Genomic DNA, 257,276 nt, shown 5'->3' with positions numbered 1-257,276 from the left:
CCTGTACATTTTTTTGCATATGGTAGAATGATTTTCTCAAACCAATATTCAAAGCATCTCTGGTCGAATCAACCTGATGGGCTGGTGTGGAATCGCGCACATTGCACTCCTCCCTCCACCCAGGTATCATATAGATATTTGGCTTTGTGCACCGTATAGGGATGAAAATCAAAACCTGATGCTGTAACATCCATCATTATACTAATACTTGACTTGGAACTGTCCATTATCCTCCTGGCATGTTTAACTCCTCTTTTTACTACAACTTTCACCTGTCCAGGATCATCACTACAGTTTGTTTTATCATAATTGATGATATTTTCTGGAGGAACTCCTTCCAATGTTTTTCTAATTCGTCGAAATATTTATTAATAGTCTCGTGGTTGACACCAGCTCTGACTCGTTTAATGTTCTCGCAGAATTTCATCGTTAAGTCAGTGTTTCTTTTCAAAAAATTCAAAATCCAATCAGTGCCGGGACTATTATTTTTGAATTGTTTTTCTACCCTACCCAATCTGTTGAGGTAAACCTGAACAATAACTTTTATGTCCACACTTCGAAGAGGCTGGCCCCATTCTGCACAAGTTAGAAGAGCTTTTTTAGTTTTTCTTATTCCTCAGCTTTCAAAACACACTGACCACCATATTTTCCCGGATGTTTTTCCCTTCTGTTTTCACTAATTGTTGAGGCAGGAACTCCATATTTTTTGCAGCTTTACGAAGAGAGAGTTTACCATTTTATACATTGGAAACTGCTTTCTGAAGACTTTCCTCAATGTAGAGTCGGTTTTGCCGAATTCCACTGGGCTTAAGTTATAAAGCCTAGGCATGATGAACGACTTCACTCCACAAAATCACTATTTCACTCATTTTAATCAATATAAATCACCAACGAATGTTATAAGGTTTTGCAAATACGCACAGAGCATCACAGCTCAACAACAAACAACATAAAAGTTTAGTTATGAAAAATTGTACGATTCAGTTCTTCCAAAGAGGTTTATTTTGGTTAACAAAACTCAACCAAACAAAAAAAATTTTTTGTTGATTTCATTTTAATTCAACTTATTATTTCCTAATATAGTATTTAGAACTATAAATGCACTTCATTTTGGAAAAAAATGATTAACTTTTTCATAAGCCGTGTGGCGGTAAATTTAGAATGCTATGTCATAGTGTACGCCCCAGTTGACGGTACACTATTTTCTTTCAATTTAATAGTCAGTTCTCCATTGAACTCCCCAACCCCATTGAAAACATGAATATGTTGATTAACAAATTTTTCCTGTTCCACCAAACTGATTTGACACACCTTTCTGTTAATTAATTGCAATTCTATGCATGCATTTAGACCCAGTATGGGTTAGGCAGTATCAAAAATCCAAGACCTTACTTTTTATATTCACAACACAATTCAATCTTAAGCACCCAATTGGCTTGTTCTGAAGCCCACATAACACTTCAAAGTAATTCTAGTAGGTACTATTTTAGTATGTTTTGTGCTAATGTTTGTTCACTTACTATTTCAGTTTTTATATTCAAAAATGCATCTTCACATTCTCTATTACATGTAAATTTCTTCCCTTGCCTCAATAGCCTATTCAGTGGTTCTAGTAAGGTAGACCTGTTAGGAACAAATAGATTGTAATAGTTGGCAATGCCTAGGAAACTCCTGAGCTGAGTCACATCCTTGGGTATTTCTGTACTCATAATTGCTTCAGTGTTTTCAGCAGATTTATGAATTCCGTTTTCGTCTATGACGTAGCCTAAATAATTTACAATCTTCTGAAAGAGTTTATATTTGTCACGATTCAGTCGTAAATAATGTATAAATCTTATTTGTATTATTATATATAGGCCTATTGCAATATTCGAGCATTAAGCTATGGTACAATGCAATATCTAGTAAGGTGAAAAAATCGCTTAGCCAATGTTGAAATGATAAAAATAAATATTACAATTGAACATGTTTTAAAAAGGTTTTCTTTCATATTAAACAATATTGACCCTTCCAAACAATTCCTACACAAACATTTGAACACATATAATGTATAAAAAAGTCAAAGAGTTCCATAGTGGGGTGAAGTTGTTCAGAAAGGAAAGGTATGGAAGATGTAGATAAATATTATTATAAGCTTTTTATTGATCTAATAAAAGTACACTAACAAAACTAAAATAATACCCTATTACTTGGAAAAATTCTAACAAATTAATGAAATATCATGATTAGTTACAAAAATCTGTTTCGCTTATATCTCTTACTTCAATTTTTTTTCAAAAGAGATTTATTTGTTTTTGGATGTCCAAAATTTCTGGAAAATGGAAATATTTTTGTTTTTGACCAAGTGTTTTTCTCAAATATGAAACTGAATAATTGCATTTTCCAGAATATTCATGATTTTTCACACATAAAATCTTGAGCTATCAGAATTTTCAAGAGGGAATGCCACTAGCACAAAATCACCAATTAATAATTCCTCTTGTGACAGTTCAAAACTTTCACTAGTAGGGGGTTGAATGTTGCTGATGGGGGTTGATCCTTGTGATGAGACTGGCATGTCTTCTGTGGATGACTCTTCCTGGGGTTCTGGTTCATCAACATCCATTTCATGTTGACTGTAGATATCTTCAGGAATTCCCTGGTGGAACCATCAGTCTCTTGCCTCTTGTCTTTTTTGAGTTTTCAGGATACATTCTCAACTGCAAATGTTCAGTGAATGATGCAGACTACTCATGTTCTACTTCATCTTGCAAATTGGTAGGAATTTTTTTCAAGACCTTCCTATTAATAGGGGCTAAGCCTGCAGATTCGAAACCAGCCTTGATATTAGAAGCTGCATTAATACCACTCTCTTGAAGTGCAAGCTTCAATAGTTCTGGAAAATTACATTTTGACAGAACACCTTTATAGAGAAACATGACTGGATAAATATTGTCTCTGATTAATGCAATAGGGCCTTGAAGTCGCCTTACATGAGGAATGATAATATTTTCAAACCAATCTTCGAATATGTCCATATGAAACCAACCAGACTGTGACCTATTATAAGCAGCTTCAGGAACACCATTCTCAGTCCATGTAGGGTATTATATGCTTCGCCTAGTACGCTACATATGGTGGAAGAACTGTTCCAACCCCTGATGCAGCAAACATGACACTCACACTACTTTTTGAGATGTCCATCACTCTGTCTGGGTGTTTAATTCCCTTTTTCACAACAACTTTACTGGAGCCAGTGTCTCCAGCTAGTTGGAATTCAGCCAGGCCCTTTCCATGGTGTTAGTGTGAGCCTGGCTGTTTGGATCAACAAAATTCAATGACTGGTTGACTGTGAGGTAATCATAAAGGTCTTTATTGAGGGATTGATACGCTCTCCAACAATCGCTAATTATTGTTGAACCAGGCAAGATCCACTCTTGAATCAACTTCAAAAGAGTTTCACTTTCCCTGGCTTCAACAGGCTCAAAAAACGATTTATTGGAGCCACGTTCAACCTCCCCCCCCCCAAACCCATTGACCCTTCAAATATCGCCCACGGTTGTATTTCGATTTTCCAAACTTGGCCTCATCAATTTCTACAATTTATCCTGGCCCGCCCAACTTTTCAGAAAGTTTCTCACTAGAAAACACGAATTTGAAAACACTAGAAACAACAGTTTTTGAGGAAATACCGAGTTCTCTTGTGAGAAAGTTTTGCCTAGGCGGTTTCAGAAAAAGAATCGTAGAAATTAGATAGAAGCATATGTATGTCGATGTATAATTTTGCTTTGTCAAAAAAGGATCCCTCCCTGGCTGAAGCGTGGAAACCACAAGGCTTCGCTTTGTTGCTGTCAGGGGTTTGACTCTTCTGCCACAATGGAATAACAGAGTTTTTCTTGACAAATTACATTGTTCACCACACCTTTTACACACTGTCACAGTTTTAAAAATAATGTCATCTATAATGGAGGGCTCAGAATACAAGTGAACCAAGTACAATTTAGCTAACTTTTTTGAGAAACAGAGGTTCAAAGTTATATATATATATATATATATATATAATATATATATATATATATATATATATATGCATATGCATTCATAGGCCAAAGTTAGAAAAAACATAATTTTACACTTAATACGTTAAATACTAATGGAATTAAGTTGTGGAGCCACTGACATGCCTCTTCTCCAGCATCATGAACTTGTGTCAACCCTCCATGATAGGAGTGTTGTGTACACTCACTCAGATATCAGGTGATTCATTGATTGAATTTGTCCACATTGGCACAGAGGATCAGAGTTGTATCCCCATGCTGTCATCAGCTCAGCACCGAACCGGTTAAGGCCACACCACTCTCCACGTCTCAGCTGGGTGCCAGGAACAATGTCATTAGGGTCATCCACAAGGCCTTTGTTCCTGACCTCTCCCTGCAACCATCTCAGTCTCCATAACTCCCTCGCACTTCTTATTTCCCCCTGCTCATCAAGTCTCAAATATCTTCTTGACTTGAGGCGCCTTGGTGGAGGTTTAGCCAAATCTCTAGAAACTGGGAGATCCTCATGAATGTGTTGCAACTGGGAAATGAACTTGTTCTTCTTCTCCAACCTTCTGAGATCTGGAGGCATTATGTTACTAAGCACAGGCAACCACTCAGTCTCTGTTGGTCTCAATGTCCCACTAATCTTCCTCATAGTTTCATTGAAAACTGTATCAATTTTCTCAACATGTCTGCTGCGAGCCCAGACAGAAGAGCAGTACTCCCCTGTACTGTACAGAAGTGCAAGACTTGATGTTCGAAGGGCATTCATGTCACAACCCCAGGTTGTTCCCGCAAGTTTGCTGATGATATTTAGCCTTGTCTTCAAAGTTAAAGCTTCATAACAAAATAACCTGTTAACATTTTCAAAAGTATATAATCCATTTAAGAAGGTCAAGGAGTAACTTAGACACTGACATAGCTTTTATTGGCCAAATTTTATATTATAACCCCAAAAAATCCAAAATATTGGACTTTGTTCAATTGTATTCTGAAGAATTTTAGGAAGATAATGAACCAACTCCAAGTGTTATTAATAAACTTTATTTTTTCATCTGCTTAGAGATCAAATTAGAAATATTAAAAGAAAATATCACTTCTAAGGAGAAAGGAAAAGTTAATTGACATAAAAAAACTCATCATCGGTGTCATTTCCTTCAGTTGCTTCGTCGTTCTGAGTTTGACGAGTTGTCTGATTCCCTGGAAGGTTTCTGAAGTATCCATGATGAATAGGGGGTATGTAAGGCAGTAGAGACATCATGTCCTCCTTCTTTTTGAAAGGCATTTGTCTTCTGGTTGGGTAAAGCTGACCCTGCTTTACAGTCAACAAGGTTTGCACTTCCATGGGCCTTCCTTGCCTACATTTACTTGTCTTTTTCGAGATGTCCTCGATTTGGAACCCCAAAAGTTCACCGAAAGACTCATTTATTTTTATTTTGAAGGGTGCTCCTTTTTCAAACCTCAACCACCGTATCTTGAGCCTATTGATTTTCCCTCCTTCAGTGTCCTTTTTCCTGTTTGTGATTGAATCTTCGAGGGATTTTGTGCTCAAAAACTCTTCTCGTTGTAGTTTTACAACTTCAAACTGAAGCTTTTTCACTTTTGCAGTTTTAATGATGTTGTACCAGTCATCAGGCACATTGATGGTCCCATATTTCTTGCTTGCTCTCTTTATTATACCAAATTCAGTATCATTGGGAAGGAATGAGTGGCCTGGTATCATAAATTTCATATCAATTGTTTCCACATCCAATAGAGGGTCTTGAACAAGTTTCAGTAGAGTGAGGCTAGTTTTTATATTCCTGTTTCGCCCAGTGCATGAGTTAGAAAACAGAACAACGTGTTTGAATGTCCTGGCGTGTTCATACAAATGTTTCCTAAGGCATGAAACTAGATCTTCAGAACCCATTCCACCATTAGTCTCATCCCAGATGTGCATATAGGCAGTGTCATTATTAAAACAATGTATACCAAAGTTGTAGACATAAAGATTTCTCTTATAGTAGGCTATTGAAGTTGTGAGTTTGGGGAAAGGCAATGCCTTTTGAAGGTCAAATGTGCAAACATATTTATCCTGCGAGGCTTCTTCTGCATCTTTTTTTAGTTCTGCTCGTGCTTGTTCTGCTCATCTTAAGTGCAGTTCTCTTTCTGCCTTCAAATCAGCTGTCTTTTTCTCATCAGTTCCAGCACTGATCTTTTGAAATAACTTGTCACAGTTGCTGCAAGTGTCCTTTGAAGGAGGTTTAAAGTGCAAGTTAAATTTTTGGCTGAAGACTTGATAGTAATATTTTTCTTTCACAGGATTTTTGTTTTCACTTTCACATTTATGTTTGTACAGGGAGCGGCAAAATGATCTGACAGCTTTAAAATGTAAATAACTCAATAGTTTCAAGAGATACAAAGGGTTTTATTGCATATTACAGATTGCTATTTATGAACATTTATAAAAATAACCAAAGAAATGTTTATGTTATCCGTTTAAGATTTAAAGATGACATCTTTCAAATGAATGTCCATCTTGGGCCATGCATTCTTCCAATCTTGCACTGAAATTGTCATTCACTTTCCCTAACATTGCAGGAGAAAGGTTTGCTATTTCTTGACGTATGGCTTCCTTCAGGTCATCCAATGTGCGGGGTTTGTTAGTGTACACTCTTGATTTCAGCAGTCCCCACAAAAAAAAATCATATATGCTCCCAGAGATCCTTTAGGTTCTGTTTGCCACCACGGAATGATCCGGCAAAGAGAAGAATACCAATTGCTGCACGTATTTCAGTCTCATCTGTTGGTCTACAAAATCGTTTATTCACATAATTGGGCTGCACTCTCATTATATAGATATTTGTACAGTGAGAGATCAGTTTGATCAAATCATCATCAAGTAGCAAATTAAAACAGTCAATTGGTGTTTTGGCATCCCTAGAAACGCGTTTTGGGCCAGCTGACTCAGTAAAAATATTGTGTCTTCTGGTTCGAACATTTCTATGTGATGGAAATTTACGCCATTTAGTTATTTTGTCCTTACCTATCATGAAATCATCTTCTTCATTATTCAGTTCATCAGCACTATCATCTTCACTATTGGACTCTTCAGATTCACTGTTATGCACTGGTTCTGGTTCATCTTGTAAATTGATTTCTTCTTCCTGGTGGCCTTCATCTTCTGAAGAATCAGCAATTCCATTACTATCATCGTCATTATCATCATCATTTAATAAATTATACAGTTGCTGTGAATTTAAACTGTTAATGTCCATTGTTTTATTTTAAGAAAACACTGAATTTGATATTGAAAAAAGAAAACTTGAAATAAACTATTTTGAAAAATATATTACATAAGAACATACGAGGGGTGCTGGTAGCACCCTGGTAGCACAATTGCCGAATAAAGACAAGACACTGTGCAACTAAATGCTGTAATGTGACTATTCACAAAGAAGGACCTTCAGTCGAGAGGTATTGGCTGGCTGAGCAGTGCAGCCAACCTCTAAACCATAATTTCTCGCATATTTCAGAACTGGGGTGATGTGAGCACCCCACGTATGTGCGTGAAGGTTAAATGCCTATTTCCTATTTTGTGATGGCTATCTTTATATCAGATATCTTTTGTATTTATTCTTTTGTAGGAGGAATGGTGATATATATCATGGTTGAATCTAAAAAGAGTTTTATAGTTCTCAACTATTGGTTGTGATCGTATCTGGTAAAGTTTCCTCTTCCTCATACGAATTAGTTGAGCCATTTTACTATGAGCAAGCTGAAAAAGCTCTCTAGACTAGACTCACCTTTTTTGAAGCATTTGCTTCAAAAGTTGAGCAAATGCTCTAGTTTATTCATACAATTTTGAGTATATCTTTTACTTTTGAGCAAATGCTCAAACTATTTTTTTGATGAGCATGAGCAAAAGGTTTTGCTCACGTTTATTCATAGAAAATGAAGCAAATGCTCGATATTTTAGAAGTATAAGCAAATGCTCAACTTATAAACTAAACACTGAACTATTTACAGAAGAAAATACGTGTGTGGGCGATGTTTGAAAACTTTATTATCAAGGTAGCCCTATATAAAAAATTGCATACACTGAAATCAGGTGAGCGTGCTGGCCAACTCACGTCCCCTCTCAAAGAGATATGCCACCCTGGGAACATATCTCTCAACACACCCATTCAAATGCGCGATGTGTGAACTTAATGGGATCACCTCTCACATATTAGTATTTCACCTATCATTTTTATTATTATAGTCAAACACTTCAACAAGGGAAAAAGGCAAAACTCACATATATCCATTATTTCTATGCATTTTTATATGGAATTCTTCTTCCTTGTCTCCGAAACATCTCATGGAAACATCCTTGGCTGTCATAGCCGTCCATTTCCACTTCGGGTGTTTCCATTTTCATCAAAAGAAGAACAACAATCAAGTAGGTTCTATGCATTTTTATATGGAATTCTTCTTGCTTGTCTCCGAAACATCTCATGGAAACATCCTTGGCTGTCATAGCCGTCCATTTCCACTTCGGGTGCTTCCATTTTATCAAAAGAAAAACAACAATCAAGTAGGTTCTATGCATTTTTATATGGAATTCTTCTTGCTTGTCTCCGAAACATCTCATGGAAACATCCTTGGCTGCCATAGCCGCCTATATCCACTTCGGGTGTTTCCATTTAATCAAAAAAAAAACAACAATCAATTAGGTTCTATGCATTTTTATATGGAATTCTTCTTGCTTGTCTCAGAAACATCTCATGGAAACATCCTTGGCTGTCATAGCCGTCCATATCCACTTTGGGTGTTTCCATTTAATCAAAAGAAGAACAACATTCAAGTAGGTTCTAAGGTAATTCCAGGAGAGATGCCCCACCTAAGGAAATGACGTCATAAAAACCACTGGGACATCCAGAGGGAAATAGTATTTGGTGATTAAACATGGTTATAATTTGTCATCAACATCTGTTGGAAACATTCCATGTTGGAAATCATACTGTTTTTAAATAATTCCATTTATAACACTAATACATTTGGCCATGTGTCCGGGTGAGATGCCTTTTCTGTTTGGGAGAGTGTCCCCATTCATTAATATTGAGGTAATCTGTGAGAATGTAATTTAAAATTCTCAATGTTTTATTGTTTTAACAGAAATGAAATAAGAAATGTATTATTGAGTAAAAAATTACATGATTGATATAAGTGAATCATAAGTAACTCATTAAGTTGCATTATAAAATTTCAATCAGCTTTTTCTTTTTTAATCTGACATATTTTCTTTTTGCCACAAATATTACAAAGTTCACCATACATGGTGCATGATTCATGCAACCAATGAGAGCATTCAAGACACTTAATCCAATCAACACTATCTCTGGTAATATAATAATTCTCATCACATTCGATGCAGTTGTTTACTCTATCACTTTCATTTTCACTTTTTGAGTTTTCAACTTTACTCTGTTTTTTCGATGTTGTACATTTTCCTCCCTCTTCTCTCTTCTTATTTTCTGTAATTTTTTGAGATTTATTTTTTTTTGGTTTCTCTCTTCCTGCTTTCTCCTTCCTCCTTCTTCCTCTCAACATCAGATTTGCCCACATTCAGTTTCTTAGCTATTTTTCAACTTTTTCCTCGTGTTTTTGTTTTTTCTCTTCAATATGCTCAGAAGAAGTGAGGACTTTTGCTATCTGCTTCCTCCTTTTCGTGGATTTTTTGCACAACTTGGGAATAGGGGAGATTTCGTGTAAAATTTTTGATGGGGTCATTTTTGAAGTACCAGGTACTGGAGAAATCTGCCGCAATCTTTTCGACGGAGTCCCTTTTGAAGTTCCAGGTACTGGAGAGATCTGCTGCAATCTTTTTGAAGGAGTCCCTTTTGAAGTGCTAGGTACTGGAGAAATCTTCTGCAATCTTTTTGTTGGAGTTCCTTGTGAAGTTCCACGTTCTGGTTCTAGAGCATTACCAGAAGATACGGAACTGATTTGGGTTCCTTTTCCCAAATCACTAATTGCAAAAAAGTGTTCTGGAATAGCAGCTTGATTGAGAGGGAAAATTCCTGTCTCCTTGAAGCCATTAACTGCTGTTTCGACTGATGAAGCCTTCTTCCACGCATTGCCTATCAATACTGATGCTTGGATTCTGCCAATAGTTCTTCCTGGGTGATGAGCAACCCATTTCTTTGCCTCTTCCTTGAAGTAATGCTTTGAAGGCTTGAAAAAAGAGCGGTCGAGAGGCTGTAGAGCTTGGGTTGTATGGCTCGGTAGACATAGAATTATTATTTCATTTGCATCGGCATACTCTAGTAAATCATAGCAGTTCACATGAGATGCATGACCGTCAAGAATGAGCAAAGATGGTCCAGGGGGCTTTCTTGGTACGAAAACTTCTTTCAACCACTGGAAAAATATTTCAGTACTGATATAGGAAGATTTATCATTCATGAAAACCATAGAACCAGGTGGTAAACCATCAGAAAATTCTTTTTTCTCTCTCACACCCTTGAATATCACTGAAGGGGGTAGGTATTGCCCTTCAGCATTGCAACATCTATTACAGTGATATTTTCCCCTTTCTCAGATGATGTTAGAACGTGAACGTCTTTTGCACCCTTCGTTGCTATTACCTTTCCTGCAACATTATTCAGCTGGCAACCGGTTTCATCCATGTTAAAAATATTGGCAGGTCTAGAATAGAATCCATGTTACTCATACACCTGAGAGAGAATTTTAAAAAAATCTCCAACATTCTCTCTGTTCATCCCTTCACTTCTTGCTACAGATAAGCCCTGGGCTTGTCTCACACTCAGCTCTGGATTTCTTCTCAAAAAGGAACAAAGCCAGTCATAGCCAGCTACACCTCCCCGAAAACGATGTGCAAGGCCGAGTTTTTCCGCAAATTGAAAAGCTAATATCCTTATTGTTTCCCGGTTTGGTGCAAATCCGGATTTTTCCAAATGCTGAATATGCTTAACTAAGCGTTTTTCATTTTCAACGCCCAACACACCTCGTGGTCCTAGACCAAGTTTCTAGGTGTTACCTGTCTGGAGACGACGTCGAAGAGTTCGTGAGGGGATGCTGTAGTATTTTGCAGCCTCGTTGACACCAATTTCACCAGCTTGGAGTCTGGTGAGTGCTTCTTTCAATTGGTCTTCTGTCCAGTTGGCTCGGGTAGCTGCATTAGGCTTCCTTTTGTATTCCGTAGGCATTCTTCCTGAAACAATAAAATCATTAATATATTTCATGAATAAATTTCTTTTTTTTCTTAATACTGTGATCTGAAAAAACCTTTCACATAGGAAAAAGTCAAGAGCATCCTGAAATTCTAAATCAAATGTATTAGATCCTGTATTGGATTAAATTATTAAATAATTGAATACTAAATATATATATGATTGAATCATATATTGAATGCCTAAAACCAGTTTTTATATTCATTTGAACTATCACATTGAATTTAATTCATATTTAATTGCAGTTTGAAATTTTGGGGCAACTCTCCCATACAGTTTGCTTGGGGCATCTCTCCCAGAATTCCATGGGGCATCTATCCTTTTGACAGGGGAGAGATGCCCCAGCACCATGTCGATCTACAAAGGAAATAAGATGGCCGCCTACTACATACAGATCAACTATAAACGACTCACAACAAGTTCTCACCAACTACATTTCAATATCCTCTTGGAAACGTTATTATCAGCCTCAAATATAACACCTTATCTTATAACGAAGGAAGAAAACACAATACTTAGGCTACATGGATTTTGATTTTTACAGCCAAAAATAACAAAAGAAAACGGTCGTAACTTCTCTCTATTGTTGACTGGAGTTCAACTGACAGAATGAATGTACTAGAAGAGCCCTCTATCATTATGTTGGAGAACTACAGCAAGTGGGGCAACTCTCCCGGTGGGGCATCTCTCCTGGAATTACCTTATGCATTTTTATATGGAATTCTTCTTGCTTGTCTCCGAAACATCTCATGGAAACATCCTTGGCTGTCATAGCCGTCCATTTCCACTTCGGGTGTTTCCATTTTCATCAAAAGAAAAACAACAATCAAGTAGGTTCTATGCATTTTTATGTGGAATTCTTCTTGCTTGTCTCCGAAACATCTCATGGAAACATCCTTGGCTGTCATAGGCGTCTATATCCACTTCGGGTGTTTCCATTCTAATCAAAAGAAAAACAACAATCAAGTAGGTTCTATGCATTTTTATATGGAATTCTTCTTGCTTGTCTCCGAAACATCGCATGGAAACATCCTTGGCTGTCATAGCCGTCCATATCCACTTCGGGTGTTTCCATTTTCATCAAAAGAAAAACAACAATCAAGTAGGTTCTATGCATTTTTATGTGGAATTCTTCTTGCTTGTCTCCGAAACATCTCATGGAAACATCCTTGGCTGTCATAGCCGTCTATATCCACTTCGGGTGTTTCCATTTTATCAAAATAAAAACACCAATAAAGATCTTTGAATTTAGACGAGGTCCAGATAATGACCAAATTTATCAAGACGGTTGCCTTTTTCAGAATCATCTGTATAGTTTGAAGTGTTCTAATCATTTACTGATACTAAAGCTGGGTTTACTCACTGCAAACTTGTTGACAAAATATTTTTTTCATACAGTGCACAGAAAACGTATAATTCTCAGACTCTTAGGCGGATTTCACACCAAAAGCTGTGAAAGTTTTCCCCAGGTTTTGTTGCTATTCAGCTTGGACCCTGTTTTACGTTTCAAATGGTACGTTTAAACCTCGTTTACTTGTAGATATGGTTGCATTTATCATAATGTTATGCTCGGTTTAAACTGCTTCTAGAGTAAACACGTTCAAACCACTATTTGGGAAGTGAGCACATGTTAACAGTTCATAACCCTCTCCTATAGAGCGGATACTAATTTTGGAACAAAGTTAGTTTCCGTGATAAAATATTCATTGAAGTCATCCACAGCATTAGAACTTGATTACAAAGCCTGGTAAAATGGTTAGTATGTTGGCCTTACAATACCACTTTTACAAAGGTCCATAAAATCATCATATTTTTCTTTTTGTATTGGCAGGACTTTTTATACGCTGATTTGAGTACTGCAGTTTGAAGAATCACTCTTATATTCAGAAATAGAGGATCATCCAATGCATACTTTAAGTAGCATTGATGTTATTTATGAGGAATGCGGGAGATTGTCTTCTCTGAACTGTTTTCACTGCATTTTCATCCAGCTCCACATCATTGCCCTCAGTGTCTACTCTTTCATTTTTAATAAGATTGCTTTTATTCTTGTTGAAACCTTTGAAATCAGATTGGTCCATTTCTACAACATTGTATGGATTCTTCTTATTTGCAATTCTTATTACAGTGTGGAATCCAGATGAGTCGAATTGTATTTCTTCTTTGATTTTTCTATCATATCATGGACACTATCTACTTCCATTTGGGAGTGACCTAGTTCAAAAAATCTGGTGTGGTACACTCACACAACTTTCCTTGCTCATTGAACTGTAAGCCTCATTCTTAAACGAGAATAATTTAGGGGAATAACATAATGACGATTGGCGGCAACATATTTGAAACTACGATCAGACTACTGTATATGTGTATATATAATTGTTTTCAGAGTACTTTCTCCTTTCTGTAAATTGTGAAATTCGATTATTTTCTAAAAGTCGTCAAAACAGCTTTTCTACAGATGAAATATCTCGACTATGTGTTCTTTTTATAAACTGCTCTGCCTACCTACCTACCTACGAGAAGGAGGTTAAAAAGTCCATTTCTCAAGGATGGGGTGGACCCCCCTTAGTGTCCCAGGAAAAAGACTCATGCCAGTTCATAGAGCTGATAAATAATCATAAAGGGTATGGATTTGAAAAAAATCTGTTGATTCATTTTTGAGAAAATCGTGAAAAAATTTTCTTTTAGTAATTATTCGCCATTTTGCTCAAGAATATTACGGAGCTCCTGCAATTTTCCCAGAAATGAGACTCATGTCAGTTGATCGGGCTTTTAAATTTGGTCAAATTTTTAAAGTTGATCATGGTATAAATTTGAAGAAAATCGTAAGAATTCTTTTTCATTTAAAATCGTAAGAGCCGTTTTTTAGTAATCCGGCATTTTTCTCAAGAATATTACGGAGCTCCTGCAATTTTCCCAGAAATGAAACACATGTCAGTTTATAGGGCTTATAAATAGCTATCCATGGTATAAATTTGAAGAAAATCGTTAGAGCCGTTTTCGAGAAAACCGTGAAAAACGTGGTTTTTTGTAACAATCCGCTATTTTTCTGCCATCTTGAATTGAATTTCTTATTGTCGGATCCTCATGGTATACGGACCTTAAGTTTAAAATTTAAAGTCAATCGGTTAATTAGGAATGGAGCTATCGTGTTCACACACACACACACACACACACACACACACACACACACACACACCACACACACACACACACACACACACAGACCAACACCAAAAAATCATGCTTTTGGACTCAGGGGACCTTGAAACGTATAGAAAACTTGAAATTAGGATACCTTAATTTTTTTGGAAAGCAATAATTCCCTTACCTATGGTAATAGGGCAAAGAAAGTAAAAACATTTGATTTATAATTGGGATATCTAATTTATTCATACTATACAGACAAAAAAATGCTACAACATTTACGTCTCTATTCTGTCCACCATATGATGTAAATTTCTTCCCAATCAGCTATTTTTCGAAAAAAAATAATAGGCATGGGGAAATTTAAATTGAACCCCTTTTAGCTATTCCCTCGTGCCAACAATAACATATTGCTCTATTGAATCCAATATCCAACACAGTCAAATTATATAGAGCATTAAGTCGCTACACTTTAGTTCAGGAAATATGGGAGCATCCTCCCGTCCATCACATCCCGTGCCCTACAGGTTTGCTGGTTGCATCTTAAATACCTCAAACAATGTAAATCAAATTTAGTTGAATGCTCTTCATTGCAGCTGAATGTAGGTTTCTGTAGGATGTAGGATGCTGATCTTACATGCAATAAAATCATTAATATATTTCATGAATAAATTTCTTTTTTTTCTTAATACTGTGATCTGAAAAAACCTTTCACATAGGAAAAAGTCAAGAGCATCCTGAAATTCTAAATCAAATGTATTAGATCCTGTATTGGATTAAATTATTAAATAATTGAATACTAAATATATATATGATTGAATCATATATTGAATGCCTAAAACCAGTTTTTATATTCATTTGAACTATCACATTGAATTTAATTCATATTAATTGCAGTTTGAAATTTTGGGGCAACTCTCCCATACAGTTTGCTTGGGGCATCTCTCCCAGAATTCCATGGGGCATCTATCCTTTTGACAGGGGAGAGATGCCCCAGCACCATGTCGATCTACAAAGGAAATAAGATGGCCGCCTACTACATACAGATCAACTATAAACGACTCACAACAAGTTCTCACCAACTACATTTCAATATCCTCTTGGAAACGTTATTATCAGCCTCAAATATAACACCTTATCTTATAACGAAGGAAGAAAACACAATACTTAGGCTACATGGATTTTGATTTTTACAGCCAAAAATAACAAAAGAAAACGGTCGTAACTTCTCTCTATTGTTGACTGGAGTTCAACTGACAGAATGAATGTACTAGAAGAGCCCTCTATCATTAGAGAACTACAGCAAGTGGGGCAACTCTCCGGTGGGGCATCTCTCCTGGAATTACCTTATGCATTTTTATATGGAATTCTTCTTGCTTGTCTCCGAAACATCTCATGGAAACATCCTTGGCTGTCATAGCCGTCCATTTCCACTTCGGGTGTTTCCATTTTCATCAAAAGAAAAACAACAATCAAGTAGGTTCTATGCATTTTTATGTGGAATTCTTCTTGCTTGTCTCCGAAACATCTCATGGAAACATCCTTGGCTGTCATAGCCGTCTATATCCACTTCGGGTGTTTCCATTTTCATCAAAAGAAAAACAACAATCAAGTAGGTTCTATGCATTTTTATATGGAATTCTTCTTGCTTGTCTCCGAAACATCTCATGGAAACATCCTTGGCTGTCATAGCCGTCCATATCCACTTCGGGTGTTTCCATTTTCATCAAAAGAAAAACAACAATCAAGTAGGTTCTATGCATTTTTATATGGAATTCTTCTTGCTTGTCTCCGAAACATCTCATGGAAACATCCTTGGCTGTCATAGCCGTCTATATCCACTTCGGGTGTTTCCATTTTATCAAAATAAAAACAACAATAAAGATCTTTGAATTTAGACGAGGTCCAGATAATAAACAAATTTATCAAGACGGTTGCCTTTTTCAGAATCATCTGTATAGTTTGACGTGTTCTAATCATTTACTGATACTAAAGCTAGGTTTACTGCAAACTTGTTGACAAAATATTTTTTTCATACAGTGCACAGAAAACGTATAATTCTCAGACTCTTAGGCGGATTTCACACCAAAAGCTGTGAAAGTTTTTCCCAGGTTTTGTTGCTATTCAGCTTGGGCCCTGTTTTACGTTTCAAATGGTTCGTTTAAACCTCGTTTACTTGTAGATATGGTTGCATTTATCATAATGTTATGCTCGGTTTAAACTGCTTTTAGAGTAAACACGTTCAAACCACTATTTGGGAAGTGAGCACATTTTAACAGTTCAAAACCCTCTCCTATAGAGCGGATACTAATTTTGGAACAAAGTTAGTTTCCGTGATAAAATATTCATTGAAGTCATCCACAGCATTAGAACTTGATTACAAAGCCTGGTAAAATGGTTAGTATGTTGGCCTTACAATACCACTTTTACAAAGGTCCATAAAATCATCATATTTTTCTTTTTGTATTGGCAGGACTTTTATACGCTGATTTGAGTACTGCAGTTTGAAGAATCACTCTTATATTCAGAAATAGAGGATCATCCAATGCATACTTTAAGTAGCATTGATGTTATTTATGAGGAATGCGGGAGATTGTCTTCTCTGAACTGTTTTCACTGCATTTTCATCCAGCTCCACATCATTGCCCTCAGTGTCTACTCTTTCATTTTTAATAAGATTGCTTTTATTCTTGTTGAAACCTTTGAAATCAGATTGGTCCATTTCTACAACATTGTATGGATTCTTCTTATTTGCAATTCTTATTACAGTGTGGAATCCAGATGAGTCGAATTGTATTTCTTCTTTGATTTTTCTATCATATCATGGACACTATCTACTTCCATTTGGGAGTGACCTAGTTCAAAAATCTGGTGTGGTACACTCACACAACTTTCCTTGCTCATTGAACTGTAAGCCTCATTCTTAAACGAGAATAATTTAGGGGAATAACATAATGACGATTGGCGGCAACATATTTGAAACTACGATCAGACTACTGTATATGTGTATATATAATTGTTTTCAGAGTACTTTCTCCTTTCTGTAAATTGTGAAATTCGATTATTTTCTAAAAGTCGTCAAAACAGCTTTTCTACAGATGAAATATCTCGACTATGTGTTCTTTTTATAAACTGCTCTGCCTACCTACCTACCTACGAGAAGGAGGTTAAAAAGTCCATTTCTCAAGGATGGGGTGGACCCCCCTTAGTGTCCCAGGAAAAAGACTCATGCCAGTTCATAGAGCTGATAAATAATCATAAAGGGTATGGATTTGAAAAAAATCTGTTGATTCATTTTTGAGAAAATCGTGAAAAAATTTTCTTTTAGTAATTATTCGCCATTTTGCTCAAGAATATTACGGAGCTCCTGCAATTTTCCCAGAAATGAGACTCATGTCAGTTGATCGGGCTTTTAAATTTGGTCAAATTTTTAAAGTTGATCATGGTATAAATTTGAAGAAAATCGTAAGAATTCTTTTTCATTTAAAATCGTAAGAGCCGTTTTTTAGTAATCCGGCATTTTTCTCAAGAATATTACGGAGCTCCTGCAATTTTCCCAGAAATGAAACACATGTCAGTTTATAGGGCTTATAAATAGCTATCCATGGTATAAATTTGAAGAAAATCGTTAGAGCCGTTTTCGAGAAAACCGTGAAAAACGTGGTTTTTTGTAACAATCCGCTATTTTTCTGCCATCTTGAATTGAATTTCTTATTGTCGGATCCTCATGGTATACGGACCTTAAGTTTAAAATTTAAAGTCAATCGGTTAATTAGGAATGGAGCTATCGTGTTCACACACACACACACACACAACACACACACACAACACACACACACACCACACACACACACACACACACACACACACACACACACACACAACACCACACACACACACACACAACACACACACACACAGACCAACACCAAAAAATCATGCTTTTGGACTCAGGGGACCTTGAAACGTATAGAAAACTTGAAATTAGGATACCTTAATTTTTTTGGAAAGCAATAATTCCCTTACCTATGGTAATAGGGCAAAGAAAGTAAAAACATTTGATTTATAATTGGGATATCTAATTTATTCATACTATACAGACAAAAAAATGCTACAACATTTACGTCTCTATTCTGTCCACCATATGATGTAAATTTCTTCCCAATCAGCTATTTTTCGAAAAAAAATAATAGGCATGGGGAAATTTAAATTGAACCCTTTTAGCTATTCCCTCGTGCCAACAATAACATATTGCTCTATTGAATCCAATATCCAACACAGTCAAATTATATAGAGCATTAAGTCGCTACACTTTAGTTCAGGAAATATGGGAGCATCCTCCCGTCCATCACATCCCGTGCCCTACAGGTTTGCTGGTTGCATCTTAAATACCTCAAACAATGTAAATCAAATTTAGTTGAATGCTCTTCATTGCAGCTGAATGTAGGTTTCTGTAGGATGTAGGATGCTGATCTTACATGCAATAAAAACATGATACATTTTCTAATAATCAACTCATTAACTCATACATGAAAATATAAATTAAGGTATGGAAAAATTCACTGTCAGCTCACACATAGCCTATATTCGAAGTCACAATGTGGACTGACTCTGTTTTGGAGTGAGGCTTTTGATTGATGAATCCCCTACCTGTACCTATGTTACAGAACTCTCTCTTTAGTGCGCTATGGCTTTTTCAACAGAGTTAGTTGGTGATGTTAGGTCCGGATGTGACGTCATGAACTTAGGTTAGGTTTACCATAAATCACCATCCCAGAACATACATTTTTATTCCACTCTGAAGAAAAAAAATTTATTTCCCCTCCCTCTCATGTTTCACAAATCAACAATATGTCTTAGAAATCAAAAACCTCATTCAATGTTATGTTCATCTCTCTCATTGTTCGTTGTCTCCTCAAATATATTTATTTGAACTCTGTGAAGTGTTATACGATGATTGTGGAGAGGGCTCTGCTCTGCTCTGTTGGAAAGATGGGAGCATCCTGCTGCACATCCATCACATCCCGTGCCCTACAGGTTTGCTGGTCAAATCTTAACCCTGCAAATCATGGCTTTTCAAATATTTTGGAGAAAATATCATTTAACTCAGAGTTCATTGCTGATAACAATAAAAATAATATGTCGAAATGATCGTCACTACCAAAGTGCATTTTCACTCCATAAATGTTTTTAAAATTAAAGTTTTATTTTATAGTAAAAAAGTATGGATATACTACATAATAAAAATAATATGAAAGAGATCCCAACATTTTTCAAAACTTATTAATTTTTTTTTAATTAATTAAATTAGAAATTGATGCTCATGCATGATCTGACGTGCACTTGCACATATATACAGTACGCATTCGATGTGATCATACATACCCTTACCCTTTCTCTTGTCAATTCAGTATGATACTGCGATACAGTAATGATGAATAATTTTATATAATATCTTTATTGAAAATCCATGATAGCCACAATCCATGCATAATCTACAGGATCTAGCCACAATCCATGCAGGATCTACAGGATCTTGCAGTTGCCTGTTTTGAGGGTTTTAGGGGTCACAATGGGGAAGCAGGATAAGAAAGGCTTGAAACTTGACGATTCTAGGCTATGTTCCATGTGCAATATTATCCTGCGAAATTCAGTTCTATGCGAAAACCTCTTGTTTTCTGTCTTCATCGGCTGAAATTTGAAGATTTGTCAGTATTAATTCCCTAATCTTACACATTCATAATCTATAATATATGTATATTGGATGTATGTGAGATAAGCTTGAAATGCTTTTTGAATGAATGTGAACAATATTAAATTGATTTATGAAGATCAATCAATCATGCTAATCAAATGCTACTAATCATCTAGTCTCAAAATACATTTCTTGTTATGCGTAATATCAGTAACTGCTATTCATAGATAGTTGATGAATATTTTACTACAAACATATCGTTATTAAATTTTTAATTGTTACATACTTTTTATTTATTATTTTGTAACAAATAATTCAGCACAATTTTGTTTTAAACTAAATTTGTATGAACATTAATCTTTTTGTCAAATGATACTTATTGTGATTGAACATAATTTATATAGTGTATTATATTAATGTATTTTATTAGCTACACTTGGACTGTCTTATAAATTAGAATTGGAACCAATTTGGGTTTAACCTGTTGTACTTTTCTAAAATTTTTGTTATGTTAAATGATTTAATAAATAGATGTTTGTCTCAAATTTGTTTATAAATTACCTTCAATTTTATTTTCAGGTAACTGTTGTAAAAATTTGCGAGTTATGAGTAGAGTTTTTTATAATTATTATTATAATAATCTATCTCCCGTTAGCATGTACTACTATTAAATTTGACCGTGATTACTTCCTTACAGAGTGATGTCATCTAACTAAACCAAAACCTCGAGAACCAATGGAAAAGCGGCCAACATTGCTATGACATCAACAATCAGTTTTTGATCGCGGTTAAATTTAATAGACGTGTAAGCAACTGGCCGTTCTTAGCTATCAGTAAGGGCCAGACCACACTAAGCGTTTCATCAACGCAAGAGCAGGCGCCAACGAAATCAGCGATATGAATTTAGCAGTCTGCTCTTGTTCACAATCTCAGTGTTAATGTTTTGTCAAAAGTAATCCAAGCATGACTAGAATTTTCAGTCTATTTTTATTTTATCTTATTTTGCCCATTTTTTCAGGCTAGACAAAGTTGAGAATTTTTTATTGAAATTACCATTGTTCCAAACCAAATTGCTCTGAGATCATTAGTGTTACTTCGTCGTGATTAGTAATTTCCCCTGTAATAACTGACACAGGAATTATTCATCCAAACGAGTTCTACTCGGAAATCTTCATTTCATTCACTCGTTTGCAGCGGCTCAGAAGGTCACATTCATCTATCTGAACAGAAAAGCTTCCAAGTTGCAGGTATGAATATTTATTAAAATTTTATTTATTATTTGTTCAGTCAGGAATTTATTTGAGCAGGACTGGAATGTCAACAGTGTTTATTTTCAGTTACATGCTCTAAAATCTAATGAAAAATTAACTTCTGTATTAAAATAAAGCCGGATTGGAAAGGCAAATGAGAACTAAAATTAGGATATGCGTTATTGAACTATTTTTGGAATTCTCAAAACGAGAAAATTTATTCTATTTACATTTGTGTAGCCTGTAGCATGCAATTACTAAGAGTAGATTGGACATTATTATACATTCAACCCATTTTAAAAATTAGCAGAGTTGGTCTCGAAAAGTATATTATAAGCCTTCATCAATTAATAGTTTTTCAATATTGAAAATCTCCAAATTACCTGTTTTGTACAGCATCTATAAATACTGATATCAAAATATGAATGTGTGGATTCTATCAGAGTAGTTCTCTCCGTAGCAGAAATAGATGAAGACATTATTCACCAGAAGATGCATCTGAAAATATTGGATATATTGAATATACATTTACCGATTCTTCAAAAAATCACAAATCAAGGATATTATTGATTTTGATCAATGATAAGCACTATTTTTAGTGAGCCTGTTATAAAATATTCTGTGTGCATTTCAATCGCCAGCAGGCTATTAATATCGCCATAACTCTGTAGTTTGTTGAAGTTCCTTTAAAACGTGCTCAGATATCTTTCGAGGCTGTGCAAGAGCCTAAAAAAATCATTTTGCTGATGATATTTTTTCAAAGTTTTTTTATTTGGATACTATGAAGTTATCAAAATAATAGAGGTTTCTTATGATGTGTTTTTGTTTTCTGATTATTACTTGTTAGATTAAGAATGAGAAGAGTGGAGAAGGAGAAACAATGCTGAAGAGGCCGTAGTATAGTAGCCTACGCTTTATAGGCACATAGGCTGAGATGGTTTGGGCATGTTCTTTTCGATTAATGAGGCCAGAATGCCAAAAAAGTGCTTGAAGAGAATCTTTACTTAAGGAGGAAAAGGGACAGACCAAGAAAACGATGGCAGGATGAGGATAGAGATGATTTGGTGTAAAGATATAGGTTATAGAGGATGGAGAAGATAGATTTGATGACAGAGAGGCTTGGAGGATTGTTTTGGAGGAAGCCAAAGCCCACCCTGGGATGTAGAGCGAGCTAAGGGGGAAAAATAAAAAAGTAATTAGGTAAAATAATTCTACATTTTCCAGGCTTTTTTTACAACAGAACCTTTGAGCTACTAAATTAATCTAATTCTTTCTCATATTCTGAAGTATTCTTCGTGCACATATCCAGGCATGGTTGTTATAAATGTTAAGCCAGTTAATTTAATACAAGGTTAAAAGAAAAATATTTCGAGAATCTTTAATAGTATGAGTTTAGGCTATTGAAGTATTAACTCTGACTACTTGAATCTCAATAATTATGATAAACCAGTAAAAAGTATGATTTCCTGTATGTTTGTTGCCCATTCCCGTGTAAACCTCGCACAAATAGGGGGTTTCTGAAAAATCGCCTGGACGTTTTCAAATGACAACAAAGAGGACATGTCCGGGAAAAGAGGACGTATGGTAACAGACCGGGTTGTCAATTGTCATACTTAAGCTAAGCCAAGCGTTGTCGACAATGTTTTACTTCAATTTAATATTGTTTAAAATATTTTATATTATTTAACAACGTTTTCAGAATCTTAATAAAATGACTTGTAATCTATTATATCATCTTTGCAGAGAACTATATTATGGGGCAAATAGTTTTATACCTTTACTCTTTAGGCCCAAAGATACTAATAATCGGCTACAGTGCCGCTGTTTGTTAGTATGTAGCCTAATTATAATTACTGGAGTGAGCCAACAGGAAAAAATTGTTATTCTTTGATTAGCCAACCGGCACTCAAAACTCTTGACCTTGTGCCAGAACAGAACCCAGGTCGATGCGCGAACAACACAGCAGAACAGGTTTCCAGTGCATAATGCAAAAAATTCTTCAACAACATGATTGTGATGCTGGCTAGTGGAGTAGGAAGCGCTCAAGTTCTGGTTATCACATTCAGTAGTTTCTGTTTGCAAGAGACTGAACTAAAATTTTGCGAAATAATCAAGTCTCCTCAGTGCTAGTTTCAATCGTAACGTTGGTACTTGGTACTGTAATTGCAGGCTCCTACCTGTCTGTAATCTTCTTGTATCAAATTATTGAGTGAACATCTCTTTTGAGTTTCCGTAAGTCTACAATAATCAATTACTTTCAATTGCATTGAAGCGCATAACTAATCTCAATGTTCAAATCATACCGTACTGTACATCATCTACAATAATGCCAATGTAGGTTTTTTTGTAGAATTCCAACCTCCAATTATTTAAATAGCTACCGGTACACAATTATCAATTAAAATACTTATATACATTGTTGAAATTAATCATGCATCTGACATGAATTTATAATGGTGATGATAATAATTGGCTATTGATAATAGAGTTGATGATTGAGATGTAAATTCTATTTCACCAAAGTTATCAAATACGGTACCCCTAGTTGATGCTAGAAATCTTCCCATTTTGATGTAAATTCTGCAAATGAGTTATGTAACGGTACAAGTGAAAATCACCAGTTTTGAAAATCACATGACATTCAAATAGTCATCATTGTTCTAGGAAGGTCTAGAGAATTATAAAAAGTATCAAGATTACTTTCACGGTACAAAAATTGCATATCAGTAGCAGTAATTTTCACCACAAGTATAGAAAAAATTTCTCTTGGAACTGTAATAACTATTGTTTTTAAACATTGAAACATGTACCGGTACCGTATCAGAAGTAGAGGTAGAGATGATCTGTCTACACGGTACTGGTTACTTCCTAGTTATAACTCGGTTATTGACTTGCATGATATTCAATGATCGTAGGCTACATGCTACAATGCATGAAAATTAACCAAGCTTGGATGCACCAGTTAACAAACACCAACCAATAAACATTTACCATATAGTGTACTAAACATAGAGAATAGAAACATTATTGAACTAGGAAAATCAGAACCTTGTAATCGACTTCAATACGATCTCTATTATGTATAAAATATACAATTTATCAAAGACCTTTATAATATAGTAGGATCGGATTTGTAATATGTTTACCGACATTTTAGCCCAGTCAATGAAGACAAAAAACAGGGTTTTGCGGATTTGCGCAACAAATTAGAGGAAATACCTTTCTCAGCCCATGTGAGAAAGTCCTGTTACATCGATTTCTCCATACAACAACGTCAAAGCACTCCTCCATGTATGAATTTTCGGATTGAGGCTGAAGAGGTTTTGTCTACGGCGGTGTGTGGGTTTCTGGGCATAAAAGTGGATTCTGGGCTTAAATGGAAGATGCACATTGAATGCCTCATCAAAAAGCTGAGTAAGGCTGTCTTTGCAATATCAAGGCTAGCAATATCAATAATGAGTCAGAAAGTGAGCTTGACTGCCTACTATGGATACATACTTCCAGCCTCTCCTGACCTATATGGCTTAATGTTCTGGGGGTTGTCACACGACTCAATAAGGGTATTTAGGATGCAGAAGAGAGTTGTCAGGAAGATTTTGAAGAGATCTCCAAAAACCGCCTGTAGAGGGTCATTTAAAAAATTAAAAATGCTTACTCTTCCCAGCCTCTTCTTTGAGGCAAGCCTTCAGTATATATGATAAAAAAGATTTTAAAAGCTTTCCCTCGACAGAAAAAATTAAATGGAACAGTTAAAAGATTACTATATACATTTTTCGCGCTAGATGCCCATTTGAGTAATACTACCACCAGCAGGTGTTTCCCGGGAAAACTATTATCAAAAGTGTTTTTTTTCTGTTCTTAATGCCATCCACCTCGGAAGCCCTTGGTATTAGAGAACTGAATTATTTGGTCTCAAATTGTGGACCAGGATTTTTTCTTTCATGTGCATTGAATTAAATTAAGAATAAACAGTTTTGGAATTAGATAAGTTTAAAGAAGCTGAAAATTTCAAGGAATTCATCCTCTCTTCAGAGCTCAAGCCATTTTTGTAACAAACGGAGTGGATGAAGGCAAATTTGAGACTACAGGGTTTATAGAGGATAACATTTCCTACAATTCTGTACCAATCACTTGTCTTCATCCACTCCATTTGATTGGAAAATGACTTGAACTCTGGAGAGAGGATGAATTTCTTGAAATCTTCGACTTATTTAACTAATCTTATTTCAAAACATTTTTTTCTTAATTTAATTTTATGCACATGAAAGGAGAAATTTTGGTCCACAATTTGAGATTAAATTCAATTCTCTATCACCAAGGGCTTCCGAGGTGGATGGCATTAAGAACAGAAAAAACACTTTTGATAATAGTTTTCCCGGAAAACACTTGTTGGTGGTAGTATTACTCAAATGGACATCTATCGCGAAAAAACAGATATTGAGAAGGTTAAGGCGGGCTACACACTGGTGTCGTAGACATGATGACATGAGGCATCGCCTGTGTATCGGGCAGGTTTCGCACGGAACCGGTTAGCCGGTTTCATGCGACACAAGTCGCGCGAGACATCATTCCGCGCATGCGCTCCAGCCACTGCTACTGCCAGCACTGAGCACTCTTTGTCACTGCTCATGCTCAGTCTGTAATACAGCTTTGTAATAACCGAAAATCACGAGGCATGCGACAAACGACAGACACATGCAAAAGACATGCATGTCTCATGGAATTTGATAAGAAACGACACGCGTCTTAGGACGCGTGCCTTGAGACACCAGTGTGTAGCCCTTCTAACTTTACCGTACAATAATTAAGATTATAGGACATCAAAAAGTTTGACTTTTACGAGTTATTTTCTACTTGTAATTTTGTATATGTAATTGTATGTTTAGTATGTCATTTTTGTTGTACAGAATTGTAAAATTTACAATAGTACCTACACGTTGTTCTCGGTTATATTTTTGAATATTACGAGTATTGAATATTCTAGTATATGCATATAATGAATAAGTCTGCTCACGTCTGCATGCAGACGTATGTTTTTTTTCCGTTTGTGTGCTTCTGTATGCGTTCGCCTTTACAGCTCATCTCATTCGTGTAATGAAGTTGAACGATGGAGTTGATCATGAGAATAGTATAGGGTGACTACCAAAAGTACGGTAATAGCATTTAAAAATATTCACTGCTTCAGCCAAGCCAAGATCATCAGGTTTTCAGAAATTAACAGCGGTCATGAAATTTATTCTGAAATAACTTTGTTTTATCAAGTTATAAGGGAGCAGAAACGTATATTACGAGAGGGAGTAGAATACATTATTTCAAGGGAGTAAATGAATATTAGTAACTACGAGGTCGATCATTGCATGATATGTGGGAGTGAAAATATTCATTTGAAAAGGAAATTCTAATGAAAGCTTAGATGGATCGGTGCTCCTATAAAACCTATTCTGAAAATGAGCCCAAACAGACTGAAGAATGCATTAAACTATAATGAATCAAATTCCAATGACATGGGTATTTTGAAAATAAACATCTTCAAAACAAAAATAATCCTCAAGTTTTAGTACAATGAATCTCTTACAGCTCATATCATTCATATAGTAATGAAGTTGATAAGACGGAGTTGATCCTGTTGAAGTTAAAAAGTGACTAGGCTACCATAAGTATTTGCTTCTGTTGAAAAACTGCTTCAGTTGATTTTAGAATATTCAAGGTAAAGAATTCCTCTGATACAACTTTGTTTTATTAAGTTTTAAAAGAAATCTAATACAGTATGCCGATAGACTTTAAGATTCATCATTGCATGTAATGTGAGATTTAAAATCTTTAAAGAAAAAGAAAGTTCTCATAAAAGCCTAATAGATTGGTGCTTCCATGGAACTTATTCTAATCTCAATAATGGGTGTGAGGCTCTCTTGGAAAAAGTTATTCTAGATGAAGCCGGCTCATTTTCTATTGTTGCACTGTTTTCCAACAGGTGATGAAACTCGTTCTTATTGGATTACTTATTATTCTACAATGCTTGGAAATATTTTCTGCCCGTCTAATGTACTCTGAAAAGGATCACACTCCTCAATACTCCAAGAAGGACTCGCACCATCCCCAGTACACTGAGAAGGCTCCACACTCTCCTCAATACAGTGAAGACTCGGATGACAGTGATTCCATTGTATTTCCCATTGAAGACGATGATGATAGTGAAGAGCCGGCATTTCCCAGTGAAGACAGTGGAGATGCATATCCTAGTGAAGACCCAGATGAAAGCAGTGAGGAAATTGAAGAAAATATAAGACCCCAAGCTAACTCTGGTAACATTAACAAGACAATTACCACAAAACAGAACCTTCCAAGAATTGCACCTTTCACTTCAGTTATAGTATCAGATTTTGAATGCAAGGAAAATCAAAGACTGGACATAAATGGCATTTGTAGAGATATGCGACGTGGTCGTTAGACTCAATTAATAACATACGATAGGCCTATTACATTATTAATGACTTTTATATTATCCAAATTATTCATGACTTCTCACAACATAGTGTATTATCATAGATGTCAATGAAACCTGTAACCCATTTTCAGTCTGTTCAGAATAAAATATATTGAATTTGTATTGTTTTTTATTATTAAACTACAATTCAAGAGTGAGCTGCACCATAGCATCGTACATATTAAATTATGTCCCATATATAAGATCAATGTAATCTAATTGAAGTGACTCGAGATTTTGTCAATATTCCACTTCATTTCAATAAAAATTATTATTTCATAGGAGCACACACGAAAGCATGCTCCAGTAAATGATAATGTTTATTGGAATAAAGTGGATTATTGGCAAAATCTCAAGTCTCTCCAATTATGGGAAAGTTCCACAACATAAATATAAATATTCACTCAATTAAATTTTATCAATGTAATCTTTTGGAACGCACACCTTTATTGGCCTATGGACAGAAATTCACGTTCTATGTGTTATTGGAAAAATTATTTAATTCTTCAGGGCAATTTATTTTTAAGTTTTTCCAATAATACAATTATTGAAGCAAAAAGTTCAGGTTTAAACTTTATTCAATAATACCTTTCCTATTTCTGGAACGAAAATTTGAAATTTCAGGAAGCCATTGCCCTGCTACATCAATCACAGTATCCAATGGAATTTTTGAAATATGATCCAAAGTAGACTGTTCTGATCTGTTCCAAAAAGAATGGATGAATTTTTGAATGCTTTTACATTGATCTAAGGGGCATCAATTCAATATGGGCATACTACTACATACTACTTGCGCACTCTTAATGGGACTTAATTCCCTAGATCATTTATTGGTGATTGACTTCACAATCAATCTAAATGTTAATCGATCATATCAGCCCCGAAGTAGAATTATAATTCATATATTATAAACCTATGTTGCTATCATGTTTTTTATGCAGGCCAATCAACGGTGCATGCTTCAGGCAAGCTGAAAACTTTTAAAAGATTCTAATTCTGTTTTTACTTAAAGAATACTCCTAGAAATGATTTTTTTCTCTGGGTTGACAAGTCAATCGACCTTATTAATCTTCGATTTCGTACTGCTAAAAACTGTCCCAAGCTGATTCAAGATCTCTTTGACGATAACACTTGAGAGGATGGAAGGTCCCTAGGTTTGAGATTTTCCAGAACTATTTCAATTCTGGATCGCAATTCCATAGACTTGTAAGTTGTTTCAGATTTCCAGACACTACTCCTTTTACAGCCGACATACAGTAGAAAGTCATGTAGGCATATAGTATCATGTTAGAGAGATAGACTGCCTTCTATAATTTTTTTATAATCTCATATTATTTCCAACACTATTTTCCTGACCAACTTTGTTCATTTTGGTTCACAAATTTGATAATTTTTGTATCTCTCAAGAATTTACTGGAAACGTTTTGCTTTCCAATGAGGTAGTAGGCCTACCTTTTCTCTTTTCATTATTAGGTACATGACAGTGATACTAACAGCTTAAAAGATCTCTGTATGATTATTAAACATTTTATTGAAACGGTAATTCGAATTTAATTAAATTAAGAATTGCATGTTAGAACATTCATCATGAACCCTCATATAGACAACATGCAGGACTACCAACTCTCTGATTTAAAAATTCTTATATTCCATAAATCTCTCGAGAAATAGTCTTTTAATCCATTACAGAACGCCAGAAAGCTCATGCAATGTCCAGTTTGTTCACGTATCAGAACATGAGCATCTACAATAATTGACTCCTAATTAAAATGTATGAATTCTTCAGGGCTACTTATATTTATTTATGAAATAGAATAATAGTACCATTTTTTGAAATTAAACATACAAATCACAACAACTAGTTTCAGTAATCCACACCATCTTCAGGTTTTTTTAGAAAAAATATGATTTTTTAGATAAAAAACCTGAAGATGATGTGTGGAACACTGAATTGTTTTAATTTGTATTTATAATCCATTATTTCAATAATTTCTAAAAAAGGGTACTATAATTTTATTTTATGAATGTATCCCAATTATAAGTACTTCATCATTAGAAGTAGGATGATGCTAATATTATGTAGCTATAATAATAGAGGTATACTTACTGGGAAGGTATTTGATTGGGTATTTGTTCTCAATCTATCTGGTATCTTTCGCAGGTGATGGAGCCTTCACATGCTGTCCTTCTTGGATTACTAGTTATTTCTCTACAATTCACTACACTATTAACAGCCAGCTTAGGTAACGATTCACTGAACTATGATAGAAACCGTGATTTAAGGAATGAGAAGGAAGGAAGTGGTAACTATGAAGAAACAAGTGAAATCTCTGCTGCCAGTGATGGAGAAAATATACAAATTGAGGTTAATATTGGAGAGGTTGAAGAAAATATCACTACTGTAGAGCAAGAAAAAATTCTTGAAGGTAGTAAGCACAGAGGAGGATGGAGTGAGGGGAGCGATGATCGAAAAATTATTGAGGGTGACAATGAAGGGGGTGGGAGCAAGGAAGAAGAAGATGTTGACAGTGAAGGAAGTGGGAGCAAGGGAGAAGATATTGACAGTGAAGGTAGTGATGAGATAGAGGCAAGTGCAGGTAGAAGAGACAACAAATCAAATTCACACTGTTTTTATCTCTGTGACAAACCCTACATGTGCAATTCAGATGAAGTAAAATGGTTTGAACTCGATTTCAAGGGGAATAGATGTGTTAATGTGTGTGGTACAAATCTAAACTGTGAACATTCCAGCCAATTGTCCTCCACAACTCCAAGGCATAAATTTGGTTATGGTTATGGTGTTTTAAAAACTAGGAGCTATTCTTGTGGCGCAAACCAAAGACAAGACATAAATGGAATTTGCAGGAATAAAACTGCAGGATGATTCTAAATTTATCTCCTTTACTTGTTCTGACTGTTGGATAAATTTGTTCAGCAAATAAAAAGAAATTTATTACAACTTAACCGTACGTTTTTCTTGTAAATTGATAATTATGATAAATTGATAAAAGAGTTGAATTAAGAATTGAATTGTAATAGACTTCAATAGTTTACTATACTCAAGGATAAATTGAGAGTTTCTAATAAGATCTATACCATAGCAGTGAATAAGTGATGATACTATATTTTATTTATACTTTTATTTTATGACACTTTCGAAATAATTATTATAACAATTAATTTTATTTTTCAATTGCCTAAACGTAAGAAAACATGAGTCGTGAATTTTTCATACTGGCACCGGTAGTTACTTTGAACCTGTATTTGGTATTTTGAATAGAAATATGGATAGAACTGTTTGATCATCTCATGGCACCTGTTCCATAAGAATCTAAAAACTGGAAAACTAATAGTGGAAGCCTATATGAGCACACTTCGCTAAATTAAAGCCATTTAAAAATGAAACAGAAAATTGGACACATGCATTCATTCTCGCATTATTCGCCAGAGACTTATTCTATAGAAATAAAAAAATCTTGTAGAAGAGAAACAGCGGTCAGTTTAAGCTGAATGTGCATCTTATCTAGAATAGGAGGGCAAGGATGTATTAAATTTTGGTTTGCTCACAAAACTGGATAGTTACGCTATTTATAGACGTATATAGTACATAATAAAGATACAATATTACAAGATTTCATGAAGAAATTGAATTCGTCGGTGCGGAACAATTTAAACCTCAAAGAATATGTTTTTTGAAAAGATATTGCATTCAATATTTTGAAAAAAATAGTACAAATCCATTATTGATATCATCACATCATTAATATAAGCAATTAAGACATTCGTGAAAGACATTCACGAGCTTAAAGGGAGTGATGACAATGAGAGAGATATAAGGACACTGAAGAGAGTGATATCACTATTAGCTACGACGAAGTAGTAAAGCTAATAATTTTCTGCTGCACAAACCTGAATTCTTGTGCATTGCCGAAGCTGAAAATTCATTAAATGTTATGGGAATTCAAAATTTCCAGATTCCTGTTTCATCCACCAGAGATAGAACTTGATAGATGTAGAAGTAGTATTATAGTAATTGATGTATGCCATACTTCAGATTTCAACCCTCTTCAATAAACATTTCTTGGAAAATATATATTTCATAAGATATCTTAAAAAATAAAATTATTATTGTTTTATCATCCCTTATTCAAGACTATTATTATATACATTCTTGAAGATTTAAAAAAAAAAAATTAAGTACTACAGTATCGTATGAATAATGAAATAGGCTCCTACTAACTGCCATAATTTCATTTGATAATAATTTAATACAATATTATTTCAATATCATAATTAAATGATGCTAAATTTACAGTATCACGAATGTATGAATGATTACAGAAAATGTATTCCTACCGCAGAAATATGTTATAGGTACAGTGAATTACATGACAGAGTCTATAATGGAATTTTCAATAAATACATTTTGTAATGGAAAACATTGAAATGGAATGTTTATGAAATTGCCAGACTTAGGCCTGGGAGAATTCCACGAAAATCAATTATTAGAGATGGTTTTTCTGAGAAGAAGGCTTCTGTGATTAGTTCTCGTAGAATTTAATCGGGATTTAAAGTTAACAGACTTTTGTGCAACCTGGTGACAGTTTAATAGTCTTTATAATTTTGCTATCTTTCTACAGGTTATGGCATCTTTCCACTACTCTTTGCTACTCGGATATGTTATTTTTCTCCAATGCTCTGCAATATTATCTGCCAGCCTGGGTAGTTCCACTAATGAAACACTGGTCGATAAGGATTCAACTGAAGTGAATAATGTTACCAAGGAATGTGCAAATAATATCAATAGTTCTACCACACAAAATGGAGAATACGCATGTGTAGAGCTCTGTAAAGAGCTTTATAGTTGTACATCATTGGAAATGGGCTTGTTTGAACTTCATATCAAGGGAGATAGATGTCTCAGTTATTGTGGCAAGTTTCTTGTTTGCAATGAGATTCAGAGGTTAAATATTACAGACGATGATTCGTTTGATGTTGATGACAAATTCGGTATAACAATACGAGAATTCAGTTGTGGCGAAAATCAAAGATTGGATAAAAACGGCGTTTGTAGGAATCACAGAGGATGAAATATTTTATAAGAGTTTTATATTTTATAATAGTTCTATCACTCCTCTTCTGATTTAAAGTTTGTATGTTTAAATGAAATGTAGACTATATCAGAATTATCATAGCTGAAATACAATATCAATAAGCCACACTTGTCAATATTATGACAATGTACGGTTGTATCTAATGAATTCAATATCACAGAATTCATATTGAACATTTTAACTTATGACATTTAATGTGATAACAAATAATCAATTTCCAAAGAGTAGGTATACATTACATTATATTAAATCACATTACATACATTACAATATATGCAGTAGTCAATAAGCTTTCAATTATAATTGCATGATATTTTATTTAGTGAGAAACCCTGTTACAAAATCCCTCAAGAGAATCGGAGATTTACCGATTTATTTTACCACTTGGGCTATCATAAACAACAATTCGAGTAACAAGGGAAGTATTATTGTCACTAGTCACTGTTTACAGTATATAATATTATTGTAAGACGAATAACAATCATCAAAGAAGTAGCATTGTCAATAACTTTAGTATCAAGGTACTACATTTATTATTTGAAGTCACTAAAACCTTCTTAATTAAATCTATTACGATTATGATGATAGTTTACTGAATTATTCAGTTTTAATCATCGTACTTTAAAATTACTTTTTTATTTAAACAACAACCATTGTTATTAATAGAATATTTCAATTACTAGCACTATCTCAATACAATATTAAATGATGTAACTCGTAATACTCTTAAATAAAACACTTGACTTTACTGTTTACAATTGCATTTTCATTTTCCATCAGGATCTCATGAATGTAAGACAGGAGCCATTTCCAGTGTAGCCTATACATCTTGAAATAATTCATTTTTAGATGTATAAATATATGAATGATTTTATTAATAAATTTAAATGTTTAATTCATGGAGGTCCTTGATAACCTCTGGATGCTTCCGCTGCCCTATTTTAAACATGTTTCATGATTGCAGATCGAATTCCTAGTTTAGAAAACAGATTCGTTTGTTTTTCTTGGTTTTAATCAATAGCCTATTGAAAACACAAGACCTTATTCCATTTATTGACATTAGACTGAAGATTCATTAATTACCTATAAACTCTGATTTTTTTACTGAAATATAAGAATAATGGGAGAACAATGAATTGAGATGAAAATCATTTTTCTATCTATTTCAAATAATAGTATTTTTTATTACACTGACGATTTTGTTTCATTCACTCAACATAAAAATAGGTTTCAAATTATGTTAAATCGATTACATTCATTCGGCTATTTTAAATCATATAGGTAGGTATTATAAGGAATAAATGAGGAGTTGATTTGAAAGACGTCAAACAAAATGATAACTTGAAGAATGGAAAACAGTAGAAGAAAAGGAAGTTCTATAAATATGATGAAACTCTTAATAAAGCGATTGGTTGAATTTAATGTTTACAATTGTGTAATTTCAATTTTTGACCAGACAAAAAAATGCCATTTTGAGTGATCTCTAATAATTTTGAAGAATAGACGCACTATTCGAATTCACAACAAAATGTCTTATGGAATTGAAAGTAGTTTTATTTTTCAACAGGTAATGGAAGAATCAATCAGTTATTGGATTCTTCTTTTTGGATTTGTGGTGATTACTCTACAGTGTTGTGAAGCATTCCCAGCCAGCTTGGGAAATAATACCTCTGAAAATGGATCCCAACCAGATCAACGTCAAGTGAACTCAAGTGGAGTCAGTGAAGGCGAGGAAGAGGACAAGGGGCAGAGTGAGACAGAGTTTGCAAATAGTCAGATGAATTCTACTAAATGCATTAATCTTTGTGGGATTAGTTATAAATGTAATTCAGATGAAATAGGCTTGTTTGAAGTGAATTTAAAGCCAGATAAATGTATTGAAATTTGTGGCACAAATGTTGAATGCATTGGAAGTTTGTATGTAAACAATGGGACTGCTAGTGGCAATAATGGGGGAGGAAATGGTAGTTCTTTTGGTGGTGCAATTAGAACGCAAGATTTTAAATGTGTTGGAAATCAAAAGGTGGATATAAATGGCAACTGCAGAAATAGAAATAAATCTTGAAGTACGTTTCTCAAGTAAAAAAAACTTAATACCTATACGCCTTGCAATGGATGTCTTAAAAATAGGACTTAATAGAATCAGTGGAATATTGACAAAATCTCAAGTTTCAAAATCGAAAGCATGCTCCTGTAGAATAATAATTTTTATTGAAATAAAGTGGAATATTGACAAAATCTCAAGTCTCTTCAATTATGGAAATATTCCACAACATAAATATTCACTCTACAAATGTTATCAATCTGGTATCCGCTGGGGTCGATGACACCCAGAATTTCATTTCCTTCCGGTGGGGTTGGACTGTGCAGGACGCTGGTTGAATACATGAGGACGACAAGAAGATTTTAACACCGATTTATTCCACAGAATCAAATAAGAACAAAGTGGCAACCCAACAAAATGAAAATAATAGTATTCTCAAATCTAAACACAAAATATGGCAACAATAGTATAAACGATTCTATTCCACAAAATCAAAGAGGAACGAACAAGTGGCAACAAGACAAACTAAAAATATTCTTAAATCTAAACTTAAATTATGGCTACAATAGTATTAACGATTCTATTCCACAAAATCAAAGAAGAACAAGTGGCAACACGACAAACTGAAAATAAAAAAAAATATTCTCAAATCTAAGCAGAAAATACTAAGATCAATCTCGGGTAAAACCATATCAACGGTCTCGAAATTGAAAAATGGTTGGCGAGTGGCTTTCTAACAATAGGTAATCTCCGAACTTTGGAAAACTCAATAGACTGGAGAAATGAATAAATTCAAAATAATAATAAATAAGTCTGTAATTATATTAACTTTATAATAGAAACTTCAGTTAATAGTGGAGTTCACTCAAACAAAACAAAATGGATAATTAAAGACAAAATTTGTAATTTAATAAATCATGTAAATAATTCAATCATATTAAAGTTGAAACCATTAAAATTAATAATTTAATGGGGCTCAAGTAAGGTAATCAAGTCAAGGACTAATAATTTCAGCTCAATAATTCAATCAGACACAAATAAATGAATAAATATTAGTCTATAAGAACTATGGATTTCGTGGGATCAGATAGAAAAATAAATCTGATACACACCACAAATAAGATGATATTAGTATGAACAACAGAAGGTTGAACTAGTAGCCCTTCCTGAGTTTCTCTCCAAAGGGCGAGTAAGATCAATAATAGATAATATACTGGATTAAGTTCAACGTAGTAAATAACCTATGACAACGATCTTCTCAGGGAGTATTGGAATTATCAAAATTAGAGTTTGTTTTGATTAATAATAATTCAATTTAATGATAATGAAGATGATAATGTCTATTCATTTATCAATCAGCTCTTCGCTTGACAAAGGACTGCACACCAAGTCGTCCCTAATTGAATCAATATTAAAGGTGAGACTTTACAAAATCCAACTCATAAATCAGCTTATGATTTAGAACGTCATCAGCTACACAAAAGGGAAAAATAAATTTACTTATAATAATTTAGAACGTCATTAACCACACAAAATGAAAAAAAATAAATTAACTATTAATTTAGAACATCATTAACTACACAAAATAGAGAAATAAATTAACTTATGATTTAGGACGTCATTATCAACCACATAAAATGGAAAAACAGATAAATTAGCTTGTTAACTGTCAGGGTTAAATTTACAATAAATTTCTCATTTCTTAAGAGATTGCAAATTATATCGATCTAGCTCAAAAGAATTGGAAACAAAACAGACTTTCACCAAAAAACTTTTATCTAGAGATGAGGTCTTGACCCCACTAGTTACTTTAACAGCTCTCTGGAAGATAGCCTGGGCCTTCGCTGGTCCCTCTCAGAGGCAAATAAGAACAAAAATTTATTACCGAAATTATAGACAATACAAATATAACGTTACTCCTCTCACAACAATACAAAAGAGAAGGTGATTATGATTTTAAACAGAACAACAACCTTGAGGAGGATGGATGGAAAGACTATCAAGCATCAGTTACAAAAATTCAAATACTCAAATCTAATAAAATAGTAAATTATAAATTAACTTAATTTATTTATGGTTATCTTAACGATGTGCTACCATTGAAGACGCTTGACTATTAATCAGTAACTTAATCTCTTGTCTCAGGGCTTTGAGTAGGCAGAAGGCCTCCTCCAAAAGGGACTTTGAAACTTAAAAATTTGAAAGACTTTAATTCAATTTGAAAAAAAAGAGAATTACAATGATTAAGCTGTACTGGTCAAAATGAAACAATGGGTGGCTCAAGCTTAATAATGAATCAGGGACTCACCAGCCACAATGTACACTCTCCCAGTTGTCCACTCCATCCGCCTGTGTTCGCTGCTTCTGGGCCCTCTTCAGGTGTCCTCTCAAATTATTTCTAACACTATTTTCCTGACCAACTTTGTTCATTTTGGTTCACAAATTTGATAATTTTTGTATCTCTCAAAAATTTACTGAAAACTTTTTGTTTCCAATGAGGTACGGTAGTAGGCCTACCCAATGTACCTAGAATACATTCTAGGTCCCTTAGGTTTTCTCCTTCCATTATTACATGACAGTGATACTAACAGCTCAAAAGTTCTCTGTATAATTACAACAGATTTTATTGAAAAGGTGATTCGAATTTAATTGAATTCGATAGAATTGCATGTTAAAAAGATATTGCATTCAATATTTTGAAAAAATAGTACAAATCCATTATTGATATCATCTCATCATCAATTAAACAACCTCTATGCATGAACCTTATTTATATGGGTCACTCTAAAAATCTGCTATCTTCGAGCAGGCTATGGAATCTCCCAACTGCACTTTGCTTCTCGGATACACGGTACCTATTTATTACTTTTCTATAATTATTGTTCTGCAATATTTTCTAAAAGTTCTGCTACTGCTCCACGCATCCATAATCAAGATATAAAAATCCAATATAAGGTTCCAGTCATCGTAAATAATGTTAACGACTGATAACGTCTGATGCAGACTGATTAAGTCAATGATGTTTCTAATGAAAAAATAGTAAGGAAAGTGATGAATTCGCCTGTGTGAATCTCTGTAACGAGCTTTAGATGTACTTTATTGGAAATAGGTTTGTTTGAAATTCATTACAAGGTAGGAAAATGTCTCAATTTCATTGTTGTGAGTTGTAATGTTTGTAATAAATTCAGATACGGTACCTGTAAACTCTAATGCAATGAATAGAGTTGCTGAGAAGAGAGGTGGAAGTGGTGTCATAAATGGATGAGGTGAGACCAGTGGAAAGGGTAAAGAAATTGAAAGACTTGTCATGAATAAGGCTTATAAAGACAATGTGAGACCTGGGAAAAGCGGAATAAGTGATGAAAAGGATGGAGAAATCAACTATAAAGAAGATGCTATGAGGGCAGTGATTCCAACAATGAAAGTGCATGGGGGAGGCGGATTTGATTAAAAAAATAATCATTGTAAAGATTGAGGTAAGTGTTGTCAATGACAGGAGTTTCACTAATGTATAAATGATTACAGAAAATGTATTCCTACCCCAGAAATATGTTATAGGTACAATGAATTACATGATAGAGTCTATAATGGAATTTTCAATGAATTCATTTTGTAATGGAAAACATTAAAATGGAATGTTTATGAAATTTCCAGACTTAGGCCTGAGAGAATTCCACGAGAATCAATTATTAGAGATGGTTTTTCTGAGAAGAAGGCTTCTGTGATTAGTTCTCGTGGAATTTAATCGGGATTTAAAGTTAACAGACTTTTGTGCAACCTGGTGACAGTTTAATAGTCTTTATAATTTTGCTATCTTTCTACAGGTTATGGCATCTTTCCACTACTCTTTGCTACTCGGATATGTTATTTTTCTCCAATGCTCTGCAATATTATCTGCCAGCCTGGGTAGTTCCACTAATGAAACACTGGTCGATAAGGATTCAACTGAAGTGAATAATGTTACCAAGGAATGTGCAAATAATATCAATAGTTCTACCACACAAAATGGAGAATATGCATGTGTAGAGCTCTGTAAAGAGCTTTATAGTTGTACATCATTGGAAATAGGCTTGTTTGAAGTAATTTGAAGCCAGATAAATGTATTGAAATTTGTGGCACAAATGTTGAATGCATTGGAAGTTTGAATGTAAACAATGGGACTGCTAGTGGCAATAATGGGGGAGGAAATGGTAGTTCTTTTGGTGGTGCAATTAGAACGCAAGATTTTAAATGTGTTGGAAATCAAAAGGTGGATATAAATGGCAACTGCAGAAATAGAAATAAATCTTGAAGTACGTTTCTCAAGTAAAAAAAACTTAATACCTATACGCCTTGCAATGGATGTCTTAAAAATAGGACTTAATAGAATCAGTGGAATATTGACAAAATCTCAAGTTTCAAAATCGAAAGCATGCTCCTGTAAAGTAATAATTTTCATTGAAATAAAGTGGAATATTGGCAAAATCTCAAGTCTCTTCAATTATGGAAAAATTTCACAACATGAATATTTACTCTACAAATTTTATCAATCTGGAATCCGCTGGGGTCGATGACACCCAGAATTTCATTTCCTTCTGGTGGGGTTGGACTGTGCAGGACGCTGGTTGAATACATGAGGACTACAAGAAGATTTTAACACCGATTTATTCCACAGAATCAAATAAGAACAAAGTGGCAACCCAACAAAATGAAAATAATAGTATTCTCAAATCTAAACACAAAATATGGCAACAATAGTATAAACGATTCTATTCTACAAAATCAAAGAGGAACGAACAAGTGGCAACAAGACAAACTAAAAATAAAAATATTCTTAAATCTAAACTTAAATTATGGCTACAATAGTATTAACGATTCTATTCCACAAAATCAAAGAAGAACAAGTGGCAACACGACAAACTGAAAATAAAAATAATATATTCTCAAATCTAAGCAGAAAATACTAAGATCAATCTCGGGTAAAACCATATCAACGGTCTCGAAATTGAAAAATGGTTGGCGAGTGGCTTTCTAACAATAGGTAATCTCCGAACTTTGGAAAACTCAATAGACTGGAGTAATGAATAAATTCAAAATAATAATAAATAAGTCTGTAATTATATTAACTTTATAATAGAAACTTCAGTTAATAGTGGAGTTCACTCAAACAAAACAAAATGGATAATTAAAGACAAAATTTGTAATTTAATAAATCATGTAAATAATTCAATCATATTGAAGTTGAAACCATTAAAATTAATAATTTAATGGGGCTCAAGTAAGGTAATCAAGTCAAGGACTAATAATTTCAGCTCAATAATTCAATCAGACACAAATAAATGAATAAATATTAGTCTATAAGAACTATGGATTTCGTGGGATCAGATAGAAAAATAAATCTGATACACACCACAAATAAGATATGATATTAGTATGAACAACAGAAGGTTGAACTAGCAGCCCTTCCTGAGTGCTCTCTCCAAAATGCGAGTAAGATTAATAATAGATAATAATATAAGATAAATAATAATACTGGATTAAGTTCAAAGTAGTAAATAACCTATGACAACGATCTTCAGGGAGTATTGGAATTATCAAAATTAAAGTTTGTTTTGATTAATAATAATTCAATTTAATGATAATGAAGATGATAATGTCTATTCATTTATCAATCAGCTCTTCGCTTGACAAAGGACTACACACCAAGTCGTCCCTAATTGAATCAATATTAAAGGTGAGACTTTACAAAATCCAACTCATAAATCAGCTTATGATTTAGAACGTCATCAGCTACACAAAAGGGAAAAATAGATAAATTAGCTTGTTAACTGTCAGGGGTTAGATTTACAATAAATTTCTCATTTCTTAAGACATTGAAAATTATATCTAGCTCAAAAGAATTGAAAACAAAACAGACTTTCACCAAAAAACTTTTATCTAGAGATGAGGTATTTCTTGACCCCACTAGTTAACAGCTCTCTGGAAGACAGCCTAGGCCTTCGCTGGTCCCTCTCAGAGGCAAATAAGAACAAAAATTTATTACCGAAAATATAGACAATACAAATATAACGTTACTCCTCTCACAACAATACAAAAGAGAAGGTGATTATGATTTTAAACAGAACAAAAACCTTGAGGAGGATGGATGGAAAGACTATTAAGCATCAGTTACAAAAATTCAAATACTCAAATCTTAAAGAATAGTAAATTATAAATTAACTTAATTTATTTATGGTTATCTTAACGATGTGCTACCATTGAAGACTCTTGACTATTAATCAGAAACTTAATATCTTGTCTCAGGGTTTAATTTTAAATTTTAAATATATTCTCAGGAGGCAGAAGGCCTCCTCCAAAAGGGACTTTGAAACTTAAAAATTTGAAAGACTTTAATTTAATTTGAAAAAAGAGAATTACAATGATTAAGCTGTACTGGTCAAAATGAAACAATGGGTGGCTCAAGCTTAATAATGAATCAGGGACTCACCAGCCACAATGTACACTCTCCCATCAGTTGTCCACTCCATCCGCCTGTGGTCGCTGCTTGTGGGCCCTCTTCAGGTGTCCTCTCAAATTATTTCTAACACTATTTTCCTGACCAACTTTGTTCATTTTGGTTCACAAATTTGATAATTTTTGTATCTCTCAAAAGTTTACTGGAAACTTTTTGTTTTTCAATGAGGTACGGTAGTAGGCCTACCCAATGTACCTAGAATACATTCTAGGTCCCTTAGGTTTTCTCCTTCCATTATTACATGACAGTGATACTAACAGCTCAAAAGTTCTCTGTATAATTACAACAGATTTTATTGAAAAGGTAATTCGAATTTAATTGAATTCGATAGAATTGCATGTTAAAAAGATATTGTATTCAATATTTTGAAAAAATAGTGCAAATCCATTATTGATATCATCTCATCATCAATTAAACAACCTCTATGCATGAACCTTATTTATATGGGCTACTCTAGAAATCTGCTATCTTCGAGCAGGTTATGGAATCTCCCAACTGCACTTTGCTTCTCGGATACACGGTACCTATTTATTACTTTTCTATAATGTTCTGCAATATTTTCTAAAAGTTCTGCTACTGCTCCACGCATCCATAATAAGGATATTAAAATTCAATATAAGGTTCCAGTCATCGTAAATAATGTTAACGACTGATAACGTCTGATGCAGACTGATAAAGTCAATGATGTTTCTAATGAAAAAATAGTAAGGAAAGTGATGAATTCGCCTGTGTGAAACTCTGTAACGAGTTTTATAGATGTACTTTATTGGAAATAGGTTTGTTTGAAATTCATTACAAGGTAGGAAAATGTCTCAATTTCATTGTGGTGAGTTGTAATGTTTGTAATAAATTCAGATACGGTTCCTGTAAACTCTAATGCAATGAATAGAGTTGCTGAGAAGAGAGGTGGAAGTGGTGTCATAAATGGATGAGGTGAGACCAGTGGAAAGGGTAAAGAAATTGAAAGACTTGTCATGAATAAGGCTTATAAAGACAGTGTGAGACCTGGGAAAAGCGGAATAAGTGATGAAAAGGATGGAGAAATCAACTATAAAGAAGATGCTATGAGGGCAGTGATTCCAACATTGAAAGTTGGGGAGGCGGATTTGATAAAAAAAATCATTGTAAAGATTGAGGTAAGTGTTGTCAATGACAGGAGTTGCTCTAAGGAAAATTATGGAGGTGAGAAGAAATAATAATTATTGAACGAATTATTATAAGAATTATGAAGTGTTGATGATAATGAGGGAATAAAGTAAATTCTATGTTGGAGTAGGCCTAATTAAGGGAAATGAGAAAATCAAAGAAGGTTAAAATAATTATGAAGACATTCACGAGCTTAAAGGGAGTGATGACAATGAGAGAGATATAAGGACACTGAAGAGAGTGATATCACTATCAGCTACGACGAAGTAGTCAGCTAATATTTTTCTCCGGCAAAAACCTGAATTCTTGTGCATTGCCGAAGTTGAAAATACATAAAATGTTATGGAAATTCCAAATTTTCAGATTCCTGTTTCATTCACCAAAGATAGAACTTGATAGATGTAGAAGTAGTATTATAGTAATTGATGTATGCCATACTTCAGATTTCAACCCTCTTCAATAAACATTTCTTGGAAAATATATATTTCATAAGATATCTTAAAAAATAAAAATATTATTGTTTTATCATCCCTTATTCAAGACTATTATTATATACATTCTTCAAGATTTTAAAAAAAAAATTAAGTACTACAGTATCGTATGAATAATGAAATAGGCTCCTACTAACTGCCATAATTTCATTTGATAATAATTTAATACAATATTATTTCAATATGATAATTAATTAATGCTAAATTTACAGTATCACTAATGTATAAATGATTACAGAAAATGTATTCCCACCCCAAAAATATGTTATAGGTACAGTGAATTACATGATAGAGTCTATAATGGAATTTTCAATAAATACATTTTGTAATGGAAAACATTGAAATGGAATGTTTATGAAATTGCCAGACTTAGGCCTGGGAGAATTCCACGAAAATCAATTATTAGAGATGGTTTTTCTGAGAAGAAGGCTTTTTCTGTGATTAGTTCTCGTGGAATTTAATCGGGATTTAAAGTTTACAGACTTTTGTGCAACCTGGTGACAGTTTAATAGTCTTTATAATTTTGCTATCTTTCTACAGGTTATGGCATCTTTCCACTACTCTTTGCTACTCGGATATGTTATTTTTCTCCAATGCTCTGCAATATTATCTGCCAGCCTGGGTAGTTCCACTAATGAAACTCTCGTCGATAAGGATTCAACTGAAGTGAATAATGTTACCAAGGAATGTGCAAATAATATCAATAGTTCTACCACACAAAATGGAGAATATGCATGTGTAGAGCTCTGTAAAGAGCTTTATAGTTGTACATCATTGGAAATGGGTTTGTTTGAACTTCATATCAAGGGAGATAGATGTCTCAGTTATTGTGGCAAGTTTCTTGTTTGCAATGAGATTCAGAGGTTAAATATTACAGACGATGATTCGTTTGATGTTGATGACAAATTCGGTATAACAATACGAGAATTCAGTTGTGGCGAAAATCAAAGATTGGATAAAAACGGCGTTTGTAGGAATCACACAGGATGAAAGGTTTTATAAGAAAATAGTTCTATCACTCAACTTATCATTCAAAGTTTTTATGTTTAAATAAAATGGAATCTATACTATATCAGAATTATCATAGCTGAAATACAATATCAATAAGCCACACCTTGTCAATATGTCAATATTATGACAATATAGGAGGTACAGTACCGGTAATCTTATCTAATTAATCAAATATCACAGAATAAATTTATATTACACATTTTAACATATCACATTATTTAATGTTATAAAAAAAACCTCAATTTTCAAAGAGTATAGATATAATATATTACCTACATTACATGAAATTACAAACATTACATTATACGCGGTAGTCAATAAGCTTTCAATTATAATTGCATGGTATTTTATTTAGTGAGAAACCCTGTTACAAAATCCCTCAACACAGTTGGAAATTTACCGATCAATTTTACCACTTGGGCTATCATAAACAACAATTCGAGTAACAAGGGAAGTATTATTGTCACTAGTCACTGTTTACAGTATATAATATTATTGTAAGATGAATAACAATCACTAATAAAGTAGCATTGTCAATCACTTTAGTAGCAAGGTACTAAATTTATTATTTGAAGTCATTAAAACCTTCTTAATTGAATCTATTACGATTATGATGATCATCTACTGAATTATTTTGTTTAAATATCGTACTTTGAAATTACTTTTTTGATTAAACAACCATTGTTATTATATTATTATTATTAATAGAATATTTTAATTACATGCACTATCTCAATACAATATTAAATGTTGTAATTAGTAATACTCATAATAAAACACTTGTCTTTACTGTTTACAATTGCATTTTCATTTTCCATCAGAATCTCATGAATGTAAGACAGGTGCCATTTTCAGTGTAGCCTATATATCTTGAAATAATTCATTTTTAGATTTATAAATATATGAATGATTTTATTAATAAAATAAAAATGTTTAATTCATGGAGGTCGTTGATGACCTGGATGCTTCCGCTGCCCTATTTTAAACATGTCTCATGATTGCATATTATTAATACCTAGTTTAGAAAACAGATTTGTTTGTTTTTCTTGGTTTTATTCAATACCTTATTGAAAACACATGACCTTATTTCATTTATTGACATTAGACTGAAGATTTATTAATTATAGGCTCTGATTTTTTTACTGAAATAAAATAGAATAGCCAAGGAAGCAAAGAAATGAAAATTAGAAAAATTTATATCATATAGGTATTTTAATATTTTAATAAATAAATGAAGAGTTGATTTGAAAGACGTCAAACAAAATGATAACTTGAAGAATGGAAAACAATAAAAGAAAAAGAAGTTTAACATGATGAAACTCTTAATAAAGCAATTGGTTGAATTTAATGTTTACAATTATTGTGTAATTTCAATTCTTGACCAGACAGAAAATGCCATTTTAAGTGAGCTCTAATAATTTTCAAAATCATTAGAAAGAATGTATGAGAGTATGCCAAATTATTATCTATTGATTAATATAACATTTTCAATTTTGGAAGGGCGCTTTGACCTGGATGCTTCCACTGCTTTTTATTACATGTTCATGGATGAAATGTTCTCATTTTTCTTGAAATAATTCATTTTTAGATTTATAAATATATGAATGATTTTATTAATAAAATAAAAATGTTTAATTCATGGGGGTCCTTGATGACCTCTGGATGCTTCCGCTGCCCTATTTTAAACATGTTTCATGATTGCAGATCGAATCCTTAGTTTAGAAAACAGATTCGTTTGTTTTTCTTGGTTTTAATCAATAGCCTATTGAAAACACAAGACCTTATTCCATTTATTGACATTAGACTGAAGATTCATTAATTACCTATAAACTCTGATTTTTTTACTGAAATATAAGAATAATGGGAGAACAATGAATTGAGATGAAAATCATTTTTCTATCTATTTCAAATAATAGTATTTTTTATTACACTGACGATTTTGTTTCATTCACTCAACATAAAAATAGGTTTCAAATTATGTTAAATCAATTACATTCATTCGGCTATTTTAAATCATATAGGTAGGTATTATAATGAATAAATGAGGAGTTGATTTGAAAGACGTCAAACAAAATGATAACTTGAAGAATGGAAAACAATAAAAGAAAAAGAAGTTTAACATGATGAAACTCTTAATAAAGCAATTGGTTGAATTTAATGTTTACAATTATTGTGTAATTTCAATTCTTGACCAGACAGAAAATGCCATTTTAAGTGAGCTCTAATAATTTTCAAAATCATTAGAAAGAATGTATGAGAGTATGCCAAATTATTATCTATTGATTAATATAACATTTTCAATTTTGGAAGGGCGCTTTGACCTGGATGCTTCCACTGCTTTTTATTACATGTTCATGGATGAAATGTTCTCATTTTTCTTTTAAGAATATCGATAGTTGGCTAAATGAAGAGTGTGTAGACTATTCGAATTCACTACAAAATTTCTTATGGAATTGAAAGTAGTTTTATTTTTCAACAGGTAATGGAAGAATCAATCAGTTATTGGATTCTTCTTCTTGGGTTTGTGGTGATTACTCTACAGTGTTGTGAAGCATTCCCAGCCAGCTTGGGAGATAATACCTCTGAAAATGGATCCCAACCAGATCAACGTCAAGTGAACTCAAGTGGAGTCAGTGAAGGCGAGGAAGAGGACAAGGGGCAGAGTGAGACAGAGTTTGCAAATAGTCAGATGAATTCCACTAAATGCATTAATCTTTGTGGAATTAGTTATAAGTGTAGTTCAGATGAAATGGGCTTGTTTGAAGTAAATTTAAAGCCAGATAAATGTATTGAAATTTGTGGCACAAATGTTGAATGCATTGGAAGTTTGAATGTAAACAATGGGACTGCTAGTGGCAATAATGGGGGAGGAAATGGTGCTTCTCATTGGGGAGGAAATGGTGGTACTCATGGTGCAATTAAAACGCAATATTTTAAATGTGTTGGAAATCAAAAGGTTGATATGAATGGCAACTGCAGGAATAAAAATAGATCTTGAAGTACGTGCATGTTCTCCACTGTAAATAAAACTTTAATTCCTATAAGTTTTGCAATGGATATCTTAGAAATATGACTCAATAGAATCAGTGGAAAATCACACATAATTTTCATCATCCTGGTACTGTTACCTGTTGTGGTACAAGGAAGATTCATATATCATTCTCTTCAAAATATGTTGCAAACACTGCATAGTTACTATTAGAATGATCCAGAATAAGACGTAAGGACACCCTCCATTAATGCAGAAATGTGTCTTCTAAACCATTAAAATATTACAATTGCTCGGTTTGCAAAAAATCAGATAGTATATCATTAATCAATCTCCACTCAATCCGATCTGATATTGATTGAAGTTGTCGTTAAAAGCCTTATTGAAAAGGGCTGATTGTCTTTTCTGCTATTCTTTTTGTTTAGTCCGGGTGGTGATAGATTTCACTTTAGAACAAATTTATTGGACGCCACGTGTTATGCTCGCTAGCCGGCTTATCTCGTGCCTTTACATTGTATTGCTTGCAATGTGAAGTCGATTCACACGGTACGTTCTCAATCACTGTAAATCTCCAACAATTACCAAAAACGTTGGTACCCTTACCACCTATAGGAAGACTAAAAAGCAAAGATAACGTCCTAAGAATCTCTTGGCAGGTATTATTGCCAGTCCACTACACAATTCTCTTCCATCAGCTGCCACTAACATTATGTGTTACGGATGCTTGAATAGATTTTAAATAAATGATCTTAACATCATAACGGTGCTTCATATTGCCCAATCAAATAGTACCAACATTGGACTAAACAAAAATCAAGGTAATTGATTTTATTGTTCTAATCAGTCCATTTGGGTACTAATAAGGGTAATCTATGGTTTCCCACCAAAATGTCTGAAGGCATAACTTTTGGCAGCCTAAAATTTTTGGCTTAATTTTTCTTTGGTCGGGGCGCATTATAATGACTATTTGACTGGATTATATGGGAAACTCAAATCGTCAGAACCAATAATAATTCTATACATGTTTGCATAAACATTCTACTGTAAGCTGTTCAATTTAAGGCTACTTCAAGTATTTTATACAAGTATAGGCAGAGTCATCCCACATCTATGCAGAAACATTTATTCCATTTAAAATTCCAATAATGGAATTTTTGATAAGTAATATTCTATGAATACTTTCAAATAAATATTTCTATGTTAGCGAAATGGCATTCATTCATCAGCAGAATAAAGAAATCTAATTAACCAAAAACTTTCAAATTTTACAAAAGTGTTCAGTCTTCAGAAATCCGAAGATGTACACAAAATCCGCATTTTTCGAGGTTTTTCAAGTTTTTTGTTCTACCAACTGACATCAGAAAATATTCAAATTTTGAACACAGGTTAAGGACCAGAAATTCTGGTTTTAAAGTGCTTGAAAATTTTATGCCAAAGATATAGGCTACAATCGGCATATTGAGTGCGTTCATATTTCTTTAGAGGTTCAGGTTACTCTTAGAAATTCTGTATCAAGAAGGTTCAAAAAGACCATATTCTCTAACGATACGTATCGCCGGACATTTTCGACTTACAGGCGATCTGTTACCTATAGTTCACCTGCAAGATAGCAAGAGCACACTAGCACACACACACACACACACACACACACACACACACACACACACACACACACACACACACACACACACACACACACACCACACACACACACACACACACACACACACACACACGCACGCGCGTGCCTGTCAGGCTGTGCAACAGGCTTACAAGATCTTTTAACTGATTATATTTTTAAATTTTTTTATTTGTGTGATATAAAGCTATCAAAATAAAAAAGTTTTCTCAAGAAAATTTCTTTCCCGATCATTACTTTTTGAGATATGAGATTGAGATATAATAACAATTTTCACAACAAGAAAACAACATTATTCTAGTCCAAATAGAATAATCTACGATAACTATGAAAGAAATCTTGATATATAGGTACCATCTATAAATTGGGATGGTCTTTGATCATCAATTGTTTTCTAGGTAGGCACCTACCTAGGTATTACATCTGTTAACAGATTTCCTACTATTTCAAAAGCTACATAGCTATATCCTCCACTACTAATTTTTTGGTAGTTACATTGAAATATCATATTTCATTACATCTGTCAACAGTTCACTGGTTGTATCCTCCAACATCAATTTCTTGTTATTTTAGTCAATTGGAATTTTTAAAAGGATATTGTTAAGGAGTGGTGGAGGGGAGGAAGGCTGAGTGGCGCGGGCGTCGACTCGCTTTCCCCTGTTGCGAGCGAGAGCGACTATCACTGCATTTCAAAAATGTCTCTCGGAGGGAACAGACTGATTTGAGTTGAGACTGCTCAGTTCACTCTTTTCCATTCGCCGCTCATAGTTGTGGCGCGTCTACCCTTGTTGTGAGTCACTTCTACCCGGAGTCTCATTTATGGAAACGACAATTATTTGAACATTTCATGCGTTTTTCATCACTCTTCCAACAGCACATCATAACATGATACTGAGCTAACACCACAAAAAAGGTGAGTTCACAACATTTTTTCAAAACTTTGGAACTAGTAAGAATTGTGAACATTGTCATGAAAAGTTGTAACATTAGGTACTTCATAACATTCTAGAACATAAATTTAAGCTTGAGTGCCGAAAATTTAATAATTCTATATAGATTTGAAGAAACTGAAGCTATATGTCTTTTTATAAATATTACTGTTATTATATTTAAATAAAATTTCAATGATTATTATCTTATTCATAAATAAGATTTGAATTTCGTTTTGTTGGTGGAGAGTTTCTTACGTAAAAGTCTCACCTAGACTGAGTTTTATTATAATAGGCCTATATCATTTTTAAGCTGTCAATTGGCTCTCATGACTGCTATACTTCAGCTGAGACCCACAGATTCACGTGCCCATCCGACAACACGGAATAAAGATAGATGAAGTAAGAATACTTTACTACAAATTTCAGTAGCTCTATTTTGCTATTTCGAGATTATGTTCTCAAAAATTATGCTATTAATCATAGTTTTCATTCCCTTCGTCAGATAGATATTAAGAGTATTCTCTCTAAGATATGAGATTTATCTTCAGTATTCTCTCTAAGATACGAGATTTATCTTCAGTAAGGTATAAAGAAATGGTAAGCTGTTCATCACTGTTTGTTGTAAAGTTATAGGAAATTTAGTTATAGGAAAATGACCAGGCTAAGTAAAGCAAAGAGACAAACATGAAAATATGGAGAAGTTGGAGTTGAGTATCCTTTAAAAATAATCGTTGAATACCATGTACATCGATCATGAGTGATTTTTTATAGAAATAAAATAATACCTTTCGTAGAAACCCTTTTTTCAAATGTATGATCATAATAAACAATAAATATGACTATAGAATAAAATGATAATTGAGATCAACATTTTATCGACTGGCTAGCTTCAATGCGGGATTACCTACGTAACCATTCAGATGAATAAAACAATAAATGTTATGTGTTAACCGTTAAAAGTTTTTTTAATTTCAGGAAATAAATAGATTGACAAAATGAAAATATTATCAAGTCATTAAATATAAGGCTTTATAAAGAATTCTGTAAGATTCCTAGTATAATTATTATACATTTTTGGTGGACAAAAATAAATTATTCATTCCTGTTGTATTCAAACTATCAAACCTTTGTCTAAAGATTCAGAATATTATCGGAATTATTCAACCAGTGACAATTTATCTTCACGTTTAACTCGAATGATAAAAAGATGAAATCTATGAAATTATAGCGTTTTTAATCTCCAGTTTCACACGCACTTGTTCACATAGTAGACCCACCGCACAAAAAGCAAAGCCCCACCCATTCGCCACAAATCATTTCGAACGGCTTTGGCACGCATCAGCGAAGCTCAGAGAGTCGTCTCCTATCCAATAAATCGTCATGAAAGCCGATAAAGTTTACAAAGACTCCGTGTTACGGTACCGTTCAAAATTATTTTATAAAACGTATCATATTACCTTGGATAAGAAGAAGCTATTGAACACGCCTTAGGGAAAATTATATTTTCTCTTGTTAAAAACTAGAAGGATTATGTAAGTCAGTCTGTATAGCCCAAGTTACCGAAGGAAAGCTGAAGAGATTAGTCAAACGATAGTTTTAATTTCTACTCTACATTCAACTAATTTAAACTGGTGTGATGATTCAGTGGTAATTGAATAAATTATGAATGAATTTCTCTCTCATTTTACAACTAATACACAATAATATGCGGATGTATGTTAATCAATGATGTGTACGATACAGTATCAATAGACTCCACTGTATAATAATTCAAAATAATTTCACTGTATTGTAATAATGATCTAAGATAATTAAAAAATGTCCCTTCCCCCACTAAAGGATGAATCATACCACCTAACCTGTTAGGCTCACCATGACTATACCCACTCCCTTCAAAATTATGTGAGGAGCTAAAATTATGTGAGATGGGTACCTCATCTATACACGAATATGAGAGCAGGGGTAATACAATTCCCTCGAAAAGCGAGCTTCCATTACAGCTCATAAGTTCATCATCCACTTATGCCTACAAGTGAAATAAAATCAGTTTAGTGCTAGTAATTTATCCCTTAATACATAAGATAGTTCATCTTGATTTATAATAATTATAATAAGTTGAAAGAAATGGAGTGACTACAATAATAGTGTTGCAGTACAGGAGTAGCGTTTTTTGTGCTCTGCTGTGGTCAAGTAGTCTGGCGTTGAACCCTTTTGAGAGAGTTTCATGAGAAATAAAATGTTGATTGTGCAGAATTATTTGAACTCAATCGAGGCGGCTTTCAAGTTTCGATGGATCACGCATAGCTAAGCCCTCAGCTCACTGTGCTGTCGCTGAGAAATTGACTTGATTGCTGCAACAAAGTAGCTTCATCCACTGTGGACGAATGACGCGAAGACGGAAAAGAGAGAGCAAAGAGTGGGGGAGAAAGCTCTCATTCTACTTTATTCATATTTACTTCTAATAAAGATAATAACAGTGATGTAACTTTCCGTGCACAAGTCATTTAACTGTGCCACTGCCTGCTCCTAGGTAAATTGATGTATTTTATGCTTTACAACGGAAAATGATCAGGGGCTGACTTGTGCTATAGTTATAGATGTCGCTGCAAGGACATTGTTGTATTAGCCCGTGTGCTGTGCCAGGGTCTGCTCAAGTCTGACTATCACTCATTCCTATTCAAATTCTTCATTTTCCCTTTTATGTCTTCCTGCTTTCCTCTTTCATCCTTTCGCCGGCTATCACGTTATCCTATCTGGCTCACTAATCATTTTATACGGTAATAGTTTAATTCTATTTTCTTCTTCTTACAAAGATTAGGCTATAACCTGTTCCGACTCACATCTAGCCAATTATTCAAATAAGCATAAAAATTCCTATTATTGCCATCGCTTGCGTGGTCTGCCAACATCTCTTTTGCCTATTCTATTAATTCTATTTTAATAAATTTATTGTATTTTTATCTATTTCGAATTCATTGTAATATACCAGGAAATCCAGGAAATTAATTTCCACATTTCGTGATTTTCTCGGCGGTAATTGTGTACTTTTTCTATTAATGTGGATAGAGATCATGGGTAATAAAGAATGGGTGAGTATAAAGAATAAGAAGAATTTATGCAGAGCTTCTTGATTGATCATTCTAGGATAAATCACAGGTGTTTTTTTTAATTGCGATTTTGGTACATCGACTAGATTCAACTGAATCTGAACTGGGCAAAATTTGAAGGAAACATTAGCCTATGTCCCAGCCAGGAATCGCAAACAGGAATAACAAATTAATAGAAATCTTTCCCCATCATCTTCAGGCCTACTTGTACTATATTCATATTGAAGAGTTATTTCAAGATACATGCAGATTAGAAATACAACGTATTATAGATATTTGTGAGACTTACGTAAATATGAAAATAAATCATTGGGTAATAAATCAATTGCTCTGAAGGTCTTTATATACGGAAGTGCATTAACAACAGAGTTATGACTATAGCTGATATTTTTTTACAAGAAGGATTTCCTCCATAGAATGGATGAAAATATTTTCCTCGATAGAAGTTTTCCGTGCGGAGGATCTCGCCTCCATAGAATAGATGCAAAAATTCCGTACAATGGTCTTCGGGTAAAACGTCCTAGAATGCAACATATTTTAAAAATAAATTACTATTCTTCTGAGATGCCATAGCAGAGAAACTACTAACATCTTTTTGTATTCGTTATTTATAATCATTCAGAATTACATAAATTACAGAAAAGTACCACATGCTCACACCCAAAACGGTTCCAATTCTAATGTATACAACAGTCCAAATGTATCTAGATAGATACAGCATAGATAATAGATAGATAGATGTATTATGTGAGAGTTGCCAGTATTGTTAGTTGAAGGATAACTGATAATGATATTCCCAAATCTCAATAGAACAACTATTATTTTTGAGATTAATTTTTTGTTAAGGGCTGTTGCTCAGAATAAACAAATAGATTTATTCTTTTCTTGCTCACCGTGCTCATAGTTATTTGTTACACCGTACCTCATATCCGATATTGTTCGGTTAGTTCATGCATTGATAAAATTGTTGTTTGGCACTATCCAGAATGCCAGCAGGGAGATCAGTAGGCAAGGATGAGAAGACGGCGGCAGCAGCACACAAAGTGCGATGCGAACAGGCCGAGTGTCAGCTCAAGAGCGGAAACTACACCAAGGCACTGCGAGGCTACACTCTAGTAAGTTTCCTCACATTCAGTACATAACAAATCATTATTCTAATATCTCTCTCATATTATCTTAGTAGAGACACTTGTATTGTGGACTTTGCGATTTTTGAGTGCAGCTTGATTTAAATTTCTTCCTCCAAGAAATTCAAATGAATGAAACTCAGCTAGGATGAGTTAGAACTTTATCCTCTCTACCACTCAACTTTGAAATGAATCTAAGTGTTTTCTTGTTAAACTATTAATGCGTCACTCAAATCAGGCGAATCTCTTCACTCTTTTTGAGAGACTGAATTCATCTATTTATTTGTGTAAAAATTTATTAAAAATTAATTTAATTTAATATATTCATATACAAATCGTATAAATATGATCGGGAATAAATATGAATGGAATTTTCACAAAACTGTCCCATATTAACATAGAGTTAATTGATCGACCTTAGCGAGTTGGCATTTTTACTAGAGGATCGAGTCGTTTTTTGTTGGCAGGTTTGTTTCATTGTATGTTAGACTATAGCACCAGACTACTTTCATCAATCAACTTCAAAGTTTTAACACTTCGAATCATTATGCAGATCAAGTCCGTTGACCAACGGAATTTGCTTACTCCTTCGTCCTTTTTGAGGATATAACAGTATAAATTGAAAGAGAAAAATAACTAACTTACAGTAATTACCGTAATAATTGATCATTACAAATCACAAATCAGCTGGATTATGAAAGCTGTGAGCTGGATTATTGAAAGCCACTTTAGTATAGGACAGCTGACAGAATACGAGCGGCATTTTGAGAAAGTTCTCCAGCCCGGTGGGCTCATCAGTGGTATTTATCTTGAAGTTCTCATTTGTGTTCTTTCATTTCTTACGATTACTTCGATAAGAATCACATACCCATAAAATAATCAGAAATTTATTATTTTGATGGAAGAGCGACAAAATCTGCTACAAGTAACAATCCAAATTGACAAAAAAACTATCTTCAAAAATGTTTGTTACAGTATGTTAATAATCAGTATTTGTACACTCATTTAGTTATGATATTAACACTCCATCCATGAGGGGCGACGAGGAAGACAATATTATTATTATTATTATAAAAATAAATATTATTATTATTATATTATGAATTATTCAGAAAATTTCGAAACGATGAGATTGAATAATCAAAAAATAGTTAGTATTCAATCGCAGTCATGATAGATTGTGACTAGAAAAGATAAAAAAATTGATTACATTAATTTCAAATATCTCCACCCTACGTTCAAGTTTGTTGAATGAGTAGGGAACTGTGCGTTGTCTTGCTTGCCTTTCCCTCAGCTCCAACAGACCGGCCACGCTATAAAGTTGTGAATTTGCGATAAATTACGATGACAAAACACAGTTCAGTAACTTTAGTCAAAACTAAAATAATTCGAATAAATCTTTGCCAATTGCATGTTGAACGCTGGCTCTAAACTGTCCGAAGAGAATATAAGATAGGATCGAGCGATGACAAGCTTTTAAGACTTGGAGAGTTGAAGGAGTAGGTAGGCTATATGCTCGCAATTAAGTAGTAACCACTGCCTTTCGTGTGTTTCCTTTGTTTTCTTAAAACTTTTACCAACTTTATCCCAAGTTTACCGGTTGCCTGATTAATTATCGATTTTCGTGTTAGTCGAAGTCTCATTTGATCTGCCAGCCTTAATCTACTTTCCAACATTGCTTGAGCGCCCAAGTCAACAGTTTCTAGGTAACTGGCAAAGTATAACTTCAACGGTATACAAAAAGGAAACTATGCAGAACAATTCACAAATAAATTTGAATGCATAAATTTTGCGATTAAAAGGGAGAAAAAAGTAGGCTACCTCCAGACTTACCGTCTGACTTTTTAGGCCCACATAGCTGTATTATTCTATTAATGAATGTTCTAGAATATTGATCATAAAAATTGAAAATATGAATTAATATTATCATAATAGTATGTTAATTACTCACTAATATTCTAGCAGAGGCTCAGCCCTCTTCTTTGTCCGTTGAGTATTATATTTCAAGTTTTCTTAGATATTCGTAAAGTAATCGGCTGAAATGGAAAAGCTTGTAGAAATGCTCCATATTATTTATTGCACTGTAAAAATAAGCATGGAAGAACAAAGTTTGTTTAGTTTAGACAAAGGTCGTAAAAATGTTGAGAAGAAGGGGGGGGAAGGTGGTTAGCAACGAAAGAGCGCCGCTATTTTATTTCAATGTACAAAGTACTGCTTATCGGTACGGTAGGTTCTTTGTTTCCCCTCACTTCTGTTTCCAGTCCCCAATTCTATACTTCCATTCCACATGAATTTGAAGATCAAGGAAATGAACCACAAGAAATAGATCCCCTACAATGTAATCTATCGATTTATATCACAAGCATCCCCTTTCCAATTCCAGGTTGAAATTTGAGGCTTCCCTTTTCAATATTCGCGAGAGAATGTTGTGGTATTTTGTATGATTGAAAATACATTGCTGTGTGTAATAATGAGAAGCTCTGAACCTCTATTCGAAATTGAATTCACCACTCACGTTTGATAAGAGTGAATAAGGGGAAAGGGAGAACTGCCAATCATGTAGTATGTTATTCTTAATCACCTTGTCGTTCGGAACAATACATGATCAATTGATTAATCATCTCATTATAAATTGATTAAATACAATAAATAAAACAAATTACTTGACATAAAAATGGCGTCGTGAAGACTACAGGCACAAAAACAAGTTCAACACAGCCCCAAAGTGATGAAGAGTAAAGAAAAAATGTAATAACATAGATAAACTAGGCCATGTTTCACAATAGAATAAAGCAGTCAAATCCTAATTTCATCAACAAGAAACACTAGAGTACTAAATAAAAGAAGACTTGTGTATTTCAATTGATGAGGAAATGTTAAAGAACAGGCTTCTTACAAAAAATAATGTTATCATCTCTATTGGTGGAAAAGTAATCAAGAGCGTACAAACTCATACGTCCACGCTAGCAATCGTTCAATATTTTCTCAATGGAGCATCTTCGACGTGAAGTAAGCTCAACTGTTATATTATTCATAGAGCTTTTGAGCTAGCTGAAATATTAGTAGAAAGCCTTTGTCCCTAGACCCTAGTAGGTAGTCATAGAGACAGGTATAGTAGATACTTTCTGTTTCTTCGATACAAGAGGGTTAGCAACAAATAATATTGAACATTAGGTAACTGATCTGTAACCGTGACAAAGCATGACTCATGACGCAAGAAATTACTTCTTGACACGGAATATTGATTTCATTAGGGCGAGCCCGAATCTATTTGATCATCAACCCATGTGAGCACGCTAAGAGCTCATGGAATGGCCTCTGCCTACACGACTTTGTAAGGCAAATGAAATGTACTTATACTTTTTGGTAATAGTACAAACTACAAACTGATTATAAATGGTGAATTGAGAATCAGATCAATCAATGAATCATCTATTATCTATAAAGACCTAGCTTAGTTGTTACAAATCAATTACTCTTCAAGTCGCACCAAAAGTTAACTCACACGAAATAGTAAAAAGTAACCAAGTTAATTCACAACAGAAAGAAGAGCACCGTATCTCATTATTGTAGTACACTACTGGATTCATCACATGAAACAAACATTTTACAAATAAACAACTATTCCAACAACTATCCTCCATTTAAAGCCGAGTAATAATTTATAGGCAGAAATATAATATAGATTTCAACGAATCAAAAAGAACTTTGGATCTTTGGAAGGTCTAAATATAATGTATTGATAACAATAAATAATGTGTTTATTTATTTATTGGATAGAGTAAACAATACAGTAGTAGGAAAAGAAAAACAGGATATTGCCCAAAACTTCTTAAATTTCATAATTTAATCACAGAGTACTAAAATTATATCATTCATAACAACGCTAGTGATTGTTTTGTGGTTACAAACCACCTAGGAGCCAGTTTTAGGTATTTAGAGGAGTTCGGCTCTTCAAATGGTCACCCTTACAAAAGGAATAGCAAGCGCATAAAGCTTAATTTATTACATCGATAGCTTATCAGAGCGATCACGAAACCAATAAATCGCTTCCCTATCCCCCCAACGTCTATGACGCCAATCACCCCCGAATGAACTAAAGATCCACCCCCTATTTTTGGGTCTTCCTGTTAAACAAGTGAGAGTGGGATTTGGGACTATTGGATAACAAGTAAGCTGAATGTTGGGGCTGTACGCCTCACAAACTACAACTCTAGGAGTCCTAAATACAAAATATTGTAGCTTCAAGTACGTACCGTCGACCGGGGTGACTTTGTCCCACCTCGTGGAAAAATATTCAAATCAGTTCATCTCCGATCTCTTATCTGAAATCGATGTTCAACATTGATACCCGTAGCCCTGATCATTATCGACGTTCTACAGTCGATGTCTTGTCGAATCTCGATATATTAGTTGAATTATCGACATAAAACCTAACTGCTTGCTTCATCTTGTGATTTTGTTGTCGGAAAACTTCGTATTAGAAAACTTATTTCTAAAAGACTTATGATATCGGCGAGCACATTCTATGTTCGCCTTTTTATTATATTTCAATTTGTATATTCATAATATCCACAGTTGGACTGGTTAGGGTTCTGTTACTAGTTAAATACAACGAGGTCATTTTTAGGTTAAACTTGGGGTGACTTTGTCCCAGTATGAAAATTGTGATATCATGCAGGATATGATGCAAATAAAATTCAAAATATGATAAATATCATTTATTCTACCTAATAAAACAAAATATTCACCTTGCTTAGAATTAATACGTTCTCAGAAACTGAAATATTTTTCAATAAATAATTTGTGATTTTTTGAAGATGGGTGAAACTTCAGGCACAAATGCGGGTCAAGAGGCTCAGTCGAGGGTGACCAGGTGACCACAGGACCTATGGACCTACTAGAACCTATGGTCCTAATGAACCTACAAAAAAGCCAGGAGTGGAACACACGTAGGTCACGAGTTTGTGGGTGGAGAGGCCAAAACTCACCACTGCTCAAAGAAGGGCGGCCATTTAGGCAAAACTTCTTGGGAGAGGTGAGGCTTTTGACCATGCGAAGTTTCGGAGGGGCAAAAAGAACACACTTGGGAACACAATAAGCTTCGGTTGACGTGTGAGGTTCTTTGAACCTGTGGATCCTTGAATCCGTCCTTCAAAAACAATAAACCCCTGATTGACATTGTCTCTTATTTTCAAAATAATTATATATCTTTGTTAAGTTGAGAAAAATACTAACTTTTAAAAATGGAAAATACTCTTCAAAGATTGCAGAATACAATAAAAAATATTACAAGAGATTTGTTGCAACTTAAGTATTGATTACAAGCTGTTTAAAATTTCAACTCTCCAAAATTGGAACAATGTCACCCCGGTTTACTGGGAGCTTATTTCCCCAACTGGAACTGTTATTCTCACTGTAGCCGAGCTTTTGGTTAGAATCCCTCTTGTACCCGATGCTGGAAGGTGAGGAGACTGCTTGCTGCTTGCAAGGATGTTGTAGTTCAGTCTTTTTCCTGGCGAGGATAACACTAGATGTTCTTGTAGATGAATGTTCTCGCGTTTATGCGCATGTACTGAAACGATACACTCCCGAATATTCGATCTGACTTTTTGATGTCGATCAATTAGTTGATCCATATTGACAATATTACCGATTTATTGACAAGTTGAAAGCCAGCCAGCTAATCCAAGTGCGGGAAAATCCTCAAATTAAAATTCTCGATACGATTTCCAAAAACCAGTAAGCTGGCGCTTACACTGATCAAAGTAGTTTATTTCAGTAGGAACTCATAATTTACATCGTTGGGAAATACAAAGCAGTAATGAATAAATAAAAAAAAAGAATGAAAATTATTAGAGAGAATCGGTCCTCTAGGTTAAAATTAATCCCCCCCAAATATTTCTATGACGCCAACCGTTGGCGTCATGTCCCCCCCCCCCTGTAGGCACCCCTGCTAATCGGAAATTCTTCTGTTTTCCTGTGCGCTCTTAATAACCTATTCCGGGAGTTTCCGAAAATTACTGAACCATTTGTAGTTAGGTCCACGTTATAATGGCAGTGGAGAAAGATACTATCCTCAGCTCTATCCTTCTCCTTGTCCAGCTCTAGCAATCTTCCTCTAGCTCCGCAGCTTTGCCAGATCAATTTTGAATAATGTAGAATGTAGATACAACATACAATCATCTTTAGCATCTAACCACTGTCTATTATAGAGATCTAGCCATGGTAAGGTCCACTGTAACAATAAATATTGTTACAATAGTGAGTGATGAGAATTATGCGAATTAGCCTGAGAAGTTAGACTGTTGTGAAAATGGATTTTGCTGTTTTGCTTTTCTGCGTTGTGTTGTGTTGACTCTGTAAGTGTGTGCGTAGAAGCTATGATCCTAAGAATAACAACAATTTTCCTGGAGTATCAGCTTAGTTCATGACCCTTGCTTTTCTGCGTTGTGTAGTGTCGACTCTGTAAGTGTGTGTGTAGAAGTTGTGGTACTGAGAAGATCAACAATTTTCCTGGAAAAGCAGTCTGGTTCACGACCTTATAAGGCAAGGAATTTACAGCTGTCAAGGAAAAATAGCTGTCACTTGGTGGGAGAATGTATCTTAAATTGTAGTTGTAACGTTCATTTCTATTGGTGGAAATTTTTCTAGAAAATAGTAACTGCCAATCACAGTTAACGTTGGTTAGGTCTATCTAGTATGGACGATCACACAGCTGTCAACGGCAAGATGAGAAAAGCGAAGTGGATTCACTCAGTGTCTGTCCTCCGTCATAAGCAGTACAAAATGTAGTCTGATCAGAACTTTGTGTTAATCATGGCTCTCATGCCAGCTTTAGGCCTTTTTAGTATTTGGCTCTGGAACCTTTTGTTCCAGTAGCATTTTTAGTTTTTTCCGCCTCAGTAGTTGCTTTAATTAAGAAGAGAGAGAGTATCAAATTGTCACCTCACAATGGAGATTTTCTCCTATAACCGCTACTAAAGGTACGTCATAGATTTATAATATAATTAAGGAAATGATTATCGAGGAAAGCTTCCATCAGAGTGTTAAATTTGTTGTGATAGATACAGTTGAGTGTAATATGTAGAAATGTAGAGTACCTATTAGAAGAAGGAATTGAGAATGATATTTTTGATTTTAAATAATTATTTTTGAAGAGGAAGCTATTAACCTAAATTTCAATTACTGTTGTTTAAATCCAAATTGACTGATGTTTATAGTATATTATTATGAGTTCTATCAGTATTTTTGTTATAGATTTTATTTGTCTTTTTGATTCTAATAAAAAGCTTTCTTGATTATTTAGGAAACACCTATCATGTAATTTATTCTTTTAAATTACACCATATATGTAATTTATGTAAGTGAACTGACTAAACTAACAACAATACTCGAAATACCTTATTATGAAGTAATTCAATCAACTTGTGAATTATGTAGGCCTATTATGGAATACTATGTACTCATCGCTTTGTGTATAGGGCATAACCCTGATTACAAATAAATTCTATTCTATTAAATCAAGAGATTGAAGTAGGTAATGTCTATTTGTGTTTCAAAGTAATAAGTATTGATTTGAGTTTTATATAACCTAAAGTAGGTTGATTTTATTATATAACTGAAGTTAAGTTAATTTGTATTATCCTAGTTTATTTTTTTATTCTAACAGCGGTCAAAGTTCGGCTCCATCAAAGTATGGGATCAATGTACGAGTTCATCAAGGTACTGGTCCATGAATATCTCGTGAACGTGTGTCTCTAAGCCGCTGAGATGCCTCTGAATCGATGGCAGTCCTAGAAGCTTGGGGTATGCTGTCTCCTGATGGTAGAGCCCAATCACCGAGCCTAAATTTGAATTGAAGAAACAGCTTTGAGGTAACAACTTTTTTCCAAATTAAACGAACGTCCCAGGAACTCCGAATGTGACAAAATGGGTTTTAGTGACTACAGACTTTCAATCAATTAAAACGTGCAGAATTAGACTTTTGTTAAATCGTAATTTTGAGATATTATTGGGAATGGGTAGATAACTAATTTTATTAATTTGGTTTGAGTAATAGATTTTCGGTTGTATCTTTACATTGGAATGTGAGGCCATATTTTCTCTGTAAGGATCCAGCTGGGAATTTCAGTTTTCTTTAAATTTATATTTTAATCTACTAAGCTACTAAAGTTGAATTAGTATACGAAATGTTTAAAGGTCCCTTATTGATAAATTAATGTTTTAAAATAATTCTCATCTTAAAGTTGTAAAGGATCAAATGAAGTTTCAAGGACCCTAATCTTTTCTAAATTTGTTTTGATGACATATATTTTTTGAATAGTTTTTCCAAGGTAGTATTCCATGATGTGATACTTGAGGAATGTTTGTCTTTGCAGCTTTCATGATATAAAGATGCAGAATAGTTATTATTGGGGATCATTAATATTTGATAATGTTTTGATAGTGTTTTAAAGTTTCCAAGTGTGTTCTAAATTTGATGTTCTGAGAATTTTATGAATTTTATGTGGATTTTTTCTTAAAATATTTATTGTTATTTATGATTAACTTCTGAGACATATCTATGATAATTTTCAATTCTTCTTTTGAAATTAGAGTCCTTTAAGCTTCTTATGATTCTATCTAAAACGTTTTCAATGTAGAGCATACGGAGTAGGTTATTACCGAATTATCTATTTCAGAGATAACTTTCTAAATTTAGTAATTTTATTTTCGGTTTTCATAATGTAACTTCCTTTTGTTTTATTAATTGTTGAATTTAACTGTAAGAGGTGACAATATAGTTGATACCTTCTCTCTATTTCGTTGTCTCTCTTGTCATTTCTGGTTTCCCTTCTCTAGCACTGGGTATGTTTATCAAGCATCCCTTTTATTAAGTTATATTGTGTGTGCTTCTAAATTCTGAATTCAAAATTAACTTTCTAAATTCATAGCACTGCACAAGCTCCGCAGCTTTGCCAGATCAATTTTGAATAATGTAGAATGTAGATACAACATACAATCATCTTTAGCATCTAACCACTGTCTATTATAGAGATCTAGCCATGGTAAGGTCCACGTTATAATGTCAGCATTTGACTACGATGTTGCTATCCTTGTCTATCATTCAACAAAGCAGGTAGCGCTATCGTTTTCTAGCTCCGCAACGTTGCAAGATCGTCTTTTGAAAGTGTAGAAATATAATTAATGAATAAGCCTATTTATTATTTAATCATTGAAAAATATATTCTTTGATGAATAAAAAATAATTTATCAATTCAAACAAAAATGAACCGTTAATATTACATCAGATATAGCAGTATCATCTATACAAGACAGTGGTAAGGCAGAGAATCGGCAACGCTGTTCCTTCAGTATCCACTGCCATTATAATGTGAACCTCACTATAGAAACTAAAACCAAACATTTTTTATATGTATTGAAGTATTGAAGAAGTATGTTGTCTTCGAAAGTTTCGTGTGATCAGTTTTTCCTTGCTTTTCCAATAGGTCTACATTTCTCTATAGCCCAGGCAATGAATGCTCAAAAAAGGGTATAGAGGGAAATATTTGGAAGACAATTTTTGACCCCACAGTTCTGTTAAGGGTGGTAAGGAGGTAAACATATCAAAAGTCCCCACATCTACCCCCTGTGCTAAGGGGGCATTAAAAGTTGCATTTTTTAGCTTTTTGCTTCCACGCTCATATCTTGAGAACAATGCATTCAACCGACATAACTGATGATTCAAAAATTAAGCTTGATAGATTCTCCAAAATTCAGTGGAATTTTGTGTTATTCCCAACAGTTCCCGAGATATTCGCTCTTGAAGGTGTGTAGTTGTTAAAATAACAGGTTTTTATCCAATGTTTTGCTCTTTCAGGACTTATAACTCTCCAACAATGCATCATAAAAACTGATGCTTATCGAAGGTTTGTAGAGCATTGAATTCTCTTCGAAATGATGTATAACTTTACTATTTAAAGTTTTCCTTTCATTGTTATAGCAGCTTCAATGTAGGGGGTGAAATTTTCATTGCTGCATCAATTGATCGTTTGACAATGACATTTGAAGGAGATGTCTGTGACACAATTTTGGACTTGGCAGCTTGATTTGGACTAGTTAGTACGTAAACATAGCTAAAATGAGCATCTTTATCCCCCTCTGTTGAAGATGTGAAACCACTAAATTGACACTTGCAGCAATGCAAATTTCACCCCCTACATTGAAGCTGCTATAACAATGAAAGGAAAACTTTAATTAATAGTAAAGTTATACATCATTTCGAAGAGAATTCAATGCTCTACAAACCTTCGATAAGCATCAGTTTTTATGATGCATTGTTGGAGAGTTAAAAGCCCTGAAAGAGCAAAACATTGGATAAAAACCTGTTATTTTAACAACTACACACCTTCAAGAGCGAATATCTCGGGAACTGTTGGGAATAACACAAAATTCCACTGAATTTTGGAGAATCTATCAAGCTTAATTTTCGAATCATCAGTTATGTCGGTTGAATGCATTGTTCTCAAGATATGAGCGTGGAAGCAAAAAGCTAAAAAATGCAACTTTTAAACCACCCTCATCCTCTTAGCACATGAGTTAGGAATGGGGACTTTTGATATGCTCTCCTCCTAACTAGTCTCAACAAAGTTGCAAAGTCAAAATTTTTGTTTTAAACATTCCCTCCAAATTCCTTTGTCAATTGGTCTATTGTTGCAAAAATGGAGATTTCACACTCAACACTAAAGCTGCTGCAAAAGGTGTAGGGAAATTCGTAAAAGTGTGAAATAATACATCAAATTGAAGAGAATTAAATGCTCTATGAGCTCATAATTAACATGGATTTTTCCCATCAATTTTTAAAAACTTATAAGAGCAAAAATAGAAAAAAAAATTGTGGCAAACGAGTTTTTTTTTCAAAAATGTCACACCTTCAAGTGCAGATATCTCGAGAACTAGAGGAGATATGAAAAAAGTTGAGAAATGAATATTGTAGGAAATTATATAAGCTTTTATATGTTATGTGACAGTCAAGTCCCCAGAGATACATAGTTTTTGAGTTTTTTGCGAGAAACCAAAAAATGGAACCCTTAGCACAGTGGGCAGGGGTGAGGACTTTTGTTGTGTTTACCTCCTTACTACCCTTAACAGAACTGCGGGGTAAAAAATTGTCTTCCTAACTTTTCCCTCTATAACCTTTCCTTTCAAAAAATCAAGAAATTTGCTATATTTTCCTCATTTTCACAGTCTCGACAGTTTTTCGATAATAAAAAGTCATGCAAGATGGGTTTAAGTCAACGTAGCTTATAAAACATGTAATCCTCTTTCATTTGAGACCAATCGCAAGCTTCTATCATGTATCTTACTCGTTTTAGAGACTCTTGAATAAAGATTCATGGGAGCGTAAAGACGAGAAAATTCTCTACAACCTTGACTGCTTTTTCAATTTTTCAACTGAAGTGTTCCATAAGGTACGCAACTTTGAATATGCGAAAAAAATTGGATACGTTAATCATTTCCAAAGTCTCGTATATTCAAAGTTGCGTATCTTGTGAAACATTTCAGATAAAAAATCGAAAAAGTAGTCAAGGTTGTAGAGAATTTTCTCCTCTTTCCACTCTCATGAATCGTTTTCCTGATTTCAGTACGGTTCAAAAGTTACAGCTGATTGAAAAAATTATAATTTTCATTTTCACATTTTCTCTGAAATTCTACAGTTATCCAAAAGTCTTATTCAACGAGTAAGATACATGATAGAAACTTTCGATTGGTCTCAAATGGAAGAGAATTACATGTTCTATAAGCTATGTTGCCTTAAACCCATCTTGCATGACTTTTTATTATCGAAAAACTGTTGAGACTGTGAAAATGAGGAAAATATCGCAAATTTCTTGATTTTTTTAATCAAACGTATCTTACCTCACAATTATATTTTTACTAAATTCATTCACCTCACATGAAAGAGGAGATTCTGTTCTTTGAATCAAGACCAAGTACCATTTTTTATCTTTTCGGGTTACCGAGATACACAGTTTTGAAAATAGAAATTGGCCATTTTTCTGTGTATTCAAATAGGGGCTAAAATACACTGAAAGTGGATTTTTTATTTATTTTTCCTTCAAATTTCAATTATGATACATGATTTTGAGCCGCCTTGACGAGCTGAGAAGAATGAGCGGTAGTACGAGGAGATCTGATCATTCTGTCAAAAGTTATAAGTGTTTAAAGTTTTGATCCTTGACGTCTCCTTATGACGTACCCCCCCCCCCACCCACTAGGAAATACTGAAATTAAATGTTTCTAACGAATGATTCTCATAGAAAATAGCCCGCGTGAGATGATTTCAGCCGAAAAATTTATTTTTTTGTTAGGAAGGCCTTGAAAAGGTATTATAATGGAAAATTTTGTATTTTTGCTGTGGGACATGATTTTCTATTTTTGGGTATATCCTCCCTCCCCCCACTAAATTCGAAAATTCCTAAGGAATCCTGTTCATAATGAATTGTTATTTCACGTGATGTGTGGTTTTTTATCTATACTAGGAAAATATCCATGTTGTATACGGTAGAAGTGGTAGGTTTGCATAATTTTGAAAACCCCTTAAAAAATACCTCTTTTTTGAAAATTTGTAGCTCTGGAACCAGAAATGGTAAAATCCTGCGCGACCACTCAATTTATTGCAAATCTTATTGTCTTCAATTTTGTCGAGAATGATTTTTCTTGAGAAACTCAAGGTTCACGAGATAAAATGGGAAAGTTGAAAAAAGTCCGAAATTTTGGGGGTTTTTAGGGGTTTTGGGGGTGAAGCCGCCCTCTGGAGTGTCAGCAAATTTCAGATTCGAATTCAGCGCCCCAAATACATATAGAACCGTCGAGAAAAATTCTTTCGGGGCTGTTTCCTGAAAAACGACCATTTGACTGGACTACTGTAATATTGAAAGTTAAGATTCACAATAAGAAAAAACAGGAAAAATTATATTCAAATCCACTTATAAAATGCCTTATTTTATTTTTGATTTGTTATAATTATTTTGAAATCATCCGGTTTTTTGCCATATAATACCCTTTAGTAACTGTCATGCTTTTCCAAATACAGAAAAGAGGCCTCATCGCATTTCACAATATTACATCATAATCTTATGCAATTTTTTTTCAATCAATAGTTCATTTTCCTTCATACAATGCATACATGAATGTCTATGGTTACATAAATACAATTGATAATTAACAAAATAAGTTAAAAGTGGAATAGTATTATTATTAAATACGGAAAGTCCCTGAAAAGGTTAAAAACCTGAGCGCAGGGGCCGAGTGTTACTAAAAACAAAATTATTTCTGAGATAAATAAAATTGGTGGATTCCTATTAACATCTAAATTTGAAAAAATTACAATGAAGGAAAGTAGAAAAAAGTAAGAAAATACGAGATAACAAAATAAAATAAAAAGCAGACATTCTTGAATGATTGTGAACTTATCCTAGTTACAATATTACAAGAAATCACTTATCCTAGGATGTGAAGAAGCAATCCATAAATCTATTTCTCTCAGAAGTCTTCCATTCAAATTATCTGTTATAAAAAGAGCAGGTATCACATTTATAAGCATATGAACAATATAATCAAACTGTCTTCTACAAATGGATAGAACTGCATTGTGTGGTTCAAAATTAATGGTTGAGGGACGGAGATTGTAAGGCGATATATGGAGGTTGAAAAGTTCTCTATGTTTATTAATGTAAATAATTAAATCCTTTATATACAGCTGCTCAACCGTTAATATATTCAATTCAATAAAAATACTGTCACTTGGAAATCGTCTAGGAAATCAAAATTGCCTTTAATAATGCTTTTTTGGATGGTGAATATCTTATTGAAGTGATTCGAATAAGATGCACCCCAAATTATTTTCTTGATATCAATGCAAAGTAGGCGATTCTATAACTGCATCAAGTTGCCTTTTCCTCAGCTACACTTACTACTTGCGGTTGAGGATGAATCTATTGAGTATTTTTGAATACGCAACAGTTTAAGGACGTCTAGTAGCTCTAAAAGTCTAATAAAAGTGAGAAAATGAAACCCAATTTCATGTACGGTATATGGAATTGTATGTTTGTGCCTGCAGACTGCAGCGAATCTTGCTCGAAAAAGACAGGCGAAGTAGGAAGTTGGGAAAGTTTTCGTACAGGTAAAGCTAGCGCTTTCTAGCTGCGGAATAACTAACTACTTCGACCCCTCTCAGAGAAACATGACCAAGATTCCCGCTCATTCGCATAACAGAAAAGGGAAAGTAAAGGTAGAAAGGGAAGTAAACTAAAGGGTTCTTCACTTCGTGCTCGCACCGTGTAAGGTCAAGATTCGCTCTCTACGGCGTATTCTTTCTCTTTGCTTACAGTTTCCTTCAGGACTTGGATTTGTAATTTCATCACTGATTTTCAATTCAAGAGCTGTTATGCTGTTGAGACTAAAAAATCTCCGTCATTTTGAATAAGGTACGGAATCATTAGAATACATTCAAGATTCAACAATATATCTAATGAAATTTCGAGATTCAACCATACAACCATATTCATGAAATATGGATTCATGAATAATAATATTGTTCATCCAATCATAATATTGATTGGAGTTGAATTCATACGAATAGCTGTTCAATATCGATATCAATAATATAGTGATGCTCCCCCGATGGTCTCTACAACAAGAAGTTCTCATCTGGAAAGAACACTTGAAAAAGACGCCACTTTCTATAGTCGCCAGTATTTATTTCATACATGCAGGGTTGGTAAAAATTATAGAAACAGCTGAATACATTGAAAATCTAAAATTATCAAATTTTATTTCTTAAGTGTTAGTAAACACTCATAGTGATGATATCCACTCACATATTTGAACAGAATATATTTTGATTTGACAGATTTTCAATGTATCGTATTCATTTATTTCATTTCTGATTTTTTCGAGTACCGTATCTTTATTTTCTCGAGTATCTGATTTATTAGTAAGTTATCTTGTGAATATCTCTAAAACGGTTTGAGATATTTATGTGCGGTTTTAGCCATTCATTTTCTCTTGAAATTTTTCTATCTATCTAAATCATGTATCATAAAACCACCTTCCCATTAAAAAAATGAAGTTGTATTCTAAATTGCGGTTCCAAGATAAGACGACAGAAAAGTAATTTTTCAATATTCGAATAGGATTCCCAATAAAACCCTCTGTTAAATTATATTATCCTTGAAAAAGGAGTAACTTTCACCAACTCTGTAAAATTTCTCAGTGTCTCAATCTATCCATAAAGCTCTTCACACCTTTTCATTCCTTTAAATAGTACGGTAGTCGACTAACACTTTGTAGGCTCCTTATCAACTACTTCCACTATTACTGGTGCAGTACCCTCTCCTCATACTCGCCTATCCCCACAACAAAGATCGGTTGGGTGTGGTTTCTATCTTAAATTCTTGTCAAATTGATAGACCAGGTTTTGTCATAAAAACCACACATAATTTAATACTTTCATGAAATTAAAAGATTCTCTCCCACCAGGCGAATTAACCCTATTAACCCTGCTGAATTCATAATTATGACTAATTCACAGCATCAATGGTTTTTCAGTTGCTATAATAAAATCATTGTTTAGGATCCAAAATTTCATCTTATAGGCTATAGAGATATAGAGGGAAGAAAAGGAAATTCAATGATGCCAGAGCTACTATTCAAGACCAACGTTTCAATAGATACGTTGTATTATAAACAAAATTGAATTTCGATTTCAGGATAAGCATACCATGATAATCGTCGAGCGAAGTGGCGTTTTTTCATAGTGATTTACATGAAAAACGACTACATCAAGATGTACGGCATTCAGGCACTGAGTTAATTTTTCGAGTAAGCATTTGATTGTACTCATTTTCTCATGTTGGCAAGTGCAACCCATCAACTCAAATAACAGATAGCCAACCGGTACGGAAATGAGATTTGACTTGATGTCACAAAAGTTTCAAGCGTGAACAAACAAAAGTTGGTGGAACACCGGTACCTCAACTTGCAACAACTTTTTGACTAACTCAGAGGATGACTGACTGTTGGCGCGGCGCAATAATTGTTGGACCGCATTGCACGATTTCCTTGCTCGAAAATAGAGACCACTGAGCATTTTATGCGCCTGTCTCTATTTTCCGACAAAATATTGTTGCAAGTGTGAGAGTGCGAGATATCTCGTACAATAACACTGTGCTGAAATTGATTGGGCATCACCATGGCTACCCAACAGTTTGACACGTTGTGAGTCGAGGTGTGCCTGATAGCACCTCAACTTTACACGGTACGGTATGCTAAATACCACTTAGCCAATTGCACCAGCCAAAGTTTAAGTGCAATTTTTACGGGAGTGAAGTGCCATTTGTGCTAGTGTCGTGTGTTTTACTCTACTATCGTGTTCTGCTTTCAAGTAGGCTAGAAGTCTCTGCTTCCTCCCTATATTTCAAAATATGAACACTAAGCTGAGCTCAAATATCTTCCAACGTTGACCTACTTCACATTAGATATCTCCACTGAATTGAGACTAATTACCATTCAAAATGTGTCTATTATTGTGTTTAGAAGTATAAAATTAATCTGGTATGCATTTCATGTTAATCCTATTAAATGGGTCAGAAATATGGTATTAATATCATTTGAAACTGAATATCAGCAAATGAATACGTTAAAAAATTCTGATCGATGATCGAACTATTAATAAATGCATTCCCCCATTCCCCATTCGCCGTAGCTTTCCATTTACAGAGCTACTCTTAGCTATTCAGTTACCAAAAATCTATCATCAAAAGCTCATACATTCTTCAATTTATCGAACATACAATAATAACAAAAATTGATTTTTCTAAAGAAATAATTATAGTATGCATCTTTCAATCAACACAACTTAAATTTTCCTCCATTTTTCGTTTTATCCAGGATAAATTCATATATTTTCACATTCTACAAATTTAATTATCGATTGATGATTTTCTTTTAAATCGATTTTCCATACATCAATACATTTCTATACATTCTTTAATTCCATGATTTCCTTGATTGATTTTTTTAAACTTGGATTGAAATGGATCATCTTCAATATCAAATAGATAAGTTCTAAATCCACTTGATATTAGAAAATTTCAATGTTCTTTCATACATTATATCCTGCATGATAGCTATCATCATACTTGAATTTTAAAGTAAATGTCAAATTCGTCTAGTCATTCATAAATTAATTCCTGAGACAATTTGCTTTATAGAATACAATTTTAAAACTAAAACATGATCAACAATTACTTACACTTACAATAACTCCATACACCCATTTTCTTTGGACAGAAAATCAAAATAATCATATCGTATAGCCTACAATGCATTCATATTTTATGGATTTAGAAGCTTTTTTCAACATCCGGTGCTTGTATCACAACACAATAGAATATTAAATAAACATGCAATATGTAACGAGATAATATAAATGATAGTGGTATTATACTTACTTAATTGAAGCCTCTTTTACCTTGCGGTGTAGAGTTTACGAGAGATTTCCATCTATCACGATCCTGCACTAAACGGCCAATCACTCTCCAATCACCACCCCAAGAGCTTCCAAATTTCTCCGGAGGTCATCAGTCAATCTTTTCCTCGGTCTTCCGTCTCGCCTTCTTCCCTCTGCCTTACATTCCCATATTAGTTTTGTTAGCCTCTCCTCGCCCATCCTTATTGCGTGGCCCAGCCATCTAAGCTGCTCTTCCTCTATCCTCTGAGTGATTGGATTAGAGTTGACCACAGCTCTTATAGCCTGATTACTCATAGTGGTATTATAACTATATCTTATTGTAGGATATACAGATTTATATTCAACAAAAAACCATAATTTAAGCTATATTACTTCAACTATACATGATGTGAACATGATGTGAGCTATTGCTAAGGTGACATTCAGTGCCAGTGAAACCGATTTAGTTTGAATTTGGGCTTGCATAAGTGCGGCAATTGAAGATGTCGGGTGATACGTCAGGAGACATCAGGGGGGCGGTGGAGGGGCGTGGCAAGGCCTCGGACATCCTGAAGGCGTCAAGTGACACCGAATTCTTGCACAGCTTCCTGAGGGTGGACGATGGCGACGAGGCGCGTGACGAGGGCACAGACAGTGACAAGCGCAAGGCCAAGCGCAGGGCCGCCATTCAGAAGGACAAGGACAGGGAAGAGGAGAAGAAGAGAGAGAAGGCGGCCCAAGCGTCCTCGCAAGTGAAGGAGACCAAAGAGAAGGACAAGCGACGCAAAGAGGAGCGCGCGAGAACCCCCACCCCGCCACCGGCCGGACCGGCGACTTTCTCGCAGCTGAGCAGGGAGATCAAAATGAAGCAGAAGCAGAGTGTGAAGAGCATAAGGGGCAAGAAGGTGAAGATACGCAGACAGGAGGAGATCTACACGGACAAGGACCGAGCGGCAGCCGTCAACCTGGGCAGTCGCGACATCAAGCAGTCGCTGAAGATGAAGCGGCGCCAGGACCGCAGTCGCTCGCTCATGATCCCCGAGGAGGCCGAGCCTGGCACTCTACTAGCTCTCGGCAGCCACGAGCTCAGGGCCGGCCATGTGCCCGTCGCTATCAATTTCGTCAACAAGGCAAGTTGCCGGGCCCACCCTGCCCACGCGGTTCCTCCCCAATATCATTCAAATAAATTATAATACCTACTGTATACTTACTTACGGTATGAACAATTAAAATTCCATAGTACTAAAAGTATTTGGCCAGTAGGAAATTGATTAGACTCTTCAAATCTATTGACGTGGCCATTATTTATCAGACTTGATGGGCCAAGCCACATGAGGCATTTCTCAGACGAGTCGACAGAGCAGGAAGCTCTCCAATTGGCTGATTGAGTTGGCGTTCGGGTAGCGGCTGATAATAAATTAAGCTAAGACACACAGGTCACTTTTGCACATGACTTTTGCCACATATGCAAGCGGATTTGTAAGCCCAAAACTTAAAAGTTTCAAGTACGCCGGTACAATACGTACTTTATTTCTAAATGTCTCCTGTCGGAGCACCTTGTAATTTAATATCCACCGGTACTTGTACAAAATAGATACTTTTGCATTGATCTTGGTATTTTAAATTCGAAGCTCGTAAGCTATCACTTCTTTTCTATATTTACTCACTCCATGAAATGTTATAATAAATAGAAGTAAGGTAGACTATCTATTAGGTACTTATCGGTGATTTACAACATCATCCTCTTAGAAATATACGAGTTCCCTTTAGTAAGCTGTGTTTCATAGAGGCTTATACATTTTTTTCATAAAGCAAGAAGAAGAGTCACTTTTGTACTAAACAATGTGTGATTTCATACTATGATGGTGTTTTCCAGAATGAATTCTGTCTATTCAAAAGGTAGGCGCACTTGGAGAGAATTGTGAAAATCAATAAGAAATAAATAAAGAGAACAATGATCAAGTGATAATTAGAACGTAGGAGATAATTGTTATTAAACTTCATTTTTAACTTTGAACCCCGTGAGGGTCACGTCATAGTCCCACTCAAGTTTTGTCTCCAGCATCTCTGTTCAACGCTGTACTTCTCAATCTTCACTCTCCTATTATCAGTAGATGAAATCATAGAGAAAAGATAGCATCCTGTCTATCTCTTCTCTATGATAAAATCTATTCATTCTCTCTCTTTTTCCCATGCCATGTAGGCTATATTGCTATCTTTGTGTTTCCGTTGCCAAATTTATAAAAATGACAGGAGGATATATGGATCTTACATGCAACTGTTCTTATCATAAGTATAGAGATTAACGCGGTGGTTTGCGTGAATCTAATTTTAAATATTTGATATGCTATAAGTATCTATGCTATATAAGTAGATTGGAAGGATGGCTGCTTAAGGGCAGCTCTAGTGACTCTATTGAATTATTAGCTTTATTAATAAAGTATCTTACTCCATTAATCCCATCATCATCATCCCATCCACCTACAATACACAAGTCTATCACTTTCATGATTTTCATCATTCTAAAGATAATATAGAAGAAATATTGCACTATATCAACTCAAATAATTACCTGAAATCAAATCATCTGAAATTATTGGGTGATAAATTTTCAGGCGTTGGAGTTGAGCCCTAACGACAAGAACGCTCTAGTGGCCCGAAGCAAGTGTTATCTTCTCCTGGGAGAACCTCACCTGGCTCTAGAAGATGCAGAAACAGCACTATCACAGGATAAAACATTCATTAGAGGTGAGTCACATCAGATTCAATTATTGAATGATAGATACTTAACCACTAAAAAGACCCTTGTGGGGAAACCAAATGAATTGTTTACAGTACATTTTATTAAGGCTGTGCAAAGGGTAAATATAAACTTTCTACTGGTGATATTTTTCAAAGTTTTTCGATTTGTATAGATCTCTTTCTCTCTAACACACAGTCTCCATCACTCTTTCTCTCTCTTCTGAGCCTACTACTAATGAATTATGTTGGGTTTATAGCTACCAAGTAAATCCACCACAAATCGATAACTGAGTAACATTGACTTGCCTATAGTGATATAATTAGCCAACGATCTATAATTATAAACAAATATATTTTATCGATTTTCTTACAATTTTTCTTTTTATTGTTTCAAGCGAGTAAAAATCTGATTGATTTTCTCTTGATGTTTTTTCCATGACTCTACTATTGAGAGTGAAACACTTTGTTTCAAGGTGAATATTTAAATACTTTTACCTTACTCTGGTTGATAAATGTAGAATGCATTCTATTTCTGAGGATATCACTGAGGTCTTCATCACTCCTAAAAAGGAGTTTCATCAGCCTGGCTTCATCCAGGCCGATAAGTTTCTCCTCAGAAGTGAGATGCATTGCACATTTCTCAAAGCAGAAATTAAAGTAAGTGTATTTGAATATCTACTTTGAAACAGAGTGATTTCCTTTTCTCTTTGATTTCAATTCCAGGAATTGAAGTCGATATCAAAAATACTTTCTCATTATTGGAGAATAATTTCTAAAATAATAATAATATCTATGAGGTGTCCTATTACATAGAGTCAATATTGATATTTGAAGTTCATATAAATTCGGTTTTAAAACCCACAAGTAATATCAAGATGTATACTCAACTGCCAACATTATAAATTTTACTGGTTTTATTAGAGCAGAAATTAAAAACTCTTAAAGAATAATTTGATTGTTATGGAAAGAGATGTTTTGGTATCACTCCATAATATTGAGAGATAATAAGAGAGAAATAATCTAAGTTCTAAGAGATAATAAAAGAGACATAATCTCCGTAATTTCAATTGACTTTTAGCAAATATTAGTGGTATTGACAACATCAATGTATTATTCTTACAATCTTGAAGGCTTCTTCAAAAATCAGCTCACCTGAAAATTTTCTTTCTTCACAGGAATATATCAGAAAGCAGAAGCCCTCTACCATTTGGGAGATTTTGAACACAGTCTTATGTTCTATCACAGAGGACTGCGGATTCGTCCAGAATTGGAGGGATTCCGTTTAGGAGTTCAAAAGGCACAAGAAGCTATAGAGAATACCATAGGAAGTAATAATACTTGAGAATTTCTGAAAAATTTTGCTTATACACCTCCGATCCAACTTGACAAATTAATATCCAATCACTCTAGATAACGTACCCTATTCTAACTTGGACAAACATAAAATACATTTATGCATATTAGATCTATATAGAAAAACTCTAATTGAAGTAGAATAGAACAAGAATTTACCAGAAGGTTGAGGACATTTTTTCAGTAGTTTGTTCCAATGAAGCATTTGAAAAGCCTATTGCTGAAATAAGAGCATGAGGCGGCCCCAAATTTAAGATTTAACATACACCGAACAGTAAATTAGAACAACTAGCAATTTTATTCGTATCAAACCGTATTGACTACTAATATAATGTATTACCGTATGTATAGTTCTTAACCATTGAAACTAATCTTCTCTCTGCCCGCTGTGGGTCGGGGAGCTTTGAGTCGAACATCGTTCTCAAGAATGTGTAGAAAACCAGAATTCACACACAGTACCCCTGCTTGTCGTAGGAGGCGACTTAAAGGGACCCTAAGGCAACTCCAAAAGTTGCCTTGCCTTCAAACCCACGGGATCTGCCCCATCAGGGCAGTTTCGGAGGGGCAGAAAGAAAAACCCAAGAGACCAGAGATGGATGAAACTCCAGGCACAAATGTGGGTAAAGAGGCTGAGTCGAGGGTGACCGGGTGCCCTAGAGGCAATTTGGCGACCCCTCCTTCAGCGGAAAGACCTACAAAAAAGCCAGGATTGGAACTAACGTAGGTCACCAGTTTGTCGGTGGAGAGACCAAAACTCGCCACTGCTCACAGAAGGGCGGCCATTTAGTCAAAACTTCTTGGGAGAGTTGAGGCTTTTGACCCTGCGAAGTTTCGGAGGGGCGAAAAGAAAAAACCCAAGAGACCAGAGATGGGCGAAACTCCAGGCACAAATGTGGGTCAAGAGGCTGAGTCAGGGGTGGCCGGGTGCCATAGAGGCAGCTTGACAACCCCCTCCTCAGCTGAAGGACCTTCAAAGAAGGCCAGGAGTAGAACTCACGTAGGTCACGAGGACTAATCAGTCTGAAGAGACAGCCAAGTATATCACACTGGATTGCGACAAGCAACCAGGTGATGAATGGGATGTTAGTATAGGGAAAAACTCCTGGTTCTTGTAAAGGACACAGTTATTGGTTTGCCTAACTTTCATACTACTTGGGAGCACAATAAGCTTCGGTTGACGTGTGGATTCTTTGAGCCTTTGGATCCTTGAATCCGTCCCTTCAAAAACAATAAACAATAGACCTTCTGAAACCTATAGCTATTTCTTTCTAATGAATCAAGTTTCCAATAAATGACAAAAAATGTATATCAGATGGTTTTACTACTGTAGGCAACTCTAGTGAGTAAATGCACTTGATGAAATGAATTTCATGCCATATAAAAGCAAGCAAGTAGGTAGCAAGGTAGATAGGCCTATATATTTAATTCTATCCTTTCATTTAATACCTTAATTTATGTTTCAGGTAAGATTATGTCAAGTGCTGCGCAAAAGGGAGAAAGAGCTTCAATTTCACTAACCAACAAACCACAATCGGATAAAAGCGATTCGGATAAGTTGAAGGATCTGATTAATTCCAGTCCGAACATTCCAAGCTCTGGAAAAAGGTCAGAGCCTGGAAGTGCGAGTACAGTACGATCAGCAGCCATCAACAATGCCAGCAAATATATTCCTGGCAGCAATGTTAACAAATTGAAAGAAGAGTATGAGCGAAAGAAAAATGACAGACATTTGTTAGGAGATCTTTCAGTAGACAAACATTACTTGGAGGAATTACTCAAACAACCAGGTTTGTTGTTCATTTTTGTGATGAGTCATAGTTATATGATGGTCAAACTTGAGTTTTTTGTAGACGGCGAATTGAAAAAATTCAATTGTATAAAGAGTCACAAACAATCATATAAAGTGAATCTCAATCTTTGTATGCTTTTTCATGTCTTATACAGCTTCCTGCACTGGATATCATCCATTAATTTCTGTCTGCAAGTGACAAAATCATTCTACAAAATTTTAGAATATTATCGGGGTTGTTTTTATTGAAAATTGTGGAGAAAAATAAACAATTAAAATTATGAAAATTTGTTATTAAATCATGAATAAATATATTTTCTTGTTAATATAATATATTAAATTAATTTGTTTGAAATTAAAGTGGAAAATGCTTTGTTCGCAGATTTAAAAGGGATAAATGATGAATCAAAAAGTCAAATAGAAATATTCGCCGAAGAAGGAGTAGCATTCTTGAATAATAGGCAAGAGTTCTGGAGACAACAACGACCAAAAGCAATAGCCAAGTCAAAGAAAAAAGATAAGAATAATTGAAAATCATCTTCAATCCAACAGTAACACGTATTATTGTTGTATTATTTGTATAAATTGTCACCTATTGTCAGACTATTATTAAAGTTTGAAGTTATATATTGAAATTACTATATTAAACTAAGTTATATAGGCCTATACGACAAAAACTCTTGAAAAATTGTATTATGACACATTGAAGATCTTGTTCTATACCATTCATTATACATAGAAGACATAGAATACTATACAGACATATCTTCCAATGCTGTACTGATTCTTCTGCAATAATTATAGCCTACATATCAATGTACCTAGAATTACATGATACATCTATATATATAAAAGTGAAATGGCACTCACTCACTGACTGACTGACTCACTCACTCACTCACCACTCACTCACTCGCAGAACTAAAAATCTACTGGACCAAAAACGTTCAAATTTGGTAGGTATGTTCAGTTGGTCCTTTAGAGGCGCACTAAGAAATCTTTTGGCAATATTTTAACTCTAAGGGTTGTTTTTAAGGGTTTAAAGTTCGTCTTTTAGCATGTATGTTCTTCTTCCCCCAATCTCTTAATTATAATTGAAATTTCCATATCATATGTTACTATAGAACTATAATCTAGATAGAGTAGACTACCTCTTTGAAACAGTTGTTAACTGGCAACTAAATTAATAATTTTGTCAGGTTGGCATTAAGTTGAGTTGACTTTGTTAGGTTGGTACAAAGTTGAAGATTTAAATGCATTTATCGCGGAAAAATTGATTGGGCACTGCTACTTCAATCCTGGGAATATTATATTACTAGCCGTCAGGCTCGCTTCGCTCGCCATATCCGTTTAGCCAGACGTTTAGTCTGGACCCCCGACTGGATTGTCCTAACATATGATAAAAATGCTCAAATGAAAAATGCAGGCGAGCGAAGCGAGCCTGCTGATCTTATTCATGGACGATCCAGTCGGAGGTCCAGGGGGCGGAGCCCCCTGGCTAGACGGATATGGCGAGCGAAGTGAGCCTGACGGCTAGTATTTCATATAGGCATGAGCATACGCAATTTATTTAGGAGTAACACTAACATAAACACATGTTGACAGTTCTTAGTTAGCAGTGCTAAACTATTAAATAAAACTTTAGTTAATTAACTTCCTATGATCAAGGAAACAGTAACATGTATAAACATTATTGTTAACTTTCTCGACTGTTACAAAATTTGGTTAACGCACATTAAACATCTTCAAAACTTTAGACATTGTTTTCATGCAAACCTATTCCCTTTATAATAGAAATTTGTATTTTTCTTTGTCTTCTTTTTTATTTAATTTTTGTCATTATTGGCGGACTTGGTTTAGAAAGTTATTCTTCGCCAGCCGCATTCAAACTGGATTAAGTTATTCTCAGTCCATTATAAAGTCACCTGCTCACCTCGCTTGATCATGGCTAGATCTCTCTAATAGAGATGGTTGTATGTTGTAAGCATTTTGCATCACTGTATAATAAAAGTACTAATAATATAATTCGGTCCCGGTGGTAATATAATTTGAAGGCTTAGCAGAATGGATTTCAACGACTGTTCAAGATTTTACAAAATTGCAATTATGATTGTGAATGAATTTATCTTTTTAATACAGTATCTATTTTATTGAAATATTTTGCAAAATGAATGAAAGCCGACAGTGTTACATTACAATATTATTGGATATTGGCGTGAAGAACAAGGTCATTGAAAAAAGTTTGACAATACTGAACACTTGCAGGTAGGCCTACTATATAGCCTATTTGCTCTTTATATTTAGTTGAATGAAAAAGGGAAAAGAAACTGTATTTTGCGTTTCTTGCTTAAATTCAAAACTATAAATGTTAATTTATGTTTTATGTATCACCCTGACTCCAATTGGCTGGTAAATCTATTTTGATAAGGATACTCTAAATACCATATTAATTAAATAGATTTAATTATTACTTGTACCCTTTTTTGTTTTCTTTCAGACACGAATAGTTTCAGCCAACCACGCTATTAGGCTTATCAAATATCAAAAATACTTTTATTATATATATATATATATATATATATATAATATATATATATATATATATATATATATATATTATATATATATATATATATAGATTAGCTGAAAATGATGTTTAAAAGAAAACAAAAAACTGCTATCATAGGTAGTCTGGCCTAGGCTACTACCGTATACCTTTTTCAATTATTGTTTCCTGATAAAGTATCGTATCAATCATAACATTGAGAATAGTCATAAATATATTTGTATCTGAGATAATGCCAGATTTAAAAATGAGAACAGTCGATTTTTTATTAATATGTGTAATAGGCAGGCCACTAATAAATATAGTAGCATAGAGAAAATATAGCAACAAGGTAGGCTATGCTTTTTTTATGCTATCTTTTTATGAAGTCTTATTCTGTAACATAGATGAATGACATTTAGAACTAAATAGTCTATATTCACATATTCAATTCTATTAATTGAGTTAAAAAAATATATTTATTTTTTTATAAAAATGTATAGGTGCTTGGAGAAAATATGTTGTGTATATCACGAGTGAAAAATGTTTTTTCTCCCTCAGGAAAATTGAGGCCCTTGGCTTCTCCTTGGGCTTCAAACTTTTCCATCAGGGAGAAAAAACAGTACTTTTCACTCTAGATATACAAATAACTAATTTTGACGAGCTTACTTAAAAGAAAAATGGCATTTACAGAGAAGAATTCAATTCATTTAAATCTCCCGCCACTCATGTTATCAAAGATCATGCAAGCATCCAACTTTAAACCCTGATTCAAAAGGTCGTGGCTTGATTCATCGTCCATCGTGTTTTTTTTTAAATTTTAAAGGTTATGTTTTTCTTAATATTCTAATCCCAAGCCATTCATATTGTTATTTGTTTAATCTTAAGAGTTTTTTATGATTGAAAACATGAAACTATTTTTTTGTTAATGTAATATTCGTGGAAATTGTTCTTGTGATTCATGAATGTACCTAACTTTATAGGAAGTGAAGCCGTGATCCATTATACAACGGAAACATTGCTTTAAAAAATTAACAAATACCATAGCGTTTATTAATTTTTTGTTTTAAATCTTATTTGATTATGAAACGCATGAATTTGATTTTTCGATTGGGCAGTCAATTATCGTTATCATGTCCAGTCAAAACTCCGATTGGTTTATATCAAAATTTGTTATGTTCTACCAGTTTGTTACCTCAGAGATTTCAATCTTCGGCTGTATCGAGTTCCAATAACCATTTGCCAAGTAGTATTGATTATAGTAAAGACGATGTTTTTGAAAAAACTATTGAAGATTCAAAAGACGTCGTGACATCAAGAAAACTTATTGATGTATCCGACTATGCACCAGTTTTATTGCCTTCTTTCAATTTAGCTGCCTATGTAGACAAATCATCTAGTCTTCAAGAACTCGTAAAACTGGGTGTCAATCTTTACAAGTTTGATGCAAAAATGAACGTTGTAGAGTATATTCTTACTTTGGATTTTGAACGAGACATAAAAAATCATTTAGTGTAAGTATCATACTTTGACATTAGTGCATGCAGGGGTGCCCACAAGGGGGGGGGCATGGCGCAATTTGCGCCATCAACATTTTTGGGGGGGGGGGCACGATTTTTTTTACATTTTATGAAAACATTTTGAATCATGGCTAAAAAATCAAGGTATTAAATAGAGATGTCCTAATGTAGTTAATTTTAATACTTTTTCCCACCTTTGCAATGTTATATTTTGCAAAGTGTAACTCAATATAAAGCATGAGAAATACAATTGATAATATGTTGTATGCAGGAACTTTAGTAATTTTAAGCCTATGAGTTTGAATGTAAATCTTTGACAAAAATAAATTATAACTTCATCATCCACTATCATTCTAATTCCCTGTGCTTAATTTTAATTTTTAATGGTCCTTTGTTTGAGTTTCCTTGCTGTTGCAACCTAATTTTCTCAAAAGCACAATGATAAGTTGAATTAAAATGTACATTTTAATCTAATAATTATTTTAATTTCGAAGGCGTTTCATGATGATATTAATGTCTCTGAAATGAAAATGCAATTATAAACAACATCGCAAACTCTACCGTAGTGAATTTGACAGAAGAAAAAACTTCTTTTGTCAAAAATTTGTGAAAAATATCAAATGAAGCCAATTTTAATCTTTCAAATTTACACCCTATTTACCACACAGTAATCAAGTAATTATTGTAATACTTCATTACTTTCTTCTGTTTTGTATAATAGTCCAGTCAAATGATCGTTTTTCAGGAAACAGCCCGAAAGAATTTTTTTCGACGTTTCTATATGTATTTCGGGGCGCTGAATTCTAATCTGAAATTTTCTGACACGCCAGAGGGCGGCTTCACCCCCAAAACTCCCAAAAAACCCCAAAATTTCGGACTTTTTCCAAGTTTTTCATTTAATCTTGAGAACCTTTAACTTTTCGAGAAAAAGCATTCTCTAAAATATTAAAGATAATAGAATTTCCAATAAATTGAGTGGTCGTGCAGGACTACGATTTTTGGTTCTGGAGCTGAAAGTTTTCAAAAAAGGGGTATTTTCAAGGAGTTTTCAAAATTATGCAAACTTACCACTTCTACCCTATACAACTAGGATTTTTTCTAGTAATGATAGAAAGCCACACATCACGTGAATTAGCAATATTAATTCTGAACAGAATTCCTGAGGTACCTATTTTTGAATTTAGTAGTGGTGGGAGGGGGAATACACCCGAAAATATAAAATCATGTCCTCCAGCCAAAATTCAAATTTTCATTATAATACCTTTTCATGGCCTTCCTAACAAAAAAGAAACATATTTCGGCTGAAATCACCTTACGAGGGTTATGTTCTATGAGAATCACTCGTTAGATTTCAGTAATTCCTAGTGGGGGACACACATAAGGATACGTCCAGAATCAAAACTTTAAGCACTTATAACTTTTGACTGAATGATCACATCTCCTCGTACTACAGCTCGTTCATATCAGCTCGTCAAGGCGGTTGAAAATCATGTATCATCTCACTAAAATTTGTTTAAAAAAATAGGAAATTCCTCCTTTAGTGTATTTTAGCCCATATTTCAATGCATAGAAAAATGACCGATTTGTATATTCAAAACTGTGTGTCTTGGTAACTCAAAATGATACTTGGTCTTGATTTGAAGAAAAGAATCCCCTCTTTTATGTGAGGTGAATGATTTTTGTAAAAATATAATCGTGAAGTAAGATATACGTTTGATTAAAAAAATCAAGAAATTTTCGATATTTTTCTCATTTTCACAGTCTCGACAGTTTTTCGATATAAGACAACTCAGCTTATAAAACATGAAATTTTCTCTCATTTAAGACCAATCGCAAGTTTCTATCATGTATTGTACTCATTTTAGAGACTCTTTAATAACAGTAAAATCGCAAGAAAAATGAGAAAATAAAGATCATCATTCAATTGGCTGTAACTTTTTAACGGTATTGAAAACAGAAGTATAATTCATGGAAGTGAAAAGAGGAGAAAATTCATCACAACCTCGACTACTTTTTGGATTTTTTATCTGAAGTGTTCCACAAGATACGCAACGTTGCATATGCGAGACTGTGAAAATTGGGGAAGTATCACAAATTTCTCGCACATTCAAAGTTGTGTATCTTGTGGAACACTTCAGATAAAAAATCCAAAGAGTAGTCCTGCGCGACCAGTCAATTCATTGGAAATTTTATCATCTTAAGTATTATAAGAGAATGTTTTTTCTCGATGAATTCAAGGTTCTCGAGATAAAATGGAAAACTTAAAAAAAATCCAAAATTTTGGGGGTGAAGTCGCCCTCTGGCTTATCAGCAAATTTCAAATTAAAAAATTCTTTCGGGGCTGTTTCCTGAAAAACGATCATTTGACTGGACAATAAGTTGTTATCCTATTATATTAAGCGAGCAATTTTTGTATATCTGTTTATATTTTTCTATTTTTTATCTGGCTATCTCGTTATATGGTTATTTATGTTCAACGGATCTCGAAAACGGCTCTAACGATTTTCACGAAATTCGGAATATGGTAGGTTTATGATATCAAAATTCAATTGCACTAGGTCTCATCCCTGAGAAAACTCCCTGAAGGACATGAAAAGGATAATTATTCATCCTTGGAAAAACAGATGATGATTTCGTCGTCTGTCGATAACAGAAGATGCGTGTGCCTGTGTGGGAGATCAGCTGTGTAATCAATTAGCTTATCGTATCTCGCGAGAAATCTAGAAATTTTAATTGACTCGATCAAAATACAGTAATCTGATTTGTTGACATGAGATGGTATATATAATAATATTCAAAGTTAATCATTATTTTACAGTTCTAAGTGATTAGTGTGTGTTATTTTGCTATTCAATTTGGTATGTAAACAATCAAAATTAGAACTTTTATGTTTTCGAATATTTGGACTGAAAATTTCACTTGAATTCAAGTGTATGAAACAAAACCTACTTTTTGGAATATTAAATATTCTAACTATAAATTTTATAGTGTATAAATCAAAATTCGGGGAAGAAACAGTTTTGGGCTGTGTCTGTTAGTCCTTTCCCAATAATTTCAAAGAATTGAGTTCATTTTATCAATGAATAGCTCGGTGCCCCGATATTTGGTATTAATAGATAGAATTTACAAAATGTATTTGTTCAGATGATATATTCATTCCAAAAATCAAACCATTTAAAGATACATTTTGTTCGACTTGTGTTATTTACTCCTGTAATGTTTAAAAGTAAATACTACCAACAACACAACATCAGTGACAACCTGTTCCAATTTATGATAAATATCGGGGCACCTAGCTCCGCTCTGGAGTACCTACAAAACTACAAAAGCATATAAAAATTATTATGAGAGAAGAAATTATAATAAATATTCATAGTTCATACAGAATGGTTCTATCTAATCACAGTGGATTGAGATTAATTCGCAGAGGAATGCAAAAATTTGTCCCACAAAAGCATGTTAAATTTTAATCCTGATTAATTTCACGTAAACCATATCACAGAGGACCATCTTAAAAAGATAGCTTATCTGATTGGTTCTACTGGAATTAATCAGGATTAAAATTTAACCGGCTTTTGTACAACTGCCACTAAGTACCTGATTGAATTAGGTACAAAAGTTCAACAGCTGAGTCATAATTTTGTCTCAGTCCCACACACATGCACTCGCTCACTCACTTCCATCATCAACAGATGACGAAATTATCAGCTGTTTTTCCAAGGATGAATAAATTCTTTTAATGTCCTTCAGCGAGTTTCCCCAGGGATGAGAACTAGTGCAATCGAATTATAAACCTACTATTTTCAGAATTTCGTGAGAATCATTAGAGCCGTTTTCGAGATCCGGTGAAATACAAACATATAAACATTTAAACATCAAAACATCTTAACAGAAATTGCTCGTTTAATAGTATAGGATTTAGAATACCTAAACTTGCCGACATTATATATTGTATGAATAAAATCGTTCCAAATTTGTATGAATGTTCACCAAAATTGCTATGCAATATTCTTTTGCAATAAAAGAATATCAATGATATTATTATTCAACTTTTTATAAGTAACCTTTACATTTAAAAAGCAAAGCCTCCCTTACTTATCTTTTAATATCCTATTAAAATATTTGTCATGTAGTTTTCCTGATGTAATGTAGTACTTTTTAGTCCTCCCGAACAAGAACGGGTGCACTGCTAGTCTCAAAAATAATATCAAGAAGATACTTTATTTCTATTTTAAAAGAGATAAGAAACGATGGTATATATTTTTATAATATTATGAAAACAGAAAGAATTCCCCACAAGAACAAAGGTGAATAATGTCCTTTGGAAGATTAGAATGTAAGATGTGAATTTTATTGTCATACACTGAGCACTGACTAATGTTAAAAACTAAAGGGTTGGGAATTGGGATACTTTGGGGGGGGGCATTACACTTGGATTGGGGGGGGCATGCGCCATTTCCCTTGGGGGGGGCTGGGCACCCCTCATTGCATGATATAAATAAGTTGCTGAACTCACACCAATATTAGATTAGAAACAGTTATCTAAAAATTCTGTTGTTACTGTATCAACATGCTGTATTTAGGCCTACATGACTACGCCCTAAGTTACCTGTTTATAACTTAAATAAAAAATGACTTGCAGAGGTTTTTTTAGATTTTAGAAGACCCTAAATGAAACTAAATAAGTTATTGTTTCCATTCATCTAATTCCAAATTATACTCCTCAAACTTAATTAGGATCAAAATAATTTCAACTCCTGATTTATTCATTTATGACTTCTGAAATGAAATAGTCACGTTTTAGAATATTTTAAAAAAATTTCAATTAAACCCCCTTATTGGTTTCGGTAATCCAGTAGTCTCCATCCATGACAAGCACTCAATTGACATGCTGGATGCTGCATAATTATTAAAAGATCAATAATAAATTTGAACTTGGTCACTGTCATCTTGATCAATTAATATTTTTTGTTATTTTATTTTATTCATGTCATGACGCCCCCATCGATCTTACAAGTGTGGGAAATGGATGAAGAAGAAGGTATAAGTTATAAGTCAAGGAATATATTTATTCTGGGTACATTGGTAAAGTTCTCAAAAAGCATTGTATTGCCTCTTCATCCAGGGAGTAGAGTTCTAAACTCACAAGCTTTTCACAAATAAGTACCCTTTCAAAGATCTCCTCCTCCTGCTCACGGAGAGCTCTCTTGAGAGCACGGACAGTTAATTTTTGAGTCAGTCTGGCATGATGCCATAATTGATATGGCAGTAGAAGATGCCATGGTGTTTTCTAACCACATACTCCAAAGAAACATGACCTCTCAGCTTGCGCATCAGATATGTGACTTGACAGTCTATTGCAGATCATGTCAACATGCTGCTCCCATGTCAATGTGGTATCCATCGTAAATCAGATTTATTTTATTCTGATTTGTAGTGTCAGACTGATTAGGTGAAGAAATTAATATGTTCATAACCTACATAATATTTGGACAATTTGAGAAAAAATTAGGAAATTGAAGAAGTTTTGGGTAATAGCCTGTTTTTTTTTCTTTTCCGACTATTGTATTCTTTGCTCAATCCAATAAATAAATAAATCCAAGCAGCTTCACACTGCAATCCCCGAAAATTGGTGGACTCTGCCTTAAAGTGTAGAGTGGATTCTGTAACTTCCTCTCGTTCAATGCAGATGAAAATGTTGAAATAGAAGTTCACAGGTCTGCCCGTGATTGCTTCTGGGTGAACAAACTTCCTGTGAACTCCTGCATCAACATTCTCACGCATTTCTTCGTCTCTCTCATAGTATTTAGTCTATATCAAACCTATTTGTGAGGTCCACATTATAATTGCATTGGATAAAGATAGGAGAACAGCTTTGCCAATTCTGCCTTGTCTTACCGCTGCCCTTTTATAGAGGGTAGATGTTGCTGATACCGGTATAACTGATGTGATATTTACTCTTTATCCTTGAATTACTTTCCTCTCCACCAATACCATCAACACCGCCAAGAGTCGAGAGTTTATAATTTATTACTTTTTACATTTCAACTACCTATCGAGAAAGCAGCATGGGTTGAACAAGGCCTACCAAGTAGTCCAGAAGATATATTCTTGAATGGGATAAAATGGCTTCTCCTAAGCCAACATTTGAGTCTAGAGTTGAATGCTGGCGTGTTCAACCTCTTTCTTTAAATTATCTGACAGTTTATTGAAGATCTGCAAGACCAATGCAGGAAATTTATCAAAGGTCTTTGACAAATTATACTTTTTTAAGATAATTAATTATTCTTAAGAATTCTTAAATTTTATTCGCCAGTAAAATATATTCCAATGATTGATAAATCTTCATAATTGAGATTAAATATTTTGTTAATTAATCATTTTTCTAAATTGTTAAAAAACGATCTGGCAACGTTACGGAGCTAGAAAAGATAGTGCTATCTGCTTTGTCGAATTATTAGACAAGGATAGAAACATCAATGAATCGAATACTGCCATTATAACTTGGACCTCACTTATTTTATAAGCAATTCAATTCATTCATCCCATAATAAAAATGTAGTCTTTTATACAATAGTTTTTAATGAGGGTCTTTAACACACACGTTAGGTGTAAACAATATATTAATATAATTAAATAACAGATTGGGTCTATTTAATCTCAGTTTTGAAAATTCATTACTCAATTTTTGGAAAAAATATTTTCTTGACTATAACAATTTTAGATTGTTAATTGTAGCTATTATTTTAAATAAGAATGAACATTTAATATTACAACAGATATGCCGGTTTTAGATATCCTTTATAAAAGGCAGTGGTGAAGCAGAAAATCGGAAACGCTGCACCTATCTTTCTCTTCTCCCATTATAACATGGACCTCACTATAGAGTTGAGTCACAAGCGAGCAAGCGTCTGTCTTAAACATCTCAAGGGTGCTTTAAAGACCATATTAAACTGATGAATACACTGTTTTATATACTGTTATATAGTAACATAGCATGTAAACTTTCTCTTATCCTTAGAGCTTGTTTCATTATAGGCTTAACTATGAGTGAAACAATAATTCACTGTGAAGTAGCCTATGCTTATACATGGAACTGATTTGATACCATTCTTAGATTGTTACTCATCATGTTTATTCTATTGCAGGTTTCTTATTGATAACGGCGCTCCTGCAGACTCTTTAGGTAAATTTATAACAAAAAATCCTTTCATATTCAAAGAAACAATTGATAACCTACAAGTGAGAATAAATTATCTGCTATCAAAGAAGTTTCGTATGGAGGATGTTACAAGAATAATAACCAAAGAGCCTTTTTGGCTTTCTAAAAGGTTGGTATCCAATTACTGTATTCGAATTCAAGTTACAATTTAGTTAGAATAGCAAATAGTTCAATTTGTTTAATAGTGAATAGTGAAAATTCGAATAATTAAAAGTTTTACCGTATAAATTTAGAGTTGAAATTGAGACTTGAAATTATTATTATTCATACACTCATATTTCAGGAATTAAAATATAGTCTAGCATGACAAATACAACAATTCACTTAAAATAATTCAAATTGAATAATAATTTAATTTATTAAGATTTAATAATAGATTGTAAGTGAAAAAACATAGGCATAAGATAACTTTTGTTCGCCAGTGGGAGTAAGAGATATTATCTTACACTTAACTGGATTTAAATTGAGTTAGCACAGAAGTAAATATATAAACAGAATAGAAAATACTAGAACGAAGAATTGAAACAAAATAAAAAAAATTCTCTCGAGTATAAATTCTCTCTCTAACTACGGTACTCTCTTTCTTATTCATATTTATACAGTGTATATAGAAAACATTGCATGAGAAATAAGTTAGGATGAGGGAAAATCGTAATTATCATTTGAACAAAAAATCACAAAATATTTAAATTGAAATAAAAATTCTGGCAAATCGTAATTCTTATACGAAAAAAAGAAATCACTAAATATTTAAATTGAAATAAAAATTCTGGCAAATTCAATCTCTTATTTGGGATAGTTTTGATGTTATTGATTCTCAAGATTTTTTCGGATAATCTGTAATTTACTACTTGTACAGTGAGTAATTTTTATTCCATTCAACCAGTTTTCACTTGAAATCATTGTTTGACTTTTCCACAGTACCCAAGAAATAGATAGACGACTGGGATTTTTTCAGAAATATTTCAACTTGAATGGTGACGAAGTGAGATTACTTACATGTAGACGTCCTAAACTGATCCTAAGAAATTTGGATGATGTTAAGGTATTTTTACATTACAGTATATAATATTATGTATTATTTGATAGATAAAAATAGATTAATCTATAAGTATTATTCAATCAAAAAAAAAGAAAAATTATACTTTAACAATAGCTTTATTTGCCTCATACATTTGAGATTATTGGTCATCATTCATCTTTACTTATCACACAAGATTTATAAAATTCATGACAACTCAATAAATTCTGAAACTTTTAATGTGTTGAAGGATTTACGGAATACTATTCCAAGTTTTTCTGGTGCTTGAATTGAGAAAAGCTCTTTCATGGCTACATTGTACCATAGAGAAACAATAGCGTAACTATGCTATCGTTTCTCTATGATTGTACTTGCTGTACTTCAATTTTGAAGCTCTTACCGATTAAATTAATTTGATCCTGCAGAATTTACCAAATTCAAAAAATATATCTATTGGAAATGGCAGATGAAATCTGAAATCTCCTGTTATCCCTTGCTCAATCAAACTCATGTTATTGTTTTTCAGATCAAAACATTCGCTTTCAAAGAAGAGATGGGATTCAATGACATAGAAGTGAAAACTATTCTTTTGGATAAACCTAAATTATTTATGTTGGGTGAGTGTTATCTCTGTCTCCATTTTCCTCTTATATATTCGTAATCTCCTATTTGACTAATGAAAAATGTGGTACAACCTCATATTGACCGTCTTAAAGAGAAACCATTAGTAATGTTGTAGATTCCTCAAGCGAATTCAGTATTGTGGAGTGGGAACAGCATTGTTCTTGAAGAATAGACCAGACCGTTGTGCTGAAAGCCCTCAAATTAATAGGATAAACGATCCTAGGATCGCAAAAATCTTTCCTGAAAGCCATCTAATTAATATGCTAAACTCATCCTGAATTTAAACCCTGTCCATGGGGCAGGAAAACTGGGAATTATACGGGAATTTCGTTTGTGCGGGAAATTTAAGAGAACTTTGTCGAGATGTGGGAATTTCGGAATTTTATTTTTTGACACTTTCGTCAACCAGCCTTGTTTCAATGACATAGTTGTAATCTAGCCTATGGTCGCAGTCCAGGCAATGAATGCTCAAAAGAGGGTATAGAGTGAATAGTTTGATAGACAATAATTTTTGATCCCGCGGCCCTGTGCAGGTAAACTGTTTTGGTTAGCTCTGTTTGGGGAAGTGAACTTATCAAAAGTCCTCAACCCTATCCCCTGTGCTACGGCGGTGGGGGTGGTCCAAAGATACTATTCTTTGTTTTCCGCATATATCTCGGAAACTGTGCGTCTTACGGGCAGACATATTCAGTACAAAATAGAACATCCATACAATATCCTTTTGACAACGTTTTGCATAACTGTTATAGTTTTTTCGCCCCACTTGGATGTAATGAGCTGGTTTACGTGCGTCATATTGAGGCCGAAAATGATTGTTTTCTGACCAGGCCGGTAAAATTTTTACGGCCCTAGGGCTGTAAAATAACCTTGAAGTCAGCTGATTCTGATTTGATGTGAACGTGTTTACAAAATAGTTTATGAAACGGAATCAGTTTATGCTTCTAGAATTGAATAAAGTATTTTGCAATAAGATACTATCATTTTATTTGGATGAATGAAATACAAATAAGATATTATAAACTATTCAAATTTAATTTTTAGAGTATAATAGAATCTAACCTCAAACCTCATGGTACTTCGTTTATCACGAAACATGGTGAATAATTTTGGAACTACTTGGGCAATATCCATGGTGCTGAACGTTTTTACAAATAATTTATGAAACGGAATCAGTTTATGCTTCTAGAATTGAATAAAGTATTCTGCAATAATATACTATCATTTTATTTGGATGAATGAAATACAGATAAGATATATATTATAAACTATCCAAATTTGATTTTCAGAGTAGGATAGAACTTCTAACCTAAACTTCCCAAGTCGATGACAACAAGCATTGTTGACGTTGACATTTAGATTGGCCAAATTTCAAGTGTGCTAAAACAGCTGATCAAAAAACTTTTCATTATTTGTGTTTATTATTCAATAATTAAAACATTTATATAGCTTTGGAAAGCTATTCCTAATTCCTAATGGCGGAATATTATCATCTTATTGTCATATGAAAGAATAAAAAAGTATAAACTCAACCTCCCACATAATTGAATATAATCTTTTAGGTTATTTAGACAAATCAGAATAAAAAATAAAAATACTTGGACAATTTCCTGATATTCAGATTAACTCAGATTTGCTAGAGCTATTGACCTTCCACTTTTGCTTTCGGAAGTGCTTAATGAACAATTGATCTCATATATATTGTATATTTTTCTGTTTGGCGAAAAATAGCGTTCACACCACGGGCAAAAATGTTTTTCCGACTCTCAATCTTTTCTTTTGAAAACCGATTTCGAGCCGGAAAAGTCTCATTTTCGGCCCTAGGTGCGAAATATACTATTACTTTCCTTACCCTATTACCATAGGTAAGGAAAGTATTGCTTTCCAAAAAAATTTAAGGTACCCTAATTTAATGTTTTCTATACGTTTCATTACTTTCCTTGCCCTATTACCATAGGTGAGGAAAGTATTGCTTTCCAAAAAAATTTAAGGTACCCTAATTTCATGTTTTCTATACGTTTCAAGGTCCCCTAAGTCCAAAATCATGATTTTTGGGAGTGTGTGTGTGTGTGTGTGTGTGTGTGTGTGTGTGTGTGTGTGTGTGTGTGTGTGTGTGTGTTGTGTGTGTGTGTGTGTGAACACGATAACTCCATTCCTAATTAACCGATTGACTTGAAATGTTAAACTTAAGGTCCTTATACCATGAGGATCCGACAATAAGAAATTCAATGAAATTCAATTCAAAATGGCGGATAATGGATAAAAAATCATATTTTTCACGGTTTTCTCGAAAACGGCTATAACGATTTTCTTCAAATTTATGCCCTAGATAGCTATTTATAAGCCCTATCAACTGACATGAGTCTCATTTCTGGGAAAATTGCAGGAGCTCCGTAATATTCCTGAGAAGAATGAATTTTGTTAAATTTCTATCACGACGATTTTCTCAAAAATGACTTGACCGATTTTCTTCAAATTCATACTCTGTATAGTTATTTATCAGCTCTATTAACTGGCATGAGTCTCCTCCCTGGGAAACTAACAGGGGGTCCACCCCATCCCTGAGAAATTTACTTTGTAACCTCCTTCTCGTGCGTGAAGAATGAGGCTTATAGATCAATGAGCAAGGAAAGTTGTGTGACTGTACCACACTAGATTTTTTAGATATCCAAGTGTGACATGAAAAAACCAAGTTTGCCTCCATTTTTTTTTTTTTTTTTTTTTTGACCTTATACCTCTTGGAATCATTCCACTAGATAACTGCCTCTCAAACCTAGTTTTCGTTTATGGTGAAATGATCCCCAAAAATGCTTGTAAGCATTTAAAAATTTCCGGGGGATCGGTCCCTGGACTCCTTTTTCTGGGTGGTATTGAATACCCCACAAACATCCGTACAATTACGAAACGTTTTGATAAGTCGGCGCCCACTACGGAGTACTACGCCACTATTCAAATACTGAGGTTGTGAACTTTCCCACAGATGCTTCAACATGAGATTCCGCCCACAGAAAAACAAAACTATTTGATCTCACACCAACCGGTTGCTACAACTACCAACCTGCCCACAGACAAACAACATCTCCAACATGGCAAGTTGACTACCAAGTTGTACGTCTATAGGCCCCTTAATGCGTTCTCCATGGATATCACCAACCATATAAAAATAAAGCTTGATTATTTTCCTACAGATTTTGTCCAGTAGAGTTTTGGTGATATCTTCAATAGTTTTCGCGATATCTAATTTTTTTGAAAACACAGGTTCTCAATCAACTTTTTGCACTTTCAGTGCTTATTCTTTCACTATTTTATGTTCCCCTTCAATTGTTATAGCCGCTTTATTGTCAGGGGTGAATTCTTCAATTTTGCAACAAGTGTTAACTTAGCGGTTCCACACTTTAAGCAGAGGGGTTAGAGCCGCCCTTACTTCTGATATGTTCAATAACCCACTCAACGGTTCTCTCAATACGACTGATATTATATGAAACGAGATGAGAGCAAGACAATAAGTGTGTGTTTGGGAGGGGTTAGGGGTATTTTCGCACGTGCAGGATGCAGGTGTTACTCCTCAAAAAACAACACAAAACAAGTTGTGATTACAGATAATTGGCGAGAAGCATCACTTCAACTGTAGGGTTACAACTTGGAAAAATAAGCGTGAAATGAAGTTAATATATTAAATCTATGAATTTCAATAATAAAAGGCATTAAAAATTCGAAGTGAACTGCAAATAATAAAGAAGAATCTTTAAGAACATGATCAAATTAGGTCTTTATATGGTCTAGGTATCTTTTCCTCTTGAAGGAACGCCCCTTGAAAAGATGATGAGGCTATCAAGTTTGAAAGTTTATAAAAATTATTACTTTGTTACAGACAGAAATCAGTTAGTCGAGCAGTTCGATTACGTTCACAACGTGATGAAGCTCAGTCATGATGCGATTCTGAAGCATGTAATGTTGCTGGGTAATCGCAAGTTCCGGACTGAGCAGAGACACAGCTTCCTGGTGTCACTTGGGCGTGCCCAGTACGACCCAGCTCTGCCGCAGTACGTCTCTCCTTCAAGTCTGCTGCTCGGTGACGATCTGCAATTCTGTACAAACGTTGCTAAGGCTTCTGTAGAATCATTCAATCTGTTTTTAAAAACTCTTTAGTAACGTACTTTGGACCGCACAAATTGTGGCATAACATTGATTTATAGATAGTAGTATCCTAATAATAACTCGTCAAGTCAACTTGAATAGAAACTGTTGATCCATTTTGTTTTGTATTGTAAGAACAACAACACCTGTTGTTTATCGTCGGAACGTGTGTAAATAAACTATTTTCTCAATTACAGATGTTGAATATGTACTTATATTTCCTATCTTAACGAAGAAATGAAAAACGTAATCATATTCTTGTTAAATCGTCAGGGTGGATGGACAGAGGCCACGGCCGCGCTGGTGTAAAGTGGCTTCAGGCTGTTAGGTTCCAGAACCTTCTTTTCATTTCTGTATTTACAGGATAAATTAATAATTTTTGTAAAGGTTAGAGTCCTTATTATTTGATGCCGGCGCTTCACTTTCGACAAATGTCCAATGACTCCGATCAACAAGGGCGAACCAAGAGGAGTGAAAGCGAGTGGTGGCCTAAAGCCATACACATCCACACTCGCGTTGGTCGTCATTCGTACGAACTCGACGAGAGTGGAGCGTCGGCATAAGCGAAACTGCGACGGAGGCTAGCCGGAATCTAGTCGGTGGACCAGCATATATCACATTTTACTCGACGAGAGTGGAGCGTCGGCATAAGCGAAACTGCGACGGAGGCTAGCCGGAATCTAGTCGGTGGACCAGCATATATCACATTTTACTCGACGAGAGTGGAGCGTCGGCATAAGCGAAACTGCGACGGAGACTAGCCGGAATCTAGTCGGTGGACCAGCATATATCACATTTTTTCTCTACATCTACTCAAAATGCCATGATTGGGCCAGCTTCGTTAGAGTAATAAATACATTGCCAACAGTTTGCAATTGAATAATCACATTTTCTTGGATTTCGAGCTTATTTTCAAATTTTGGTGAAAATGTTACTGAATATTAATTGTAGAGATTTTTTGCTCAATCTTTTCCACTTGAAATTTTTTGTTTGAATTGTATCTGAAGCCAATTGGGAATCTAAAATCAAACTTTGCATAGATGGGGCGGAGCTCCTGAAATTTTTACAGATATGGGACTTGTGGCAGTTGATAGAGCTTATCAATTACTAGGTAAGGTATTATAAGGTAAGGTATTATAAGGTAAGGTATTATAAGGTAAGGTACTACTTAAGGTATAAATTTTATCAAAATCGTTGGAGCCGTTTTTTGAGAAAATCGCGGAAAACCCTGTTTTTTACCTCATTTTAGCCGCCATCTTGAATTGCATTTGATTGAAATTGTTCGTATCGAATCCTTATAGGGGAAGGACCTAAGTTTCGAACTTCAAGTCATTCCGTTAATATTGGGAGATGAGATATCGTGAACACAGACATACACACACATACAGACAGACCAATAAGCAAAAACCACTTTTTCTCAGGGGTCCTTGAAACGTTTAGAAATTGGGGTACCTTAATTTTTTTCGGAAAGCAATACAGTACTTTCCTTACCTATGGTAAAAGGGCAAGGAAAGTAAAAATGTTCATAATGGCATATTTAAATGTGAGCAGTTAAAAATTGATCAATGGTGAGGTGCACGTTATAATGGCAGTTGAGAAAGATAGTAGAACAGCGTTGCCGATTCTCTGTTTTACCACTGCCTTCTATAGAGGATAGCTGATACCGGTAATCTGATGTAATATTAAATATTCATTACTGTTTAAAATATTCGACAACTATATTTTATTCGTCAAGAAAATGTATTTTTCAATGATTGAATAATAAGTTATCATGACTGAGATGAATATTTTTTTTATATTTCTACATTGTTAAAAACCATCTGGCAGCGCTGCGGAGCTAGAAAAGGATTTGCTTTGTCCAATAGGCTAATAGACAAGGATAGCAATGTTAATAAAAAACTGCCATTATAACGTGGACTTCACTATAGGCAAGTGATTTTTGTGTAAATTTTCATGCCACAGAATGAACGATGATGATAAGTTTATTGGATGTTTTCACAAGCACAGATTGTCGGCTGATACTTAGAATGTCCGTCCTCTGACTCTGACTGCCTCACCAACAGCAGATCCTCAGCAAATCGGAGGCTAGCTCTGAGTGTCGGCCGACAACTTGCAGTAACTTTTCCTTTTAGTAGCCCAAGTTAATTAATATCGATGAAGCGAATCTCAACTCTCATCTCTTCAGCCTCTCTTGAAAACATTGCACTCGACATAAGAAAAGACCAAGTGTCAAAATCATAAAAATAAGCAAAAAATAGGTCATCAAATAAAAGAGATTTCTTAAAAAACTATAGCTATCATATAATCTCATTGTAATACATTATACATTTTAAAATTCAATTTTCACAAAACTAGTAATAATAATTGAATTACTTTATCCATGACTCAATGGAAAAATATAATATGCGATTATTTACATAGATGCTATTAACAAAGAGAATCATCGATCTATTTAAACAACAATTTAGAAATTTAAGCAAAAATTAATAGCAAAGTTCTAAAAGTACTGACTTTGTTGTCATGAACTTTTCAACAAACTTACATTAATAACAGATTTATTAATATAAAATGGATGACATTTGATCATAACTGGTCTATCATATATCATAATCATATAATATAATATTATTTGATCACTGCTTAAATCCAAAATAACTAGATGAGTTAGCATATTTGCTCTTTTAGGCCCGGCTGCACAAAAGCCTGTTAATTTTTAATCGTGGTTAAATGCCAAGAGGACCAATCAGAAAAGACTTCTTTTCGAAAAAGCTTTCTCTGATCATGATTTAAATTCAACTGGCTTTTATGCAACCGAGCCTTAATTACAATTTAATTTCTCACAGAAAATAACTTGACTTATAAAAAAAAACTTGCCTTAATTACAATTTAATTTCTCACAGAAAATAACTTGAATAATAAAAAAAATGTCAATGCCTCAAACAGAATCAGTGAACTGTGCATAGCACGTAGTTTTTTCTGAATTTCTTCGTTCCGGTATAGTAAAAGCTGGTATAATGAGTTCAAGTATTATTATAATTCATTGCCAAATAAATATTAGGCTATAAGTTATGATGTCAGATTTGGACACTGATTTAAGAAATGAAGCTCATAAATCTATACCCTTCAAAGCTATTTCTTACTTTTCAATGCAAATCCAAAATTAGAATTGAAAATTGAACGTTTTGATTCTTGATTATTAGTTTTCAAAGTTGGTTGAACTAAACTGCATGAAAGTGACGAATTTTTCAGATTCAAATTGTTTAGTATAATTTGCTATTTTTGAGATTTATAGTCGATTTTTCAGTATCTCTACATATTTTAGCTATTTATTGCTTTGCTAATATTTCATATTATTCAATTTATACAAGAAAAATAAATTTCAATTAAAAAAAAAGTGTGATAGAACTAAAAATTAGTTGTAAAACCAACCTACAAGTGATAGGATGACTCCATTAAAATATGGATTTTAATACATTCAAATTTTGATTTCATTTGAGACTTATAACATTTATTTCTTAGGCGGAGTTCATTGTGGGGATCGGAACAGTTCTCATGAACTCGTACGGGAGATAAAATAACAAAAAAATGAAATTAAGCTCCCATATCACCAACCTGGATTAGCCTATTAATCGTCAGCCAAAGCAATTTAACAACCAAAGACGTAAGTTGAGTGCACACGCACACACTTTTAAAACTATTTATTTGTACATTTACATATCTGTCAACATTTGTTCAGTTCGTCCTTACTATTCTAAATCTACTTTCCTTTTCTTTTTTGGTCCACCAAAATCGATTTCTCAAATATATTGCGAGTCTCCTGTAAAAAAAGTTGGATTCAATTAGAATGCGTAGAGTGAAATTGTAACTTTGATAGGAAGATAAGGCTATATGATAAACATAGTAGTTGTGTTTTATACTGACATTCCATTCATCACCTGGTTGCAATCCTTGTCGCAATCCAGTGTGATATGTTTGGCAGTCTCTTCAGACTGATTAGTCCTCGTGACCTACGTGAGTTCCACCCCTGGCCTTCTTTGTAGGTCCTTTCGCTGAGGAAGCCTTGACTCAGCCTCTTTTTCTTTTTTCCCCTACGAAACTTCGCAGGGTCAAAAGCCTCACCTCTCCCAAGAAGTTTTGCCTAAATGGCCGCCCTTCTTTGAGCAGTGGTGAGTTTTGGCCTCTCCACCCACAAACTCGTGACCTACATAAGTTCCACTCCTGGCCTTTTTGTAGGTCATTCCGCTGAGAGAGGGGACGCCAAACTACCTCTAGGGCGCCCGGCCACCCTCGACTCAGCCTCTTGACCCACATTTGTGCCTGGAGTTTCACCCATCTCTGGTCTCTTAGGTTTTTCTTTTTGCCCCTCCGAAACTGCCCTGATAGGGCAGATCCCGTGGGTTTGAAGGCAAGGCAACTTCTGGAGTTGCCTTGAGGTCCATTTTAGTCGCCTCCTACGACAAGCATGGATACTGTGGGTGAATTCTGTTTTTCAACACATTCTTGAGTACGATGATCGACTCAAAGCTCTCCCAACCCACAGGGGGCTTCCATATCATACTATAGGAGCGGCATAGTGGCACTCAACGCGGTTTTCAAAATAGCTGCTAATCAAAACAAACTAAATAATGCAGTATACCGTTTTCTGTATTATTATCAATTATTGATATTGATGTAAGCTAGCCCTACGTGGATTTATCATGTGAGCACGGTTGGCAAGGTGACTGTTTTAGCAACGAACGTTTACAAGTAAATAACTAGTTGGAGTTTTATGAGAGACGTTCAAAGATGTTTTATTTTATTTTCATCTTGTTCAATGTAAACTTTTGATAAATAAGGTGTTAATTACAAAAGCACAATTTACAACATTGGTGTCGGAAGTGAGATAGAATAATTAAAAAAAAGAATTGTGCTAAAAGTTTGTTACACAAAAAAAAGTTTTGCATGAAAACAAGAGCAAGATCAAAAATGGAGATGGAAGCACTCAATGTTCTTGTAACCTGGTCTGACTGATTTAAAAATTTTATAACTTTTAAAACAAGATTTTATCAATTTGAATTTCTTTGACTGATTAATAAAGAATGATTTCAATCAAATAGACAATCTGGGAATTCATGACTTGTCACACATAGGGTGTGGGCACAGTTAACTGCCTAGGGTGTGCAGGTTACGACATGCATTAGGGCATGCATAAGTGAGAAAATCAGGAGCAAGTGAGAGTGTCACTAGCTCGGATGAGACTTCTCAGTCGTCAGCATGTGGCTGAGAGGAAGCACAGCTGTCCGGAACTGCAGAAGCATGGCTATCTGGCAGGGAGGAAGCGTGGGTTGTTTGGTACTGCAGACATGGAGGTCTGGCAGGGAAGAAGCACGGCTGTCCGGAACTGCAGAAGCATGGATATCTGACAGGGAGGAAGTGTGTATGTCCTGAGGTTTGGCTGAGCAGAGTATTGTTCGATTTAGAGGTTTGTAATATCATTGGTGGGGACGCGATGAAGCCCACAAAGTGGAGGATCAAATGCTGCTGTATCTAATTGTTTAGGTTTGTTATTTGCAAGAATTGAATCCGGTGATAAAAATGTTTGCTCAAAATTAGATAGAGCAAGGGAAGTCCAGTACTACATTGTGAAGAGGATGATAATAATTATGTACAGGATTAAGAAAACTGAATGAAGAGCCAAACCAAAGGTTGTACACACAATCGTCTATCACTTATCAAGGAAATCTGGATATTGGAGACCAATATCCCTAAGGGGGGGATAGTGATGTAGGCTAGCCCTACGTGGATTTATCATGTGAGCACGGTTGCCAAGGTGAATGTTTTAGCAACCAACGTTTACAAGTATATAACTAGTTGGAGTTTTATGAGAGACGTTCAAAGATGATGTTTTATTTTATTTTTATCTTGTTCGATGTAAACTTTTAATAAATAAAGTGTCAATTACAAAAGCACAACTTACATAATTAGAATAATTAGAAAATTACGTTGAATCTACAATAAAAATTAAAACTAGAATCAACTAACTATTTTATTGGAATGTTCCGATTCAATCATTTGTATTCAGAAATGACAATCTGGAACAAATTTCTTACTAAAAACAGATTTTTTATGAACAATGTAGTTCAATATGTCATATTTGAATGTAGGTGACAAATAACGAGAAACGGGTACCCTCTATGACATTCAATTTATACTAAATTTTTTTAATTCATTCAGAATCTGTATTTAGCTTTCATTTCATCCATTGTGTGAATGTTGACTTAGGTTATGTGAGCGCCTACATGTCATCTCACACCTCGAAGGAGTCACCTGCTATTCGAATATACCGTAAAGTGCGGGCGCGCTAACGGCACTGCCAAGTCGGTAGGCAAGTAATATAGAGGAGTTGTAATAGCTTGTGTTGCAGTGGAGCCACCCACAGAAACGCCTAGTCATCCCAGACATAGGAACTGCTACAGTTCCGGCGGTGCGTGGGCCGTTTAAAGCCCGGACTTATCCTCTTACTTGTCTACAAGCCAGGAAAAATACTTTTGCTTCCCAATTGTATACGTCTCCACGTCCACCAAGGAGGCGCTTAAAAATTGCGACTAGCGTTTCGAAAGAAGAGACCAATGGTGGGTGGGGGTTTTCGACAGACTATGATGTTACTTCTACAGACGGAGGACCCATGAATACTACAGTCTGGTTAATGCCTGCTACTTCCTGGAACTATGAGACGGATATAAAGGATGACTGAACAGTGAAATAGACTATAACTGTAAGAAAATAGGTGTTTAGAGGTCAAGGTGACCCTTATTGACCCGAGGCCCATATAGTATGACGTTAGCTCGGCGTTTTCAGCGCTGAAGACGCACCAAAAAATTCCGCCCATATAGTAACACAAGCGGAGCGGGAAAAATTCCATCGCATCTAATCCGCCCGTATAGTATCGGCCTTTCGCTACCTTGATCCTATAAAATGAAGAAAAAATAATGGAATTGTTTAGCACTAGCATGTGGAAATTTAAGGAATCTTGTCACTTCATGTATATTTCAAATTTTAGTAAACTATGTACAGAAGACTTCTAATAGTTTTCTTTCAAAACTTTCAAATATCAAAGACCAATACTTACAATGCTGGCTCTTTCTTTTTGTTTTGCGGAATTGTGCCTCAACCTCAAAGTTGTATGGTTGAACGTCTTCTCCGATCCAATCCATGGTAATGAGAACTCTCTGAAAATACAACCACAACATTATTCAACCAACTTAATGATTTCAATAAGATTTCACTCGCTCACTTTCATTACTGTTATGATGAAGCAAATATTTAAAGAATAATTTTAAACATTCAAAACTTCGTGAATTTCTCCATTCTAACGGGTGATTCTAAAGTCCTTTTGTTAATAGTATTTTCATTGCAACGGCTATCATTCATGGTGATGTGAATATTAATTTCATCAATTCAAAATTGCAATATCAACAATACAAACAAAATTATGTGGAAGTACAATAAGTTGTTATTCAAGTTAAGTTATAAAATGATAGTATAGTATTCAAATTTAACCTAATAGAACATTTTTCTTTTTAGATGATATAAGATGATTGTTGATGTGACTTGATGTGTCTCATGCTGAAAATATAATGTGTTTTGATTAGGTTTCACATCAGCAAATTCGCATGAATTGTATCTTAAACATTTTCCCTCTCCAAGATCAGGTGTATTACTTCTGTTTGAACAAGTGCAATCTAATTTCTATTACCTTCCATACCTGAAGTTGCTCTGGAAAAATTTTATAATTCTTCATAAATTTTCCTTGTCTTCCTTCTTCCAAATAAAGTAAAACTTTATTTTCTTCAATAATATAGGTGTTATCTATTAATTTTCAAAAAAATTAATATGATCTCGAGCGGTACACGAACAGTAGGCTACACACTCAATACTACATAGGCAATTACAATGCGATTTTTTGATAAGTTACTTTTAAAAAAGGGTTTCTTGTTAATAAAGAGCTCAACTTGGAATATTATATTGGATAATGATAATTGAAGTAGAGATTATTTATGGTGGCAAGAATATGATCAACAAATATGTTGATTCCTTCTGGAGAGGAGTAGAACATTTGTCGTCATGTTGGGGAGTGAGGTCGGTATTAAGAATTGTTTTTGAGCAGTGCTTTCTGCTGAGACTCTGTGGTATTACTTGAATCAGCGAAATTTCTATGTGTTTAAACGGCGAGACTAGCGCCTGATAGCTTGGATTAACAGAACTACGTGGACAACTGGCTCGAAGTAGCACTCAAAATCAGCTCAGCTTGCCATATCCCATGAGAAATCTACTTATGTATGTTTTTATGCAGTATTATAGAGCAAACTTGTTAGTTTCAGTCTCTTATAGTGATTTGCATGGTACTGAGCACTTACATGGGCTTAGAGTCTGGAAACTTTGGTATATTATAGCCAAACGCAGCAACAGGAAGCATTGGAGATATATCGACAGCACCCACATCATCACATGTTGGCCAAAGGGAGTACAATTCTTCATAGTCTTCTCCTGCATTGTTTCTCCTCTCTCTTTGTCTCAGCTTCTCCAGCTGTCTCTGTTCTCGAATCCTCTGTACATCCCATCTGAAGCAAATTGCAACGTTAAATCAGCATTAAGCTATAACAATTATTTAGAGTATCAAACTAACACAAAAATTATCTTCTTTTCAATGTAATATATTTATGTGAAATCCAAACATTGATATCGCATTATATTTAACAGAATAATTATTATAAAGAGGAAAACCTGAAATTAATAGGAAAACAGCAAAAAATTAGAGTTGAAACGCAATAACGATACTCTGAAAGTTTATTGAGTGAAAAAATTAACAGTAACTTGAAACCCTTCATTTCATAATGTCTATATGAAATATTTGCAAAAATTCTAAATTTATGTATTAATTCACATTTTCTATACAAAGTATAATTTTGGATATGCAGAGTAGTTCAGATTGACGTTTTAAAAAGAAAATTAGAAATTTCCAGAAGATAAAATTTCAAGATGTATTAGGGAAATTTGGATTGGAATGATATTTTTCTGTGATATATTCTAGTAGCTAACAAACATGAATGAATGGTATGTTTGAATTCGAAAGGTTGAATTAATACTATAAATCAACATAGCATACCTCTTTCGTCTTCTTTCGTCAATCTCGAGTCGAGCATGTCGCTTATGAAATACATCTTCTGAGAGATTTTCTGTTCCTTCCATAGTGTAACAACTGCTGAACAATCTCTGTCTCCAGCACGGAACCTAAAAGCAGTTATAACAATACTTGATACTGCGCTATCAATAATATGATGAACCATATTACACCTGACCTGTTGGACGAACCCAGTTGCTTTCTCATCCTTTAGGCTTTAGGCTCTACTCTCACTAACGTGAATCAAATCGTACGACTCCAGTCGCAGATACTCCTGTCTTTTGGAACTTTACTTATTTTAAATTTTAATTGTAGGCTTATTTCTATCAAACTATTTTTAATTGTATAATATGGAAAATTTCACTTCTTTTTCAATGAACTTGAACGCTCGTTTATATTAACGCTACTCCACTTCAAATCGTAATCTCACTTTATTGAAGATATTCAGTATTCAAATCGCATGACGACCAGCATGTCAATTCACTGAGAAACTCGATTTCGAGTATTCAAAATTGGAATATGGAGTGTCTCATTTGCAGAACGGCTTCTCACTTCTGCGCATACACTGGTAACGTGGTACATGAGGTTGAGGTTATGGAAATGTTGTGGAAAGATAAGGGGATCAGGCTCTTTGGGTTTCATATGGCAATATTCTAGTAATATTCAGAACAATTCAATTATTTTGGTTTGTATATTTCTGGACTCGGAATTTGATTCAAAGTGAAGCAACATAACCTACCTTTTACACATTGGCTTAATACTATAAAAATTCAGAAAAGGAACAGTTTTGGGCTAGGCCTGTTGGTCCTTTTCTAATCATGTATTTGATTTGTGCATTGGTTAATGTGAATGAATAAATAAATATTTCCGAATTTCAAATGTTGTAACTATTTTAGTTATCTCTAATTTATGAAAGTACAGTAAACCAAATAGAAGGAAGTAGTTTCTAACAGCAGTTGATTTTAATAAAATATATTATCAAGGCTAAGAAATATATTATTTCGTTATTAGTTGAACTAAATATTGTACATATCAGATGAAAATCACGTTAACTTAGGCTATGTTGATCAACTATTATAGTTGAATATGATGTTTGAGAGAGAAGTAGAATGAATTTTACCTCCAGAACACAACCATTGACTTTTGGAGCATCGATCATCAGATCAAGAATAGTATCTTCTTCATTGCCAACGGTGGTGTAATACTGAACATTAGTGAGCAGAATATCCTTATTTTGTTCTCGTTTTGCTTCATCTGAAAATCAACAAATCTTTGATGTATTCTATCATACATTATTATTGTCTTAATTAATTATATGAGAGGAATAATATTAAAATACCAATTCAACTATCAATCAATGCAATAAGAATTTGAGAAAATCTTAAAGCACTCTCAATTAATACGGTACGTACGCATAAATTTAATATATATAAATGTGAGGACTACAATGAGTGTTAATATTTTTCAGTTCGTCTGTCACCAGTTAAAAACTCCGAGTCTACTTGATGAGGCACCCCCCTAGCAGCTACAATATGGGTAGGACACTAGAGGGTATCGGTAGACATTCTATTCCTAGTATAGAGTATCCAAGTATCCAAGCATCTGTATGGAATGTTATTCTCGATAAATTTCCGTTTAATATCAAAAACAGAAGATGCTATATACAAAAATATAGACTAGAGTTTACAGCAACTGGTGTTTCTTGAAAATTGGTTTGAATGAAACTCTTGAGTCAGCTCTCTCAACCACCATAATCGCATTCTTTTGTTTCCGAAAAATCAACATTAATTCTACTGCTACCCCAGAATAAATTACTGTATCGGATATGAGACAGAAAACAGCCGTAATGAAGAGCTAGTGCTGTATTTTGGTTCTCTAGCTATTTTTCTTAGCAAAGGTAGCACGGATTAGTTTGACATATAGTGCTTTCAAATACGGTAATCATCGCAATACAAATTTTTTTGCAGCTCCACTCCAAAGTGAAACAGGCTAAAAAAATGAAGCTTAAAAGGCTTTAAAGCCTTTAAGGAAGCTTATAGGAAGAATATGAAATGTTGAAGCTTAAAGAATATTAAATTTTCTATTTGTTCAGTACAATGAAATCCCAAGTTATGCAAAAAACTCAATCTACAGACTACTTACCATTTTTCAATCTCCTCCTTCTCTTTGTGCGCTGAGAACTATCAAGTTTGGCCGATTTGCCATTGATTGTTGCAGCAGCTGCAGTTGGTGTGGAGGTGTCATCACGCTCCAGTATCCCGTTCCACGACGAACTTCTATTGGTTCGCTTACTAGTTGCACTGCATATGCTTCCATTGTCCTCGCGCTTTCGTTTCCTCACAGGGCAAGGTGTGCAGGTGGCATCGTTTTCGATTTTCAACAAGGATGAGTTCAAAGTGGTCAAAACTTGAGTAGCTATTAGAGGACTGCCAGAAGACATGGGTCTCTGGGACACTATGGTTGCAGACGGAGTACTGTGTGCCACCGGCAAATTGCATTCTGGAGCATCTTTCTGCTTTTGAAGGGTTACTCGTCTATCCATCCTTTCTAGTCTTGATTTCAACTGAAAATAAATCAAAAGCAATTTGATTCTAGTTGAAAATGAGAAACTATTCAAACCTAACATTTAATTGATGCATATTCACAAAAATCACAATAAAATAATTGGTTGAGAAAACTAGATATTACAAAACACAGATTTAAAAAAATCAAGATACCGGTTTTGGTTGTTACAATTAACCATAGATTGATAATGGTGTAACAACTGAAACTCAAATCTCAATTTTTAATGATCTGTGGTTTGACAATATATTCACCCGGTTGCACAGAAGTATGTTAACTTTTAATCCCGATTAAATGCTACGTAAACTATCAGAGAAGCTTTTTTCAGAAGAACCTCTGATAGGTTCTTTTAGAATTGGACTATCATTTGACAGGCTTTTTTGTTATTGGGACGTGGTATTGTCATACAGTATGGATGACTACCGCAATATCATTTACAAAACTAAGTTACTCAGTGAGTATTTATTATAAAATAAATAAGTTTTTTCTTTTAAAAAATAGTACGGTAAGGCTAGTGAAAACAAAAATAACCTACATTATGTGCCATGTAAATTTTAAAAGTAGCCAATGTTAGTAATATTTGGTTAGTAGTGCAAGAAGTCATTTTGAGGAAATTAATTTTACCAAGTTAAAACACAAAGTTAGCTGACGTAATATTTACCTGAATTTTTTCGTCAAGAAAATAATGAGACGGATAAGATAGGTAGGCCTACTTGATTTTATCATAAATAATATTGAATTGTTGATACCTGAATAATAATTTTTTAATACAAAAAAAATATATAAATCATAATTATACTCCTCAGAAGTAAAGGTAGGCTACGGTAACCAAACTGAAAACAACATAACCCCACATTTGAAAAAATAAAAAATCCTCAGTAACTTCTGACATGAAATTGATTTTTCAACAACTTATGACAAGAATTTGATTTAAATTAAAATTATTGATCTACATGAAAAATACAATTTATTTACTTGAAATATTATCCATAATAATGTAATCGTGATTGATCGGACTCACATAACCTATTCAGCAAATAAGTCAAACAATCCCAATCGTTTCTTCAAGATCCAATGCATTTTAAAAACAAACAGGAAGAAATAATTGATAATATTTTACTGAATGTTCTAGAAACAGAATAATTATCATAAAAATTATAAAAAATTATTAACCGAAAATTTAAAACAGCTGTCCTTGAAAATTTAATCTAGTGGTCAACATACGAACTATAAACATTAAAAATCCTAACCTACTATCTATCGGAAAATGAAAACTTTATAAAGACAGCAGTAATGATAATAAAAAAAAAAATTAACTAAGACTGAAACTGAATTATGATCTTACCATTTCATTTTCTTCGAGCAAAGCATTAATTTTCTTGTCTTTGGTAACTAGCTGTAAAGAGTGATGCTGAATAAGGTTGACTTGTGAAAGAATGATTTTCTTAAGAAGTGCTATTTCCGAATTTACAGATTTTTGTTTTTCGCCGTCATCCATATTGCTAGCATATATATGATCAAAATCACATGAATAATTTAATAAACCTTGGCCACTATCTTTTGAGTTTAAAATATCTAAGCGCTTAGCACATGAAATGTCGTTGACAGGAACCATGTCGATGTTCGCATCGGCTCTACGTTCAACATCACTGGAATTTTCCCCATTGAATAGAAGAGCTGTTTTTGACATTGTCGCTAACCATCCAAGAATTAAATTTAAAACTCAGTTAACACGAACACTTCCAAAAACTTAGATAATAGTTAATAAACAATATTCAGTTTCAATGCCATTGATTCCAATACACAATTTACAAACATTTCGATTTCTCCAACATAACCAGTAACCACTAGCAAAACACAAACACAAGCACAGAGCGAGCACACCAAAACAAGATATCAAGAAAAACTTAGTGCTTCAGGCTTGATTTCTGGAATTTTCACATTGAAATATAACTTCTCTCGTAGAAATTTCAAATTCATGATTATTCTTTGTATTATTTTCGAAAAATTATATTTTTCTGTTTAATTAAATCAACCATTTCTGAGAGCAACGAGTCTAGAAGTAATTTTTTGAACTAACAAAATTGCTTGAAAAATGATAGATCATTATTGATTGTTTGAAAGAGTACTTCAAAAATGTAGAAAATCAATATTTTTGTTGAACTGTTCTAATCTGATTAAAACTGTTTAACACCATCAAACTAATTATTTACTTTTCCTTGAACCCATTTGTCTAGGATAAATTCAGTTTAGGATCTGATTAGAATCATTCAGATGGCAGCGATTCAGTGACCGCTTTCAGTAAAAATTATTTATTTTTTTACATTATTATATAAGTATAAATTCAATCAATTCATTTATTTTACAAACAAACATAATACAAAATAACAAAGAAATTATTACCTATGAGTTCATTTATACTGTAATATGCCTTGTCACACAGCAGCTTCCAGACGGATCTCTTGAAGGCGGCCTCATTCAACTGCTTCACATTATTATAGGCAGCTTGTTCAAGAATTTCAGAGTAAAAATCCAATAACTGGCCTGTGATCGGTGGAGGCGTCTCCAGTGGACATTCAACAGCTTACTACGGTTTTGTTGTGGTGGATGTCACCACGGGCAACTAGAGTAGGCTATGCTGTATCCTCTTGACATACACCAAGCACAGGAGGATGTAATGGCTGATGACTGTCAGTACACCAAGGCGAGCAAAGATGGGCTTGAAGTGGGCAAGATGGTTGCTGCCTCTTATGATTCTTACAGCCCTCTTTTGCAGCCTCAGGACATCAAGCAGCAGCCCCTACCGAATGACCCCACAGGAGCAATCCATAAGCTATTTGGGACAATGGAAGAGATGCGTGATCATTACCAGACACCTCTCCATCACCAGGCCCCTCATCTTGAGCAGCAGGAAGCCAATGTGGGAGAGGTTGGTTACCTGCTATATTATGGCTGTTCCAGCTGAGTTTGCAGTCCAAGACAAAATCCAGCAGCTTCACTATAGATTGTGAGGGTCATGCAGTTCTCGTGACAATCTGCAGATGATCCTTTGGGTCTTGTCCTCATTCAGCTGGAATCGATTAGCCAGGATCCGTGAAGTAGCAGATTGAAGATGCTCTGTAGACGCCTCTCCAAAACCTGCTCAAGCTCAGCACCCGATGACAGCAGAGATCTGCAAATATCAGAGAGGAGCCATGGTCGTCAAAGTCATTTATCATGACTAGGAACAGTGTAGGCCCCAGCACTGATCCCTGAGGAACACCAATAAAGCCACCGGAAGGGTCTGGGAGTTTGCACCACTGAGGGAGACAAGCTGAGTCCTTCCAGAAAGGTATGAGCTCAAGATGGAAAGGACCGAGTCCCTTAGAACATAGAAACTCAGCTTTCTAAGTAGAATGCGATGGTCCGCACAGTCGAAAGCTCGGCTCAGATCACACAGAGCCAGAGCAAGCAGAGACTCACTATCCTCGAAGACAGCATCAATCCGCTCGCAGTTTGCAGCTACATGGTCCAATGCACCCACAGTCGATCTCCCAACTCGGAAGCCGAACTGCATGTTTGAGAATAGGCCATTCTCCTCAAAGAATGCCTCCAGCTGAGACTTGATCACTGCCTCAATCACCTTGCCAAAGATGGGATTGGCCTGAAGCTACGAATATAAGGCTCTCACAATCACCCTCTTTTTAAAGACTGAGACAGTTCTTGATGTTTTCAAGAAATCAGGAAAATTTCCAGACCTCTTTCTTTTTTGACAGATGCAGAGAGAGGAACTGCAAATCCAAAACCTCTTGAAGCATGCTAACAGAAATGCAAAACACATCTGAACTTCAAGAGGGTTTTTTAAAGGAGAGTACGATTTTCCTCAAGACAACTGGTGGGGCAGTGGGGGGAAAGAAGGAGAGATGCTCCTGTCCTGCCTGGATTCTTCCTTCTAACAAAACAATTGGACCAATGGTAGCATCAGGCAGGGCACCCACTATGTCCTGAACCGATAACCTACAAAGAAACCATTGAAATCATCCGGGCTTGCAAAGTCAATCTTTTCCCGTGGCATTGATCTGTTTGTATTTATCACATCCCAGGCAGCTTTGCACTGGCTGGGGGCATCCTCAATCCGTCGCTCATTTGCCAACCTCTTAGCCAGCTCGATCCTACTCTTAATTGTTTAAAATGTCTATATCTAGAAGAGCTGTCAGCATCACCATCCTCATATCGGTACTTGAGGGCGAGCATGAATCTCCTCAAGTCTGGCCAGATCATCTCAGTATAGCACCTCCTTGTGGCCATCCAGATGTCCAGGGCTCCTCTTCAGCGCCTGGGGGTGGTGTAGCCTGACAATTTCAGGAAAAAAGAAATTAATCGGTCACAAAAATAGTGAATAAAGCTGCAAATAATTCAGTACCATCTGAAGAGAGGGAAATAGCATTCAAGGATACATATTAGACAAGACACCTCTGAAGTATTCAAAGGCCGATCCATGCACAGGTCTCGTTCGAATGTAGTGCCAGGTAGAAGGAGGTGAGACACTTGCCTCAGCTGCTGTTGGGAGGACGTAAGCAGTCCTTAAAGCAGAATGGTCATCCCATGCAGCTCGCTATATCATATTCGTGCTGCAAAATCAGACTGAAAGCTAACTGCAACGTTGTCACGGCAAGCCATTCATCTTTAGGCTCAGTGAAGGTGATATAAAGTCCGTAACATTTCAATAACAGTTCGAGTTTTTGGAGTATCTCTGATAAAATCAATAATATTGAAATCACAAATCTGAGAATCATAATGCTTGGTTAAAAATATAATAGTCCAAAACGTTCACAAAAAATGCACAAAATTCTCACTAGATAAGTGATACAAAGACACAATAATAACACGTGATTTAGTCACTGAAATGTCTACCTCTGATACCACTTCAAGGTCAAGTTTGCAACAAAAAGAGGTTAGGGTACATCAATAACATTATAAAGTCAAGGCAATTCGAACATAGAGGGCACAGCCTCCACATCTCGTCACAGATCGAGATTTACAAAAAATTGTAGCAAGAACTATAGGTCTAATATCTTCGGAAGAAGTCAAGTTTTTTCATTTTCTACAAACAATGACAGCAATCCTTGTTTGTTTCTCAATCTGGGATCTGGGCATTCCAGTGATCAACAATCAGTTTTATATAATTATCAGTTTAATATTATCACTTGTAAGCCTGAGAAATGGTTGAGGCTTGATTTCCCTGAAAAAAAAAACCCGGGAATTAACACGTAGTCTGTTGTGTATAAATCGGCGCACAAGAGCTCCCGAAGGCCAGAATTCAGCATTTAATAGCCTTTACAAATTCAGATGACATCTCGTATAAGTTGAATTTAGTGTTAAGTTCAATATACTGCGACACTTCAATTTTCCTATCAGCTAGGAACGATTTCACGGTATCACCAGTTTCACTCAAAGAAATACGGGAGAAAAATAAAATTACTCTCACTCGATCATGCTTTGTAGTTTTAAGCCCATTTACCTCACCTGTTCATAGTAACGCACCATACTTCACACTCTTTTCCTGATTTCGGATTGATGTAATATTAGATTTTTGACCCCGCAGTTCTGTTTAGGGTAGTAAGGAGAACATATGAAATGATCAAAATGTTTTTGAAGAAAACATGCCTCCAATTTTTTGCCATTTCTGTTTTTATAAATTTTTAAAAATCAATGGAAAAAATCAATACTGATTATTAGCTGATAGATCATTAAATTCTCTACAATTGTATGTATAATTTCACACGTTTACACATTTCCCTATGACTGTTGCAGCAGCTTTAGTGTTGAGCGTGAAATTCTCTAGTCTTTCAACAATAGACAAATTGACAAAGGAATTTGTATCATCCAAGTTTGACAACTTTTAAATATTTCAATAATTCGTAATCGATAATCAATCTGAGGTATTTAGATCTAATATAGTTGGCGGTGCTACGGTACTCATCAACATCAAATTTTGGGAGTCCGATCTCACTAGGCATCAAACCTGCATCGAAATGTAGAAATCTGAAATCAAACCAACGGAAAACCTGAACATCCCAAAATCAAGGCTGTCACTGAGCCAGGGTTCTTTTCCGATGTAATCTGCAATGAAGCTCTTCAACCTGCTGCTAGAGGAGATGAAGAAATTGGTGAGTGCTGATTTCAGGAGAAATATGAGAGTTAAGCTTGCAATACAAGCCACTGTACTCTGAGATGACAAGAGGCCGCTAAAGACAAGGTAAAAGGCCAAACCTCAACTTGCCAATCTGGCATCAACTGGTCAACGGCGCGATGCAGCGGTAGGCTAATAAGGTAATACGTACATGAATAACTTACAACCCAAATAACTGCTACTTTTTTCAAGTTGTAGTTCCTAAAAAATTCCTTGTTTTATTGGATGTAATAAAAACATTACTAAGAGGTTACAGATACAAAACGAATATGTATTTACAAACAATTTATTCATCAAAACAAAATTATAAACAAGGAACCGATGAAAATAGTTATAAATTAAATCAATAATTCAACCTGATCAAACAAAAATCTGCGAATTATAAACATACGATTTGACTCATTTACAATATTAAGACTATTATTTAAATTAAATCTCATTCATACAGCCGATTATTTCCCATATTAAGAAGACTAGATGATAAAGTTCATTGACATAACTATGTTAGTTACTATTAAAATATGATAAACAGAGGACAAGAGGTAAAGCAACTATGAATGATTTAATGATAACCAACTTGAGAAAGAAGGATTTAACATTATTCACTACTATATTGTATTGTGTTTGAATATGCCGTGTTTCATACCAAACGTCTTGAAATAACCATTTGTTTAGAATTATAATATGAAGTAGAGAGTAGAGATATAAACAACCCTTGTTGAAAGAGGCGACTTTTACAAATGCTTGGTTTGATATCTTATTTGTTGTAATTTGATTGAAATTATTGATGAGAATAAGTTAGATTCAACAGCAAATGAGACATTAAATAATTCAACAAGCAAGGAAATTAGTTGCCTCATAAACGAATAAAATTAAAATTACTCTTTTAATTAAAGATAAATTAAAAATTATAATTGTGAGCATAATTGAGCGAACAATTACATCATACATCAAATAACGTGGAGAGAGGACTATTTAAAACCCCTTAACTCAACGCTCAAAGTTGAAAGCCTCGCAAATTAACTATAACGAGACATTTCAGCTGCCTAAATATTTTATTTTCAATCAAAATATATTCTTAACCTGAATAATATCACTTAACTAATACAAGGATAATCAATTTCATACAGTTTTGTTCCTAATTTTAATAAACAATTTTAAAATATATATATTTTAATCACTTAAAACTTGGAAAAATCAATAAATTATACCCAAGTTCAAATAGCCAGTCAATTTTGTTCAAAATGAGGAATCGCTAAAAATCTGAAGAGAATCTGATAAAGAACATATTTTTAAAACGATTCACTTATATTTCAAGTTATTATTACTACATAAAACTACAATATGAACAAAGATTAATTTTATCAAATAATATGGTATTTTCACGAACTTCATATGGTAATTTTTTTAATAGAATTTATCCTAAAAATTATGTTCGAAAGTCAGGTAATTAAGAAAAGGCTCAATACTTCAAGATTAAGTTTAGTTTAGAAATATCACTGTAATATGTTAAATACGCTTACATAAATAATATAATTTTCGCTATAAATAGATTCGTTAGATTCCGCTTGATTAGTGGTGAAGTCAGTTGTATTAATGTTAAAAATATTTGTACTTTTTCGAGAATCATTGAAAAATATTCTTGTCCTAGTCTTAAACATGATTAGCCCTATCAAAAGGTGTGTACACTACTAATTACTTATCAAGGACATTAATGTACTGGCATACCCCCTATTGATAATTTTCACTTTCACTTTGATAATCCGTGAGATGTTTTAAATAATTATACTGATAACAACAATCCTATATTTAAATTGATATAACAAGTCGACATGTGTTGGTCATTTATTTTGCATGCAAACAAAAAAGTGATGAGTTCGAGCGAGCGTCTGTGGTGTCAGTTAGTATGAACATGAATTATACGAATGTAGGCATCTCTCGTCATGAGGGGTTGTAGTAGGTGTTGGGTGCGGTGAGGAGGAGGGGCGTCCTCTCTCCCCCACCCCCCGCGGTGCCCGCACCCGCCCCTGCGCCAGCCACTGTAGAACTCACTACGCTCGTCGGCTGGGTTGAGTGACGCTGCCACACGTTCATTTCCCGTTGCTGTGGCCCTCTTCGCCTTACGTGCCTTAAAACACATTTTCACACTATTAGCCAAGTCGTCACGTTTCAAAGGTTTTACATCCAAATACTGAGACCGATTTTAGAGCTCGAGATGACCGTCAGTGCCTACGTCAGTCACGAGTGTATAATTAATGATATCATCCATACTCTATACAATGCCACATGAAAGACAAGCGCGTCTAACAGTCGATCAAGTTTTGTAACCGGCATTAGGTTACAGCTAAACAATATGAAATTCTAAACTTTATATAATCAAGGAATGTTCTAATTAAACTGATTGCAGCCTGCATTGTTGTTTGTAATGTTGATTACGATTCAAAGAAAATAGTAAGAACCAATTGACACAGATTAAAAGCAGCATCAACAGTTGGGGTTTCTATATTTTCAGAGCTTTTCAGGAAGGACATGGATTTGATGCAATCAAGTAACACGCTAGTAGTTTTGCTAGTTGTCAGTTTGTAACAAAACAAACAATATCGTGCATATTAATAATCAATTCCAAATTCCAGCACTGACTTTAAGCAGCTGTGACTATGAAAAACCCAATGGATACAAGGTATTTACTATTTTCTGATAAGTTATGTGTCTGCCTGGTGGATGTAAATAAGCCTTCAACTTGGAACCATAACTTAATCTAAGAATATTGTCTAACACGATAAATGAATACTTATGTAAGTAATTATAAATTAATTAATACCTATCTGATTTCTAGTTTGTGGAGTGAAAACTATATTTAAAAAATATAACTCTTACTTCTTTAAATAATATTTCTCAGACACTAAACAAATTATAAATTATCCAGTTATAAAGACTGGGTTATTAAAAAAAATACTGTCCCATAGATAAAACTGGAAGAGGATTTAACGAAATCGAAGAAGTTAAAGTGGTAAGGAGCACACTCAAGGAGCATAGTCTGTCTGGCAGTATGGGGTGAAATTGAAGTTGAAAAATGAATAGTAATTCTTAGAATCATTAGCTTTCGTTCAATTGAATAAACATAACAAATGTGTACTAATGTTTACCTTTGATGGAGATCATGGAGATATAAAGTACTATTGTTCATATCATGAGTTAACGAGACGCCTTCAGGAAGCACTGAATCTGGCCCAAAAACTGAAGCACCGAGCGAGTAATCCATCATAGGCTGTTGCTGATTCGTCCTGAAAAGTATTTCGAAATGTTAGAAAAATTCACAAAAGTCACAAATAAATACAGTCAGCAAAATCAACTATTATAAGCTTGAATTTTTAAAAACACTTACGAAGTGAAAATTCGAGTTTTATTTCATAAGTGAAAAAGTATGGATATGCAACAGAGATTATAAGCTTCATAATGATTCCAAATTAGGTTATTATGTTGATTAAAAACTTGGTATATTTATTCAAATCCAGTAGAAAAAAATCGTAATAGAGCTGAAAAATCCGAATGGAATTCAAAAAGCGTTAGTGATTGGTCATTCGGTTGCACAAATTCGTGTTACTTCAAACCAATTATGCTCTCAGTCATATTTTAATTGAATTTAATAATATTAACAGTGGAAATAATGAAAAAAGAGAAAAATACTACTTAATGACCCCTATTCACCTATTATTTGACCCTCTCAGTCATATAATAACACATAAACAACTTATGGGGCCGATTTAGGTTGTTTTGCCGAATTGGAAGATTGCCAAGATTGTACTGGAAACTAATCACAAATCGAACACAATATTATTCCAGTGTAAATGGGTCAATGAAATTTCAAGTTCTATGCAAGTTTTAAATTGGTTTTATTGAATTTTCAAACTGAAATGAGATTTGAATTATAGCTTTTAATGCTACACGATAAAATAATCACACTAGACTGGAATTACAACATCAAATGTGATTCCCATAAAATATAGCTGGTCGGTGACAATTCAAAATACCTTAGTATTAGTAGAGATACTTTTAATAGCCATTGGAGATTCTTCTCACTCTTTTTACTATGGTTTGGAGAACACGGTGGTCCAACAGACAATAGAGAGGTCCACGTTATAAAGGCAGAGTTTGATTAGCAATGGTATTGTAATCCTTGTCTATCATTCAACAAAGTGAATAGCGCTATCTCTTTCTCGCTTTGCTCTGTTGCCAGATCGTTTTTAACAATGTAGAATTATTAATCAATTATCAAAATATTTCATCTTAATTATGAAAATTCATTATGAAATTATTGAAAAATATAATTTCTTCCTTAATAAAATATAATTGATTATTTTAAACGAGAATGAACAGTTAATATTGCATCAATAAACCTGTATCAGTTAACATCTATAGAAGGCATTGACAAGACAGAGGATCGACAACGTTGTTCTCCTATATTTCTCCACTGTCATTATAACGTGGACCGCCCTATAGTGAGACATAGTCATAGTATTTATTTAAAATGTTGATTCTTTTCTAACTGTACATTGGTAACAAATGACTTACACATACAGGCCTAAGCCGAATGGCAGTGGTCCTTCAGCCCGAGTGAGGCCCGTGCGGATCATGCTTGGTGTCACATCGTCATTCTCAGAGTCCGAAAACAGAGGAGGAATCTGCGATGTTCCCGGCATGCCCGGGCGGGGTGACAAACCACTCATCTAAACAAATTAGATTCATTTGATCTGTGTAAATTTCAAACAACGTAAAAGTAAATACATGAATAATAAATTAATTTCACGTGTGGAAACCCATATACTGACAGGTCTCAATTAATCCATCTAATTCTTCTTCTTCTTCTTCTTCTTCTTCTTCTTCTTCTTCTGCTGCTGCAGGAATCTGTACTTTTTATTGCGCATCACATGTCCAAAATACCGAAGCTTCTACTAATATACTTCTACTTAATACACTGAACAACCTTCACTATCGTCTAAATTCATTCTAATACCTCAGAAATCCTCACCTTTTCTGTCCATGAAATACGAAGAACACATTTCAAACTAATTATTAAGTAGACATTATACCGCTATGGCGATGCTCAAAAACATATGAAAAGATTAAAGATCCAGGTAAAATAATTACTGCAATGATGCTCCAATACACTTTCTTCTTCGATATTAGCCAAGAGACTCTCAAAAACATTATTGATCTGGAAGTTTGTAAGTGATGAAAACAACAATACCTAATACAATTTTTATATCATATTGTTTGGTGTCTCAAATCAAAACTTTGCTTATAACTTACAACCTTATTGCTTGGAAAATATTACACATTATTTAACATGTTGATTCACATTGCTTTATGATTTGATAAAAATATGAATTTCCCTTCATCTTAGATTGCTGGTCGCTGATAATTCAAAATACCTTAGTATTAGTAGGGAGACCTTTCAATAACCGTTGGAGATTCTTCTCACTGTTTTTACCATGGCCTGGAGAACACGGTAGTCCAACAGACTAGTGAAACATGATAACCAATAATATGATGCTGACTCTGTCAGAATTTCGGCAATTGCAACTGTAAATTCGTAAGAACAGTGCAACTGACAGTTAACATCTCAACATATATGAGCAGCAAACTTGTAAGTCAATCTATATAATTATAGTTAATCTATAGTCAATCTATAATTAGTTGAAACTTAATATTTCATCATTCATTAGACAATATCGGGGCACCGAGCTTCGCTCATTATTTTTATTTATTGATAAACAGAACACAATTCTCTAAAATGATCGTGTTTATATTTCACAGCTTATATGTTATATGTTTATATGTTATCTTATGAATTTCGGGGATGCGATACTTTGATTTTTCACATACTCACTCGCTCACTCACTTAATGTCGTTCAGCGAGTTTTCCCAAGGATGAGACCTAGTAGTGCAATCGAATTTTCATATCATAAACCTACTATGTTCCAAATTTCGTAAAAATCGTTAGAGCCGTTTTTGAGATCCGTTGAACATAAATATCCAGGTAATTAAAAATATAAATAACCAGATATAAAAATACAGAAATTGCTCACTTAATATAATAGGATAATTGAACTAACTTTTTTAATGAATAACTGATAAATTGGAAAATAAAAAATGTTTCACTTGATATTTTATGAATTAACTACTTAGGCTGAAAGATCGCGTTGTCAACGTGAGTAACCTTGATGTTTCGAAAAATAGACTGCTAGTCGTTAATTTATAAAATTCAAGTCAATTAATAATCGCAGTTTGTGATAGAATCCAAAATTGATCAAATGTTTTGTCTATCCTATGAAATTGTTTTACTTTCTTTGACATACAGGGATTTATATAAACTATGGACATGGGTCGATTGCATAAAAACTAGAATCTATTGACTAGCAACTGGTCATTGGTTCTAGCTACAGTAACTATATTACGCTGGGTAATCATAGTTACTGTAGTTCTAGCTATACAGATCACACAGCTGACTCGAATCCTAGCATTCGATTGAAAACTACTAAGCACTGGCAATTGCTAGCTTTTATTCAATTGACCTTCATCCTTTAAATTATTTTTTCAATTTTATTCAATTAAAATTATTCTTTTATTATCTTTAGCCAATACCTCGCTTTAGAAGATTGATGCCCAACATTATAATCTCCATTCAATTGGAGAGAACCGGTTAAAAAAAATCTTAGACAACACCTAGGACTCTACTTGGACTTGTACTTTCAATACATTGGATTGGACACCTAAGACAAAGAAGGATTCTATACACTGAGATGTACTACTATTTTGAGTGTGATGTGATGTGACTGACCGCAACACCAAAGGCAGAGTTGGTGGAGGGGGGCCCCGCCCTTGACCTGATGCCGGCCATGAAGTCGCGCGCATCGGCCGGTGGCTGCCAGTCCGGGTTCATCATCGTGAAGTGCAGCAGCGACAGCTCTGTCTTTCCATCCTCAGCCTAAACAACATCATCAACATCAACCCATTATCAATCATTCAAATTTATTGTTCAATGAACAAAATAAATTAATCCATAAGTTATATTGAATTAATCATTCAAATCGTACATCATTTCTATCACAAAATTGCTATGAACTAATATTCATTTTTATCAACTTCTTCAAGGGACTCATTTTCATCAGTCTATTGAATGCAATTACTATGTATTCTGAATTATGAAATTGAACTCTGAATTTATAAGAGGTAATGCTCTGGAAATCAATCTTGAGAACAATGACTATTAGCATAGCCACCTCTAATACCTCTGTAGTCCAGTCAACGAAAGTTTATAGAGCGAAAAGTTTGGAAGACAATTTTTGACTCTGCAGTTTTGTTTAGGGTAGGAGGGTAGTAAGGCGGCAGGCCTAAACATACCTAATTGTACCACCTGTGCTTAGGGGGTGGTGGTGGTTCAAAGTTTCCACTTTTTGGTTTCTCGCATATAACTCGGAAACTATGCATCTTAAGGACGTGACTATTCTATACAAAATTGAAGTTGACATAATTTACTATAATATCGATACAACTTATTCTTCTACAGTTTTCGAGATACCCGCTCTTGAAGGTAAGAAATTTTTGAAAAAACCGTTTGACTCCAATTTTTTGCTAGTTTTGCTCTTTTTTAAAATCGATGGAAAAATCCATGCTTAATATGAGCTTATAGACCATCAAAATTCTCTTCAATTTGATGTGTAATTTCACAATTTCAGTTTTTCAACAATAGACTAAAGGTCTATTTACCTTGCTGTCAAAGGTACATATTTTGAGATAACATTTTTGACTTTGCAGACTTGTCGAGACCATTTGGGAGGTAAACATATCAAAAGTTCCCATCCGTACCCCTTGTTATAGAGAGATGAGGATGCTTTAATAGTTGCATTTTTCAATTTTTTTTACACGCTTATATCTTAGAAAAAATGTCAGTTCAACTGACATGATTAACAATTCAAAAATGAAGCTTTATAAATTCTCTACAATTCTTGATCAGAAGAGTTTTGTGATATATCCAACAGTTTTCGAGATATTTGCTCTTGAAATTGTAAAATTGCTAAAATAACAGGTTTTCATCCAATTTCTTGCTCTTTCAGGTCTTATAACTCTCCAACAATGCATCGTACAAATGAATGCTTATCGTGGGCATGTAAAGCATTGAATTCTCTTCAATCTTATGTATTATTACACTATTTCATGTTTTCATGTTTTGTTATAGCAGCTTCAATGTGGGGGGTGAGATTTCCAACTCAGCAACAAGTGACAACTAAGCAGTTCCACACCTTTAACAGGCGGTCTATAGATGTGCACTTTTGCTATGTTCGCCTCCTAACTAAAGTGAGAGATAAATTACTTTTAACATGAAGAGGAGAAACCCATTTCTCCCTCCACAGTTTGTAGCATAGACACAGACGGACATCCTGTGCACAATTGGATGCGCCGTGTCATTTTGCTTCATGTTCTTGTGATGAAAACATCTCTGTAACATACACAAACCAATATACCTGCTGACCAGTACACTACTTGGAACATTGCCAGCAATTCAACATTGAAAACATCTCTGTAACATACACAAACCAATATACCTGCTGACCAGTACACTACTTGGAACATTGCCAGCAATAGATGGAGGGGAGTGTTGCCGCTCTCACTCAGACACAAAAGAAGGAGAATGCTGCTAGGTAGTGGGAGTGATTAGTGGAGGATAGAGCATCGGACCTCTCCGTCTTCGAGAAAGAGCCGTGTTAAAAGTAATTTATCTTGCACTTTAGTCCGAATTGAGCTGCAAAGTCAAAAATTATGATCCAGACATTCCCCTCTAATTTCATCAATTATTGCAAATTGAAAACTTTACCCCCACATTGAACAATGAGAGGAAAACATAAAACACTCAAATAATACATAAAATTGAAAATAGCTTAATGCTCTGCATACCTACAATAAGCATTCATTTTTACGATTTGATGGAGAGTTGTGAGCTCTGAAAGAGGCCTAGAATCCTGGATTCTGTCTGTTAGGTATGTTATTCCATACTAGTATAAGAGTAAGTGAGGTACTGACTTGTGTGTACTGGTTGGGCGGGGCAGCAGGCTGAGGGGCGACGGTGGCTAGGGCAGGCGTCGACTGCCACATGGGGTTGCCATGGCGACGCACGTCCATCTGCGCGAACGAGCACACGTCTCCGACGCCCACCACCTCCACCGTGAAGTTGCGGTAGAAGTCGACGATGTCCAGCGCCTTCGGCCGGATGTAGAACAGCAGCATCAGTGGAGTCACGATCGGCGACAGCAGCTCTGACACCAGATAGATAGCTTTGAACTGAAATAGCTGCGCGAATTCCTGTCTCACTTTGGACGTGTGCGCTTTGCCTCTCCAGCTGTCAGGGATGTAGTGCACTTGACTCAGTACTTGAGTCATCAGAACTTCCGGACACCAAACCATATTCTCGTCAGGAATGAAGCCTCTGTGATAGACATTTATAGATTAATAACACCAATATAATCTAATGTAATATTACATCATCATAAGCATCACTACAATCTACTGTTTTTATTTTATAATAAATATAATGATCATCGCCATCTTTTTCGTGGCCTGCCTATGTCTCTTTTGCCTACCGGTTTATACTTGAAAATTCTTTGAGGAAGCCTATCAGCTGACATTCGTTCCACATGCTCTTTCCATTGCTGACGATAAGATGCAACTCTCTCATTCAGGCAGAAGATATTCAGCTCTTTCCGTATATCCTCATTTCTGATGTGATCTCTTCTGTCACAGCCCTTAGTTCTGCGAAGAAATCTCATCTCAGCTGCCTGCACTTTACTCTCGAGTGGCTTTGATGTTACCCACGATTCACTACCATAGAGTAGTAGTGGAGCTGCCATTGTCTTATAAAATTTCATTATCGTGCTTGTGGTAGCTTTCTTTCCCAATTGTCTACTGATACTTCCACAAATCATTTGGAATCTTCCTACCTTCTTCTCTACATCCAATTCATCTTATAACTAATTTCACAACCCAGATAGAAGGTCCTGTATTGTAAAATTTTTACATTTAATAACCAATTCTATTGAACTTGTTCAGACTTATTATAGCAACAAGATATTAAGTAGATGTAATCAATTCATTGACATACAACAGAATCAATGACTCAAAAATAGAATGAAGATAATAAAATAAGTTTTTCAATTTCAGTTGAATTTCTGTCTGAAGAAGATCTAATACCTAGATCTCATCTAAGTTTTTCAAAGAATTGTATTTGATAGGACGATTTGAACGGGTATAATGTCATGACTAATGATGCATTATGATATATACTACGTGATAATAAATAAATATAAATTTACATGAATTTATACTGTAATTGGGATCTATGATAAATTCGAAAGACCACCATGCCTAAATTACCTGAGTATTGTGAGAGCCATAATTAGCAGTGAAAGGATAGTAAGTACGTATTCAACATTGATAACATCTTCATCATACAATGTCAAGATTATGAGAACAGCTGCGATTGATCCACCAACAAAAATGAAATTTCTGGAAATAAAAAGATTGATTATTTGATGAGTAGAATTTTTCAAACAAAAAAACTGTACAAATAGGAGAGACTATAAATGCAACATTGCTCTTTACAGATCACCATAAAAATGACATAAAATAACACTTAAGAATTGCATATATTTTCTGCTCTAAGCCACAACATAATGGGCAGATCCAAGTAATTTCATCACAATCTTAAGAAAAAAAGATTCATGAAACGATAAAGTACAAGAACTGGGAGCTCTCTTTTTAAAGGTATTCTGGAACCATTTTCAAGATTTACATAGAAAATAGAGTAGCTCAATTAGCTCAGTTTTCTGCGGGTAGATAGCTGTCATAATACTACAACAAAAATTTGTCTAAGTTTATCGTGTTCCCAATGTGAGAAATGTTGACACTGTATTCAAATCATTCATATATACAAATCATCTATATAATATAATAAAGGAAAGAATCGGCTTATACACTTACGGGATAGGAAATTCACGAATGACGCATAATCACGTCTGAACTACTGGACTGATTAACTTGAAATTTTGCATATAGATTCTTAATTTACCAAAGATGGTTCCAAGTTTTCAGTTTGTCAAGTTTTTAAATTAGACCCTTCGGAGCACGGGCTACCTACTAGTCGTCTATAAATTTCTCATCTTCCATGAACTTCAGATGATACTGAACTATTTTAAATTTTCACCTTTTTGTTATTTGGAAGACATTTTATTGCAACAGGATTTACCTCACAATTCAACTATATTCTATGAGTTTACATTCAATTTTTATAATCCAAAGACATTGATAGTAAAGATTGTATCTCACCGTGCAACTTCAGTCATGAAAGGATCAGTAAAACTATTCATGTACTTTGAAGCTGGCCTATAAGCTCGATTAAGTCTAGCATAAAGTTCGTGGTCAAGCTCATTAAAATGACGAAGATAGATTTTCCCATACAAGGACCAACAACGTGCACCCAATACTCCTGGTTCCCTTTTGATAATCTGAAACAGAACACAAATTAGTTATAATATTTACTTGAAAACAAAATCGATTACTAATAAATATGTTTCATCAAGTGGAAGTAATTTTATTCAGCACTTGTTTTCATAAGAATGTTGAGAATATGAGCGGACCATGTAACAGTGCAGGACACAGACCAACACAGAAAACTGATATTACAGGTACCAGGTTATGCTAGAGCCTAGCATAATATCTAACATTTATTCTGTTGATCATTTTCCACGTTGGAAATGTGACCAGTTCGACTTTTCAAGAATTGAAACAATTGCTCTCACAATTGAACAATTATATATTTTGAGTGTAGTAAAATCCTATTATATTAAGCGAGCAATTTCTGTATATATCTGGTTATTTTTATATCTGGCTATTTTTATATAATTATGGTTATTTATGTTTTACGGATCTCGAAAACGACTAACGATTTTCACGAAATTTGGAACATAGTAGGTTAATGATATAGATTCGATTGCACTAGGTCTCATTCTTTGGAAAACTCGCTGAACGACATTAAAAGGATAATTCATCCTTGGAAAACAGATAATAATTTCGTCGTCTCTCGATAACAGAAGATGCGTTTGCCTGTGTGGGAGAGAGACAGAATTATTTCCAGCTGTGTAATCATAATCAACCAGCGAGAAATTTTATATAGCTAGACAATTTAATAGATTTGATCAACATAATCTGATTTGTTGACATGACGTGATAATCCTCCTAAACTAGAGTATATCATAATTTTCAAAGTTGATCATTATTCAACAATTTCAAGTGATTAGTGAGTGTTATTTAATTTGGTTTGTATATGATCTAAATTATAATTTTATTGTTTTCAAATGTTTGAACAGAAAATTGAACCTGAATTCAAGTGTATGGAACATAACCTACTTTCTGGACTATTTATAGTGTATAAATCAAAATTCGGGAAAGAAACAGTTTTGGGCTGTGCTGTTAGTACTTCCCCAATCATTTTAAAGAATTGTGTTTGGTTTATCAAAAGTCAATAAATAAATAAGTCGGTGCCCCGATATTTTATTATTAAGCATAAAACTGATTACCCTTCTACAAATAACACTACCAACAGCTTATACAACCTATAACATACAGCAAATAAATATTTAACTTACAATACAATTATCGAAACCATCAAAAGACAACTTATATAAATAAGCAGTAAAATCATTAATACAATCCTTGAACAGTATATTAACCGTACGAAAACAACTAAAAAACTGAAATAGGATATAAACACTTGGATCAAACGCAATTATTTATTCTATCTATGAGATGCTTTCACTAAGAGTACCCTTCTGACTTGTGTGCTTGCTTATTCTGCAATGCTTTGTTTTCAAATCTTTTTTTCACCTGGTCCTATCGTTCTTCCATCCTTTTCCAACCTCCATCCCATCCCTTCATACCTATGTCTATTTACTTTACCTGATACCTTTTTCACCTTCTCAAGGATTGCAGGTTTTCCTAGTACATGAATAACCATAGTTGGAAAATCCTTCAATCCCCCTTCTTTGCACCACTATCATTTCATTTCTTTTATTGTGATTTTTGTTGGTTTGCTTGTGTTAATTTGTATTTGTTTCAAGCTGAAGATACGTCATCATTACATTAATATTAGTTTCTATCAGATAGACATGTTAAAACTAACCGTAGTTCCAAAATGGTCGCGGCAGCAAGATTTCCTTTTGAACAGAGAAAGATTTTTGCCGTGTAATTATTGTAAAATTTAAGTACTGAAATTACTGGTCAAAAATTATAATTTTTCTTGAATCAAAAATTACATTTTACATAGTTTTCAATCGAAAAAACTATGTTCAAAACAACATAGAATTTCACAGTTGTTCACTATTTGAGGATTAAATTTATCGTAAAGAATTTTATATGAGTGGAGTGTATTGAAAATGTGATATCTTACCTCGGCGTAACTGAAGAATGAGTACAAAATTTGCCACAACAAAATCAACGGACAGAGAAGTAGGTTGGCCATGGCAACATAGGTGATCATTTTGGATAGCATCTGTGCCAAATCATGTCTCCTGTTCACTTTTTTATACTCTTCTTTGAGATGCCAATTATTCTCAAAAGGAGACCAAGGACCCCCTACAATTGAAAAACAAACACGATAAAATCAGAACGTTTCAGAGAGATGAGACTCAATATAAAAGCCGATATATATTCAGAATAATACTTACACTTGAGAGGACAAAAATTAATAATTGCAACATAGTATAGGAATAGTATATGTATAGCATAGGAACGTTATCGGTATCTGAACTGAATCTCCGATTTATTTATTTCCGATAAAATCATTAAAATTAACTTTGGAAACAACAGACATGGTAGTCAAAAACTGATATCTGTATAAAAGTATAGACTGATAACAGAAAATAACAATGATTGAAATAAAATCTAAGTTTTATTATAATTTTTATATTAGTACATTTGTTATCTCATTGGTAATCAAAAATGAAATCTTGTTTGATGTTTTGCAAAATATATAATTGTTTTAAATACTCACAAAATAGGAGAAACTCTATGTTGTATTTGAGGCCGTGAGTTAAGTACACCGTTTCACCAATTACTGGAATATTCAATTTCACAGGCAATAGATTCTTGTTGACCATTGCAACTAGATAGTTCTTGAACCTGCAACAAGATTATAGAAGGTTTGTGATTGATTATGGAAGGAAAAACAATAAGAAACGCACTAATAGAGAATTTAAAGGAAGATTGATAAATGAGGTTAGTGATGGTCTTAAACAAAAACTCAAATATTCCAGAGATATTCAAGCAGATCATCAACCCTCTTCAAATCCAGCAACAGTAACTAACAACCAGAAACAAATAATCAAGTTACCGGTATCTATTTTACAACTAACTAAAGTTTACTGAGACTTTATGCAGTAAAAAAGTAATTAAACATTAAGTTGCATTATATTTTCTATCAGTTAAGATCTTCCTCCTACTACCACTGGCAAGTAAGCTATCTTATGCCAGTGGTTCGATCATTTATATTCAATTTCGCCTTCTATTGAAGTATTTAATTTTTGTATGTGAATTTGAATAAGTACCTCAAAATTCTGTGATAGATATCAAGCTGCGTCAAATCCTTCTTATGAATACACATTTGTTGTTCCAGCTGGACTTCGCGCACTCTCTTCTGAACCTCGTGCCATGTAACGTTATCCAAATCTCCCTGAAAAATATGAATTATATTTGTATGAATTATATAGTATGAATTATATTTGGGCAAAATAGACTAGCAGCCTAATCACAGACAATTATTGTTGAATTTTATTAATGAGTATTTATTTGTGGACAAATGAATGTTAACAATGTTAAATCAAGGAAAACGAAACCTCTTCAAGATTAAAAGAAAAACAATACTTATAAAGCTATCACTAATCAGAATATGTTCTGATTTGAAGAATGATAATGATTTTGAAAGGTGATTCTCATTAGCATCTACATCAATCAAAGATTTGATTTGTGATAGATTTGAGAAAAAAGTGCATTCAGTAGAGTCGATGTTTTTAGAGGAAAAGCATTATTTCAAGACCTTTCCATATTATTGGAATGCCTCAAAGCAATAATATTAATCAATATTATCGCTTGATAAAAACATTAAGTGCCGGTTGCACAAAAGTCTGTTAAAACTTAATCTTGGTTAATTCCACGAGAACCAATCAGAGAAGCCGTCTTATCAAAAAGGCCTTCTCTGATTGGTTCTCGTGAAATAAACACGGTTAAAATTTAACCGGCTTTTGTGCAACCGGGCCAAAGCAATAATATTATTGCAATGCCTTAAAGCTTCACGAGTAATAAATTTTGGAAGTACATCATTCTCCCAATCCGTGATATAAATTATGTGAGAGAGGTATTTAAGCTTAAATATGGATATATATTGTAGAATTATTGATGATGTACAGATAGAAGTACTTTTATGCTGCGTGAAGTAGAGTAGACAACTTACATCATTGATCTTCAAAGCGACGTTATAGAATGCCTTGACATCATAGAACTGGAAAAGGTGATAGAATACTTTCACAGCCCTTAACAGCCAGAATATTGAAGCTATTATGATTATACACCATATTTTTGTATCGAACGTTTGAACACATTCATGACAGCCCAGCAAGGCATCTGACAATGATACTTTTTCATTTTTATTAGGAGGAGGTTTGTTCCTGTAACAAAAATAATCCGCAAGAAATTACACTTATGATTATACTCTTTGTAATCAATTGTGTTCTATTTAATTGTAACCTATATTTAATTAATTATATGTAATCAGCAAGAACAAATGATGACTTGAGCAACCAACTAATAATTCTTGGATCTTGATCCATTTAAAATGGATCTCTCTTTCGGTCTTATGGCTAGTAGATAAGTCTATAACTAGTCTTAGAAAACAACGACACGCTAATATCAAAGCTACGTCTTCGTACTCGATTTGGTTAAAATGAAATAGAATTATGCAGCTTTTCCAATGATAATTCTCCATTCACAGCTACCTAAAACCAAACATGACTCCTTCTATGGTGTTCTTCTATTCCATAAAAACTTCCAATGCTGATAATTATGCTTCTCTAGTTGTTTATGCGCATCTAGTTGTTGAAGACAAACAATTCGACACTAGCTATACGAGCATTTCCGACGTGCTGAGTTTCTTTAGCTCGTTTGCCGGATGCATTGTCTCTTATGGGATGAATTATCTGAGCGAAATAAACGCTTCCCTCATGAGGTTATGCTTCTCTGAAAACGCACGAATTAATTCATCATGAAAAACGCTCTTATAGTGGGGTCTTAAAGATTGCTCTAAAAAAGTACAGATGTAGAAGAACTATTATGTGTTCTAAAAATGATAGATATTAGGTAACTATATCGTTATATATCCATGCAAAAATATATCCAATACTAGATTATATGATATCAGCCGATTACTGCTATCAGTATAACGAATAATCCAGCATTCTACTCTTACATTAAGATAACTAATCTTTATCTTGAAATGTGAAATTTATTTTATCTTAATCTTTAATTGTCAACCGTTTGAATTTGTGCAACTTACTTGAAAAGAATTTCATAGTCTACACAGTAGAAAAGATAAGCAGAAAATATCACAACAAATACAAATTGGAAGAGGCCGAAAAATTCGTGCACAGCCATAACTCTGAATCCATGTTTTTGATGATACTGATACACCTTGGAGAAGAACGAGTCCAGGTCTTCAATATGATTCCAACGAGCAGCTGAAAGTGAAGACATTTCGATGAATAATATTAAAATATAAATAAATTTACAAGTAAAGTGACAAAATTCTAACTTCAAGTTTCATTTTATCATGCACCAAGTAACTACAATAAGATTTATTGGTTACTTGTGAAAACAATGCTCAATTCTCTATATTGCGATATGTTTTATAACAATTAAAGTTTTTTGCTGTATATAACATTGTACGTGGGTTGTCTCAAAAGTAATTTACACTATTAAATAAAAACAAATAACGCTCAGAATTTTTTTAAGAGGTTATATTTGAGAAACTAGATATATAAGTTATTTTTCTACATAATCTCCTCTAATTTCAATATATTTTTTGTATCGTGGTATAAGTTTTTTTAATCCAGTGTTATACCATTCTGCCTCCAAACTGGTTAGCCATGTGACGGTCTCTTAGGAATTTTACAGTGCTGCCACAACACCCAGAAGAAATCCCTGCGAATCCCAGACGACTGCGCGGATATAAAAAAATAGTGTAACTTACTTTTGAGACGACCAGAGTAATAGAGGTAATACAAAACCTTTAGTTTGTAAATTAATTTGAGGTCACAATATTTATATACAGGATCTTTCTAAATGATTGATTCATTTTCAAAAATTGGTATTTATTAAAGTAAAAATGCAAAATGGACAACCTTTATACCAATGGAAAGAGAAAGTTTCAAAGTTTTTTTTTTTTTAATAACTTACAAGTGTTCAATGTGGCCTCCGGCTGCTGCAGGGCAAACATTTTCGCGGTAGCCAAACTCTTCCCACACGCGAGAAAGCGTATCTGGTGTTATTGAGTGCACGGCAGCAGTGATACGGTTTCCTTTCCATTGGTATTGTAACCGCCCCCAAATGGGGGTAGAATTAAGAGATCTCTAAATTCTAAAGGGCGAGTCATGGGACTTTATTAAACAACAGACTTTAGCATTCTATCAAACTTGAAAAATTTTATTAAATGAATTAAACTAATTTAAATTTGGACAATAACAGAAATAATCTGTATCGGTTCATTGCACATTTTAAAAATTCAAGATGACTGCATGTAAGATTTTGCTAACTGCTTATTTGGATTCTAACTGTTCACGAAGGTAGCGTGGACTATACTCATTTCTCAATTACAAATTTATTATGCTAGGGACTCGGTCATTCAATGGTTTTTAGCATGAGCTAGAAAATATAATGGCACTAACAATCGATCAATTTATAAATTCATCACTATTTAGAAATTTTCACTACACTGATTACTCCCGGATAACTTACTAATTTAAACAAACATTGACATATTCACTTCAAATAATTAATAAACTACTTCAACTTAACTTACGGCGAAAAATAATACATATTAACAAACTTAAACAGCAAAAAAATCCAACACACACGTTAATTTTGAGCCCTCGAGGCCCGAGGCTACCTTTGGATTTTAAATGTGAATTCGGCCGCGGCTTGATTGAAACTGAACTATTCCACGCAAATTATGTTCCCCTTCCACCAACGAGATAACGGTCCACATGGAGACGAGCATAATTCCGTGGGAAAGGAAAATAATTCAAGTTTGAAATATTCCCAAATACTCGTGTATTTTCCATCGCTAACGGAAATACAGTTCCGTGAGAATACCTCAACCCTGCATAAAATTGGAGTCTTCCCGGACGCAAGTTAGCAAAATCTTAATGTGAGAAAATTATTTTTTAACAGAAAAATAAATTTCTCACGATAAAAATTTACACACAAAATTCAGCTACAAGATCACTAAAGTCTCATTGTTGGAGTCCTAATTCTACACTTTTCGAATGAACCCATACTAAATTTATCTGTATGAAAACACAAACGCCTAATTAATTAATTTATTTCAATATCATCACCATCACACTACCCCCTCCCCTAAACAAGACGATATTACTATGATTCTGCATTCACACTATTCACAATAATTTTCTGCACACTGGACACTTGGAAGCTTCTTCTCGACTTAGGGGTGATGAGGCTGTGGCCCCACGATGCTGGCGCTGGGCGTAAACGTCCCGGAGGGAGGCTGGTGTGCGCCCGCACACATCCTAAGAGTGTCTCTCGTTCAGGCAGCTGGAGGTACACCCTTGTACCAGGCTGAAGCAGCACTCAGAGCAGATACGTCCCCATCCATGTCCACACTCTTGGGACTCGGTTGCAGTTGATTCTTTGACGACGCTCTCATCTCCTCGAGTACTCCGGCGAGAGACAGACTAGTAGTTGAGCCAGTATTATGACGCCGATACCAATTTTGAAAATGGGACCCTGTACTCTCCTCTTGCATACATTCTAATTCAAATGTGTGATTCACTCTTCTCCAAGCCAAGAAGTTTTCTGATCAACTATCAGACTATACCAACTATCAACTACTAGCCTATAGTCGAGAGTAGTTTTCTGATATTAGAAATATTAGATTATTTTCTGACAGGCAATTGAAAAATTCAGGAGACATTGTGTAGGACTAATCTTGAATTAATAGGTAATGCTGATGCTGAACCCATGCTGGGGTTTGGGATTGATATCAAGTTGCAATGAGAGCCACATGGCTAAGCTTTTAAAGCTTGACCACTTATGAACTGATCAATATACTTTGAGGTTTGTTTTTTACTGGCTGTAAAAATTGAAAGAATAGAATGTATATCAATATGGAATGTCTAGAATATAAATAGTATAGAATGTCTATAGAATGACTATCAACTGCATACCACACTCACTGAAGGGTTCTTGGAGGAGCAAATTGCTGAGAACAAGGAATAGAGCTGAATTTCTATTGATAGAATAATATTTTTATATGCCGCTGCCAACAGTAGTTTCATTTTATGTGTAGTTTCACATACAGTCAATACATTTATAGCATATCTACTATTGTTAGTTTCAAGTTTAATTGGTTCCCTCCATCTGCTAGATGAAATAGTCCCGGACTGACTCAATGTCGTTAAAACAGTGTGTTGCCCAAAAATATTATACGGGCGTCTTATGATGGCACACTTTTGTCAAATGCGTGAAAATGACGACGAGCGCGAGAATGCGGATGACTACTATGCCAGGGCTCGCCTTCACTTGTCTTTGCTCAGACTTATGTCGAGACGAGCGAAGACAAGTGGCGGACAGAGCATCAACAAATATGTCTCATCCACACTCTCGTTCAACCATTGCGTGCTTGCGGCAAGCTACTCGACAAGAGTGTGGCCTACGCATTAGAAGCGCGATCAATTTTGTTATGCTATTTAACAAGATTAGGCTATAGTCTTTTATAAGGTTAACTAGACGCTCTCAATAAGAGACCATGCATTCTGAAGAAGCAGGATATGAATTCAGCATGTCAACGTCCTCATAGTTAGGGCATTGAAATCATGATTGATGATATTGCCAGCTTCAGACCAGTTTCTATTGTACCTACAAATTTTAAGAAGGTAATAGAGACTGCCATGTTGCAGTCTACATTCAAATGAAGTAGCTATTTTTTTATTTAATTTTGATTAGCTAAATTTAATTAAATTATTGAGAAGTAACAAGTAAGTAATTCTAAGAAGCTGAAGCAGTAGATTAATATTTATAAAATAAATTACTTTAACCCTACAGATTAAATAATATGATAAATTATAAGTGAAAAATAATGCCGTTGAAAAATTAAAAAAATTAGAAACACAAACTAAAATGAAAAAATTTAATGAAGATTAAGTTGAATGTTTATCTTACCTTTTCCACTTTCTGGTACAAAATGAATCATAATTCCACTACCCTGAGGTGTATCTTCAGAATCATCAGCATCAGCAAACTGTTGGTAGCTGGCTTCCATGATGAATTTGTTTTAGGTACCGTATAATATTAAAATAATTTGTTCTTTGAAATTGTAATTCTAATTTTACTACAATAATTTACGACGTCATTAAAATGTTCAACCAAACTCTACAGCCATTGTTTAAAATTAACGGTAACTAAAGGGTCTAACAGACAAAGAAGTAGATTTGGATCCATAATCACAAATAATTTTTGATGGTTACTGAATTTTGCTTTGCTAAATTACTGAAGCAACGTTGAGATAATAAATTCAAAAATATAAAACTAATGACCTTAGAAACATTTTAGGAGCAATGGACGATTTCGTAATGACAAACAATAAAGATGGATTTGTACAAAAACAAAGCAGCCTAACCTTCAAAACGTTACCCTCTAAAAATTGAGTACCTATTAATCAAACCAAAAAAGTAATCTTTAGCTTAGGCCTACATGTTGTAGACAAAAATACAACTGCCGAATTTGAATAAATATAATATAGGGGAAAAAATGTTTGAAATTGCACAAAAATAATTTAACACGGTCTGTTCAGAGGTTGGTTTGTGTTGTGACATACAAATATTACTACAAACTATCGAAAGTACATTTCTGTCATTTCAATTTCAAACAATCACAATCAGCGGATTAACATCAACGCCATCTCCTGTCAATTATCGATACTGGTCCTTGAAGTAAAATGTCGATTTCCCGTTGAGAAAACAATCCAAACTAGATGTGTTCGAAATAATAAACAGAGCTGCAGATGAGAATTTATCAAATGAAAAGTAATAACAAATGAATAGCATAATAGACTGAAGCACTGAAGGCATTCATTCTCAAGATTTGAAATTACAACGTTAAATAGTAGTGGAGAAGTGAAGAAAGATAGGAGAACAGCCTTGCCGATCCTCTGCCTTCTGTGGAAGCCGATAACAGTATAACTTTATGTAATATTAACTGTTCATTCTCGTTTACAATAATCAATTATATTTTATTCGTGAAGAACATATATTTTTCAATGATTAAATAATAGATTTCCATTATATTTTCGATGAATGGTATATTTCTTCTTTGATTCATAGCTAAAACTATTCCTAGCATCATTGCTATAAAACAATCTGGCAACGTTGCGGATCAAGAAACGGATAGGACTATATACTTTGTTGAATGATAAACAAAAATAGCAACAACAATGCTAATCAAATACTGACATTATAACGTGAACCTCATTATCATAGTAATCAAGTACGGTACGGTACCTATAGGCCTATTATCCAACATATTATCAGAATATATCATTTGATATTGAAATAATTGTACAAATGCCAACAAATATAATACCGTACAATAATTATATGGATGAATGCCTATATTTTATACACTTTACAAGTGATGTGGTTAAAGTTGTGGCAATGACAGGTCTTAACCCACAAATCACACATCAAACAAAAATCGAAATGATAATTGATATGAAAAAGTGAGGTCCACATTATAATGGCAGTGTTAGATTGGCAATGGTATTGCTATCCTTGTCTATCAATCAACAAAGCGGATAGCACTATCTCTTTCTCGCTTTGCTCTGTTGTCAAATCGTCTTTCAACAATGTGGAATTGATAAAATATTAACAAAATATCAAATAACAATCAATATAAACATAATATTTCATCTTAATTAGGAAAATTCATTATGAAATAATTATTTAAAATATAATATTTTGCTTAATAAAATATAATTGATTAGTATTTTAAATGAGAATGAACAGTATTGTTAATATTACATCAATAGACCTGTATCAGCTACCGTCTAAAGAAGGCATTGATAAGACCGAGGATCGGCAACGTTGATCTCCTGCTATCTTTCTCCACTGCCATTATAACGTGGACCTCACTAAAGGCTTATCACCCTGAACGAAGGCTTCTGCAACTGCAAAAAATATCGACAACAGCGAAAGCAGTTGAAGGGGAATTTGATACCCTAGTAGCCGATTGACCTGATCCAAAGTGAACTTGAAATCACGGTATTTAGATGAAAATCTTTTTCCATATAGGCCTACCTACCTACCGTGCTTGAAATATGTTCTCTCAGGATGTTGGGTTGTAAAATGGAGTTCACCTATTTTGAAATAATGTGATGAAAAAATTAATATAATTGCATATTTCACAGTTTTGTCTCAAAATATATCTAAAAAGTTGATTGAAATTTAAATTATGGTAACTAATATAAAAAATAACTTATAAAAGTCGAAATTCATCGACAAAAAAAAATGTCATTGACCGAGATTCGAACCTAGATCATGTTTGTTATTCACTGAGCTTTGAGTTCTTTTGTATTACACATTTATGCTCTCGGCTATTGCATATTGTTGAACAAAAAGGCCTGACTGATAACTCTTAGCATACACGTAATATTGTAAACTAGACTTCTAAAAAAGTTTACTTCACTCCTAAAAAGCGTACAACCTTTGACTATAGAAAGAAGGTTGTTCTTTCTATAGAAGAAGGTTCTTTCTATAGTCAAAGGTACAACAGACTTTGGCTCATGACTTATATTATTAAAATTAATATTTATTATCTGTTTCACAATAAAATTTTCACTCTGAATTAAGTCAGGTAACGTATGTAGGCTACTATAATATAGTGTATAGCGGCATATTAATTTGAAGCCGGTTTGCCGGCATTTTCACAACAAAATATTGCTCTGAATCATAGAGAAAACATTCGAAGATTCATTCTTGAGTGGGTCTAATGTTTTCTCTATATGGTTCAATATTAAAGAAAAATTATCTAAAAGTTTTAATAATGAATTACGGAAAAATTACTAGGAATTTTTAGTCAAGGCTGAGTTTCACCAGTAGGCTTACCTTAAACTTCAGATCTCTGCTGTATTTTCTGTTATTATAGTTGATTGTATTGCATTAAGAAGTGGAATTCGATAATAAAAAAGAAACAATTATTACTGTACCTCACTTTTAAATATTGATACAATTATTGTACTTTGATTTCAAATTTGATTCTTCACTTTTAAATACTTGCAATACGTACCTTTCTGACAATGGACAATGCAGCCATTGTATTCATTGTTTGATATCAAAACACAATAATAAATATTAAATTATTAAACAGTAATTTATAAAATATTTATAGACATAATACCGCGATTCACGATACATAATTATATAGATTATTACAGTCGATATGAGATTATCTCTCTATGATTTTTGTGAGATCAGACACGATCAGCTGTTATTCAAGGTCATTTTACAGCCCTAGGGCCGTAAAGTTTTACCGGCCTGGTCGGAAAACAATCACTTTCGGCCTCCATATGACGCACGTAAACCAGCTCATTATTACATCCAAGTGTGGCGAAAAATCTTTTTCCATATACCTACCTACCTACCGTGCTGAAATATGTTCTCTCAGGATGTTGGGTTGTAAAATGGAGTTCACCTATTTTGAAGTTCATATTAATATTTATTTATTTGTAATGAATAGCAATCCATACTTAATTGACAATTATCATACAAAATAATGGAATTAAAAATATACAAAATAAAATCATACAATCACTATAGTGAGGTCCACTTTATAATGGCAGTGGATAAAGTTAGAAGAAGAGCGTTGCATGTTCTCTGCCTTAATTAATTATATTTCTAAATTGTTAAAAACAGATTTGGCATCATGCGGAGCTAGAAAAGGATAGTACTACCTGCTTTGTCGAATGATAGACAAGGTTAGCAACATCAAAGTTAATCGAATACTCTCATTATAACGTGGACCTCACTATAGCATCTTCTGGTAATATAAGACCTGTCATCGTGTCATCAAAACACGTGTAAACATTCAAGACTAAGGCTGGGTTTACACCAAATTTATTAACAAAATGTTAATAACCTAATCCTTATAGATTCTATTAGATTGAACGGAACTTGACAAACACATATGTTCATCATGTTTATGATATTTAAGTTATGTTCAATCTAATAGGAAATCTGAATCCATAAGGATTAAGTTAATAGTCTAACATTTTGTTAATAACTTTGGTGTAAACGCAGCTTTACCTAATCAATAACAGATATTTTTATTATTCAACATCAGAAACTTTTGTAAATATAAAGGCACTTCTATATATATGAGCTCTCTTTTTAATCCCGCTTTTAATTTGTGGATTGACTAGTATGTTTTAGGATGTTTATAGGATGTTTTCAAACTCAATGTCAGAGCATAGAATAGGTACGGTACTTTCTTACCAATTTAATTTGGATTCAACTCATAGAAGTTTGTTTGATGCTGTTCTATCCAAATTAGATTCCTTGGAAGAGTATTATTCTGGTGTAGGTCTGCACAAACCATCCAGCTTCTCTTTCATTCTGTTTTCTATAAGCTAAGACTGGCAAATGGTAAACATACAGACTAGGGACAGTAATATTCCATGTTGAAGGAAATGTTCTGCACGAGAAGCGGGTTGGCTTATCAAACGTGAGCCTGAGGATTCTTGTTTGATCTTGAAAGACAGCCAATGAGTGCCCTGAGCCTACCCAGAGCAGAATTTCACAAGGCTTGTAATAGGCCGTTTGGAGGCCTATAAGTTTCTGTAGAGGAGATAAGAGGATGTTATGGGGGCTCTATATTCGGTCCTAAGAAACCCCAATGATTGGATATTGAAAATTGAAATTTATTGCCAAAACAAAATTACAATATATTAAGTTACAAAGTGTTAAACAAATAAGCAAAACTTAAACTTAATTATTAGATCAAAACTTAATTTATCTTTATTTTGGCGACTGCTGGCATAAGTAAGAACTTGAGAGCCAGCAGTGAGTTTACATTATTAGATTTAACAAGTTTAGCGCTTAACTAAAATTTGTAGAATACTTATTCTATTTGGCTTTTTAAATAATTATATATATATATGATTGAACATCATCAAAAACTTACGAATAACTAAAGAATACTTAAGAGTAACTAAATCTATTGTAGCGTTGTTGTATTGTTATTGTATCTTATTCGATATTGTAAATGATGCTTTGGGCAGCTTGCTTGCATTGCAAAATGATTGCAAAATGATTACTATAGCTCTAGAGGAATACTTACTAGTGAAATTTCCCAAAGACGCTTTCACACAACTGCCTAAGCCTAATAGTGGACTTACTCCGATTTAGTGGATTTGCTCCGACATTAAAGCTGCTGCAGCTAATCAGGATTTTTTGTTGTAAGGGATGGTTTTTCAGAAATGTGATATCAGGACCTGTATATAGGAGGTACTGCTGATAAGAGAACACCCCGGATTTAGAAAAAGTAATATTTTAATTTTTTAAAATAAAAATATTTGAGTCTAGTTCTGGCGTGCCTAGAGAGTAGACACATCTGCGCAGCTCCGCATTGAAGTAGTTTTTTCAGTAGTGTTTTCCGTTCAATTCAACCTAAATTTAATATAGTTTTATTCAGTTTCAGAAGTGGAGTAACCAAATCATATTATTATTTTTCAAAAAGTGTTAGTTTTTTAAATAAATCAGTTTTAAAGTTTAAATTAACTAGTTGGCACAAGGCCAGAAGCTCACACGACAACGGAACAATGGTGAAACGTAACGGTACCGGTAGTTCATCGACCCCCAAGCAGCCAGCCACCACTGCTTCTATTTCCAGAACCGTTGGCGACAACCCTTCGCACAATAGCCTGGCTGAAGACATTCTTCTGAACATGAAAAGTCAGGTAGAAGAGGCAGTAGCCAACGCTATGAAAGGAGTTTTGATGGAACTGAAACAACTGAAAGAAGAGAACAAAGAACTCAAGGCCCGGTTAGCAGATCTCGAGGAAGCCAACATACTCATGGTAGACGACCATGAGCAATATGGACGTCGACAGAATCTTCGTATTTTCGGTGTCCCTGAAAAAGACAACGAAGATACGGACATCGAGGCAATGAAAGTTTTCAAAGAGAAGCTAGGCATCGATGTTCAGTTAGAGGAGATTGACCGCTCTCCTCGAATTGGAAAACCACAACCGACAAGCAGAGACTCCAGCGGCCGTCCTCGCCCTATCATCATTAAATTCCTGAGCTACAGGACCCGGCGAAGGATCTTCGAAGCCAAGTCAGCTCTCAAGGGGACAAATATTACCATTAGAGAAGATCTGACGAAGCACCGGCTGGCAATCCTGAAGGCGGCGGTGGACCGGTTCGGCATCAAATCGGTGTGGTCGGTCGATGGACGCATCAAGATCGCCACCAACAACCAAGGCAGAAAAATCGTTCATACCATTGAGAGACTCTCACAACTAAATAAAATACGCCCTCTCCAGGAAGCAGACCATTGAGAGATGGTACACCCTCGAACGGAACCGATCGGTAGTGATAAACATCAATAGTGGAGCTAGACAATGCCTGCTATTATCTTCCTTTTTGAATTTTTAATTATCAAACCCTAGTTTAGAGTTTCTATGTTTAATCCCTACGATGAAGGTGAGTCTATTGGCTATTACAATACAATTGAAATAGACAATTTTTTCTCTTTTCAACCCAAAAATTACGTAAATAATCAAGACAATATTTTCTTTAACATCCTTCACACTAACATAAGAAGTATTAATAAAATTTTTGGTGAATTCTCACAGTACTTAAGCAACAGTAAAATAAAATATGAAATAATTTGCCTAACCGAAACATGGATACATGATGATTCTCAAACAAATTTTTCCCTGCAAGGTTATAATACGATAGGTACATAAAAAATGTAATTTCTCAAGATGCGATGGTTTATCCGTTTATATAGATGAAAATATTCCATTCAACGTTTTAAATATTGAAATAAATCAGGCAAATTCCATAAACATCTCTTTTCAAATTCAAAAAAAGAAATTTAATCTGATGACAATCTACCGTTCCCCAAATTTAAACATTGAAACCTTTACAAATAGCCTGTAGCAAATCCTTTCAAATACAGAAAAAGATATGAATGTGATTTTATTAGGAGATATAAACATAAATATTCTAGATAATGGCAGATCTTCAAACGAATACTTAAGCTCACTCCACCTTAATGGGTACAAGTCTTACATAAATAAAGCTACCAGGGTTACCGATAGAAACAGCTCCTGTATCGATCACATCTTTCTCAAAAACCATTCACTAACTAACAATTCTATTCTAGGAACTATAACAAAAACTAACTTAACGGATCATTACATGACTTCTCTTCACATAGGAAGAATTGATAAGAACGGATGTCAATCAGACGAAAAGGAAAATAAAATAATTAAAATTGACTTTGAGGGCCTAAAACAAGATTTTCAAGACTTAAACTGGGATACTATATATACAATATCACGGACAATAACGTAGATAGAATGGTTGACATTTTTATTGAGGAAACCACTAGAGTAATTGATAGAAGATCAAAATTGATCCAATTAAGTAGGAGCAAGAGACCACTCAAAAAATGGATTAGTAGTGGTCTGGTGAACTCGATAAGAGAAAGAGACAAACTCCACAAAAAGTTGATGAAACAACCACAAAAAATCCAGCTTAGAGAACAATACAAAACTCACAGGAACATTTTGAATAATTTGATTAAAAAAGCAAAAATAGAATACTTCGATAAAAAGTTTGAAGAGCACAAAAACAATCCTAAAAAGACTTGGGAAAATATTGCCGAAATTTTAGAAATTAAAAGAAATAAAAACGTCCCTAATTTAAAACCTAAAATCTTAAACGAATACTTTGCTAAAGTAGGAGAAACATATGCTAAGAAAATTGTTCCAGACATAAATAATATACCTATTCCTAAATCTATGTTACCACCATGTAACTACAGTATATTTCTGAAACCAACAAATGTAGATGAAATAAGCAGCCTCATACATAGCTTGAAAAATAAATCATCCCCAGGCACTGATAACCTGACGGGTCTGATCTTGAAAAAAATATCACCCCACATAACAAAGCCTTTAGAACATATCATAAATAAATGCTTAAGTAATGGTTATTTCCCTAAAAGATTCAAAATAGCAAAAATAATCCCTTCACCCAAATCAGGCGATTTGAGGCTACCAGAAAATTACAGACCCATCAGTCTCTTGAGCAATATCTCAAAAATATTAGAGAAAATAATAAAAAACAGACTAATGGAGTTCTTGATCAAACATAAAATTATTCTCTTCAATGTTTGATTCCATTACGAACTGCTTGTTAAATAATCACTTTGAACAATTAATTACGACATAGCAGTCAGGTATTTATAAATAAAAGCTATTAGCTTCTACTTACATTAGTGTAATAGCTTCTATTTATAAATACCTGACTGCTATGTCGTAATTAATTGTTCAAAGTGATAAAATTATTGACAAAAATCAATATGGCTTCCAATCTAAAAAATCAACCAAAGATGCAGTAATACATCTGAATTCTATTATCTATGAAAACTTTATTTCCAAGAAAAAAAACCCTAGCTGTATTTATGGATTTATCAAAAGCATTTGATACCATTCCTCACAATATTCTCTTAAACAAATTAAATACATGTGGTATTAGAGGTATAGCAAACAACTTATTCAAAAGCTACCTAGAAAATAGGGTACAACGCCTCACATTGAACAATGAATCAAACATCACAAACTCAACATGTTTTGGACTGCCTCAAGGAACCGTATTATCCCCTATTCTATTTGTATGTAAACGATCTCCTAAAATTAGACACTGATAACTACTCAACCATATCCTTTGCAGACGATACAACATTCATATTCACAGGAAATAACTGGCAAGATACATTTAAAAATGCAAACCTTAGACTGGCAAAAATCCGTAAATGGCTCCAAGAGCACTTATTAACACTGAACATAAATAAAAGTAAATATATAACTTTTTCGCCTAACAATAGTGGGCAACCCCCAAGAGCTCTAGATATTAAAATGAAAAATAACAATTTACGCAATAATGAAATCAATCAGTTTAAAATTCTAGAGAAGGTTGAATCAATAAAATATCTAGGTATAATAGTTGACCAACACTTGCGAGAAACATAATCCTATTCATCAATAAAAATAGAGATCAATTTACAATCCACATAACACCATATAATATACGTCTATCTGGAACAAATATGTACAATGTTGACAGGACAGTTTTATCAGTAAATCGCCATCAAATGTTATATTATAGCAAAATCCTCATCAACAAAATCCCAACGTCCTTTATTATCAATAGAATCACTAAAACCAAAGCTAAGGAATTCGATAAGTGGGTTCAAGAAATGATTTTCTTTGACTTAGGAATATAAATAAAAAATTTTTACCTCCATTACTTCTAGCCATACCGTATGGACCACCTCATTGTTACTTTTACTTCATTCGATCAAAACAGATTCCATCTTTACCTATTTATTACTTCTCTTTTAATAGCCTATAGGATTAGACTATCATTATGACTATTATTACTATATCTATTATGATCATTATATTACATTATTTCACTGAAATCGGGACTATTCACTAGATATGAGTTTTCTACAACGAAAATCAATTATTGTTCAATATTATTATAATTTATTATACCCGAATAAATTTAATAATAATGTATTTTGTTTGGTAATTATATTATTGTCTTACTAATATCTGCATAATTTATATCGGCTAGCGCACAAGTTCTTAACTTATGCTAGTCGAGCCACGAATTGATAAAAAAGCTTGATGTTTTGCTTTCTCTATTTCCTAATTTGATTGACATTTGTATTTTATTACAGAAATATTATTTTCAAAGTCAAATTGTATTTAGAGGACAATTCATATAATTGTAATGTATTTTATGGCAAATAAATTGATTTTGATTTGATAAAAACCACTAATGAAGCTTATTTTCACATTGGTGTCCAGGCCAATCGAGTATTTTTTATAAATAATAAGCATTGATCACTTGGAAATGACACTGACATGAGCCTACATTAAATGCAATTACAATTAAAATAATATTTGAAGCTAAATTTGAACATGTTTAAATCTGTTTTTTTCTCAATAAATGTATGAAGGCAATTTGTTTCCCTGCACAGAGTTGGTTACGTTAAATACCGGCTCTGACAAAATTATTAGAAAAAATATTAATATTAATATTAAAAGGCAATTTAATTCTTCTTTAAATCAACAAGATTCCTTCTCAACTTATACCATTTCAAAGATTCATTGTCGAAAAATCATTACATTGTAAAGAATTTTTAATGTTAAAAGATGATTTAATTTTTCACATGGCAGATGATATCTTGTGATAGGTAATTTAAAGCACAACATTTCAAAATAATCATTATTTTTTACTATTATATAATTATAATCTTACAAGTTTTAAAAATTAAACATTTAGAACAAGTAATTTGAATAACACTAATAACATGCACAAGTGAATTATAACCAACTATGAATATTTAGTAATATTTTAGTCTATATTATATATAGTTTATCGTTTAAAGTTTATATTAGTCTATATACATTTTAGTCTACTGATTGTTTTGTATAATTTGACTGAAATAGTGGTTGTAATCTAGACGTAGAAGGAGTTTCGATAAATGCATTCCTGAAATTTGATTACGAAGATTGGAAATTAATTTCATCAGGATATTGATGCAGTGATTCAGTTTTTCAGCCATGCCTTCTAGTTCTTCCACATTATATTCGGTTTGTGAAATCAATTGGCAGAATGCTTCGCTTAAGTCGAGAATTTGATTGAGACACACATTTACCTGAAACAACAAACAAGATTCAGACTTTCGCTTGTTAAGAGTGCCTTTCAAACAGGAATATATTGCATCTTATTTCTATGCAATAATACTTATTGAATATATACAATGATTATAAGAAACAAGAAACTAGTAGTTAGTGGTGAGCTCGAAGTTATTGATAATTACAAAGCCAGACAAGATCGAATGATTACAATTTAGGATGTGAGTAGCCCGAGAAAAAATAGCGTCTTATTACTTGACCACAGAAGGACTTGTAAAAAACAAGCCAAATGAAAAAGAAAGAGTTCAAACGAGTACAGTATTTATATTTTATCGAATAAGATTAATAGAGTTCAAAGTAACAAACAACTTACAGAATGTCTTCTTCCTTTTGCTGAGGATGGCAAGAGAAGTCCGGTACTTGCATCACATTTCGCCTGCAACAATTACATTCAGCTTGATATATAAAGATTATTCTAAAATGTACGAAAATAACACTTTTGTATGGATTTTCATCGATATGCAGTGAAATTAATACACTCAAGTAAGGCACACCTTCAAGAATTCAACTGTCAAATTATTGAGTATATCAATGCAAAGGAGAGAAGATGAAGATGAAATATAGATATATGATAAGGATAAAACCTTCATAAATGAAATAATTAGAAATCATGCACATAATATATGTCATCTCTTATTTTGTTTACATAAAAATTCACAGACACAGCGTACGATACTAATTTATTACAGTATTGGGGACTTATTATACTGTATTATCTATGATTTATTATTTTTAACGTAAATTGCCACATTTTAAATTGAAAAAACAAACAAACTTAGGACATTAAGCCATGTCAGAAGCCCTGAAATTGATCAGGTGCGACCTTAAAACTCTTATACAAGAGCTGAGCCAGCCAAGTCAATCTTAATTTACTCATTTTCATTCTATAGTTACGAATCAATAACTAACCTATTATCGTATGAACTCATATTTTGGAGAGCAAAATATAATATGAAGGTAGAGTCCTTCTCAGTAAGAGGAAAATCGCTAGATGCATCTTAAAGAAATAAGCTATATCAATTTCATCAGACATTGATGTATTTTGTAGCTGTGAATTATTTCATCTAACTTATTGTAATGAATATTGGTTATTTCTTACAAAAAGTGATTTAGATAGAGAAATTAACAAGCAAAAATTAATCTGCGTAACAGTTAATACCAACAAAAGCGTTTCAATATATTCTGCATCAAATGCGACACATAGTACTGATACGTATTAATCTATTGAGATTAAAATGAATAGTCATGTAGAATATTAGAAATAAATAAGTCTCAAAGATTAATACAAGTACTAATAAGGATAAGTACAAGGACTGTACTACAAGTCATTACCTCTACAGGCATCAAAAACGATTGGAGGAGGATGTTGTACAAGAACTTGTGATGCGCCTGTCTAATTATTTCAAAATCTTGTGATTTTTCAAGAACAATCACTAGGGCACTGTATTCGCTCTCAACGACATCCCATTGAAGATAGCACTGTAGATTTTCAACAAGGAACATCAAATCCTTTCTCAATTGCCAACTTCTATCTGAAAGTCTAGAACCAAATTAATCATCATTCAAACAGTGAGAAGCAAAAAAGTGTACAATATATTGTAAAATCAAAATTTATATTGTTGAATGGTGAAAAGTTCTATAAATTTCTATATTCTCAATTTCCATTCTTTGTTAAAACATTTATGATAGGTATGTGTGTTAGAATTTGATAAACTGAAATAAATATTTCACGACACAATGATTTTTAAAATAGTCAAATGCGAGAATACCTTCAACGTGAATGGAATATAAGAATGTGAAAATAACAAGACATATTAAAGTTAATCGTAAAATATTAAGATTGAAAGGATGGAAGTGCAAGCCATTTTACTCTAGAAGCAGACGATTAATCAAGACATCCTTGCCAAATATGTATTTCTGTTTATCTTTGTGATCCACCTTTCCAATCAAAGTGAATCTTCTTTCCATGTAAATCTTTTTCATGTTTCAAGAATACTTTCTTTCTATGAGTTGTCGAAAATAAATGATAGTACTTACTGTTTTGCCTTGATTTTAACGTCAGTGATCCACACAGAGTGCAAGTTCAATTGTACTTGCTTTACGCGGAGGAAATATCTGAACAGTATATTGTAGTTCTGCACTACTATTGGCGAGAAAAATAAATGTAGTGGCCAGCTAGCTTCATAGGATAGTTTAAGAACCTGTTTGATTTTTACTGAAAAAAAGGGAATAATTTTTTCAGATCAATTATTGTTTATTACTAGTCTAGAACTACTCTATTATTTCTATAATAATAATAATATATTATTTATTTCCACAAAACAAGAAAAGAACAAAATAAACAAGTGTGAGGAAATTATAATGATAATTAAGTATAATATATAAAGAAAATTCATCACTTAAATATAAAAAGAGAAATAATAATACTGATAAATCTCCTTTTTTCACCTACACTTGAGCTATAAATAAAAAAATGTGGAAATAGTCAACCATACAAGTGATAAAAATTCATGCATGATGGAGTACAGTTAGAAAGCAATGCAGTTTGACAATTAACAAAAAACAGAGACAGAGAAAGCTGGCTGATACGAATACAACTAAGAAGATATATGACAAATCAATCTAATATTAATAATCTCAACAGTATTATTCATCATGCAGGACAAAAGAAAAACAAAAATATATTACTCACAAAAATGATATCGAATGAGTAAAATATTTCTAATGAGTAAAACGTCTTATTATAACTGTGTTATGATTAAAAAAAAAATTTAATTCTATGACAAATAACAAGAGTATTGAATCTTAATGATGGAACATGATGTGATATTTCTACAGTATAATGAATATTTATGTTAGTATGAAGAATTCAGAATTACTCTAATAGGTTGGATATTCTCTATATCTCTACTCGAATTACTCTAATGGTTGTGGTTTCAATAAACAATCCGCAGTGAGATAAAGAATATGAGTTATTTTATATTTTAAAATAAAGTTTACGTTTAAGCAAACTCTTAATTTCATGAGTAAATCTCATTTGAAGAAAATAGTAGATGGGAATAAATTAGAAATTGCATTTGTTCAAATGCTAATTAATGAAAATAGTAGAGTTCATTTACGTATCATTTGGAAAATTGAAGTTTAAAGTGGTAAATTAACTTGTAGATTATTTTCTACGAACAAGGTAGATTGAAAAATATTGTTATTCTACTATATTACAAAAAAGTATATAGTGGTATTGACAATATCTAAGTCATTTTCTCTTTCTTATGGAGAAATACTACATCTCCTCATAATACAATAAATTAAATAATGCTATCCTCATGTTAACCTCGATTCAATACTAGAATGAAGTCTTATAAACAGAGAGTATGGATTCAACAATATGTTATATCATAGAATCCTATACGGCTTTCTTTTTCTCAATTTTTTCATATTTTTTCAATTGATGATTGTCATTGAAATTATTCTCAGAGACTAAACATATCCATTTCACTACAAATCTTACTCTGAAAATCTATAAAACTTCAGTTCATTTATTGATAATCCAAATAGTTCTAAGATTATGTGAGCAGTAAAAATTATGTAGTCTGCATACACTATCACAAATTAAACTAGTTCAAAAAGCTTTATTCTCTTCAGACTCCTGCTTAGATCTTAATCCCGCAGTAGTTTTCTTGCCTCAAGGTTGACATGATGATGGAGTCTCGACTGTTTGAATGGCAAGTGGACTTATTTCACTGGACTCAAATAGAAAGCGTATATTTCAATATGATTATCAAATAATTATCGTTAGAGGCTATGATGATGCATTTTGTCACTCAATAATGCTTTTTTCATAAATTAAGCTATCTTTACACAAAATAATTACAGAGTTTAAGGTTCTTACCATCTGGAGGGCAAGAATCTTTGGGCGGAATGGTGAAATTGATTTTTTCAAGTATGGCTTCATCGCCCAATTGGACGCTTCGAGCTGAATTTACCAATGCAACATTCAGTTCTGTAAAAAATGAAATCATCAACTGATAGCATTCATTAACTTGGAAAGATGGTTGTTCTTCTCGGTATTGGTGACAATATTAAACGCTTTAAAATCAGGAGAATCTGTTAAAAAGCAAAAGACTCTAATGATAACGAATTAATTATCTATTCAAGATGATTATGTAATGAAAGGCAGCAGGGCTGTACCTTGTTCTTTAAGATCTCATGTGCTTTGAGAACTTCACAAAGCTCACTGAGAAGAAATAAATTGATTCATATTGCTTTCAAATACTTGTTACAAATTTTAAAAACTAGTTTTTCTACATTTTCTAGCTGGATAACGATTTAGAGTTTTTGAATCATTGGACATTCCCTTTCATTTTCCAGTTCTCACACTCTATTTTTTATAGAATATTAAAAAAGTGTTGAATTTGTCATAAATATATGTAAAATAAGACCATAGTATATGAAACATATAAGTACATTCCTGTCCAGTAAAGAAGATCGATAAATGGTCACTTTCAAAAATTCAATAAATTATAAGAGGAAATCCTTATTTGGAGAAGCTCTAAGGAAACAATGTAATTCACTTCATATCTTTTGGTAAGGAAGAAAATTACAAACATTATTTATATTATATTCAAATAACTAGGATAAAGTCAATATATAAGAGAATCACCCACACTAGTAATGGAGATTGTGGATGGTATCCTAGTAGGCAAATAATTATTAAGGATTAAATCAAATCAATTTATTTGCTATTTGAACAAAAACAATATAGACATTTTAATACGAGAAGCTTATAACCTAGATTTCAAATCAATCACAAGTAAGATCAGAAATAAAACATAAATAATAATACATTACGAATAATAATACAAAACAATACAAACTTAAATATACTATTAAGAGTATTTCTGACTAAGAGTATTTTACCTCTGACTGTGAGAGAAGATGGTGCATTCATAAGGAGGTGACCAACATTATTGAGAAAATCGACAAACAATTCTCCTCTACCAAGCAAATAGAAGTCTTTAATAGCTTTCAACTGGTTCATAAGGCCAGCTTCATTCATGGCAAGTGACCAGAGTTTCTGAAAATAAAAAAATGTTAATTCAATTTTCACTCCAACGATCCAACATCGTTGGATTCAAACATCCAATACAATCAGAAATTTATACAGACATTTTTGAACTAAAATTCCAAGGTGTTTAAAACCAATATCACCTACACTATCTCATATCATCACATTAACCTACATCCCCCAGTAGGTGCCTAGAATGTAGTAGCTAGGTAGTACGGTATCTCAAATTAAGTATGAAAGAGTTTGAAAATATTAAAATCGACTTAATGAATTTGCTTTCAATTCTGTGAATTTCTTAATCCGTCAATTTCAAAGGCCTTTAATTACACCGATGTTGAAATTTGCTTTGCATACATTTTTCCAATAACTAAAAGCTTCAACCATCTTCTTTTCAGAGCCGAAATTTTCTGTTTGAGATTACAATCCGATCTTTGGACATGGACAGTTACTTTGAATTCTCTTAAAATGAGCTTAGCGCGGCTGAAGTTTGTAGGTTATATAATATAAAATCTCAGTCTATATTCCAAGCTCATCAAGTACTTTCTTTCTCATTTTTAAAGAATTATTAAATTAAATGTAAGGAATTATTCTGATTCACCAATACACATTTTCAAATGCAAAGGTTGAACTCTCAGTAGCATATAAATTGATTAAAATTAAAAGGCTCTTTTACTAATACAGAATCATAGGAGATTATTACCTGGGTAACAGAGGATTCCAGTTTGCTGATGGTGGAATCTGACAATAGAGTATCTTGAAACGAGCACTCTTGTAACGACTTCACAAATTCTACTTCCTCTTTTTCAAAGATACAGTTCTTCTTGAATTCTGAAAGAAAATTGTATGGTAGATGTAAAGTTTTTTACATATTTATTTTCAAAAAAGACCATTTGAATCAATTAAACAAACACTCGTCTAATTCTTAATTGTTTTCAAAATAGCAACAACTCATTCTGTAGTTGCTTCACTTTAGCACCTGAATCTTTGTAAGCTTGCTAGGTGATTTCAATTGATCAGTTTTAGTGAAATCTGATTACTTTCATATAGAAATGAATCAACAATGTTGTCGAATCTACCTCTGATCATTACAGAAGTTTTATACAAGTAATAATTCAATTTTTAATATTTCAACCCCTACGAATTAATGTTCGACAATATTGCTCACTTTGTCGTCTACATATTAAAAAGCAAGTAATTACCCTGAATCAACTCAAGATTAAAGGCTTACTTTCATTTATCTGTATACTGTTCTTCGGTAAAAGTAACTTAGCTTACTATAACTATTACGAAAAAAAACAGTTTTTTGACTTACCTGAATCGTCATAAGGATTGGACGTGAATAGTTGAACAGTTTTACCAATGTAGAAGATTTTGTGAGCTGTAGAAAACGAAATGAATGGTGGAAGAAAGTCTTCATCTAGATAGTACTCCAATGTTGGTTTTGTCTGTAAAATAAGGTTTTGTTTGTAAGTTGAATGAAACTCACACAGAATGAAAACGTCATGCTATATTTGGTCAGAGTATGTAACACAAGGAAGAGTACAAATGAATACCAATAATCTAGAATTTTATAATAACAAGCATTAGAGAGCATATTAATTCTCATGTGAATAAAATAAATTACTTACAAAAATATATATGCCTATTGAAGGACACTTTTTCTCCTAATAATTACGACTATTGAGAAGTACTAAATCCAGAATAGTAATTTAGAACTATATCAACCAAAAATTGTTAAAAGTCGAAATGAATTTTCTCTATCAAAGATTTAATTCTATAAACTTCATAATGCAAGAACCATAATGCAATTTATTAAATTGAAACAAGTGTTTCTACTCATTTTAATAAAATGACATTTTAATAAAAAGTTTATTTTGAATGCTAAACCAAGTTTTTGTGAATAAAATAGAGAAATAATTTATACAATCGATTTTTGTCGATTATTTGTTGGTAATTTTCTTGTTTATTTAAAGGCAATCAACTCACCGGAGCTACAGTTTGTGTTGAGCCGAAGGCCTCGCTTCCTACAGCTGTTGCAATTGTTCTTTCACTTGTGAGAGTGGTGTCATTGTCTGCAATTGCAGCTGGCTTAGCTTTGATGAAGAATTCCTCGTACGGATCAATTATTTTGCCATACAGCAGCCAGTCGGTCAATTGATTCACTAGTATTGCATGCAAGCAGACAGTTATTCTGAAACAAGATCCAAACAATAATCACATACTCATCAAGCTGCTCAACTAGATGCTAATTCAGTGGTGAAAAACTATATTCAAAACCAGTATTAGTTTGACAGAATTAATACTTACTGTATTAGAGAATTTCTAAGAGAGTCGATTCCAGTGCTAAGATGTCTGCAAGTGTACTTCATCAATTTGCATCCATGGATATCATTTTCTCTGATCTGAAATTATTTATCAAATATCCATTTAAAAAGAATATATTGGCAAGTGGACTTATTTCACTGGACTCAAATAGAAAGCGTATATTTCAATATGATTATCAAATAATTATCGTTAGAGGCTATGATGATGCATTTTGTCACTCAATAATGCTTTTTTCATAAATTAAGCTATCTTTACACAAAATAATTACAGAGTTTAAGGTTCTTACCATCTGGAGGGCAAGAATCTTTGGGCGGAATGGTGAAATTGATTTTTTCAAGTATGGCTTCATCGCCCAATTGGACGCTTCGAGCTGAATTTACCAATGCAACATTCAGTTCTGTAAAAAATGAAATCATCAACTGATAGCATTCATTAACTTGGAAAGATGGTTGTTCTTCTCGGTATTGGTGACAATATTAAACGCTTTAAAATCAGGAGAATCTGTTAAAAAGCAAAAGACTCTTATGATAAAGAATTAATTATCTATTCAAGATGATTATGTAATGAAAGGCAGCAGGGCTGTACCTTGTTCTTTAAGATCTCATGTGCTTTGAGAACTTCACAAAGCTCACTGAGAAGAAATAAATTGATTCATATTGCTTTCAAATACTTGTTACAAATTTTAAAAACTAGTTTTTCTACATTTTCTAGCTGGATAACGATTTAGAGTTTTTGAATCATTGGACATTCCCTTTCATTTTCCAGTTCTCACACTCTATTTTTTATAGAATATTAAAAAAGTGTTGAATTTGTCATAAATATATGTAAAATAAGACCATAGTATATGAAACATATAAGTACATTCCTGTCCAGTAAAGAAGATCGATAAATGGTCACTTTCAAAAATTCAATAAATTATAAGAGGAAATCCTTATTTGGAGAAGCTCTAAGGAAACAATGTAATTCACTTCATATCTTTTGGTAAGGAAGAAAATTACAAACATTATTTATATTATATTCAAATAACTAGGATAAAGTCAATATATAAGAGAATCACCCACACTAGTAATGGAGATTGTGGATGGTATCCTAGTAGGCTAATAATTATTAAGGATTAAATCAAATCAATTTATTTGCTATTTGAACAAAAACAATATAGACATTTTAATACGAGAAGCTTATAACCTAGATTTCAAATCAATCACAAGTAAGATCAGAAATAAAACATAAATAATAATACATTACGAATAATAATACAAAACAATACAAACTTAAATATACTATTAAGAGTATTTCTGACTAAGAGTATTTTACCTCTGACTGTGAGAGAAGATGGTGCATTCATAAGGAGGTGACCAACATTATTGAGAAAATCGACAAACAATTCTCCTCTACCAAGCAAATAGAAGTCTTTAATAGCTTTCAACTGGTTCATAAGGCCAGCTTCATTCATGGCAAGTGACCAGAGTTTCTGAAAATAAAAAAATGTTAATTCAATTTTCACTCCAACGATCCAACATCGTTGGATTCAAACATCCAATACAATCAGAAATTTATACAGACATTTTTGAACTAAAATTCCAAGGTGTTTAAAACCAATATCACCTACACTATCTCATATCATCACATTAACCTACATCCCCCAGTAGGTGCCTAGAATGTAGTAGCTAGGTAGTACGGTATCTCAAATTAAGTATGAAAGAGTTTGAAAATATTAAAATCGACTTAATGAATTTGCTTTCAATTCTGTGAATTTCTTAATCCGTCAATTTCAAAGGCCTTTAATTACACCGATGTTGAAATTTGCTTTGCATACATTTTTCCAATAACTAAAAGCTTCAACCATCTTCTTTTCAGAGCCGAAATTTTCTGTTTGAGATTACAATCCGATCTTTGGACATGGACAATTACTTTGAATTCTCTTAAAATGAGCTTAGCGCGGCTGAAGTTTGTAGGTTATATAATATAAAATCTCAGTCTATATTCCAAGCTCATCAAGTACTTTCTTTCTCATTTTTAAAGAATTATTAAATTAAATGTAAGGAATTATTCTGATTCACCAATACCCATTTTCAAATGCAAAGGTTGAACTCTCAGTAGCATATAAATTGATTAAAAATTAAAAGGCTCTTTTACTAATACAGAATCATAGGAGATTATTACCTGGGTAACAGAGGATTCCAGTTTGCTGATGGTGGAATCTGACAATAGAGTATCTTGAAACGAGCACTCTTGTAACGACTTCACAAATTCTACTTCCTCTTTTTCAAAGATACAGTTCTTCTTGAATTCTGAAAGAAAATTGTATGGTAGATGTAAAGTTTTTTACATATTTATTTTCAAAAAAGACCATTTGAATCAATTAAACAAACACTCGTCTAATTCTTAATTGTTTTCAAAATAGCAACAACTCATTCTGTAGCACCTGAATCTTTGTAAGCTTGCTAGGTGATTTCAATTGATCAGTTTTAGTGAAATCTGATTACTTTCATATAGAAATGAATCAACAATGTTGTCGAATCTACCTCTGATCATTACAGAAGTTTTATACAAGTAATAATTCAATTTTTAATATTTCAACCCCTACGAATTAATGTTCGACAATATTGCTCACTTTGTCGTCTACATATTAAAAAGCAAGTAATTACCCTGAATCAACTCAAGATTAAAGGCTTACTTTCATTTATCTGTATACTGTTCTTCGGTAAAAGTAACTTAGCTTACTATAACTATTACGAAAAAAAACAGTTTTTTGACTTACCTGAATCGTCATAAGGATTGGACGTGAATAGTTGAACAGTTTTACCAATGTAGAAGATTTTGTGAGCTGTAGAAAACGAAATGAATGGTGGAAGAAAGTCTTCATCTAGATAGTACTCCAATGTTGGTTTTGTCTGTAAAATAAGGTTTTGTTTGTAAGTTGAATGAAACTCACACAGAATGAAAACGTCATGCTATATTTGGTCAGAGTATGTAACACAAGGAAGAGTACAAATGAATACCAATAATCTAGAATTTTATAATAACAAGCATTAGAGAGCATATTAATTCTCATGTGAATAAAATAAATTACTTACAAAAATATATATGCCTATTGAAGGACACTTTTTCTCCTAATAATTACGACTATTGAGAAGTACTAAATCCAGAATAGTAATTTAGAACTATATCAACCAAAAAATTGTTAAAAGTCGAAAGGAATTTTCTCTATCAAAGATTTAATTCTATAAACTTCATAATGCAAGAACCATAATGCAATTTATTAAATTGAAACAAGTGTTTCTACTCATTTTAATAAAATGACATTTTAATAAAAAGTTTATTTTGAATGCTAAACCAAGTTTTTGTGAATAAAATAGAGAAATAATTTATACAATCGATTTTTGTCGATTATTTGTTGGTAATTTTCTTGTTTATTTAAAGGCAATCAACTCACCGGAGCTACAGTTTGTGTTGAGCCGAAGGCCTCGCTTCCTACAGCTGTTGCAATTGTTCTTTCACTTGTGAGAGTGGTGTCATTGTCTGCAATTGCAGCTGGCTTAGCTTTGATGAAGAATTCCTCGTACGGATCAATTATTTTGCCATACAGCAGCCAGTCGGTCAATTGATTCACTAGTATTGCATGCAAGCAGACAGTTATTCTGAAACAAGATCCAAACAATAATCACATACTCATCAAGCTGCTCAACTAGATGCTAATTCAGTGGTGAAAAACTATATTCAAAACCAGTATTAGTTTGACAGAATTAATACTTACTGTATTAGAGAATTTCTAAGAGAGTCGATTCCAGTGCTAAGATGTCTGCAAGTGTACTTCATCAATTTGCATCCATGGATATCATTTTCTCTGATCTGAAATTATTTATCAAATATCCATTTAAAAAGAATATATAATAAGTGAATGAGTCTAGATGAAAAATATATACTTATACTTAGAATTAAGGCCGGGACATACATAACCGCACCGAGCCTGCGCCGACGTACGGCCGAGCTAAGCCCGCGACATGGTGATGGTGGTAGGAGAACACACGTAGTTCATGCGACAGCCGAGCGGCAGCAGTGTATCAGTTCTGTAGAGCTACTGCTTTCTGATTTTTGAATGTGATCAGAAAACTATTCAAAATTCGTTCAATTCTTAAATGTTATGAGTTTTTGAGATTGATTTTCACATTGTGCTACTGTGTTCTGATCTCCGAGTATGATCTCCGTTTGTGATCTCAATCATGTTTTCAAAATTTCGGAACAGTGATTTAGACATGATTGCCTTGACTCTAGAAGAAGAAAAAGAGGAAACATTAATTGGGCGAAGGAAGAGAACTTGGGTGGAAATCAAGACCCATTGAGGGAGAATTTAATACCCTGTTTCCTCGTCTCATGGATGATGAAATGAAGTTCTACGAATATTTTCGGATGACAAAAAAATACTTGTATTCGGTATTGCGATACTTCTCATCACTTTGATCGTACAAAACTGGAAAATTCCGTATCTCTTCAATAAGTTTTAACTCTCCATGTTACACTAGGCCGCACCTTCACCGTCAAAAAGTAAACTGAACTAGTCGGTGACGGCGCGGGCAACAAACACGTCGACTGTGCTGGCGCGGTGCGGTAGTATGTGCCCCTACACGTTTGAAAGCCTTCGTTTTCTCACTCGCCGTAGCACGTCTGACACTCGGCCGTACGTCGGCGCGGGCTCGGTGCGGTTATATGTGTCCCGGCCTTTATTGTGAAGAGATGAACTATTTATAGCTTACTATGGACCAATAATGGATCAGCTGGCAAGATCGCTTCCAAATCCTTTGGTTCGTAAACAAATCAAGATAGTATCATACTAGAGACCTCCTGGGTTGAAGAACTCGCTCATGAACTGTTGTCTTGATCTTTGAAATCCGCAACTTGTAATTATACTTAGTTGGTGAGAATTATTATGGAAACAGGTAAATATATCTTTTACAAGTATGATATTACAGTAGTAGGTTCCATGGAGATCCTATTCCAATTGAAAAAACAACTTTCTGACGCTTCAAAACTTTTGTCCGCTATCTAGGATCCGTCATATGGATCTAACTTAATTTCAAATCCATCTTCTTTTTGATTCCAACTTCATTCTTACAAATTAGAAGTGGTCATGTGATACATAATTTCGATATAGATATTTTGAAGGAAAATTAATGGCTAACCCCGCACATTGATATCTGAAATCGTTTCAATTATCTCAACATTTGAAGATACTAATAAATGATAGAAAAATGAAATGAATGAGTACGGTACCTATACATTGAATAATCAAGTGTTAGTGAACACTAACACTAGCTTCTACACACAAATTTAACACTTTAAGCAAAAGAAAAATGTGTCATAGCAACTGCTATCACAAGTAGTATTATTAATTACGTGTATTTTACAGACAGGCAGACAGACGTTAACGGAAGAGAGTTAATATAGAACTTATAAATTAATGTTGTGTATTTATTATTCAGCTGAGATCATGTGTCGGCGCATAAAGTTTGTCTGTCTGACAGTCTGTGTGATATCTCCCAAATAGCATAAGCTTTTTTAAGTTACAGAAATAGCATGCAATTAATTCCAGCTGACTGGAATGATAAAATAAAAAAAAATATTTTTCATGCTCTTTCAATGTTACTTTTATACCCTGAAAAAGGACGAAGGAGTGAGTCAATTTTGTTGTCCAAAGGTAAAACGGTTCGAAGAATTCATGTTCAAAATTTGAAGCTGATTGGTCAATTCTCTCTAAAGTTCTTGTCGAACATACAAACAGAAAGAAAACGTTAAAAGTGAGAATTCGCTAATGCACGTTCTAAATCACTAATTACTAAAAATAACGCAGCATCGGTACATAATGTTGAAAGAGTTGGGAAGAGAGTGGTCACAATTGGGCCAATCATCAAAATTAAATGTGGGTAATGGAGATTTTTAAGATATGTTCATGTTAACTCCATCAAAAGAACAACCTGAATAGAAATTGACTATTCAAAACTATCCATTATTCTAGTGGAGAATAACTTTTCAAACTGTGTTTTTCTTAGTTCAACTACTTTTCTTTGTTTAATCTACTGAATTGACATCACTTAATTGAAACACAACTATTTCAAATGGAAGAAATGCAAGATCCTTTTAATCATTGGTTGAAAATGAATGGTAATTGCAGTTTCTCTCACCTCATCGATCATATTACTCAGCATGGCCAATAGTTGAGAATAGCAGTCAACCTGAGTATGAACTGAAGATAAAGAGAGATAGGGATCTTTCAACGCTTCCTTTTCTAATTCAACTACTTTATCCCTGTATGGTTCAAGGACTGTCTGAAGGCCAAAGCAAAATGCTTGTAGATAAAGACCATTTAAGACTCTCCCACTGCTATCTGTAAAAGAATAATTTTCTATTACTATAATTTAATTTTGTTAGAGAACATATTTCTATTAATTGGCAAGATTGGATCCAAGTTTGTAGTAGACTGTAAAGGATTATTCTGAGAAGAAGAATAAAGATAATTTCAATTTCAATCAGAAGTCAATCATTTATAATCATGTGTTGGTGATATGATATCTAGTTATCCTATACTTGGATAATAAAAATACATAATAATTAATTCTAGAATGAACGAGTAAGGAATGATAATAATGAGAATCAACTTACCCATGTCATTCATTATATCAACTTCAAATGTAGGACTGGCATACTTTTTTATGAAATTTTCAATTTTCTTGTATGTGCCACCAATGTGTAAAATTCTTTTAAGAAGAGCTTTTTCTGATGGATGAAGGACCTTCCCCAATTCGACTGCCTGAAACATATTTAATAGCTGTCATACGCTACATTTCATATAGACTTACTTCAGAGCATAATAATTAACAGTTGACAAAGAAGGATGAGGATCTATTAAATATTTGGGAGCGAAAGGTTTTGAGAAAGATATTTGGCCAGTATAATATGTTAATGGTGAATGGCGGATACGATCAAATCAAGAGCTGCGTGATCTATACCAGAAATGTCAAATTGTTGACGAGATAAAACTGAGGCGTTTGAGTTGGCTGGGACACGTTGAGAGGATGAGTGACTCAAGAGTTTTAAAAAGGGCCTTCAGGAACAATCCAGGAGGGAGAAGGCTGAGAGGACGTCCGAGAAAGCGTTGGCTGGAGGATGTTGAGGACGACATTAGGAAGCTGGGTGTCAGGGGATGGAGACGTAAGGCTGCCGATAGAGACGAATGGAGAGGCGTTTTGAAGGAGGTCAAGGCTCTGAATGAGCTTGTAGCGCCAAGGAGTAAGTACGTATAATTAACAGTTACAATGACAGTTAAAAAATACAAGAGACGAGACCAGAAAAATAGGGCATTGAGAGAACATATTCTAGCTTGCAATTGGAAGGCATGGGAGAATTTCAAATACAGTACAGAACCAAAAATTATATGATGGAGTTATCAAAGTTCAACATTCACAGACAGATCTCCTCCCAAGTACTCCATGCGTTTCTTACTAAAATAACATTACATGTATGAAAATACTCCTCAATGAAATTTATCTATTAAATATAGATATTTTCACTAACCAAAATCAAGATCCATTCAACTATTGAAAGAGTTCTTCCATGATGAATAAAATGACCTATTATGCAACTGTATTTCTAGTAGTGTAACTCTAGTGGGATGGAAACAAAATAAAAACTAAATGGAATCAATTATCAATTTTTATTTTTAAATTTCTCTTACAGAAATAATTATTGCATCAGTTGTTTTTTACAATAAAAGTGAATGGTAAAATTGAAGCAAAACTTCTATCAAGAGGCTCAATTTTGTTATGAGCAAATCGGGAGTCTGGATGACAGCTGCAGCAAGGGAGTGGCTACTACATATTGCGATATTGGTAGATCAAAGCTCTGATGATGTAGCTGATATTTTGAAGGGAAGTAACCAGATAGTCATTTTCAAATCGATAAGTTACCATCGAGAAGTGAAATGCTAGTTTCAAAGTTACAGTTGATTTTAGTATAAGACAGGAAATGAATAATCCCAATTTTTGCCAAGAAAATGTTACAGTTGGGAAGTATATTTTCAAAAGCCATACCTCACAAGGTGTGGATACATAAAAGTCGTGAGACTTAGTCCCAGTTGAGATTTTATAACATTATGATGGGAATTTATGTTTAATGTATTAGGACGAAGCTGAATAATGTTCTGAATGTGCATTGAAGAGACAATGCCAGATTTAGTTTGTGTTTGTGAACGTTGGCTTGAACCTCATGGAAGTGAATCTTACTTGAAACTAAATGAATTGATACTCTTTAGTATAAATTGCGGGACTCGATTTGGAAATGGAGGAAAATAATATGATGAACTTGGCTCAGAAATTCCCTTCAAGTTGGACGATATTGAGAGGAGATTTATGGTGAGCTATAGATAGATAAAGAATAGATTAGAATAGAGAAGATAGATAAAGAATTTATTTTCGCTCAACACAATATACAAATCAAATAAACAGATTTATACAGAAAACATTCAATTCATTCATATTCTAAACATATAAATAAAATTTCAAAAATTCTATAGGCATAGCCGAAGCCGTCAGCCAGAGTTGATAGCTTATCTTCTTTCGCTTCCTACTTTAATTTTAGTGAAGTAACCTACTAGTACAGAGTGTCCACTGAATCAGGCTCAGAAAATTCCCGTATATTTCACGTTTTTCCCGGTTTTCCTCACTGGTGAAAATACATGATAAATATGGGGGGGAGGGTTATGGTGTTACTCAGAAGGGGGTAAATTTGGAAAAATATAATTGACCGAACGTAGTGAGGTCTATGTTTTAACTCGGATTTTCTTTTGTCTGTCTGTATGTAACGCGATTACGGCCAAACTGCTGACAAGTGGATTATTCATTGCATGCATTACACAGATGTCTACTAAATTTGTATTTCTATAAGGATTTCAATATTTTTTATGATGCGTGCCCATCAGTATCAATATTCTCACATTTGAAAAACAAATTTAATAGGTGATTGAAAATAAAACAAAAAATGATTAAATTAACTAAAACATGCTGAAGAAATTATAATATTCTTCATCGAAAACAATTAATTTTAAAATTGTTGAGAAACATTTTTATCAGATGGAAAGATTACCACGGAACTGGATAAATAATTATCATAATATAAGATACAAATTCAAACGTGAACTGAGTTTATTAACATAAGTGAGTTTTTGATCTTGGAGAAAACAAATAACAGTTTTTAAGAGTAAATTATATTTCAACTGTGAATTATGATTCAACTGAATCAACTAGAACAGGTGACATCAGATACTTGTGAATGAAAACTGCGTAAGGTATACTGTTCAAAGAACTACTAGTATTCTTAACAATTTCAAAAGTGCACAATTATGTTTCTCATCAAAATTTATCACCATTATACGATTAGAACTATTTCGAATTATATAAAAGAGGCAATTTAGAAGAAAAAACGAAACTTCCTAACCTGCCCTTTACAACCTTATAGTCCAGTCACTACCGGTATATACATTGGTATTTTTTTTAATTGTAGTTCTGATTTTTCAATATATTGTTTGGATACATTAGAGAAGTCTAGAACCAATTTTTCATGCTAAATTTCCATTATCTTCCAATTGCAAAATTTAAATGTATAATTCAAAATCCGTCTGGGCGTAATTTTGTGCTCTTCAACCTGAGACCAGAGAGCGCACAAGATTACCCCTAAAGGGATTTTGAATTATACATTTGAATTGTGGCAATCAGAAGATATTGTTGATTGAAAACTAAAATTCATTAAAATTTATTATTTTGTTGAAATTTTACTCGTTTTTGTAACTTTTGTAACACATTAGATATAGAGAGCTCAAAGTGATTTCATTTTATTCAGAATTTTATAATTTGAAAAAAGGCGAGAGCAAATTTAACTGTCCGACGACTGGATTTGGAGGAAATAAGCCTAAAACTAGAAAATGAATCGAAAATACGAAGTGTTTGGGCCATTCTGTATCTAGCACAAGGAAATTTTGCATGCAAGAAATGATTCTGGACTTCTCTTATGTATCCAAACAATATATTGAAAAATCAGAGCTACAATATTATATTGAAAGCACACTTCCTTTTTCATGTCTATATTGACTGGACTATTAAACTGAACATTTTAGGTTCTGAAAAACATAGCCTATGTGTGATTTTATTTACTATCAATAATTTCAACATCGATAATACCTACACTAGATACGGAACTATACTTCAAATTGATATAAGGGTATTTCCATACATGCCGAATCGAACCTCGAACAGCGTAGGGAATCGTACAATCCGCCGTGCAGCGAGCATTAGCCATATGTTTCATAATGTTAACACTCAGCTGTTAAACAACCGCCGCGCAGTTCTCCGAACCGTTCGTCGTCCCACTAGCCACTCTTTTAACCATTCTCCATGCCGTTCGCCGAACGCTGAACTTTTCAACCAATCAGAGCCCTCGATTAAAATTCGCCGAGCAGCTTGCGATCCAATTTTGGCTACCCATCACAAGTAGAAAACATATGAATACTTTCGCGAACATTAATACAGTACAGGCCTCTTTTCACAATCTTTATTTTAAACAATTCATTGTCATGAATAATACATTTATAGGAATCGATAAACAATGTTTAATGCAAATAGAATAATTTCTGAAAAATAATTGATTGGATAAATTTCAATATTAAAATATTGTTGATCAAGAACTCAGTATCATGACAATTATTTCCTTTTAAAATTATGATCATTTTAGAATTTTTAAACTAATAATTAATTTCACCAACTAACCATAAGTTGACTGGAATAGATTCTGTAATTTCCATATCCTATTTTTTTAAATAAATACTACAGCATAATATACAAACTAACTCACAAAAGTGACTCCTTTATAAAAATATTTTCCACATGCCATCGGTTTTTGTTGGTAAGAACATTGATCATTGTTATATCACGAAAAAGTGGGTAGAGTTGAATAATTTCCCCCAAAAAGGTGTCTGGTTTGGTCTATGTTTTGGCAACCCAAAAAAAACTTACTTAGATGGATAGGACCTTTTTAAGCTCACCAATCTATACTATAATAAAGTAAAGAACTGGCTTATATTAGTACGGGATAGAAAACTAATGTTTGACGCATCATCACGTCTGAACTACTGGACTGATCAACTTGAAATTTTGCTTATAGATTCTTAATTAACCGAGGATGGTTATAGGCCTGTTTTGAATTCTTCAAATTTTCATTAAGCCAAGTTTTCAATTTGTCAAGTTTTAAAATGGACCCTTGCAGAGCACGGGTTACCTGGCTAGTCAATAATAAAGTTTTGATCAAGGAATAAGGGAGTGCTATTTCCATCAATTTGCAACATTCAGAACAGTACTGAACTGTACTCTGCACGACACTCCACAGCGTTTTCGGTCGACTGTACAGTGCGTCAGTGACTTCACTTAATGACTTAAATGAGGAAGGGGCTGAAAAAATTATAATTGAATAAAAATATCATAGAGATTTACAACTTATTGATGCAAATATAAACACATCAAAGAATGTGTTCTCGCATTGCGCGTACATAATATTAAAAACAAAAACATTAAGCAGATGGAAACAGTTTATCCAATATGTTGCTTATTTGAAATGACCCTGATTAAAATTCGCCGAGCAGCTTGCGATCCAATTTTGGCTACCCATCACAAGTAGAAAACATATGAATACTTTCGCGAACATTAATACAGTACAGGCCTCTTTTCACAATCTTTATTTTAAACAATTCATTGTCATGAATAATACATTTATAGGAATCGATAAACAATGTTTAATGCAAATAGAATAATTTCTGAAAAATAATTGATTGGATAAATTTCAATATTAAAATATTGTTGATCAAGAACTCAGTATCATGACAATTATTTCCTTTTAAAATTATGATCATTTTAGAATTTTTAAACTAATAATTAATTTCACCAACTAACCATAAGTTGACTGGAATAGATTCTGTAATTTCCATATCCTATTTTTTAAATAAATACTACAGCATAATATACAAACTAACTCACAAAAGTGACTCCTTTATAAAAATATTTTCCACATGCCATCGGTTTTTGTTGGTAAGAACATTGATCATTGTTATATCACGAAAAAGTGGGTAGAGTTGAATAATTTCCCCCAAAAAGGTGTCTGGTTGGTCTATGTTTTGGCAACCCAAAAAAAACTTACTTAGATGGATAGGACCTTTTTAAGCTCACCAATCTATACTATAATAAAGTAAAGAACTGGCTTATATTAGTACGGGATAGAAAACTAATGTTTGACGCATCATCACGTCTGAACTACTGGACTGATCAACTTGAAATTTTGCTTATAGATTCTTAATTAACCGAGGATGGTTATAGGCCTGTTTTGAATTCTTCAAATTTTCATTAAGCCAAGTTTTCAATTTGTCAAGTTTTAAAATGGACACTTGCAGAGCACGGGTTACCTGGCTAGTCAATAATAAAGTTTTGATCAAGGAATAAGGGAGTGCTATTTCCATCAATTTGCAACATTCAGAACAGTACTGAACTGTACTCTGCACGACACTCCACAGCGTTTTCGGTCGACTGTACAGTGCGTCAGTGACTTCACTTAATGACTTAAATGAGGAAGGGGCTGAAAAAATTATAATTGAATAAAAATATCATAGAGATTTACAACTTATTGATGCAAATATAAACACATCAAAGAATGTGTTCTCGCATTGCGCGTACATAATATTAAAAACAAAAACATTAAGCAGATGGGAACAGTTTATCCAATATGTTGCTTATTTGAAATGACCCTGATCAAAACTGGATAAGCAAGGTGGATAATATTATTTTTTGTGATAGGTTATTATAACTATTTCAAATACTTTTGTTACCAAATATATTATAATATTATCCTAGAGCCTGATTGATTGAATTCTCCAATTGGTTTTAATTTATTTAGTACCTATCGATTCAATGGATGATCAATTATTGATTCACAAGAAAGAAATGATAAGAGAATCCAAATCAAATAATATTCTTATCATGTTTAGAAAAAAATCAGTGATTGGAAAATTATTATGTCTTGAAATTATTTCAAATATCATTGACACTACGAAAACTGATTATTTGAAGCCGAAATTATTAAATCTACAGTACAGATGTTCATTATTAAAATTGAAAAAGATTCACCACTTGACAGCATTTTATTGTTTGAATTCGCGGAGCGGTTCGCTGCACGGCGCGCTGCGCAGTGAATTGCACGGTTCGCTGCGCTGTTCGAGGTTTGGTTTGGCATGAGTGGACATACCTTAGTAAAGAATATCGAAAGAAACCTCCTCGTTCCGATAGAACCTATCGATACACGGCACCGATAAAACGCCGTATCGATACACCAACCTGCATCATCCATCACTAATAAACCACTCATCCACTGGATAAATTTCAACTCTGTCCTTAATTAATATACAATTAGCTAGTTGACGGAAGTGTCAAAAAAATTCCCGTATCTCGACAAAATTCCCGTACAATTCCCGTACATTCCCCGCCCAAATGAAATTCACGTACAATTCCCGGATTTCCCGGGTTTCCCGCCGCGTGGACACTCTGTAGTAAACATTTTCCTTAACAGATAGCAATGGAACCTGCGATAAACAAAAGTGAAAAATGAAATCATAAATAAACCAGCCTTCTTGATTATTTTGGTACGGTATTCTACTATTTCTGCTAAACTGCATTTCCACCTAAAATGATAGGTACAACTATAGTCATCATAATTTGATTCTTATTGGTTTCAACACTCTAAACGGACACATGATGAAATTCTCTACTGAGTTTCTCGGATCATCTGACTTTCAAATTAATAATTAAATTCCTCTATGAGAATCTTCCTATATCTTAATGCTTCCTTTACATAACCAGCTAGGTATTTCCAGTTTTTCCATTTAAATAGTCGAGCACCGTCTCTTCAATGACCATCGGGCTCCCAAACCATTTGACTCTGATTTCAAATTCAAATTCAAATTTTATTCAATCCAATTCACAATATTTACAAATTATGAGAAAAAATAATACAGCTTAACAATATTAGAGTAATAAGTTAATATTTTATAAAGTACATAAAAGTCTAATTTATTAAACAAATAATAACATCAGACAAGAATTCGAACATGCTAAACCAGGACTAATTTGTGAATTTGGATAGAAAAATACTGCTTGCTGAGAGTACAAAACTCTACGTCTGCGAGCAGGAATGAATATCTGATAATTTATGAATTTATAGAGAAGTAGAAAAATATAAAAAGAAGAAAGAAAGAAAAATTAGCAACCAATCACTCACACATTCACACTAACCATGCTCACTCTCCAATTCCAGCTCATTTAGCCAATGCATAGCCACCATTATCAGAGTATTTTAACTAAGAAACCACATTGAATAAGGTCTCTAGATAGTCAGGCATAAGACCTCTAAGCCATCCAAGAACTTTTGTTTTAAAAACAAGTCGATTTTGTGTTCTCTTAATTTCAAGAGGAATATTGTTGAAAAACTTAGGGCCGAGAAATACAAACAATTTCTGGAAACAAGTGGTATACGATTTAGGAAGTCTTAGTAAATCAGATGTCACTCTCCTAGTTTGATAACTAGGAACATCCCTGAACAACGCATGACCACAGTTTCCAGACATAACATAAAACATATACAATACTTTGAAAACATAGATATATCTGAGAGGCAAGCATCTGAGCACTCTGAAAGATAGGAAAAGAATGTTCATATCTACCCTCCTTCTTGATGGCACGAACTATGGATTTTTGTATAGTTATTAAGGGCTTCAAGTGACTAATGTAAGTGGAGCCCCAACAATTTATACCGTAGCTGATTTTTGAATCGACAAGTGCAAAATATAGCTGCCTCAGGACACTCATAGGGAGAAATTTATTCAAAAAGTAGAACTTCCTCAGCATTAACAGCAGATGGCTTTTTATATTAGTAATATGATGAGACCAAGTGAGCTTTTCATCAACAATCACACCCAAATATTTTAATGAGTCAGTTTGACCAACCACCTCACAGTCACAGTCATCACTCGCACAGCTACCATGAAACTTCAGTGCAGAAGGCAATGTCCATGATGTTGATAGTGTAAACAGCATGTATTTTGTTTTTGAAAGATTGAGCTGAATCTTATTGTGTCTAAACCAGAGCAACAGCTTGTTCAAATCATCCTGCATTAATCTTACCAAATTGGGGCCATCCAGATCACAATATGCCAATGCAGTGTCATCTGCAAAAGATACAGGCATACCAGAGAACCTGAACGAATAGAGATCATTAATAAAAATGAGGAACAAGATTGGCCCAAGGACTGATCCCTGAGGTACACCACAGTCCACTACCTGAACCTCACTCTTCACACCTCCAATGTCTACATATTGTTGTCTGTCATTCAAATAGGACAAGAACCAGTCATGAGCCACGCCCCTGATGCCAGCATTATACAATTTATTTAACAAGATCGAATGGTTCACTGTGTCAAATGCCTTTTTTATATCTAGAAACAGTCCTGCGACACAGCGTGCTGGCCTGAAGTTGAGACCAGAGAAAACAACTGCCATAAACCTTTCAAGAGCCATTTCTGTATTCATACATTCACGAAAGCCAAATTGGTTACTATAGAAAAAATTACATGAATCAAGAAATTCTAGAAGTCTCCTTTTCATTATCTTCTCCAACAACTTTGAAAATATTGACAGCAGGGATATAGGTCTATAATTCAGATTTCAGATAGGACCTTACATTTCTCAATAAAATGATAAGTGTCTTCAACTTCCCTTTCATTGCACAGAGAGCACACATAGCTATTCTCCCCCCTGTCTACCCTGAAATTTAGTGGCAGGTGTGATCCTCTTGCTTTGAAAATTGTGCCCATAAAGCTTCTCTTATTCATATCACTGATATAATCTCGCTTTACTTGATCACCTATTCTCAGACTGTAGTACATGCGGTGGAATTGAGAGTTCGCGGCCCTCGTCCACCACTCTATCTGAATCTTATGCCGCAGTTTATTTACAACTTCATTGTATTTCACACCCTACAAATTCGGTCTAACTATCGGATCCACCCACTCTTCCCCACATTGATTGAATAAATCGTTCCACTCTCTCCACCATCCACTCTTCCTTTGTGCCATTAAGATAGTTATCTTTCTAGGGAATCTCGAATCATACATAGCAATTGTTTTCATTATATATTAGTAATTAATTTTCAAAGTCATCAGCCAAAGTTTGTCTCTCCCACTTTCCAGATATAAAATATAATTTGGGGTATTCTGAGGTATGCCAAACAATCTTTTGATAAAAAACCGGTTGAACCGTTTAATGTCCTCCCTCTCTTGGTAGCCCCAAACCTGGCCTGCATACGTTATTGTAGCTCTACTTACTGCCTCAAAAACTTTCCATTTCGTAATTATTGGCACTTTATCGGTACTAATCAATTTTCGCCAAAGACTATAAATTCCATACTTAGCTGTGGTAGTCTTACTAGAAAAATGAGTGGTTAAAGATAAGGAAGAAGTAAAATTAAGCCCCAGATATTTATATTCATTCACTACATCAATATTTTCCCCTCCTGAAAACAACAAATTTCGACTTTTCCTTGTTCAAGATGAGATTCCATCGATCACAGTATACTCTTAACCTGTTGATCGTTCCCTGCAGTCCGTTAATGCTATCAGAGAAAAATAACCAAGTCATCCGCATACAAGAGAGAGTTGATCTGGAATTTCTAACCATCAACCCTCCGCCTATAAATTCACATATCTCGTGTGTAAAGATGGAGAACAGAACAGGTGAGATCAAGCACCCCTGTTTTAAGCCGCATTCGAATTTCACATACTCTCACACCATATGGCTGATTATTACCATAATATACTCACACCATAATAATCTGATTATTACATACCAATGCCTTTGTAATATATAGTATTACAAATATATATAATATCTCGTGCTAAAATACCCCAATGGCAGCCTTCAATTTCAAGTACGAGCTATCATTGGGAAGGCATAGGCATTGTGGGTCTATATCTCTTTAAGGTCTTTGCATTATACGAACAAATTTATTTGACACTCCTTATTCAATCAGCTTGTAGAACAGATCTTTCCTATCAACAAAATCATACGCGGCCTTGAAATCGATGAAGAAACAGTAGTTTCTTATGCTGCACGTTAGTAAAATATTTTATCAGATTGTATAACACATAAATGTTATCTATAGATGAGTAGCCAGCTCTAAAGCCTGCCTGATTCTCTGCAATATTTCTTCGGCTACCAATCCATTCTTCCAGTCTCTTCAATAGAATGCCTACAAACACTTTGTAAATAGCATTAGTAAACGATATAGCTCTATAATTATTTGGATCGCTATGGTCTCCCTTCTTATGCAGAGGAAATATTATTGATTTCTTGAATGAATCCGGCGCCTCACACTGATCATAAACTTTGTTGAAGAAAGCACACAACAGCTGTTTGAATTGCAATGGTGCTACCTTATAGCATTCGGCGGGGATCCTATCCTCACCTGGGGCTTTTCCATTTTTAAGTCTTTTCAGTGAACAACAACCTCATCCAGTGCACAGTTGTTATTGAGTGGTTCAGCATATAATGATGGTCCACTAGACCTCTCAGGCTTATATAACTTTTCAAAATTATCTATCCATTCCTCTGAACTAATATTTTTGCTTTCTGCTTGTGAGTTTTACCTTTGAAGTTTCGTACTAACTCCCAGAACATTTTTGGACCCTTCATTGTTCCGAACTTCTTTTTTATATCTTCCCAATAACTGTATTTCTTCCTTTTACAAAAAACCTTATAATCCTTTACTACTTCAGCATTCAGCGGGGATCCTATCCTCACCTGGGGCTTTTCCATTTTCAAGTCTTTTCAGTAAAAAACAACCTCATCCAGTGCACAGTTGTTATTGAGTGGTTCAGCATAATCGCTTCTTATTTTATCTGAATTGGTTTTCCGGAACAATTTTAAAAGTGCAAACATTCTTTCTCGCATAGACTCACACTCAGCATCATACCACTCGTTCTTTTTTAATTTTCTATTGTTCAATTTCCGCTCGTATTTGAAATTGGCTGCACTATAGATGAGATTTTTCAATACCTTACTAGCTTCGTTAATATTTTCAGGCAGCGAATTAAAACTTCTACATCTATTAGCCAGCTTTTCAGTAAAAATATCGTTACAACATTGCACGGGTACTTTTGGGGCTATGGGTGTAAAATCATTTTCATTTTTTTCACACATCTGACAATATTAAAACTGACACATATTGGCAAGTGATCTGAAAAACTTACCGGTATTACTCTGAACCCTTCTATCATATTTAAATTTTCTAAACTCATGCAACATAGATCAATGACAGACGACCCTCTACTACTTACAAAAGTGAACTCACCTTGTACGTCACCTCTAGTTCTACCATTTAGAATGATTAAGATGAACTCTTTACAAAGATTTACTATTTTTCTTCCTTTTCCGTTTATAACATTATGTTTCGATTTACGTTCATGACATAGTATATCTGATTGATTTAGCATCACTTCTAAAGGTAAGTTTTGCGATCTTCCCAATCTCCCATTTAAATCTCCTGCTATTACTACACTACTTGTGTCATCTAGAGTCGATATAAAATCGTATTTAAAGCACAATAGTCTATTTCCCATTCATCTCCTAAATCGCCACTTAAATAGACTGGGACGAAATAAATATTCTCTTTCAATAACAAAACAACGTTACTTCCATTTAACATTTCAAAACCTTAATAAAACAAAATAAAATCTTATAGCACCCTTTATTTAAAAAAAAAACTTTAAAATATAAAGGGTGCTATAAGATTTTATATTGTTTTATTAATTTAAAAGTAGCCCATGTCAACAAAGTGTTTTTTAATAAAATCTTTTCTATCATCCTTAACTGCTATTAATTTCCCTTTCTTTGCCCTGCCAAATCGACTATCCCTGGTAGCAAATTCCCAAACAAACTTGTATCCTTCTAAGAACCTTTCATAAATTAATTGGTCGCCTTCCTCCACAAAAGTTTCTAATAAAGCAAAACATTCATAGTCTTTAAGAAAAGTAAATAAATCAAAATTAAGCTTACCCCTTAAGCCAGCTACATCGTACACTAGAAATTCTAGTTTACAGTTCTTCTTTACTTCCTGGCTAACGGCTTCCTTTCAATGTCCTTTATCCTTCGCAATTTTATCACGTTCCTCCTTCTTCTGCTTCATCGCCATGATAACAGCTTCCGCGTGGTCTCCCAGAACCTCACGCTATATTGGGCTTTGTTACACTGTCTTTGACTGCTGTTTCCATCTACCGCTCACCCGATGGGAACATGTACACTTTCTTTGATTCATTGACTCTTCGTATGTCCTGTCTACACATAAATGACATGTTGAAGCTGAATCCTCTAATGAGCAGCATTTCTCAAATTTTCTGCAGTCATTCGAACTTTATATTGAAAATAGGATACACATCAGGCTTGAGGTCTATTATGATACAGTGATCTCAAACTTGAATACATAGCACTATAACAGTCATAATATTTGGCTGTTATATTATCTAATATTTGGAAATGGAATGGACAGCCACTTTGTTTTTTTCATCTGTTATACTAATTTTTCTTTACTTTTGCTGTTTTGTTAATTCTGAAGTTTATTTTAATAGAGGCGGTTTGTATTTTGAAATAGACACTGTACGATATAGACATTTGACTTTTACTTCTATTGCCAACATATTATTTCATTTTTACATTTTATTTATTATTGTTTGTGCTTTCTTTTGCAAGAGTAAAGTTATTATCATTATTTACGTATTGTGCAGACAGGTGGACCCATTGATTGTTGATCACTATGCTCATAGGCCCATAATGCCAAATTCAAGGCTCACGCGCTCTTCTCTGAGTCCAAGAAGTGGTTACCCAATAATAAACTGAAGTTGAATCATACCAAGAATTAGGAGATTACTTGTGATCTCAGCAGAACATATATTCTTGATGCTGAGTCTGTCTGTGACGTTACTTAGTTCTGGTATTGATACAAAAGTATCATGTCATATTTCACATTTTATCATATCAAATGTCACCAAATATCAACGCCTTCTAGAGTTGTCTATCTACTTTGTAAGAAGAGGAGACTGCTTGGTCTGATGATACTGTAACATGCAGTATTTGCCAGCACTCATTATGGAATCTTGATATTGGGGCAATCAGTGAGTTTGATGCACACTGCCAGCCCATATTCCAGCGTTTGGGCATCCATACAGTTTATGAGCTGTGCATACTGTTATCACTCCTACATGTCAGGAAAACCATCTGTACATTTACCAGTAAGGAGGATGTGCATTTACATGGAACTCGAGGCAGGATTAACTTGGATGTGCAGCACTATCACCTGTCAAGAGTGAAGGACAGTTTTCCAGTGTTGTATTTGCAAAAAATGTTCAACTGCTTGCCAAACTCAGTTAGGGAGCGCCCTGTAAATGTGTTCAAGAACTTATTGTCAAAGTGGCTCATTGGTAGGAGCTTATATCAGTTGGAGGATTTTTCGATGAAAGCTTTGCTGGACTGTGACGCCGCCGACAGTCTATGTATATATATTTTTTTCAATTACTAGACACGATCTATCCAGAAAGACAAGTAATAACTTGAGCGCAACATGATAACTGATTTATAAAAAAGGAGGGTTTCTCTACATTCCTGGATAGTTTATAGTGTTTCAATGACAGCAATTTCTCTTAAAAATCCTATAAGCAGTTAAGCTCTTCTCTTGGTCTTGGTTTTCTTATCTTGTGAGCCTAATTGTTTTTACTTTTTTAAATAAATTCGAATTGAGAAAATGGTCTTGAATAATTTCTCGTCATTTAGTAAAATGATGGAGTCAGTTATAAAGTGACGGCTTTTGAACTAACTCAAATGACATGTTTGTGAGAAGCATTGATTTGCAAACTACAACGGTCTAATCACTTACGGAAGGAGCAAGGGGTCATGGATGTATTTGACGCTGGAGATTCATTGAGATTGGTAAGCTTAATGTGTGATTTGAGTTATACTTTATGTGTCTGACATAAATAATCGCTGAAAAAGTTTTTACAATGGCCGTCTATAGAGACAAAAAATCTATAACAAATTTGGCACAGCTTTAAACATGAAAGTTTTATTGATAACTTAAGCCAATAAAAATTCCTTGAAATAATGCAAATATGCTAAAAGAACTAAGAACAAGATGAAAATTTATTCTATATAAGACCAAAGCAAGGATAAATTGAGATTTTCATAATACTTACATATCCTTCAGTGTGGAGTACTTTACTAATGCATCCATGTAAAGCCAGTATTATTTCATGAAGCATAATAATTTGTAGTAGGGAAAGCTTTTAAATCAAGTGTTCCCTGAGAAGTCATGAAGAGACAAAACAAATTTGAGACCCACAACAAATTTGAAATAGAGATAGAGGTTAGGAAAGTGGCATTGATATTGATAACTTGATTTTAAACTTGATGCCTAATCGGCATCTGATTTATTTCATTGAAAAATTGTGAGACTTAAATTGTATTGAATATGATATTTCCAAATTCCATGATTTTATTTAAATTTATTTTTAGAATAATTTTCTGATCATATTTTACTGGAAAATTTTTGAGTTCACAATTTGTATGAATTCGGGTCGCCGGAGCTCCGCCAACCCTGAAAGCCGCCACTCACACTCACCAAAAAAATGGTCAGTTTTTACGGACGTCAAAAGTGGAACAGTGAAAGACAAACTGGGTCTATTCCTATTTAACATCTATCATTTTTTGGCAGCACTTAACCTGTATTGCTCTTAGTTTGTAGTAACATTAAAAAGGCTGAAAAGTAAATAGGCATATTAAAAGTGTTCATTATGGGAGTTATCATTAGTTTTAGTAATATTATTATATTGGGGAATTCCATCATATTCAGGGAATCAAATTTATAAAAACATAATGTTAATATCATTTATTCTTGAATCCCCTTCTAGTATCTAAGTGTGTTGGAAACAAAACTAAGATATTTATAGGCTCAGATCAGATAAGGTTTTCAATTTGCATGATCTATTTTATAGGTTAGTAATTCTAATATTATTGATGATAATCATCCTGGCTCTACTCAACAGAAAAATTTCATTGACCGAACCGTTGACTGCTTGACTAGTTACTCGAAATTGATAGTTGAATAAGATGAATAAAATGGAATACTATTCCTTTCTTATACAAACATTGATATTATATTGAAATAAAATTATTATTTATATTATCTGCCATACCGGTATGCTATAAATAAGAAACTAGGTACTCTACTGTATAGGGACACCTTATGTATAAATACATGATTAAAATCATGTAGCATGTTAAATTATTCAACTTTTCGAGTGATTTCCATCCTTCTATAGCATAGGCAGAAGCTGTATGTAGTACCTTTTCCAGGAATAGTGATAATAAATTAGTGAAAATTTTATCACTACGAAATTCTTGTTCAATTTATTGTGAATTTTATTGGAAGTTCAGGGTATCCTTGAGGTCAAGAAAAACTAATGCAATTAGATTCAATGCAGTTTGCTGAGACCCTGCAGGTTACATTTTGATTTTGTGAAATTGAACTTGGCGGTTAAACTGAAAAGCAATTTGTACCGGCGGAAGAACTCTATCAGAAACCAAAAATATTTACATTTTGTTTAGTTACAACAGTTTAATGGCTTTAAAGCTATTGCTATTCAACTAAAAACATAGAATTGCATAAATAAATAGAGCCCAACAATAGATTTCAACTATTACAGTAAAATATAAGTTATATACATAGGTTAATAATTATGTTGTGTCTTCGAAAAATAGCAAACATTATTGTTCATTAATTACATTTTTGTGTGATCATAATTTTCAATGATTCCTATTATTATATTACGAGTTTACGAGTTTGTGTTTTCTGAATAGTTACAAATTTTCTTAAATAACTCAATATTATTTGTTACAAGTGATAATTGAGTGGAATATTTAAAATTAATTTATCAAACTAAGCCATCTAAATTCAAAATTAATAGTTCTAATGTTCATTTTGGACTAAAATTTTATAAAAATTGTACAAGTGAAATTCTAACCTTATCTTGGACTTTGTCTCCTATAAATTTGGAAGAAAAATAGCACAAGTACTACCTTATTATTTTATCTTCCAATGTTATTACATTAGTGTCATTAGCATTGTAAATAAATAAATAAAAAAAAAATATTGTCCTTCATAATATTCAACCAACAATCTGAACTCATTGACAAAATAATCATCTACATCTCTGTAGAAAGATCCACTTTCGATAAGTTGGAAAACTTTGCCCACGTTTAGTCAATAGAATTTTTCGGCCGGGGTAGGTGGATTTCCGCGAGTAAACCAATCTTGTGTGCGTGAAGCAACAATCTGAATCGAAAAAAGACCTAGTTTGTTGTTGTTCCAGTTTGATGAGATAGCCTAATTTGTCCCATTTTTTTGGTTGTGGTGGTTTTAAGGGCTGGTGATACTCTGTGACCCAATAAAATTTAATATTATTTTTACGTCATTGGTTGACCGATATTATAATTATGTACCCGAAAACATAACAGCAACAAGAACAAAATTCAGATTCAGATTTAGTTAGCCATGACAAGAGCTTACAAAATGGAAGTGACTGAAGTAAGGTTATGCGTTATGTTTAATTTTAAATGACGTTAATGGTAATTAAACAAAAGTTTTTTGTTTCTAAAATGTGTTGAAAATGAACTTAAGGCATAGAATTATCTAAAATAGAGATTAGAAGTACCTGCTCACCTTTTTAAAGCATAAGGTAAGTTGTTTGTTTTTGCTATAACTTAGATAGTCAACCAGCTCAACATATATGCTTTTTTTATTATTCTTAATAGGTTTACTATTAATTTACAATTAGAACAGATATTATGCTTTGGTATCTTAGCTTATGGTACTGTTGCATTTGCGTATTGCGATACCGAACTTTAACTATAGATTGAATGTATTAAGTCTTGAGGTCTTATTGCCGGCAGTCCGGATATGTGGCAATTTCTAAATCAAAAATCTATACAATTGAAATTATACATTTTTATTGTTAAATTTATTCTTTTTATTATTGAAGTACTGGTATTTATCCTAACATTCAAGTTAATTAATTATTTTACTTCAACAAGATTCACCCAATACAATAAAAATGCATTCTCAACACTCTAGTAATTTGAAATGAAATTTATTATTCATCTTTATGCGTAGGTTCAGGTAAGCGCAATAGGAATGCTCTTTGTTAGGATTTTGGTTTAGCAATGAGATCCCCGTTAAGCCCTAAATTTCTATACAATCGTCATAAACTAGCTGAAATTTTTCGGCTCGTTTACAGTATGCAATAAGATGCAATTCCTTGGGGGCGTGTCAAGATGCGCGGCTATATGCGGCAGCTGGAGACGCGTCGTTACAGCCGTCACGTCTAGAGCACACAGGCTAACCTTCAATTCATTAGATTCTATTACTCTTTGGATTTTCATATTGTATAAACGTTATGGCGGCAGATGAATTAGACGTGTTAGCTACTTTATTGTTTTTACAATTCATATCTAATGAATCATCAAATTTAATTGAATCTGTTGGTTATGTGCAAGAGCGTTGACGGCTGTAACGACGCGTCCCGAGCTGCCTGACCACAGAATAGGTACAGAATGGAAACTGTCAATAAAACGCCTATCCAACCAATGCTTTTTACATGATGCAAATACTAGACACGTCACGTGACCTTAGGAAGTCCCAATCCTGGTCTTCTGATTGGCTTGTGGCAGTGAACGAAATCAATTGATCCCGATCATTTAAGTGATCCGAACCTACCATCAATACTATTACAATGCGGCACTTCCTATCAAGATGGCGGATTTTTGCGTCAGGGTACTAGCCAAGTTTCCATACTGTATGTATACAGTGGCCTGACCATGAGTCACGACACGCCTGCTTATAGCCGCGCGTCTCGACACGCCTACAAGGAATCGCACGTTAATATGGATATCAATAAGAGAGTAATAGACGCGATCCATAAGGGGTCATGAATTCTGATATCGCGTCCAATAAATTCACTGCGTATATGACTCTTGTATAATTGGTACCTAAATCAGGTTACAGAGTTTGACCGACTTTAGTGCGTATTTACCTTCCTGACCATCCGCACCCAAATATCAGTTTTTTTTATTTGGATCTCTGCTGATAATCAACCTGGCCTTACTCAAACATTATCCATATAAGTATTATTTCAATCTTTAGTACGGTAAAGTAGTTGATATCAAGAGTCACGAGCTCTAAAATGTTAATGAACTCTTGGTTAAAAATTTTTATTTAATCAAAAATTAAAAATCCTATCATGAAAAATAACTTAGTTATTATGATTGTCAAATTGTTAATGTACATTCATAAAGAGAAAAATGTCATCAATCGTAAAATGTTAATAAAGCCTATTAATATTATTTTATCAGCTTATGAATCAGATGAGAACGCCTGGTTTTGTACCCTTCTAAACCGTAAATTGAAATCAACCCATACTCAGGAAGTCTAGCTCATTAATTTATTTTCCAAAACGCTTCTATCTATAAGTGATTGAAATTTTACTGATGTATCAGTGATCATTGATTCATGATCTTGAGGATGAAATTTCTGTTTTTGCAGAGCTCCAACTGCAAGCAAGACTGATTGAAAATGGCTGAAAAAGAAAGCGAGAAATTGAGGATCGGTGCTGCAATATCGTTTGCAGTCATCATCCTGGTGATTGGCATTCCGCTCTGGTGGAAAACAACAGAAGTGTATCGTGTTCCGCTGCCCACTCACAGAATTGCTCACTTGAAACAGTTCGACTATAAAATAGCAATGACTATATCAGTGAACTCTATCCAATTAGATCGCGCTCATACTATTATTATTCAACTAAACAATACTCTCAAAGATTCAAGAATGTTCAATTTCAATTTTAAAATTGTTGAATTGCCAATGAGCAGAACCAATGTACTGGACATTGAAAAACAAACATCTATTCATCCCACAGTGCCAGGTGAAATTTTGTTGATAGAAATGCCAGGGAAGTATTTAGACAATGGTGTTGTTGTTGGTAATCGTCGTAGTATCTACTTTACCAGAAATGATCTTTCAAAAGTTGTTAAAGTGCTGAACACTTGGATTCTTCAATCTGAAGACTTGCTGAACACTGTTCTATCGGCTCTAACACATCGATCAATCAATCAGATTCAGAAGCGTGTTGTCAAACAAGAAAGCAGAGTACGAGCTTCTCCAGAGTACGATCTGATCTTTTCTACAATAAGCCCTCAGCCAGAAAAAGTTAAATTGGACTACGATCAAGCAGCGGCTGTTACAAATTTCTTCGCACCTCTTATATCACAACTGTCACCAATAGCTAATCACAGACTGAAATCTCAGTGGCTGTACTTTGTCGAACTGGGCCAACAACCCAAGTTGGATGAGCCGAATAAATATGTACTAACCCACGATCAACTACCGCACATCATATCACCTCTGGAAAAGAAGTTGGGGTCTGGCGTATCCACACATCCTTGCCTCCATTTTGTAACTTACACATCACTGTGTGAGGAGACGCCTCTGTATCTGAAAGCAAAGAATGGATCTTTGGTGAATGCTGTGTTTTCTCCTCGTTGGGGTGGAATACAATTGCTAAATCCCAGTCAAGAACACTGCGATGGCTCGAAACCTCTCACGCCACACGTTCCCAAGTTGATGGCTACATTTTTGATCCAATTGAGAGTGCTGCTTGGAATCACAGATCAGTATGCCTCAATACCAGGCGCCACCATTCTTCCATTGCCTTCAGTAAAACTTCGCGATTGGGAGTTGGATGTGCTCTTCAGATTCAGGACTGTGGAACAGATGAGCTTGGCCCAAATGACTCTTCAGTCATTATCGCAACTTCTAGAAGAGATAAGCAACATAGTGATAAATGAAGAGGTTGGTGCTTCAGTTTCTGACGCCGTTTATCATGTTGAGCTAGGTCAGAGCGCTCTGCACGAGGGAGATCTGGAGGCTGCTCTCAGTCATTCGAAGCAGGCTTACCAATCCGCTGAGAACGCTTTCACTCATCCCTCGCTTTTGGCTCTCTTGTACTTCCCCGATGATCAGAAGTATGCTGTTTACATTCCGCTCTTCATTCCCATTATGATTCCAGTACTGCTATCAATGAAAAGCATCAAATTATGGAAAAGGGTTTTGCGTGGAAAGTCACAAAAGACGGACTAAATATTTTTAATTTGACATTCCGTCACTTTTCTATGAACTCACAAGTATAACCTACATGAGCTGTTATTCAAATTGCCAAAGTTCTGCTAGTTTTTTATCGTCAGTGATCTAATTTTGTGAATCATTCAAGTCATTGTAATACAATTCTAAGTAGCGAACCTAAGAAAATACTCTTCCAAGAAGATACTACAATACTTTCTTATTCAAGAAACTCCGAGCAGTAAGCTTTATATCTCTCTGATATTCTGTCAATTTTATTTTATACTCACTTCATCATATATTGTACTTATATTATGTATCATCATTATGTATCATTACATTAAGTATCATCAATTTGTAAATTAATATGCGATATCGTTTGAAATATTATAAAATTTAATTTCTTCTCATCTGATTCATAAGCTATCATTAGCTGCTATTCCTTTGTTCATTCATAGTGGAAGCGTAACAATCTTGAGAATTGTGAACAAGCCAGGAATTGTTGGCAAGGTAATTTAAAAATAATTCCAACTTGAAGTTCAATAATTTTGTGTGTATTGATGTTGATGATTGTAATTATATTCGTACTTTTAATAAATAGTGTGTGAAATACTCTACACCCGACAGTATTTTTATTTGCAGTAATTCATAATAACAATTAAATAATAATTATTATCAAAATCATTCATTTACATAATTTTCATTCTTATTATTCTCTAGCAATTATACAATTGAATAATGATTTGATCTTTGATATATTAAAATAAACAAAAGTATATGACGGTAATGATTTGTTGAGAACCATTTTTCAGAAATATTTTTGTTAACATTCTTCTCAGTCTGGATTTTATTCAAATTCCACCCAAAATGATTCATTGGTATCGAGTGTGTCATTTAATAGAAATGCATTTATAGCCTAATGATGTGGAAGACGTTTCTATCTCTTTCTCAAATGACTCAATCAATAGATGCATGATAGTAACAGACGACTAATAGTCTTCCCACTTTCTTATTTTGTTTCTAGTAAATTATGATAGGTAAATGCTAATTTTTCTTTAGACAGGCAATCAACGCACAATCAAGACTGTTCCTATCTACGGTATCTAACTACAATCAGCTTTAGATGACAAATACGCTACAAAGATTTAATTCAAGCTTTTATGCTATTTGCTATATATATATATATATATATATATATATATATATATATATATTATATATATATATATATATATATATATATATATATATATATATATATATATAGTTATTTCTTGATTTTTATAACTCCTAGTTAAAGACTAATAAGCTATTCTATTTTGACTTGAATTGATAAGAATATTGTTTGTGAAGGTAAAACCCTTTGGTTAAGCCTTCTATATTGGTCAAGGATTAAATAAAGATTATTTTTAGCATAAAAGGATACAGTATTCTGCCTTTGCACTTCCAATTGAACACTTTAGCACTAAACTAATTCGTGTGGCTTTCTGCGTTTTAGTCTTCTTACTCCATGCACGTTGAGCAGCTGGATTCCTTCCACGTTCACACGACCCAGGTCGCGTTAGAGATCAGAGTACCTGATGTACCAAGGAACGTCTACACAACTTCTGAGTACTTTATTCTGGAAGCGCTGGATGATGTCGATATTGGATGGTCGGGTGCAGCCCCAGAGTTGAATTCCGTAGGTCCAGTCCGGCTTGAGAATCTGCTTGTAGAGAAGCAATTTGTTATAATTTGACAATTTTGATGTCCTCCCAAGTAGCCAGTACATTTTCTTGAATTTTATGCCAAGTTGTTCTCTTTTCTTCTTCACATGCTCCTTCCACCTAAGCTTGGCATCCAGCGTCATGCCTAGATACTTTGCAGTGTTGGAGTAGGGTACTCTATTCCCATTGAGTGTTAAGGGGATATATTGAACTCTTCTGTTTGTAAAGTTGACTTGAACTGATTTTGCTTCATTCAATTTTATAAGCCAGTGTTTTGTCCAAACATTGATTCTGTTGACTGCCACCTGCAATTTCTCTGTAGAAACTTCGACAGTTTCACCAACTGATAAAACTGCTGTGTCATCAGCAAATGTTGCTACTGTTACGTTTTCGGGTTGAGGTATATCAGATGTGTATAGGAGGTACAAGAGGGGACCCAGCACACTTCCTTGAGGAACTCCAGCCCTGATTTCTCTGAGAGATGAAAAAGCATCATCTTGTTTTATCCTGAAATATCGGTCTTGAAGATATGATTTCAGTATCAGACTGTATTCAGTTGGTAAGAACTGGTTCATTTTGTAGCACAATCCTGAATGCCATACTTTGTCGAAAGCCTGTGCTACGTCAAGGAAAATTGCAGAGCAAACTTTCTTTTCCTTTTTCTTTTCAATGTATTTTCAATAATATTTGTTATTCTGTGCACCTGATCTATTGTTTATCTCGAAATCCGAATTGATGGGTTGGTATTAATTCATTATCGTCCAGATAAGGCTTTAATCTTTTCAGAAGTTTCTCAAATAATTTTGATATTACTGGCAGTAGTGAAATTGGCCTATACGATGTTACATCATGTGGTGGCTTTCCAGGTTTTGGTATCATGATGACATCGGCTACCTTCCAGAAACTTGGCACATATTTCAATCGGAATGAAGCGTTGAAGAGATGGCATAGCTTCACAATTGCTTTTCTTGGGAGCTCCTGTAGAACCTCTCCAGTTATTAAGTCGAAACCTGGCGTTTTCTTTCTGCTCAAATTTTTAATCTCATATTCTACCTCCCTTGGCAATGTTGGAGTGATAACTCCTGCTCCAAGATGATGAGGATTCTCATCTATAATTGTTTCCTCATGAGGTGAGAAAACCTTTTTCAGATGATCAGCAAACAAAAAGGCCTTCTCTTTATTGCTCCTTGCCCAGCAATCTTTATTCTTCCTTATTGGTGTAACTTGTTCAAGAGGTCTCTTCAGTTTCCTGGTTGATCTCTCTAATGAAAAATTTGTAGTAGACTCATTGGTTAACTCTTCTAAGTATTTATTGATATCATGTTGTTTTACATTCTGTATCATCTTTCTCAGTTCATTAGTAATTCTATTAAGTTCTGTTTTAATTCTTGGATTTCTTGTTGATTGCCATGATCTTGTTCTTCTTCTTTTGTCTATCAAATCTCTTACCGCTACAGGATAGCAATTACCTTTGAAAATCCTGCTTCGAAGTAGTGGTGTATTTTCCCAGGCACATTGTTGGATATTGAATACAAACTCCTGGCAATGCCGTTTTCACTGACACAACAGTTTGATGGTATACTTTTAGAATAATTTACATGAATTTCACAAAACACGTCTACTCGCTTCGGCTTCTGAAAGCTGACTGACGAATTTGCTATATGGCTATATATTTATAATTTTCATAATCTCTCCATCAGCTTATTTTCAAATGTAGAAAAGCGCTTTAATACAATTGCAGGCTATTCTTATTCATGATTGAACATTATTTATTAATACTTTATAACATAATTAAACGTAAAATTATTCAAGCGTAAACCTCCAATGTATATCGAGGGAATGGCTTAGCTTGCAAAATTGAATCCTTATATGAGATAAATGAGTAAAAAGAAATCATCTATGAATAGATTAGTTACATCAGAATTAATCTAGAACAACTACAATTAATCTAGTTATTTGACTGTATAAACAGGTTTTTACAAATAATTCAATGTTGATAGTATCAGTTTTTTGAAATCATTTCCCAAGTTGTATAGATATGATAAAAATTAACTTTTATTTTATCATGAAATCTTGAGTAGTGATAGTTTTCGGCAAAGATTTTCCCATTTCATACTGTTTACGAATCCTTGCCTAAATGTAGCCAAGCAGAGAATCAAATAATCTAGAATTAAAGGTAATTTTTTATTCGACACTATTTACGTATATCTATTAGGATATTTTTTCGTAATAAAATAATAGAACAATAAAATGGTGTTCTACTGGCATTTTCGAGCAGAGACAAAAATTTGATAGAAGATCAATAATCATATATTCCAAAAAAATATTCCAGTAGAATGTAACATACTGTTCCATTATTTTATTGGGCACATTATTCAATTCCTCATATCCTTCAAAATATTTTATATAATAGTATTGTCCAAAAAAGGATTGGGTTCAGGATTTTCATCATATCATACGAATTATCAGTCGAAAATTGAAGGCGCCTCGGTAGATACGAATATACTCGTAGACCAGTTGGCTCTTCGCTACACCAGTTCGCCTGGTGTCTCTACCAAAGTCGGTAAGTTACTAGCTATATAGTTGAGTGCTGTTAGGTCCAATAATTATGTTAATCAAGTTCTGGAATCATTTTCAGCTCATGTTACTCAAGATCTGGAATAATTTTCAATGAAAAAATACTTTTTTGATCATCATCAACAACACATTGATTTAGGTCAGTGGAACATGAAAGGATGAGCGCTATTTCATAACAAATGAAGTAGACACAAGCAACCTATATTGAAATCAATTTCAAATCTAGCTATTTGAATTAGAAATCAAACTAGAACAAGACACTCAGTAATTAAATTCACTAGGTACCCGAGTTTCATTTTTGAAAAAATTCAATCATAGTTTGATCACTCCTCGCCTACTTGTAGTTGCTGAATATGTAGAAATATGTTATGAATGTTGCAGTATGTCGTTTTCGAACTCGAGCATGTCGGCTGGGACGAGTGTGATACGGCCTCTGGCGTCGCAGCATGACCAGTTGGCGGAGTTGAGACAATTCATGGCCGGAACATCAGAAAAGGCCAACACTCATCCTCTCGAGCTCACTAGGAGAGCTCTCTCACTTCTAAAAACTTTCCCAACTTCCCGAGACTTTGTGCTGGAGTACTTCTGCTCTATCTTTTGCTCTGCGGTCGATAGTCATATAAATGCTCAAGTTATCAAGGTAATTCACTCGATTCATGTCATAACACTTCATCCATATAATCTATTGGATATTAATTAAGTGGTGAATCTAAATTATAGTATGAAACAAAATTAGTCAATTTTCTTAAATTAATTAAAATAATTTGAATTGTGAAATGAGATTATTTAAATGATTTGTTGATAAGTGATCATTATATCTCTTATAAATGTTCTTAATTATCAAAGTCTCTACTTTTAAATAACATACATTTTAAAACATAATTCAATTCTTTCCATTTAATAATTTTCAAATGCTAAATTGTATGAAATAACATTTTTAGACTATAAAGAATTGAAAAATGATCAACAGATTTCAAAACTAAACTCATCAACTGAATGTGGGCACTGCCAGCAAAATTTTACTTCTAAATACCAAGTACAATGAAATATGCGTAGTTAGTATTTTAGTATTGAATATTCATCCTTCTGGTAAATGTTAATGTTAATCAGAATCTAAAGTAAGTGACTTTGTTTTTTTTTTCATTGAAAAACACTTATAAAGACGCTTATTTTATTGGTCCCATGTTTGTAAATGAGAATAGACATGTGTTTTCATATGCTCTGTTTTCATCGAATGGCATTTTATTATAAATGTAAAGCTTAATAATTGATTATTTATAATTGGATTTGCAGACTGTAGCAAGCAAAGAAGAAGAGGCAGTGTCGTCCGATGACGTGGTCATATCTGAGATACGCAGTGTACTGTGCAACTTTGTTAGCTACAATCCTGAAGCTTGGGCACCAACTATTTCTTCATGGTCACTTGAATTACTAGGTAATAAGCTATTCTATTCATTATTTAAAATACTCAATTAAAGTCCCCAATTAATCAATACTGTAGCTTGTTTCCAAAATTAAGAAATAGTTTCTCCCAGAAAAAATCCAACATCTTACCAGACGTTAGTTATTGAGTCTTTATGCTATAGTTGATTAATTCCAGATTAATTCACTTGTCAAATCGGTAGTCGTAAGTAACATGTGTAGTCTTACAAGCAGCCAAAACCAGCCAAAATTCGTCTCACAATGCTAGAAGGCAGATCCTTGTCCGAGTCCAAGTGTAGCATGAAATCTACTCTTGTTATTTAGCAGGACAATAGACCTGTCAGTGCTGTAACACAATGCAATGTGTTACAATAATCATCGGAGCTATCCACTATCATTGTGTGAACTTGAAATAATACACCGAAATTCCTCAAGGATCGTGCCATCGATATTTCATGTAATATAGGTACGATTTAAAAATATCTAGAACATTATTTATTTATAAACAAAATTTATCTAGATTAAAACAACCGATAACAACTTTTCAGCTATGTACAGACTTGAGCGCCACGAACACGCGTATTTCATTTTTAATAAGCTGATTATATCTGTATTTGTACAGAAACAAGTTATAGATATATAATAAGCGTAGTCAGCTGATTAAAATTAAAATACGCGCGAAATAATAAAGTGTGTTTTATTTCATTATGGAACGGTTCTACAACATAGACAGCGACAGTGACTCTGTCGAATTTTTGAAATGCGCGAGTTCATGGCGCTCAAGTCTGTACGCAGCTTAAGAATCCTTTATTAATACGGCCTGTTATAATTCAATTCAATTTATTTCACCAAAAACGCAAAAATAATTCAAAGTTGTTACAGTTAGACAAACACAATAATTTTTATTCTAAATACCTATATCAACTATCTTACTCTTATACTTGGTATCCAATTTACGTTTCTGAATTACCAACTGCTGTACGAATGAAAACTGTTTGATCGTAGGCTCGCTATCCAGTAAATACTCTAAACAAGTGTTCGCGCAGACGAACGGCGGCCTGAACGAAGGCATGCAGCTGTGGATGTCGTGCCCGGCGACACGCACGCTGATCGACATCAACACACAGTGCCTGTCATGCCTGATGCACTCGAACACGGACGCGTGCATCAGCGCGCTGCTAGACACAAGCGTGCGCCACAGTCCGCACTTCGACTGGGTGGTGGCGCACGTTGGCAGCTGCTTCCCGCACACTGTCATCACACGCGTGCTGTCGTGTGGCCTGCGACACTTTGCACTCAACAGCGACGAGTCCAAGCTCAACTCTGTCGTCGGCATACTCGGCCATTTGGCCGGCAGTCATTTCGCTGACATCAGGAAGGCACTGCTCGAATTGTTTCAGGTAACCTGTCTATCTAGTTTATTTGCTAGTGGGAACAGGAGTACATTCACAAAAATAGACACTTCAGGAAACAATATTTGAATACAGTAGAACACCAATTATCCGGACTAATAATTTTGATGCATGACTGTATCCAGATTATTGTTTTATTCAATTTCAATTTTATTTAATCATCCACACACACACAAACACACAATATACATTACAAATATACAAATAAACACATAAACACATGCAAAACAATAGAAGCAATCATAATATGCCAAATAAAGAACTGTGTTGCTAAAGAAGAGGAAGGATTGAAGGGTTTTCCAAACTATGGTTATCCATGTACTATAGTGAGGTCCACGTTATAATGGCAGTGTTTGATTAGTAATGGTATTGCTGTCCTTGTCTATTCAACAAAGCGCTATCTCTTTCTCGCTTTGCTCTGATGCCAGATCGTCTTCTAACAATGTAAAATTGATAATTAACAAAATATTTCATCTTAATAAAAAAATTTCTTTATGAAATTATTGAAAAATATAATTTCTTGCTTAATAAAATATAATTAATTATTTTAAACGAGAATGAACAGTTAATATTACATCAGTAAACCTGTATCAGCTACCGTCTATAGAAGGCATTGCCAAGACTGAGGATCGGCAACGTTGTTCTCCTATCTTTCTCCACTGCCATAATAACGTGTACCTCACTATAGGAAAACATTCAATCCTTGAGAGGGTAAAAAAAGGTATCAGAAAAAGTAGATAGAAGGTAGGTATGAAAAGATAGGATGAAGGAAGGTAATTAAGGGATGGGAAAAACGATAGGACAATCCGGAAAACAATGATAATCCAGATAATTGATTACGACTTCATTTTACCCTAGCTCTTAAGTGTAGACATAATTAAAACTTTGCATTCTGGTCTACAGTAAAACTTTTAGTAGTACTGTAAGTACTACCATAGAGAAACAATAGCGTAAGTAGATATCCCATGGTATAGGACGTTTATGTCGCAACTTTTACTGTTATCTCAAGCCGATAGTCGACGTAGTTCTTTTTTTCACGTCTTGGGGACCCCAGGATGGAGTTTAAGACCAGTCAATATACCATATAATATGCATATGTTTATACTTTCCTGATTTTTCAGAAAAGCAATTTGGTAGTTAATTATAAAATACCCTACCAATATAGCTAGACTTTTTCTCAAAAAGTCTGCTATTATGGCTTTCTAGATAATAATCGGCTCTATGTCGTGTATTGTGATCATGAATATTAAAATTTTGGGTTATACTGTTCATTTTCACATACAAGATTGTTTCATAAAGATACAAAGAAGGTACTGTTCTACCTTCTTTGATACAAAGCAGTACAAGTCTTTTGAATAAAGGCCTGCATGACTCCAGTCTATCATTTATACCTTCCATACACCTAATAGCCCTTTTCTGTATTTTGAAAACTCTGTCCAGGTTCTGTTTAGATGTGTTACCCCAAACTAAAATAGCATACCTCTCATGTGACAATAAAAGACCGTGTTATGCTGTTAGGAGTAACTTTTTGTCTTCCAACCTGGAAAGTTGTCTGAGAATAAATACAGCAGAAGACATTTTATTACAAATTTTGTCAATGTAGGGGGTCCAAGTCAATCGTCTATCCAATAAGATTCCAAGAAATGCTATCTCTTCTTCTTGTTCAAGTTGACAATCATTTATAAATACGTTAAGCGCCCTATCCTCATTCGGATTATATTTGTTCTTAAATTGAAGGAATTGGCATTTATTGCTGTTAATAGTTAACTTCATTTGGTTTAAAAATGGACCATTGACTGTACACCTATAGGCCTATGGGCATTTATTTCTAAATCATCTAGAACTTGATTATTGAAGATAAGTGATGTATCATCAGCAAACAAGCAGACTCTACCATTAATCAACTCATCTGGCAAACTACTAATATATAGTAAAAAAAGCAACGGTCCAAGGATCGATCCTTACGGCACTCCAGCCTTGACCTCTAATTTGTTTGAACTATTTTTTACCACACGATTTTCAACAACCGAAGTGAGCTCTACACATTGTTCCCTGCCCGTGAGGTATGATTCAAACCACCTAAGTTCAACCCCGTTTATCCCTACATTTCCAAGTATCTTCAGTAAAGTTTCATGATTGACACAATCAAAAGCCTTAGATAGATCAAGAATTTCTTTCCCGTGAAACTGTGTGACGCTCATAGTCTCTCATACTGTGCCGTTGATACACTCTCACCCCAACAAAACAGTAAAAATCGACAATAATCAACAGTAATCGGCTTGAGATAACAGTAAAAGTTGCAACATAAACGCCCTATACCATGGGATATCTACTTACGCTATTGTTTCTCTATGGTAAATAAATAAGATATTTATTACGGTCTCTTAGTAGGGTCGTACTAGTACTCTTAGGATTTATATACGGACTCTTAGTAGTCCGTGTTGTGTAATTCAATAAGGTACAGTAACTCAAATAATTTATTTAGTAAAATATTGTGATGCAACTTGATTGCGACGGATCAATTTGCCGCGTGAAATACAGAATAGGCTAGGTTTTTAGGTAATTTCAATCACCCAGCGGAAGTCCGGATAACTGATGATCGGTGCTCTACTGTACTTCTTTTACTTATTTTATTGAAAAATAAAGCATTCTCAAATAATTTATTTAGTAAAATATTGTGATGCAACTTGATTGCGACGGATCAATTTGCCGCGTGAAATACAGAATAGGCTAGGTTTTTAGGTAATTTCAATCACCCAGCGGAAGTCCGGATAACTGATGATCGGTGCTCTACTGTACTTCTTTTACTTATTTTATTGAAAAATAAAGCATTCTCAAACAAGAGTTCATTATGTTTTGCACTGTCAACAGAAGAGAACCTTACTTGTTGGCTGTAAGCCGCATTGTAGCGCATCGTTTAGATCAAAATCATTGTTAGATCATCGTTTAAAGCAAAAATTTCTTTCTTCAACGACGATCACAATTATCTATTATTTATTGATTTTCTACACTGAAATATAACTCAGTTGGTGATCTTTAAAGACTAAATATACAAACTTCTAAGACTAATAACACTAAATTCTGTGTTGAGGTTTATTAAGTTCTTTTTCAAGTCATTTTCGCTCGAAATGTTTTATTATATATTATAAAACTATTACTTTGGTTCATTTTTTCAGTGGAGTATGAAATTGAATGAAGATAGTTTGAACATAGACACTGATCTGATGAAGGAGCAATCAGCGACTGTTCCCTACCTTCTGAAATTAGCAGCTCTTTCGCCAACGCTGCTCAGGGCTCTCAGTGCTGATGCGCTTCAGTCATGTAAGTATCACAGCTGGCTTCTTCAAACTGCAAGCTGCAAAATACATTCTGTTTGTATACTTATCCACTTATCCTTATATAGACCACTAGCCGTCAGGCTCGCTTCGCTCGCCATATCCGTCTAGCCAGGGGGCTCCGCCCCCTGGACCCCCGGCTGGATCGTTCTAGAATGAGATCAGCAGGCTCGCTCCGCTCGCCTGCATTTTTCATTTGAGCATTTTTATCATATGTTAGGACGATCCAGTCGGGGGTCCAGAATAAACGTCTGGCTAAACGGATATGGCGAGCGAAGCGAGCCTGACAGCTAGTAATATAATATTCCCAGAATTGAAGTAGCAATGCCCAATCAATTTTTCCGCGATAAATGCATTTAAATCTTCAACTTGGTGCCAACCTAACAAAGTCAACTCAACTTAATGCCAACCTGACAAAATTATTAATTCAGTTGCCAGTTAACAACTGTTTCGAAGAGGTGCTCTATCTAGATTATAGTTCTATAGTAACATATGATATGGAAATTTCAATTATAATTAAGAGATAGGGAGAAGAAGAATATACATGCTAAAAGACGAACTTTAAACCCTTAAAAACCACCCTTAGAGTTAAAATATTGCCAAAAGATTTCTTAGTGCGCCTCTAAAGGGCCAACTGAACATACCTACCAAATTTGAACGTTTTTGGTCCGGTAGATTTTTAGTTATGCGAGTGAGTGAGTGAGTGAGTGAGTCAGTCATTGAGTGAGTGCCATTTCGCTTTTATATATATAGATCATAATAATGGAAGGATGCGAACTATCTGTACTCCAGATGGCGTATACCTTGAGTCGATTGATGCATTTTCTCTCTGTGAGGATACCAGTTTTACTCTTGGGGATCACTTGGCAGTTGAGTGGGCAAATCATATAGTCTGAGAGAGCGGCTATGCACAAAAACGCCCCTTCACATTGCAGGGCTCTGAAGTCAAGGCTAGACAGTCCCACCATACAAGTTGGCCTTTTTTTTTTTTTTTTTTTTTTTTAAGGCTCTTTATGGATCTCTGTGAGCCTTTGTATGTAAAGAAAATGAATAAATAAATAATCCTTGGCTGAGTAATTAAATTTGAGTTAATTTGTTGACAGTGAACAGTGACGTGCTTGACGACCTTGCACAGAACAAAGGAAAATTGTGGCTGAATTTCTTCGAAAGTGAGCAAGTGCTTCTGGATCTTGTTGTGCATCTGATGTTGAACAGTGAAGAAGGTAGTGATCACCTCATAACCCTCCTGCTTCAGTCATCCGAGCATCCCAATCGCAAAGTTCAATCAACAGCTCTCTACTTATTAGGTGAGTGTTATTGAAAGACACTATTCACTATTATGACGCTAAGACAGACATATTTTCATTTCATTCTCCAGTTGAACAATGAACACTTTGAGTGCGCTATTTTACAAATTGAACATTGATTGAAATTACACGACCTCTTGTGCAGATAAGGTCAGAAAATTAACTTCCTAATATTGTTATTGCAAATAACAATAAGTATTCAATTCAATTTATTCCACCAAAAACACAAAAACAATACAAAGATGTGACAATTAGAAAAAAGCAATAATTTATTATAATTCTAAATAGTATTGTTACTTACTGCAAGTAAAGTAAGTATTGTATTGAATTGAAGTGTTCTCATAATTTACATTATGACTTTCAAGAAATCAAAATATTTTTTATTTAATATGAGCATCTCAATTTGGAATGTTTAATCTGAATGCGAATTGAGTGAAGGATTTACAAATACAGATGAAATGAAAAAATAATGTGTATTACATTCCTCAAAAAATTGTGACGTTTCATATTGTTTTAGAAATTCTATTCAATTGTTATGACGTGATGACTATTATGATTATACTTGAAAGTTGGGATTTTGATTTTAATTTCTTATTTACTATCTAGATTATGGATGATCTGGAGATTAGATGTTGCTGTAGCTCTCATCATCATCCATAATTTTACTAATTTTAATTGAATCTGTTGACATTTTTTCAGAACTTTTGATACTTGAGGCTGATCAACTGATTCGCATCAAAAGAGCTTCAGTAGCGTTTCTCAATTGCGTTCAGAAGAAATTGAGTATACTGCAGCAGCTGCTCCTCAGCAAACAACCTCTACACCTCACAACTGCTGTCCGGCTACTTACCTTGCTAGGTAATAAACTACATCTTTGACATCCTATACTATTAAACGAACAATTTCTGTTTATATATCTGTATGTGACCGGATCTCGAAAACGGCTCTAACGATTCTCACGAAATTTTGAAGAAAGTAGGTTGTTTATGATATAAAAATTCGATTGCACAAGGTCTCAGCCCTGGGATAACTCGCTGAAGGTATTAAAAGGATAAATACGTCCTTGGAAAAACAGCTGGAAATGTTGTCGTCTGTTGATGATGGAAGTGAGTGAGCGAGTGCATGTGTGTGGAACTGAGACAAAATTATTATTCAGCTGTTGAACTTTTGTAATCATTCAATCAGTGCCGGTTGTACAAGAGCCGGTTAAATTTTAATTCTGATTAATTCAGAACCAATCTGATAAGCTATCTTTTTGGAATGATCTTCTCTGATTTGGATAAAAATTTAACATGCTTTTGTGAAAGAAATTTTTGCATTCCTCTGGGAATTAATCTCTACTCACTGTGTCTTCTTTCGTAATAAATTGTATATGCTTTTTTACTCTAGAACGGAGTACAAATCAAATTTAATTTGTACCTCAAGCTCTAATTGTTTGATTCTTTGGTTTATAAGTAAGTAAATAGGCTATTATTTCTGTTTTCATTGACTATTTAAAAATTACTAGAGTTATTCTCATGTTGATCTATTATAATAGTCTAGTGAATAAAATAAAAGTGTAATTTTATTTACTAAATAATATCTGCAGCAGCAAGTTATCTAGTTACATGTAAATAGTGAAGTGTCTAAACTTATTTTTTACTTGATCATTTCTCAAAAATGTTTGAACTGCTTCATTTTTAGGATTATTTTTTGTTAACTTATTGTAATTGAAGGTATTTCAGGAAATATTGGTAGATAAGTATAGTAAAACTTTGCTGATTCTGTAAACAAACCGAGTTGATTTTAAATCACCTATTAGGTGTCGCAGGCTGATTAGAATGAAGGTAAATCAAAGAATAAAATAGGCTAATCAAGTGGCATTATAGAAGATACAATATTATATGAATAACAGATATTACAATTCATCAGATTAAACATTAAACATATCACATTTTCAGCAATGTATGTTGGCAGCAATATCATATTATCTTTTTTAAAAGAATTCAGGGCTACTTTCTTGTATTTATAAAGAAGAATTATAGTACCTTTAAAATTAATAAAATAATAATAATACAAATTGTAACTACTAGTTTCGGTGATCACACCATCTTTATATATCTATTATTATCTTTATATATTTACGTATTATCTTTATATATTTATTGTTATTGTAAATCTATTATTTGTAATCTTATCGTACTGACATGGTTTAATGTATTTGTCGGCTGAATTTTCAATGTTTTCAATGTATAATATAATTTTCAATGTTTGTAAGCTTCCATTTGAGTAGCATTGCATATTTGTTGCAGGTCAACAGAACCCTAGTGTTTTGCCGGGCATAATTTGTTATGCGCTGATGCAACCAATGACAGACGAGCAGCGTGCTGCGGCCATCGAGGTTGTGCGCACGCGCCAAGACCAGGAGTGTTTTGCACAGAGCATCACGTTGGCGCTGCGATCCTGTCACGAACTCGAGACCGGAATGCCCGAGCATCTATGGAACAACTTGGAGAAGCTCATCAAGTAATTGCCTCAATCAATTCTCGTAAAAATTGTGTTAATTATGTTAGTTTGTGATGTCAATTTCCCATCGCTTCAAATAGTTATTTCTCCAATAACTTGTAAATTTCACAATAAGAACAAGAATATACTTATAGGTCTATTCCTACAGACTTATAATATGATATTCTTATATTCCCATAATAAGTTCAAGAATACTCTTATATTCCTACAGAGAGAGTATTCTTGTTCTTCCAGTGAAATTCCTAATTTTAGGTAATGGGATTATTGTATTGTCTAATCTTTCAAATTAAATAAGCAATGGTTTCTCGGTTCGTTCTGTTGGTCAAGTGAACACTCCAAGTGGAATTTTCTCACTTCAACTTTATAATCACTCCTTGGTAGTTTGGAGTCACCTAATTCTAGATACCAATGTATCCCTCATCATTACTTCATCTTGAGAATTAACTCATATGGGCAAAATCCTTAGCAGCTTATATATTGTCAATAAATTTACACGTCTCATGTAGACGTCAAATCATTCAATCAAAGTTGAATAGCACATTCAATTTTCCTTTTGTAGAGGTTGGCAGAACTGCCTGTCGTGGATGATCATGATCTTTATGGCTCTGTGATTTTTCGGTTAATTATTCTGTTTAAAAATTACACGTTAATTTGAGTTAATTTTTGTGCTGTAGTGATCTGTATGTTGTATTATCACTCTACCCACCTGGACATATATGTGTGGTTCGTAAGTAAGGTCGATTCAATCGTAATACCATATCCGCATCTTCTTGCACTTGGTTCAACATGATTAAGTTATTTGTTGTTTTGCACTGCTGAACTTGATCTCACCAGCCGGTGGCTGTACTGTCGTCTGCTACTACACTGTTTTGCGCTCCAACTACAGTGCTGTGATTCCTTATCAGTGCCTGCGGCAATACTATTTTTGAGATAAGCGTGCTTCATCAATCGTCTTTCTTCTCTTATCTGCTATCTTCTTCGGTATAAACAAACCCACTGACCTACTTTTTCACATCGATTGTATTATTATTATCATCCAATTTTTCCTTCTCCAATCTATCTTTCTCTTCCTCGATCCTTCTCTATTTCAGGAGCTTCCAAATTTTCCGACTGCTGTGACTGCTCTCTTAGCATTTTTTTCCCTGTCAATTTCCTTACCAATTAAAATAATTTTTTATACGATTCGCATTTGAGCAGCATGTGTAAGAGAACAAAAAAGTACCCTTGTGGTAAATGTAACAAAAATGTAAATAAGTGCAATAAAGCTGTACTTTGCAGGGGAAACTGTTCGCAGTGGTTCCACTTAGTAAAATGCACTGGTCTCTCTAAGGATGAGTACGAGTTAATAAAAAATGGTGAAATGATATGGTCTTGTGTCGAGTGTAGTGTACAGGCATCGGATAAGATTTACGAAAAGACCTCAATCTCAGTTTCATCTAATGCTGTTGGTGAACAAAATGAGGGGGATCTAAATGTAGAATTGAATAGCCTTCTCATGGAGGAGGTTGAGAACCAGAAAGCTATCTTAGGAGTGCTTAAAGAGGATTTAGAACAGGCTAGGAAGGAAATTGTAAATCTAAAAAAAAATATTTTGGAGAGAGATGAAGAAATAGTTGACCTCAAGCGTAATACTCCGGTTTTCCAGTTAGAACCTGCTAAGAGGAGAAATAAATTAAGAAATAGTCTGCCTAGCAATTTTAACGTCAAGTTACGTAACTTTTACCAGCCTCTACAAGTAAATGAGGAGGATATAGATGCAAATATTGCTGCAATGGCTGAAGAGATTGCTACCGCAAAACGCAAACGACCTCACAATAAAAAAAATGCACCAGAATTGGTAAAAAACAATCTCCCTAAAAATAGGCTCAATACAACAAAGAAGATACTGTTGGTATCTGATAGTCATGGAAGGAATTTAACGTGGCATTTGAATGGTAGATTGAAACACTCCTACGAATGTATTGGTTTTGTAAGTCCTGGCGCTAGGACTGAACAGATTTTATGCCATGATAATATATCTGGTGAAATTGCAGATAATGATATTCTAATTATATTGTGCGGCGCAAACGATGTTGCAAGAAACTAGGCAGAAAAGGCACTAACGGGCATCGAGGAGACGATTAATCGATTTCAAAAAAAATAAATTGTCTTAGTGGATGTTCCAAACAGACACGATCTTGTTGAGTGGTCTTGTGTGAACAGGGAAGTGGCGCGGACGAACTGTTTACTCAAAGTTCTTGGCGGGAGGTATGAGAATGTGATACTTGTAGAGGCAAGTCGGGCAGAAAAATTTCACCACACTCGACATGGCATGCACCTCAACCGTTGGGGCAAGGGCTGGCTGGCTGGAAGGATTTCTGCGGCTATTGAGGGCGGTGACTCTGTGATTGTTGACTCTCCTGTTTCTCTGGCCGATGGCGGCTCACCTTCGCGGGGGGCTGCTTCTGATGGCTGCGTGTCCTCTCCACCCCGGTCACCAATTGGGCGGCTCGGCGACGTGCTGTCTCCCGAGGTCGAGTCCCAGTCTATCGCTGCAGCTCCTGCGGCAAATTTGGGAAACGACTGCCGCTTGGTGGAAACTACTCAACCTTAGCTACAGGTGTCTCACAGGCTGGATCCGGAAGAATATCAATCTTACATCAGAATGTTCAGCACTTGCCATCCCGTTTAGACTTGCTGAGAATTAATTTAGAGGAGCTGAAACCTGACATACTGGCAATATCTGATCACAAGATGTCAGAAGCTGAAACTGCACTGTTAAATATACCCGACTATACTATAAGCTCGAAATTCTCTAGGAGTAATAATATGGGAGGCGGGGTCATGATTTTAGTTAGTAATAAAATCTATTCAAGTTGCAGGCCCGTTGAACTGCCGGCAATAAAGTCTATAACGATGGAAAAAGAATTTGAGTGTTGTGTGACTAAATTTTCAATTAATAGTTTCTCTTTTGTTATGGCCTGTTTGTACAGAACACCCCAACATTGTTTCTTAGATTCTTTTTTAGAAAAACTTGAAATATTGCTTGAAATTCTGTGCAGGAAATACAAAAATGTTGTACTAGCTGGTGACATAAATATTAATGTACTAGAGAAGAATAATGTTTACCAAAGTTCAGAAATATTCTAAAAATGTATAATATGTCATTTAAGGTCGATTTTCCAACTAGAATAACTACAACCTCTGAAACTGCCATTGATAATTTTATTACAAATATTTGTGATAAGAACTTAAAAGTGTCAGGCATTATAACCCATATATCAGATCATGATGCTCAGCTATTTGAAATTCTTAATGTTAGTAGATTTCACAAAAAACCAATAAGAGGTCTTAGCAGGAGATTTGACGACTGTAATTCCCATATATTTTTCTCAAAGATTTAGAGAGCGTCAATTGGATGGATGTTTATCAATCTTCAGTAAGTGATAAGTATAATGTATTTATTTCAATTTTTTCATATTATTTCAACATTAATTTTCCAAAGCTATTTATGAATGAGAAGGAAACAAATAAGGATAAATATTCGAGCAGCGAGGTCATTAGGAAAAGGAGAAACTTATTAGAGCTTGAAAGAATATTTAGAAATACAAAGAGTGATGATTTAAAAGATCAAATTAAAACTAGAAAGAGAGATTTAAGACATGAAATATCAATAAATAAACAAAAAGTCTTTGACAAAAAAGTCGCCAATGCAAGAAATAAAAATAGAGTTATCTGGAAGATTGTTAACGATAATGTTGGTAAAAACAAAAATAAAAACTCAAATTTAAGTGTTGTAGATAATGGAATTCATGTAACAAACCCTCTTACTATTAGTAATATCTTTAATGATTTCTTTGTTACAGCAGTAGATAAGTTTGTCATACCAAATATTCCTGATAGATGTGAACCTGTTGAAACCCCGATTTATCCAAACTGTCAATCCACACTGAGATTCAGATTCAAAACTATTTCAGAATATGAGTTAGTAAAAATAATAATGTCATTTGAAAATAGAATTTCTTCAGGGCCAGATGACATCCCAATTACAATAGTTAAAAAAGTCTTGCCGGCAATAATTAAACCCCTGACTCATATAAAAAATTCCTCCTTGATATCTGGCCATTTTCCAAACATTTTAAAGGTAGCCAGGGTTTTTCCAATATTTAAGAAGGGTGATGTCAGAGAACCTGCTTGTTATAGACCAGTATCTATTTTATCGGTATTTTCTAAAATTATTGAACGTGTGGTGTACATGCAGCTAATGGAATATTTAGAAACAAATAACATTTTGGACAAAGAGCAGCATGGGTTTCGCTCTAAAAAGTCCACGATAACTGCTGGAGTCGAATTCATTAACTCTATCGTAAATGCAATCGACAAAGGGGAGAAAATTGTTGGGATATTCTTAGATATGACTCGTGCTTTTGACAGTGTGAGGCATGATGTTTTGATAGATATGTTGAAAACTCTAGGTGTAAATGGAATGGAACAGACATGGTTTGCATCGTACCTGAAGGATAGGCAACAATATGTTGAGATAGAGCATATTGAAGAGACGCATGCGCTGCAATATAAAATCAGATACCGCTCTGACCTGAGGAGTCTGAAATATGGTGTCCCTCAAGGCTCAATATTGGGTCCTTTATTGTTCCTGTGCTACATCAAAGGGTTGCCTGGGGTGGTCCAGGGGAAAGCTGCTGTTTGTCTTTATGCTGATGATGCAAACATCATCTTCTCGTGTGAATCCATTGAAGAGATTGAAGCAGCATCCGCTGTTGGCTTGTCTTCCATTAATAAATTTCTAAATAATAGGAATCTTCTTTTAAACGCCAGCAAGTCCATTGTAGTTCCTTTTTCAACAAGGCAAAGAATTAATTATTGGTCCCCAAATGTTGAAATAAATGGCAAAACCTTAGAACTAGTGGAATGCACTAAATTCTTAGGCCTTGATATATTGATAGCAGCTTATCATGGGATAAACATGTTTCTCAGGTTGTAAAAAAGATATCCCCCGGCCTTTTTGCTTTGCGGCAATTGACCGATATCTGCAGTATACAGACAATGAAATCCCTGTACCACTCTTTAATACATTCTCATCTGGCATACGGACTTGCTATCTATGGAAGTACAACCAAGAGTGTCCTTGATAAGATACTATTACAACAAAAAAGAGCTCTCAGAATAATAATGAAGTTAAAAAGATTAGACTCAGTAAAACTCGTTTTTCCACAGTTTGGAATCTTAACAATCTATGGGCAATATATTTTTGACGTAGTCATGTACTAAAATACTCGTCAACAGGATCACGAAACGAAACACATGGCTACAACACCAGATTTGGAAGGATCGAGGAGAGGCATAGATTGGATTTCTTTAAGAAAAAAACATTTTTTATGGGGAGAAAATTCTTCAATATACTTCCTAGAGAGTTGAAAGAAATAGAGGAGGTTGAATACCTACAAAAAAATTGAAGGAATATTTGGTGGGACTATCCCTATACTCTTTGCAGGAGTATGTCAATTTGACTGCAAGATTTTAGAATCTTGTTTTTTATCAAAATTTGTGACGTCTTTATGTGTAAAGGATGATTTTGTGACGATATTAATAATTCTTGTTGTAATTTGACACTGTTCAGATGTATTTTGTGCATTTTGATGAATAAAGAAATTTTCAATTCAATTCAAGATTTTGATACTTGATGATTCTCGAAACAGTAATTACCGTATACAGTATTAATGATGTTCACTCTTCTTTCTAGGGCTACTTATTATTAAAACACAACACAAAATTATCAAAAGTACCCTTTCTTTTATTGCAAAACTACTAGTTTCAACACGACAATAGCCATTTTCAAGTACAAAATTTTACATTCATAGCATCAATAATACTGAACACAATAAATTTTTTATAAAAAATGCCTGTTATTTTATTGCAACACTACTATTTTTAACACTACATTGTAAACTTTACACTTGAAAATCGCTCTTGAAGAGTTGTAACTAGTAGTGTTACAATAAAATAAAGGATACTTTTGATAATTTTGTATTGTGTTTATGTTTCATCATTCAATGATGGTCTTTCACGATTTAAAAAAAGCATTCGATTCCATAGATAGAAGTAAGCTATTGAAAAAATTGGAACATATAGGTATCCATGGCATCTCCCTGTCCTGGTTTGGCAGTTTCCTCTCCAAAAGGAGACAGGCAGTTTCCATAGCAGGAGTTTTGGGTGATGAAACAGATGTGGATTATGGGGTGATCCAGGGGAGTACCTTGGGCCCTCTGCTTTTCCTTATCTACATCAACAATATATCGATACTGCAACTTAATGGGAAAATTATGTTATTTGCAGATGATACTCTTATTTTTTTGAAAGGAAGATCATGGGAGGAGGTCCGTAACAAGGCTTCACAGGACCTTTTTCAGGTGAAGAAATGGCTGGACCAGAACACCCTTTCCCTTAATATATCAAAAACTAAGTATATGCCAATATCTCTGCGCCCCATAACAGACTACAACCTTGAGAATATAAAAATACATAATTGTGATAATCCATTGAGCAACCTATGTACGTGTGAAAGCATAGAGAAAGTGGACTCATACAAGTATTTAGGAGTTGTTTTTGACAGCCGAATGAGATGGTCAGAGCACATCTACCGCCTGAAGTGTAGGGTTCGCAAATTTATATATGCTTTTCGCATGCTGACTGACATTCTCCACGAGATCGAAATCAAAATGGCCTACTATGCTTATATTCAGTCTCTCCTCTCCTTTGGCATCATTGCTTGGGGGGGAGCCTTTAAAACAGTGCTTGAACCCCTTGCAGTGGTCCAAAGAGAAATCATTAAAACAGCTTTTAAGAAACCTAGACTTCACCCATCTATTGCACTTTTTCAGGAAACAGCTATTCTTACAATTAGGCAACTATTCATAAAAACACTCCTTACTCATATATATAAAAATCAAAACACTATTTTCTCCACAATCACACATCAACATAATACTCGCTATTCACAAAACATCCAAATTTTATCTTCCCATCTCTATAAGTCCTATTCCACAACCAATCCTTCATATATTTCAGAAATTCTCTATAGAAACATAAGGAGCAACTTTACCAGTTGGAACCTATTTGAGTCTCTCTCAATAGGTACATACAAGAAGAAAACACGCCTGTTGCTATCAAATATAGGGTCAGAGAACTCTGAAGGACTAATAATGTCGGCATATAGGTAACCGAACTCAACAAAAAAATAATTGAAACCTGGAATTAATTTATCTCATTGACATTATTTTTTCAATATCTATTAATCTTATTTCCAATATCTATCTAGCTAATTGTAATATATTCGCGCTCTGATAAATTTTCTTTAAATTATTTTTTTTTTTAACCTGATGAATGAGAGCCCGCGCATGGTTCTGGGGACACCCTCTGGCTCATCCTCCAAATCTACGTGGTTTATAAATTTTTTACATTATATTTTTCACATTTTACTACATTTTTTCTTTTTAATTACTCATTGTTAACATTAAACTAACCCTTCATTATTATTATTATTCTACAACTTGAGACCATTGCAATATCCCAAATTGGTCAATCTGTTGGGGCCCGCGCCTGTTTCTTGTGGATTAGTCATCGTCATCCAGACAACAGGTCTGCGTACCAATGACATAGTGCTATTAAACACAATCACCAACAGATTATTTTAACTGTTGCTTTTGTAATATCTAGTATAATATTATCTATTTAAAAAAAGTCAATCCTTATTAACGTGAATGTTTACAAAAATCTGAATCATTCCTCGGAATCTTCCAAACGTATTGGCAAGCCGAAGAACTAGTCTGCACACACAGACCTCAGGTCCATGTGAAGATCATTCCTGAATTAAAGCACTGTCGGTTCATGACTCTTCCCTGATAAGTTATGAATCTCAATCATGATTAAAATACTAGGTTGTGTATTTTTGAGAACCACTTTCTATTTGATTTAATTTTAATTTTTTTGTGTTTTTTATTGTACAAAAATATTATTCTTATGTATGAGTTCTTGTAAGAGTATGTAGAACTGACAGCATATTGTAAATCATATTGTTTTGTTTTCTATGAGGAGTAAAGAATTTTTTGAATTGAATTGAATTTGAATTGAATTGAATAGTAGGATATTATTGATGTTTATGTGATTTTTCCCGTTATCGAGTATATAATATAAACTCTCTCAACGTATTAGTTTTCTATTTATTGTGTTATTATTTTTGTCTTTTCAGAAATGAAAACCACAAGAAGGTGACATTGCGAAGCTTGTGGCCGAACCTTGGAGCTTTTGCGACCAGCCTTTGCGAGTGCTCTTCGCCCGAGACTGCGTGCACAATCGCCACCGTTCTCGATCTGGTGCTCGATTCGGCGCAACAAGAACTCTCCACTCAGCTGGTTCTCTGGCTCATCGATGCTTCTGTCACATTTTTCTACAATTGCCTCAATATGAAAGGTATTTGAAATTGTAGTTGAATTTGTTTGCTTCTCCTGTTCGCTACGCTTGTATTAGTGTATTGGCATCTCAACTTTAGCTGTTTTATAAAATAAGTTTCATAAAAGAATATTAATAGTGTAACCAAAGAGAAAAGATAGCACAAGAAGATATTCCATGGTATAGGGCATTTATATTCCAAATCTCACTGTTAATTACTCAAGCCGATAGTCCTAGTGGTTCTTATTCGTGAAGCTATGTGACGCTGGTGGTCTCTCATACAGTACCGTTCTTACACTCTCACCTGGCCAAAACAGTAATAATAGACAGTAATCGGCTTGAGTTAACAAAAAATAGGCTTGAAATTTGGATTGTAAACTACTATACTGTGGGATATCTTCTCTTGCTGTCTTTCCTCCATAGTGTAACATAGACCTGAGAATCCCAAGTTTATAAGAGACGGTTGAATTCGTTCTATTTTTTTTTTTTTACTTGATATGTATTATTCATATTTTTTTATATACTGAGAAATTAAAAAACCCCAAATACTTTATTCCTTCATCAATACAAATAAAATACTAAAAATCCTTCCTTTATACATAGGAAATTCTTATAAATAATAGGGCAAGGAAAGTTTAATTGATCCAATACTTAGTTATTTAAATATATTGATTAGTTAACTTACTGCTTAAATTTCCTGTTCCATTTTAAATAAGCTAATATCATAGTTTGAATCAAATTCTAATATTTTTAAAATTTATTGATTTTTGATAAATATTGTATTTTCCAGTTGGATTTGAAAGATCGAAAGGAATCCATACAGCTTCCCAACTTCTACAAAGACTGTCTAGAGGATCCAATGTAAACAGAGCAATAGCATTGAGAGAGTTATTGGAGTCGGCGCTATTTCAGCCTCCCTCGTATCTGTTTGGAGCCACCGGACCCGTCTCCACTTCGTTCCCAACCAGCTCAACATCATTCTCCCTATTGCAAGAAAACCAAAAACAGGTAACTTTCTGTAGCTATTGCAAATCATACATTCGAAGTAAAGTATCACTTTCTGGCGTGCCTAGATTTCAATTGAAATGTATTGTAAAATAAATCATGAGCAATATTTCAGGAATTGAATTTGTACAATTATTAGAAAATAGTACGCTATTTTCATTTTATTTCATTTTTATAATTAAAATTTGCCCTTGTTATAATAATTATTAGAACATTTTGAATACGTACGGTATGAATAACTATAGCTACTTTTAGTAAAAGGAATAAAATTGAAATAGTACCTTTTTTAGAAAACACCTTTTACTTTTTTCAACATTTCTGAATGATTCTCGAGTGATAACTACGTACAGATAATATCAATGAAAACGAAGGCTATCGGCCCAAGGGGCCACGTTTCCACTAGTTGGCGAACGTTTATCAACATTCTTCCATAAACAACAGTTCCATTGCATTATGATTTTCCTGTATTTCTTCAAATCATGTTATGGTATACTCATTTGAAGTTTCCAGTATGAAAACTTTTGTACCGTTTTCTACTTCAGCTTGTATTTGAATACATAGTTTCAATAATTGCTCTGATAATATGACGTTCGTCCAGATGGATTCCAGAGATGAAGATTTTAATTTTTATTTTCGTTTTTTAATTCAATCGGCACAAGATGTCACATTTCCACGAATTAGTGGTGCATTTTTAAAACGTTAATCAACATTCTTATGAAAACCCTCGTACATGTTCTTACTTTAGTTTGTATTTTGTCTATTGTTGTAATTGGTCTGTCAACACTGAAGTTGTTCTAACATTGCTGAATGTTTCCAGCGATAAAGATTTTGATTTAACATTGATATATAACATTGATAAATTTGATTTGTTTGCAGGGTACAAGTAGTCTGATAGCGCACCGTCATTCGTCGGTATTCCACGCTGGTATAATAGGATGCGGCCTGCGTAACGAGCCGACCGTGCCCGAGATCAGTGAGCACCAGATTGCGGTCAACACGCAGAGCCTCATCGCCATGCTGAGGTCCTGCTGTCTGGTCGAGAACACCCAGGAATCGCTGGACGCTGTCATATCACTTGCACTGCTCTTGGTCGAACTCATCTCACCCGACGTCATGTACAATGGCCTGCCATGGCCCGAAGAAGATTTCTGCAAGGTAGCACTTTCATACTTCATCTATCATTCTACAGCCGTATTAATATTTGTAAAATCCACGAAAATTATATTTTAGCTATGTAGTTTGTACTGGTTTTCAAGATTGTAGTTACTCTGGTTCAAGTTACATTCTTCTGGTAACCTGCCATCAGTAACTTGAATGATTACCTGTACAGGAATCGTGGAAACTAGTCATAATCCTCGTTATCAATATGTATTCTTTCAATAAATCATTGTTTAAAAAGTATAGTTGATAATTTCCTTGAAATGGGTCAAATTTTACTCGTAATAGCTTCAAGGACATGGTCTCCTCCACTTTTGAACATATGCTAAAAAACAACTTTTCATTTCAACTCTATCTGAAAATTTCAGACTTAATCTCCAGACTTAAACTGTTTGTATTTGTAATAAAAATAAATAATATAATATTTGTATTGCTTTTAGTTAGTGGGCAGTCCCTTACGTGAAGATCTTACGTAGTCTGAATACTATATCATCAAACCGTCAGTGGGACTCACGAATCCTGCACGTTAACTGAGACCGACAGTTAAACGTACAAATCCGATAACGCGGGCACAATTAGAATTTTATGCTGTGATAGACTTCAGTCATTAGATAGAAAGGACTGCAATATTAGCCTCCTATAAGACTGATCTATTGTAGATTATAAATGTAAGAAATGCCTACAGTTTAAGGTGAATCTCACTACACCAACATGCATTAAAAATATATTTATAAAAACTGTAATAGGCATGTATAGATAGACAATAAACTTGTTTCATGTTTTTTTTTTTTTAAATAATGTCTATTGTATCTCTTCTTAACCTCTTCGATGGCGTATTTGCTGATATAAGTCCCATTAATATTAATAACAGACATGGTTTTTAACATAAAAGAGCAATTCCTGTTTGATTTTGTTTTTTATTATTTTCCATTATAAATATAGTATTATTCAGAGTAATAGTCAGTTGTGATGTAATGTGAAAATTTATAAAATAAATAAATATATGGTCAAAACATAGAGAGCGGCGAATGTAGCTTTAAGCTTGGGAATATTGAAAATAATGCATCTATTTTAATGGGACAAAATATAGTAGATAGGCCTACTGCTCCACTATGGGTTTTGATCCATTTAAATACATACATTATTTTCAAGCTCTCAAGTTTGAGCTAATTTTGCCACTCCACTATGTTTTGACGCTGATAGTTTCACTGTATTTTAAACTTTGAACATTGAGACTGTTCACTAATGAACAGTATGTTATCCACTATGTTTATTTATTTATTTACTTGTTTATTAGGTTAACACAAACAATACAATGATCGGAAAATAAAAAACAGGCTATTGCCCAAAACTTTTTCAATTTCCTAATTTAGTTTCAAATTGTCCAAATATTATACATAGGTTATGTCCATTTCAATTTTCTACACCAAATCACAATCTGAGAATATAGATAATAATAAAACAAACAATTTTAAATTTGTATAGATTGATAGTAAACCTTAGGTTATCCTCCTAATAGAACTACTCCAATTCAAACTTTATGCATTGAGTGTGTTCACTAATGTGTGACTTGAATGTGTTAGGTGACGGTGGAGCGAGACCTGTGCATTAGACGACTGTTCGGCGCGGTGCCGCTGCTGTGGTGGGTGTTGCGACTGATAGCCAGCCACCGGCCGGCGCTGTGCTACTGTTCGGTGCTGCTGCGAGCCGTGGCGGCCACCCTGATTGGCCAGTGGTCGACGGCCGGCCAACAGCGACAGGCGCCCGGCCAGGACCCAGTTCTCATCAGCACCACCACCTCCCTCCTCCAGGTCATGGCGCTCGGCCAACTGCTGCCACCCCCGCTCTCCTCGCTCGCCGACATCGTACCACATCTACCGCCTTTCCAGGTTCGTTCAGAACACACTAACAAAGTACATACTAAAATACTTTTCTAATATTCACTTTTCTTTTTAGATAGAATGTCTAAGGGCTACTGAAATTAAGGGCTACTGAATTCAAGGGTTAAGGCTATTCGGTACACTTTTTTTTTATTTAAATTGAAATGAAATGAAAAAGATTTTATTCATCCAAAAAGTAGTACAATAACAGGAAAAATCTGTTTCTTATCATCTAAACATAGACATGTACAGTAATAATGATGTAACAAAATGATAAGATTCTTTTATAAGAATGAATAAAACAAGAAACGCCCCGATGCCTAGCCTTTGTGGGGTGGTATGCATAAATCTTAAAACTAGAGCTAAGAACTACGTAGATGGTTAATTTGATGCGACCGACTGGTCTCTAAATATTACAAATATACTGCTAGAATGGCATAAATTAGAAGAAACAAACTTCACATAAATGAGCTATTATAATAGGATATACAATTCTTAAAATACACTGACTACCAAATGTATCATATGAAATTTACCTCTAACTCTATAAGGGGTATGATGATGAATGATGAAATCATTTCACATAAAGCAATTCCACGGGAAAAACATAAAGATACAAAATACAAAGTATACGCACAATAATTAATTGGATAATTGTTTAATTGGATAATCTTTTTCAATATAATTGTTAAGATCACTATAAGAGTGTGAAAAAGTGGCAACTGAAATTTTCAAGTGGTCCAATAAGCGAGTTATGGGCTGTTGAAAGTGCTAACTCCGTTTTCTTTCCAGATCATAAACGTTTTTGAATTTTCCATTTGAATTTTTTAATAAATTCAGTGCATCATTGGCTTTGTTCTAATACGCGTTTTTTCGAGATTTATGCCAGAATAAACAAGTTATCGAATTTACAAAAAATGTTACTTTTTTATTTGTGAACGGTATGGGGAATAAAATGTTTTAGTTTGGAAAGATACATTTTTTAGTTTTTAAGAGAAGTTCTGTTAATATAGTCAAAACCGTTTATGATCTGGAAAGAAAACGGAATCTGGAAAATTAGCACTTCAACAACCCATAACTCGCTTATTGGACCACTTGAAAATTTCAGTTGCCACTTTTTCTCACTCTTATAATGAATGATCTTAACAATTATATTGAAAAAAAATATTCAATTTGAATAAGAAAATTGTACCGAACAGCCTAAATGAAGGAAGTTTTTTTATATAGAATGACTAAAGGCTTCTGAAATTAAGGGCTAAGGTGATGTTTTTAGGGCTACTGAAATTATTGAAACACAATTAAGTTATCAAGTAGGCCTACCCTTTAGTTCTATCAAACTACTTGTGATAAAATAAAGAATGGGTAGTTGATAACTTTTTCAAATTCAATTTATTCATTCATTCATTACAGACATTTCATTCATACATTCATTCATTCATAAATTTTATTCATTTATTTACACAAACAAGATACAATACAAATATGCAAATGCAAAAAAACTAGAAACAAATCAAAATATACTAAATCAAGAACAGCGGTGCAAAATAAAGCGGGAGGATTGTGCTCCAATGAAATACTTTTTTATTTTGAATAAAACGACTTGAAATTGTCACAATCTCTTGTCATATTTTCAAGTCGTTTCATCCAATATGAATATCTACTACATAAACTTTCTCTACAACACAAAACACTGATCTAATAATTAGTTTCTCCTATTACTCTTCTCCTCAAGGGGCGTTTACATTAGTCAATTTTTCATGAATTTTAGTTTGTATAAAATAAATGTAATTTGCAAACTAGAAGTCAAGTTTACAAGAAAATAAACTTTAATCCACTGTACCAATATGGGCCCTTCTTTAAGGTTTGTTAATTCAAGTAGATATTGAACAAGTTTGACTTTTGGATTCAACTTGAATCTTGAAGATACAATTCAACCTATAAATGCGATAAAAACAGTATTGTCAATTGTCAGTCAATGTTGAATGTATAAAAACAACTAAATTATTTTTTCAAATTCAATTTATTCATTCATTTACACACATAAGATACAATACAAATATAGTATCTCCAAATTCAAAAAATTCAAATTCTCCAATCAAGTATGAAAAGTAAGTAGAAAACTTTGAGTTTAATTAGACTTTTTACTAAATAATTATATACTTTTGAGGGTATGGAACTCGAATTCAAGTAAACTACTTCAGTTTTCAAAATCGCCCATTTAAATCAAACGTTAAAAAAGTAGAATCCAAGGGAACTTGACTAATGTAAACGCTACTTTATCCCATTAGAATGTAGTACACACTAACAGATAAAATTCAAATTCATTTATTTGCCATAAAAAACAAATAACAATAAAATTAAACAAACTAAAAATGTGTATATAGTAGGGCAAATACTGTTGATAACTTTAATTTCCATTAATGGCCTTCCATTAATGCACCATGAAAACTTTTCCTTAAAGAGAATACTGTACTGATACCTCTAATACTTGGAGGTATCAAGTATTACTGAGCCTGAAACTAAAAAACTCAACAACTATATCATTCGCAGATGACACTGCAGCTGTTTTCTATGGAAAATCGTGGATCGAGGCTCATGAAATTGCAGAACAGAATTGTTTTCTCATTAAAAAATGGTTAGACAAAAACACTTTGAGCTTGAACATTGATAAAACCAATTACATCACCTTTGCACTCAATACAACTGGTAAACCCGACGAAAATATGAATCTGAGACTACATTCAAACTGCAACATGAACTTCAATAACTGCATTTGTCCCATAATAAAAAGGGTAACAAGCACAAAATATCTAGGCGTCATAATAGATGAATATTTGAAGTGGGACATCCATATCAAATTTTTATGCAAAAGAATCAGATATCTTTCTTATAAATTCTACGAAGCAAAAAAAAATTCTAAACTCAAGTCATCTTAAAATGGTATACTTTGCACTGGTACAGTCCATAATTCAGTATGGTATTTCAGTATGGGGGGCTGTTATAATTCCCACTTGGAAGAGCTTTTCATAATTCAATAATCAATCATTAAAACAATCTTAAATAAGCCTAGACTTTTCCCAACCAACCTGACTTTTGAAGAGTTTAACGTGTTGACAGTTAGACAGTTGTATGTGATGAATGTAGTGAAGTATATATTTAAATATAAAAATAATTTCATTTGCACTAATAATACTATCAATAATCAATAAAATTTAAGACCCACCACAAATAAGTACCTAATCTATCATACTAACATTGAACATATTAGAAGACAACTCATATATTTAAGCACTAAAATTATAAATAAAATTCCTGAACAAATTATTAGCTGTGCCAAGATAACAAAAAAGTAAAAACGATATCAATGCTTGGATCAAAATTAACTACTTCTACCTTTGAGAACTATAATAAGTTAACAGAGAACTTTTCTGATTAGTGCGCTCACTTCCCCTACTTGTGCTCTATCACATCCCTTTCCCAATCCTTTCCAAAAAATTCCAAGGATCAAAAGCCTTCCTATGACATGGATAGCCATAGTTGGAAGAACTTTTGATCCTCTACCCTTCTTCACCACATAACATGTATAAATTGCCTTCTAATAATGTAATGTGTTCTCATATTTATGTTATTTATTTTATACTGTAATGCTTTTTTATTGATGTAATTAATTTTTATTTCATATTGATGTATCTTATGTGTGTGTGTATGTGTGTGTGTGTGTGTGAATAAATAAATTGAAATTGAAATAGCAACATATACCAGGTGTGCCAGGGGCTTCCTAGTTTCTAACAATCACTGAAGAGCCACATGTGAAATAAGGGAGAGAGGCTAGTGGTGTTAGGTGGGGAAAATCATGCCATTTCAAGTTATCTCCACTTGGAAACATAATATATGTTTAGGGCTTCCACTTTTCAAACAAGTTTCAGTTGAGAATCTATCATTATCATATTTTGTATGGCATTTCAGTTCGATCAAACTGCAAAATAAATGGTGTTGTGATTCTAGGTGGTGTCGGTACTGCGTGACTGCGTGTGGAACTACATGCGTGACCACGTGCCTTCGCCGGCCCTGTTCGCACGCGACGCCAGTGGAGTGATGTGGCGCGACCCGGCTCTGGCCCGCCCCGCCAAGCAGTACACCGAAACCCTCCGCATTATTATGCAGAAAAATATCGGGGTCTTTGGACCTCTATATTCGCTCCTTTTCCTCAATTCAACTAATGATTCCTAGCTCTGAAACAAATGCACCATTCACGAACATAGTACATTCTTGAACTCCACACTTTTGTTAAACCTGAAAGATTTGATATGCAAGGAACGAGTTTTTTTATTAAGTAAAAATTTATTCTTGTATCAAGTTTAAATTAAGAATCTTTGTAAATTTGAATAATTGAGCTTGATATTAAGACGATAATTCATCAATTATTACTGTATTTGTTTTATTTTATAAAGATTATACTGTATATACTGTACACAATTATTTTAATCAATTTTAGTTAGATGTTCCTTTCACTGCTACAATTTGTAATTTATTCATTGATTTCGAGGCCTCATATGGAATTGTTGATGCTTGTGACACACTATTACAATACAGTTTGTATATGACGAAGGAGGATTTTTACAATAAATTTGTAAAAATATAATTATAAAAAACTCATATTTTGACATTCAAGTTTATTTCCATACTCATACCCCATCAATTTTTGATTGTGAACAGTTTTTGGAAAAAAGTTATTTTGCAGGTCAATTGGTATGTAAGTGATATGTACCAATGCAAGTTTGTTGGGTAAGAACTGGTTCTCGCGATACCAATTGAAAATGCAAATCTGCATTTATACACTGTTTTATCGAATTTTATAGACGTATTATACCAACTACTGTTGGTATCAAATATATAATTTTCGATTTACGATATCCGGAAAAGATCAGCCTCTATAAATACTAGAAGATTGTGTTCGTAGATCAGTCTATCTACTACTGAAAAATATTTATTTCACAGTTTCAATAACATCACTATGCTCACTTGAAGAGAATATTATTACATGCTTTATTTTAAATATTGATCATCAATCAAATTAATTCAACCCATTTTTTTAAATTAAATCGACGGCTCAAATGGAATTGTTGAAGCTTGTTACGATACTTTTACAAGAGCGTTCTGTGCTTCATTCTTAGTTATTTTGGGATTATCAATTCTTGGTTGATTGTTGTTTTATTTGATAATTCGTTTAGGTTATTGCAATTCAATTCTATTTTCCAAGATGAAGACTTTAATATGGTATATATCTACTCTAAAGTCAATAGAATCCCTTAACCCTAAAGAACTCATTCTTTTTTCAAATTGAACATTGAATTATTCCAAGAGCGCATGAATTTTAATTTCTCTTCATCTGCATAATTTAGTATAGAACAATAGTTTTCACCTTTTGACATTCCCAGCTATGATCTAACTTAATAGCTTTGTCACTAATATGTTGATTGAGGTACAATTGAAAACAAAAAGTTTTCTTGAGTTTGTAAAATATTAGGCACTTTTTTCTGTGGCTTACATCGAATGTGGGTGAAGGTGAAAGCTTGATCTAATCTCTGCACTTCACTCTCAGATTTATTCACTTTTCAGGTTGGTGGTTCACTTAATATGACAATTTTATTGACTTAATATGAACTTTTCTTTCGAACCTCATTCTTAAATACTTTTGTTGATGGCCTCAAATTCATTCTTGTTGAATTCTCTTCCCTCAACTTTAATAACTATGTAGCGTGAATGTTGATGTTGTGGAACTTTTCCATAATTGATTAGACTTAAATTAATATTTTAATAAAAGTGGATTTTTGACAACGTTTTAAGTCTATTCAATTATTTAATAACTATATTAGAAATTGAGATAATTGAACTACTGTAACACTAATACTACTGTCATTCAACTTTAATACCGTGTAACCGGTAAAGAACAGAACTGCGCGTGCTGCGATAAACCTGTTTCAAAATAAAATAGAAACGATTCATCCCCTCTGAATTTTTTTTTTATATATGTATAATATTTAAGAATATTTGAATTGATAATATTATATTTTCTCTATGATACTATATAGTGAGCAACCGTTCTAACTAATGAGAACTCGCTCACAACTCCGATGATATTCTGTGAGCTGTTCTGTTAAGTTATTGTAAGCAGTGGAAAGTCGAGAGTATTGGTTTAATACGGTAGTTTGGAGTTGGAGTGTAGTTGATTGGTACCAGCTGTATAATATATAATGGTTCCTTGGAAGACCTATACAGATTATTATTATCACTCCCCTATCATTGAGAAACTGGTAAATGTTGGGAAAAAATTATTCACCTCATGAAAGAGAGTTGTTCATATTGCATTCATTTTACTGGAGAATGACAGAAAAATGAACAGTTTTTTTTAAATTTAGCTCACCTTATATTCATCCTAAAATGGATGATGGAAACTTGGAAAGAATTTATGGAATTCTGTGTGATTCATCGTATATCGCATATTTCCTGGACCATAATATTGACAATCAACAACTATGAACGCATCAAATTCATCTTTGAAACACTGATTTAACCTATATGTATTCTATCTAATTGAACACTTTACTGATAGATATTAATAACAATATTGATTGAGAAGAATATGTTTTCAGAATAATAAATGCTGCATGGCTAAGCACATGGGAAGTCCATATTGAGAAGTACTAGGCCTAAATGAAAATATTTATTGTCAGATAAATTTCATGATTCACCTAATAAAGTCAAGTGTGACATGAAATACACTGACTTTTTGGCGGTACGAAGCTCGCCGGGCAAGCTAGTAGTACTAGCATAAATGACATTTTTTTTCTATTTTTAATTGAAATCAAATTTGAAAATCCCGCTTGTTTTAGAAACAAGGCTGTCTACAACTCCACATTTATTCACAAAATTGATACTAAAAAGTTTTAAATCCTCGTGTTTTTTTTTTAATTTTGAGAGACATTTAGTTTGCGATACGAATTTAGAGTTTTAGTTTTTTAGGATTGTCAACAATATTTTTCAATTTCCAAATTATCAATAATAATATTATTATTATTCAACTTTTCCGTTTTGGAAACATTTTGTCTTTTAAGTTGGTACATGCATCTAACCTGTTTTGCTGGTTGGTTATGAGTTTGCTATTTTCAATTTGAAATTAAATTTCTTTCTATTTTATTTAGCAGGGTGTTTTTCTGCTAATCAATCTTTAATTTTTGTAATTAGTTTCTCTAACCTACAAATTGGTCTTTTGCTAAGGTTTAATAATATTATTAAGAGCTCCATAAATCTGTCACAATCGTTAGCTGTATGATAATAATAAACTGAGCTTAGCTTATCGATCACAAAAATGTAAGTACAGTATAATATTTTACCTAGCTCTAAAATATAAATGTATTAATTTATTTTCGATTGAATTCAAATTTAATTTACAGAAATAATAGAGTTATATCCCATTTAGGGTTCTTGTTTCTTGAAAAACATCTTGAATTGGCAGCCTTGTATTTTTATAACAATCTGTCTAATATATTTGTAATTTCTTAACATAATTCTCATCTACTGCTGATAGCCTGATAGGGGCTGCTAGCTCCTCAATAACAATTTGAACTAGGTACTGCATTTTAAACGCCATAAAATTCCATGGTTAATTGATACAGTAAATTACCACAGTAGTTCTTTTCCAGACAAATATCAATCTACATCAACTCTATTATATTTTATTTTTATAAATATTTTTGTGTAAAGAGTTTTTATAATATTCGAGTTATACATTAGCTAATTTTGTCATCTGTTTTATTATAAATTTGTAAAAAATCATTACTACTTTTGGTTTCAAAGTAAGATATATTTTTGAGCGATTATCTAATTTTTCCTTAAAGAAACTTATAAGCATATTCATTGTACCCTTGAAATGTCTTATAAGTTGTGCCAACATGTCCTATAGGTTGGATCTTTTAGTAAGGTGTGTAGTGTAGACCTCCTATACACTTTCAATAGTAATGTCTAATTATATTACATTACATTACAATAGAAATGTGTAACATTTAGTAATGTATCAACATTTCCAACGTGATTTTTGTGAATAGATTAAATTATTTCAATTAGTTTATTTCTGTCTCCGATGGGTCCTTTTGTTAATAGATGTCATCAATAATCTTCCCAAGAAATCCTAGATAAATCTCTACTATACACAGATGACTCAACCCTATTTCGGTGCTCTTATCTGCAATCAATTAAAATAATCAGATACCGATATTTTTGATTAAAAGAGACTAAGCCGAACTTTGATTTTCTGCGAATTAACTGCAGTAGTTTTAAATTTTAATAAAACTATCTTACCTACTTACTTGTTACTTATCTATCCTATTTTCTATGTTGAAGCACAAATTTTAAAAAGAGGGTTTTTAATCTCAAATGTCTATCCTAACCTAATCTTAAATGCTAAAATAATTCTATCCGTTCATGTCAAGTCGATTTGTTATTATTAGAGATCCTGCAGACTTCATATCCATCGCGCAATTCTTCAGAAACCGTGATGAATTCTCCATTATGACCTTATTGGTTCATACCTCTCATGCAATCCTACTCATGTCCAATATTTATGTGAGGTGGAGGGGTGTCGTGTGTCGGCATGACAGGTCACTTGATGGACATGTGTGGCATGCACCATTTTATTCTATTACCATCCGTGATCGGATCGGAGTGGGATCGGAACACTTCATGACAGTTGTGCCCCCGATTTTAATTCGTTTTTGCATGCATGTAATGTATAATTACAACATGCACTCTATGGCAGTAGGTATAATAAAGTATTTAAAAAAACTAAATATTTTTGTTGAGTACGGTAGTTATCAATTTTTAATAATATCTAGTTGAAAAGCTCAAATCATGTTTCAGATGTCTATGGTTGACGCTTTCTATGTTCTTCCACCGAAAAGCAAGGAGCGAACTTTCGAATATGACAAGACCTTACCCAGCCTACCTCTACCGTCTCTGTCACACACATTATCACGCTACTTGGATTCAGTGAAAGCTATTTCTACCGATGAGGAGTATAAAAAGACTGTTGAAATTGTTCAGGAGTTTGAAAATGGAATTGGAAAAGATCTTCATGCTAAACTCCAAAGCAAGGCTGCCGATGAAAGGAATTGGGTAATTGCATTTTTTCCTCTAGAAAATTCAAGCAGGCGCGAATCCTAGAGGGGCGATCGCTAAACATTCGATAAACAATATCTTGGAGAAAGTACCCTAAAGACGTCATGAATTTATTTTCTATTCATTTTTCAACGACTCACCCCAAAGATTTCAACTTTGAGCACTCAACATATTATCTCAAAAAGTTAAAACGATTGAAACTTTCCTTGGAAATTTGTTTCATAGTAACTTGATAACAATTCGAACAACTTTGGAAAAGGTTTTCAGTAAAAAGTTTTCTAAACCCCACTACCTTAATCTTGAAAAATAAAGCTCTTGAACGCTTCTCCGGATGGGCTCTATACTTGGAGGGGTGCCTCCTAAACTCCCTCATTCGCCCCCCAGTCAATGTCCTTGATCCGCGCTTGAATGCAAGTTTATAGTTGAAGGGGAGCAAAACTTTGTTGTTCTTTCCCATTTAATTATAATGTTTTAAACTTATTGTAATTTTTTCTTAATTCACAATCTCCTACTATATAGATTTGATGGCATCAATTTCGGATTAGTGTTGATTTGAGAACTAACTACAGTAATAATCATTACTGAAAATATTGAATAAAAATGAAATATTGCAATAAAATCTAATCTCTTTATTGAGTAATAAATAGCTGATAGCTGGTTTAGAATGCTGTATTTATTCGACTTGCTTTGTTCTCTGAAAGATAAAATTTGAAAAAATAGTCTCCAACCATATTATCATTGTTATTGTATTATTAGCTAAGAGATTATAATAGACTGTTGTAGTAAACTGTGTTTAGAACAAAAGAATGTGCTCTAAATAACGCTCAGCTTACCGTATCGATACGCTAGATAGCAGTTGAACTATAGGTGTTTGCAACATGCGTTTTGAACTAAAGTCAAACATTGTAATGGTCTTATGTCGGTTGTAAACGAACACTTATATCAATCCAATGGGTAAATAATGGTTGGAAAATATGTATCGGCCTCTGCATATTTTATGCCTATTATATATCACGAAATTTTGAAGATATGAAACCCATATAATACATAAAAATTGAAGCATGACAATATTAAACATATTAAAATGCTTGAAAACATTTCGTTAACAAATATTGATTCTTCTGTGGAGAAAGTATGTTGAATTAGTTGCTTTCTACTGTTATCTAAATGCCACTATAGCTAAAAAAATATTAAATCAATGCAGTGGAATTTGGTTATAACGTCATTCAAGGGACCACAAATTATTTAATGACGCTATAAAAGAGGTTTCAAAATCTTAATTAAAAAAAATGAAAAACTTAGTTTTTATATGGAAACACACTTTTAATAAAGGCAATTTAGGAAATACATACATTTACATAATATATGTATAACTTAATCTTATCTAGAAGCTCAAGTTTAAAAATAAAAAAAAAAGTATAAAAATATGCAAACATAGGCCAAAGTTACACTGTCTTAACAGAAATAATTCCTGTTATCATTTTCCATTTCGTGTTATAAAACTTGTCTTAACTTTTAGAAATACTATCTATGTTTCTATGATTACGGATTCTATCATGTTCCTTTCTTTGATGAGTGATCATTTCTTTATTATGGTGATCAAGACTTTACATTATCGATTTTCAGTGTTAAGTTGTTCTTATTTTCAATTCTAGCTAGAAGAGTGGTGGGAAAACTATGTTTATTTGAGTAATCGTCAGCCATTACTGCCCGATTGGAGCATGTCTGGCTCATCACCAACATTAGAACTTGGTTGGACTTTCGGCCCTGGGAAACAAGTACTTGTAAGTGCCCTACTGATTTCATATAAAATGAATAGAATAAATTTGTATTTATCAAAATATGTACAAGTACATTTGAATAGTGTCAATTTTCAATAATACCATAGAGAAACAATAGCGTAAGTAGATATCCCATGGTATAGGGAATTTATGTCGCAACTTTTACTGTTATCTCAAGCCGATTACTGTTGATTATTGTCAATTTTTACTGTTTTGTTGGGGCGATAGTGTATGAACGGCACAATTTGAGAGACTACCAGCGTCACACAGCTGCATAGGAAAGAACTACGTGAACTATCAGCTTGGGATAACAGTAAAAGTTGCAACATAACCGCCGCCCTATACCATGGGATATCTACTTATTACATAATACATAACGCTATGCTAGCCTATTTATATGAGAAGACTAAAACATAAAGTGCTACCTAGTTTAGTTGCAAGTTAAAAATTACCGGTGTGGTAGTTAAAACTCTTGTAAGGAATAAAGAGACAGGTTCAACAGATATTACTTATTCAAATTCTTTGCAAAGATTTTTGGATCTTCTAATGCTTACAATCTGGTTGGCAGCTTCACAAAATATTTCTTACTTCTGTAGACGAGTTTTTTTCTCAAAAAGATCTAATCTCTGTCTTTCTGTATGACCAAATCTTGTATTATAATTTTGTGTGAATTATTTCTCAAGTTTGAGCCTGCATTTTTTGAAGAAGAAGACTATGACATCATGTAGTGTACATTGTTAAGATTCCAAGGTCTGAGAAAGCTATTTTTACAGTCAGTTTTATTAAGGTTTAGCATAATTCTTATGCTGATTTTGTTGAGTTTCATTTATGCCCTTGAAATACTTACTAATAACAAAACAAGATTGAAAAATTTATGTTTAAGAATTTTATTGAAATATTTCATAATCTTTCAAATGTGCTGTTCATATGACTGGATTATTGATTGGCAATTTGTATGTGACATTGGCAGTACGCCTCCCGATACTGCTACCATCTGGTGAGTCTTTTTGTGCTGATGCGAAGCGAGCGTTACCGCCCTGCCATGACAGTCAGCCGTCGGACTGGCGCCAAGAAACGATTCAACATGAACCAGTATCGTCGGCTGTTCAACACCTGTCAAATACCTGGACAATTCATCGACGAAATGCATACACATTTCAAAACTGGTCAGTTATCAGTTCGTTAAATACAAATGAAAATATTGATGTATAGGCGAATTGCAATATCAGGTGTATTTATTTAAAAAGGTAGTTTTCACCGGGATCAATCATACTGATTTATCTGATCACCTACTTTTAAGTATGTGGTGCTCATGGATTAACATTGATCTCAGAGATCAATGAGTCAGAGTTTTCAGGTCTCAACTGATCAATTCCAGGGCTTCTGACATGACCTAACGTCTGCTTTTTAGGCAGCCGAGACTGTCGGCTTGACGTGCCCATCCGAAACACGGGAGTGGCCCGAGAAAAACACCTGGTACGGGCTGGGATTCGAACCCGGGTTTCTGGCTTATAAAACCAGCATCTAATGCACTCGACTACGGCTACTCCTAAGACCAAATTGAATCCCAACATTTCGGCACGTTTTTCCATGCAATGAATTTCTGGTGCCACCAAGTTTGGTGTACTTTCCGATTGACGGCCGACATTTACCGACCGACACTCATAGTTGTCCTCCGATTGGCTAATACCATAGAGAAACAATAGCTTAAGTAGATATCCCATGGTATAGGGCGTTTATGTCGCAACTTTTACTGTTATCAAGCCGATAGTCCAAGTATTTCTTTCCCAAAAAACTGTGTGACGCTGGTAGTCTCTCATATTGTGCCGTTCATACACTCTCACCCGGCCAAAACAGTAAAAATCTACAATAATCGATAGTAATCGACTTGAGATAACAGTAAAAGTTGCGACATAAACGCCCTATACCATTGGATAGTATACTTACACTATTGTTTCTCTATGCTAATACTCACCAACAGCTGATTCTCAGCCAATCGGAGGCCAATTCTGAGTGTCGGCTGACAATCGGTAAGTGTGAAAACGGCCATTGCATGCTGTTGTAGAAGTTCAAGCATTAAAACCTTGCAAATCAATTACTTTGTTATACGGAAATATTTGTTACACGGGCAATGGGGTCCGAACGTAAGCGTGAGAAAAATTTCTTGACAATATGATGGCATTTGGGAACATGGAATAGAAAAGTTGACTAAAGAATTCAGTATATTATATTGTGTATTTGTATGATATTGCATTATATCTTTACACTCTTTTATTTCAATTGTACAGGAACAACTGTAGCAGGAACAGTTTTTTCTGCATACACCCGTGACTAAATAGAATATATCAAACTCCAATAATAAAGTTGTATCAACTTAATCTCGATTGGGAATCAATGAAATTGAGGCTAAATTCAAACATACAATTTATAAAGTGAATCCTCCTTGAACGTTACATAATATAAAGATTGTTACATAGACGTTTATCAATAATTCCAGGACTGGTTGTACAAACTAAAATATTAAGGAATCTATTTTGAAAATTGGTTCTCAACTAATTCATTATAGAATACTGCAGAATATTCAAACTAACTTACAATACAACAAACTTGTACAAATTAATTTAAATTTAGACTCTTTACTGTATCAATTTCACTTTACATAACTGTATGTTATGTAAAATTTGTTTAAAAAGTTTTTTATTACAAATTGTTTATGGTTTAAAATAAAGACTGATAGATAGTCCAGCAGTGAAGGCCAGTCCCCATATTAGTCCAGCAGTTAACTTTGTTTCGTGATGATTTTGCTTTATATATCAATCAGTGACTTATCTTGAATTTCCAGATTTTACTGTGACTTAATCCAGAAATTTGACAGATCTATATATAAATTCATGATTAGTAATTCAATTGAAAATTTATTTAATTAAATTATTGAAATAAACCAATTAATTTGCAAATGTAAATAATTTTCAATTTCTAAATAATTTATCAACCAATCAATCTTTAAATAAAAAAATATAATTTAAAATGAATGATGACAAAATTCAAAATGTATAATTGAATATATTTAAATATTTTATATTCAGTATTAGTATTTATAATAATATCAATTTATTTATTTATTTATCATTTATTGAATTATTTAATTGGTTTATTAATAATTATTCTATCATTAATTTTCATTTCAACATTTAATATTTTTATAGATTATATTATTTCAAATAATAAGAATATAAGTAAATTTATTTATTATTAATCCATCAATTAATAATTCAAACAATTTTAATTTCTAATTTTAATAATTTATTTTAAATATTTAGTTTGTCAAAATTACATGAATAATTTTTATTGAAGTTGAAAATTCTCAGCAAAAGTTCTTATTTTCATAATTATACAAAAATAGGTAAAGAATACAGATAGAACAAATTCGCATTCAAAATACACAGTCAACAACAATGTTGATAGCTGATTGGGATGGCTGCAAAATGGCTGAACCGACAAGTGCGCGACCTAGTGGAAAGAATTGTACCTAACTTCCTTTCATCCAGCTAAAAACAGGATTCAGATATTTAGACTTATGGTTAACTCAAATTACCAAAAAATACTATAAGTAAACTAAAAAATATTTATAAAATAACATAGACAACAGAAAATATTTTATTGTAATATATTCTAATGTTATTTTATTTACATGGATTTCAAACGGTAATTATTTAACCTCAAAACTCGAATTTCATAATGTGTGTTTGCTACATTTCTCATTGCTTTGAGTTGAAATAATTATTACTGTCAATAGAAAAGAAACATTATTTATTATTAAATGATGAGAAGTTATTATTTAATTATAATCTAGATAAACATTATTATTGTTTTGGATTTCTAGATTGGGATTTTATCATAAATATGTAGCCATTGATGATTCTTATTTAACCACAGACATTGTTACCAACTTAATTTTGATTTTCCTGCACTGGTGCTCCATATAACCTACTAACTATTTTGCGTTGTCATGCTGCAAATCTGGAGTACGCAAAGTAATACTTTGCGCACTAGAGCGGAAAAGTGATTCTTTGCGGCCTGCAATCAGTGCAGAAATGGTCACTTTTCAAGTTATCTGTAGGAAAATTTGATTTGCTGAATGGTGTGTTGTGTTAAAAAGAGAAAGGGGAAAAATATCCTGTAAATTATAATTTTCCATGTAATAGATAGTTGAAGGGTGAGAGTAAGGATGAGCAAGAACGGAATAAATGGACGTTAAAAACAGGGGGGCGGGGAGGAAACGATGAACAGTCCACTCATAACTAAACTAGTAGTTCTGTGAACAGTAGACCTCGCGCTCAGTTGACCTGTTGTTATGTTTTCTCAAAAATTAATAAATAATTTATCAATTTATATTATTTATCAGTTTTATCAGATTTATCAGTTTTATTCTTGATATTATTGTTTATTGACATTTAAGGAGGAAACCTTAAATAGAGGTTTCCAATAGCATTGTTTGTGTCCTGAATGGAATGAAACTTTTATTCTATTATTCTGTTATTTTATTATGATGTATTTATAATGTATATTTTGACGTTTCCGATAGCATTGTTTGTATGCACTAAAGGAATAAAAATCATTCTTATTCTTATTTAAAATGTCTAGGAAAAATCCTAAATAAACATAGAGCTTCTTGCCCTATCGTACCGTGACGTGTCGTCCCGGAATGTGAGTGTGTGATGGATTGATACATTTTCAAGATGTTTGATGTTTATGAACGGGTAGTATTATAGTCCACTAGACAGCTGATTTATGATGAATGATTCTATAGTCTGATTTTTACTCCAATATTGGCGTATGAAGGAGGCTACTTTTCCCTTCTATATTATCCTTGAAATGCAAAATTTCCAAATACCTTGTATATACGTCGACGCAATTTAAAAAGGAACATACCTGTCAAATTTCATGAAAATCTATTACCGCGTTTCGCCGTAAATGCGCAACATATAAACATTCAAACATTAAGAGAAATGACAAACCGTCGACTTGAATCTTAGACCTCACTTCGCTCGGTCAAAAAAAACTCGCATCTACAGACAATCCCGGCATTCAAAGTGAGTTAGATATCTTAGGTCTCGCATAAATAGATATGAGGAAGTTTTTTTATGGTATGTCATATCTATGGTATAGATATGAAGAAATTCATGATTACCAACTTTGCTTTCGTTTTCTAGAAAGTTTAAATTAGGTACTAAAAAATACTATCTCTTACATACCGTATGCTAAATGCAATTATTCATTTAAATAAGTTTGACAAGCTAAGAAAAAGTAAGGACATGGATTGAAATATAATTATAATTATAATTGATTGTCATACTATTTATAATGAATTAATGATATTACCATGATGCCGCATCGCTTGCAGCAATCTTACATGCACTAAATCTATATTATATATTTTTGTTAATCAACTACATGAGTAATGAAATGTTACACACAACATTGAAAGAATGAATAGAAATGAGTAGAAATCCATTCGACTGGATCACTGATTTACGTCATAACTTATCAAGGCAGATTTATCTTGAAATTATCCAACTTGTTGGTGCATTTATACTTGAATGTATGCTTGTTACGTTGTTATAGAATCGGAAGGGCCGTGCCCCACGCACGTTGTAGTCATGTACAACGGACACCTGTACAAGTTGGAGCCATTCCATCCGGACGGCAGTCAGCTGACCACAGCTGAATGGGAAAAACTGCTCACTGAGATTGTGCGCCACGGAGCGACAGAGAGGGGTCAGGATGTCGCCGCTCTCACTTCTGACAATCGAACCTCCTGGGCAGAGGTAAGGCTGTAGAGTAGTATTTGTAAACATACCATACTATTAATCAATTAGTTCATTAAAACACATAATTTTTTAATTTAATTAATTTTCATTACATAACATCATTGTCCGGGAATATTCCCACTTGATAGGTATATTGTCAAATTGGTCTTAATATATTTTAAAAATACAAAACAATGACGATAAAACAGTTACAGTAATAAAATCGCAATTGAAGTAGTTATTTGTGCAACTAGTGCACAAAGTGACAGTTTGCTGCACTGAAAGAAACGTTCACGCACGAGCCGTAGGCGAGTGCAGAATAAAGGTTTCTTGAGTGCAGCAAACGAACTTTGCGCACGTATTTCACATTAAATTTTTCCTACAGTTACCATTGAATATGAAGTGATTAATTATGAGTAAAATTCTATGAGTAGAAATCCATAAAATGTTTTTCTGTGTAATTTAGTTATTAATAAAAACCTTAATTTATTTAAAATAAAATAATAATAATTTAATTTTAATGATTAGTAATTCAATTGAAAATTTATTTAATTAAATTATTGAAATAAACCAATTAATTTGCAAATGTAAATAATTTTCAATTTCTAAATAATTTATCAACCAATCAATCTTTAAATAAAAAAAATATATAATTTAAAATGAATGATGACAAAATTCAAAATGTATAATTGAATATATTTAAATATTTTATATTCAGTATTAGTATTTATAATAATATCAATTTATTTATTTATTTATCATTTATTGAATTATTTAATTGGTTTATTAATAATTATTCTATCATTAATTTTCATTTCAACATTTAATATTTTTATAGATTATATTATTTCAAATAATAAGAATATAAGTAAATTTATTTATTATTAATCCATCAATTAATAATTCAAACAATTTTAATTTCTAATTTTAATAATTTATTTTAAATATTTAGTTTGTCAAAATTACATGAATAATTTTTATTGAAGTTGAAAATTCTCAGCAAAAGTTCTTATTTTCATAATTATACAAAAATAGGTAAAGAATACAGATAGAACAAATTCGCATTCAAAATACACAGTCACAACAATGTTGATAGCTGATTGGGATGGCTGCAAAATGGCTGAACCGACAAGCACGCGACCTAGTGGAAAGAATTGTACCTAACTTCCTTTCATCCAGCTAAAAACAGGATTCAGATATTTAGACTTATGGTTAACTCAAATTACCAAAAAATACTATAAGTAAACTAAAAAATATTTATAAAATAACATAGACAACAGAAAATATTTTATTGTAATATATTCTAATGTTATTTTATTTACATGGATTTCAAACGGTAATTATTTAACCTCAAAATTCGAATTTCATAATGTGTGTTTGCTACATTTCTCATTGCTTTGAGTTGAAATAATTATTACTGTCAATAGAAAAGAAACATTATTTATTATTAAATGATGAGAAGTTATTATTTAATTATAATCTAGATAAACATTATTATTGTTTTGGATTTCTATATTGGGATTTTATCATAAATATGTAGCCATTGATGATTCTTATCTAACCACAGACATTGTTACCAACTTAATTTTGATTTTCCTGCACTGGTGCTCCATATAACCTACTAACTATTTTGCGTTGTCATGCTGCAAATCTGGAGTATGCAAAGTAATACTTTGCGCACTAGAGCGGAAAAGTGATTCTTTGCGGCCTGCAATCAGTGCAGAAATGGTCACTTTTCAAGTTATCTGTAGGAAAATTCGATTTGCTGAATGGTGTGTTGTGTTAAAAGAGAAAGGGGAAAAATATCCTGTAAATTATAATTTTCCATGTAATAGATAGTTGAAGGGTGAGAGTAAGGATGAGCAAGAACGGAATAAATGGACGTTAAAAACAGGGGGGCGGGGAGGAAACGATGAACAGTCCACTCATAACTAAACTAGTAGTTCTGTGAACAGTAGACCTCGCGCTCAGTTGACCTGTTGTTATGTTTTCTCAAAAATTAATAAATAATTTATCAATTTATATTATTTATCAGTTTTATCAGATTTATCAGTTTTATTCTTGATATTATTGTTTTATTGACATATAAGGAGGAAACCTTAAATAGAGGTTTCCAATAGCATTGTTTGTGTCCTGAATGGAATGAAACTTTTATTCTATTATTCTGTTATTTTATTATGATGTATTTATAATGTATATTTTGACGTTTCCGATAGCATTGTTTGTATGCACTAAAGGAATAAAAATCATTCTTATTCTTATTTAAAATGTCTAGGAAAAATCCTAAATAAACATAGAGCTTCTTGCCCTATCGTACCGTGACGTGTCGTCCCGGAATGTGAGTGTGTGATGGATTGATACATTTTCAAGATGTTTGATGTTTATGAACGGGTAGTATTATAGTCCACTAGACAGCTGATTTATGATGAATGATTCTATAGTCTGATTTTTACTCCAATATTGGCGTATGAAGGAGGCTACTTTTCCCTTCTATATTATCCTTGAAATGCAAAATTTCCAAATACCTTGTATATACGTCGACGCAATTTAAAAAGGAACATACCTGTCAAATTTCATGAAAATCTATTACCGCGTTTCGCCGTAAATGCGCAACATATAAACATTCAAACATTAAGAGAAATGACAAACCGTCGACTTGAATCTTAGACCTCACTTCGCTCGGTCAAAAAAAACTCGCATCTACAGACAATCCCGGCATTCAAAGTGAGTTAGATATCTTAGGTCTCGCATAAATAGATATGAGGAAGTTTTTTATGGTATGTCATATCTATGGTATAGATATGAAGAAATCCAGGTTTTTATATCTACTTTTGTTTCTTCGTTTTACTAATTTTGGGTTTATAAGAGGATCCATTATGCAGCTCTATCTAAATAACTATTTAGCTTCATCATGCAGCTCCATAAACCTTATCATAGAGAAAAGATAGCATAAGAAGATATCGCATGGTATAGGGCGTTTATATTCCAAGTCTCACTGTTAATTACTCAAGCCCATAGTCCTAGTGGTTCTTTTTCGTGAAGCTATGTGACGCTGGTAGTCTCTCATACTGTGCCGTTCTTACACTCTCACCTGGCCAAAACAATAATAATAGACAGTAGTCGTCAGTAATAGGCTTGAGTTAACAGAAAATCGGCTTGAAATTTGGATGATAAACGACCTATACCATGGGATATCTTTTTATAGTATCTTTTATCCATGGAAGAAGCTACTGTAAATCCAGGTTTTTATATACAATTTTAGAGTTGATGAGAGAAGACGATCAGGAATAAGGTAACTTCCATCAGCCTTTGCATCCCCATTCCTGCTTTATATCATTCACTTGTTTTTCAGATTAGAGACCACATAATGGGACTATCGAAGAAGAACGCCGACCTAATGTTGGAGGTGGAAAGCAGCATGTTCACACTGTGCCTGGACGGAGACAGCCCGGGGAGCGCCTCGGAGGTGAACCGGTTGTCGCTGGCGGGCGACCTGCGCTGCCGCTGGGCCGACAAGGCACTCAATATCGTCTTCTTCGCCAACGGCTCGTCGGCCGGCCTCTGCAACCACGCCGCCTATGACGGCATCGTCAGCGTCTCCACCATGCACTTCATCCACCTCTCGCTGCTCGAGAACCGGGACAACTGGATCGAGTCGTTCGCCGTTCGCCCCGGTCTCATAAAGCCCACTCAAATCCTGTTCGATCTCGACGACAAGACCACCACACACATTCACAAAGTCATCGGAGGTATTAGTGATCAGGTACATAGATACATCAAATATTTTTATTATAACATAACTCAACATATCTTTGTAAATAAATATCAGAATTCACTTTTTGGTGAGGGCCATAAAAAATCCAAGTACTCTTTATTGAAAACTTTTATTCACAACATGTTCCAACATATTAATGACATTTTCAAGTGAGTGAATGAATTTGGCATTAATTTTTTCACTCACTTGAAAATGGTATTACTATGTTGAAACAAGTTGTGAATAAAAGTGTTTAATAAAAATTATTAGATTTTTAATTCCTGATATATCATAAATATCTTTACAACATAAAATCATTAGTGTGGTTGGGAGTTTAAGACAATAAGTGCCTTCTCTTCCACTTAACCCACTGAAGTGTTACTTTCAAGACGGTTCACAAATATTCAAGTGTCAAACACTTGAAGTACTTTCTGAATGAGCAGCTCGTACAGGGTTTTAAGCGAGAATAAATGTAAAATTTTAAACAGGGGCTTAGTTAAAAAAAATACTTTTGGGGTTTTCAGTGTTCAAAATATCCAACGCTAATCTGACCGCCCAGAATTGAAGTGAACCAACTCTGTGATTCAAGATAGTCAAGATCATATTGGTCAATATAAAAGAAGGAAGGTTCCATATGAAAACAATCAGCAGATCAGCCCAATATAGTCAGGGAGAGACAGAGGTTGCAATTGCTTCCAACTCAACTCACAGAGTTGATACTGATGGAAATGCTGAAAGCCTCATTCTATATTAGTCAATTCATGCTTTATAATAATTATAGTGACACAGATTGTTATAAATTATTTCTCTATAAATTATTAAATCATCATTATTTATCATATTATGAAAACTTCATTTTATTTAATAATGCCCACCCATATGTCTGAATGAATCAACAAATTTTGATTTTAGGTAGTGCTCAAGCAACTTATATATTGCCAGTAATAAATTTGATGACTAAGTTAAAAGATGGTCGAGATAATTATGACATTATCAAGTTATAATTGAGTCTAACGTCTTCCATGGCACGTTGCTTATAATTGAAGCAGCAAATACAAGTACTCTCAAGTTACTGGTGAAAATTATTTTCAAAGTACCTAAGGTATTTCATTTATATCGATTGAATTTGGTGCAATCCAAACCCTGCCTGTTTAACCGGGGATAACATGTGCTCCTGCCTAACCAGTTTTTATTTGTTTCTCTTCTACAGAATTAGGGGTTCAAAGTAAACAAAGACAATCCATAAGCTTATTAACATATTCCACGAACTTCGTTGCTGTGATAAAAATGATGTGTTGGAATTGAAATCGACGTGTCTAGCTCTATGTGAAGTTTAGTTTATTAATTCCTGATATTGGTGAAATTACTGAAATTTATCATGAATCACATTTTTCTCAAATGATTTATTGTTGCTTGTTTAAATATTATTTTAGAAAAGTAATGGAATCTCACCCTATTTGCATGTTAGTTAACAGTTCATTGTGCCTGTGTTCGATAATGCAAGAAGTCTCTTTTTTCCTGTTTCACACAAGTTTAAATTGAATCCTTTATTATTATAGTACTCTGTCATTACACAAATTCACCTGCGGATCATCTCATCTAATCAAATTCGCCTCATAGATTTGAGAACATAATAATTTGAAAATTATTAATCGAAAGGATTTTCGAATTTATTGAAAAATTTATTATCTTTATACGGATCCTAGACATTTTTTCACTCCAAGCTATGTAACTGCATTAATAACAAGTTATATTTTGTATTGTCTGTGATTGTTTTAAGTTTTTGTTTTGAATAATTAGTATGTTTCTGTTTTATTCACGTTTTTGTGAGTTTTATAAGTGATATGTTTATTTGGAGCTTATTTTGTAATTCTTTGCCAGTTTTTGAAAGGGGAAAATGATTTCACTTTCAAGAAAAATGCCATTGAATGAAACCATTTTATTAATTCTACATTCAATGATGATAATCTTTATTCCAGACCAAACATTTTTTAATGATAAGAGAGGAATTGAGCGGATTTGGAAAAGACAATATACAAAAACATAATTTACATCCTGACGCGTACATACAAATGGCTTTACAACTGGCTTACTGGAGATTGCATGGCAAGTTAGTATAATCATCAGTTTAGCTTGCATGATTTCAAATTTGCTATCTTCTTGGAAAAACATTCTTAAGCGCTGTTAGGCTTGAAACTAAGTTGCATTTCTCCTTTCCATGTAATAATTTTACAGTCCAATTTATACAATTCATAAATTCACTGTAACTATCTTTATGGGGTCACTCTTGAAACTATTCCTTTGCTTGCATTAGCCTGAACAATATGTCTTATTAGGTTTTGCTATGTCCATATTTTATTTGTAAATCTATTTTATTTTTACATTTTTTTTATTAGCACTGTACTTCATTATGAAATTTTTCACTTAATATTTTTATGATGAATTCACATTTTTCCCATGTTTATAGGCCTACAATGAGCATTCATTTCTTGCTGAGTGTATACTTTATGTATACTGTCATTTTCAATATTTACTAACAACTGGTACAGTACCTATTTTGCCACGGAATTCCTTTGTTGTAGGCCTACTATCAATTTTATAGAAATGAAATAGAAAATAAAAATCATTCAGTAGCATTTTATAATATTTTATCAATGCATAATACAGGATGTTTGAAAAAGAACTCCCTAGTTTTAGGCATAAATTTAATGTGTAAATTGATGGAAAGCTACATCAACAAGTACATACAATGAAAGAGAAACCTTCAATTTTTGTTTGAAATCAGTACACTTCAACATGGGATCCATTTGTTGCCCTGCACTCGTCGAGACGATATTCAAGTTCTCGCCATGTATTCACCAACATAATCATCAGGTGTAACTGTCCCAACCGCCGTGACGATTCTTTCCCGTAAATGGTTCATGTCTCGGATTTTTCACTGTATACAACATTTTTCATGTGTCCCCAAAAGAAAAAGTCCAGAAGAGTTAAGTCCGGGCTTCGTGGTGGCAAGCAATCGGGCCAGCTCTCCCTATCCACCTTCCCGGAAAGCACGAACTCAACTGAGGCAACTGTTCCCTGGCGCCGTCTCAAGGTCAAGCAGATCTGCCAACTGCAGCAGATCTGCAACAAAGACAGTTGCTGAATCAAACACCACATACTAGAATAGTTTATTTCACTTTTTACAGATTCTATGACCTATTAAAACTAGGGAGTTCTTTTTCAAACACTCTGTATATATTCCATCTCATAGGAGCCATTTTCGATCCAATGCAAATAAAAATTGCAATTACTTCTTGTATCTTTGTATCATGTATATTCTTGTGAATGTTATATTACCGTCTTCATTGAACATCAAGAAGGAAAATTTAAATTTGCGCTTTGTAGCGCTTAAATATTTGAATCTATATTGTGCAAATAATGATTATTCAAATCATTACAGTTTTATTGGAACTCGATGTGCATATCTTTGTCTATAGGCACAGCCGCATCGTCTCTTATTATGCAGATACAATTAGGCATAATGCCTCTTAAATTATGTACTTTCAGCTTTGCATTGAGTTCATCCATTTAACTAATTCTTATAATTATTGAATGTATGATGATTCTAGACCGGCACCTTGCTATGAGACAGCCACTACCCGTATGTTCTACAATGGCAGAACGGAAACCATGAGGTCGTGTACTCCAGAGGCGGTAGAATGGTGTCAAAACATGGACAATTCTTCTGTCAGTGTGAGTTGGACATATTCTCTTTCTACTTCAAAGTAGATTTATCCTAATTATTCTTATCTGAGAATACTGTTGAACGAGTATTGGTACAATATAGTTGGCTCAAATTCCTTCGATTATACAAGTCTAGTATTTCAATATGTTGTGAATTTCATTGAAAGTGCTACAGGTCCCAATCAACTTTAAGTTACCTCACACATTTTTATGTAGACGTTTTATTTGGAAGATGGAAGTCGCCCCATACAGCTTTCATTGGTTTAGGATTACTGATTTGATGTGTTAGGCAGTATAGAATTGTATTTGCTCTCAACAGTTATTTGAGATGTAATAGTTCAATTTATTACTGCTTTGTTTATAACTTAACAGTAGCATATTATATTGTTTCTTCAAAAATCTGTAATACACCTGCCAACGAAGGTAGAAGGCTCTCTTCACTCAGGTCCTTGTGAAGACATGAGTGTTTATTTTGTACTCTTTCACACATTTTTTTAACTTGCTATTAATTTACTATACGATATTCTCACTCATTCTTATGTTAGCTTCTAATTTTCAATGTAAAATAATTTGATTTAAGAGGATGTTATGTTCAACTGATGGCTATTATTTTTGTCATTGATTTTTTCTTGATTGAATTGAATATAATGAAGTTATGAATATAAGAAATCTTGAAATTTATTGTCTTGAATGCCAATTTCTTTCAGTAATATATTTTAATTAGAGCTGATTTAATTACGTACCTTATCCAATTGGGATAACGAATAAATAAAGTTTAGTACTGAATAATTTACCACAGGGCTCCATCCTAGGTCATTATTTATTATATATGTAAATGAGCTGTCATCTTGCTCTACCAAGCCACTCATTGTGCCTTCAATATGCCGATGACAAAACCTCTATTATCACTGACTCAAGTTTGAGATCCGTAATCAAATATTGAGAGATGGTTTGCTGCAAATGGCCTGTCTATGAATACAAGTAAGACTTAGTTAATTATTTTCCACCCCCCCCCCCATTTTGCAGCCAGAAACTTTAATGAGTTGGTCGATTTGAGTGTAGGCTACCCCAGCAGAGCGTTGCTGTTGATCTTCTAGGAGTAATATTAGATAGTAAATTGGACTGGTCAGTACAACCTCAAAAAATATGCTCCATAGTTAACTCTAACTCGGCTATGTTCTCTCTGCGAGTGCTCGAAAACACATTGAGTTTTAAAGCCGTGATGGTGGTCTATTACGGTTATTTTTTCCTTTCCTCAAATATGGAATAACTCTATGGGGAAGATCTAAATTCTTCATCCAAGTATTCTCAGGAAAGTAGATCTCAGAAAAAAACATTAAGAATTATTTTTGGGAAGCCCCCCAGATATCCCTGTCGAGAACTTTTCCTTACTGGCAAGATATTAACACTGCTGTCTTGGAGATCTGTACTTACACTCACAAAAACCTACCAAACTCAGGTTCAATACAAGGCACTCAGCCTCCCTATCAGTGGCTGCTCATAGAACCACCATGTTTGAAGAATCTCTGCAATATATGGGCCAAAAAATATATAAGAGGCTCCCTCAGGATATTACAGACATGGCGGACTTGAGGATTGTTAAAGAGGCTGTTGCTTGAAAGGCCATACTATCCTGTGGATGAATTTCTGCAGTAGTAAATTGCTCCATGTCTGTGATTCAACCCAGACCTTAGGTATTTTTGGTATTTAAATTTAGGTACTTTTGACGACTGCATTATTGAAAAAAAAATTATGTGACTGTTGTATAATTACAGTTATTTATTATCATTGTGATTGTGATGTGTGTTGATAACCTTCCCAGGGCTGCTCTTTTTTGATTCATCCTCTGTCTGATTATCAAATGTTTAGGATGCGATTATTATAAATTGAAAAATGTAATGCTTATAATTTTTACAATAAATTATTTTATCCGCCATTCAATAGCAAGAATAATAATTTCAAAAACTTATTGTATGAACTAATGTTTTATTGATACAGAGTGGCGAAAAAGCGAAGTTGCTGAAAGCAGCGATCACGAGGCACGTGGATTTGATGAAGGAGGCGCAGGGCAACGCGGGCTGCGACCGGCACCTGTTCGGCCTCTATTGTGTCGCCATGGAGTCTGGACTCCCTGTTCCAAACATTTTCCAAGATCCTAATTTTTTAAAGAGGTGAGCTGATTGCTAGGCTACCTGCAATTATCTAAAATTGAGCAATATTATGGAAAAGTGTTGTATTATCATTTCTAGCACTGTTCTACTTCCATCAACATAACATTTTTAGAGGGTGAAGAAAAATCTAATCGCTCAGATAAGATGAGAGACCTGTTATTCCCGTTGAATGGGTCGCCAATGGCATTTTGTGTGCTAAGGATATGAGTCGAAATCGGCTCCCAGTGGTTCAGATAAAACTTTACATACTCCCATCTCGTATTATTGTAATATGGGGGAGTATTGAGATGTTTGAATCGTAGTTTTTTGTGCCTTTCTTCAGGTTGTTGAACTGATCAGAATTGAACTAAATATTTCCAATATGAACTCTAGTGAACCTTGTTTTTGATAGTTGAAGAATTTATTCATATACAAAGTAAGCGTCTAATATTTACGTCGTTATAAAAGATTTGCTAACTTGTTTCTTATTCATCCAAATTATTGCATCCAAGATAAGGTTAGAATTTCACGTGTACAATTTTTATAAAATTTTAGTCCAAAATAAACATGAAAACTATACATTTTGAATTTAGATGGCTTGAATTAATATGATTGGAAATATTCCACTCAATTATCACTTGTAACGAATATTATTGAAAAGCATGTAGTATGGAAAATAGTAGGTAAAATGTAAATGTGAGTGCCGATTTATTTATTAAATTTTAATACCAACAGTACCAAAATTCTCTTATTAAGCTCGAATTGATTGACTAGATAAATTGACCGAGGCCCTAAATTGTAGAGCGAGTTTGCAAATTCTTGTCTAAATATTAATTGCGAATCATTGCGATAAAGTCCTTATATGAGAAATATTAATTGGAATTACTGTCTAATGTAATTTTGAAACAAATAATTGAATAGGTAACAGGATTGTTTACAGTGAAGATTATGATTGGATGTAACGGAATTTCAAAGTTGACCGATAATTTTATATATATGTTTGAATACAAATAATAAATGCCAGTAGCATTTCTACAAAATCTTTTTTTGACGCTCCTGGCTCGTGATAAATTACTAAAACAGGTGTTGTTAAACAATAGTGAAGATAGTGAATACGGGTAGTGAAGATGAACGAATCCATCCAAAGCTCCCAACCGTGGAATCAATAAACGAGTTAATAGTTAAGTAGAGATTTATAAAATAATTATTATATATTTTTCCTCGTTACAAAAGGGGTTCCCATATCATAATTCACCGTGTCTTCCATCCGTTACATTCCTTCCTTCATGCTGTCAGGTGTACCTGGAAAACTGTATGAGATAGAGCGCTCTACCTAGTCTCAGATTGTAGAGCAAAAAATTACGCCTAGAGGGATTTTTAATTTTACATCTAGATTGTAACAATCGGTATATATTGTTGATCAAATAGTATATCATCAAAATTGATTTTTTTCTTGAAATTTCACTCATTTTTGAAAAATCATAACTCAGTACTCATTGGAGATAGAGAGTTCCGAATGATCTCATTTCATTCAGAATTTTATTATCTTAAAAAAAGGCGAGAACAAATGTTTCTGTGCGATTACTGAATTTGGCGGAAATAGCTTAAAACTGGAAAATGGTCCGAAAATACGAGGTTTTTGGGCCACTCTGTATATATAGCACTAGGAAATTTTGCATGAAGAATTTGGTTCTGGACTTCTCTCATGTATCCAAATAATATATTAAAAATCAGAACTACAATATACATTACAAGCACACACCCTTTTTTATTTCTATAATGACTGGACTAATGGTCATCTCTCTCTTGGGCAGAAATTTTTCTTTTAGCGAGAGAAAACTGAAACACATATATAATACTCTTCTATGCATAGTCATAGATCTATGCAGAACAGAATGTATCTTTTCTCAAATTTGACGGGTTTTACTGATCGGATTCTTATCTATGATGAACATGAACTCCAAGTATGAACATGTTTTCATGTTTGCCCAATGAACCTTTTGATGGAAAAAAGTTCTTGGTGTTAGGTCTAGGCTGATGACCAACAAACCATAAATTATCTTTCGTAATATATGTTAGTCTAATAATTATTATTTATTGAGTAGATGCTGAAATTTTTAGAGCAACCTATCTCCACTGTAAACTTGTTTTATCAAACCTTTGAAAGAGTTTTCACTAATTTAATAGAAGCTTGAAACCTTTATCCCTACTAATGTTGTTTTGTTTCACGATCTAAAGTTTAGTTTAATTTTTTTACAGTGGTGGAAATGGAAATTTTATTTTGTCTACAAGCTTAGTCGGCTACACTGAATTGGGAGGAGGTGTTGGACCAATGTGCCAAGAAGGATATGGTTGCTTTTACAACATAACAGCCGATCGGTAAGACATCTAGTAAAAAAATAGTTTTTGTTCAACTAATAATATTTTAATATGATTAAAATCTATTTCCTTCTGAAGCTGATAAATCAAGAGTTAAATAGTTACTTAGCATGCTTCTGCGCTTATGCATTTTAAAAAGAATTTTGTAAAATTGATTTTAGTCGCAGATACCGTAATATAGTAAGGACCCGGCAATAAAGAAATCGATCCCATGGGTTAACCTTAGGATCTAAAAGTTCTATCTGCACCATCCACTTTTAACGCTAACCTACGATTACATGTAGATATGGATGCATTTATTACACGATGTGTTTCGTTCTGGATTTAACGGAACGGTTGATTTATCTCCGTTTAATGACTGGAGATAAAAAACAATACAGTTAAATTAAACGTCTTTCAATAGACGTTAAAATAATTAAACGTTAAAAAATAAAATATATTGAAAATATTCATTTAATTTAATATTCAATTATTTAAATAAAATAAATTTATATTTATTTAATATTTAATTATTTAACCTTTAAAATAATTAAACGTCTTTTAATGACGTTTAAACAGAGCTCAAGCTATAGAAACTGGTAGGATCGCGGATCGCTTTGTGTGGCCGGGCCCTAAATGTGTGATGCGGTTTACGTCAAAGTTTAAAGTAAAACAAAGGTTTTATTTTCGATTTTCAAGACATCACAATCATTAATAAAAAATTGGAAAATTTGTAAGTGACAAAGGAAGGTGACCTTTGAACTTTGTTCAGGCTAGTTAGTACCTTAAATATCGAATTTATAAGTAAGTTTACATTCATACATCACTTCTCTAAAGAGCATAATTATTTCATCACTGTATTGTTTTTTTAACCATTACGACTTGGTAAAGGTTGTCTTTTAAATTAAATAGCCCATTAATGATGTCCCATTTGTTTTTGCAGTTCTTTTAAATAGAGATCAATTGTTTTAACAATCATGCTTAACGTTAATGGTATATTTAATATAGGTACCCGAATATTATGTAGTTTCAATGAGTCTAAAGTTTTACAATTTAATTTCACTTTTGTTTGCAGGTTTTTTATTACACTATCTGTACACAGAGACAGTTACGAAACGAGCGCTCACAAGTTCTTTACACAACTCGTCATTGCTCTATTCGATATGGATCATTTGCTGCTTTCTGCCACACAAGGGAAACTCGATCAAGCCAAATTATAAAACAGCATTTTTTTTCAAATCAAGTTACCTCTTACACCTTATCTTGGATTATAGATTAATATATAATTTGTTTGGGATGAAGTATGCGGTTTTAGTAGGCTTATGATGTATAGTATTTTTTACGTTTTTCGTTGATAGTAGTTAGGTTCATTCATTATTGTTTTGAAACCAGGTTTTGGTAGTTATTTGTCTGAGTTAGCTGTTGCCACTTTGGCTGCTTTTATATTCAACCTAAACAGTGAGGCTTAAATCATTTGTATTCGGGTCAGAAACATTATTATTTATATACTATACCGTGATTCATTGCCAACGAAATAAATAGCATAGGTGGACTTTCCGTTGACAGTTAGGTGCTACGCTACTCTTGAGTGTTTTTGTGGTGCTAGTCTCCAACACTTTCTTTCATTGCTCAATCTTTTTCAGTATTTTATCGATGACAGTATTATTTGACACAATGACTAAGTGCCATATTTATAGAGGTGACTGTAAGTATAAATAGTTACCGAGATTATCGTCCAATTTCGACATTCGTAATGTTTTAATGCGGGTTTTCAAATATTTCCTTGCGAATAAGATTAATCTCATGTTACCTATACCTTCATAATTACGGTACATTATGTTGACGGTATTTAATATGTTATTTCCAACTAGCATAAGGTACAAGGGAAATCACACTAGTTGTAAAATCTGCAATTTCTTGTAGGGCTTGACGTCTTTTCTAAGTATGGTGAAAGTGGATCTTGTACAATATTAACGAATCTCATTATTAAAGGTGCTGCACATTTTGACGTAAGAGGTGGGTATTATTATTGTCTACGAGGTGATATTATTCTTTTGACTTTATGTTTTATATTGTGCTATTATAGTTGAATAAAAAACTTCGAAACTACTTAGAACTTATTTCTATTTCTAATTATTCTGATAAATAGATGATATACTTTCTATGTGGTCTATTCATTCTTGGATTCTTATACACTTGAATAAAATCAGACAACTACGGGTGACTTGAAAGAGAAAACAATAATCATCCTCCAATATTTTATTCGAATTATTGAAATTTCTACAACTTGATAAAACCATTGAAACTACCTTACGAAACAGTTCATTCACTATTACCAGGTAGCATGTAGACAAAGACACGTTACTCAAGAACTGGCACAATAAAAATCAAAGGAATACTTGAAAACAAACATTTGAATCTGGATACGTAATTTCAAAACACAAACATTACAATTTAATAATTCTCTGAATAATGTTCAGTAAAACATTTTTATGCTCAACAGAGTACATAGGCTTGCAATCACAACTGGGTACTTCAAAGTAGATTATAATAATTCTTTGAAACAATTAATCTACAAGACAAAGGTATGTACAAAGTGAGTGACAATATTTTTAATATGTCTCATGTTATGGAATTACATTAATTTACATATTATGTCTATAATATAATTGAAGTGAATATCATTGAGTCGATCTCATACCAAAGTAATATTGTCTTGAACAAATAAAAATATCATTGAACTCGGAAGTAATAAAAAGTTTTTAAATTTTTCGGAACAGAGAGTATGTAACCAAGTATTATCAATTACCACAGTGGAAAGATATACCACTTTATAAGAAATCAACCAAGAAAATTCAACCGATGTAATTGATTTTCATTAATAAAAATGGCAAAAATGTTAAATACAAATATTATAGGAGTAGGCCTTTCTGCTAGAACTAGTTCTAAAAAAATCGAAGTAAAGACTCACTAGTACAGTAAAGCTAAAATTTCTACGAGTATTCACTTAGGAATGTAGAGATAACGAAAACTATTGATTATAAAAAGTTTGGGAACTGACAAAAACGTTTCATATTTACTTAGTTGCAATTCACTGGCCTTCAATTCAAAAATTTATAAGTTACGCACTACAACCGGAAGAAAAATCAATTATCGTTATTATGTATCTTCTAATGAAGATGTTAAACAATATATTTGTCTACTAGTTGGACAAAATAATAATATGCTGCTTGGAAACATAGTTAATATAAGTTCTATGGAAAAACTGAGTTGAAATAATATAAAATTATTTTTCCAACTGTGACGTTTGTGTTTTTCTATAATTACATGTGGATAGATAATTTTTTTGGAAGAACTTAAGCTTTTTATTATTAGTGTTAATAAGCAGTGAGTAAAGTAATGATTTTTAAATAACTAGAAATTAATCAAGTTATTTTAAATGTATCTCATTATCAGGACCAGTAGCGCAGACTAGCTCAAAATATCAATAGCAGACATATTTCAAGTATTTATTTATTTGAGATACATATGAGAGCACAAGGATATAATCCCATGATTGCGGCGAGACATTTTTAAAATTGGAAAACGAAAATGTGATGTGATAGTCGATTTGATTCAAAGTCAAAATGGATTTCAGGAACAATGACTAATGAGCTAATGAGAACTCAGTAATGTTTTGGAAAGACCTCAGTTTGTTTTTGGACGTTAGCTGGTTATTACAAAGAAAATAGCCATACAGTTCAGAATTTAATGATTTACTTTATGTCTTAGATTTGCAACAGAAATAATACCAGACGAACTGTATATTATAGAATCCATACTATAACAATCTATAGATCGATTCCAAAACATGGTTACAAATAAAATAATTATGTTAAAGTTGATTTATTAATGAAGGATGTAACACACACATACAGTAATCCAAATGAAGAAATGTATCTACGATTGAGTAAAATTTTATAAGAGCTTCCGTACACTAGGTCAGTTCAAATAAGAGAAATAACAATTACTAGTTCTTTTTAATACTAGAATATCAACTCAGATATTTCTCCAACTACATATGTATGATTGATCGTTCGCTAGTTTCATGAAGTATAGTAGAAAAAGTTGACATTTGAAGAAAGGAAAATAAATGCAGATGTTGGAAGAGGATGTAGGTACTTGACTACTATTGAAAAGCTATTATTTCAATATCACTGCAAAGAATATCATTCTCAATCATAAAATTCATCTCAACATTCGAAACACAAGGTACTTTTTACAGTGAAAAGTACATTTTCCATTCATCAACCATTATTACTGTCTATTTTACTTATAAAATAATACAAGGTGATTCACTAAAAGTCATCTCTCGAGTTATAACAAAGAAAACTAGTCATCATTTGAGGGATATTATTTCTAATAATCGGTACAATTAATTATACATCTTTCCTTCATTGAATGAAAACACAAATATTTTTCTGTACATCTAGAAACAAAAATAAAATTACTATAAATTAGCTGTGTTCGTGAAACAGCTTTTCAATCCCTTCTTGATTGAACAGTCAACACACCTACATAAGAACCTCAAAAGATAGATTCCACCAACACACACTTACACTGACATCCAAGCGAAATTATACTGAATTGCAACTGCCTTCTTGTACTTGTACAATAGTCTTCAGAGTATCGGTCACTGCACATGGTTCAGTTCCATTCATCAATTAGGCTCCCATCTTGTCAAAACTCGAGTTTCCAATCTGAAAAATTGAAAATATAGATTATTCCCGAATGAATTATTTCATAAAAACAAGAAAATTTTATTCTATTAATTTGTATTTCAACAATTGCATGGAAGAGCATCTCATAATTTCATTTCATTGAAGAAACCAGACCTCCTACAAAAATCTCAAATCGTATTTTTCTAGCTATAAACACGCTGCAAAAGACCCATTACTACAGTCTAGGAAGTGATCGCGGATCGCGCTCATAGTATTTTATATTAGATAAGTGATGCTCAAGCTTTGTACTCTTGTTGGACGGGTGACCGCTTGTTTGCCATTATTACTATCTTTAGTAATTTGCCTTAACCAATAATTTATTATTTGTTTTCAAAATCATTCCCAGAGGTTCGAGAACCACTTCGAATTGAAGGTGGATTCATTATCATACCAGGTACAACTCTAGAACTCATTAGTGCATAATCCTCGGCCAATTCAAATAGTTAAAACACCCTCTTTTGATCCTCAGAATATTGAACAATTTTATCTCACAATCTTTCATCTTCAGAGAAAAAACCATCTTCGAAAAAATGCAATTCATAGGATAAGCAAAAATAAAACTCAATTCAATTAATAAGACCTTTTGGTAATCTAGGACATTCATTTCAGCTTATGAATTCCGAAAACCATTTTTTAAACTTTTCCGAACTATGATCAAGTCCTCTTCAATCATTTTATACATTTCACATTGACATTCAGTGTCTGATGCAAAAAATTGCTTTGCATGTTTAATGAACTTTGGTTTACATAAACCACTTTGGTTACTGTGGTTAAATCAAGTCATGATCTATGATAAAAAGTTCATGGAAAATGCCGTCGAGGCACAATCATGAGAAGTAGGCTACAGCAAATATTATACCTTGCTTTCGCTAAAGAGCAATGTTTGAAAATCAGTCTAGTATTTTTTATCATTTTATATTTATTTAATCATTAAAAATCAAACAACTTTCAGAAACGTACATCAGGCTTAAGCCCAAAACTGTTCCAATTCTAATCTATACAACAGTCTAAATGTAGCTAGGTCACTTTCACATTATATAATTTCATATCAATCACGGTAAACTGCTGTCTCCACATTATAGCCATTAAAAAAATCCACCAGGAGTTTATTGAAGATTCTCCGAACAAAGTATATCTAGATTGAATATTACCCAGTTACCCAAAGTGAACATTAATTTCATAATAACCAATTGGTTGTTTTGTGTAAGCCAACTACACTCTTGGATCAGGGAAGGAGAGCAATACTTGACTGCAGCCGCTGTCTAGATATCATAAATCCGAGCATCACAAACAAAGCGCCTTCTCATTCCTTGGATAATTTTGAAGTTCACTTATTGATGTATCTCTCGTCAGGAATACAGCATCGGGGAATCACAAAACATAGAAAGCTGTTTATCATGTTCATTATTCCTCCTAAGAGGCGAGTATCAGAAACCACCAGAAATGAAGTCTAAATGCGGCTTTCCAATTTAAATGTATTAATTATGTTCAGCTTGAAAGAACTATCAAGGTTTTTCATGTATCCATTCCTTCTACAGATTGCTTGAATGATTAGTGAATTCTGAACGAATGTCTTATCAGAATAGATTGCATATTTTATTATAATATACAGTACTGAACGAATGTCTTACCAGAATGTGATTCAGGATGGTCTATAAATTGGCCATGCTGAATGATAACTCATATAACTATGGACTATCGGTCCCGGCTGATTTTCAACAGTTAACTGGCAAATTTATAATATATAATCAGGCTAGATGGGACTACAGATACTATACAAACAAAGTTTGGCCATTGATTGTCAAGCTTCTGATTGGCTAGCTCGGTCACGTGCCACAAATCCGCCATTAAGATTCCAAGCAAGCTTCATGATCCTGTCTTATTGCATTGGAAACTTGGAACGTATCACTTCTTTTACCGATAGGAAACATATTTTGAAGTAACGGTGAGTTCGGTATAACATTTTAGAAAAGAAATTGATATTACTTCAATACAGACCAATATAGATTATTTTAAAACCCACCAATGTGTTTTTAACTTCATCAAACCTTGGGCTCTTCGCAAACCACTTTCAGAGCTTTCGCGGACCACTTATTGGGAACCATTGATATAGGTATTCAGAAAGATGAATTTCAATTTTATTGTATTTCTTCATCTAATTTTTGATTTCTAACTTTTAATAATCTAATTTCAAAATGTTTGTGGCTCAATTGAATATAACATTTCATGAAACATCCAACCGTGATTAAGTGCTGATTGAAGACGTCTCTAATTCTCTGATTGGTTCTCGTCGCATTGCATTTAACTGGAATTTAATCACGTTTACAATAACAATTGATGGACTTCTCAGCATTCAAAAATAGGTCTATATACCGTATGTTATCTATTGTTTTAAGAATTTAATCATCTTTCAACAATTGGAAATAGAAATTGATGATTTTTTATAAATGTTACATAATACTTTAATACAGCATATTTTAATAGTTTAGTGTTATTTTTTTTCAATTAAAAACAAAAAAGTTATTTTTATTATTGAGTAGCCTAATAGTAGTACTAAGTCAGGTAATTTCAATTCATTTTGCCTAATTTTATCAATTAATCATGAACTTATACAGCAAATTCAGATTAACTTGAGGAAAACGGAGGGTTTCACTTAAATTATATGTAATCACTAATTATTAATACTAGTAATTATCCAACATCTACTTTTTCAAGTTACAAAATAATGTTGAGAAATAAAAAAGGTTTAGTAGAGAATATAAATAAGATTATTATTCAAAAAATATGCTTTTACGTAGTGAACGTATAACTTGAACGTATTTCATAAAAGCCCTATGACAAAAATCAAACAGATGGAATCCTAATGGGGCGGCAGCGGGCAAATAGTTGAAATGGCCAAACTGTCTTTCTACAGTAACTATAGTTGGAACCTTCCCGTAAGAGACTCATACACTCCATGGAGATTGCCACCCTTTTGTATGGCAGCCATACTAATATATTTTTACTTTTAATCATGAAGATGAAAAGTCGTATGTGCTATGAGAAATAATTATAAATTAACATATTAATAGAGTTCTACAATATAATATTTCAAAATACGTTTTTCAAGTACCTTCAATAATTCCACTACCCCAATCAAAAATTGGTTAAGATAAGGTGATAAGGTGATAAGCGTGAGTTGAGTAATATTCCAATTTCGTGTCGGGAAAGTCACCACTATCAGGTGACTCATTAGAAGGAAAAAACTAGTATCTTGACCGTAAAGTCAAGAAAGCCACCAGAATCAGGAAATTTCGCTATTTCTTGGTGGGTTTGTAAAGGACTCCTCTAGATTAAATGAAAACCATGTTGTAATCTTTGCTGAATGACTTGTTACATCTATAATTTTGATCTTTAAGATCACCACAAAAATATCACCCGTTCAGAATATATTTACGAAAATCACTCCTTTCAATATTCTCTCTATTCTCCTTTCAACACAATCATTTACACATATGAGACATATGTGAACTTATGAAACACAATAGTACAATACATAATATATATCTAGTGTTTTTTTTTCAATTCGTTTGGACAAGTAGAGTAGCGACTTCAAATTTGTAAAAAAGTTAAAAGTCAAAACATGGGTTAAAAATTTAACGTCTGCTGCAACTACATCTTCAATCACACTAGTTTCTGGTAAATCTAAGAATGTGCATGGATTCAATTGAGTTATAAAATCATCTCAAAGAGCATTGAAACTGTTGAATCTATACACACTACTGAAAATTGAAAGAATTATACCATCCGTTCAAGAGTATGTTATAAGGCAATACGAATACTACTACGAAGGCCTTGTCCATTAACAATTACTTTACTAATAAGCATCAACTAATAAAATTAGTACTACATGAGAGATAGAATTCTAAAACACCGAATAATTTTTTACTGGAGTCTGATACAGGATGATTATCTATGATTCAAGGTAAGAGACTCCACTTTGAAATAAGGAGTACTCCTCTGTTTAAGTTAAGAATCTAAATTTCCAAGAACATCACTCAGGAATATCACAAGTTTGATTAAGTTAATGCCATTTAAGAATGATTCATCTTTATTAACACACACTTTTACAATAATTGAATAATATTAAATACTCTATTCCTTCCATTGGAGCAACTTCTACTGCCATAAAAATAACATCAATTCTAAGGAGGTTGGATGTATTTATTCACTAAATACAATAATTAAATTACATAAAACACTTTTTCCATTTCATTGAAAACTAGTCACAATTGACAGAGCTAGTCTTCATTAGATTAAAAATAATCATAATTCTTGGAGCTAGTAGCTAGAAAGTTTTACAAACAATATTTTTATTTCACGTACGAATGGTCAGATGGACAGAATTGATCCACATCACAGGTCCAGGCCTTCATGTAAGAAACTCTTGCAAAGAGAGAAGGGAGGATGAAGATAATAGGGTCGGTTTAAAATAAAAAAAAAATCACTATTGAAAAGTGTTGCGGTTGAAAGTGAAGATTATTCGTCAACATGGATGTCATCTACAATATGACGACAGAATAATAGAGCAAAGAAATGGAATAATTAATGTTTGCTTTAGGTTGAGTGGCCATACCCTATTGTGCAGGCTGTTCTATCGACGCTGGCTGGGCCGGCGGTGCTGCTGCTGCTGACTCCTTGGATGATGGACTGCTTTTCACGTCAGGCTGCTCACTCTTCTTCTCATCCTTTTCATTTGCCTCCTTCGCTTTCTCTTCTTTCTTCTCATTGTCCTGTTCAGCTGCTGTTTGAGGGGCGGTGGCTGCTGCTGGCTCCTTCTTTGGAGACTCTTCTTTCTCTTCTTTTTTCTCCTCTTTTTTGGCGTTGGCCTCCTCTTTAGGGGGCTCCACTGGCTTGGCAGGTGGCTCAGCTGCGTCCTATAAAAATACATCATTTAAATCCATGATGCAATCCAAGAAAACCTTTTTTGGTAGTTGATCACTGCAATGCCACACTCTAAAGCCGCTAAACTCCTTAGAGCCGCTACAGTTAGGCCCGGTTGCACAAAAGCCTGTAAAATTTCAATCATGACTGAATGCCACGAGAACCAATCGGAGAAGGCTCTCAAGATAATGAGGCTTCTATGATTGGTTCTCGTGGCATTTAATCACGGTTAAAATTTAACGAACTTTTGTGCAATCGGGACTTGGTGATATTTGATCATTCGTTAGATATACAGTATATAATATGAATCTAATGAATTTATAGGTTACGTGCTCTTGCTGCGGCATGTCTCTGCATGACCATGCGTCTCTAGTCATCGCTAAGGAGTTGCACCTAAGGAAAAATCCTACACAATAGGTTGCTGAGATACAATTAAAAGACCTACTGTCATGGTTGGCAACAAAAACAATAATAAATTATGATCGATTAGGTGAGGGACGTACTCAAAACGACTTCGATTTACTAGTTTATGTTTTTAAAATGGGTCAATCATCTTCTATAATATTGACATTCATATTGTCCAAATTTCACTGTGCTAAAACAGCTGATCAAATAACTTTTCATTAATTGTGTTTATTATTAAAAAATCAAAACCTTTCTAATAATATCCACATATTGCCATTTAAAAGTATAAACTCAACCTCCCCCATTAAAACATAATTGAATATAATCTTTTAAGTTATTTAGACAAATTGAAATCCACCCAATCTGTGATCCTCACCCTCGACGACGGCATTTACGCCCAAACGAAAACCCAGCTTTACAGTTACATACTCTTATGATTATTCTTCAACATAATCGCCGTGAAGATTGAGTGATTTGTCATACCTGTGAACTAGCCTACCAATACCCTGTGAAGTTTTGCTGCCAGTTGAATTGGGTTATTACGTTGTTTTAGAGCGCCTCATAAGTTAGCAAGTGCTTCCCTTCAAATCATACCTTGTGTCGGAAGAAAAGATGAAAGCTATTTAAGATCGAGTGAGGTTCGAAGTGCCAGTGATCGGAAAGGAGAGAAGCCATATTGATGTATCTTAGATGGAGCCTTTAGATGGGTCTTTAAATTTCCAATACAATTCAAACACAACATTCAGAAATTATTTTCTTCTCCGTAAATTTAACTCATTCTGCAAATTTCTGTCACTATAAACTTTGTTCTAGCTAAAAACGAACTACCCTACACAATTCACACTTGGCGGGTTACTCAATTGAGGCGCTCTTGTTTCTGTGTTTATAACTTGACAACAATTTTGACGAGAACAAGCTGTATAGATCTGTGAATATTGCTCCCCCTACCTCCTTTTTACCTATTAACATAACTCATTATTAACAACTAATAGAAAAATTAATCGTTGCACAATCGCTCATAACTTCCTCGAACTAAAATTTCTTGAATTCTCTAAACTTTTCATACTCGTAATTTACCTAGCTCTTACTTGATATTTTCTTCAACTTTAAAATAACATTGTTCTATCGTAAGACATTATATAGAACTAGATAAACTCTTCTTATTTGGATACATTTGTGCTTTTATGACATTCTAGACAATTAAATGAACTGACACTAGATCCCCAGCAAACAGGGTTTCCTTGCTGGGTACGGTAGCCGTCATAGGAAAATATTTAAAAAGAGAAATATTTCAATAAACTTAATACTGTAGTAGTATAATCAAGTTTTGGTATTGTTTTGTATTATTATTTATGTTCTTACTTGCGATTGACTTGAAATCTAGGTTATAGATTTCTTCTATCTACAGATGCTTCTCTTATTAAAATGGCAATTGTTTTTGTTCCTGATTTAACATAACAGTAATTACATTCTATTTTACCTTATAATTTGTTATTTTTCATTTTTTAGAATTAAAATGCATTTTCATGTTCCTCATGTGGTTATCATGAAGGAAACTGATTTATATTGTTTAGGATATCAAATCCACCGATTTTACTGGTATGTCAATATTACGTATAATATAATCTATGTACAGTAGTTTTTAGCTTTTTATACTTGAAATCATTGAGTCAAGGAGACAACAAGGAATGCTTTTATTCATGAAATTGCTACAATGCAAATGCAGTACATTACTATGGAATAAAAGCATCAGTATAAAGAAAATATTGTACAAACCTCTTTCTTTTCTGATTTTGCTGCAGTTGTTGGGCCATTATCTAATGAAGTTGATTTCGAGTCTTCCTTCTTACTCGTTTCATTTGCAGCTGAGTCCGTCTCCATCTTTTCATCAGCCTCTGTGCTTTCAGCATCTTCGCTGTTATTCTGCTTTTCGCCATTTTCTCCTATTTCTTCTTTCTTATCCTCCTTTTCTTCATCTTTGCCGTCGTCATTGTTGTCGACTGGTTCCGTTTTTCTCGGCCTCCCTCGGCGTCCTCCTGTTAACCATAAAGGCAAAAAGATTGAACAATAATTTCTTTCAACTTATTTTGGTAAAGTTATTTTTGTCATGTCAAGAATTATGAAATGAAGCAACTTAATATTGTGTGATGCCTTGCGTCATTCATCATGCGTCATAACGGCAAGTCTTGTCTAAAGCTTTCGGTAAAAAATAGAGTATAAATAACACATTCTAATAATAACATATAAATGCTTATGATCATTTGAAAGTGGAATATTTCAGCACAATTCATACATATATTACACTACTATAATTGAAACTATAAAAAATGACATGATTATAGAAATTATGGTAGATAGGTAACCTTGATAACAAGTTTATCTTTATAACGTTCATTTTAAATACCCTTTACCCACAAACTTGTACATACCTCTTGATTATTTGCATTTTGATTGTGGAAATTAATACAATGTGATTGTTTAGGACATTCGAAATCGTCTACTGATTACTTAATCATTGAAGTATGAAATATTATCAAGTGTTCACCTCGGCCGCTTGAGCCCGTGGAGGCAGTCTTGCGCTCTCGCTTTGCGGGCGGAGGCGTGGCAACTGGAGTGGGGGTGCCTCTTGTCGAAGACCTCGTTGTACGTCTACCCTCGGTAGTACCATCTTCCTTGTGGCCCATTCCCTAAAATTTCAATATGCAAAGTCTATTTCAACCTGAATTTACTGTAGCCTAGACAATAATCTTTCAAATAACATGAATAAAAATGAATAACTTAAAGACGAATTTGAAAATTAAAGTAATTCAGTAAGATCTTTGATATAGTCACAACTAACAATCTCTAGAAAGATAAAAATATAAAAAGATATTTAAACTCTAATTCTTCATGTTAGAAATTTTCAATGTTACCTAATAAAAAATGATAGGTTGAAACTTTATTAGACACCAATGAAAAGACATTTCAACTAATTTTAAACAAACTATAGTTTCCATAGTTTATCGGCATAATGAATAAACTTTTAGATTCCTTTAAAATGAAACTAAATAGGATAGGACTATGCGACGCACTCTGTTGCGGACGAAACCAAAGCGCAACAAACCGTAGCAGCTAAGCCGTAAGCTTTTATGACTGCCTGAAACATGAAACCTTCTATTGTGATAGTAAAAAATAATATGAAAAGATTGAAACCTTGTCTCTTATATAAATTTACTCATCAGCTCATCACAAAAATTAAACATGAAAAACTAGGACAGACCTATCATAAATTGGTACTTTCATTTTGTATAAATTCGATTTAAAAAAGTACAATTTACAAAATATTTCTACTTGAAAACAAAATCATTATCAAAGGAATTGATATAGGCTAGAATGAAGATTTATATCATTTAGATTTATATCACTGTAAAATATTAATAGTTGACTCCTCAAATGCAAAATTGTATTAAAATCAAAAACTAAAATTTTTACCTTCAGAATAGCTTCCCCTTCAAGTGCTGCACGTGATAACATTGACAAACGATTCTTTCGGCCTCTTGCAGGCGTTGATTCTGGGGCCTGAAAATTTTATGTTTACTTAGCTTAGATAGGCTACCTAATTACTTATTATTATTATTACTTATTATTATTGATAATAATATAGATTGATTAAATCTGGTTTTAGAAAATAAATATAAGCAACTACATGAAATACGAAACATAATACCTATTTAAAATATTAAATCACAGTTACCTAAGTTTTGCCGCGCAAATTGAAACATTGGCTCTCGTTTTTTACTGGTAGGCTATTAATTAAAAATTACATTATAATGATTATCAAAATAAAACTCCAATGAAATAACGTTGTTTAACTCATGATTAGTTAAAGCATTATTTTTGAAAAGTGAAACTTTTACAACTCATGCTCATGTTTACAAGACACCGGTATAGGTTAGGTGCATTCCATACTTTATATTTTCCATATCAATCAACAAAACCAATAAATACACTTTTATTATTTAAAACAAAGCAGAAACAGTAATCAATTCAAACATTAAAACGCCAGAATACTTTCACCAACATTATATTAAAATAATGACCGGTTAATACGAGATTAGACTAGTCGGCGCCATTTTCCTACGTTACCTATCAACAAGCGTAGATAAACTTTTACAACACAACCAGCTTTATTTTCTGTTACTAATTGATACTATCCTAGAACATATTCATTGAAATTATGCTAAAAAAATTTGATTCAATTAACATTTAGCATGAGGTTTTAAATTGCATTATTTTCAAATTTCATTTCGACTCTTGAAGGCCAACAGGCCATTACCGTATTACTAATAAAACGTTTCAGAAGTAAATACTGTGGAATTATCTAATTGAAACCCAAGATAGGATTTAGACATTTTAATTTTTACAAGTAAATGGGGAAAAATGTTGATAATCTATGATTCAATATGTATGCTTTATAATTCCATATTTTACTTGGATATCACGTTGGCTACTCAGCTAAATTGTGACTACACGAATAGCAAGTTTAATAGGTGAAAAAAATATTTACCTTAGAGTCCACATCGTTGGAGCTTTCATTTTTAACTTCAACACTACTTGATTCTGACATATTTCTTTAAAAAATATTCACTTTTATGTCTTTTCAGATAAAATAAGCGACAGCTCTATTCCCGGTGCTTGATGTTTATAAATCTCACAAAGATGGCGGTTAGCGTGGGTCACGTGACGCTCTACTCAACTTCAAACGGCAATATTTCGATCAAGAAAATAGTTTCTTGTTTGTCCTATTAAAATGATTTTGATTTCAAACACAGAATACTTATGTATCTGATAGATTCCATCGAAATGGATTTACTTCAAACAAAACTGTCAGCAATTTTCTAATAAATGTAGAAAATACACTTTCTAAATCTTCAATGTCAAACAATAGGACTGGCAACTCAAGCAGTAGCAGTCAAACAATACACGAACACCGAAACACCATTGACCATTGAACCAATTGAACAATGAACATTCATAATAGAAAGATACGCATAGAACCATGAACTATCTCACAGATGCATTCACAGACACAACACAAAACAAACCGACAGAATGAAATAAATTACTACAGTATTTTTTTTTATATCTGTTGAGCACTTAAACATGGTGGAAGATTGTAAATGTGTCTCTTGCTATTTAAATTCTGATGTGCCTGCCTTTCATATTTTAATTTGGAAGGAATATAAGAATATGAAAATTTAATGAAAAATAATTCAAACTATTGACAGAGCATTATCAACTTTGGAATGTTTGACTCAATCTCCATGTAAATATATTTTATCCTCTTTTAAAATTATCATACAATTCTGAATGTGTTCCGTATACGTAACTTAAATAGTAGACTTTATAAAGATATATTGTTTTATATAGATAATAAGAATGTGATAATAACGATTCACTTTATTGAGTCAGTGGGAATTATAGGAAAACATTGGTTTTGTTATTCGATTTCCACTGCCCTCTATGAAGAAGTGGATAAACTTATGTATGCTACATGCTCTTTTAGTGAATTTAATGAAATATCAAGTGTTGATCCTTTGTTAATAATTTTTATAAGTAAATTAGACCTCATTCAAGATTTAACAAGTAATACAACAGGGAATATATTGATAATTCACACTGTTAGATACTATCGAATAACTTATTGTCTCCTCTGAAATCGAGCAATTACAATGTTCCTATTTTTGTTTCGTCCAGCTTGAAAAGAGATCTCAAGCGATGTACTCACGAGCGTTTGCCTCGGGTGAGGCTTGCAGCTATGAGCATGCATTCGTCCCTCAAAACGCTGTTCGCTGAGGCATGAATAAATGAATAATAATGATCTTTATTACCTTGTAAGCTAATAGTAGCAATTGGTTCGTCAGAAAAAAAGCACACAAAACATATATATCAACAACAGGAGAAATTGATAAAGCTTATTATATTAATGAGCAAATTAAGTCTTGGGTGCAAAAAACACAATTTCACATGAAGAAAAACAGTATCCCATAAAGTTCATGTATAAAATTCTTTGATGATGACATCCGGGATATTGAAAAACTCTCTTATTGAATGGAGTGGGGTTTTCACGAGGAATGCATAGGTGCACTTGTTGAACTGCCACGTTGTAAGAGTCCTCGCTGATGCTGGCAGCCGGTTGAAAAGCCTCATGCTGAGGCTACCAGGGCTATTTTGTATCTTACTCAGCCTTGTGAAGGGCAAGTTGAGTTGGCTTCTGCCTCTTGTGTTGTGGTCATGGAAGTCACTCCTCAGACTCAAACATTCCAGGGTGCCCTTGATTTGTTTAAGGGGTATGAAGATGTAAAGGCAGATGACAGTCATGACCGATTCTGCACAAAACAGAGGGCGACAATGATCAATTATGCCAGAGCCTGTGATGATCCTGATGGCTTTCTTCTGCAGTAGGAGAACTCTATCAATGCCGCTGGCTGCACCCCAGTGTTCCAATCCATACATCACTATTCCTTGGAAGAAAGAGATATATGCAGTCCTCACATAGCTTTTAGGTACACACAGCATCAGCTGCCTAAGTAGGTAGATTACTCTGGACAGCTTTGTACACATGTAGTTGATATGACGGTTCTATGTCAAATTTGAATCCAGATGAAAACCCAGAAGTCCAACACTCCTTGCCTGATCTGTGACATTTCTCAAGCCAAAAATTATCCATTGAGTCTTTTCCTCATTTAGTTTGAGATAGTTGGACTCAAACCAAGCTGAGACAGCACTCAGAGACTGACCCATCTCTACATTCAGATTGTCCACTGATTTATTCACATCATACAATGTGGTGTCATCTGCATATGCAACCAACCTGTTACCCAACACTGATGGAAGATTATTATGGATAATTCATTATCATTCATCATGATAATGAAAAGTAGGGGGCCCAATATGGATCCTTGGGGAACCCCATGAAGAATCACTCCCAATCCAGATAACCTTCCTTTCACCTGAACTGCCTAGCTACAATCCAACAGATAAGACTTGATGAGTTCCAATGTCCCCTCTGTGACTCCATAATAATCCAGCTTGAACAGAAGAGTTTGGTGGTTGACAGTGTCAAAAGCACGGCTCAGATCACACAAAGTCAATTCGGTGAAAACACGGCTCTCAAAACCCTCCAGAATGGTGCTTACCAGCCTTCCAACTGCCAGGGCTGTAGTTCTGCCAACTCTAAAACCAAACTGAGCATCTACAAAAAAACCAGTGCTCTCGAAGTACCAGCATAAGTGCTTCTTGATAATGGATTCTAGAATTTTTTAGAAGACTGGCAGGATAGAGATAGGCCTGAAATTACCAGGCATATCGAATGATCCCTTCTTATGCACTGGAATGGTCTTAGCGATCTTCAGAACAGTAGGGGAGACACCCTCTATGATGCATGCATTCAGGCAGGAGGTCAGGGGTATAAGGATTTGCATAATGGCACTCTTGATCAGATTCGCTGACATGCCAAAAAAGTCTCTACTATTTGAACTCTTCAATTCACCTACAATTTCAAACACCTCCTCACATGAAACTGGTTGGAGTGAGAAAGCTGCCTCAGGCTTAGGCACAGCATTCAGAAACTGCAGTGATGATACTTCTGGAGTGCCTAGAGAATCACGAACTGCCTCAACTGAGTTCACAAAGTAGGAGTTGAAAACGTCTGGCTTGATCCTCTTGGTTCTTCCTGGAGTCCCTATTTCTCTTCTTATGACTCTCCATGCAGCTGAGCACTTATTTTGTGAAGAGTTTATATGCTGTGCATTTGCATTTTGTTTAGCTCTTGGAAGTTTTTCTCTGTAATCTTTCTTGAGCATTAAGTACATTTGCTTGGCATCATTTGTCTTGAGATTTCTGTACCGATCATAGGCCACAATGACCCAGTTCTTGAGTACAACCAATTCTTGGTTCTTCCAACAGGGCTTATTTCTATGGTTGGGTTTTTGTATTTTGACAGGGAAAACATTGTTGAAGAGATACTCAAATCGACTGAAGAATTTGTTGAAACTTTCCTCTGCAGGGCCAGGTGTTACTATTTCATTCCAGTTCACCAGTGACAGGAGGTGTGAGAAGTGGTTCAACTGACTCTTAGCTATTGGGCGCACCATAATTTTCTCAGGGGGATCATTCTCAAAAAGATCAGAGCTCCTTTCATCCACAGAGAAACAGATAGACTCATGGTCACTCAAAGCATAACTCATCACTGCCACTCTGTACAAACACTGTGGCAAGTTCGTTACCATATTGTCCAGACAGGCTTCCTTTCTTGTGGCTTGTCTCACAGTGCAGTACAAATTCAGGGATCTCATTAGATTAACAAAAGTTGCAGTATTTGTGGATGCATCATCAAGAAAATTTAAATTAGAATCACCACCTATAACAATATGATTATTTGGCATTTTCTTCACTAGGTGGAGAATATCTTGTATCAGATGTTCCATGAAATAATTTTGGTCACCATTGGGTGAATGGTACACGTTTACAATTATTATCTTTGGCTCCAACAATGTAATGCAAGCAAACTCAAAATCAAGCTCTTTACAATGGTGATAGATATTCAAATCCAATCACCTTGCTTTATTTTGGCCGAGTACATCCTTGGATACAAAGATAGCTACTCCTCCATGTATATGGGTGAGTCGACTGAAAGAACAAAAAGTAGATAGTCATCAACTAAAAGTAGATAGTCATCAAAATTCACCATTTTCAGTTGATCATCACATAGCCAGTGCTCCACAAGGCATAATATCTTGTAATTAACCCCACATATTGCCAATTCATCCATGTGGATGAATCGAAATCCTGTCGGTATTTTGTCATGCCCAAAGGAGCTTTTTGCCATGCGGGTGAGCACAGCAAACGCCATAACCCAGTTTTCGTTTCTGAATTGAAGAATCCTATTATATTGGGCAAGAAATTTCTGTTTATATTTTTATATCTGGTTATTTATGTTCAACAGATCTAACGATTTTCACGAAATTTGGAACATTGTAGGTTTATGATATGAAAATTTGATTACACTTTAGGTGTCATCCTTGGGAAAACTGGCTGAACGACATTAAAAGAATAATATTCATCCTTGGCTGAAACAGCTGAGACTTTCGTCATCTGTGGATAGTGAAAAGTGAGCAAGTGATTCTGTGGAGAATCAAAATATTGCATCCCCAAAATTAATAAGCTGACGTATAGCTAGCTGTAAAATATAAACATGATCATTTTAGAGAATTGTGTTCTGTTTATCAATAAATAAAAATAATGAGTAAAGCTTGGTGCCCCAGATTATACTCGTGCCTATTTTCTATTCTGACAATTTTCAATATCACAACAAAACGATGAGCTGTGCTTGCTTGTTGAACAAATTTTGTAACTTTGTCTTCTATTTGTTTGCAACTTGTTTCTATTTTGGAACAAACTGCATGAAAGTAGGTGAAATGACAACGTACATGCTGACTTTGAAACTAACGTAAGACCTTGAGCACTATCACAGAGAAGAAAGTAGTAAACCTTTACACAAACATCCCAGTACAAAAAACCATGGACATAATAATTGAGAAGAAACTACAACAAAAACAAACAACACCAGAAATGATCAATGAAATAATAGAAAGTTCACACATAGTAACTAAACAAAATTATTTCACATTAAACCAATAATACTACCACCAATCAGAAGGACTACCAATGGGATCCCCAATTTCTATCATATTTGCTGAGATATACCTCCAAGACCTTGAAGAGACAAAGATCATCAAAAGTAACACACATTAAAAAAGCATCATATACTGGCACAGATACATTGATGACATCATTCTATTATACATAGGAAACAAAAGACAATGTGAACTTTTTCGTACTCACATACTTACTTACTTACTTACTTTCCGAGTCTGGTCAACACTTCCAAAAAATAGCTTCAACCACGGCATTGTCAGATGCTAAAGTTAGGTCTTCATTAGTGCAGGGTTGGTCCATGAGAGGGCAGCAGTATAGATGTTTTTGGTCTTGGATTTCTCCGCATCTGCAGTTTAGGTCCATATTTCCTTCCAGGTACCCCCACTTCATCATGTTTGAATTGCAGTTTGCTACTCCCACCCGCAGTCGGTTTAGTGATTTCCATAAACTGTATGTAAGATTTCCTCCAGTTGGTAATGTCTCGGACACAGTGACATGGGCCTTCTCTTTCCATAGTTCAAGACGGGCTGCTGTAGGAGTTGTCTGCAGTGGATTGGTCCTAGCCATGAAACTCTTCCTTGACTTGAGGCGTTTTGCTTGTATCTGATGGTAGTGAAGAGGGTGATGAGGGTCAGTTTCCTGCTTAGATCTTTCCACATCACCAGCCACTTTTCACTTTTCTCCTTATAGCGGGAGGAGCTATTCCTGCTAGAGGGTACACTTTAATTGGAGTAGGTTTCAATTGGAGTAGGTTTCAAGCATCCAGTAATGATTCTTGCAGTCTCATTCACCGCTGTGTCAACTTTATTTGTATGAGCAGAAGCAGACCATACTGGAGCTGCATATTCTGCAGCCGATAATCTAAGTGCAATTGCTGATGTTCGAAGTGTGTGGGGGTTGGCTCCCCATGTGCTCCCAGTTAGTTTATGGATTATACAATTTCGTGCAGCAACCTTTTTTCCTGTAGTTGAGCAGTGCTCCTTAAATGACAGTGTTCGATCTAAGATCACTCCCATGTATCCTGGTGTGGCACAGTGCTGAAGATTTTGTCCTTGCCATGTTATATCAAGCTCTCGTTTAGCATCCCTGTTCCTCAGATGAAAAGCACATGTTTGTGTCTTGATCAGATTTGGTTTCAGGTGGTTCCTCTTGTAGTATTCTGCCATATCTTCCAGGGCAGAGGATAGCTTATTCTCGACCACATCAAAAGAAGAGCCTTGTGCTGCCAAAGCTGTATCGTCAGCATATATAAAATATCTTGTTTTGCTTGGTACTGGTTGATCGTTAGTATATATATTGAACAAGATTGGATCAAGTATGCTGCCTTGTGGGAGTCCATTCTTCTGTATGCGCCATCTGCTCTTCTTTCCTTGGAGAAAGACCTGGAAACGTCGGTTTTGAAGCAAACTTCCAATGACAGAGGTTAGTCTGAAATCCCTGGTGAAATCATACACCTTCTTCAACAGAATTCTGTGATTTACAGTATTGTATGCAGCTGTTAAATCCACAAAACACACACCTGTGATATCTCCCCTTTCAAACCCATCTTCAATGTGTTGTGTCAGGTTAAGCACCTGCCCACAGCACGATTTGCCTGGCCTAAAGCCTGCTTGCTTAGGTATGAACTTTGTTTCAAGGAAACCAGCTATTCGGTTTAGAATCATGCATTCAAAGACTTTGAGAGTTTGGCATAGAAGAGATACTGGCCGATAACTCTTTGTATCATTAAGGTCTTTACCAGGCTTAGGCAAGGAACAGATATTCACTTTTCTCCATGATTTTGGCATTTGCAGTTTATTAACACAGCTATTCATCATAGCAAGCAGCCATTCAAGGGTTTTATGTCCAAAATGTTTGATCTGTTCATCCCTGTTTCCATCAATACCAGCAGCTCTGTTTGATTTGAGAGACTTTATTGCATTTTCAAGCTCTATTGAAGAAAATGATGACTCAAGGAAGTTGTCTTCATTCTGAATATCACATTGTATTTGCGTACAGTGTTTGATACCACTAGTCTTTCCATTCAGCAACAGCTGAGTAGCCACCTGGTCAGCTGTCACTTTGGTTTGGATGTCCTTTGGCTCAGTAGGATCGCCACTCAGATTCTTGAGGAGCTTTCATGCTCTACAGCTGTTTATTTTCATATCCAAGTTTTCCATCAAACTAGTCCATCTTTCTCGCCTGTTTGTTGATATTATTTCCATGATTTCTTCACCGGCTTCAACTGTTTCCTCTGAGAAAGGGTCATTTTTGTAAATTCTCTGATATTGCTTCAACATTTCCTTTTCGCTTCCATCAAGTCCTGGCAAATAGTTAGTCCTGCATCCTCGTGAAATGGTCGGTCTTGATATCCTCTGAACCTGTTTGACAAAAACCTCATAGTTTTCTGGCTCTGGCTGAATGCTTTGTACTTCTTCATCAAGTGTTTCACTGAAACGCTTCCAATTTGCCTTTTTGAAATTAAACTGTCTTTTGAAGGGAACTCTTTCTGGTTTTACAGCTGCTTGCAGATGACAGATAATTGGCCTGTGTTGTGATCTTGGGATTGGATTGCCCACTGTTTTGAAACATTGCCCTCCGATTTTTGAGCTGGGAAAAATGTTGTCAGGATTATATCCCCTTCTCCATCGTCCACTATTAAATGATGATGGTAATTTAGGATCATGGATCAGCTGTAGGTTTTGGGATTCTGCCCATGATTCCAGCCTTTCCCCATCTGCATTGGTGTTTGTGTAGCCTCATGATGTACTCTGGCTATTAAAATCCCCCATGATCAAGTTTACATCTTGATAATCAGAAGTGCTTGGTTCTTTGAAATTGAAAATGGCATTTGGTGGTTTGTATACAGAGGTGATGCACAGATGTTTTGTTCTAACATTCAGGATTTCAATATCATCTCTTTTAGTGTACGATGTAAGTGTAGTGGCTAGGACAGGTAAACTCGGTGTACAAGAAATAGCACTACCATATTTGTTGTGTGGCCTCTCCAAAACCAAATTCATGCCTGGAACATTTGGTCTGTGTCTTGTGCTGCCTCGATGCGTTTCTTGAACTATCAGAATATTGCATGAACTCTCCCTGCACATGTCAGATAGTAAGATTTCCTTATCTCTAGAAAAGCCTTCAATGTTAATTGAAATTGTCACAAATGGTCTTGAAAAAGGCCGGTTGTGATGTTCTGATGACATCTCTAGGTGTGTTGGTGTTGCTGGTAGTGGAAGAATTTGCCATTCTATGAACGTTTCCAGGGTGCGCCCAATTGTGTTTTTGTGTGTAGCATGTATTAGATCACAATCTTCGGGGAGGCTTCTTCCATGCACCCCAAAGTACTCACATAAACAAAATAGACAAAAACATCCAGTTCACAGCAGAGTATGAAACAGGAAAGAAACTCAACTTCCTAGCTCTAACAATCACAAAAATATGAACAATCAACACAGCTTCAATATATACAGAAAACCAACTACGTCAGACACCCTTATCCACCAGACCTCCAATCACCCCACTCAACACAAACATGCTGCTTTCAAAACAATGATCCATAGACTAAACACCATCCCCTTATCAACAGAAGATTAAAGTACAGAGCTCAACACAATAAAATTCT

At 33.9% G+C, this 257,276-nt stretch overlaps 10 protein-coding genes across 15 annotated transcripts; 6 read left to right on the top strand and 4 right to left on the bottom strand.

The window, feature by feature from the left end:
* The first annotated feature begins 21,190 nt into the window (after nt 1-21,190).
* LOC111054736 lies at nt 21,191-32,446 on the top strand. 3 transcript variants are annotated; one of them, XM_022341835.2, is made up of 2 exons: nt 21,191-21,325; nt 27,300-27,935. In XM_022341835.2, the coding sequence occupies exon 2, from the start codon at nt 27,303-27,305 to the stop codon at nt 27,774-27,776; it is 474 nt and encodes a 157-aa protein (XP_022197527.2). In that variant the 5' UTR covers nt 21,191-21,325; nt 27,300-27,302; the 3' UTR covers nt 27,777-27,935. The 3 variants fall into 3 exon arrangements, with proteins under 3 accessions (XP_022197527.2, XP_039280524.1, XP_039280525.1); XM_039424590.1 differs by lacking the exons at nt 21,191-21,325; nt 27,300-27,935 and adding exons at nt 22,991-23,560; nt 29,974-32,446; XM_039424591.1 differs by lacking the exon at nt 21,191-21,325 and adding an exon at nt 22,991-23,560.
* A 38,652-nt stretch (nt 32,447-71,098) lies between these two features.
* LOC111054737 (tetratricopeptide repeat protein 25) lies at nt 71,099-77,913 on the top strand. Its single transcript, XM_039424589.1, has 5 exons — nt 71,099-72,532; nt 74,018-74,150; nt 75,320-75,472; nt 76,961-77,284; nt 77,669-77,913. Exons 1-5 carry the CDS (start codon nt 71,906-71,908, stop codon nt 77,815-77,817), a joined length of 1,386 nt encoding a protein of 461 aa, XP_039280523.1. The 5' UTR covers nt 71,099-71,905; the 3' UTR covers nt 77,818-77,913.
* Nucleotides 77,914-80,599: 2,686 nt separating this feature from the next.
* Nucleotides 80,600-94,548, top strand: LOC111047630 (transcription termination factor 3, mitochondrial). Of its 2 annotated transcripts, none has more exons than XM_039424588.1 (5): nt 80,600-80,657; nt 88,500-88,682; nt 89,495-89,618; nt 90,121-90,211; nt 94,087-94,548. In XM_039424588.1, exons 2-5 carry the CDS (start codon nt 88,630-88,632, stop codon nt 94,362-94,364), a joined length of 546 nt encoding a protein of 181 aa, XP_039280522.1. In that variant the 5' UTR covers nt 80,600-80,657; nt 88,500-88,629; the 3' UTR covers nt 94,365-94,548. The 2 variants fall into 2 exon arrangements, with proteins under 2 accessions (XP_039280522.1, XP_039280521.1); XM_039424587.1 differs by having other exon boundaries at nt 80,600-81,345.
* A 2,375-nt stretch (nt 94,549-96,923) lies between these two features.
* On the bottom strand, nt 96,924-107,938 carry LOC111047637 (male-specific lethal 1 homolog). The gene is made up of 7 exons (XM_022333437.2): nt 107,420-107,938; nt 105,655-106,075; nt 104,633-104,766; nt 103,498-103,622; nt 102,749-102,952; nt 101,461-101,560; nt 96,924-98,169 (listed from the first exon to the last, which is right to left on the bottom strand). Exons 1-7 carry the CDS (start codon nt 107,762-107,764, stop codon nt 98,110-98,112), a joined length of 1,389 nt encoding a protein of 462 aa, XP_022189129.2. The 5' UTR covers nt 107,765-107,938; the 3' UTR covers nt 96,924-98,109.
* Nucleotides 107,939-112,514: 4,576 nt separating this feature from the next.
* On the bottom strand, nt 112,515-133,548 carry LOC111047638 (autophagy-related protein 9A). 2 transcript variants are annotated; one of them, XM_039424584.1, is made up of 13 exons: nt 132,803-133,548; nt 128,901-129,081; nt 127,803-128,016; nt 126,901-127,025; nt 126,348-126,475; nt 125,745-125,929; nt 123,626-123,804; nt 122,675-122,806; nt 121,328-121,730; nt 119,088-119,234; nt 116,819-116,973; nt 115,393-115,530; nt 112,515-114,374 (listed from the first exon to the last, which is right to left on the bottom strand). In XM_039424584.1, the coding sequence occupies exons 1-13, from the start codon at nt 132,900-132,902 to the stop codon at nt 114,188-114,190; spliced, it is 2,274 nt and encodes a 757-aa protein (XP_039280518.1). In that variant the 5' UTR covers nt 132,903-133,548; the 3' UTR covers nt 112,515-114,187. The 2 variants fall into 2 exon arrangements, with proteins under 2 accessions (XP_039280518.1, XP_039280520.1); XM_039424586.1 differs by having other exon boundaries at nt 116,825-116,973; nt 132,803-133,538.
* Nucleotides 133,549-143,152: 9,604 nt separating this feature from the next.
* Nucleotides 143,153-172,824, bottom strand: LOC111059552 (gamma-tubulin complex component 4). The gene is made up of 13 exons (XM_022347190.2): nt 172,403-172,824; nt 157,687-157,834; nt 157,209-157,411; nt 154,787-154,881; nt 154,466-154,670; nt 153,791-153,923; nt 153,193-153,320; nt 152,344-152,500; nt 151,316-151,426; nt 145,677-145,854; nt 144,972-145,179; nt 143,953-144,015; nt 143,153-143,599 (listed from the first exon to the last, which is right to left on the bottom strand). Exons 1-13 carry the CDS (start codon nt 172,466-172,468, stop codon nt 143,357-143,359), a joined length of 1,938 nt encoding a protein of 645 aa, XP_022202882.2. The 5' UTR covers nt 172,469-172,824; the 3' UTR covers nt 143,153-143,356.
* Nucleotides 172,825-174,620: 1,796 nt separating this feature from the next.
* Nucleotides 174,621-209,795, top strand: LOC111059553 (integrator complex subunit 5). The gene is made up of 13 exons (XM_039424581.1): nt 174,621-174,943; nt 183,042-183,300; nt 183,954-184,095; nt 185,088-185,482; nt 188,671-188,815; nt 189,933-190,136; nt 190,836-190,994; nt 192,428-192,641; nt 200,887-201,107; nt 201,877-202,094; nt 202,968-203,246; nt 204,833-205,138; nt 209,135-209,795. Exons 2-13 carry the CDS (start codon nt 183,043-183,045, stop codon nt 209,357-209,359), a joined length of 2,766 nt encoding a protein of 921 aa, XP_039280515.1. The 5' UTR covers nt 174,621-174,943; nt 183,042; the 3' UTR covers nt 209,360-209,795.
* LOC111059556 (GPI transamidase component PIG-S) lies at nt 177,205-178,398 on the top strand. Its single transcript, XM_022347193.2, has one exon. The coding sequence runs from the start codon at nt 177,205-177,207 to the stop codon at nt 178,396-178,398; it is 1,194 nt and encodes a 397-aa protein (XP_022202885.2).
* A 761-nt stretch (nt 209,796-210,556) lies between the features above and the next one.
* LOC111047633 (peroxisomal carnitine O-octanoyltransferase) lies at nt 210,557-236,283 on the top strand. Of its 2 annotated transcripts, none has more exons than XM_039424583.1 (11): nt 210,557-210,748; nt 214,046-214,300; nt 215,959-216,087; nt 217,055-217,250; nt 221,710-221,912; nt 225,247-225,657; nt 227,628-227,758; nt 229,260-229,383; nt 231,373-231,545; nt 233,784-233,903; nt 234,958-236,000. In XM_039424583.1, exons 2-11 carry the CDS (start codon nt 214,046-214,048, stop codon nt 235,100-235,102), a joined length of 1,887 nt encoding a protein of 628 aa, XP_039280517.1. In that variant the 5' UTR covers nt 210,557-210,748; the 3' UTR covers nt 235,103-236,000. The 2 variants fall into 2 exon arrangements, with proteins under 2 accessions (XP_039280517.1, XP_039280516.1); XM_039424582.1 differs by lacking the exon at nt 210,557-210,748 and adding an exon at nt 212,250-212,500 and having other exon boundaries at nt 234,958-236,283.
* LOC111047639 (neurofilament heavy polypeptide) lies at nt 236,127-249,158 on the bottom strand. Its single transcript, XM_022333443.2, has 6 exons — nt 248,517-249,158; nt 247,442-247,528; nt 246,516-246,657; nt 245,747-246,006; nt 243,258-243,558; nt 236,127-238,621 (listed from the first exon to the last, which is right to left on the bottom strand). The coding sequence occupies exons 1-5, from the start codon at nt 248,574-248,576 to the stop codon at nt 243,259-243,261; spliced, it is 849 nt and encodes a 282-aa protein (XP_022189135.1). The 5' UTR covers nt 248,577-249,158; the 3' UTR covers nt 236,127-238,621; nt 243,258.
* Between the last annotated feature and the right edge of the window lie 8,118 nt (nt 249,159-257,276).

This window comes from Nilaparvata lugens, chromosome 3, assembly GCF_014356525.2.
Source record: "Nilaparvata lugens isolate BPH chromosome 3, ASM1435652v1, whole genome shotgun sequence".
Classification (NCBI taxonomy): Eukaryota; Metazoa; Arthropoda; class Insecta; order Hemiptera; family Delphacidae; genus Nilaparvata; species Nilaparvata lugens.
This window is presented reverse-complemented; position numbering and strand designations above follow the sequence as displayed.

Excerpts from the sequence above, each read along its gene's own strand:
- LOC111054736 (XM_039424590.1), top strand. The coding sequence starts at position 29,977 with ATGGAGCCTTCACATGCTGTCCTTCTTGGATTACTAGTTATTTCTCTA.
- LOC111059552 (XM_022347190.2), bottom strand. The coding sequence starts at position 172,468 with ATGCTTCATGAAATAATACTGGCTTTACATGGATGCATTAGTAAAGTA. Across the intron at positions 157,835-172,402 it reads TACTCCACACTGAAGGATAT|GCAGTCGAATTGGGGAAGGT; the intron begins GTAAGTATTATG and ends AATATGTTTCAG. Across the intron at positions 152,501-153,192 it reads TGGAATCCTCTGTTACCCAG|AAACTCTGGTCACTTGCCAT; the intron begins GTAATAATCTCC and ends TTTTATTTTCAG.
- LOC111047633 (XM_039424582.1), top strand. The coding sequence starts at position 214,046 with ATGTCTATGGTTGACGCTTTCTATGTTCTTCCACCGAAAAGCAAGGAG. Across the intron at positions 216,088-217,054 it reads GCCCTGGGAAACAAGTACTT|TACGCCTCCCGATACTGCTA; the intron begins GTAAGTGCCCTA and ends TGACATTGGCAG. Across the intron at positions 233,904-234,957 it reads TACAACATAACAGCCGATCG|GTTTTTTATTACACTATCTG; the intron begins GTAAGACATCTA and ends TTTTGTTTGCAG.
- LOC111047637 (XM_022333437.2), bottom strand. The coding sequence starts at position 107,764 with ATGTCAAAAACAGCTCTTCTATTCAATGGGGAAAATTCCAGTGATGTT. Across the intron at positions 103,623-104,632 it reads TCAATGGTTGTGTTCTGGAG|GTTCCGTGCTGGAGACAGAG; the intron begins GTAAAATTCATT and ends AACTGCTTTTAG. Across the intron at positions 98,170-101,460 it reads AAAAAGAAAGAGCCAGCATT|GAGACTCGCAATATATTTGA; the intron begins GTAAGTATTGGT and ends CTTTTTTTACAG.
- LOC111047639 (XM_022333443.2), bottom strand. The coding sequence starts at position 248,576 with ATGTCAGAATCAAGTAGTGTTGAAGTTAAAAATGAAAGCTCCAACGAT. Across the intron at positions 247,529-248,516 it reads CCAACGATGTGGACTCTAAG|GCCCCAGAATCAACGCCTGC; the intron begins GTAAATATTTTT and ends TAAAATTTTCAG. Across the intron at positions 246,658-247,441 it reads AAGGGGAAGCTATTCTGAAG|GGAATGGGCCACAAGGAAGA; the intron begins GTAAAAATTTTA and ends TTGAAATTTTAG.
- LOC111047630 (XM_039424587.1), top strand. The coding sequence starts at position 80,915 with ATGAAACGCATGAATTTGATTTTTCGATTGGGCAGTCAATTATCGTTA. Across the intron at positions 88,683-89,494 it reads CCTTTTTGGCTTTCTAAAAG|TACCCAAGAAATAGATAGAC; the intron begins GTTGGTATCCAA and ends ACTTTTCCACAG. Across the intron at positions 89,619-90,120 it reads GAAATTTGGATGATGTTAAG|ATCAAAACATTCGCTTTCAA; the intron begins GTATTTTTACAT and ends ATTGTTTTTCAG.
- LOC111059553 (XM_039424581.1), top strand. The coding sequence starts at position 183,043 with ATGTCGTTTTCGAACTCGAGCATGTCGGCTGGGACGAGTGTGATACGG. Across the intron at positions 202,095-202,967 it reads TGCAAGAAAACCAAAAACAG|GGTACAAGTAGTCTGATAGC; the intron begins GTAACTTTCTGT and ends ATTTGTTTGCAG. Across the intron at positions 205,139-209,134 it reads CACATCTACCGCCTTTCCAG|GTGGTGTCGGTACTGCGTGA; the intron begins GTTCGTTCAGAA and ends TTGTGATTCTAG.
- LOC111059556 (XM_022347193.2), top strand. The coding sequence starts at position 177,205 with ATGCCAGGGAAGTATTTAGACAATGGTGTTGTTGTTGGTAATCGTCGT.
- LOC111047638 (XM_039424584.1), bottom strand. The coding sequence starts at position 132,902 with ATGGAAGCCAGCTACCAACAGTTTGCTGATGCTGATGATTCTGAAGAT. Across the intron at positions 123,805-125,744 it reads CATTCTTCAGTTACGCCGAG|ATTATCAAAAGGGAACCAGG; the intron begins GTAAGATATCAC and ends GTTCTGTTTCAG. Across the intron at positions 122,807-123,625 it reads TTCATGACTGAAGTTGCACG|AAATTTCATTTTTGTTGGTG; the intron begins GTGAGATACAAT and ends TTTTATTTCCAG.
- LOC111054737 (XM_039424589.1), top strand. The coding sequence starts at position 71,906 with ATGTCGGGTGATACGTCAGGAGACATCAGGGGGGCGGTGGAGGGGCGT. Across the intron at positions 74,151-75,319 it reads GGATAAAACATTCATTAGAG|GAATATATCAGAAAGCAGAA; the intron begins GTGAGTCACATC and ends CTTTCTTCACAG. Across the intron at positions 77,285-77,668 it reads GGAATTACTCAAACAACCAG|ATTTAAAAGGGATAAATGAT; the intron begins GTTTGTTGTTCA and ends CTTTGTTCGCAG.